General features: G+C 37.6%; 21 protein-coding genes, 2 long non-coding RNA genes, 1 other non-coding gene and 1 pseudogene across 32 annotated transcripts; 11 read left to right on the plus strand and 14 right to left on the minus strand.

The window, feature by feature from the left end:
* The first annotated feature begins 1,240 nt into the window (after nt 1–1,240).
* LOC103404693 (glucan endo-1,3-beta-D-glucosidase-like) lies at nt 1,241–4,037 on the plus strand. The gene has a single exon (XM_008343628.4). It carries the CDS (start codon nt 1,411–1,413, stop codon nt 3,853–3,855), a length of 2,445 nt encoding a protein of 814 aa, XP_008341850.2. The 5' UTR covers nt 1,241–1,410; the 3' UTR covers nt 3,856–4,037.
* Nucleotides 4,038–8,898: 4,861 nt separating this feature from the next.
* Nucleotides 8,899–14,930, plus strand: LOC103404694 (proline-rich receptor-like protein kinase PERK8). Of its 2 annotated transcripts, none has more exons than XM_008343629.4 (8): nt 8,899–10,565; nt 10,893–11,300; nt 11,628–11,714; nt 12,242–12,312; nt 12,578–12,654; nt 12,765–12,912; nt 14,123–14,284; nt 14,365–14,930. In XM_008343629.4, exons 1-8 carry the CDS (start codon nt 9,665–9,667, stop codon nt 14,713–14,715), a joined length of 2,205 nt encoding a protein of 734 aa, XP_008341851.3. In that variant the 5' UTR covers nt 8,899–9,664; the 3' UTR covers nt 14,716–14,930. The 2 variants fall into 2 exon arrangements, with proteins under 2 accessions (XP_008341851.3, XP_070660710.1); XM_070804609.1 differs by having other exon boundaries at nt 8,900–10,565; nt 11,622–11,714.
* Nucleotides 13,883–14,001, plus strand: LOC114827178 (5S ribosomal RNA). The gene has a single exon (XR_003776401.1). It is a non-coding gene; the product is annotated as a 5S ribosomal RNA (ribosomal RNA).
* Nucleotides 14,931–16,963: 2,033 nt separating the features above from the next.
* On the plus strand, nt 16,964–19,094 carry LOC103442495 (cinnamoyl-CoA reductase-like SNL6). The gene is made up of 5 exons (XM_008381289.4): nt 16,964–17,343; nt 17,446–17,618; nt 17,738–17,929; nt 18,044–18,197; nt 18,383–19,094. Exons 1-5 carry the CDS (start codon nt 17,130–17,132, stop codon nt 18,688–18,690), a joined length of 1,041 nt encoding a protein of 346 aa, XP_008379511.2. The 5' UTR covers nt 16,964–17,129; the 3' UTR covers nt 18,691–19,094.
* Nucleotides 19,095–19,742: 648 nt separating this feature from the next.
* On the plus strand, nt 19,743–23,463 carry LOC103442494 (uncharacterized). The gene is made up of 9 exons (XM_008381288.4): nt 19,743–20,136; nt 20,770–20,878; nt 21,038–21,132; nt 21,584–21,709; nt 21,811–21,931; nt 22,044–22,128; nt 22,423–22,536; nt 22,655–22,694; nt 23,066–23,463. The coding sequence occupies exons 1-9, from the start codon at nt 19,960–19,962 to the stop codon at nt 23,216–23,218; spliced, it is 1,020 nt and encodes a 339-aa protein (XP_008379510.2). The 5' UTR covers nt 19,743–19,959; the 3' UTR covers nt 23,219–23,463.
* A 309-nt stretch (nt 23,464–23,772) lies between these two features.
* LOC103442493 (isoprenylcysteine alpha-carbonyl methylesterase ICME-like) lies at nt 23,773–28,439 on the plus strand. Of its 2 annotated transcripts, XM_008381286.4 has the most exons (12): nt 23,773–24,073; nt 24,185–24,522; nt 24,764–24,840; nt 25,301–25,370; nt 25,458–25,538; nt 25,745–25,819; nt 26,147–26,248; nt 26,392–26,532; nt 26,925–26,990; nt 27,104–27,247; nt 27,627–27,717; nt 27,871–28,439. In XM_008381286.4, the coding sequence occupies exons 2-12, from the start codon at nt 24,230–24,232 to the stop codon at nt 28,030–28,032; spliced, it is 1,302 nt and encodes a 433-aa protein (XP_008379508.1). In that variant the 5' UTR covers nt 23,773–24,073; nt 24,185–24,229; the 3' UTR covers nt 28,033–28,439. The 2 variants fall into 2 exon arrangements, with proteins under 2 accessions (XP_008379508.1, XP_008379506.1); XM_008381284.4 differs by having other exon boundaries at nt 23,787–24,522.
* A 267-nt stretch (nt 28,440–28,706) lies between these two features.
* LOC103442492 (uncharacterized) lies at nt 28,707–30,092 on the minus strand. Its single transcript, XM_008381283.4, has 2 exons — nt 29,952–30,092; nt 28,707–29,282 (listed from the first exon to the last, which is right to left on the minus strand). The coding sequence occupies exon 2, from the start codon at nt 29,243–29,245 to the stop codon at nt 28,919–28,921; it is 327 nt and encodes a 108-aa protein (XP_008379505.1). The 5' UTR covers nt 29,246–29,282; nt 29,952–30,092; the 3' UTR covers nt 28,707–28,918.
* Nucleotides 30,093–30,332: 240 nt separating this feature from the next.
* LOC103442867 (protein GAMETE EXPRESSED 3) lies at nt 30,333–33,719 on the plus strand. Its single transcript, XM_070804610.1, has 9 exons — nt 30,333–30,826; nt 31,065–31,394; nt 31,494–31,740; nt 31,847–32,131; nt 32,243–32,329; nt 32,585–32,617; nt 32,694–32,753; nt 32,844–32,989; nt 33,072–33,719. The coding sequence occupies exons 1-9, from the start codon at nt 30,572–30,574 to the stop codon at nt 33,582–33,584; spliced, it is 1,956 nt and encodes a 651-aa protein (XP_070660711.1). The 5' UTR covers nt 30,333–30,571; the 3' UTR covers nt 33,585–33,719.
* Nucleotides 33,720–34,134: 415 nt separating this feature from the next.
* On the plus strand, nt 34,135–39,275 carry LOC103442490 (uncharacterized). 2 transcript variants are annotated; one of them, XM_070804611.1, is made up of 9 exons: nt 34,135–34,425; nt 34,938–35,460; nt 35,645–35,726; nt 35,862–35,937; nt 36,388–36,468; nt 36,850–36,986; nt 37,421–37,673; nt 37,873–37,936; nt 38,322–39,275. In XM_070804611.1, the coding sequence occupies exons 2-9, from the start codon at nt 34,986–34,988 to the stop codon at nt 38,951–38,953; spliced, it is 1,800 nt and encodes a 599-aa protein (XP_070660712.1). In that variant the 5' UTR covers nt 34,135–34,425; nt 34,938–34,985; the 3' UTR covers nt 38,954–39,275. The 2 variants fall into 2 exon arrangements, with proteins under 2 accessions (XP_070660712.1, XP_017190036.2); XM_017334547.3 differs by having other exon boundaries at nt 34,378–34,516.
* A 1,197-nt stretch (nt 39,276–40,472) lies between these two features.
* Nucleotides 40,473–49,961, plus strand: LOC103442866 (histone acetyltransferase HAC1-like). 5 transcript variants are annotated; one of them, XM_029107909.2, is made up of 17 exons: nt 40,473–40,599; nt 41,154–41,376; nt 41,482–41,581; nt 41,909–42,101; nt 42,193–42,423; nt 42,960–44,428; nt 44,517–44,798; nt 44,882–45,160; nt 45,729–45,857; nt 46,005–46,205; nt 46,308–46,450; nt 46,555–46,858; nt 47,369–47,508; nt 47,896–47,974; nt 48,382–48,771; nt 49,034–49,260; nt 49,397–49,961. In XM_029107909.2, exons 2-17 carry the CDS (start codon nt 41,165–41,167, stop codon nt 49,437–49,439), a joined length of 4,422 nt encoding a protein of 1,473 aa, XP_028963742.2. In that variant the 5' UTR covers nt 40,473–40,599; nt 41,154–41,164; the 3' UTR covers nt 49,440–49,961. The 5 variants fall into 5 exon arrangements, with proteins under 5 accessions (XP_028963742.2, XP_028963745.2, XP_070660713.1 ...); XM_029107912.2 differs by having other exon boundaries at nt 48,382–48,750; XM_070804612.1 differs by having other exon boundaries at nt 40,495–40,599; nt 42,981–44,428; nt 48,382–48,750.
* A 947-nt stretch (nt 49,962–50,908) lies between these two features.
* On the minus strand, nt 50,909–56,819 carry LOC103442489 (protein CROWDED NUCLEI 1). Its single transcript, XM_008381281.4, has 8 exons — nt 56,070–56,819; nt 55,647–55,856; nt 54,976–55,229; nt 54,545–54,815; nt 54,379–54,462; nt 52,123–54,215; nt 51,738–51,903; nt 50,909–51,563 (listed from the first exon to the last, which is right to left on the minus strand). Exons 1-8 carry the CDS (start codon nt 56,328–56,330, stop codon nt 51,309–51,311), a joined length of 3,594 nt encoding a protein of 1,197 aa, XP_008379503.2. The 5' UTR covers nt 56,331–56,819; the 3' UTR covers nt 50,909–51,308.
* A 3,442-nt stretch (nt 56,820–60,261) lies between these two features.
* LOC103442488 (transmembrane ascorbate ferrireductase 2-like) lies at nt 60,262–62,425 on the plus strand. The gene is made up of 4 exons (XM_008381280.4): nt 60,262–60,619; nt 61,108–61,156; nt 61,653–61,852; nt 61,937–62,425. The coding sequence occupies exons 1-4, from the start codon at nt 60,473–60,475 to the stop codon at nt 62,243–62,245; spliced, it is 705 nt and encodes a 234-aa protein (XP_008379502.1). The 5' UTR covers nt 60,262–60,472; the 3' UTR covers nt 62,246–62,425.
* Nucleotides 62,426–62,525: 100 nt separating this feature from the next.
* Nucleotides 62,526–65,636, minus strand: LOC103442487 (uncharacterized). 2 transcript variants are annotated; one of them, XM_008381279.4, is made up of 7 exons: nt 64,944–65,636; nt 64,701–64,835; nt 64,211–64,581; nt 63,343–64,087; nt 63,145–63,241; nt 62,991–63,045; nt 62,526–62,864 (listed from the first exon to the last, which is right to left on the minus strand). In XM_008381279.4, the coding sequence occupies exons 1-7, from the start codon at nt 65,446–65,448 to the stop codon at nt 62,802–62,804; spliced, it is 1,971 nt and encodes a 656-aa protein (XP_008379501.2). In that variant the 5' UTR covers nt 65,449–65,636; the 3' UTR covers nt 62,526–62,801. The 2 variants fall into 2 exon arrangements, with proteins under 2 accessions (XP_008379501.2, XP_070660805.1); XM_070804704.1 differs by having other exon boundaries at nt 62,970–63,045; nt 64,944–65,610.
* Nucleotides 65,637–66,344: 708 nt separating this feature from the next.
* On the minus strand, nt 66,345–68,603 carry LOC103442496 (cyclin-B1-2-like). Its single transcript, XM_008381290.4, has 4 exons — nt 68,393–68,603; nt 68,168–68,268; nt 67,296–67,393; nt 66,345–66,673 (listed from the first exon to the last, which is right to left on the minus strand). Exons 1-4 carry the CDS (start codon nt 68,516–68,518, stop codon nt 66,573–66,575), a joined length of 426 nt encoding a protein of 141 aa, XP_008379512.2. The 5' UTR covers nt 68,519–68,603; the 3' UTR covers nt 66,345–66,572.
* A 5,924-nt stretch (nt 68,604–74,527) lies between these two features.
* On the minus strand, nt 74,528–76,239 carry LOC103442868 (transcription factor DICHOTOMA). The gene is made up of 2 exons (XM_008381663.3): nt 74,784–76,239; nt 74,528–74,691 (listed from the first exon to the last, which is right to left on the minus strand). Exon 1 carries the CDS (start codon nt 76,002–76,004, stop codon nt 74,826–74,828), a length of 1,179 nt encoding a protein of 392 aa, XP_008379885.2. The 5' UTR covers nt 76,005–76,239; the 3' UTR covers nt 74,528–74,691; nt 74,784–74,825.
* A 3,697-nt stretch (nt 76,240–79,936) lies between these two features.
* On the minus strand, nt 79,937–81,597 carry LOC103429063 (transcription factor TCP2-like). Its single transcript, XM_008367213.4, has 2 exons — nt 80,193–81,597; nt 79,937–80,100 (listed from the first exon to the last, which is right to left on the minus strand). Exon 1 carries the CDS (start codon nt 81,417–81,419, stop codon nt 80,235–80,237), a length of 1,185 nt encoding a protein of 394 aa, XP_008365435.2. The 5' UTR covers nt 81,420–81,597; the 3' UTR covers nt 79,937–80,100; nt 80,193–80,234.
* A 4,305-nt stretch (nt 81,598–85,902) lies between these two features.
* Nucleotides 85,903–106,050, minus strand: LOC114826935 (cyclin-B1-2-like; annotated as a pseudogene).
* On the minus strand, nt 88,716–90,328 carry LOC108173999 (uncharacterized). Its single transcript, XR_001790806.3, has 2 exons — nt 89,356–90,328; nt 88,716–88,998 (listed from the first exon to the last, which is right to left on the minus strand). It is a non-coding gene; the product is annotated as an uncharacterized lncRNA (long non-coding RNA).
* Nucleotides 106,051–112,699: 6,649 nt separating the features above from the next.
* LOC103421662 (transcription factor TCP2-like) lies at nt 112,700–114,532 on the minus strand. Its single transcript, XM_008359707.3, has 2 exons — nt 112,956–114,532; nt 112,700–112,863 (listed from the first exon to the last, which is right to left on the minus strand). The coding sequence occupies exon 1, from the start codon at nt 114,165–114,167 to the stop codon at nt 112,998–113,000; it is 1,170 nt and encodes a 389-aa protein (XP_008357929.2). The 5' UTR covers nt 114,168–114,532; the 3' UTR covers nt 112,700–112,863; nt 112,956–112,997.
* A 2,473-nt stretch (nt 114,533–117,005) lies between these two features.
* On the minus strand, nt 117,006–137,022 carry LOC114826936 (cyclin-B1-2-like). The gene is made up of 4 exons (XM_070827387.1): nt 136,875–137,022; nt 136,642–136,742; nt 117,932–118,029; nt 117,006–117,295 (listed from the first exon to the last, which is right to left on the minus strand). Exons 2-4 carry the CDS (start codon nt 136,668–136,670, stop codon nt 117,195–117,197), a joined length of 228 nt encoding a protein of 75 aa, XP_070683488.1. The 5' UTR covers nt 136,671–136,742; nt 136,875–137,022; the 3' UTR covers nt 117,006–117,194.
* Nucleotides 119,461–121,482, minus strand: LOC103411239 (uncharacterized). Its single transcript, XR_525515.4, has 3 exons — nt 121,192–121,482; nt 120,102–121,079; nt 119,461–119,743 (listed from the first exon to the last, which is right to left on the minus strand). It is a non-coding gene; the product is annotated as an uncharacterized lncRNA (long non-coding RNA).
* Nucleotides 137,023–147,377: 10,355 nt separating the features above from the next.
* On the minus strand, nt 147,378–148,915 carry LOC114826937 (transcription factor DICHOTOMA-like). Its single transcript, XM_029107913.2, has 2 exons — nt 147,617–148,915; nt 147,378–147,524 (listed from the first exon to the last, which is right to left on the minus strand). Exon 1 carries the CDS (start codon nt 148,832–148,834, stop codon nt 147,659–147,661), a length of 1,176 nt encoding a protein of 391 aa, XP_028963746.2. The 5' UTR covers nt 148,835–148,915; the 3' UTR covers nt 147,378–147,524; nt 147,617–147,658.
* Nucleotides 148,916–159,354: 10,439 nt separating this feature from the next.
* Nucleotides 159,355–160,053, minus strand: LOC139198541 (uncharacterized). Its single transcript, XM_070827428.1, has one exon. It carries the CDS (start codon nt 160,051–160,053, stop codon nt 159,355–159,357), a length of 699 nt encoding a protein of 232 aa, XP_070683529.1.
* A 7,583-nt stretch (nt 160,054–167,636) lies between these two features.
* On the minus strand, nt 167,637–169,057 carry LOC114826938 (probable DNA primase large subunit). Its single transcript, XM_070805289.1, has one exon. It carries the CDS (start codon nt 169,055–169,057, stop codon nt 168,482–168,484), a length of 576 nt encoding a protein of 191 aa, XP_070661390.1. The 3' UTR covers nt 167,637–168,481.
* Nucleotides 169,058–205,088: 36,031 nt separating this feature from the next.
* LOC103442870 (AP2/ERF and B3 domain-containing transcription repressor TEM1-like) lies at nt 205,089–206,315 on the plus strand. The gene is made up of 2 exons (XM_070804562.1): nt 205,089–205,816; nt 205,847–206,315. The coding sequence occupies exons 1-2, from the start codon at nt 205,365–205,367 to the stop codon at nt 206,307–206,309; spliced, it is 915 nt and encodes a 304-aa protein (XP_070660663.1). The 5' UTR covers nt 205,089–205,364; the 3' UTR covers nt 206,310–206,315.
* Nucleotides 206,316–242,419: the final 36,104 nt, after the last annotated feature.

The following is a 242,419-nucleotide window of genomic DNA, read 5'->3' on the forward strand; positions in this document are numbered from 1 at the left end:
TATTCTAGATTATTCTAGTAAGCAAGTGGGGTGGTTGGAGCATGCTAGACAATTCTAACATGTTATTAAGTTGATGGAAGAAGCTAGAGAGTACTAGTTTCCTTGGTTGCAAATGGAAAGATCTAGAAGCTACAATTTTGTGGCTAGTCTAGAATTATCTATGCTAGAGGTTTGAAGAATACACTAGAAACTAGTAGAATACCAAACCCTCACCTATAAATATGGGTGTGATGTTGTAGTGAAGTAACCAATTAAGAACCAAGTGTGAGTAGCAAAAGATCAAGTCCAAAGCTAGAGTTCCACTCCAAGAGTGAGAGTGAGAGTGTTCTACTACACATTGTGAGTGAAGTTTAGAGTAATAGAAAATGTATGTCATACTTTTTTGTATCCATCAAGCCTTGTTTTTGGCTTGGTAAGACTACTCTTATTATACTCATTTTTTCATATAGTGAAGATTGATCCTTGTTTCGTGGACGTAGGCATAAATTGTCGAACCACATAAATTCTTGATGTTCATTTTCTACTTTACTTTGTACATTCTTTATCTTGTAGTACCGACATTCCTAACAGCTACGTGATGTTGAATTTTATTTTGTTCTACTAAACGATTGTGTGCCTTTGGTTAGTTTCTCTATGTGAAATCTACTTGCATGTTTCTCTTAAATACCAGGACATCACATCTAATATTTAATTAGTCTGGTTATGAAGTATAACGTGTTATTATACACAAATTTATGTTGCATTTACATCGATCTTTTTTCTTTTTGATATCAAGAAGGGAATTGAACATAAATGCCAATTGTAAAAAAGCTACGTAGCTTTCTAATGTCGCGTATGTATAAAGGGAGATTGTTTTTTGACCTCCAATGCATAATCTTAGTGACGTAACTTGTTAAAAATAAAAGGAAAACTAACGAAAAGTTAAAAAAAAAAAACTAGTTTTAATGAAAAATGACAAATAAATATGTAGTGAATAGTAACAGAGAAAGGTAAAAATGTGATTTTTCGTTAAAAGTGAACCGTACCAGAAATGTTTCGTAAAAACTCTCTTAAATAAATGCTTGTTGCGGGTTTAAAAAGTGAGTTATACTAGCTACCTGTAAGTCATATAGTTGCTTGCGTATGAGGCATTCATGATTCCCACATTTGTCATTGGCATCCATTTCTTCGAATCAAACTACTTATGGATAACTTGCAATCCTCCCACGTCCCATCCCATGCACAGAAACTAAAGGTCTTCTTCCTCCTTGTGTTGGTAACTAACTGCTAAAAAAACCCCCTCCATTTTCTCCTAGCTTCCCTCCCCATGGCTCCTACCCAATTCCCACCTTCGTCCAAAGTTCGAATGATATTTCAGTCCAATCTATGTTATCGGGATGGTGATCCGAGCTTCGTGCATAAAACAAACACATGTGCTTCGCCAAGAAAAATCCCTATAAACCACCACCCCCTCCATCTTCATATCCATCCCAAACCATGTCGTCACCACGTCCGGAAGAAGAATCCCAAACCATGTCGTCACCGCCTCCGGAAGAAGAATCCGAAACCACGTCGCCACCCGCTCCATCATCACCACCTGCAGAAGATGAATGCGAAACCATGTCACCAACAGCCGATCCATCATCACCGCCTCCGGAAGAAGAATCCGAAACCGTGTCGCCAACAGCCGATCCATCATCACCAGCTGCGGAAGATGAATCCAAAACCATGGGATCACCACCTCCGGAAGAAGAATCCAAAACCCTGTCGTCACCACCTCCGGAAGAAGAATCCCAAACCAAGTCACTACCACCGCAGCAAACTCTCAGACCACCCACCGCCGCCGCCTCATTCCTCTTCCCCGAAACCCAATCCACCGTCCTACCCGACCCATCAAACTTCTTCTCCCAAGACCTCCTCTCATCCCCTCTCCCCACCGAGTCCTTCTTCCAAAACTTCGCTCTCAAAAACGGCGACCAACCCGAATACATCCACCCTTACGCCGTCAAATCCTCCTCCGCCGCCCTAACCATCTCGTACCCATCTCTCTCCTCCACCTCCGCCTTCACACACCAAATCTTCACCGCCGATCTCGCCATTTCCGCCACCCAAAAACCCGATTCTCCACAACCCCACAAAATCTCCTCCTTCAACGACCTCAGCGTCACATTGGACTTCCCCTCTTCCAACCTCAGCTTCTTCCTCGTCCGCGGCAGCCCATTCATCACGTGCTCTGTTTCCAACGCCACCTCTCTTTCAATCTCCACCATCCACTCAATCCTCTCGTGTTCACCAAACGACTCAAAGACCAAATACACCATCAAGCTCAGTAACAATCAGACATGGCTTGTATACACTTCTTCCCCGATCGATTTGGCAACCAACTGCCTGTCACCGATCACCTCCAATGAGTTTTCTGGGATAGTTCGGATTGCGATATTACCGGATTCGGATCCGAAATTCGAGGCGACCCTTGACCCGGTCAGTCCTTGCTACCCGGTTTCTGGCGAAGCGGTTTTCACAAAGCCGTTTGCTTTGGAATACAAATGGGAGAAGAAAGGATCGGGCGATTTGCTCATGCTTGCTCATCCTCTGCACCTCCAGCTTCTCTCCCGCGAGGATTCTGACGTCACTGTTTTGGAGGATTTCAAGGTCAAGAGCATCGATGGGGATCTTGTTGGCGTCGTTGGCGATTCATGGTCGCTGAAACTCGACCCTATTTTGATCACCTGGCATTCGAATCGAGGTGTTGGAGAAGAGTCGTATGCTGAAATTGTTTCTGCACTTGTCAAGGATGTTGGGGAGCTGAATTCCAGTGCGATAGCTACAAAATCTTCGTACTTTTATGGAAAATTGATCGCGAGGGCGGCGAGGCTGGCTTTGATTGCAGAGGAGGTGGCTCATCTCGATGTGATTCCGACGATTAGGAAGTTCTTGAAGGAAACGATTGAGCCGTGGCTGGCTGGAACTTTCGGGGGAAATGGTTTCTTGCATGACAAGAAATGGGGTGGCATTGTCACGAAACAAGGAGCAACCGATTCTGGTGCGGATTTTGGGTTTGGACTTTATAGTGGTCACCATTACCATCTGGGGTACTTTGTTTATGGGATTTCAGTGCTTGCGAAAATTGATCCTGCTTGGGGGAGGAAGTATCGGGCTCAAGCTTATTCGCTCACTGCTGATTATTTGACGGTAGGCAGGCATTCAGATTCGCATTATCCACGCATAAGGTGCTTTGATTTTTACAAATTACACTCGTGGAGAAGCGGGTTAAATGAGTCTGCAGATGGTCGTAATCAGGAGAGCACGAGTGAGGCAGTGAATGCCTACTATTCAGCTGCATTGTTGGGCTTAGTTTATGGAGACACCCATCTTGTGGCCACAGGATCAATGCTTGCAGCTTTGGAGATTCGGGCAGCCCAAATGTGGTGGCACGTAAAAGAGGGAAGTAACATGTATGGGCAGGATTTCACAAGGGAAAATCGCTTGGTTGGAATTTTATGGAGTAACAAGAGGGACAGCGCAGTTTGTTTCGCTCCTTCGGAGTGGAAAGAGTGCAGGCTTGGAATTCAGTTGCTACCTCTATTGCCGATCACTGAGGCCTTGTTTTCAGATGTTAGCTTTATTAGGGATCTCGTGACGTGGACACTACCGGCTTTGAGTAGGGAGGGAGTAGGGGAAGGATGGAAAGGATTTGTCTATGCCTTGGAAGGGATTTATGACAAAGAAGGCGCTTTGGGGAAGATAAAGAGCTTGAATGGTCACGATGATGGTAACTCGCTTACGAATCTCTTGTGGTGGATCCACAGCAGAGGAAAGGAAGGAGAGGAAGTCGGACTTGGACATAACGTTTCCTGGTCCGGGCTTTATCATTAAACTGGTTGCATTATAATTTGTGACTGTGATTTCGTTCTCCGTTGTATTTACTGTCATGTTTTGATTAACATACATCTGTTCTTTCATCCGAATTGAGAACTTTCTATCTATTTCGATCCGTTGTATTTACCTGTTATTGTTGAAACCAACTGCTTTTCTGAAATATATCATATTTTAGACGACTTTCATGTCAAGAAACATTGACACAACAAGGGGAGTCGAATTCTAAAATTTTAAACATCCATAACTACAAGGTTTTTTCTTTCACAGCGTGAACAGAACCGAACACAAACGCCATTAGAAACTCACTGAACCTGAACAAGGTCTCCGATGAGAATCGCCCTACAAACGCCACCCTAACCCTTTCTTCGCCATTACGTACTTGATACATAGTTGAGCAGTAACGTCAAACAAATGCCTGACAAGAATCAAGACCTAATTAAGAGAAGAAATGCAGACCAGAATAAGAACATAATAATAAAAAAGAACCAGAACTCTTGACTCTGCGATAAGTCATCTTCCGAATCTTGGCCATCTTCCGAATCTTGATCATCTTCCGAACCTTGGTCATCTTCGTCTTCCGAATCTAGGTCATATTCCCAACCTGGGTCATCTTCTGAATCCGAGCCATCTTCCGAATCTTGGTCATCCTCCATGCTTCCTAACACTGCTATAGCTTCATTCCTTCGTTCATGAAGTTGGACTATTTGTTCTTCAACTTGGCGAATGAGAGCAGTCAGTGCTCTGCGCACTTCGAGGCTCAATGGCAAGTCATCTTCCAAAGCTCGACACATTTTGATTGTTGCCGGTGGTTCCTGGCATGATATAGAATGTTTATTAGAAACCAGACAGCGCAGACCGCAGGGGCTAAGCATTTGCTTCCCTCCGTTTCCCCCGATCACCATCCATCGTACAATCCATTAGAAGCGAAAAACGAAAGCGCTGTGTGCTGCTGTCTAGTATTGATAGAACAGCGAAACGAAGCTTGCACACTCAAAAATCTTCCCAGAAGGACACCAAAACCAGATACGGGTTAGCTCGTCTTTTGCGGTATGGAAGTCACTCTCTGGTCACATTTCACCCTCTCACACACCACACACAAACTCAATGGTGCGTGCAGGTTTCAAACACAAGTACTTGAAACTGTAGATTCGACGCAAAATGATGTCGAAGAGGAGGCATTCCGTTGAATCGCTCATCCATCTCACACACACATACATATATGTGTTCATTTTTTTCCTTGGGACATTTTCTCAGCAACCAACAAACAAAACGCGGCGAACATGAATTCGACATTCGGCAAAAACAAAAGAGAAACCATATATCGGATTCGAAAGAAGATTACAGAAAATGAGGTCGAAATTAGTGAATTAGATACGGAGGAAGAAGAAGGGGTACCTCAGCTGAGGAATCGGAGTTGGAGTCGGAGAGACAGAGACGGAGACGGAGAAATTTGAAAGCGCGCGCGTTAACGTACGCGGGTTGTGCCGTTGGGAATGGGATTCCGCTGTCATTTGGGTCATTAGCCGCCGGTTTATATGGCCCAAAAGTTACAAGGTTGTTGGAGGCTTGGAGGAGTGCAATATTGATAAAGCCCATTTTTCCATAGCCCATAAGAATTTCCCCATTTTAAGTTGAATAATAAATTCATTATTTATTTAATACAATGATTTCCAGGTGAACTTGGGCTAAATACGTTAACCACAATTAAGTATCGAATTCGTCATTCATGAAAGTTGAAGTTGAGATCTCTCGCTTATAAATTAAGAGGAATATCACTAGTTCAAAGTGCTGCTGGCATAACTTTTTTTCTTTTCTTCGTTTGAATACATCGATATTTTTTTAAGTACACTAGGGAGTGTGAGATTTAGTCTTAAGTCGCATATGTGAATTAGGCTAGTTGATTGGGACACTATGTCAGTCTCTTGCAATTGAGCCCGCACCCTCCTACATATAAACTATAGTAGTTTAGAATATCGGATTTTTCATGAACACATTTACAAAACTTGTTATGTTGTTATTGTCATTGCCACCACTCATCTATAGAGTTAACGTGAGCCTCACAACCATCACTGTTCATTCTAACTATCACCACTTATCATCATCATCATTGTATATTTTACACTTGATGAAATTCATAATCTAATGTCGTAGTCATAACCATAAGTAAAGAAAATTAATTTATAGATCCTCAAACTCAAAATTATATCTCAAAACTCAAGTTGCATATATCAAATCCTAGTGTATCTATGTTTTTCAAATATTATGTCATTTTCATATTAAAGGCCTTGTTGCAATATTTTTAGGTCAATGCCCTAGTTGGAATATTGTTGTTATGCTATAGGACAAAGCAGAAGCCACATTAAGTTGTCCACCAACATAAAACAAAATTAGAGAGTAAGGAAGGAACCATTGCAGTTAGCCTGTCTCCATGAGAATGCCTGCATTGCATGCCATATTCTGTCATTAGCTCAACCAACAAACCCTCTCTTTCAAAGCTTTTGAGTTGAAGATTTCAAGATTATGAGATGGTTTTACATTAATTAATTAGTGAATCCACTTTATAAAACAACTCAAGAGACAAAAGCCTTCCTTTATAATTTCAAGAGTAATTTACATGTAACAGGTTTATTGTTATTATTTTGTCTCGATTTATAACCTATTATTTTGCAAAGAAAAATTTACACACAACCAACAACTAAGTCTTACCCCACTACGCCATTAAATGGCTTTGAATCATATACCGTCACTGTGCTCGGTTTTGTGCCAAGTCTTCCGCTAGCTCTAAGTATTTCATATATTTTCCTATAGTTTCTTTCAAAGTCTTCCTAGGTTTTCTCTACCTCTTTTGCTACGAGTCTTTGTTTCATAGTCGCATATTCTAAACGGAGTATCTGTAGGCCTTCAGTTCACGTATCCAAACCATCTTAACTGATTTTTTCTCATTTTATCTTCAATTGCAGCTATTCCTATTTTACTAGGATATCCTCGCTCTTAATGCAAAAACTTACACATAACAACGCATTATTAAAACGTAATGCCACATGTGTGAATCCAATCCGTATAGATGCTTCTCACCTCGATAGCAAATGAAACAAATGAAACAAGTTAAAGGCTGGGTTTTGCAGAATTGTTTATTGGCGTTGATCAACATGCGCGCATTCGGACATCATGGGAGTGATGAGGGAATGAGATCTCGTATTATTTGTTTATTTAAATCACCTCATCTATCTAATTATTGTTAATCCTTTATTTTGAGCTTTGGCGCTGACTAATTGTTTCAAGTCCTACGCGGCGTCGTTATTTGACTTTTCTGTTTTTTTTTCATACAAAAACTTTGTTTATTCACCTCCGTTGATGAAATATTACAACAGTCACGTAGTATTTTTACTGTAAAAGTTTTTAACTTAAGTAACAAATTGAAAACCTTCTTGGTCAAGCAGGTGCATCCACCTGTTTACGGATTTGGATCCTCTCCGAGGCAATTGGTCGGGATCCTCCTGACCAATGTATGTGAGCCGTTGGATTTTTATCTAATGACTACAATTATTATAACTTTTAGAGGACCCTCCCTATTTGTAGCAGTTGAATAAAAATCCAACGGCCCACATACACCGGCCAGAAGGATCCTAACCAATTGCCTCGAAGAGGATCCAAATCCCCTGTTTACATCTTATATGTGATCGTCCGAGCCCCTCCATATTCCTCATTTTGCTCCTCAGCTTATTGGATTTTAGCAGTCTTTTTCAGTTGTTGTTTTGTATGGGAAGCAGGTTAGCAAAAGTGAAATTCAAAAGAATTGACGGGAACACACATAAATGGTGGACTAAGTACTTTAATTCGATGCAAAGTAAAGAAATTTATTGGGACTTGACATGATGAGAATCCTCCTAAAAAAATGTGGCGCCTTAAAAAAATGCTATGGTACATGTATAATTGTTATCAACTCGTGTCATAAGGTGTTGGAAGTCCTCAACAAGTGCAAATTTGAATAGCTTAAAAAGGAGGGAAAAGCAAGAACTACTAAATGTAAAAACTTGTGCCTTACTATTCAAGATGGAAGCACCCACAACATGTTTTGCTTAAATATTGGGCTTGTGGTGGGTTTTTTTTCGAAATTTTACAGGTTAAATTTTGAGAGATTATATTCACATATTCTAATTTATTTCTCCCACATTCTTTTAATTTTTTAATATTTTATATACACCACTAACACTTGATAAAAAAAAATTTTAAAATGTGTGGGAAAAGTAATTTGGGATGTGTGAATATAATCTCCCTAAATTTTGGTGGTTTTTCTTTGAGCTTGAGTTATCATACTTCTTTTTATATGGAGCATCATGCTGTTATCATTGTTGTGGTCTCATGCGTGGTGTTGACAAATTTATGGCTTGAAAGTGAACCTTCTATTCTTCTCCTTGGTTGCTTTGGACTCGTTGGAAAAACTACATTTCCCGGTTGCAGTACATGGTTTTCCTCTCATACGTATCAAGAAAGGAATGCAATTGTTGACAAATTAGCCAATTGAGGGCTTCTCTGGTCCTCACCTTTTGGTATGCCGTTTTTCAAAAAGAGAAAGGTTTATGTCCCGTCTTTTTATGTATTTTATTTTTCTTGTTTCATGAGAGGTAATGCTTATGTCCGTTGACTGACATAACTTTTTTTCATTTTAATAAAATTTTCTCGCACCTCTGAGGTTCCTAAAAGAAAAGTTTTGCTTAAAAATCAAGTATTTAAAGCTTGAAAGGTTGTTCTTCAATATAACTGAATTTAAAAGAAAAAGTTGTGGCTAATTGCTCTTTTTCTTGCTAGATTTGATTATTCTTCTCTAATTTCAAATGCTAAAACAAAGAAAAATATAATCAAATATAACTTTTCTGTACACGTTAGTTGCGGATGTAAACTTGAACATCAAGTAAAAGTTTGAAATGTCTTTGTGAACATTACTAAAATTCAATTAGCAGAAAGAAAAAAATAATGAGCAAAAAATTAAAATTCAAAAACAAAAAATATAAACAGGAAGGAACAGCTAATGAAGGCGTTTACATATTCTAAGCATAAAATTTGGGACCATGCTTCTCCTCTCAAGTAATTTTACAATCATTGTTTTTGGCTGCCACCGCCGCTCTGCATGTGAAGTCTCTCTCGCTGGTCCTCCTTCCGAAGTCGCCCCCACGTTTACTAAGCGTGTTTTGGGGTTTACACCCTTTTTTTTTCTTAAACTCTTTACCATTTTCCAAGAAAATATCATAGCTTTCTGGGGAAAACGTTGCCGCATTCGAAAATTCCACCATTTCAGAGATAGGTATTAATTTGCTCGAGCTTTTAGCTTCTGGGTTTTGTTTTTGAACAGTTTTGGCGATTTGGATTGCTGCATTTTCCCTGTAAAGTTATGAGCTTGTAGTTGTAGTAGTAATAAATCTGGGTTTTAAAGCTTGAAGCTTGCAGATGGTGGGCTTTTTTGATCTGGTTTGTGCTCAAATTTTGGGGTTTTGGTTGTCAAATTTGTTCTTTCGAGGGATTTGTGAACCGGGTAGTGCTTAGATTCTGTGAATTTTGGTTAATCTGAAACTTTCCAGGGTTTTGGGAAAAAGTCAGGAAGTTGAAGAAGGCAATGGATTTTGCCTGGAAATTTTGAATTAGGGTTTTCTGACATTTGGGATTTGTATATTTGTAATGCAACGGTCTCTGATGTATAAATACGAGTAAAAGTGACTATTTTTGTGATTGAATTTGGAAAGTTCGGCGATGGAATTTATATAATAAAGCCAAAAAAGTAGCAAAATTTAGCATTCAATTTCACATAAACATGTCTTCAACTTCACCTTCTCCAAATTCTTCTCCTTCTGCGGTCTCACCGACTTCATCTGATACCACAACACCACCCCCATCAAATTCTTCAACTACCCCAACAACTACTGCAACCCCTTCTGACGCTTCACCTCCCCCTGCCCAATCTCCTCCTCCAGCATCACCAGCTTCCCCCTCTCCAAAATCATCACCACCTCCGTCAACTCCGCCACCAACTTCACCACCGCCTTCGCCGCCGGCAGCTCCACCCCCATCATCACCTCCTCCAGCATCACCACCACCTTCTCCACCAGCTGCCTCTCCTACAGCTGCGTCTGCACCCCCACCAGATGCTTCCCCACCACCTCCATCAGAAAGTTCTCCCCCTCCCAAATCTTCCCCTACACCTCCTGCAGAAGCCTCACCTCCACCTAAATCCACAGAGTCCCCACCACCTTCGTCCAATTCTCCACCACCGCCACAAGGAGAAGCACCGAAGAAATCTCCTTCATCCCCCACTGGTACACCTCCTCCATCTGCTTCCAAATCTGCTCCTGCACCAGCTGATAAATCTCCCCCTGCATCCACAGTGCAATCACCACCTCCTTCAGTGCCTTCATCTTCTTCACCTCCTGTTACTTCTCCTACCCTGCCCAGTAATTCATCAAATCCCACTCCCTTACCACAGAAGCCAACTGCAAGGTCAACCACTGATGCCAATGTAACATCAAATGCCACATCCGGAAATAAAGGAGGGTTAGACACTGGAGGAGCTGTGGCCATTGGAATTGTAGTTGGATTCCTGGTGATCAGTCTTCTTGTAATGGCGGTGTGGTTTGCAAAGAAGCAGAAGAAAAGAAAAGCTGGAGCAAATCTTGCCTACAGCATGCCTTCCCCCTTTGCTTCATCCCAGAATTCAGGTAACACATTGAGCACGCATTACTTGAATTATGTCATTTTCTTGTTTGTTTGCTGACACTTTTTCAAACTTGCTTCATTGACAAGGAATTCTGGTAGCTGTTCCATACGAATTGGATGAGCTTGCTTATTCAAAACTTGCTTTATTTTCTTTTTCGTTTCTGCCATTCTACTTTCTTTTAGCGCCGTCAGTTCTTATACGGCCTGTAGGCTTTACATTGTATAAAATGATATGAGAAGTAAGCTTTTGAGTTAGCTAGCAAGTTTCATCTGAATGTGCAGATGAGGTAATTGGATTCAAACTAATGGAACTTTTTTCTGCTCTCCAGATTCAGCATTTCTTAAGCCCTATTCTCCAGCTCCCCTTGTAGGAAATGGTTCTGGCAGCGATTTCATGTATGCACAATCAGATGGTGGCGTTAACAATTCAAAGTCATGGTTCACATATGAAGAACTAATCAAAGCCACGAATGGGTTTTCGAAACAGAATCTTTTGGGCGAAGGTGGATTTGGTTGTGTATACAAAGGTGTTTTGGAAGATGAAAGGGAAGTTGCTGTAAAACAGCTCAAAATTGGTGGGGGACAAGGGGAGCGTGAGTTTAAAGCTGAAGTTGAAATTATTAGTCGAGTACACCATCGCCATTTGGTTTCCCTGGTTGGTTACTGTATATCTGAGCATCAAAGGTTGCTTGTCTACGATTTCGTTCCAAATGATACTCTTCATTACCATCTTCATGGTAAGCCTTCTAATTTTGAAAGCAAGACCAATCTAAAATGTTCTGGAACAAAATAGGGGGCTTGTGTTATATCCTGTTCTGTCCAATATTGATGTCTTTTAATTAAATTATTAACTAATAGTCCTTTAAAAGATGGCTACGTTAACCTGTGCCAATAAACTTGCTAATGCTGCACATTGTGCTTGGTAATTTATTTTTTTAAAGTCACGGCATAATTTATCAAGCAATATTTTGGGCATTAGTAAATTTGAAGCATAATTCTCTTCTGCATGCAGGTATCTTGTCAAAATTGTACCTCTTCTAACTTTCCTCTATTGAAAGCTGCAGGTGAGGGCATGCCAGTCCTGGATTGGGCAACCAGAGTCAAGGTTGCTGCTGGTGCAGCTCGTGGAATAGCTTACTTACATGAAGATTGTGAGTTTCTTCTTTTGTTCTGGAACTCTCAATTTGGATTCAACTTTTCTCGACCTTGGTTTGATCGAGTGCAAACACATAATCAGAAATGAAAGTTTTTCCTTAATTTTTTAATTAAATGAACAGTTGCCTTTCTTTTTGTCATAAATTTCCGTCAAGTACAAAGTTACAGTTTTTTATTTATCCTATGTGAAACAGCCATTAGTCAATAATCATACAGAAATAGGTCCTCTACATAAAAGTTCATATTAGTTTCCAAGGCTTTTTAACTCTCTGAATGACATTAACAATTGTGGAAGAATTCTTTGTTGTCAAGACAATGGACGTATTTAAAACAAACTAGCGTGTTTCTGGAATTTTATAGTGTTTGGTGCTTAGCATAAATGAAATAAATATTATATATATAAAGATTAGCTATTTTCATTCAAAATTCTGCAGAGTTTGTTTCTCCAGTACTGTATTTATCAGCACGCCTTTGAGGATCTAATTCTTCCTCTCACAGTATTTTGTCTTAATGTGTTTATCAGGTCATCCCCGCATTATTCACAGAGATATTAAGTCGTCAAACATCCTTTTGGATAGCAACTTTGAAGCTCAAGTACGTTCGTCAGTTACAAACCTTAATTTAAAAATAAAAACACTTCTATGCAGTTATAGTGATTGCTTCTAGTGCTTGCAACACGAGCGCATTTCCATCTCCTTTTAAGTAAGAGCCCTTTTGGCAGCCTAATAATCATATATTCATGGAATGACTGCAATTTCCTCTTACAATAATAGGCAGCCAGAACACGTTTTCCCTGTCTCCGATTGTTAATCATTTGACAGCAATTAGTCTTCTAACGATGAATTTTACTTGTTAACAGGTTGCAGATTTTGGGCTTGCAAAGCTAGCATTGGATTCAAATACGCATGTGACCACAAGAGTAATGGGAACATTTGGGTAGTTACCTTCACTTTTTTGAATCAGGCTCCTTTCCATTTCTTCAATCTTTCCGTTGGCATCATTTGCTTTTTATATATTCTGATGAATGATATTGTGTGATTTTCCAGATACATGGCGCCAGAATATGCAACAAGTGGAAAGTTGACGGACAAGTCTGATGTTTACTCTTATGGTGTTGTGCTATTGGAGCTAATTACAGGTCGCAAACCTGTGGATTCTTCTCAGCCATTGGGTGATGAGAGCCTAGTTGAATGGGTAAATTCATAAACATTGTTGATATCTCCCTGTAGGTATTGGAAGTTATTTCTTTTTGAAAGTGCATCTATGCCGATCATTGTGAGACTATTTTTCGCTTTTCGCCAAAATTCCTGATTTTCTTCTTCCATCAATTACGGAGTTGTGCTTAGAATTTCAAAGGGCTCAAGTCTATAACAACAACAACAACAACAAAGCCTTTTCCCATTAAGTGGGGTTGGCTATGTGAATCCTAGAACGTCATTGCGCTCGGTTTTGTGTCATGTCCTCCGTTAGATCCAAGTACTCTAAGTCTTTTCTTAGGGTCTCTTCCAAAGTTTTCCTAGGTCTTCCTCTACCCCTTCGGCCCTGAACCTCTGTCCCGTAGTCACATCTTCGAACCGGAGCGTCAGTAGGCCTTCTTTGCACATGTCCAACCCACTCATTCCTAATCTTATCCTTTCTTGTGAGCCCACACCTCCAACGAAGCACCCTCATCTCCGCTACACCCATTTTGTGTACTTGTTGATGCTTCACCGCCCAACATTCTGTACCATACAACATCGTCGACCTTATTGCCGTCCTATAAAATTTTCTCTTGAGCTTCAGTGGCATACGACGGTCACACAACACGCAACTCTTCCACTTCATCCATCCCGCTTGTATTCCATATATTCTGTCTTTGATCGGCTTAGGCGAAGACCTTTAGATTCCAACACTTCTCTCCAAAGGTTAAGCTTCGCATTTACCCCTTCCTGAGTTTCATCTATCAACCCTATATCGTCTGCGAAAAGCATACACCAAGGAATAACATCTTGAATATGTCCTGTTAACTCATCCATCAATCAAGTCTAATGACTGAAAATTCTCAAACGGCTGAAGTCAAAAAGTTGCTTTCCGTTGGGCATGTTCAAGGTGGAGATTTTACCTGTTTTATGCTAACACTTTGATAGTCAGACAGTCTGCACTCCTATCTTACGTCAAATCCTTGGGATGTGATCATACCAACTCACATGCACCGGATCCCATCAGAACTCCGAAGTTAAGCGCGTTTGGGCGAGAGTAGTACTAGGATGGGTGATCTCATGGGAAGTCCTCGTGTTGCATCCCCCACAGCCGGAAAAGGCTTTGTTGTGTTGTGTTGTCGTTGTATGCTAACACTTTGATGGATTGTTGTGGTTCTATCTAGCACGGTTAAGTCCTAGATTATAACATCTAAAGTTTCCTGCAGGCTCGACCTTTGCTTAGTCAAGCACTAGAAGGTGAAGATTTAGAAGGGTTGGCAGATCCAAGGCTGGAAAAGAATTACGTCGAGAATGAAATGTTTAGAATGATTGAGGCGGCTTCAGCTTGTGTGCGTCATTCAGCTACGAAAAGGCCACGAATGAGACAGGTACCTACAGAATATTGGATGACACTTGCCCACATTTTATTTCGACTGCAGAGAACTAATAATCTTTCCCGCTATGCTAGGTGGTAAGGGCTTTCGACTCCTTGGATGAATTCTCAGATCTCAGTAATGGAATGAAACCTGGCGAGAGCGAAATCTTTAATTCTGCAGAACACTCTGCACAAATTAGAATGTTTCAGAGGATGGCATTCGGCAGTGAAGACAACAGTACGAGTTTTTTCAATCAAAGTCAGAGCAGCTGGAAAAGTAGGGACTCCCGAGAGCAAGGGTACCAAAATCAGAGAAGCTGGGCGAGTAGAGACTCTAGGGAGCACGGGGATCAAACTCAGAGCAGCTGGAGTCGAGACCAGAGAGACCCGAGAAACCCCAGTACCGCGATGTCCATAGATAGATCTGGGATATGGAACAACTGAGAGTTCAACCAACCGTTTGAGCCAGGGTAGGCTGTGTTGTGTTGCTCATTTCTTGTAAATCTTACACAAATCATATCATTTTCCATTTATTTTTGTGTTCTCTGCTAACATGATTTTGTTGACAGGATCCCAATTTCTGTGTTCTTTTTGTGATTTTGATTCATTGATACAGTATATTGTATGTATCTTATTTGAAATATATAATTTTATCTGAATTATCCTTCTCTCCAAATACATGCATTATAGCTTTTCAATGTACGGGTGCATCAAATGTTATGATACAAGTAGTTGAAATATTTTTTTCTCCTCGACCATGTGGCTAAGATTAAGATAAGATAAAATGCGGGCCCTGCATGCATTCGTTGAAATCTATATCCTATCTCCTAGTTATAGATGACCAACACTTGTATATATTTTATTTTTGCCATTTAGTTCAGCTGTAAGATCAAAATAAAGTCGGATGGTGTGGGCTCCACATGCATTAACGGTGAAAACTCTTGCATGCATTAACAGTTGAAATCTATACCTATCTCCTAGTTATTGATGATCGACACTTGTATATATGTTATTTTTGCCATTTAGTTCAGCTGTAAGATCAAAATAAAGTCGGATGGTGTGGGCTCCACATGCATTAACGGTGAAAACTCTTGCATGCATTAACGTTGAAATCTATACCTATCTCCTAGTTATTGATGATCGACACTTGTATATATTTTATTTTTGCCATTTAGTTCAGTTGTAAGATCAAAATAAAGTCGGATGGTGTGGGCTCCACATGCATTAACGGTGAAAACTCTTGCATGCATTAACAGTTGAAATCTATACCTATCTCCTAGTTATTGATGATCGACACTTGTATATATGTTATTTTTGCCATTTAGTTCAGCTGTAAGATCAAAATAAAGTCGGATGGTGTGGGCTCCACATGCATTAACGGTGAAAACTCTTGCATGCATTAACAGTTGAAATCTATACCTATCTCCTAGTTATTGATGATCGACACTTGTATATATGTTATTTTTGCCATTTAGTTCAGCTGTAAGATCAAAATAAAGTCGGATGGTGTGGGCTCCACATGCATTAACGGTGAAAACTCTTGCATGCATTAACGTTGAAATCTATACCTATCTCCTAGTTATTGATGATCGACACTTGTATATATTTTATTTTTGCCATTTAGTTCAGTTGTAAGATCAAAATAAAGTCGGATGGTGTGGGCTCCACATGCATTAACGGTGAAAACTCCTGCATGCATTAACATTGAAATCTATATCCTATCTCCTAGTTATTGATGACCGGCACTTGTATATATTTTGTTTTTGCCATTTAGTTAAGACGTAAGATCAAAATAAAGTGGGACGGTGTGGACTCCAAATGCATTATTGTTGAAAACTCTATTTATAGTACCAATCTCAATCCCACCATCCAACATTCATTTCTTGGAGAGAGATCATCGCCGAATCCTCCAATTACATTCATTCATCATGCATTGTGAAGTTAGTTTTCGTCAGGTACTGTTTATATTCAATTTTAAATAAAAAATTTATAATAATTTCTAACCGTATGATGTACGATGAACATATATGATTTGAGAATTCCCGAATCCTCACAAAGAGGATCCTTACTCCATTTCTTGTATCAAAAGAAAAATCGGAATAACTTTTGGGTTGTGATTTTCACACACCCTTAACTACTTTTCCCACACCCTCCCTATTTTTTAAATACTTAATTGGTATCCTACTATTTAATCTTCCATATATACCCCTCCCTATTTAATCTTTCATTAAGGGGTGTACTATCCACACACCCCATTTTACTTCTCACATATTCCATGATAATTTATGTCCGTTGATCTTCTTCAATTCATTCGATCCGACGGTCAAAAATTAAAAAGGTGTGTGAGAAGTAAAATGAGATGTGTGGATATCACACCCCTTCATTAATTACCATAAAAAAGTAGGAAGGATATATATGGAAGATTAAATGTAGGATACCAATTAAGTATTAAAAAATAGGAAGGGGTGCGAGAAAAGTAGTTAAGGTTGTGTGAAAATCACAACCCTAACTTTTTATTCGGGGCGACACGTCAACCACAAATATAGAATAAAATATAACTGTTTGCTTAACGGTATTATTTTTAAAATATGAAAAATTCTGGACGCAGGTGCAACCTTCCAAAGAATATGATTTTTGGCCAATCAAAGTTTGCCAAATGTACTAACAACCAAGTTGGGTTTTGACGAACAGAGAAGTGTCACAGTTTACTTACTACCCTCGTGCTTTCATCTAATCTTCTCCAACTACCATCGCAAAAAATAGAAAGCTGCATCCCTTTTGAGCCGCTATTGTTGTTTATATCTAGTGTTGCATGAGACTTTAGAGAGAGAAAATAAGAGAGAGAGAGAGAGAGAGAGATGGCAATGGAAGAAATGGAAGTCCCAAAACATTTGATGTCCTCTTCAGGGGAGGAACATAAAATCTGTGTCAAAAATGCATTCAGCTGCAGTTTAGATGCAAGAGATAGGAGGCTGGTTTGTGTGACCAGTGGGAATTCTCACTTGGGTTCTAACATAGTTAGGGCTCTATTGGCCCGGGGTTATTTGGTCCGAGTTACCATTCAAAACGAAGGTACTTACCCATTTATATTTCGCGCATGACCCTCGAAATTTCGTTTTTGGCTTACCATGTTTGGTTTTGGTTTTGTTTTCTCAAACTATGTGCTGCGGGCAGTGGATTTTGAGGACATGAAGAAGCTAATGAGAGGTGAAGAGATAAGCCAGTTGGAGTGCGTGGTTGTGGCAAAGATGGGTGATTTGAATAGTCTCTGTGATGCCTTTAGAGGTTGCCATGCAATTTTTCACACCTCCTCTTTTATTGATCCACATGGTATCTCCGGTTATTCGGTAAGTTTGTCAAAGCAATGTGCTCGTTTCTTTGAACCGAGTTTGATTCACCTCCTCGTAGATTGGACTAGTTTATAATACTTTTCTGAGGTATTGCACAATATTAAACTATTGATCAGGAAAAAATGGCATTTCTTGAAACTGAAGGGGCAAGAAATGTAATTGAAGCTTGTGGGAGGGCAGCATATGCAAAGAGATGCATCTTCACTTCCTCTCTCCTTGCTGCCATCTGGACAGGTGAAAACTATGAAGAAAAGAAGATCATCGATGAGTATAGCTGGACCAATGTGGATTTCTGCAGAGAAAACAAGGTATGCAAATATAAATATAAAAACTTTGAGGGCCTTTGAGTGAATTTTGTATTTGCTAATTGGTCGCACCAAATAATAATTTTAACAAATTCATCATTTTACTTTGACTGATAGCTTTGGTTAGCCCTAGGGAAGACCACAGCAGAGATGGCTTGTTGGAGGAAGTCCAAGGAAATGAAAGTCAATCTTGTTACTGTGTGCCCTGGCCTCCTAATGGATGCATCTCATCCAAATGCTCACATATCCACTTCCATACCATATCTTAAAGGCAAATCCTTTCGTTCTACGTATCAAAGATCTTAAAAATGAGACAAATTCTCTCGCCAAACAGTCTCAACATTTTAACATGAGACCACACATTTTAGCAGCAACAACTTAACATGTCAGATTGTGTGATAAAGAGAACTTCTCATCCAATACTTATTTTTGCATGTTTTTACACTCTTTCTATAGGTGGCAAGGCAATGTTCAAACACGGTCGCCTAGCTGTGGAGGACGTGAAGAAGGCGGCTGAGGCGCATGTCTGCGTTTATGAAGCGATGGACCATGGCGCCGGCGGGCGATACCTCAGCTTTGGGAAGGTTGTAACAAAAATGGCTGAAGCCATTGAGTTAGAGAATGGATTGAAGATTCATGGGTTGTTATCAGGAGAAGGACTTGAGGACTTGGGTGAAGAAACAGATGAAGAAGTACAAAGCATGCTTAGCAATGCAAAGCTTGCCAGATTGATTGGAGCTTCACAAAAGTTGTCTTGCAAGTAGTGGAGGCACTTGGCTGCATCATGAGAGAGAGAGAGCTAAAACAAAATTATTGCCCTTTGGTCCTTGATAATTGAGTACCCTTCGTTATACTGTGAAAGCATTTTTGTGTTTTTTCTTCTTATTTTTGATTGGATGGATGGGATATTTTATGCAAGACTAGCCATCCCATTTGTTGCAAGCACTTGAAAAAGTGGTGCTATCCACACACTTTTTATTTTTATTTTTACACATATTTTTCAATTTTCGACCGTCAGTTCGAGTGAATTGAAGATGATCAAATGATAGGAATTAACAAAATGTGTGTAGAAAGTAAAAGTGAGTGCGTAGATAGCACAATTCTACTTGAAATAGGTCTCAATGTACGAGTCTTTTTACTATAAGCTAATAACATTTAATTTAGAGAATTATTATCGACACTTTAAAAACGTTTTCTTGTCACTTAGTGTTGTGATATAATAATATATTTCTTCACTTGTAAGTGAGAGGTCTTATGTTCGATTCTCGCACAAAAACAAATTTGAACCACATTATTGCTAGCCCGTCGTGAGGCTTAGCCCACTCTCCTTACATTGTTTGTTAAAAAAAAGGTATATGTCATTTCTTTTATTTTTTTTATAAATTTTTTTGAAGTGCGACCAACAGTTTCTAATAAATAACCTTGAACTATGTTTGGATGAAGAAAATAAATTAAAAATTTTGACAGAAGTCAGAATTTATAAATTGATATGCACCAATTCCCTTATTTGGATTTATAAACATAACAGTTTAGAATTTCTGCGTGAAAAAAAAACCTTTAAACTTGAAACCTCCAATTTCCAAATTTAAATTCAATGCGGGTGACATTTTCAAATTCTAAAAATTCATTATTTCTATTTCCGTCATTTTAAAATTCTTTATAATCTTAGATTTCAACATCCAAGCACATTACTACTTGACAAAGCGAAAGGAAATATTCAAAACAAACGGGTAAAATTTGGTGCCACGTGTCCAAAACTTGTTGGAGCTAATAGATCTGTGGTAAACCCAAAAGCCCAGCTCACCTAACATTAAGAAAACGTCCTCGAAACGACGTCGTTGACAGTCGGGTAATCCGTAGGCAAAGATAAAGAGAGAGAAAGGAACAGGAGAGTGGAGAGTTCGGTTGCGCAGCAAGAAAACAAACAGTCCCCAACTAGTGTGAATGTGTGTGTGTGTGATCGAAATTCGAAAGGAGGAACGAGAGGAATCAAATCAATCGATCAAGCGATCGAGAAATCAAGAAGTGAAGAAATGGGGGGAGAGAGAGAGGACCCACAGCAGCTCAAGAGAGCGGCGGCGGCGGCCTACGACTACGAGAACGACCCCAGGTGGGCCGACTACTGGTCCAACATCCTCATCCCTCCTCACATGTCCTCTCGCAGCGACGTCGTCGACCATTTTAAGCGCAAGTTCTACCAACGCTTTATCGTCCGTACTCTGTCTTTCTCTCTTCCTTGTGCAGTTTCTTTAATTTGAGTGATTACTCACTATTAATTGGTTGTTGATTAGCATTTGTTTCTTCGAATTTGGACTCTGAACACTTGAATCTCAGTTGGGTTTCTTCTGTTTTGTGCAATTGGGGTCTTTTTTTCAATTGGGTAATTTTGGTTTTTGTACTCTGTTTCTTTGTTTGATGATGAATTGATAATTTGGATTACTGATTTTGCTTTTGGATTTCGATTTTGGAAAGTTCAGGCAGAATTCAGTAGCTTTTTCAATTTTGGGTTTCGATTATGGAAAGTTTATGCAGAACTCAGTAGCTTTTCCAATTGTTCATTAAGTTCAATTCTTTTCTTTTTAGATTTCTGAGTAAAAGTGAGATCTTTCTATTTTTGTTTTCAAAAGGAAGAGTTTTGACACATGAGTGCAACTTTAAAGTCAACATTTGGTTGAAGAATTATGCTTTAGGGGTTTCAGTTTGTGGTTTTATCATTGTTTAAGAGTGCCTTCTTGGTGAATGTTTCGGGGAAAGTAATTTGGTCGGAGATGCATGGATTTTTTTAGATTTTTTTTTTAATTCTGTGCACCTTGACAAAGTTTGTACCTGGATTTTGTGAATAGGATCCTGAACTTATGGTAGACGTGATGTCATCTAGCAGTTCTGCCCAGCCAAACGGACCATCTGCCTCGTCCCGGACGACAAATGACCAAACTCAGCCCCGTAGCGCAGGTTGGGATGCTTTCATTTTTCGGTACAAAAATTTGGATATACCAAAATTGCTGTTTCCTTTAAAAGAAATGAAATTTATCTCAAAATAAAACTGTAGTTGCTTTCAGTAGCCTGGAATTTGTTGATTATAGTTAATTGACCTTGAATTGGTGTTTGTAGGTTCAACTCCCAGAACTCCAGGGACACCAGCAGCAGCTCCTCCAACTTCTCTGCGTTGGGATCGAAAAACCATTCAGTTTTCTGTAAACGCTTGGGTACTGTCAAGTCTACTCATGCATTGATAGAATCAGATTTGTTTTTATTTTCGTATCTGTCTGTCAAACTCTTTCCTTATAAGGCGTATGATGTTTATAAATCAGCCTGATTTTGAAGAAATGTTGGGACTTCTTGTAGTTTTTCTTTGTTATTGACCTTCACAGTTTATCTTGTTCCCTTCAACCATGTTCTCTATGGACAATCTCAATAACAGTTTTCTGTAGGTTAGAGTTTATGTTTTACTTTTGACTCTATGGTTTTTCAAATGCAACTGAACTGCTGTAATGTTATTCTTGGCCAGTTGGGCAAGGGTCCTTCTCTATGACAAATATGTGTGCTTCTTTTGAATCCAAAACTTGCTGTTAACAATGGCGTCTTGCTAAGTTCTGCTTACATTTTAATATATGTCTGTTGTTATTGATTCCTTTTGTATGTCTTTCTTCCCTGCAGGTGTTTCTTGTGGCTGTGTTTGCAATTTTCCCACTGGTGCCTAGAAACCTTTCACATAGGGCATATCGGCTTTCCTTTATGGGCACTGCATGTTCATCTCTGTATTCCTTGTACTCACTCTACGGGGTAAATCTACTTTCTCAGATTCAATCACATGCTTTCTTATTTCATTAACTTGGATGTGCTGTCCTTGTTCATATTTGATTAACGCACCCTTTACTTTTCAGAAACCAAGGGCTTGGAACTTGCAGGCTTTTCAAGTGTACTTTCAGTCAATTATCATGACTAAGGATTTTATCTACTTGATGTACTGCCTTACCTTTGTCACATCACACCTTTGCCTAAAATGTAAGCATTCCATAATCCTCAAGTTTTGTCTTCTCTTTTCTTATATGTTTTCGAACTAAGTCGGACTCATGTTCTTGGCATGTCGAGTCTAATGATGTGATGTTTATTGCAGTCGCACTGATTCCCATTCTGTGTCGGGCTCTTGAGCACGTTGCCAAGTTCCTTAGGCGCAATTTTAGTCAATCCTCCTTGTACAGGTAGAAGAGTTGATGTTCAATAATGTTGCTTTATATTTACTTGTGTTAGATACCTGCTCCCATGGGGATAGTAGTATTTCATTTTAACCTCTGTTATTTGCATCCAATTTTACGACGCTGTGAATTGCTAATTCTGATGCTGGGCATCAGGATAGTTTTCAAGATTTTTGGAGCGCATTTACTTTTGGTTTGATGTTCGGTCCAATCTAAATGAATAGTACCTTACCAGCATTGAGTTTAAATCTACCTGTTTTCTTTACTGAGCGATATCTTTTCTTCTGCCATGGTGAACAGGAAGTACCTGGAAAGGCTTTGTGTTTGGGTGGAGTCAAATACAACTACCCTCAGCATACTTTCTTCACATGCTGAGATCGGAGTTGGCTTCCTTCTGATTATTTCATTGTTCTCGTAAGTTGCTTTGAACCATATTCTGTGCTGCATTTTTCTAGTCACGGACACATTCTTATTCCATTGTCATTATGCTTTTCACTTCTAGCATTTCTTAATTTGTGATGTATTTTGGTAGGTGGCAACGCAACATTGTACAGGCATTCATGTACTGGCAGGTGCGTTTCCGTTCTTTTCTTATCATTATGGAGCGGCATCTGTGTTCCTGAAGCTAAATTGTTTCAATTATGTTGAACACGCACGCCACAAACACACAAATGGATAAAAGCACTTGAAACTATGCACCGAGTCGGTGCCCCTTGCAAACATTATTCTTCTTATTAATTATAGAGATGGAGATATCATTTTCTGCAAGCGTAGGCTCACTCGACAAGTAATTTTTTGTCAGTTTAGGTCAAGATCTTGGTAATTTTTGGAGTCGAGAAGTGCATTAGTGATGTAAAAAGTTGATTTCAATACGTTCATTTTTCGCGAATATCTCAAACTCTTAGCAGAGCCTAATGAGTTTCGTCTGTAATACCTTTTACAGCTCTTGAAGCTCATGTATCATGCCCCAGTGACTGCTAACTACCATCTGAGCGTGTGGACCAAGATCGGAAGGATAGTTCATCCTCTCATCCACCGCTACACCCCGTTCTTGGGAACTCCCCTCTCTGCTGTCCAGAGATGGTGGTTGCGGTAGAGGTAGAGAATCAGAGACTCGGCGTTCTTGGGAACTCCCCTCTCTGCTGTCCAGAGTTGGTCGTTGCAGTAGAGGTAGAGAATCAGAGACTCGGAAGAAGAAGATGAGATTGGAGAAGGACGTCGATGGAAATTCGCTTGAATTCTTGTTAGCTAAAAGAAAAAACCGACGTCTGATATACTGAATTTGTCGAAACTCATTTGGATTGCAGATGGATAAAAAGTATATCGAGTTATTTTTCTCAAGTGGATTTTATTCATCCAAATGCCGATTCTGATGGACTACAAACTCTTTTTACCAATTACCATATAGATTTCGCCCAAGTACGATATCTATGATGTTTCAGAGTATATGACGATATCTAAAGATTTTTAACAGTTACATACTAATATTGTGTTTTTTTATGAAAATAATCTACCAGTTAAATTGCTCGAAGTATCCAATATTTCGAAGCACCGTAAAAAATCTCTAATTGTAGATGTGGAGTAACATAGGCTAAAGCGAAGTGCTCTTTCCCTTTTAATATTGCGTCTACATAAAAAAAATTGAATCTTGATCTATTGAGAGAATATTTTTTCAATGAAATTTATATGCGAACATCTTTTTTTTGAAAATATTATCTTATCTTATATGAAAGAGATTTTTTCGGGATCTCTTTCCTATCATGGATGTCAGAATTAAATGAGAGATGCTACCCAAAGGAATAAATGGCGTGGAAAATAAAATGAATGAGCAGAAATGGTGGCCTGAATATTTATTTTTTTTAAATGCAATTTTAATTTTTAATTTCTGGTAGCTTCAGGTTCCACGGTTCTGGAGAAATCTTCCGGGAGCTTCAAAATTAACGGTTTAACGGTAAATAGTAAAAGTAATGTCCGCCGAAATTAGCAAATCACCAAAAAAAGCTTAAAAAGCAATTTCAGATCCATTTCTTTTACTAAAAAAGTTAATTGATTGATTGAAAAGATTGGAGCTTTCATCGTCCAGCTGTATACCCACTACCCGGCAGCTATGGCGTCGGAAACCGATCGTCTTCTCCGGCAATCTTCCTTTTCCGCGGCGGAAGACATGGCGGAAGATGCCGACGCATCGAAGCCCTTCCTTTGTAGGTTTTTGAGCTATCCTGTTGCTAATACCAATACATCGAGCCACAAGAGGCGTCGCAGGCTCGCCGAGAAATTCGCCTCCACCGCCCCCCGGCGGCTGACTCGTCGGCAGCAGTCTTTCAGCCGCGACATCGGCCACGCTGCCAAGGAGACTTACTTGATTACTAGCCTCAGCTTCACGCTCCTTCGATACCTCGGGTATTCGTTCTTCTTCTTCTTCTTTAGCTCCTCCTAGCTTTACTTGGTGAATGATTGGATTTAAATTGAACCTCTGTTTGGTTGCCGAGAAAATTGTGGGAAACCGAAAGAAAATGGATTTATAGAACAAAAACCAGAGTATCAAATTTCTAAGTTGTATGGAATTTTTGTGTTCAATTATTGTTAATTTTTGCTGAAAAATGCAAGTTTTTGTTTTTTCTAATTATATATTTTGATTCAGGGTAGGCTACCGGTGGATGACGAGATTGCTTGCTCTTGGTTGCTATGCTATGTTACTTATGCCAGGATTTCTTCAAGGTTTGTGTGTTTATGTAACTACTTGCTCTTACACATTCATTGCTAATATAAACCCTTTTCGTTATTTGTTTTATATTTCGTCAAATCATAGTACCTGCTGCTCGAATTATAAGAAAGATGCGATTGGTTTGATTTGTTGCTAATCGAAGAAAGAACTTGCCTCCTGGATAGGGTTTTGCACCATCATAGTCTTTCGGAAAAGGCTCCTAGTTTGATTATTGTTGTTGATGTACATCAGTATTCCCGTCGTTAAGACTTCAGTAGTGTTATGTCCGTAGATTTCACACTACTGTGCCATGATATTCTTTGACATGGCCGACTTCTTGAACATAGATTTGTTTGCTTGACATATGATGAGAGTTTCTAATTTTCTTTGTTTTATTATATTAATCAGTTAATGTAGTGAATAGTCTCTTGTGCATTTAACCAGAACATAACTTGATTGTTTACTTTTCTTCAGTTGCAATATGTTATTTCTTTTCAAGCCAGGTCTGGCGTAGTATTGTGTATGGAGATCAACCAAGAAATAGGTAGGTGGATTTTATGAAAGGAAATTAAACAGTTGATTTAGATTTTTCAAATTCTGCGACCCCATTTATGTCATGTATCATTTACAGGTTGGATCTATATTTACCTGCAAATAGTGATGGAAAAAAGCCGGTAGTGGTATTTGTAACTGGTGGAGCCTGGATTATTGGGTGAGTGATTTTAAATAGATGAGAGCTGTTACTTCAGCAATTCTTATAAGTTTCTTTCATGAATTGGTGCAACGGCCTGGAGATGATATTCTCTTTGTTTTTTGGGGATCATGCAAAACATCTTTAGGTGAAGTTTCTGGTTATATATATGTGGCCATTTATTTAGTTATTTGACATTAAGTTTCTATAGTTTCGTGCTGATGTAGGTATAAAGCTTGGGGTTCCCTTTTAGGTCTGCAGTTGGCTGAAAGAGACATCATTGTGGCATGCGTTGATTACAGGTAATTGGTTTCAGTTTAAGCAGTGCAAGTTATAATGTGTCATTACTTTAACTTATATATGGTGCTTTAGATGAAGTATTTGGAAAAAAATTGTAGACACCATGTCCACTGTGTCTATTATTAGAGTGATGCATTCAAACGTTAAAGTATTCATTTTGGTTCACCAAGCTTTGGCTTTGTAAAAGTTAAAGGGAACCTTTGGTTATGTAAAGTTTGTTGTTTTGCGCATTGAAGGCTGTGTCATGTCACTCAAATGAACAATTATACACTTCCGGTATGTCCTTTACTCTACAAGTGTTGTTGATATGAATTATATGATTCATGCAGAAACTTTCCGCAAGGTACCATCAGTGATATGGTGAAAGATGCTTCTCAGGGGATCTCATATGTCTGCAACAATATAGCAGATTATGGAGGTGACCCTAATAGGTGACATACTAATATTCGTTCTTTCCTTTCTTGTGCATCTCGAAACTGATTGTGTGTGTGTGTATATATATATATACATATTATATATATATATATATATATATATTCATTTATTATAGTCGTTTTGTGATTGTTTTGAGTAGGATCTATCTAATGGGACAATCTGCTGGTGCGCATATTTCTGCTTGTGCTCTCTTGGATCAAGCAATCAAAGAAGCTAAGAAGGAAGAAAGCATTTCTTGGAGCGTCTCCCAGATAAAGGCTTATTTTGGTTTATCTGGCGGGTAAAGATCTATTTGCTTCATCATTGTGAATCAACTGAAACTTTACTGAATTTGAAAGGGAAAAATATGAATTGGATGCAACAATTGCGAGAATGTGGCTTCACAAAAAGGTCCAAATATGTCTTAAAATAGGCTAGAAAATTTCAAAACTTCTAGAAACATAAATACTGGTACACATGTTATATGATAGTGGAAAGAAATCATCCCATCTGATCATGTAATTGTCCGTATAAACACAGGTACAATTTAGATGAATCTGCACTACATGCATGGGTCATTGTAGTATCAAGCTCCATCAGAGACTGATGACCAGTAGTTGCTTTAGTACTATCTAGATGGATCTGTTGACGGGTTTGGATGGGTATACTAATCTTCTTTTATTCTCCTCACAGGTACAATTTGTTTAATTTAGTTGATCATTTCCATAATCGTGGACTATATCGTTCCATCTTTTTGAGGTACTTACCATATGATGTGTTGCTAGCCATTCTTTGGCATACTCATATCAATTATATTGTAATTTTTTCTTGCTTGTTACTTGCTGATTCTTTTGTTTTGATGTGTCATGCAGCATTATGGAAGGTGAAGAATCCTTACATCAGTTTTCTCCTGAAGTTAAAGTAAACGACCCAAGCAATAGGAATGCCGTTTCTCTATTGCCTCCTATCACTCTTTTCCATGGAACTGCAGATTATTCGATACCATCTGACGCCAGGTTAGAATGCCCCAGATATAACGTGTATCTTGACGGTATATAAATTCCCTTTAATTTAATGCTGCGTTCATATTCTTCCGAGGAATATAGGAAATTATTATGTAGATGTCTAATATTACATTAGCATATTATGCCTCCTAAAAATTGAATCCAAACATGTTTCTTAAAGTAAATTGGATATAACGCCTGTCATCCATGACGTTTGCTCTTTCTATTATATCTGCACGGTACACGTTCAGACCTTGAAAGAAATATTTAGCCTTTAGTAGAAAGCTTCAACTTGGTCCGTCTTGATACAGACCGTCTGAATACGACTGAAACTTTTCTGCAGAAGATCATGGTGTGATATTTTCAGTAAACAATGTGTCTTTATGTGCAGTAAGGTTTTTGTGGACGTGCTTCAGAAGGCAGGAGCTAAAGCTGACTTAATACTATATGATGGAAAGACTCATACAGATTTGTTTCTTCAAGTAAGTGATTTTGGGATGTGAGCTTTTTACAACTATCACTATTCGCTTTTTATGAACTTACAGTCATTTACAGTTCAGACTCTTTGATAGCAATCTGAAATAGGATAGCGGGAATTCCTTTATACGCATCTGACTCTTAGCTGCACTTTCTAGGATCCTCTAAGAGGCGGCAAAGATGAATTGTTTGACCAACTAGTTTCCGTGATACATGCTGGTGATACCGAAGCTCTTGAGCAAGATGCTATTGCACCTCCGAGAAGGCGCCTTGTTCCAGAGCTCTTGTTGAAGTTGGCACGCTGCATCAGCCCCTTTTAGGCCTTGCACACTTGTCACTATTGAAAACCAATTATGTCCATGCAAAGGAGAGGCTTCGATCAGCTCGCGGAGATCTAGATTATTCAGAAGACATTACAACATGTTCACTTTGATGAGGTTGCTCCATCATAATCCTCGAGTTGAATATATCGAAGACAGAGATCGGTAGCCTCGGATATCTAGAGATGTCTCTCTCCTTGTAATCCAATTGTTTTACATGATTGGAAGAATTTGTTTTTGTTGTCCGTTAATGTAGATTTAAAACGCCAAAACTAGATTAGCGGGCGGTCTTTACTTGGTTTCTGTATTAAACAGTTTCCTTTTGTTATTCACAGAACACATTGTTGCCATTCGTGGTGATTCTTTAAGGTGCAAATAAATCAGTTTCTACGTTGTTTCAGGCAGAATTGTGCTTTGGCATAACATCTCGTTTGCCTTTCATTACCTATTCCAGCTGAAACAGCTCCAAGAGAAACAGGGAAATAATTCAAATTGAAAGCGAATGTACTCCGATAGGAAAGAAAAACACGTTCAAGAACCGTGAGCTACGCTGCAACACACTGCCTTCAAGTTCAGTGCATCATACATTATTCTTCGCGTTTCTGTTTCAACGTCAATACAATCACCTAATATCTTTCGGGAAAATGGAAAGTCACCATCGGATAAAATGACAGTGGAGTGTTACAAAAATTAGCATATAAGAACCTGTTTACATAAGTTTTGAACATAAGTATTAACTTCTAACATTTAACCCTAACCTACTGAGTAGGACGCATTTGGATTCAATTCTCATCCATACAAAGTCACAAGCAATCTGTGTTCATAATCGAAGCAAAATTTTCTTTATCGGGGGAAAGTAAACCTGAAAAGCATTGATCAATGCTACCTACTTGGAGATTTTATCAGCAGATGGTGGAACCTTAATAGCTGGGGTGGAAGAGCCAGCAGAAGCCTCTTCCGCTGCATAATGCTTGCGTAATCTCTCCTGAAGCGCACGTACACGGTCCTCAGTCTTGCGAAGCTTTCTCCATCTGTAGGTACCCCAGAGGGCAAAACCACCATATACAACAATGTAGGAAGCCCAAACATAGGGGTAGGTCTCCGCATGCTCTTTGATTTGCCGGTACTTTGCTTCCACCGCTCCTCTCAAACCAGCTGCAGCTTGGGGACTTGTGGTTTGCTGCAATTCTTCTCCCTTTTCCTCGGTTGCCATTCCTCAATGTTCACACACAATTTCGCAATCGAAATCCCTGCAACAATGTACATAGAACAGAGATTAGATCTATTGGATTCGAAATTGGAGCACCCTGAAAAGCCATCTACATTACAATACATGTTACACATCAGACGTATAATCTGAGCATGTCAATCAGCACCGATTATCTTTGAGAAATACGAACAAATACAACCGGTTACAAACTCCGAAACAAAAATAAAAACACCAAACCAGCAATAAGCCGTATATAAACCACGATTTAGTACCCCTTGATTCACTACTTAGTGTCCTTCGAGTTCTATTTTTCATTCAACATTCGTCGCGGGTTCCATCAGTGCGCGTTTCCCATTACATTTCTAAACAACAAGTCCACAACCAAAGCAAAAGATAACATTTTGGAATTACAAAATCGAGTGTTGAACATCACACAATCAGATCAAGCTAAGAAATGAAAATATATTATTTTTTCTTTCGGATTACAGACATGAACGAAAATTTCAAATACTGCAAATTGAGACATTCCAATTTTCAAAATATTATGAGATTGCAGCAGAGAACACAACCATCCAGATTGAACAACCCAACAATTAGCTTCGAAGAATCGAAAAACTGAAGTTTCTAGATATACCCAGATGAAGAAATCGAATGAAAAATGGAAATTGAGTTCAGAGAGTGAAATTAAAAGTTAGAACTAAGAGCTTACCAATCAATGGTGGGAAGGGAACGCTGAGACTCTTGAGAGACTTGCAGACAAGAAGGGGGAGGAGGAAGGCAGACCTGTACAGGGTAAAAGAAAGGGTTTAAGACCCCAGAGCCAGGAAAACAATATGGGCTTCGGCCGTTGTTGCCTGTAAAGCCTGTCCATTTTTTTTAGGGATTTGGATCCTCTCCTGAATGGAGAGGATCCTCCTAATCACTAATAATGGACCGTTGGATTTTTATCCAACGATTATAATTATTATAACTTTAAAGGGACCCTATTTGTAGCCGTTGGATAAAAATCCAAATTACTGATGCATACGTTTTCCACCATACTAAAAAAACCTGGCCCAGATAAATGGCACGACCAAAACAGAGCAAAAACGCTTCTGAGCGGTTTTTTTTTCCTTTCAAACCAACCAGAGCAAAAGCTCTCTCTCTCTCTCTCTCTCATTTTCTCACATTTACATCTTTCGTCTGCAATTTCTGCAATGGAAGTTGTGTTCTTGTTGACAATGGTCCTTTTGATACCCACCCATTCTCAAACTACGCAATTCCAGGATAACCCAGGTGCTGGAATTCTGTTTTTTTTTCTCTTTTTTTTCGTGTTCTAATCTAAAAGTTATGCCTTTGAAACCATTTGCTGGATATTTTTATTACTTACTGTGTTCTCTGTTTTGTTCAGTTAATGATCCGAGTAGAAGAACAAGTTCTCGTGGTCGGCTTTCGAGACCGCTAATCGGACGTGATGGGAAGGTTTATGCTTGCTCTGACAAAGATTTACTTGCATTTGAATCCAACGGGTCCATTGCTTGGACCATGCATTTGAACTATACCTGCAAGTCCGATATGGCTCCGGTCCACGGTGGTAGAGGAAAGGTACGTGCGTTTCTTGAAAATGTCTGCTCCGGCATCTGTAGGAAGCAGTGACAAGGCGGTATTCATGGGAAAGACCAACATTTTCAACTTGTTTTTTTTTTTATGGAAACGCTTTTGGTTATTTGAAAGCGCTTCTCGTCATGTATAAAGGCTGCTTGAATATGACGTCTGGAGTGTGGTTCAAGTTTTGAAAGCACTTTTTGAAAAAAGCTGTTTATTTGTGAAACTGCTTCGGCAGATATATCTGGTTGCAGGTAACAAGGTGATTAAAATCAATTTGTTGAACAATGGAACTTCTGAACCGTCTGCACAAGTTTTGCTAAGTACTGAGCCAACGAAAGACGAACAAGGTGGGGTTGTTGGGATTGCAGTTAGCACATTGAGTTCATCTATCTTTGTAACTGTCCAAAATCGGGGACTCTTTGCGTACATGACACGGGGGCAGTTGGTCTGGAGTGCAGGACCTGTCATCGAACTATTTGGTTATCGCCAAGGTTGTAGGAAGAACAATGCAGATTGTTATTTCAACTCCGTCCCTGTGATTGATGAATGCGAGGCTAGTATATATGTAAGGACATGTTTATGTATATTTTTCAATTTTTTGGTTGAATCAACAGTTTACCATGTGACAGCATTAAGTTCTTAAGACGAAGTTATTAATTTGCAGATCTCGAATACTGAAGGTGAGATCTACTCGCTATCAATTCGTAGTCCTCACTTCAAATGGATCCAGGATTTAAGTTCTTACGATAAAGTTTTCACTATAACCGCTGGAAACAACGGTAGATTGTATGTTACTGTACCAGTCAAGGCTCTATTGTTGGCGCTAGATGTTTCTTCAGGAAATGTGTTGTGGGAGGGAATTATTGGTCCATTAAGTAACTCAGATTACACGCCGATTGTTGATTCTAATGGTAGTAGCTCTATGTTTCTGTATACGAACTTTCCCAAATTCCGCTTGTCATAACTCACAATGAATTGATTAGCTGTTTTTTTTTGCTGCTTCATCACATATAACAGGTTGGATATCTATTGGTTCCTTAGATGGGTTCCTATACTCATTTTCACCAACCGGGATTCTCAAGAAATTCTCAATAACAACCGCAGTGGACTCAGTGATCCAAGTCAGTCCTGTACTCGACTGCACTGGTTATGCAATTTATATCTCTCAGACAAAGATGGAAGGGAAGATCAGCCATGCCGTAGGTGAATATACTTATGTGTCAGCAATGAAACCGAAAAGTGTTCATATTACCTTGTATGTTCCAGCCACCGGATCCATCTACTGGTCCGATAGCTATCCTGGTAATTTTGTTTATGTGGTGCTTTTAGTGACCAAATTTAATCAGAGTCGTCTATTTTCTCCATTTATATTGCTTCACATGCGCTAATCCTTACAGCGGTTGGTTCTTCTAGGTCCGTTGTCATCCTTGATCACTCAGAATGATCTTCGCCATTTTATACTAGACGAGAGGATTCTTCTTGCATTTGTCGCTGCTTCAAGTGAGAGTCCCTTCTTGGATTTGTTGTACAACTTTTTTCAGTGTCCTGAAATATGTATGAAAATATGCCTTTGTAGCCTAATTGAGAAACGTTAGTGTACCCTTTAGTACCTCTCTTTCTTTCACTACAAGAAAAGTGGTCGGGCAAGATCATCGGATCTATCTGCTCACTTGATATTTTTATGTTTATCTTTCGTACAGCTAGCAGTAATTCAGCTTACTTATTGATCCATTTGTTTTCATTAAATGGATGCAGAAACTGGAAATCCATTGGCATGCCGTACCACGCGTAAGACCTAGCTTGGCAATTTCTTCGACACTCGTTTATATTTCAGTTCTTGTAACCTTCTACTTGTACTGATCAGGTCAAAAGCTTATGTCTAGCTGCTCCCAAGTAAGGCCGAAGCTGGACAGCAGGTACACTGGTAAGTAGCGAATCACGCGAATGCTGTAGTTGCAAATCTTGAACTCGAAGGATTTCATCTGCCAGTCCTTCCTGTTTTTGTCCCCATCAGGTAATGGAAGGGCAATACTTTTGTTCCTGCTTTTCGAATCTGCAATCTTGGTACTACTAGCCGGACCTGTGCGATTCTGCTGCATATTCTGGAGTAAAAAGAAGCTTCAAGGCGAAAAAAACCTCGGAAGTTTTCTTGAAAAGAGAGTAAGATTTAAGTCCTCATCATGCGCTTTCAACAATGCATGCTCCTTCACCTTCTCAAATATATTTCTGCCATTGCTCTCAGCGCTCTCTCCGACTCAAAAAGAAGACGTTCGACAGGACGATCACAGAACTCGAGCAAAAAGCCGCGGTCGAAGCAGTGACCAGCGCACAAGTGCTTGAGAAACTGTCGAATCTGTTACAGAAAAGGCAATTCATAGAGAGGAAGCTCTCAACAACATATAGTTTGGGCAGAGATGGCGGCAGCAGCTCGCGGTCGAAATCTCTTCTTCCATCATACGACGGGAAGAAAACAAGGAGTGTAGTCCACACGTTGAGTGATGCATCATCGTCTTCCAGAGAAAGCAGCAGCAGCGGAGGAGGAGGAGAGAGTGAGTGGAGTTGTTACGAAAGCAAGGGGAAGGCAGCTGCAGTGGAAGAAGTGAGTAGTTCAAGTGATGGCTTAGGGTTTCTGGCAAAGAGAAGTGCATCAAAGGCAGCTGCATCAAGCTCTAGAGAATCTGAACCAAATATAATGATTGGTAGCAGTGGGAGCTTGTCGTTGAAGAGGAGAAGGGCTTTGTCGTCAACTTATTAGAAACTAGGTAGGAATCGAATTGGATCATAAATGAAGATTAAAAGATCGAACAGTTTGGATTATGAAAATTTTACGGTGAAATATGTTATAAGTAAGTAGGGGAATGAGTTCATCCCATAAAGAGGAATGCAAGCGTTATCCGTAATTTTACATTTGATGACAAAATATCTCATATGTCGCCTTCACTAGAAATTGTTTTGTGGGAAAGCAAGAGCATTGTAAGTTATTAGTCTCTTGTCTAAAAAAGGCAAGGAAATAAAAGGGTAAAAAAAAATTACATTTTGTTCTGTCAGGTTTTCGTTCAAATTTAAATTCATACAACGTTTTATAGTTTTTTAAATTTATACGACCTACGATTTCGTACCAATATCTTGTAACCGTTAGTCAATTTGTCAAAATTTTCTTTTAATTTGTCTTAATTATGCTGTTTAAATTTGAACTCTAAGTCAACAAAATGTACGTTCTGCAATTGTTACATTATCATTTAACTGTCAATTTAAAATGATTGTATGAAATTGATACAAAATCGTGATATGAAACTCAAAAAATTGAAAGACGTATGAATTTGAAATTGAACGAAAATTAGAGAGAGAAAATGTTACCAAAAGAAAAAGAAAAACGAAAATGATCAAAGAATAAAAAAAGTCAATGATTTCTCTACACCATAAAAATATAGCAAAAAATAGCTGCGGGGGCGAGCACGCGCTGTTCCGTACGCCGCAGCACACCCAATCGTTGCGCCTCTCTCCCCCCATCTCACACTTGGAATCCAAACCGTCTCAGGACTTCGATTGAAGCTGCGGTGCTTCTATACAAAAACCCTAATCTCACTCAACTCAAGGTAAATTGCACTCTTCAAATCCCTAATTTGGAGCCCCTTTCTATCAATTTTCTCTTTTCCGTTTGGTTGCCCAGAAACCCTGGAATTTTAGGTCAGAAAGTAAATTGGCTTCAAATCCCTAATCCGTTCATAATCTTGTGTCATTGCCTACTTGTTTCCTTTTCAGTTAGTATTATTTTTTGTTTGTGAAATTAGTAATAATTATTGTGATCTATGCTTCAAGATTGGATTTTTGAGTTGAGAGAGTGGAGGGTCTGGATAGCTGGTTAAATTATATTTTTTTTTGGATATAATTACTGTATGTCTGTGGTGTTCCTGCTCTTGAATTTCCATTTTTATTTCATAGTCCGGACGTTTCAACTCCAAGATCAAATTTTTAAAACAGATTTGTATGCATAAATATACATAAGTCTGTTTAACTGTTTAAATTAATGCACTTTAGTATCAGTATTTGAGTCCGATATCGTGTTTGATTGGTTTCTGATCTACCTATGATTTTTTATGTTGTGCAGAATACTTTCCGGGTGGTCTCTTACAAAAGAAGTTGCTTCTTTATAAATATGGAATCCAAGAATTTTATCAGTCTCCCTGATTCTGGTGATTCTGTCATCGAGAATGCGGGGCATGAAAGCGATGTTCAATATGAAGTTAAAGAAAACGGGGAGATTCTGGGGCATGAAAGTGATGTTCAATGTGAAGTTCAAGCTAACAGTGAGAACCTGAGGCATGAAAGTGGTGTTCAATATGAAGTTAGCCATTGCATGCTGGAATCAAACCTTGAAAAAGAATTGGTTGATGGTGATTCGGATATGGAAATCGAGGACATAAACAACCTTCCTGCCTTGAACAGTTCTCGTTCGGCAAATGAAGAAATCAAATTAGTGGGTAACAAGAACGGGGGTGCTCATTGTATACAGTCTGAAACTGTTACAGTTGCAGGGGAGTCAAATGTTTTGTTCCCAAAGGTGCATGAGAATGGTTTCCTTCCGGTCCAAGATTCAAGTACCTTTGAAGTCCACAAAAAGGGTGGCACTTGTATCCTTCTTCCACATTTGTTTTCTTAAGGTTTTCTTCTTGTTTATTTTCGATCTCTTTCCAACTGTGAAACTTTGTGGCATGTGCAAATATGTTTACTTCTTCAACCATACAATGCTGTATGCTAAAATTAAGAATGCTGATGATCTTCGAATTTTTGTTATCCGTAATTCAACATTGCCAGCTATATCAGGTGTTAAGAGAGCTAGAATGACAGTTGATGAACAGCAAGCTTCAGTGCGTGTGACATTTGATTCATTGACAAGGTGGGGTTGGAGTAAATTGTTGCATAATGTTTTGATATGCACTTAAGCCAAAAAATACAAACTATATAGAGTATTTCTATTTGCTGTTTAGTTTTCCATTTGTCAATTTCTTAATGATTTGTGTTAATTTTTCAGAGCTAGTAAACAAAAGCTTGAGGAACTATTACAGCAGTGGTCAGAGTGGCATGCAAAGCATGTTTCTTCATCTCAAGTAAGACTCCTCATTTAGTTGGCCAATCATCGTGAATACTTTATTTTGTGACATGACCTTCCATGGGATGAATCATCCAAAGTATTAAGTTTTAAGTTTAAGATACATTTTCTCTTTCAATCAAGTCTTCACTAAAAAATTGGGGTGGGTTGACTTTAAGTTCTGGTTTTTGGAAGTACTTTTGAACATTTGACATGGAGAGGTGTTTTGTGAAATGCACTCAACTTTGAAGAATGATTTTTTTGTTTTGTTATAATTCTGGTTGTACTGCATAAAAGCAAGAGTATCTTAGAGAATGAGAGGTCTTCATTTGATAGAGTCAAATCGATAACATGACTACTACCTTGTTTGATTTGTTGACTAAATTATGGTGATGTGTTTTATGCATTATCATCTTTTTTCTTTTGACTGTAATGGGTGTATCATTACTTGAGTCTTGTGATCGTTCAGGATTCTATTGAAGTAGTGGAATCAGGTGAAGAGATCTTCTTTCCAGCTCTTCATGTTGGCATAGAGAAGACATCTGCAGTGGTGAGGGTCCTGCAATTATCTCTAGTTTTCTCTATATTCGTTTTTGTGTACTTGAGTTTAGGTGCTTTTCTGATTACGTATCAAAAATCTCGTACTATGCTTAGCTGCTAAAGTTATGCAGCCACTACTTGTGGCAACATCTCCTAATTTAACGCTCCTCACCTCCCTTTTGGGGACAGGACATGCCCAAAATCCTACCTCTGTTGTGCACTTGTACTACAACAAGGATGCAATAGTGATACCCAATATGTGTTCAATGGTTTCTTCAGAATTGTTAATTTTTCTGTTTGTCAGAAAAAACTAGAAAAAGGGAATGTTGTGTATGAGTTTCATTGCTTAGTACTATTTGTTAGTTTTTCTGAAGCATTCTTTCACATGCAGTCTTTTTGGATGGACAACCAAACACGGAAAGCAGATAACAACGAATCCAACCTTTTGGATAACAATGACGTGCCCCTGTATGATCGCGGTTATGCCTTAGGTTTGACTTTGGCTGGTAGCTCAGTTAATGCAGAGGGGTAAATATCTAATCAGTATTTTAAATATATTAAAATCATGCTATTGGTTTTATGTTTTACGATGATGGTATTACTATATTTACTGAAGGTTTTGTAGTTGGTTCCTTATTTTTCATGTTTTGGTCCATCTGATAGCCAAGTTTATTTCCTTGATCTTCTTGATGGAGAAACCACCAGAAAATTAAGAATTAATAATGAGTGGCAAGAGTGAAGGGTGACTGGACTTTGAACATTGTTAGGTATCTAAGTAGAGATCATTTAATCCTTAATCTCATCATGACATGGCATTCAGGATACTTTGTATGGTAATCTAGTGGTGAAATGTTTGAATCCATTTCATGGTTGTCTGCATGATTTCTATATATAAGCAAAAAATTGTTTTTGCTTGCCTTTCTGATCTTTGATATATTCTTTATTCTTATATAATGTTTCAGAGGCTTGGAGATTATAGATGATGCAAGTCGCTGTTTCAATTGTGGCTCTTATAGTCATTCGTTGAAAAAATGCCCAAAGCCTCGTAACCATGCTGCTGTCAACAGTGCTCGTAAACAGCTAAAGTCCAAACGTAATCAAAATGCTAATTCCCGTAATCCAACACGATATTATCAGGATTCTCCAGCTGGAAAGTATGATGGTTTAAGGCCTGGTGTTCTCGATTCTGAGACACGGAAGCTTTTGGGGCTTGGGGTAAGTGATCACTCATTGTGTTACAGAAGACTTGTTAATGTCAAGTGGTGTTCCTTAGAAGTATGACGCAAATGCTGTTAATTGAACATAGCTTCTATTCCAGATTGTACTAGTATAGAAGCTTAATGGCGTGCTTGCATTCACATTGGTTTAGAATATTAAGCACCAATTTATTTATTTATTATTTGGTTGTGTGCAGGAGTTTGATCCACCGCCTTGGCTTAACAGAATGCGAGAAATTGGTTACCCACCGGGATATCTAGGTATTTTACTGAATTGGCCTTGTCACTTAAAACAACTGATTATAATAATTGTCGTAGTCCCATCACAGAAGTACTTAAAAAGAAGTTTTCGGAACATATTCAAAAAGTTCAGGTTGAATAGTTCAGAATTTATTATTGCAATTTAATAATTGTTTTTGGTAGTGCATTGTGTTGTGCGGGGGTGTGCAATGTGCATTCTTGGATAGATTAGCCAGTATTCGCCGAATATTTGTGTTTTTTTCGCTTTGTGATGTATGGGGTTTTCATATGCTTAGACTTTATGGAGAGTGATGTGCTAAAATCCTGGAGAGCACCCCTGACCGTCTTTTTCTTTTAGATTTAAATTCTGTTTTCAAGACATAACACTCTGTCTTGTTATTTTTAGATGTAGATGATGAGGATCAGCCATCAGGCATAATAATATATGCTGATGGGGAAATTAAGGAAGAACAGGAGGACGGTGAAATTGTTCAGACAGACTATGCTGACCCGGAGAGGAAAAAGACAGTCGAATTTCCAGGAGTAAACGCACCAATCCCAGAAAATGCTGATGAGAGGCTTTGGGCGCCTGGACATTCAATTGGAGATCTCTCTAGGAACCGCTCACACAACAGAATAAGCCATCATTCGGAACTTGTCAGCAGAGGGCATCACCGCGAGCAAAGGTGGTCCGGGGATTATAGAGACGATGGGCCTCCTGGTGTTGACCCAGGTTTTGCGCCATCTAGTTACCCTCCAAGATATGGTAGTTATGATTACGGTTACAACTCTCACAGTTCAAGTGCTTCAGCACCAAGAAGTCCTACCTTCGGAAGGTCCCAGTCAGACAGAGGTCGAAGAATCTCTTCGTTCAATGAAGGTTCTTTTCCTTACTCCAATTCTCGTCATTCGCCAAAGGATTATGGCGCGGGGAATACTGAAAGTTGGAATGATGAAAGCAGGAATGACTATGACCTTGATAATTCAAGTTATAGTAGGGATAGGCTAGACAGGTATCGCCATCATCGTTGGAGGTAATGACATTGACATGTAGCTAGTAGAGATGCTAACTGTGAGGGATATAGGTATAATTTGATCAAGGAGGGAGTTGTACAAAGTACTAGATGTGATGAGTTTAGATGGCTCTGTGATCAGCTTCTGTTGTTGTTGTATGTTATTCTCTAATTTAATCTACTCTTCTTCAATCTTTTATTTTTCTGTAATTGAAGATTCGAAGTTTGAAAACTTATAGTCGCTTTGTTTCGTATAAGAATTTATAGTAAATTACATTATATCTCCTCAGGTTTGGATGTAATTTCAACTTCATACAACATTTTTATAACATTTCTATTACATTTAATTACTTATTATTTCATTGCAATTTCATACATCAGTTAGTCAAACCGTCAATTTATCTGGCCAGAACTTGTTTAGGGCCTCATCAACGTTTACAGGAGTTGGATTGGTTTCATGCAACTGGGTGGTTGAAGGATTTTTTTTTTTTTTTTTTTTGTATCTTTTATATTTTTGTTGACTACAAAATTTCTATGATCTATTTTAATTTTAACTTTATATAATCATGAAGTCATATGGCAAAGGGTTGGGCCGTGCTTAGGTCGGGAAACTAAGGCCATCTCCAACCGATCCGGTCAAAGGGTTATAGGGTTAAAAATAGCTAAGAATGGCACGAAAATCGTTTCCAACCAAGAGCTTGTGGGTCCCACCGAGCCCAAACCCCCAAATCAGGCTAGCAGGTTGGCCATTTCCAGCCAGCCAGCCCTCTAACTTAGCCCTTCAGTGCCAAAATGTCAAGCTTGACATTTTGCCAGCCCTCTAGCTCCAGAATGTCAAGCTTGACATTTTGTCAGCCCTCTAGCTCAGCCTATTTGAATGCCAACGGCTACTTGGCATCAGCAGGATGCCAGCTTTCAATGGCTAGCTAACGTCATGTTGCCGTCAAGTTACCGTTGGAATTTGATTTTTTTTTTTTTGGACAAATTTTAATTTTTTTTAATGTTGTAGGAATGGTGTAGGTATTTATAGGGAAAAAATTAGAATTTTTTTTTTACAATTTAATGCTTGGGGATCAAGCTAATAAAACTTTGTCTTTGTTTCTTGCGTGGCGCATCTAGACGGACGGAGGTAAAAAAGGAAATTAGGTAATACTGTTACACTTATCACCATTCTTTTGTTATGAGAAGTAAAATCTAGGTTTTTCGCAGCAGGAGCCATACATTATCTGCTTAGTATGCATCTTTGATCTCTTACTCGCGTGGCACATCTAGACGAACGGAGGTAAAAAAAAAAAAAAGAAACTGGATAAGACTGTTACACATATCACCATTCTTCTATCCTGAGAAGTAAAATCTTGGTTTTTAGCCGTCAAAGCAGGACGTTATCTGCTTAGTATACATTTTTTATCTCTTTATTTACGTGGTGCATCCAGACAAGGTCTGAGGTGAAAAAAGTGGCGTGCAAGGGTAATTTGGTAATACAGACACCATTCTCCTCCTGTGTGGAGTAAAATCTAGGGTTTTTTTTTAGACAGTATATAAGTTTTTAGACCGACTGCTCCTGCTACTTCTAATATTCATTAAAAAAGCTTCAGTGGGCCACCACCGATGGTAACGTCGAGGACGCAAACTTCAGCTTCAAGCCAATAAAGAAAAAAATGAAAAGACCAGGTCTTTTTTCCTTAAACCCTAATCCCTCTTTTGTCCAATTAGGGTTTTTAGACTGACTTCGTTGTTGATTGCAATTCGGCTGTGGCCGGCGGCGTTAAATCCCAATTCTTGCTTCTGACTCGCCGTTGATTGCAATTTTGTTGCGTAATTGACAATTTTTTAATTTTTTTTAGAAATTTAATTCAATGGTTTTTTTAAGTGGGATAATTTGAGCGGCCAATTGCTGAATTTTGGATTTGGGATTTGGGGGATTAGGGTTATTAGCTCTCGGCGAGGTAAAGATTTGTAATTTATTGGAACAATGCGGGGTTTGATAATTGTGCTCGGAAATTGGGGATTTGAGCGAATTGATGAATTTGATTTTCTTTTGATTTTGAAATTTAATTTAGATTAATTTGATGGTTTCACGTGGATAATCGTGATTTAAACGTGGTAATTGGTAAATATTATTAAACAGCAGCTGCATTGTTATCGAGATTATCAGTGTTCATGCAAACTCAAACATTCTGTTTATAATTTGGTACCTTTGATACTAAATGTTTGGTAATTTACAGTTTCAGCATGAATGAAGTCTTATAAAATCAGCAAGATGGATGTACAGAGATACAATTCAGGGCAAACCCTTGGCCATATATCTAACTACCCGGAGCTGAATCCTTTTTCACCAGGAGGGGATGGTTTACGTCGTCAAGCATTAAAATGCCCAGTAGGCTACTTGAGGGATTGGCGCAAAGGTCCTAAAGTTATCCGCTTTCGTAATTTTGTTAGGAAACTACTGTAAGTCTCTTTAGTTTGCATTTCAACTTGAGCATGTATTAAACTACGCTTGCGTAGTCTTAAGCATTGCTTTTATTCGTTCTGATGTTTGAATTTCTTCCACAGTAATGACTACTTAATACGTACCAATTATGGGTTCGGAGAGCTGGTATCTGATTATGCGGCTGTCGTGGAGAACCAGCTATTTATGGAGGCTACTTCTGAGGTCTGCATTCATAATAAATTCAATATTTAGCTTGATAAGTTTGGTGTTTTATCTATATGTTTTTGCTACTAAATGGGAAACACTTGACAGCCAATCATGGCCGTGCTATTGGAAATACCTTTTGTATTTTGAGGCTTAATTATTAGTCTTTGTAACATGTTTTTGAGTAACTTGGTGACCTCATCAACTAGCTTCAAATTCTTTAAAGGAAAAAAAACTTGTTACTTAAATCTTGTAGGATATATTCCTCTTATATCTTGTCTGGTTGAAACTTTATGAATGCATGTGTTAAAATATCCTGAACTTTTAAATTTGGATATGTTCTAGGAGGAGTATGTGAATGTGGAAACATTATCTCTTCGGCTGCAAAGATTACTCAACCTATATGATCCAAACTCTAGTCAACCAGCAGGTTCTGCAGAAACACCTTCTAATTGCTTGGGTGGTGCTATTAGATCTGACTCCATTTGTAATAATGCATTCATAGCTAACAATGCTGATGATGTTAACCTCACAAAAGGTGAGCCATTTGAACCTTCCATCATAAACATAATTAACCATTGGTTAATTTAGCCATATTTATCTCGTGGCATAATCAATTTCTCTTGTAGGGCTCCCTTTTAATGGTGATAAGCAGGGAGATACTAAAAGATTCACTACTTCCAATGAGTTGGACATGCCTTACTCGTTAGGCCTAAGGCAGGCTTCTTCTGATACTGTTCTTCCTCTTGAGGACGCTTCAACATCATTCGCTGCATATTCCAATGCCAATCAAGAGATTCGGAATTACATTTCTGACATATCATCTGATTGTCAGGTTCAACAGCAACATCTTGGCCATGGTATGGGTTTGTTTTAGGTCCCCAAATCATCGATCGTTTCTTGGTATTAAATTACTTTCTAGTTTCTGCTATTCCTGGGGAGGTAATTTTTTATTACATATTTAGCTACAGACTACAATCTATTATCTAAATGACATACTCTTTTCATATTCTCGAAAGCTTGAATCAGATGTCTTGGTTCTCACTGGACTGCTGTAGAAGTAGCATTGTTGTGTTATTATTATGAAACAACGTAGTTAGATCCAAGGCCATATTGCTCATACTCCTCGTGTTCTCCCATTTTACATTTGATAAATGTTCACTGATCCAATATGTTCTCAAGCAGACTATTTGCAATCTGGTATCAATAGGCGTGCAATTAATTAGAGTTGTAAATTATGTTATTAGAGAATCTATATTTCCAGAAGTAATAATTTTGTATAGGAAAAGTGGGAAACATACTTGAGTTTAACAAGTCCATCCACTCATACATCTTCACTAAACCCTTTATGCTGTTTGTCTGTTTCTAACAAGGGTTTTTTTTTCTTCTGGTGGAGTTGGATGCTCTAAATTCGAAGGTCGTTTGGGGAGTAACCAGAATGCTCAATCGTTGGTTTGTCCATCTACGGAGGGAAACTTTTCAGTGTTTTCCTCCTCTAACTTGCTGATCCCTCAACATTTTCCAACGGATGTTCCTGAAGTCTCCAATATTCTTCCTGGCACAATCTGCAGCCAAGAGATCTCAACTCTTGAGGACATAGTGCAATCTTGTTCCCAGATGATAAAGTCTCAATGTAACCGGAAACAATCCCTTCATCCATTAATGTGGCCTCAGGTTCTTCCAGTACAGTCACAGGGTGCTCAACATTATGCTTCAGATGATCCCAGTGCAGGAAACATTGAAGATATGCCGCCTTCGTCAAAAAGGTTGAAGATGGGTAACATAAATGGAAATAATCATATATTGGTTCCTTCAATTGTTCAACATTGTGTTCCTGGAGGACTTTCATATCAACAGCAACAGTCTGAATCACCTATATCCCTTAATTCTGAGGATATAGTGCAGTCTTGTTCTCAGATGATAAGGTGTCAACATAACAAAAAACGATGCCCTCATCTATTGAAGCGGCCTCAGGTTCCTCCAGAACAGTCACATGGTGCTCAACAGTATGCTTCAGATGGACCCAGTTCAGGAAACATCAAAGATATGCCGCCTGCAGTTGTTCAAAATTGTGTTCCTGAAGGACTTTCGTATCTGCAGCAACAACCTAAATCTCCTGCATTTATTAGTTCTGAGAATATAGTGCAATCTTGCTCCCAGATGATAAAGTCTAAACATAACCGAAAACGGCCAGTTCATCCATATTTGCAGCCTCAGTTTCCTCCTGAACAATCACATGGTGCTCAACAGTATGCTTCAGATGGATCCAGTTCAGGAAATATTGAAGATATCCCGCCTTCGTCAAAAAAGTTGAAAATGGAGAACAAAAATGAAAATTACCATCTATTGGCCCCTTCAGTTGTTCAACCTTGTGCTCCTGAAGGGCTTTCATATCTGCAGCAACAATCTGAATCTCCTGTATCTATTAATTCTGAAGTAACGCACGTGGAGATGGAACCAGCAAATAATTCCATACAAGATTCCATGAGGATCAATGATGTTACAAAATCTGATTCTGACATTATCCTTAAACTGAACTCTGAGAGTGTGCCGATTCCTTCTGGGGAAATATTTTCTTGTCATCATATGGAGCAAATAGACCTTACTAGCAGTAGTGAGATTATTGACAATGTGAAAGAAGTTTCTGAAAGAATGGGGTCCAAGAGTTCCCATTTTTTCTCAGAAGGGCTTACAGAGGAAACAGTGAGGACTGACTTCACCCAGACAGATCCAAAACCAGACTCTGATTTGAAGGAAGTAATAAAGCCACAGAATCAAGAAACAAATAGTGTCTTTTTGACAGAACTATTAAAAGAAGAGCCAATCAAGGAACATTTATCGAATCTTGGGCTGAGCATTGATCAGGTAATAATTTTCCGTTCATCATTACTTTATTCTCCAAGAGTTTCAACTTTTTTCTAATTACTATTCTTATGCATGTTGTTTAAAACAGAGTATCTTGATGGAAGAACGAGAAAACAGTGAGAAAGTGTGTCAGTTGTGTGCGTCAGGAAAGCTTTTTTTTGCCCCTGCACCAGTGTTTTGCTCATGCTGTAATGCTCGTCTCAAGCGCGGTGTTAACTATTACTGCACACTGGATGAGCATAGTACACGATATTGTTTTTGTAACTCATGCTATAAGGGGTCTCGAAGAGGAAATATCTCATTTCATGGTATCTGTATTTCAAAGGCAACACTTGGTAGAAAGAAGAACGATGAGGAAACTGAAGAACCGGTAAATCAAGTCATACTGTCTTCTTATTTTCTGAGATTTTGAAAGTAATTATTCAATTCTGGAGGCTTTTTATGTGCTTGCAGTGGGTTCAATGTGATAAATGCAAGGGCTGGCAACATCAGATATGTGCTGTCTTGAATGATAATAGTGCTTTGGAAGGCAAAGTTGAGAACACATGTCTCAAATGCTTGTTAAAAGAAACAGAATATGGGGAGCTCAAGAACTTACCAAAGAGTTATATTTTCAGTGCAAAAGATCTGCCAACTACCATGCTTAGCGACCATATAGAACAAAGACTCTTTAGGCGCCTCATGCAAGAGAGAGAAGAGAGAGCAAAGGTCCAAGAAAAAGAGTTTTCTGAGGTAAGAAGCAAACTGATTGGGAATTTTACACGTTCAGCTTATCTGATTTATTTTTCATTTTATTGGAAATTTTATTTATTTTGAGATTTGAGCAATTTTGATCACTAGATAACACCTAGCGATAAGGAATAATCGATTTAATCATGGGCTACCTGATCTTTGTTTATTTTTTATCTTATAAAGTTGCTTGTTTTGGATAATCGTGTGTGTATCGATTTCATAAATGTTCATAATATAAAGTTCTTTGAACCTGCTTGTTTCTTATGTTTTTTCTCAATGGGTTGTTAGGTCCTGGGAACAGAAGGTTCTGTTGTCTAAGTGGTTTGTTCTATTGAAAATGTAAAAAGAAAACTTTCCAATCTAATAAGAATAAATAAATACTCCACCTTTCAACAAAAAAAAAAAACCTCCATCTACAAGTCACATGCCAATCAATTCAATCAGGGGCTGCTTCAGTGTACGTTAAGTTCCCATCTGAAAGTCCTTCTTTGATATTCGCTGAATGGATTTGTGGTATACAATCATTTCTGTCTGTTTATTTTTTATGATTTGTTTGATGGGTTGTTAGGCTCCAGGAGCAGAAGATCTTGTTGTGAGAGAAATTTTATCCGTTAAAAAAACATTAAAAGTGAAGCAGAAGTTTTTGGATCTCTTTCATGACGAGAATTACCCTGCTGAATTCCCATACAAATCAAAGGTGAGACAGTTTTTACAATCCATAGAGTTCTTTGTCGATTTATAGATTTCTCTTCTCTCTCCCGCTGAATCTCCTCTCCTATAATTGCTTGTTTGTTACAGTTACAAGAAAACCTAATCTCACATTTTGTTTTCTTTTTGCATCCAGGTTATTCTTTTGTTTCAGAAGATTGAAGGAGTAGATGTATGCCTTTTTGGAATGTATGTGCAGGAGTTCGGCTCAGAATGTAGTCACCCAAATAAGCGTTGTGTTTATATCTCATATCTGGATTCTATTAAGTACTTCAGGCCAGAGACAAAAACCGTGACTGGAGAAGCTCTTCGTACGTTTGTTTATCATGAAATATTGGTAGTCACCTCTTTTCCCTATCATTATTTAGGCCCATGTTATTGGTAGGTTAATTGACACATGATTACTTACATTTTTTATTTTTACTATTTTTGTCTTCAGATAGCTTACCTTGAGTTTTGTAAGAAACGAGGTTTTGTTACCTCCTATATATGGGCGTGTGCCCCTTTAAACGGTGAAGATTATATTTTACACTGCCATCCAGAATTGCAGAAAATGCCCAAGCCTGAGAAGCTGCGGCAATGGTCTCTCTCTCTCTCTCTCTCTCTCTCTCGTGTTCATCTTTTTGATGTGTGCATGCATTTCTGCAAATGTGCCTTCTCTGATTTTAACTAGTTCACTTGTGCAGGTATCATTCGTTGATAAAAAAGGCAGCTGATGAAAAAATTGTGGTCAGTCACACTAATTTATATGATCGTTTTTTTATCCCCAGTGGGGAATGTAACTCCAAGGTAACGGCAGCTCGTTTGCCATATTTTGATGGTGACTATTGGTCTGGTGCAACTGAGGAGGCGATCAGGAATATTGAACAAGAAAGAATGGCAGACACACAAAAGAAATCAAAGAAAACAATAACAAAGAGAACTTTAAAAGCCATGGGCCATACAGATCCTTCTGATGGCTCTACCAAGGATATTCTACTGATGCAAAGAGTAAATATACTAAACCTTTCCCTTCTAATTTTTCCTACTAAATTGGTGGCTTAAAAGCTGTCTTCTAATTATCTAACTCTTCAATTTGCATACTCTAGTGAAGCAACCTTGGTGGCTTAAAATATACCCTATCTAGTCAAATGAGACAAGTATTGGAATTCTGATAGATATGGGTAAAAACAGAGCACAAACTAATGCTTGATCAATATGATCGATTGCCTTCACTTTGATCTGGTACTACTCTAGGGAGTAACGAGGGCAATACTTTATCGAGATTCTGTGGTTTCCTGGGAAATATCTCAATTCCTTGATCACAATATCAATATTGGAGTGATTGAGTGAGTGTTTGCCTTAAATTTTACAATGGTAATAGTCAATAGGTCTTGGGAAAGAATAAAACATTTACACCAGTGTTGTCAATTGCGTTAATACAAATAATAGATTAACCCTCTTTTTCTCCCATTATATCTATTTACTCTTGATCTTATTTTGTTGTATCTTCCTTTTTAGATGGGGCAAAGCATTTTGCAGACTAAGGAGGACTTTATGATTGTCGACATGCAGTATGTTTGCACTCACTGTCATGAAGCAATATTATCTGGACAACGCTGGTCCTGTGGTCAGTGCAAAAATTTTCACCTCTGTGAAAGGTAACCAATCACTCTGAAGTCTCTCCTTCTCTTCAAACTTTTTATGCTGCCCCTTAATAAGAATATTCATGGTTCCTATCATTGAAATGCAGTATTATTCATCATTCTTAGTTACCTGATATCTTATTTCCAAACAAGGAGGGAGTGGATGAACAAAACAAAAAAAAAAAATCATTAGTTTGAGCTTGAGCAAAATTTCTTTTTATTTTTTATTTTTCTTATTTTAAGAAGTAAAATTCCATTTAGGTTGAATTGATTATCTTCTTTTTTTCTCTATCAATAACTCAATCTTCTCTTTGTGTGTGAAAATATTCACGGGACATTGTTCGTCTTTAATGCCTAGAATCTGTTGACCTTCTCTTTTCACTCTTATTGTATATGTTGTAGATGCCATGATGCTGAGCGCAAAAATTGTGGACAGGACATTCACATCTCAGCCAACATGGAACGACATGTGCTTTCTCAGGTGAATTTCAAACCTTATGAGCTGATATGATATTTCTGCCCTTCTAGCACTACATATCCGCATGCAGGATTAGCCTGCTCAGTAGATAACTAATCAAGTTGCAAAGGAAACATAATTGTACACCGTATAGATCTATCTGCTAAGGGAAGATATCAACAATCAGTAACTGTACTACACGTAAACCTTTTTTTGTTAATTCATGATAGGAGCTCATTTACAATAAAAGTTTATACCAGTCAATTAGTGTTAGCATCTACCAAGCTTAAAATAATTTGAACCAGCCTAGGTACTAGTTTTACCAAATGAAGTTGTAGTTCAAATAAATGCTCTCGTTAATGTTAGAGTGGCATATTTGTGCATATTACAATCAAATTTGATTAATTCGTATGACTTTTGCTCTTTTTCAGGTTGTGGTGGAGGATGTGCTTTCTGATACCAAGGATGATGATGTTATTTCGAACAACAATTTACTTGAAAATAGGCATACTTTCTTGAGCTTTTGTGAGAAAAAGCATTATCAGTTTGGCACACTTCGCCGGGCCAAGTATTCCTCAAAAATGATTCTGCATCATCTCCATAATGCTACTGTGCTAACTGCTGGGAACACATGCAGTATTTGCCATAAGGATGCTGTGGTTGATCAGAGATGGGTGTGTGAAATATGTCCAGAGTTTGATGTTTGTGCAACATGCTATCGAGAGAAAGGAAGCGCTTGTCACATTCATAAGCTGACTCAAAGTTCTCCCTCAGCTAACCGTGGGACAGAGAATCGAAAGGTGCCAAAAAAAGGATTTCTGGTATAGAAGTATTAAGTTTAAATATTTCATCATTCCTTCCTCTTTTCATGTAGTAGTAGTTTTCATCTTTTTTCATGATAATAATATTATTAACTACGATAAAGATAATATTCATCATTCCTTCCTCTTTGCAAAAAGTAATTTTAATTAGCTAAATGAAAAAGATGCAGTGTGCGTGTGTGTGCACGTGTTTTTGCAATGTTCAGTTTCTTTGTCCTGTCATTATGTTTGATTAGACTTATAGTGTAAATATGTCGTGCAGATGAGGGAACTGCTGGACGTTTTACAGCATGCAACAACATGTAACCCAAGCAAGATTCAACCTTGCTTTTACCCGAACTGCCTCCAGATGAAGAAGCTATTATACCATGCAGATAAGTGCACTGTTCGGGCTACTGGAGGTTGTCACTTCTGTAAGAAGGCATGGAGCGGATTGATTCTGCATTCGATGAACTGTAGAAAACTAAATTGTACCACACCACGTTGCATGTGAGTTATATTCTTTGCATTTAGCCACCACCCCCTTCCACACCAAAAAGGGGCTTGCTATTTTGTTCTTATAGCATGACCATAATTGCTCTAATTTTTCGCTCATTTATCGGATTGATTGGTGATGATTTTGAAGGGATCTGAAGAAGCATGCAGAAGAGCGTCGGTTGAAGAATTAGTCAGGTGGCAGTGAGCAGTGAAGGTTGCTAACAGTTGATAGTCTAAAATGTACAGGATAGGACAGGATTGTCAACACCGGCAGCCGAGTGTATAGAAAGTTGAGAAGCAGGATAACTTGCAGCATTAAGTATTGCAGGGCTCAACGATTTTGTCAAATAAAAACACAGTGAAATATCGGTCTGATACCGACCCCTTGTGTACAGACCTAGTAGCGTTCCTTCGGACGGCTTGTGATTCGAGGCGTTGGTGTGGTTCCAACACAATAGGCTTACAAAGGTATGCTTTTGGTAGCTGGTTAAGGCTCTCCCTGAACAGCGTAGCGTAGTTTTCTTGGACGTCGGTAGATGAACACATGTTTAGAACAGGTAAATCAGAATCCTCTAGTTTGAGGTAATCGCAATTTTTATGTCTTGTTCCCGTTCTTTGGGTTTCTGATACGATCTTCCGGTGACCCGGCATTTATGTAATTTATGTAAATTCAATGTTTATTACTATTTACCAGAAAGAGCTTTGTTGTGTCATGTCTTGATTTCTTTTCATGTTTTGTAATTAATTTCATCTAAACTCGTTAACTTTATAGTTATGACAGCGTCATATATTACGAAAAATCTATTGTAGGGTATTAGTACATTTGATACATAATTTAAATGCTGGAATTTGTCCTTTGAAAAGGGAAATATTGAATGAATTGATTGTAAATTGATGTGTTCTCATATTTTTGGTACTCCACCTTCCAAATACTAGGCATTTTTATATATGTTTTGACCACCAATTTAAGGCCCTTAACCTTTTTCTTTGCCAACTCAGGTTTATATGTTTTGCTCAAAACTCTTGTATAACTTGGGCGGGCGAGATATATATATATATTTCGGAAAGAGATTCTCTCCTAATCTCTCCCACCAAAGCTATCTAATCAAATAATCCAAACCTTTAAAATTTAATTCAACAGCTAAAGTTATAACTTTTAAAGAGATCCTCTGTTTTAGTCATTTGATCAAATTTCAAAGGCCCGGATTACTTGATTAGGTGGTTTTGATGGGAGAGATTAAGAAAGGATCTCTTTCCATATATTTCAATCGTCTAATATGATGTACCAACAAATATGATACATACACAATTTAATGGACTCGGTTTCGTGAGATAATGGTTCTGCGAGAATGACTCGAAAACAGTTTTTATGAACATAAAAAGGGCATAAATGTCGATTCAACAGAGACGTAACTGAAATACGATTTTTCATTAAACCGTTGAGCGTCAAAACATAAATGTTGGTTGTGACTAGAAGCTCCCGAACACATCACCGTGGGTCTAACCCGAGAATCGGGTAAGCCATCTCGGCAGCCTCCGCCATGTTATATAATCTGGGTCACTGAAATCATCTATCCTGTTAACTACTGTTGCAAAATGCCAAACATGAGAGAGAGAGAGAGAGAGAGAGAGAGAGAGAGAGAGAGAGAGAGAGCATGCATGCAGTTCAAACAATCACTACCAGAAGGAAATAAAGATTACAAACAATGTGGACGTGGAGGAGCTTTCAGTCCAGCAGTATAATATGCACTGCCTACTGCTGCTGCTTCTGCTTCTGCTTCTGCTGCTACAAGAGAATAAATCTAGCTTTGTCTTTAGGACAAAAAAAACAAAAATAATAAGAAACAGCTCCAATGTCTTCCTGGGTCCTAAACGATAAAGAGTAAAGAGGGCAAATAAACCCTAATCCCTCCCACTGAATTACTTCCATGGTTCTAACTACACTTTAATTGGTCATGCACAAATACTACCACATTATAAAAGCCAACAGCAAACCTAAAGTTGATGCAGTCAAGTTCCCGTCCTCCAAAATCCACGTGGCGGAAACAAGTCTAAACTCATTATGTTGTGAGGAAGGTCCAGAGCTTCTTTCCTATTGAGGCTTGACCAGGATGTTCAGATGATTCTTCTTCATCATCGTCATCATCTTCTTCAATGGGAGTAGCTTCCCGGGATTCACTCCTATACTCATCTCCTTCAACATACTCCTGACCCCCTGCTGTTGAACCATTCACCTCTTCACTCGCTACTGGATTTTCTTCCTGATTTTTCACTGCATCTGCATCACCATCTTGCGTGTTTGCAAGAGTCTCGCACTGAGCACAAAATAAAAAGAAACACCGCATTAGATAAGCAGTCATGATGCTTTTACTGACAAACCGTCTTCTGAAGAAGAGTGTCCATAAAACAAATACAAGGGTCGTGCATGTGCACACGTGCCATCTAGTGACATTCTAATGGGCCAGTGAAGAAACTCATCGAACACTCACCCGCACAAAGTGTGAGCTTCCACCATTCTCGCTAGCAACTCCCATTGAAGTAGCAGGAGCAGCTTTGGAGTAATGAATCACTGCCTCCGTCCCTATAGCTCCATCAACCTCCTCATTTTCTTTGACAAGGTCACGGGAGGCAGTTGCAGCAGCACCTCTGACTCCGCTGAGCAAATAATGAGAAAAATAAAAACTTGGTTGCATGGCAACGACCACCAGATTTTCGTTAAGCTAGAAAATGACTTTTACATCTATTATCCAATACACAAAACTCTAGAACCATGCAGCAAATAACAATTCTATTCAAGAAACTACAGCAGATTGCTATGTTTTTTACATGGTACTACACTACATATACTCAAGATATAACAATTTAAAGACTTACGTTTTCGGTCGCCGGAGATTGTACCGACTTTCCCCTGGAACTTGTTCAGCTGGAAGAACTCTTTCTCGCTTCTTCTTGCGCTGGGAACCCATGACAATGTCAGAAAGTCTTTCACTATCACCACCATCACTCAGAGCAATCTGAGATGTCTCAGCGCGGCCGCGCTTCCGTCCATTTCTTGTTGTTCTTTTGTCAGCAAGACTGGAACCACCAAGGCTTTCACTTTGCATGTCGACGGAATCCTCCGCAGTACCGTTTGCATATTCACTGTCAGCCTCCCCAAGTATAGCCTTAGCATCTTTGACAACTGCTTTCTTAGTGCGAGCTCTGGTTACTGCAGGCCTGCGACTCCTACTTGGCTTTCGACGACTACCCTTCAAATCAGAAGGCTGAGAATCTTCTGGGACATCAGGTGGTGCCTCACTGTTCATGTTGCTATGCTCATCATGTGAAGGATATTGAACAACTTCGACCTCTCTGATGCTGTTGTCAGATTGAATCCTCTGGACATCAAAAGAATCACTTGCAACTCCTAAAGAGATCTCAGCCTCGTTTTCAGTGCCATGCACTCTTTCGGATGGCTCTTCATTTTGCTCACCCGGAAATGATGCCTCGTTTGGAGAATTTTGAGGAGCACCAAACTCGATCTTTTTCCCTGGGGAGAGACTAAAAATCTTTGTGGTGCATTTACGAAGCCAAGATATAGTTCCACCAGAAACTGGAGACCTTGGTTCAGCAGCAGGAGACATCTCATTTTTTTGCCTCTTAGAAGCAGCCAGATTTTCATTGAGACCTCCCTTCAAATAGTCATCACTCAATCTCGGCTGGGGAATGACCTCTGCATTTTCAATTTCAGCTAAAGGTCGTAGCTGCACAAACTCCAAGATCATTTCACCACAATTTGTGCAACTCTTGAGTTTCTCAATAAATGAAATAAAGGATTCTCTCTCCTTAATAAACTGCTCACGCTGATCTCTGAGTTTCCGGCTAAGGCCAAGAAGTCCATCAATGTCTTTTCTTATCTCAACTTGTTGCCTTTCAAGATGTTCCTTATTTGCATCAGCTTCTTGTCTTTCCTTTTCTATTTTAAGCCTTTCAACTTTGATTTCTTCCATTTCCCTTCTAGCTACCTCTCTCAAGTAATTAACATTGTCTAGTTCTCTTTCTTGTTCTTCTGCAAAAGATTTTTCTCTTTCACGCAAGGGTTTTTCCATATCCTCCAGCCGATTCTGCATATCAGTTTCAAGCTCCCTTTTCCGTGTCTCAAATTCATGAAGCATTTGGCTTCTCTCACTTTGAGCTTTCTCAGCTAATTCTGACTTCTCATGTTCCATATGGGCTGCAAATGACTCCCTGGCCAGCTTAAGATCCCCCTGCTCCATTTCTATAAAGTGTTGTGCCGCCACCCTTTCATTTTTCAACCTTTCTTCTTCAGCATGTTTCCATTTTTCTATTTCTTCCTTCTGTTCACCCACATTCTTTAGTTCTTTCTCAATCTCAACTCTTTTGTCATCCAGTTCCTCCCACTCTCTCTCAAAAAGCTCCTTTTGCTGCTTCAAGTCTTCAGCTTCCTTCAGGAGCAGTTCTTTCTGTTGCCTGTACTTGTCAATTTCCTGTTTTAATTCTGACTGCAAGCGGAGATAATCTGACCTTTCTTCTTCAGTTACTTTGAGCAGATCCCTCTGCTCACTAATCTTCTGCAGCTGTTCCTCATTATCAGCCCTGATCTTCTCAACTTCAGCCAGGAGCCTAACCAAATCCTCTTTATCATTAACTAGTTGCTTCTTCTCGCTTTCCAAGTTCTTCTCCTCAGACTTAACAGACTTCTCCTTTTCCTTCAGGGATTTCACTTTTGTTTCAAAGTCATTCTCTTTCTCCCTGAGTTTTTCAGCTTTCTTTTCCAGAGCCTGCTCCCGTTTTGCAATTTTCTCCTCCAAGTGATTGATTTCAGATTCCTTTTTCTCCACATCAACTGCCCTGTTTCTCAATTCATCATCCAAGGATTTTCTCCTTTCATCAATTTCCAACTCAAATTCACATTTCTTTGCATCCAGCATGGCATTGTGTTCATCAATAAGCTTTTGGATCTCAACCTGGCAAAAGAAAAGAGTTGGGGACCATTAGAATAATGATTTCACTCTCATATTTATCCATTTTTAACCTAAAAAAGTTTCAGCTTTTAGTTGTAAGTCAACTTTAATGCCATAGAAAAAACAGAGCATCATCACATAAGGTTTAAGTAGTTATTGGCCTTACTTTTTCTTTAGCATTGAGATTTTCTTCCCATACAAGTAACTCCTTCTCCTTCATCTCGAGGTTCATTCTCAGACCATCATATTCCTGCATATAATAGAAACTTACTTAAACAAATCAATTATGACATTCAAAAACGCTCACACATAAATACATAAAATATTCTTGCCTTCTCCTTCAGAGTTAGATTTGCTAGCCTGTTGCTTATATCATCTTCTTTCCTTTTCAATGTCTCATTAGTTGCATCGATCTTCCTCTGAGCATCTTCCAGATCCTTCTCTTTCTGCTTAAAACTCTTGTCAATTTCATTTGCCCTCTCCTCTCTTTGGTTGAGAATTCTTTGGCCCTTGGCTAGCCTCTCTTCTCCCTCTTGCAATTTCCTTTCCCATTCTAGCAAGTCCTCCCTCCGCTTGGACAAAGAAGTCTCATGTGCTTCCTGTCTGAGAAGAGACAAACTAGATAAATTAAGACAAGAAATAACCTTGATATTGAGAAGTGGTCAACACTGCTTTAATAAAAATCATAAAGAAAGAAAAAAAAAATTATTGTGATAGATTATAGAAAACACCAGAAAGAAAAGTTCAAGAGCCTTGATCTTACTCTGAACAAAAGGATAACCGATCTCTTCGAATTGCACTTTCTCGAGACTCTAAGTCTTTCAATTTCCTCTCAATTTCTGAACTTTTTCGGTTCACTTCAGCAAGCTTGGCATCAGCAGCATGCATCTTTGCCTCTAGCTCCAATGATTTCTCTTCTACACTAGCAACCAAAGCATTTGCCTCGGCCAACTTTGATTCAGCAGTAAACTTAATTTCTGCATTTTCCGAACGAATCTCATGTAGAGCCTTCTCTAGCTGCAAAGTTAATGTACCAGATATTAGAAAATCAACCACAATCAGTTAACTTTCTAGATGAGAGCATGGACTTCCAATAATAACCGTCGATTCTGAAGTTTAAAGTTTAGCCCACTCAAAAACAGAAAAGGCTGGTTTTCATTTCATATAAAGTAAAAACACATGTATTTACTAAGAAACAAAATGACAAATACGTTGTATGGTGAGCATTCCTTAGTCAATTGAAAGATCTTAAGGGAAAGAAAAAATTAACAACGATTGTATATACCAAGATCAAATGGATGTTTTCATAGCCCTCCAAGGCTTTCTACAAACTGATAATTCGCCTATTTAGCTGCTAGAGACAGAGAATTAAAATACCTATAAATAATGTAATTGTAGAAGAGTCAAAAACAAGATTAGGAAGATAAATCTTACATCATGCACACATTGTTTCTCAACCCCCAAGGCCTTCCTCAGATTCTCCTCTCGCTTTTCGATTTCTGTCATTGCAATCAAATGGGCTGATTGTTCTCTTCTGACGGCCTCTTTTGCTTCGTTTAATGACTGCCTGACTTCTTCATACTTAGAAGTCCACTCCTTCTTCTCAATCAAGAGCAGACCCATATTGTACTGGTATTCGAAAAGCTGTTCAATAAAAAACAATCATTCATAAGAAAAGCATGCATCAAACAATTGGTAATAGTAAATTCCATGCTTAAAAAATGAATCATGTGCTAAATTATAATGGCACATCTAAAAAAGACGAATGAAAAACCCGAAATTTACAGGAAAAAACTGAAAATTTGAAACTAGTAGAGCAAACAAAGCATCACAAGATTCAACAAGCACTCGACCAACCTCATTTTCGAGCTCCGAAACCCTGTGAGCCAAGACTTCGCGGTCAGTGGCTGCGCCACCGGATTCCACTAACATCTTCCCCACATTCTCAAGCATGGAACCCGAAACTGGCGTCGCGGGTTCAAACAAGTTAACACCTTTGCCCTTCGCAACGATCCCATCCCCGGAGTTAGAGTTCGGAGCACCGGACCCGGTTCCGGTCTTCTCCGCCCCGGTTCTGGGCGTTCGAGACCAACCCGACCACCGTTGCGGCGTAAACATCAAGAAACTCTCTATAACAATCCCAGAACGATTACAGATTGCAACTTCAACTTCATAAGCGCATGCACGCCGAAGCCAATTCAACGATTAGGGAAAAAAACCCTAAATTTCAGAAACAGAATTCCCGCCGGAGAAAAACCCTAATTTGAGAAACGAAGTAGCGTTCAGGAGTGAAACCCCAAGCCAGGACCCGATCAGAATTCCAAAATTCCGGCGAATTGAAGTTTCGAAATTCAGATGAAAATTGAGAATTCTTGCTTCAGTAACACTCTCTCTCTCTGGTTTCCGTCTCTTAACAAGAAGCCCTAGTCCGGACGTGAACGGAGTTCCTAAATTCCGGCGAATAGGATATTTCAAGTCCGGAAACCTCCTCAGTATCTCTCTCTCTCTCTCTCTTGTTTCTCTCTCTTCTCAGCCACCTTTGTGTGCTGGTGTGCGGATTACTCACGTTCTTTCTTTTTTTATTTCTGGGCCAGCGCGGAATTTCATGTTGAAACTACCAATTTGCCCTTCGTTTTCATATAGTTGAACCGATAGTAGTAGGGTAGTTTCGGAATTCGAACCGGCTGGCTTTATGGAAAGCAACGTGGGTGGCTCGATTGTCTTGTATGTAAAGACGAAGTTGCCCATGGTTGGAAATGCCCGTTTGGACTGGAAAAATGCGTAAATTGGGGGAGAGGTAGGGGCATTTTGATAAACCGGGCATGTTCTCGTGTTTTCCAAAGAATATACCCGTGACAGTGTACCGAAATGCCACGGTGTACGGGAGCTGTTAAGTTGGGAAAAAAAGGGGATTAGGCCTTGAAGATAAGCGTCTCTTTGTCGCATGTGGCTTCTTCTTCATCATTGCCCACTTCCTTTTTCTGTTAAAAGTTTTTCAAAATATTTTATCTGAGCATTTTTTTTATACAAATGATATTAAGATGGTGAAATTTGAATTCAAATATGTCAAACGCGATATAAGACGTTATTAATTATTTGAGCTGATCGGTCTTTTATATTTGGTTTCAAGATGCTAAAACAATTGGTATGGTCTAGTTCGTTTCACTTTGAATCACAAACCGAAACCCAAATTGAATAATTAATATGTATGGTTTGGTTTCAATTTGACCAATAAGTTCTATTCAATTTGGACTTGAACTCATTTAAATTTTGTTTGTTGAATTTGTGACATGAGAAACTCAAGCCTAATACTCAACTCATATATTAATTCATCAATGAACTCAAATAGAAACCCCCAAAAAATGCAATTACGAAAGCCTGAGGAACGATGTTGTGATTTTCACTCTATTTTATTTTTTTTACACTCTTTGATTAGTTAATAATTTTTTAGAGTACTTGTGGAATAAAATGGGGTGTGGAATTGTCATCCTATATAGATTATATAAAAACTATTAATAAATTGAAAGAGTGTGTGAAGCAAAATGTGATGAGTGAAAATAACCGTTCCAGAAAAATCAGTTGTACATCAAAACTATAGATTGACATGATATATGTGTTACAATATAACATCTACAGACTTATTTGAGAATGTTTTGTAAGGTCCAAATTCCCTTTAAAAATAAGGTGTTTCCAAACCTTTGTTTACGGAAAAATTTAAAGTGTTTATGATTTACACATTGACTGAGGAAGCAATTTTAAGTACTTAAAAAAAAAACACATACATTCCAAGCGAATTTAGTAACATCAAAATCCTACCGTTAAACACAAAATATTCACCTTTTTACATCCAACACTTTTACATGAACAGAAAACCTGCCCCGGGAAAGAACGAAAAACCAAAAAGAATCCAGCATTGGTCTGAGAAATGGTGTCATCAACACTCCCCCTTTTAGTTTCTTGGCCAACTGGGTTGTTATTTTTATTCTTTTTTTGGAATTTTGTAGTTATTTTGGAAGTGGGGTTTTGTTTGTTTTCCAATAGAAGTTGTGATGCTTTTGCTTTTGGAAAAAGCAGGGTGCTTTACTTAGCATTATAATCTGTGAGTTTATGTAAAATGCGGACTGTTTAATAAGTTGGCGTGTCAGATCAACAGTATATTCATGGCTCACTCTAGAATTCTGGTAGTTTGAATTTCCAACGACACGAATGCTAGGGAAAAGAAAAATTAGAAAGAAGGTTGATGGCTGGTATAATCTTGACGAATTTTCGCTGCATTACGGAGTATTCAATTTGAGCTTAAGTTAGCTGTAATCTTAACGAAGTTACATCATTTCATTACTATTTCGTTGTTTTGCTTAATGTATGTGATACTTCAGATGAAAATGATGTTAGAGCTTCGCCAGATGATATTAAGGAATTGACTTATGTTAACATTGGCGGAGCCAGTTAAGGCCTAAGGCCTAGGAGGGTCTTATGACCCTTCTCACAATTTGGAAATTATGTATTTATATGTGATATTGATGTTGCTTGGCTGCTGTATTTATGGTTGAACCTCCTCACAAATACAATTTGCTCATAATTGAGGGTTCAACACTTAATTTCATAATTTCTTTCTTTGCCACTTAATCAAATAAACAATATATAACTTCATGTCCTCATACTCATATCAACTACTTTTATTCGAATTCGTATCAAGATGCATAGGCTTGATTGTTTTTCATCATTGTTGTAAAGCGTCACTTGCTGTAATATAATTAATTAAATCATAATGATATCAAGGTTGTAAACTAAGAGTATATTTTAAGTTGATACTTATGATCATTTCTTAAGTAATTTTTATATTTAAACTCAAATTTATCATAATTATATAGCTACTTAAAATTGACCCTCCTTAACAAAATTTCCGCCATTGTTTGTTTGCAAGTATGTATGTTTTGAACCTCTTTGTGATGGTTATGCAGACATTTGGCTGTTCGCTAAGGCATCGCGGTGGTGGAGGCCGTAGATTAGGTCGAGGTGGGCGAAGGAGTGGTGGTTACTACGGTAGTGGATAGAGTGATTAACGGCTAGTTAAAGACCATTAAACAATAATATTTAGAGGGAAGCCACGAGACCGTAACCCAACTAGCAATTGACGGCAAGAGGGAGGAGCTTGCTCAAAGAGGATTGGTCCCCAATTGCATGACAAACTCAAACAAGCCAAACAGTTACTATGACTTAAGAAAGAACATGCAACATTTTACTATAGTGGTGGAAATGTGTTGAGCTCTTGCATGACGACATGAATTCAAATCTCGTCGATGACTAATCTAACATCTAATCTAACAAAATTTATCATTTGACAAAAAAAAAAGGAAAAATAATTAAAATGACTTGAAAACTTTGAGTTTTAACGATAAAAACAAAATAAAAAGTAAAATGAATAGTACCATGATTGATTTTTTAATGTAAAATTATGGTTTTTCGTTAAAATGAACAGTATCGAGAGCTTTTCATTAAAATTTCCAAAAAAAAGAAGAAGAAGATAATGATTTTTTTGTTGAATCTAGGGTTATTTACAAATTTGACAGGCAATCAAGTCGCCTTACAACCAGCTTCTCTAATTCTTACCCGAACAATATCACGTTTGCCATTTATTTTCGTCTTAGATTTTAATTGATAGCCATACTTATACGATGTTAACAATTATGTAATTGAATATAAACAACATTAAAAATAAGAATGATGTTAACAATTGTTGTTGTATTGAGTGGTCGGACATAATATGCCTTGAGAAGGTCTGTCTCAAGATTCCGGTTGAAGAGACTCAACAACCCAAGATTTCGGTTAAAAATACTCAATAAATTGAAATACAGATAGCAACAAGTAATGCTATTCATACCATGTTTTTGTACTATATTTTCATACAACCTTAGGTGGTATTTGATGTGGACAGCCACATAATTTGAATTAATCAGATTTTTAAATTTAATTTATTATTTAATAAACTAATAATTAAGAAAAATAAGTTAATCAACGTACCAAAAAACAAACAAAGAAGAATGGTCCTACGTGGACTTGCTGACGTGTCGCATCTCAGTCGAAGAAGCCTGAAAATATTTCAACCGCCGCCACCTCCCCCGTCCCAATTGTTAAAGAAAGAAACAGTCAGCGCCAAAAATCGAAACCCCCAAATTAAACACCCCCCTTTTTTTTTCTGTCAGAACCCTAATTTTTCCATCTCTGAGATTTCAAAGCTAAAGGAAGAAGAAGGAGAAGAAATGGCGGCGGTTCCGGTCGTCCGCTTCCCGATCTTGAGGGCGGTGAGAGTGATAGGAGTGATAGTGGCGGCTCTGGTGCTCACCTGGACCGTTCATTTCCGCGGCGGATTGGCTCTCATCTCCGATAACAAAGATCTTATTTTCAACGTACGTCTCTGCCGAAATCCTCCTTTTCTCTCACTTTCTTCTCCTTAAAGTTTCAATCTTGATTTTTCATAATGTTTTGTATAATATTAATATCTATTGGGAAATTAATTTCGAATTTTCTTTAAAGGTTGATGGGTTTGCTTAGTCGACTTGTTCTCGGTACTGGGTTTATCATGTTATTTGTTTTAGAGCTTAATTGTTGTCAATTTTGTGTTTCTCTTCTTTGCTTGTATCTTAAGCTTGTTCCTTGTGGATCCCCGCTGCACTCAGGTTCGAATCCCCATTCCCGTAGTTTAGATTAGATTAGATTAGATTATCGTCCCGATCAATTTGTAGTCCAGTATTATCTTGAACTGGAAATGATGCTTCTTTGGTCAATTTTCCTGGTTGTTTGATCTAGGTGAAATTTCTCTTTTGTACATTAGTATTTGGTGCTTTAAGCATTTTTAGGTATGGTAAATCTTATATGGTTGTTGTGTTGCTTGTAGGTTCATCCAGTATTGATGGTGATTGGGCTGATACTGTTAAATGGAGAAGGTAAATTTTCTGTTCTATGGGAACTTGGCCCCGTATCTAGTTACCGATTTCTCAATGGTGCCTCTTTCCCTGTAATCTAGGCTTAAAGTTATTGTGATTGCCTTGGATGATTATGCACTAGTACAATGAGTTTCCTAGAAGCATGCTAAGGATGAAAATGATGAGTTTGAAGCGTTTGTGGAGGTCCATATGGTTCCTAAGTGAGAAATTGATTCACTTACAAGAGTTTCGCTAACTATAATCGTAAGTTATAAATGGTCTTGCTGGATTTTAGATGTACTCAGATACTTTTCTTTTTTCCTCCTTTGCCAAGAGTTATGTCTTATCTTATGTGAGAGCTAAGTAGATTTTTTTGTTCTTGTGCTTCACTGACTGGTACTTTTGTTTTGTTTGCTTCTAAAATGTGAAATAATTATATAGGGAAGTTATTGACTAGCGGTATGTTAACGAAAATTATTATGAATTTGAACAATCCTGTGTTTCTGCAATGATGCAGCCATGCTAGCATACAAGACAGTTTCAGGACCAAAAAACTCGAAAAAGTTAGTTCATCTTATGCTACAATTCCTTGCCTTTTGCTTAAGCATCATCGGTGTATGGGCTGCTTTGAAGTTCCATAACGATAAGGGCATTGACAACTTCTACAGCCTACATTCGTGGCTGGGTCTAGCTTGCCTATTCCTCTTCACCCTCCAGGTACCTTTATAGTTTCTATTTTTCTTCACCCGAGAAGATAGCTTGTGCAACTGCTTTTATTCATTGTCATTTTCTTTTTCACAGTGGGCTGCTGGATTTGTAACGTATTGGTTCCCGGGAGGCTCGAAACACAGCAGAGCTAACTTGCTGCCATGGCATGTATTTTTCGGTGTTTATACTTACGCCCTTGCAGTTGTTACTGTAACTACTGGTATATTAGAAAAAGTCACCTTCCTTCAAACCAACCAAGTTATATCACGCTATTCGACGGAGGCCTTGCTCGTAAACTCTCTCGGAATATTGGTCGTTGTTCTGGGAGGTTTTGTTATTCTTGCCGTTATTACTCCGATGAATAATAATAAAGGTGATGTTCTCAGAGGATCAAAAGAGTAAGCACAAGCTGCAAAACTGTGCTTACTTAAGTTCACAAAGAAGGCAAAGGTTTACCCAAAATATGGATTATACAAGATTTTGTTATTGTAAAAAGATGGTTGTATGATTAAAGTAACAAATCCCTTTTGTTTGTTCCTTTCGGATGATTGTATTTTCAATGGCATGATGTTATCCATTCAATACCGTTATTATCACTCCAAAAACCTCATAAAAACGCGAGAAATTTAATACATAGAGGAGTGCAAATGACGTTTTTACGAGAAAAGAGAGAACATGGCACTTCCGAACGGTTAACATTGTGATACTGCGATTAAATCATCCAGAACCTGTGTACCATAAGTTTAAAACATCTGACTTGTGTAAGTTGTGTTTCACTGTATGGCGAAAAGAAAAACATCTGTCTCAACTCTCAAGCGCTTAAAAAATGAACCTCAGGCTCTGGTCTCTTCTTGTATGTTCAATGATTCTGAATCCACTGATACTATCATCCACACAAAATTTCGGAGAAACCTTGCGGAATCATACGATCCATTTCCGAGAGGGCGCTTTTAAATGATCACATCCACAAGTGTTCTCTTCTGTATTCGCGCACAATGACGGGCACACTTGTGGGTGGAACCTAATAGAAGCATGAAAACATCGAGTCATCACTCTTTTCCGAGATAAAGGATTGAAAATGAGAATACACAATGAGTCGTAATAACTGCAAGTTCAGAACAATTACTTGAAGAAGAAAAGGATTTACCATGCCGTAATCCGTGATTATCATTGAAATGTAATCTGAAGGGACTGCATCATAACTGCCAATAACAAGTTAAAACAGGAGTGCACAGTTAGTCCGGGTAGATTAAAGCCGAGAAATGTGATAGCACGGAACAATAAATTTATGAACACTTTACATCAAATTCAGAGGTTGAATATTTTCACAATTCGAGTGTCCATCCAAAGGATTGCCTTCCTTTCTACCAGGAACCTTTAAAATGACATCGGGATCACCTGCAAGAAGTGGAACAATTACCTGAGAATCAAGCAAACGGAGCATGAAGTTATCATAAACTGTCACAATGATCACACCAATTAATGGCTAGGATGCATACCGAGCTCGTTACAGCAGATGGAATCAAGTTGTACCCTTTCGTGAAATTTATATGCCTCACAACATACTAATACCGGTACATGGAATGCATGTGCTACCATAGCAACACAAGCAGTGCCAACCCTTGAGTAAACTGTTCCATTGGACAGCACTGAAGAAGCACCTAGAAAAACTCGAGTAACCTCATGCATGATACACGAAGCAGCATTTATATGAGTGTAAGTACAGCTGAGGCCCTTTCCCACCAACCTACGAAGTAAACGCTGTCCTTCAAGCTTTGGACGAGAGTCTACCACCACAACACGAAACTGTTTGCCAAGCTCATGGGCATGTAAAAGCAACATTTCAACTGCAGAGGATGACCCGTACGTTAGAAGAACATCACCATCCCTGATTTTGCTAACTGCATGCTTGACTATCACTTTATCAGCAAGTATGATCTTCTCGGATATGAACCGTTCAATATCTGACTGGAGAGATGCTTTTGCTTCTGACTCGGACATAGTCAAAGGTAGCTTGGCAATTCGGCTCTTTAGAAACCGCATTGCATTCCCCATGGTGATTGAAAGCGGCCTGCAGTCACTAAAAAATGAAACATAACTACTTATTTTTGCTGTCAAATCCCTACTGAGGTTTTTCTCTGGTGGTGTTGAATAGTCTTTAATGGCCTCCTGAAATGCCAAAAGCATGGCAATACAACGAGCATTGCCACCCGATATATCTCCTGATAAATACTGTAAGCCAACCTGACATCCGTACAGAAAGCTACAATTAGATAGAACCATAATCTCTTTCATAATCACATTAACCTCTCAACTCATCGAGCAAAAGACTCAAACCATAACATCATGACTTAAGCATCTAAATACCTTATAAACAGCAGGATGCACAGGATCAAGTTGGAAAAACTTAGACTCGAGATCAGGAAGCTGAGTTCCATGCTCGTATTGAGGCAAATGCCTGAACAACTCAACCCTGTTCCTGGCCTCAGTTTGCTTGACCACTGAACGCCTTTTCGCCTTCTCCACACGACTTGTATCATCATATTGCATTCGCGGATGAGGAACTTCTTTCTTCCTCTCTTTCTCCGGCAGATGTTCACTGCCACCACCTCCGCCACCACCCGTCTTCTCAGATACCGCCACAGATGATTGTGACACGAGTTTCGTGGCTTTAGGCGGTTTCACATTTGCTGCTGCCGAAGCAGAAGCAGCAACAGAAGGTGTTTTACCTCCTTCAGCTAATAACACAATGCAAGGAACACATTCATAATCAACATAAGAAATTCGAATTCTTTGAATTCAATTACATTTCTATTAAAAACACTTGTGAATCAGTAAAAGCCTAGAAAAGCCATACCTTTTGAGGCAGCCTTAGCTGCTCGTTGAGCTTCCTGAACAGCCCGCCTTTCGGCTTTTGTGGTTTTCTCCTTCAGTGGCTTCGAATTTGCAGCTCGCTCGCTTTGCACTTCCACTGACGCATCAACATCTTTCTCTGCAAAGTTTCAATCTTTGTTTCTTCAAATTTTGCAATCCTAAAATGCTTGAGCTAAACCAAAACCCCTAATCAAATCAAAGCAAACGAACAGCAATCAGCAATTACCAGAAATCCCAGAAGGCAACTTGACCACGGAGACCGTCATCAACCCACTGGCGGGGACGCTACTCGCCTTCACGGCAGCCGTCAGATCGAACCCTCGACCAGGAAACGAAGACGACGTCGTCAAACCCGCAGCGGTTCTTACCCCTCTGAATGCTCGACCCGGTGACATAACGACGTCGGTTAGGAACTCGCCATTCCCCATCACGATTCCGTTCGACGACGAAGCAGTAGGAGGCGAGGCGGGGAAGAACTCAGAAGAGTTGTTGTAACTCCCGGCGAGTATGGACTCTCGACGGGCCGAGGAGGGTGCGAAAAGAACCGGACGGGTGGTGTCGGAGGAGTGACGCGGCGGGGGGATCATTACCGGAGAGAGGGAGTTACCGGAAGTAGAGATGCCGGAGACGGGAGGAGAGGAGGAGTAGGCTATGGGCTCGGGCGAGGCGAAGAAGCCGACTTGTCGGACCTTGGGGTCACTGACCGTGCGCGGGGGCCGGCGAGGGTCCATTGGGGGTGTGGAGTGAGGGTTTTGGGGGGAGAAGCAGCAGATAAATACAGAGCCTGTGAAAAGGAAGTGGTAAGCATTATGCACACGACCATTGACGATGACAGAACAAGATGCTCAAAATATTATTCTTCTTTTTCATTTTTTTTTTACTTGTGTGACTGCCGAAATAATCTACGTTTAAATTGATACCACTAGATTTTAACATTTATAACACAAAAGGGTGTAGTTCAGTGACTTTTATAGCGCGAATGACATTCATATTGAGGGCTCAGTTTAGGACCGGTGTAGTAAGTAAGCATTTATGCTTATAAACGCTTTTTGTTTTTTACCATATCCATTAAATATTACATTGTAGTAGTATTATCTTCACTTGTAAACGATAAGTTTTAGATTCGATTTTTGCTAACAGCAAATTTGAAACACATTATTGCTAGCCCAATGTGAAACTTAACTCACTTCCCCATCCTTTAGTGTGGATAATAACGTTTGTTAAAAAAAAAGTGTTTTTACTATAAACTAAAATTCCAAGTGCTTTTTGTAAGAAAACACTTGGAAGTTCTTTTTGGAGAAGCATTGGACATGTGCTTCTCCACAAAATGCTCTCTACGAGCTAGAGATCTAGTGTTTACCTTTGCATCCGAGATTATGTGTTTGTATCCTCTCTCCCCTAATGTCGTTTGTGTCAACCGAAAAAAGTGTACACGTGCAATCTGATGTTCATATTGTACGTATTAAACAAGGGGAGGAGTGCAGAAAGAAAAAACGAGAGTGAACATCACCACTTCGTTTAAGATTGTTTTGATGAGCATGCTCAATCCTCCCATAAGCATTAGCAAAATCATCTGAGGTTAGGATTCTGGTAGAATCATTCACATGGCCACATGCAAGATCAAGAGTTGGAGCTAAATTTTCAAAATAAAATTGAAAGTACCAAATAGGGGAACTGTAATTGGATAGAAGATAACCCAATACTACTCCAAAGTAAATGTAACTCCACAATATCAATGTCTGGACCTTTCAACTCAGCGTGACAGACAATCACAATTTAAGAACAACATTGACACAAAAGTATAAATCCACCGCAAAGATACTAATCCTCTTCTTTCGGCAAGAAAGTACGAGGATCACATAAAGCTTGGGGCGACTGGACCCTTCAACAGCCCAAGGCGAACTTCCATTGCATGATGTGTGTCCACAGGCCGGAATGTTTCAGATTCACGGGGGTCTGCAATCAGGACAATGAAACATATAAGAAACCAACACAATCATACAATTAATGGGTTAAAAGAACGAAGCAACAGTTTGCGTTTCACTTGGTTAAAGAAAATTAGAACAATATGAACTGCTTTCTTCCTAAGTTTTACCATGATCGTTTAAACTTAGCTTCTATAAGAATGCAAGGTCTAAAATATATGCATACCAACTCAATTCCGAGGATTGGCATGGAATTAAAACGATATAAGCCAAATCTAGGGGTTTTCCACTCAAGAAGTTTTAACTCATTACTTGTTACTTAATGATCCATAATTGTAATATTAGCATCTTGAAGATGGAAAGAAATTAAAAGAAGAATCAAATTACAAAATTCCTAATGACATCAACCCTAATTAAAAACCAATTGATTAGAAGGAAAAAAAGGCTGCATGTTCGAAATTCATGAGGATTACTATGGATGTTTAAAAGAGAGAATTACAAGAGGACCCTGATTGGTGAGTTCTTTACAAAGAGGAACGTAAGAAGGCTCCGATTGTATCATAAACATTGAAGGAGTTCAAACAGAAACCATGAACAGTTAAAGCTTAGGATACCAATATTATCTACTTTGTATATGAAGAGTATTTTCTTACCATTCAGGTAATCCTCAAAGCCGAAATCATCCAATTTTCCGGTCATCGCCTCCAAACCCAGCATTGAGGAAGGAATTGGGCCAGCAGGCCTCTGAAATCTGCAGTTGTTTCAAAGAATAGAGTACAACTCAGATTTAAAGTCCATTACTGCATGTGATACAAAAAAAACATAGTCACTATAATAAGCAGCACATACAAATACATCCACGGTCAACCAACAATATATGAACTTCAACCTCAGACTAAAAGACAAAAGATTCTGTTAAGCTCTTGTTTTTTCACTCATACTCGGTCTGGATATCTGATACAACTAAAAAGTTAGCACAACAAATGTATAAAAACACCTCAAATTGATAGGGAACTGGTGTTTCCTTATCTATATGGCATAACTTGGATCGCAATCAGGCATGGTAAAGACATAATCCAGCCAGTTATAATCAACTCAATATAGAGGACACGAAAGAACATAGATCACAAATTCCCACCATCTTATTCCTGATTGAACCAGTTTTTTTGTCAATGAGTGAGAAATAACGACACAAACCGGGCACAACCTAAGAGCAAAAACTGCACAAGAGATTAACATCTGCACAGACAGAACCACCAACAAAGCTCTAATGCAAAACTTTCGTACTCGCAACCCTTATGATACAAAACCAACAATCCCACAACGATTCCAAACAAAACACACGACCTTGACCTTGTTTCGCAACAAGAAAGCGCAATAGACAAACATAACAAGAGAAAAAACCCTAACGTTTCAACATAGCAACACACGTTTACTTCTACTCAATTATAAAAAAAATAAGACAAACCCATTACAACAATTCACAAACAGAAGCCAGAATTCGACAAAAACACGAATCCCATACCGAGAAAGGATTTGCCTTTCGAGATCCATCTTCAATGGAAACGCACTTCCATAAGTGTACCCCAAGATTTTCCTATTTATCTGCTCCTGCGTTACCTTCGCCTAAAACCCAACAAACAAATAAACCCAAATAAACAAAATTTAATCACACATCTTCAATTCCAAACAAACAACAACAAAAACCAAGAGAGAGAAAGAGAGCAAGAGAGAGAGAGAGGGAAAATACCGATTCCAAAGCAGATTCGAGAGGGTGAGCGCCGACGAGGTCGCTCTTGACGCCGTGAAGTCCGAATCGAAGGGCGTCGTTCTGGATCCCTCCGATTTGGTGCTCGATTGTCTTCGGTGCCTCCATTTAGCTTTCTCTGGTTCTTCCTCTTCTTCTTCTTCTTCTTCTTCTTTTTCAGCAAGCAATGTGACTGCTACAAGTACAAATAGGTACTCTTTTCTCCCCCATTTAACTACGATTTTTGGGTTGGGTCAATTGGGCTTTAGCTACTACCTATGTGGGCTCAGTTGAGGCCCATTGTATTTAGTGTTGGGCCAGACGATTGTGGTTGTGTTTGCTTATATGGTCTGGTTATCCTATAGTCCTTGTGTAATTCTTTTTCTTTAATTTCATTTTCTGTCAATTCTGTGTAATTTGGGTGATCATTATGTTGATTTTTCCTATGGACAATATTTAACCCATTACTAGTCCAGATTCTGGGCTCGTTCTTTGGCAAAGATGCTTCTAAGAGAAGTGATTTTAATTGAAGCACGTTGAGTTTTTTTTTTTTAATTTTAAATAAAATTATAAGCACCTGTGAACAGAAAATAGTTAGAAGAGTTTTTGGTGATTGATACATGGTATTACAGTAAATGTTTCTTAATTTTTAAAACTCAATGGTTTGAGTTATCATTTTTCATGAGTGAAAAAAGTTCGAAGTTTAAATTCCAGAAGGATATGCGTTACCATTAGTCCATATGACTGGGTAAGAAAACTATGTTTGAAGTGTTTTCGAGTAAGAAAATCGAGTTTTGAGGAGCTTGCGTGTGAAGAACACATAAACACTTAATTTAGAAAAAAAGAAAAAGAAATCTTTAAGTTAACACTTCAGAGTTTCAGAGAAGCAAAGGGCATCAAAGAAATATCATAATGAAGAACATAAAAAGTGAATTCTATAGATGAGGAGTTTTTTCTCCGATTGAGCTCTTGTATAAAATGCATAATTGTTGGGGACTTTTTTTTCTTCTGATTTTCTAGGAAAGTAAATTAGTTGCTTCAGTTCAGCTTGAACTTCCAATCCTAAACCTAAAATCATGTGCAAACACAAATTTCCTGTAGCAAATGAAATAAGAACACGTATACAAAATAATTGTATTGTATTAATGTAAATGTAAGGTTGCAATCTCTGTTTACAAAGTTTCCTCTTATTCGTTCTCCGAAGATGTGTAGATGTGTGTTGTTGATTCGAGGGTTGCAATGACTTGATCTCGGATGAATGATTGCTGCAAGGATTTAGCTTGTGGTGATGGAAGAACCGGGAGAGTAGTAGTGCTTGATGATTCTTTATGGGTTTGACGAAAATCAGGGAGGGTTTTCCGAGTCTTCTTGATTATTTGGGGTTCGAGTGCTTGAGAGCTTCAGAGTTTCAAAGCTTCAACGTCTGGGCGTGAATGATTTTCTGGCCTGTTTCTTTGTCTTGGAGTCTCGTATTTATAAACTCTCAAAGCTTTGCTTATGGATGGATTTGACATTGATTGTGGGCTTGATTAATTGATAAAAGAAGCTTGACTCGATTTGTGGACCAATTCGTAATTTGACTCCATCAATTACATTTGATTTAATTAAATTAAAATCAAATAATTCTTTTCCGTCAAGTGTTGACACGTATCTTTCTTGATGATTTGTCTAAATTTGATGAGTCACATCCATGTGTACACTTGTGAGATGCATGACGTATGTCGCGTATGCCCTGACATATCGAAACTTTTAATGTATTGAAGAGTATTTGTTTCACCGAAATTTTAATGTCTACACTATGATGAAAGAACATAAAAGTGATCATGATGAAAATGAAAGCTATTCAGTGGCTACAGTGTTGCCCAGATCTCTTACCCACCTACTATCGATCAGCTAGCTTTCTGGTGCACCGTGTTTCCATATTTCCACATTTCCGGACTTCCAAAAGCAGATTCTGCTGGGTATTATATTAGATATGGGGTACTTCTGTGTACACTCGCTGAAAAGTCAGCAATTATTATATTAGATTTTGACATAAATCAATCGCTTTGCATTTGATATATGCAGAGAGAGACTAGGTCTCAGCTCTCTGGTACCAGTGTCCATAACCTTTCTGTCTCCAGTCCAGTTCGGCAGGGTTTTTTATGTATAAAAAACTGGTCATTGACGAACTACCAGTGCTGCCACTGTGTATTATGTATTGCCATGCCCAACTGATCGAAGGCGTGGTTTGAAGCTGTTGGAAATTATATATTATCTTTCATATTATAATATTTAATTTTTATATGAATGAAGAATAAGAGTTATGTATTATAGATGAATTCAAATTTATGAGTTGCGTCTGTTCGTTGAAATTTTAAGCAACAGTCACAATGTTTTAAAAATGATAGCTTGAGTTTTCTACAAACTCAAACATCCCACAAATCTAATGGACCGAAGAAAAGAGTTTTCTCCAATGTCTTTTATTATTTGTTAGTCAAAATTTGAGTCGTGTATTGAGAGTACAGAATATATGAAGTTTGTCAGAGTTCGAAGATTGAAGTGCTTTGACTTCCACTATTCTATGTACCTCACTCTCTGATTAACTCCAATGGCTGTTCTTGCATGAATCATATGAAGGCTCTCTCAGTTTCAGGTAACTTTCCACATTTATATCGTTATTTTTTTTGGTGAATTTGTTCTGTTTTTCTTTTCCACTAAGATTCGAACTGAACTTGGTTCTATCTTTTTCTGCTATCTTCACCCAGTTACCTGAATATATCGTCTCTTGATGTGTGGTGTTGTTTCGTAATTTTGATGATATTTCATTTGATCTGTCTGGTCTGTCTGGTCTCCGGTGAAAATATTTGATTTTCCAATGTTACTATGAAGAAAGGTGGCGGGAGAGAAATGAAGAAATTAAAACAAAATTTTGAAGGTGAAAAAAGAAGAAGACAACAATAAAACCAATAACAAAAATGAAATGGTTAATAAATGAAAACGGGCACTCAGTTTTCAATTTTTTGTTTTTAATTTTCTCTGAAAACTTGTTTGATAAATATTTTCATGAAAATTAGAAACAAAAATTAAGCTAAAATTTGAAATCTAAACAAAGTAGCTTTTAGTTTTTCAAAAACTAAAAGTGAAAAGATTATTAAACAACAAAGATTCACTTGTGGTGAAACTGCAAGACGCTCGATTAAGCATATCTAAAACTACGTTAATGAAACTTTATTTGTCAACTATAAGATGGTGAAAAGACATCTTTGTTCACAACAAAAATGTTAAAGACAGTAATGTAATTTCACAAGGCAAAATTTTTCTTTTTTTTTAATCCTCACCTACATGTAATGTTATCATTTCTAACCTCTCTCTTTCGATTTTAACAACAAAAGTAAAAAAAATTCACACTTTGTGTGTAGGCATATACTAGTACATGTATAACTAGAGAGTAGATAATGTTCTCTTTCGAAGTAGCAACCATGATCGATCATAGTTTTTAATACATATATAATAAAAGAGTAATTCTAGAGAAATCATATATATACACCATATTAGTATATTATATGATGTGGCAAATGATGTCTACAACAAAAATCCAAAGAGATAAACTCTTTAATTGACATGTACACGTCACTTGTCATATAAAATGGTAAACAAATGTGATACAACAATATGGCTTCCATAACATTAGAACAATGATATACAAAGAGTGGAGATTTAGGAAAAGTCACACAATGAGTTGATTATTATATTTTGAACTTACCATCTATATAATCAGTCAAACCTGAGATATTTGATTTACTAGTGAAGAAAAATACACTAAATTGGTGACCACACTACTCTCTTACTTCTTAGAAGTGCTATCTATTGACTCACTGTAGACAGTCAGATCTAAAAATAAAAAATTAGATGACATACTTCCTAAATGTCTAGGGCTAGCTAGCTTGAGAAAGGGGGGAAGGAAGGACAGGGGAAGCTAGGGTAGATGGGAAGACAGATACATGCACGCTTAAACGATTTTCATGATCCTCTATCTACACTTCTTTTCAGTTTCTCTAGCAATTTAACTTCAAGCTAAACTAGTACGAACTAAAATTAGGTTGTGTTCCCAGATCAGGATACAGAGATCAAACTTCAAAATATCTTGGTAAACCTCTTACCGCACGTGATATTGCTAGTGGAAATATCTCCATGTATGTACGTGTGTAACATATAATTAGAGCTTTAGCAATTTCCTTACGGAGCGATTAAATACAGGACCATGAATTTAATGAATTTGACCCATTGAAATACTATATATGTACATTATAACTTCAAAACATAAATGTTGTATTTATATGTGTGCGTTTTTTAATGCATTTCATAATAGAAACTAGCTGATGAGCACATACTCTGTGTGTGTGTGAACAATTTCATTTTATTTTTTTGTTTTTTTATTAAGGAGTGTGATTAGTTTTTAAAATTTTAAAAAGAGTATGAAAAAATGATGGTATGACAATTTCACTTAATAAGTGCATATTTTATCTAAATATTACATAATTACTATTTTGTCCTCCTTATGTAAATATTGTGTATCAAAAGTGAGGGTAAAATAGAAAAAATAGGGATATGATTATCATTTTCTCAAAAGATACTAAATTACTATTGTGCCCTCATTATGTAAGTATTGTGTATCAAAAGTGAGGGCAAAACGGGAAAAATGGGATAAAAAGTTAACAAGGAGGGTTCTCTTAATAGTAATAATAATAATATATAGATATAGACAACATAACCAGCTCCAGGAAGAGAAAACAGGAAACATCGTCAATCTTCAAAATAAATGCATATATATGTAAACATGAGAAAGAACAATATCTAATTCTCCGCACAGGATTAACTTATTCGGTATAAGTTTTTTTTTTTTTTTCTCATGTGCAAATTAAAGAGAGCTTTATAAGTAGATTAAAAATTGTGTTTTGAACTATTACAACATCAAAGATTTCCCAGCCAAAGAAAAAGAAAACCATTGCCAGGGCCACCGTTTTTGCCAAATTTTCTCCTTACTAAAATACTTTAGTTATACACATGCGATCAGTATCTTGAATAAATTTTTTACACAATTCATAAAGAACAAAATTCGGTGAGGGCATCGTTATCCTTGGACCTTGACTATATTGTTTACCAAGATTTGTTTGATTATTCTTCCACAAACTTCTTAATCAAAGCATAAACATGTTCATCACACACCTTGTGCAATAGTCCATCTGGCTAGCTGTTGAATACTAATATATCCATATCAATTCGATCGACAAGAAGCTATAGCCTATATATTACTGCGAAATTCAAGATATTGCAATTAGCCAAGAAAGTGCATGCAAATCTGCATAACTAACCTAGCAGCAAGTATTAACTGTTTCCATGGAAATCTGGCTTACTTTTATGAGATTGCTACAGTCTTGCTTAATTTCCAAGGAGCCTTTAGCATAACAAGCTAGGAAGGAGGAAATAAAACCAGAAACAAAGGGGAATAGAAATTTCACATTCCTCATCCCACAGATCTGCTATAAACCTTTCCACCTTGGAAAAGAAACCACAATTCGATAGGCATCCATTTTTAATTGTATGAATTGGGTGAAATCCATGACAAATATCAAACAGGGAACAAGTATCATGTAATATTTATCAAACAGGGAACAACTATCAGGTGATATTTATTTTTTATCAAATAGGGAACAACTATCATGTAATATTGGTCATGATGAATCCCATTACAGCAAGCATGTTCATCAAGTATCTCCTGGCACTGTTCCTTTTCTTTGAAGATATCACTAGTTAAATCAGATACCAATTGTCAGAACATGAATATATACCCTATGTGGTGAGTTTGATTGTTTATAGCATATCTATCCCCGCTTAAATTGTACCTTTTTAAAATTAGAACAGAAATGTTTACATCATAAGTTAAAACAAAACAAAAAAAGACGTTATAACTAATTAACAAATATCTCATCAATGTCATCAGTATTAGTCATTTGTTGTTTTCACCAGGGATGTGGTTTTGACATAAATCAATGCATGCTTGTAGGGGTCTATATGTAATTCTGATCCAGTACTAGTTATATGCATTGCTAAGGAAACCTATCTTCAATTGGATCATTATGGTAACTCTTGAGGAGCTGAAAAACAGTGGAACAGGTGACTCAATAGATATATTAATGTGCAATCAAAGAAATACATGAACAAAAATCTAGCTTACTTCTTTGATCGAAGTTAATAATTTGGAAGATAATCAATAAATTCGCCGGATAATTCCACAATTAGGCCTCCCAAGATTTCAGTTCCTGCAGATTGACATCTTAATCATTAAATCTGGAATCGAAAAATAAATAATTAAGGAGAGGCATGGCTACAATAGATATGTGTATATGTATACCAGTGGAAATTAAGATTGATGGTGGCGATGGCACAATTAATGCTAGGGCATTGGGAAAGCGCCATTGATGTCCCAATTTTGAGAAGCATTGGGAAATTGGAGGTGGCTGTTGCTGGAACTCTGATCAGTAGTATTATAATTGGAAACTACTGATGAAAATGACTTCATTTTGTTTCTTTTGATCAAAGCAGATTGATCCTCCTCGTGACGATGATGGTGATGAGCTTGATTAGCCAAGAGGGATCCCAGTTCTTGATTCACACGATGATCTCCAAAATTAACCTTCGACGAGGATGAGATGTTTGTTTCGTGCTCATCAAGCTGCTCAATCAATAAGTTCAATTGGTTCAACATCTGATGAGGCCTCCTACTAGTAGTGCACATCTTTTTCTCTCTTGTCCTTTCCCTTGCCTTTGCTCTTGCCTTTGCCCTCGACTCTTTCGCAACATAAGCTCCAGCAGATTTAGATTCGCTCAACTTCTTCATCATCACCATCTCTTTTTCTTTGCTCAATACATGGTTTTCCACCTCGTTTATGTCCGAAACAACCTCGTCGCACTCGGAAGTGGAAGACAAACTCTTGGACCGCTCAGAACTGCAGCTCAAGTTCTTCTTCTGTGTTCCGAGATCCCTGATGGCCTTTCTGGACTTTTTTAGTAGCCACTCGATGGTTTTACTTGCCCTGTCAAGCCCTAGCAGGTCTTGGAGGTCAAAGAACTGACGGGCAACGTTGAGGGAGAGCCTCACCCTACGGTCCCTCAAACCCTGAGCGGTGAAGATCTTGCTGTGCCGGTCTTTCTTCATCTCGGCCGGTGCTACTACTAAATCTTCCCTAGAAGAATGAAGAAAATAAGGAATAATATTATCATTACTAATGCTACCATAGTTACTATGGTAGTACTGATGATGATGAAGATGATCTCCACAAGAGGATGATATGGTAGAGTTTATAATACCAGGCACAGTGTTTGATGAAACTCCCAAATGGGTTAGGGTTTGATGAGAAGGAGGCGCCATTAAAGCAATATTTTGGTGTGAAAATTGACCAGAGAGGGGATCAGGAATGTGATGAAGGAAAGTGTCTCCGGTGCAGGTTTCTAGGTTTGCACAAGGAGGAGGAGGAGGAGGAGGAGGGTAATTTGAAGAAGAAGAAGAAGAAAAGGGAAAGTTATGTTGAAAAGGAATTACAGTATTACTATTATAACTGGAGGATGAAAACATGATTTCTTTTTCCTCGGGCTGTTAGGCAGTCCTTATACAATATAATACCTTTGTTAAGAGAGCCTCTTCTTCTTTTGAACACTAGAAAGAAATTATCCTAATTTCGAACAGGTAAAGAGAGCTTCTTCATACCCATTGAACTTCTCAAGACTTCGCTTTTCATACTCACTTTCTCACTGCAACTTCAGATCCATCTGTGTTCTTAAAAAGAAGATCAAGGGGAGTGAGCTCTGCTGTGAAAGATGCATGGTACCGGATATATAAACACGGAAGCACTAATAAGTGGGGGATTGATTTGTTTGTGTTGGAGACATCTGAAAGATGGGTTTTTGGCTGTTTCTGCTGTTCTTCCTTTCTCTTGTTTTTGTTTTTGTTTTGTTTTTTTTTTTTTCCGGTGTACTGTTTCTTGGGCAAAGTCTTGAAGGTACAATATTTGGAATAAGCAATAAGGATCTTCTCCGGATCCTCTTGGTAAGGATCTCGGGAGTCAAATATTTTGTTATCGTAAATTATGTGGTAAAAAATTATTTAAAATTGAATACAAACAAATAAGAAAAATTGATTTCACAATATACGATAAATAAATATGATTTACGAATTTTCGAAATTCTCACAAAAATGATCGGATTCCAATTTTTGGGTTTCATTGAGGGTGATGTGTCACCGGACATGTAAGGCGCAAAATATGTGGGTTTGTGCCACTTAATGTGGAAATACCATACCCAACCAAAACTGATGGGAAATTTGACAACCCAACTTTTAGACCCGTTAAAATTTCCAGAAAAGGGCAAGACCACATTTCATTAACTAGGGTTAGGTTAGGCAATACCTCAGCCTAGATAATAATTTCCAAGCACATTTTTTTCTCTTTCTACATGGTTCAGGTAGTTTTTCTGACTTAATTTTTATTTATTTATTCAATTTAAAGATCAAAATAGAGGAATGTATAAGAGGAAAAAAAATTCTTATAAAAAAATGTAAGAGAAGAAAAAAAAAAAAGACTGGAAATCATTCCCCAACTAGATAATGCCTCTTGAAGAATTTGAAAATCAAAATGGCGTAAGCTTCTTATGGCGCGTTTACTAATCCGTAATCAGATTGAGAGGAATTGAATTGAGGAGGAATTGAATTACGGAGGAATTGGAATGAGGTGGAAGTAGAATCAGATTCTTGTTGAAGTTGTTTACTAAAACTGTCTGGAATCGAAGAAGAATGATGTTGGTTCTATATAAGTTGTTTACTAATTCACTGGAATCAGAATTAAAACTAGCTTGATTACTAAATTGCCCTTATATAAATAAATTATTTTTATACTAATTAATCAAACTAATTTTAGATACCAAAATTTATCTATATAAAACTAATTAAAGAGGTTTCTTTTTGTACCCAAAACCCTTGTGTCTGTCTCTGTCTCCTCCACACTGGCCTTTCATCCTAAAGGCCTTATTTCCCCAGTCGCAACAACCCTCCCCCATCCCCGCCTTTCCTTGCCCTCCACCCCACTTACCCCCATAGCCACCGCCCCTAGCCCCAATTTCTGAAACCCTCTATCTCTCTCCTCCGTGCCCTCCCTCTTCGCTTTCTCGGTTACTCCCGCGATGGTTCACAACGCTGTTCAATCCAATGCGTCTGTGAAAGCCGGTGAGTGGGTCAAAGTTTAGAGATCTCATATATGCTTCCTGAGCGGGTCGCCTACTACTGATCGTAGTGGGTATGATGTTTGGCTGATGGGTTATTTTTTTTTTTCTTTTCATTTTCTCTAAATTTGAAATTTTGATTGTTGAAGTTGAGGATGGGTGTGATAATTCTACATATGGTGGCTGTTATATTTGTGGTTGATTAGGGAAAGACAGAAGAGAGGGTGGTCTAGGGTTGCAGAAAACTGCAATGAGTGTTTCGGAATTAGAAAAAAAGTATGGGGGTAATATTGGTACAAAAGATGGATTCCTGATAGGCTTCATTTCGAGGAATTCAATTACCACCTCAATGTCAAGAATTGAATTTCGGAAGTTTGGGGAATCTGATTCCCCAAATCAAGTGGGTCCCATGCACTTTTTTCATTCCCAGGTGTTAGTAAACAGAGGAATGATCAGGAATGTGGATTGATTCCCATTCCTCCATACCCATTCCCTATATGTAAACGCGCCATTATTGTAGGTGGGATATACTTCTTTTTTGCTCTTTTATTTGTCAATTAAGCATCATCTTGCGACATGATGAAATGGTATTTTAATTTTAATATGTTAATTATTATTGATGTTAATATAACACGTAGTCTCTCTGATTCATTACGTATCATAAGAATCGTGTATACACAAAAGTTTCTCCATTGTTGACAGATAAATTAATCTAACATATACTCTTGGGTTCGTACTTCTTAAAAGGGAGCCTAATTCATTATGACCATTACAAACAGAGGAAGCCTTTAAAGGAAGGGATCTTCATTTTTTTTCTTCTTATAAAAGTGGGGATTAGTTGTGGGGTCCACACGATATCGAATTTTAACAATCTGAACTATTTATTTTTCAAGTTGCACCTCATAGATCATCCTTGCAAAATATTAACCAAAACAAAAATATTTAAGACATCTAATTGGGTTAAAAATAATTAACGAATACTTTGTTATATAAGAATGATCTTCATAATTATATTGGCAAATGATTTTGGATTGAATTGAATTTTTGTAAGGATGATCTATGAATCGAGACTTACAAATTAGACGGTTCAGATTATTGAAGTTCGATGTCGAGTGGATTCCACACCCAGTCCCCACTTTTTGTAAAAAATAGAGATCCCTTTGCATAAATGGCATGTACAAACATATATTCTGTATTTGTCATACAAATATTAAGCATGCAAACGATCAAAGCTTTCTATTTATTTGGAAAAGAAAAAACTAATGAATCTTTAGGTTTACCAAGATTTGTTTGATTATTCTTCCACAAACTTCTTAATCAAAGCATAAACATGTTCATCACACACCTTGTGCAATAGTCCACCTGGCTAGCTGTTGAATACTAATATATCCTTATCAATTCGATCGACAAGAAGCTATAGCCTTATATATTACTGTGAAATTCAAGATATTGCAATTAGCCAAGAAATTGCATGCAAATCTGCACAACTAACCTAGCAGCAAGTATTAACTATTTCCATGGAAATCTGGCTTACTTTTATGAGATTGCTACAGTCTTGCTTAATTTCCAAGGAGCCTTTAGCATAACAAGCTAGGAAGGAGGAAATAAAACCAGAAACAAAGGGGAATAGAAATTTCACATTCCTCATCCCATAAATCTGCTATAAACCTTTTCACCTTGGAAAAGAAACCATAATTCGATAGGCATCCATCTTTAATTTTATGGTTGTTGTAGTAAAGATGAATTGTGCGAAATCCATGACAAATATCAAACAGGGAACAAGTATCATGTAATATTTATCAAACAGGGAACAACTATTAGGTGATATTTATTTTTTATCAAACAGGGAACAACTATCATGTAATATTGGTCATGATGAATCCCATTACAGCAAGCATGTTCATCAAGTATCTCCTGGCACTGTTCCTTTTCTTTGAAGATATCACTAGTTAAATCAGATACCAATTGTCAGAACATGAATATATACCCTATGTGGTGAGTTTGATTGTTTATAGCATATCTATCCCCGCTTAAATTGTACCTTTTTAAAATTAGAACAGAAATGTTTACATCATAAGTTAAAACAAAACAAAAAAAAGACGTTATAACTAATTAACAAATATCTCATCAATGTCATCAGTATTAGTCATTTGTTGTTTTCACCAGGGATGTGGTTTTGACATAAATCAATGCATGCTTGTAGGGGTCTATATGTAATTCTGATCCAGTACTAGTTATATGCATTGCTAAGGAAACCTATCTTCAATTGGATCATTATGGTAACTCTTGAGGAGCTGAAAAACAGTGGAACAGGTGACTCAATAGATATATTAATGTGCAATCAAAGAAATACATGAACAAAAATCTAGCTTACTTCTTTGATCGAAGTTAATAATTTGGAAGATAATCAATAAATTCGCCGGATAATTCCACAATTAGGCCTCCCAAGATTTCAGTTCCTGCAGATTGACATCTTAATCATTAAATCTGGAATCGAAAAATAAATAATTAAGGAGAGGCATGGCTACAATAGATATGTGTATATGTATACCAGTGGAAATTAAGATTGATGGTGGCGATGGCACAATTAATGCTAGGGCATTGGGAAAGCGCCATTGATGTCCCAATTTTGAGAAGCATTGGGAAATTGGAGGTGGCTATTGCTGGAACTCTGATCAGTAGTATTATAATTGGAAACTACTGATGAAAATGACTTCATTTTGTTTCTTTTGATCAAAGCAGATTGATCCTCCTCGTGACGATGATGGTGATGAGCTTGATTAGCCAAGAGGGATCCCAGTTCTTGATTCACACGATGATCTCCAAAATTAACCTTCGACGAGGATGAGATGTTTGTTTCGTGATCATCAAGCTGCTCAATCAATAAGTTCAATTGGTTCAACATCTGATGAGGCCTCCTACTAGTAGTGCACATCTTTTTCTCTCTTGTCCTTTCCCTTGCCTTTGCTCTTGCCTTTGCCCTCGACTCTTTCGCAACATAAGCTCCAGCAGATTTAGATTCGCTCAACTTCTTCATCATCACCATCTCTTTTTCTTTGCTCAATACATGGTTTTCCACCTCGTTTATGTCCGAAACAACCTCGTCGCACTCGGAAGTGGAAGACAAACTCTTGGACCGCTCAGAACTGCAGCTCAAGTTCTTCTTCTGTGTTCCGAGATCCCTGATGGCCTTTCTGGACTTTTTTAGTAGCCACTCGATGGTTTTACTTGCCCTGTCAAGCCCTAGCAGGTCTTGGAGGTCAAAGAACTGACGGGCAACGTTGAGGGAGAGCCTCACCCTACGGTCCCTCAAACCCTGAGCGGTGAAGATCTTGCTGTGCCGGTCTTTCTTCATCTCGGCCGGTGCTACTACTAAATCTTCCCTAGAAGAATGAAGAAAATAAGGAATAATATTATCATTACTAATGCTACCATAGTTACTATGGTAGTACTGATGATGATGAAGATGATCTCCACAAGAGGATGATATGGTAGAGTTTATAATACCAGGCACAGTGTTTGATGAAACTCCCAAATGGGTTAGGGTTTGATGAGAAGGAGGCGCCATTAAAGCAATATTTTGGTGTGAAAATTGACCAGAGAGAGGATCAGGAATGTGATGAAGGAAAGTGTCTCCGGTGCAAGTTTCTAGGTTTGCACAAGGAGGAGGAGGAGGAGGAGGAGGAGGAGGGTAATTTGAAGAAGAAGAAGAAGAAAAGGGAAAGTTATGTTGAAAAGGAATTACAGTATTACTATTATAACTGGAAGATGAAAACATGATTTCTTTTTCCTCGGGCTGTTAGGCAGTCCTTATACAATATAATACCTTTGTTAAGAGAGCCTCTTCTTCTTTTGAACACTAGAAAGAAATTATCCTAATTTCGAACAGGTAAAGAGAGCTTCTTCATACCCATTGAACTTCTCAAGACTTCGCTTTTCATACTCACTTTCTCACTGCAACTTCAGATCCATCTGTGTTCTTAAAAAGAAGATCAAGGGGAGTGAGCTCTGCTGTGAAAGATGCATGGTATCGGATATATAAACACGGAAGCTCTAATAAGTGGGGGATTGATTTGTTTGTGTTGGAGACATCTGAAAGATGGGTTTTTGGCTGTTTCTGCTGTTCTTCCTCTCTCTTGTTTTTTTTTTTGTTTTTTTGTTTTTTTTTTCCGGTGTACTGTTTCTTGGGCAAAGTCTTGAAGGTACAATATTTGGAATAAGCAATAAGGATCCGGAGAATCTCGGGAATCCACGTATTTTGTCTATTTATGGTACATCGTATGATAAAAATTATTTAAAATTAAATATTAAAAAGTTAATTTCACGATATAGGATGAACAAATACGATTTACGAATTTTCGAAATCTTCACAAAGACGATCTGAATTCCAATTTTTGGTTTTCATTGAGGGTGATGTGTCACCGGACATGTAAGGCGCAAAATATGTGGGTTTGTGCCACTTAATGTGGAAATACCATACCCACCCAAAACTGATGGGAAATTTGACAACCCAACTTTTAGACCCGTTAAAATTTCCAGAAAAGGGCAAGACCACATTTAATTAACTAGGGTTAGGTTAGGCAATACCTCAGCCTAGATAATAATTTCCAAGCACATTTTTTCTCTTTCTACATGGTTCAAATAATTTTTCTGACTTAATTTTTATTTATTTATTCAATTTAAAGATCAAAATAGAGGAATGTATAAGAGGAAAAAAGACTCTTATAAAAAAATGCAAGAGAAAAAAAAAAAGACTGGAAATCATTCCCCAACTAGATAATGCCTCGTGTAGAATTTGAAAATAATAAAGTAAACAACAATTTTGGCGTAAGCTTCTTATTGTAGGTGGGATATACATCATTTTTGCTCTTTTATTTTTCAATTAAGCATCATCTTGCGACATGATGAAATGGTATTTTAATTTTAATATGTTAATTATTATTGGTGTTAATATAACACGTAGTCTCTCTAATTCATTACGTATCATAAGAATTGTGTATACACAAAAGTTTCTCCATTGTTGACAGATAAATTAATCTAACATATACTCTTGGGTCAGTACTTGTTAAAAGGGAGCCTAATTCATTATGACCATTACAAACAGAGGAAGTCTTTAAAGGAATGGATCTTCATTTTTTTTTTCTTATAAAAGTGGGGATTAATTGTGGGGTCCACACGATATTGAATTTTAACAATCTGAACTATTTATTTTTCAAGTTGCACCTCATAGATCATTCTTGCATAATATTAGCCAAATCAAAAATATTTAAGACATTTAATTGGGTTAAAAAAAATTTACAAATACTTTGTTATATAAGAAACAACAAAATTTTATCTTCATAATTATATTAGCAAATGATTTTGGATTGAATTGAATTTTTGTAAGGATGATCTATGAATCGAGAATTACAAACTAGACTGTTCGGATTATTGAAGTTCGATGTCGAGTGGGTCTCACACCTAGTCCCCACTTTTTGGAAAAAATAGAGATCTCTTTGCATAAATGGCATGTACAAACATATATTCTGTATTTGTCATACAAATATTAAGCATGCAAACGATCAAAGCTTTCTATTTACTTGGAAAAGAAAAAACTAATGAATCTTTAGGTTTTCCAAGCTGCTGGATGTGGTGGCCTTGTATATGGAAATTGCGCTTGCACATGCTTTTGTCTTTTACCCAGCAATAGAAGCAGCAAGTAGTGTTGTCGAGGAAGGAAGGCTTTTTGACATCCCATCTAGGGTCGCTTTCACCCTCTTTTTAAGTAGAATATAAGGTGGAAAGTAAAGGAGGATTGGTGGAAAAACAAGTAGGGTTCATTTGGGGTGTTGCCCTAGCTAGTGGAACGTGTTAGCTTAACTAAACCATCAGAGCATTTCCACCCATGAAATTTTGCCATGGCCAAATCCAAAATCCACTCCAAAACCCATTCCACCCACTCCTCCAAGCCAGCCATGGTTGAGCCTTTGCAGCAGCCTTGACAAATCTAGCCCCTAGTCCATGGTAGTTACTATTTACAATTGGTGGAGAGTAACATAATCGCAGCAACTTATTCAAAATTAATCTCATTCGTTGAATAATTAGTAAATCTCATGACAGTCACTAATTTATAATGGATGGAAAATGATAAAAGACAAGCTTAAAACATTTACTATATAAGTGAATAGTAACTACCACGCCTATTTGTAAACTCAAATCCATCAAATGGGTGAAAATGCTCTCAGGCATGGATTTCATTTAAACTAAAAGCGACATTGGCATGTTTCAATAGTTGGTGTGGCAGTTACACTATCCATGCATGTTGGCAGATTTTGTCTTTGGTTTCCGATCCACGAATTTTATTTCGGACTTCATATTTGAAGACTGTAATTGTGTTTAGACTTGAGATCATCTTCAACCTTTGGGTTAAAATCTAAAAATTTTAACCTAGAAATATGTTTTCTACTCCAACTCTTTTGGGTTAATTTTTTGTCTAAGATTATTAAAGAATGAATTTAGGATTCTTAAAGTAACTTTAAAAAAAAAATTATGTAGACCATCATAATTTAATTTTATAAATAAATTGGGATAGGTTTAAAACCTAAAATTTGAGTTTTACTCCAAGGATTGTAGGTCTTAGGCGTTGATACCGCCGTGTACTCTCCCTCTTTCTCTTATCAATGAATTGAATATTTCAGTTTAAAAAAAAGAAGTTGGTGTGGCAATAACTTATCAAAATGATTCAGAAAATGATGAACAAAGTTGTTGATGCACGAAATCAAATGGACATTGGAACAACGAAAAGTGTTAACTGTTGGTTGCTTCGATCACCTAATGAGGATAATGTGTAAAGAGGATAATCTCTCTTTCTCTCGAGCTATTTTGTGAAACTAAGACCTAAAGAAACACTCGGAGCAAATACGTATTGTATTCAGTCCAGCCTCTGTCCAAGTTTTGACACCAATACAACTTATGTAATTTAATTTATAAAGCTAGCTAGAGTTTTCCTTTTTATCTATACTAAGGGGAGAGGTGAGTTTAGCCTCATAATATGCTAGCAATAATGTGGTTCAAACTAGCTTTTGGTGAAAATCAAACTTAAGACATCTCACTTCGAAGTGAAGAGGAATACCACTGGACTATAATATTAAGTGGCCGATCAATTTGTGTTTTTTTTTATCTAAACGTTTTTTGATCCTTCCATCTTATATTCCAACGCATCAAAAACTCCAGCCCAATTAATTCATTTGATCAGATTGATATGTTTTAATTCTCAATTCTTGCTTTCGTGTTAACCCAATTTTAAGATCTTAGTTCAGTAGGTTGAACATGACGTAACTAAGAATTCCAAGTATTAACATATTACCACTTTCTTCAAATTAGATGGCGATTGAGGATCATAAACTTTTCCTGGACGCGTATAATGAGAAAAAGCTAGGTTATCGATCATTTTGGTCATGTTGTTTTTTATGTCATTTCCTGATCAATGTTGGAGACTTCTACCATGATTTTCCTCTACGAGTAGAAGTATAAAATTATCAATCATTTAGTCATGTTTTTTACGATCACAATCTAGCCTTGAAACATCAGTGTATCCCATACCGGTAGAAAACATCAACTTGCATGTTATTGTACAACTTGTTTTCCCAAAAAAAAAGCTTATGTATATATCTACTGTACACCCTGCCCCCTCCCAGGCACCCACAGACCAGTAATAAAGAATGAATTTAACCTAGAAATATGTTTTCTACTCCAACTCTTTGGGGTTAATTTTTCGTCTCAGATTATTAAAGAATGAATTTAGGATTCTTAAAGTAACTTTAAAAAAGATTATGTAGACTATCATAATTTAATTTTATGAACATTTTAGCCTAAAAATATTTAGATTCCTATAAATATTGGAAAATCACTAAACCGACACTATGAAACTCATGAAACACTATAAAAGAATATGAAACCCATGAAAGAATTTTTTAAATTATTTTAGCCGTTGGATTTAAATTTGGACCGTTATATCTTTTTCTTTAGCGTTAGATTTGATCATATTAAATCTTAGCAGCTGGATTCAATAAACTTATATATATAAAACTAAAAAAAATACACATGGCCCAACCCACTAACATATTGTTTTGATGAGCATGCTCCATCCTCCCATAAGCATTAGCAAAATCATCTGAGATTAGGATTCTGGTAGAATCATTCACATGGCCACATGCAAGATCAAGAGTTGGAGCCAAATTTTCAAAATAAAATTGAAAGTACCAAATAGGGGAACTGTGTAATTGGATAGAAGATAACCCAATACTACTCCAAAGTAAATGTAACTCCACAATATCAATGTCTGGACCTTTCAACTCAGCGCGACAGATAATCACAATTTAAGAACAACATTGACATAAAAGTATAAATCCACCGCAAAGATACTAATCCTCTTCTTTCGGCAAGAAAGTACGAGGATCACATAAAGCTTGGGGCGACTGGACCCTTCGACAGCCCAAGGCGAACTTCCATTGCATGATGTGTGTCCACAGGCCGGAATGTTTCAGATTCACGGGGGTCTGCAATTAGCACAATGAAACGTATAAGAAACCAACACAATCATACAATTAATGGGTTAAAAGAACGAAGCAACAGTATGCGTTTCACTTGGTTAAAGAAAATTAGAACAATATGAACTGCTTTCTTCCTAAGTTTTACCATGATCGTTTAAACTTAGCTTCTATAAGAATGCAAGGTCTAAAATATATGCATACCAACTGAATTCCGAGGATTGGCATGGAATTAAAACGATATAAGCCAAATCTAGGGGATTTTCCACTCAAGAAGTTTTAACTCATTACTTGTTACTTAATGATCCATAATTGTAATATTAGCATCTTGAAGATGGAAAGAAATTAAAAGAAGAATCAAATTACAAAATTCCTAATGACATCAACCCTAATTAAAAACCAATTGATTAGAAGAAAAAAAAGGCTGCATGTTCGAAATTCATGAGGATTACTATGGATGTTTAAAAGAGAGAATTACAAGAGGACCCTGATTGGTTAGTTCTTTACAAAGAGGAACGTAAGAAGGCTCCGATTGTATCATAAACATTGAAGGAGTTCAAACAAATAGTTCAAAGAGAAACCATGAACAGTTAAAGCTTAGGATACCAATATTATCTACTTTGTATATGAAGAGTATTTTCTTACCATTCAGGTAATCCTCAAAGCCGAAATCATCCAATTTTCCGTTCATAGCCTCCAAACCCAGCATTGAGGAAGGAATTGGGCCAGCAGGCCTCTGAAATCTGCAGTTGTTTCAAAGAATAGAGTACAACTCAGATTTAACTACAGCAAGTAAACGCTCAGTGTTTTAAGTCCATTACTGCATGTGATACAAAAAAAACATAAGTCACTAGGCTGGTTTGGTATTGCCGTGCTTTGAAAAAAAGCTGATGTGGGAATAAGCGGCTGTGCTGTGAGAATAAGCAGCTGTGAAAAAAATCAGCAGAGTGTTTGGTAAACTTTTTTGTAAAAGTGCTTTTGAAAAAAAAAAGCAGTCTGATAGTGGGTTTTTTCATTAAAGGAGCACTGTAGTTCCGTGTGCTTTGAAAAAAAGCCAGTTTTCCAAAGCTACAAATAGCAGCTTCAACTTTTTCCTTTGATTTCAGCTTATTCTCACAGCAGCTTCCAAAATAAGCCTTTTTTTTTTTAGTTTACCAAACACCTAAAACCCTCACAGCTTTTTTTCATGTGTGTTTTTTTTAAGCACCTCACTCACAAACCACCCCTAAGAAGCACATACAATTACATCCACGGTCAACCAACAATATATGAACTTCAGAGCAACCTCAGACTAAAAGACAAAAGATTCTGTAAGCTCTTTTTTTTCACTCATACTCGGTCTGGATATCTGATACAACTAATAAGTTAGCACAACAAATGTATAAAAACACCTCAAATTGATAGGGAACTGGTGTTTCCTTATCTATATGGCATAACTTGGATCGCAATCAGGCATGGTAAAGACATAATCCAGCCAGTTATAATCGACTCAATATAGAGGATTTGAAAGAACATAGATCACAAATTCCCACCATCTTATTCCTGATTGAACCAGTTTTTTTGTCAATGAGTGAGAAATAACGACACAAACCGGCCACAACCTAAGAACAAAAACTGTACAAGAGATTAACATCTGCACAGACAGAACCACCAACAAAGCTCTAATGCAAAACTTTCATACTCGCAACCCTTATGCACAGGACCATTGACGATGACAGAACAAGATGCTCAAAATATTATCTTCTTTTTCATTATTTTTTTACTTGTGTGACTGCCGAAATAATCTACGTTTAAATTGATACCACTAGATTGTAACATTTATATCCTAAAAAAGTATAGTTCAGTGACTTTTGTAGCGTGAATGACATTCGTATTAAGGGCTCAGTTTAGGACCGGTGTAGTAAGTAAGCATTTATGCTTATAAAAGCTTTTTGTTTTTTACTATAGCCATTAAATATTACATTGTAGGAGTATTTATCTTCACTTGTAAACGATAAGTTTTAGATTCAATTTTCGCTAACAACAAATTTGAAACATGTTATTGCTAGTCCAATGTGAAACTTAACTCACTTCCCCATCCTTTAGTGTGGATAATAACGTTTGTTAAAAAAAACTGTTTTTACTATAAACTAAACTTCCAAGTGCTTTTTGTAAGAAAACACTTGGAAGTTCTTTCTGGAGAAGCATTGGACATGTGCTTCTCCACAAAATGCTCTCTACGAGCGAGAGATCTAGTGTTTACCTTTGCATCCGAGATTATGTGTTTGTATCCTCTCTCCCCTAATGTCGTTTGTGTCAAGCGAAAAAAGTGTACACGTGCAATCTGGTGTTCATATTGTACGTATTAAACAAGGGGAGGAGTGTAGAAAGAAAAAATGAGAGTGAATATCACTACTTCGTTTAAGAATGTTTTGATGAGCATGCTCAATGAGAATAAGCATTAGCAAAATCATCTGAGGTTAGGAATCGGGTAGAATCATTCACATGGCCACATGCAAGATCAAGAGTTGGAGCCAAATTTTCAAAATAAAATTGAAAGTACCAAATAGGGGAACTGTAATTGGATAGAAGATAACCCAATACTACTCCAAAGTAAATGTAACTCCACAATATCAATGTCTGGACCTTTCAACTCAGCGCGACAAACAATCACAATTTAAGAACAACATTGACATAAAAGTATAAATCCACCGCAAAGATACTAATCCTCTTCTTTCGGCAAGAAAGTACGAGGATCACATAAAGCTTGGGGCGACTGGACCCTTCGACAGCCCAAGGCGAACTTCCATTGCATGATGTGTGTCCACAGGCCGGAATGTTTCAGGGGGTCTGCAATTAGCACAATGAAACATATAAGAAACCAACACAATCATACAATTAATGGGTTAAAAGAACGAAGCAACAGTATGCGTTTCACTTGGTTAAAGAAAATTAGAACAATATGAACTGCTTTCTTCCTAAGTTTTACCATGATCGTTTAAACTTAGCTTCTATAAGAATGCAAGGTCTAAAATATATGCATACCAACTGAATTCCGAGGATTGGCATGGAATTAAAACTATATCAGCCAAATCTAGGGGATTTTCCACTCAAGAAGTTTTAACTCATTACTTGTTACTTAATGATCCATAATTGTAATATCAGCACCTTGAAGATGGAAAGAAATTAAAAGAATAATCAAATTACCAGTGAATCAACACACGAGCTCGTCATCATGCCCAGGCCCACAAGCCCAATCCTAAACTGCCAAAAACAAAAAACCTCTTCATCAGAAAATCACGACGGCTTTGATCTCCATTTCCGCGATCTTTGGAGCTCCCTTTAACTCTGACCCACCACCAAATCCATCCATTCTTCCTTCCTCCGCCATGCTCCGCCGCTACATCTCCTGAAAGCCACTAAATCCCCCGATTTCAAGACTACCTGGAAGTCGGGTTTCTCAAATTTTGCAGGTTCTTGGTTTTGCCCGTGGAGTTTGAACCTGAAATGCCCAGTAGTCTCGGTCGCTCCCTCTCAGATTTTCTGGAGTTGGAGCCGCTGCAGTGCAATTCTCGACTCCCTGTTGCCGTCGTCTGAGATGGCAAATTAATCGGAAAGCACACCATAGTCACCAACGCCGAGAGATCCAGACCCGATGGTGGCTCCGGCCCACAAAAGAATTTCCAGAAAAAGAGGCTCCAGGCTGCCAGGATGCACCTGTGGGTGTGGACGAGACGGCCCTCGACGCTGAAGTTGTGTGGTGCTGGAGCTGAGCCTCCCAGTGCTGTTGCATCTGAAGTGCCAAAAGGTGATCCAGATCTGCTGAAGAATGGTTGGCTAACTGTCGGTGGATAAGATTCTGACTTGGCAAATGCTCTAATGCTGCATCATTCAAATGTCCAAAACAAGCCAAAATATTCCGCTGTTGATGCTGCTGCTGTCGAATTTGTTGTCGCGCAAGCAATTCAGCTAAATCAAAATGATTGGGTTTCCTGTTTCATGTGTGCCAATTGGTGAGGAGCTACCATGTCCTGATAGAGGTTTGTATTAGAGACTGAATTTTTTCTATGAACATCGGACCATGCATCAGCAAGACCATGCATCCAGGTGGGCATCAGCCGCTGCCGATGCCTTCTGGTAATAATTTTGGTGGTGCCAGGTATGAGAATAATGGAAAGGAAAAGCAGAAAGCATGGCTACCCACTGAGATAATTGCAGAAAGCAGAAAAAAGGAGAAAAAGCAGAAAGCCCTACCTCATGAATTATGCACACATGGTTCAAACTTTCTGGCCCTGGCAAAGCACCATGTAAAGGGAGAGATTTTGCATTCACGAGACTTTCTATGCGAGGGCACATGGAAAACAAAAACAAAAGCAACAAAGATGCAGGGGAAAGACAAAAGCAACCAAGTGGGCTGCGGGAAACAAAAGCAAAAGCAAGGATTAAAAAGAGAAAGGAAAGGATTATACTTTTGCTTTTGTCGACCATCAAAGCAGAAGATGCCATCAACTCTCGAAAAAGAAAACTTTCATCGTGCATGTTCCCACTTTTCTGAAGAAGCCACTAGAAGACGAACATGGAAAAAGATATGTAACAACCCATTACGCAGTAGGTGTAGTACGCACCAACGACTGCCTTATTTATTTTTGAATGATGTAATTTATTTTTCTTATCTTTCGGAGATATCTGTATAAACCCCATCAGAGGGTAATAAAAAAATTTAAAAAAAAACGGCAAGCCCAAAATAATGGGCTGGAACATTATGTGGAGGGCGAAGGTCCATATGCCCAAAAGAGCCAGACCCTCTATTATCACCAACCAGGTGATCAAAAGTACGCCTAGTACTCTAAAATTATTCGGCACCCTGCCACTACTATCACCAACCAAGTGATCAAAAGTACGCCCAGTACTCCAAAATTATTCGGCAGCCTACCGTTATTATCACCAACCAGGTGACCAAAAGTATGCCCAGTACTTCAAATTATACATGAGCATTACTCATGTCAATCATACATAAACATTCATGAGCATTACTTATATCAATCATACATAAACATTCATGAGCATCACTCATGTCAACATTCATGAGCATCACTCATGTCAACATCCATGAGTATCACTCATATCAATCAACATAAACATTCATAAGCATCACTCATGTCAATGAGCTTCAAAAGCTTCATTTACAGAGCTCTAGCTTCAAAATGTTCATTTACAAAAGCTCTAACTTCAAAAGTTTCATTTACAGAGCTCTAGCTTCAAAAGCTTCATTTACAGAGCTCCACCTTCAAAAGCTTCATTTACAAAAACTCTAACTTCAAAAGCTTCATTTATAGAGCTCCAGATTCAAAGCTTCACTTGCAAAGCTTGGTATACAAATACCGCATTCGAACAACACCACTTCGGCCCATACATGGATTAAATTTGAAGTCTCCAGCCAACAGAATCTATTGACCGAAGACTTAGGGGACTACATTAGGTACCATATATTGGGCCTCAACTTGGTCTCATGAAAAATACTTGGGGGACTTAGCCCATTATTTATGTATTGAGGAGCGAGCCTTTATTCTATAAAGGGACTCCCTCATTTTCATTAGAGAGCATCGCCGTCAGCTGAGTAACCGCCTCGCCGCGAGCATAAACTCTAGCCCATCACCATATATTGGGCCTCATAAAAAATACTTGGGAGACTTAGCCCATCATTTATGTATTGAGGAGCGAGCCCTTATTCTATAAAAAGGACTCCCTCACCATCATTAGAGAGCATCAACTCTAACCCATCATTCATGTATTGAGGAGCGAGTCTTTAATCTATAAAAGGGACTCACTCACCTTCAACGCCACAAGCCGAGCCAACTAAGGCAACGTAAGCCACGAGCCGAGCATCCTCGCAGCATGTGCTACTTCTAGTTGAGCATCATGTCAGATTGAGCACCGCCTCATATCGAGCATCAGTTCAAGACAACATCTAGTTACTTCGGCCCACACATGGACTGAATTTCAAGTTTCCAGCCAAAAGATTCTGTTGACTGAAGACTTGGGGGACTACTGTTTATATCATACTTATGGCCTCCGTATTTAGATCTCGTACAAATACTCGAAGGACTTAAATGTAATTATGTAATAAAGGAATGGGCAAATATGTAATAAGTGAGGAGCCCTTATTCTATAAAAGGACTTCTCACCCTTACAATTTGGAGAAGCCATTTCTTAGGCCATGGGAAGAGTTCTCTCACCTTCAGAAGCTCTCTCCCTCACTCCCCTCACTTCTCAGAGAAATAACATAATTAGTGTGGACGTAGCCCAAACCTTGGGGTGAACCACGATATATCTTGTGTTATTTACATTTCTACAGATTCACGGTCGGATTTACATTGTTCCAAGACCTCCGGTTTTGTGCATCAACACGTGTCATACCCGATATCTTAACGGGCCGTGTCGTGTAATACCTGTTAAAATAAACGCGTAAAATGACCCGACCCAAAATCGACTTGATAATATTAACAGGTAATATGACCCGACCCGTTACCCGTTAAGGAAAATATATTTTAAACCAATAAATAATCAAATGAAAAACATAATACTAAATAAATATATACGTACCATATTATCACATCCAAAACATAAAAATGCATTGTTCTTTTAAGTATATTTTCACTTACCTAAAGTCTTTAATAGTTTTTAATTAATGTAGAAGTTTAAAAAAATATAGAAAAAATATATAAACGCTCGTAATGACAAGCTTTACAACTTTCATGAAGAGCCTAACTTCGAAATTCGCCACTATAATCATATAAATCATAGATCAAAATTTAACCGTTGATTGTTGTTTACATTTACGCTTCATTGTTCTCATCAAATTTTGTTTTTTTTTTTAGATTTTCTTTTTTGAAAACTTAATCTATTAAAGGATGCAGGAAGATAAACGGTTTGGATTGTTGATATTATATTCAGAGTTTTACGGTTAGTGAAAATATTGCTTGATGTTTATAAAGTTTCGACAAACTATATGACATCGACTCATATTTCAGTTAACCGTAAATATCAAAACGTGATATCAAAGATCTGAACCGTTCATCTGCTTACATCCGCTAGATGATCATGTTTTCAAAAAAGAAAATTTAAAAAATGAAATTTAGTAAAAAGAATAAAGCGCAAATGGCAATCGACGGTTAAATATAAATTTATGGTTTATGAATTATAGTGTTGGATTTCGAAGCTGACCCCTTCATGAAAGTTGTAAAGTTTGTCACTATGAGTGATTGTATTTTTTTTTTATACATTTTTTACACTTCTACAATAATTATTATTAATTTTTCCCTCAAATAAAAAACATTATTCATGAAGGTTTGGAGGATTTTAAAAATCTAAACGATAATGTAAGTGTAACCATTATCTACTTGTGGAGGAATAATGATGAATCATGAGTGTTTATATATTCTTTCACATTTTTTGATACTTGTATGTATGTCTTCTTAGTTCTTACCTATACAAATACTATATTAGTTTATTAATTTTGGACTAAGTGTTTCTTCACTCGGAACTTTGTCGCAGAGTAATCTTTTCTTCAATACCCAGTTCCCCACTTTGAAAGAACGAGATTTGACCCTTGAGTCATAGTAGTTGGATATGTGCTGCTTATAGGCGACATTCCTCAAGTGAGCCTGGTTTTCGTGTTCCTCGACTAGATCTAAGTTGAGGGTAAGTTGTTTGTCATTTTTGTTTTGCACATAGTTCTGGACTTGGAACGTTGCTTGCTCAAGCTCAACTGGGACAACTGCCTTTGTACCAAAGACAAGTGAGAATATGGTTTCTCTTGTTGATGTCCGATACGAAGTGCAGTATGACCAAAGAAGTTGAGGTACAAATTCTGGCCAACAACATTTAGCCTTGTTCAAGCTAGTTTTCAAAGTTCGCTTGATTATTTTGTTGATGGCTTCAACTTGTCCATTAGACTGGAGATGAGCTGGGAAGACAAAAATAAGTTGATGTTGAACTTAGAGCAGAACATCATCAACTTATTATTGTCGAACTGTGGCCCATTGTCAGTGACTATCGCATTGGGAATGCTGAATCTACAAAGGATGTTCTTCCATACGAAGTCTTGTATTTTTGCCTCAGTAATGGTTGTCAAGGGTTCTACTTCAGCCCACTTTGTGAAGTAGTCAACTGCAACGATTGCATAGCAGACCTTACCCTTCCCTGTAGGCATTTGGCCGATCAAATCAAGTCCCCATTGGGCGAAGGGCTAATGGCTGATCATAGGAGTGAACGACTCAAGAGGGGAGTGAGGAATAGTTAAGTAGCGTTGACACTTATCACATTAGCGAGATATTCTGATGGCATCTTTGTGGAGTAAAGCTTTGTGTGCTAGGGATCGAGATTCAACATGATCTCCGCAGACTCCTTCATGTATTTCCCAAAGGATAATTTCCGCCTCTGCAGGCGTAAGGCATCTTAGGTATGGTAGGTTAAAACCCCGCTTGTAGAGTTGGTCATTAATGATCAAGTAACGGGTAGCCTTGTATCGAATCTGCTTAGCTTGGACTTTATCATTTGGAAGGGTGCCATGAGCAAGGAATCTATAAATCGGGGTAATCCAACTATCCCCTTATTGTAAGTTGCACACTTCTGCAGCCATGGTGTTTGGTGCTGCCAACAATTCGACCTGAATTTTTCTCCCAATCTTGTCTTCCACTGCTGAGGCGAGGCGAGCCAAAGCATTTGCATGACTGTTTGCCGCTTGAGGAATTTGGGTGATCTGGTAGTGGAAGTGTTTGAGCAACAATTGTGTTTGTGCCAGATATGTTGCCATGAAGCTATCATTAGCGTCAAAGTTGTTGGTGACCTGGTTAACCACCAATTGGGAGTCACTAAAGATATCAATTCGTTTAACCCCAAGGTGTTTGGCCAAACGTAAGCCTGCTAGGAGGGCTTCATATTCAGCCTCATTGTTCGACGCCTTAAATTTGAAACGAAGAGCATACTCCATCGTACTTTGTCAAGGTCGTAAAGACTAGTCTTGCTCCACAACCCTGTTGGTTGGACGAGCCATCAACATATAAACTCCATGTTGGGGCTGTTGGTTCTATTTTTTAAGTTTCCGAGGGTAATGAAACTATGTCTTTAGGCGTAGAAACAATGTCAACAGGATATGTGAAGTCGGCGATGAAGTCTGCCACTGCTTGGCCCTTCTCAGCTGGCTTTGGTTGGTAGGAGATGTCAAACTCACCTAATGCTATCGCCCATTATATCATTCGCCCTGAAGTGTTAGGACTTTGGGGTATCTGTCGAAAATGATGATTGGTAAGCACGATGATGAAGTGTGCTTGGAAGTAAGGGCGAAGTTTTCGAGCAGACATGACCAATGCTAGAGCCAATTTCTCAATGTTGGAATATCGTGTCTCTGCATCTTATAAGGCCTTACTAGCGTAGTAGACAGACCGTTCGACATTATCATCATTTCGAATGAGAACGTAACTTATTGCTGAAGCCGATACCAACAGATAGATAATGAGAGTGTCACCAACCTCAAGTTTGGAGAGCAAATGGGATTTACTCATGTAGTCTTTGAGGTTATTGAATACCTCGGCACATTTATCATTCCATGTAATGTACTTCTTACTTCCCTTAAATGCTTTGAAGAAAGGAGCACATCTGTCTGTGGCCTTAGAGATGAACCTAGTTAAGGCTACCACCTTGCCAGTAAGGCTCTGGATATATTTTGAAGTTACCGGTTCCTTCATGTTGAGGATTGTTTTGATCTTATCGGGATTAGCCTCAATGCCTCGTTGGCTTATCATGAAGCCTAAGAATTGCTAGAGCCTACGCCGAAGGCACATTTGTTAGGGTTTAACCTCATTCGATACCTCTTCAGAATGGTGAAAGTTTCAGATAGGTTAGCGATGTGTTGGTCAACATGTTTGCTCTTGACTAGCATATCATCAACGTAAACTTTCATGCTCTTCCCAATCTGTTCGGCGAACATTGAATTGACTAGTCTCTTATAAGTCGCTCATGCATTCTTTAGGCCGAAGGGCATGACTTTATAGCAATATAGTCCCCTGTCAGTAGTGAAGGCTGTGTGTTCTTGGTCTGGAGGGTTCATGAGGACACTACTACAAAAGGGACTTATAGTGTCAGTGAGTGGTGTCAGTTTAATATAATATAGTGGCGCATAAGACAGTTGCGACACTAATTGAACATGACGTCGGATTTACTGTCGCTTATAAGCGTCATAAAATGTCTACGTCGCTTTTAAACCGACGTAAACATTTAATGTCGCTTATAACCGACATTTAGTTTAATAATTTTAAATACTGGCGTCGCATTAAACAAAACAATGTCGCTTTTAAGCGACATAAAGTATTGGCGTCGCTTCTAGGTGACACTACTTATTGTTTTTAAATATTTTAAACCCTAAAAAAATACTATAATAATTATATATATATATTAAATTAAATATTAACAATTGGTGACCATTGGATCGGCTTAAATGTACATATCATTCAATTTCTTAAGTTTTATATGTACAAAATAAATAAATTTAAATCTACTTAATAAATATATATATATACACACACCATTGAACTTGATGGGAAACTAATTTCAACGATCCAACTGTCAAATTTGTTTGTATATGCTTCGAGATTTCATCATCAAATAATCGCAAAAACAAACATTCAGAGATCAAGTAACGGGACAAAACTTTTCGACGGTTATCAACGAAAAATCATGATTTAACGGTTATTTTAACTCCGATTTTGATGATTTTTTACAGCTACACTCCTTGACCCTATATGAATACAATGAATGAACTCGATCTTCAATTTGAAAATATTTACACTAGTGGATACCAATAAATCTTATGTTATATTTAATGAAAGTATGAATAAACTCTTAAGTATCAGTGAATCTATTGTTTTGATGGGATACACATTCTACGAAATTAGTTTCAACGATCCAACCGTCAAACATGTTTGTATATACTTCGAGATCGCATATGCTGAAAATTACAAAAAACAAACATTCAGAGATGAAGTAACGGGATAAAACTTTTCGACGGTTATAAACAAAAAATCACGATTTAACGGTTATTTTAACTCTGATTTTGATGATTTTTTACAGCTACATTCCTTGAGCCTATATGAATACAATGAATGAATTCGATCTTAAATTTAAAATATTTACGCTAGTGGATACCATAAAATCTTATGTTATACTTAATGAAAGTACAAATAAATTCTAAGTGTTAATAAATCTATTGTTTTAATGGGATATGCATTCTACAAAACAAGTTTCAACGATCCAACCGTCAAACTTGTTTGTATATGCTTCAAGATCGCATACGCCAAAAATCGAAAGAAAAAAACACATTCAGAGATAAAAAAATGGGACAAAACTTTTCGACGGTGATCAATGAAAAATCACGATTTAACGGTTGTTTTAACTCCGATTTTGATAATGTTTTACAGCTACACTCCTTGACCCTATATGAATATAATGAATGAACTTGATCTTCAATTTAAAATATTTACACTAGTGGATACCACAAAATCTTATGTTATACTTAATGGAAGTATGAATAAACTTGTAAGTGTTAATAAATCTATTGTTTTAATGGGATATGCATTCTACAAAACTAGTTTCAACGATCCAACCGTCAAACTTGTTTGTATATTCTTCGAGATCGCATACGCCAAAAATCGTAAAAAAAAAAAATTCAGAGATCAAGTAACGGGACAAAACTTTTCAACGGTTATAAACGAAAAATCACGATTTAACGGTTATTTTAACTCCGATTTTGATGATTTTTTACAGCCACACTACTTGACCTTATATCAATACAATGAATGAACTTGATCTTAAATTTAAAATATTTACACTAGTGGATACCACAAATCTTATGTTATACTTAATGAAAGTATAAATAAACTTTAAGTGTTAGTGAATCTATCGTTTTGATGAGATACACATCCTATGAAACTAATTTCAATGATCCAACTGTCAAACTTGTTTGTATATACTTCGAGATCGCATACGCCAAAAATCGCAAAAAACAAACATTCAGAGATCAAGTAACAGGACAAAACTTTTCGACGGTTATAAAAGAAAATTCACGATTTTACGGTTATTTTAACTCCGATTTTGATAATTTTTTACAGCTACACTCCTTGACCCTATATGAATATAATGAATGAACTCGATCTTCAATTTAAAATATTTACACTAGTGGATACCACAAATCTTATGTTATACTTAATGAAAGTATGAATAAACTTGTAAGTGTTAATAAATCTATTGTTTTAATGGGATATGCATTCTACAAAACTAGTTTCAACGATCCAACTGTCAAACTGGTTTGTATATTCTTCGAGATCGCATACGCCAAAAATTGTAAAAAAAAAAAATTCAGAGATCAAGTAACGGGACAAAACTTTTCAACGGTTATAAACGAAAAATCACGATTTAACGGTTATTTTTACTCCGATTTTGATGATTTTTTACAGCCACACTACTTGACCTTATATCAATACAATGAATGAACTTGATCTTAAATTTAAAATATTTACACTAGTGGATACCACAAATCTTATGTTATACTTAATGAAAGTATAAATAAACTCTAAGTGTTAGTGAATCTATCGTTTTGATGAGATACGCATCCTATGAAACTAATTTCAATGATCCAACCATCAAACTTGTTTGTATATGCTTCGAGATCACATGCGCCAAAAATTGCAAAAAACAAACATTCAGAGATCAAGTAACAGGACAAAACTTTTCGACGGTTATAAAAGAAAAATCACGATTTAACGGTTATTTTAACTCCGATTTTGATGATTTTTTATAGCTACACTCCTTGACCCTATATAAATACAATGAAAGAATTCGATCTTCAATTTAAAATATTTACACTAATGGATACCACAAATCTTATGTTATTCTTAATGAATTCGATTCAGATGATGACTTGGAATAAATATATTAATTATTTTATATATTGTAATTATTAATTAGACTATGTTTCAATTAGCATGTGATGATATTTTATAATAAAATTATATTTATATTTTTTATTACGTATTTTATTGAAGTTAAATTTTATTTATTAAAATTTTAAAATGTTATATGAGATAACACAAAAAAGAAAAAGCTGGTTATTTTTTTTCTTTGGGTTAAATATTAGGCGGGAAATGGATGAATTGGATGAAATATTAGGTGGGAAACTCTAGGCGGGAAAGGACGAATTCAATGAAATATTAGGCGGGAAAGGACGAATTCGATGAAATATTAGGCGGGAAGTTTCCTGCTTGGTAAACTTAGTGTCGGTTTTAACCGACACTATCATATTTAATGCGACAAAAGTTTCGTTCAACCGACGCTATGTGAAGTATGTCAGATGTTGGTGTCGGTTAAGACCGACACCAACATTTATTTAAACCAACGCAGTACTTTTATTAAGGAGTGTCAGAAAGTTGACTGGGTAGAAAAGTGTGTCAGGTTGGCGTCGGTTTTAATCGACGCCATGTACATTTAATTTGACACAAGTAATTTTTAATTCGATGTCAGTCAATCCATGTAGGTTTAAACTGACGCCAACTAAATACCCATATTTAAACACATTTCTTTCCCATTTCGTCCATGCTTTCATTTCTCCCCCAATTTCAATCTTTCTTCTTCTCATTCCCCATTTCATCCGATTGTCCATTTCTTATCCTTCACCAAATCTTTTAGAAATTTTATGAGAAACTTCAATACGAATGTTCTGACAGTAACGTTCAAAATCCAGTAGCAAGCATAACAAGTTGATGTGGAAGAAGGCCGACGCTGCGGAGGAAAGGGAGAATAGGCAACCAGCTAGGGTTTCGGAGAGAGAGAATAGGCATTCGAGGAAGCAGAGCAGGAGCAGAAGCAGGAGTAGAGAGAGGCATTCGAGGCGGAGAAGTAGGAGTAAAGAGAGGTATAGAGAAAGAGATAGGGATAGGGATAGAGAGAGGAGGAGGATGAGGTTTGAGAGCGATTCCGATGGAGGTAGACGACGGAGATGGAGAAGCCGGAGTCGGAGTCCGTCGCCTCAGGATCGGAGAAAGGAGCAGAGGAGAAGTCGGAGCTCGTTACCGAGGGAGAGGGGTTCAGATAGAAGCAAAGGTAAAGTGGGGAAGGAGAGGAATGGAGGCAGTGCTGATCATTCCAAGTTGATTGAAGGCTATGATAAGATGGTATCTGGTGTTATAGTGCATTAATTTCTAAGATATGGGTTTGCTTGGAGCTGTGTATTATAACATTGTGTGTTCTTAAATGCAGCTGAGAAGGATTTCCAGTAGAAATTTTAACAAACTTTTCAGTTTTTCCTCTTCTCCTTCCTGATTTGCTAACCCTTTTTTTGGGGGTTAATCTGTTTGTTTGTGTGCGTGTGTGTGTTTTTTTTTTTTGGTTATAATCGAGTAGAAGGGAATGCAACACAACGACTTTCAGTGAGGATGTGAATTGCAGGTTTATCCGTTTTTATTATTTACCATTTGGGTTTTTGATTTTGTACACAGGATGGTAATCCCAAGCTGTCAGGCTTGAGTCCAAAAGTGTTTATCCTTTAATTAACAAACATTTAACTAAAAAATTACTTTTGGACTAATAATTATTAATTAAAAACAGAATTTTTTTTTATTATTAATATATTTGGTGTCGCTTATGGGCGACATCATCTAAGTATTTTATTTATTGAGATTGAAGCTAATGTCGGTTACAACTGACAGTAGCTAGATTATTTTATTTATTTAAATGAGGTGATGTCGGTTTGGACCGACAGTAAGTGTGATATTTTCATTGTTTTTTTGTTAGTTAATGTCGGTTTTGACCGCCATCATATCAGATTTAGATGTCGCTTTTAAGCGACGTTGTTGTTCTTTTTTATTTTATAATACTTTCCTTCTTGGTGGCGGATTAAGGGGGATAAGCGACACCAATACCCTTTTGTGACGGTAGTATTGGCGTCGCTTTCACTATGCGACATTGCACGACTTAATGTTGGATTTTTACCAAAAATTCGACATTAATTTGTGTTTTTTGTCGCTTTTATAGCGCCACTGATATATCTTTTTGTAGTAGTGGGATTTGGTTGTATCCTGAGTAAGCATCCATGAAGCTCAAGAGTTCACACCATGCCGTAGAGTTTATAAGTCTATCAATGAGAGAAAGAGGAAAGCTATCCTTCATGCATCATTTCTTTAGGTCGGTGTAGTCGACACACATTTTCCACAGACCTTTTGGAGCAAGAGACTCTCTTTGGTCGGATTTTTCTTAACAATGACCACTTTTGCTACCCATGTTGGGTAATTGACTTCGCGGACGAAACCTATGCCTTTGAGTTTTTCAACTTCTGCCTTCATTGCTTCGTATCGTTCAACGTCATAAGATCTTCGCTTCTATCTCACCAGCTTGGTCTTGGGATCAATACTCAAGCAATGACATATGATATCGAGAGAGATGCCTGGCATATCCTCGTATGACCAGGCGAAGACCTTAGTGTTCTCTTGCAAAAAGAGATCAATGCCAACCGAATGGGTGGTGACAAGGTGGTGCCAATCTTCACCATGCGATCTGGATAATCTTTTGATATGGAAACCTTCTCCAGCTCTTCAGCGGGCTGTGCTTGCTGGGTGAAAAAGTCATATCGAGGATCGTTGGGTTGACTGTTGCCACCGTGAAGATCCAAGTTGGCGTCATCATGGCTTGTCTTTATGACTTAGTCATGTACAGAAAAGGTTTCCTTGGGCACAAGCAGGTGTTGTTGCTTGACCAAAGTGTTGTAACATGACCGTGCACTAAGTTGATCTCCTCTGATGTAACCATTATCATAGGGGGTTGGAAAATTCATCAACAACATATGTGTGGATATCATGGCCTTGAGATCATTGATGCATGTGCGTCCAAAGATAACATTGTATGCCGTTGGGCAATCTACTGCCAGGAAGTTAGTGGTAATGGTAGCTGTGTAAGGGCTTGTACCAATGGTGAAAGGTAAGTGTATGCTCCCTATAGGTTGCACGTTATCACCGGAGAAGCTTATTAGAGGAGAAATCGAGCGATCGAGCAAGTGTTCAGCTACATTTAGTGCCCTGAAAGCTTTAGCAAACATGATATTGACCGAAGCCCCCATATCTACTAGGATTCATCTTACTTTAAAGTTGGCTATGTGAGCCTTCACGATCAGTGGGTCGTTGTGAGGGTAGATGATACCTCTTTCTTCCTCAGGGTAGAAACATATTGGATCCTAGTTAGGCTTTTCATATCTGCCTGCCCTGATGGCTTCCACGTGAAACACTTGGTGGCCAGGCCTTAAAGCTCGTTCGCTGTTTTTCATGGCCCTATTGGAAGATTCAGATGTGGATGTGCCACCGTTTATGGAATATATCACATTCACTTGGCGTTGGTTACGGTTATCCCTTGAAGGTTGAATGAAGAATTGATTAATTTTTCCTTCAAGCTTCAATATGATCCCGAAGGGTGATACACTTCTCACCGTCATGGCCGTTATGCTCGTGGTAGAAGCAAAACGTGCTCGTGTTCTCGTAAGCTTGTAACCCGACTGCCTCGGTATTGGCTTCGGTATGAGGTGTGCTATGCTGGGGTAAATGGCCACGCATGTGGCGTTCAAAGGTGTATATGTCTCATACCTCGGGGTATAGCCTGTCTTAACACTTGCTTGGCCCACTGTGTTGACTTCCTGAGGGCGGGCATTATCGTGGCGATACCCTTGATTATCGCGATAGTGTCCCTTACTCTTTTTACTAAAATGAGACTGGTGAGGATGGAAATCTTTCCTTTTACCCTGAGATTGATATGTTTGTTAACTTGGCGAAGTATTAAGTAAGGCAGGGGGAAGCACCGCTGCTGTTTGAAAGGTTGATGTATTCTTATTTGGTTGGATTTGGCTTCCACTCCCTACTTGCTGATAAGAGGTGGCTGTGAGGGGTTTCCCTTGATATGTCGTTGCCTCGGCGAATGCATGGTTGTAAGCCTGTGCCATCACCTCAGAGTAAGTCTTCTAAGTGTTGGCATTGTACTTGAAGAAACAATCACGTAGGCTTTGAAGATGGTCTTGTCATCTGCCTCAGCGTAGCGAGAATACTCATGACTGAAGCAACCAGCATACTCTCGTAGTGACTCATCTGGCTTCTGGCGAATGGTGTACAAGTCATCTGCAGAATGCAAGCAATCGGTCTGAAAGATGTGTTGAGAGACAAACAGTTTCCTTAGTTCCTCAAATGAGTCTACTGTCTCAGGTGGAAGACGACAATACCAGTTTAGAGCTCCGCCAAAGGGGGTGGAGGGGAAAAGAAGACACCGTTCTTCGTTGGTGTGCATCCGGTATGCCATGGTGGACCCAAAAAGGTTAAGGTGTTCAATCAAGTCCTCATTTGCAGTATAGAGTTGCAAGCCAAACTTCTACTTTGTCTTTGCTTGTAGGGGGTGTCGATGATCCTCCTTGTAAGAGGGTCATGCCTAGGTTGGTTCCAATCAGGTATCTCAGCTTGTCGTTCGGCCTTCAACTTATTTACTTCCTTAAGAAATTGTAGGACAATAGGGTCCTGAGTGGAGTCATGTACCACTGGAGCTTTCTTTCGTAAATCTCCATCTCCTCTTAGAAGTATAAAGGTTTGATCAAGAGCATGTGATTTTTCCCTGGACTTACTGTACTGATTGCCAATGTATGTCTGTCAGAACATCTCTGAGTCCCCTATACCTTTGTGTTTCTCTAGGACTTGTTGCCCCTTCCCTAAATTGGTAGCCGGCCTAGGACATGGGAGAGGACCAAGTCTTTCAGAGACTCTTGGATCATTGATCTTCGAGCTTACATGGATGGGATTGTCTCGACGTTGCTTTAGGAAATCTCGACAGTCGCGAAAGACGGTTTTCAATCCTTCCACTCATTTTGTAAGGAGGTGTCTTTCTCCACTTCTTCTACTTCAGGTCGAAGCAGCTGGGTTGAGAGAAGTCTCATGTTGATCAATGTTTTGATGATTAGTTCGCTCCTCATCAGGGATATCCATGTCGAATGAAGGTGACCCTCCGTGTTGGGGGGCACCCAGATGATGGTTGATGTCCACAGGGGTAACGAGCTCGCGTGTTTGAGTATGCCTAGTTTCATGGAGCGTCTCAAAGAGCTTCTTATACTGCTTCTGGAGGACCTCATTCTTCATTGCTATCTTGTTGTTTTGAGCTTCTAGCTCATTGACTTTAGCTTGAAGAGCAACCATCTTTCCTTCATTCTTTCGTTGCCTCGCACCAAGTGCAAGAGGGGTGTCATTCTGCGTGATGTGGCTTCCTTCGTTTCCTATGTTGGAGAGGGATGTCTGGTCAAAAGAGAGTGTACGAATGGTGGAAACCAACTTAACAAAGCTAAAGAGAGTGAGAATAAGTGTCGTTCCCACAGATGGTGCCAAATGTTGATGCACAAAATCAGTGACGACTTTGGTAGAACAGAAAGTGTTAAGTTTGTGACCTTCGCTAGATTGCTCCGGTTACTAGTGTGGATAAGTATGTAAATAGATAGGGACAGGGAAGCAAACACAAGATGTACATGGTTCATCCAGATTGGCTACGTCTACGGAGTAGAGGAGTTCTCATTAATTGTGAAAGGTTTACACAAGTACATAGGTTCAAGCTCTCTTTTAGTAAGTACTAGTGAATGATTTAGTATAAATGACATTTGAAAATATTGTGGAAGAATGATCTCCTTTTATAGAAGAGTTTCTAGCTTTGTTCTGACATTGACACGTGTCGTGTTGTGATTGGCTTCTGATGTTGACACGTGTCGCGCTGTGATTAACTTCTGATGTTGACATGTGTTGCAATGTGATTGACTTCTAATGTCGACACGTGTCGCGCTGTGATTAACTTCTGATGTTGACTTGTGTCGCGCTGTGATTGACTTCTGATCTCGACATGTGTCGCACTGTGATTGGCCTCATGGTTGGAGGGAAACTCTTTTGGGTCCTTGATGGTATAACGTTGACCGATGCTCAGTAGTTTCGGAATTGGTCAAGTATGATACAGACAACATCAACCCTAATTAAAAACCAATTGTATCATAAACATTGAAGGAGTTCAAACAAATAGTTCAAAGAGAAACCATAAACAGTTAAAGCTTAGGATACCAATATTATCTACTTTGTATATGAAGAGTATTTTCTTACCATTCAGGTGATCCTCAAAGCCGAAATCATCCAATTTTCCGGTCATAACCTCCAAACCCAGCATTGAGGAAGGAATTGGGCCAGCAAGCCTCTAAAATCTGCAGTTGTTTCAAAGAATAGAGTACAACTCATGTTTAACTACAACAAGTAAACGCTCAGTGTTTTAAGTCCATTACTGCAGGTGATACAAAAAAAATAAGGCATAGCAACACACGTTTACTTCTACTCAATCATAAAAAAATAAGACAAACCCATTACAACAATTCACAAACAGAAGCCAGAATTCAACAAAAACACGAATCGCATACCGAGAAAGGATTTGCCTTTCGAGATCCATCTTCAATGGAAACGTACTTCCATAAGTGTACCCCAAGATTTTCCTATTTATCTGCTCCTGCGTTACCTTCGCCTAAAACCCAACAAACAAATAAACCCAAATAAACAAAATTTATTCACACATATTCAATTCCAAACAAACAACAACAAAAACCAGGAGGGAGAGAAAAAAGGCGAGAGAGAGAGAGAGAGAGAGAGAGGGAAAATACTGATTCCAAAGCAGATTCGAGAGGGTGAGCATCGACGAGGTTGCTCTTGATGCCGTGAAGTCCGAATCAAAGGGTGTCGTTTTGGATTCCTCCGATTTGGTGCTCGATTGTCTTCGGTGGCTCCATTTAGCTTTCTCTGGTTCTTCCTCTTCTTTTTCTTCTTCAGCAAGCAATGTGACTTTGCTACAAGTACAAATAGGGAGACTCTTTTCTTCTGCATTTAACTACGATTTTTGGGTTGGGTCAATTGGGCTTTAGCTACTACCTATGTGGGCTTAGTTGAGGCCCATTTTATTTACTGTGTTGAGCCAGACGATTGTGCTTGTGTTTGCTTATATGGTTTGGTTATCCTATAGTCCTTGTGTAATTCTTCTTCTTTAATTTCATTTTCGGTCAATTCTGTGTAATTTGGGTGATCATTATGTTGATTTTTCCTATGAACAATATTTAACCCATTACTAGTCCAGATTCTGGCTCCTTCTTTGGTGATTGATACATGGTATTACAGTAACTGTTTCTTAATTTTTAAAACTCAATGGTTTGAGTTATCATTTTTCATGAGTGAAAAAAGTTCGAAGTTTAAATTCCATAAGGATATGTGTTACCATTAGTCCATCTGACTGGGTAAGAAAACTATGTTTGAAGTGTTTTCGAGTAAGAAAATCGAGTTTTGAGGAGCTTGCGTGTGAAGAACACATAAAACACTTAATTTAGAAAAAAGAAAAAGAAATCTTTAAGTTAACACTTCAGAGTTTCAGAGAAGCAAAGGGCATCAAAGAAATATCATAATGAAGAACATAAAAAGTGAATTCTATAGATGAGGAGTTTTTTCTCCGATTGAGCTCTTGTATAAAAGGCATAATTGTCGGGGATTTTTTTTTCTTCTAATTTTCTAGGAAAGTAAATTAGTTGCTTCAATTCAGCTTGAACTTCCAATCCTAAACGTAAAATCACGTGCAAACATGAATTTCCTGTAGCAAATAAAATAAGAACACGTATACAAAATAATTGTATTGTATTAATGTAAATGTAGGGTTACAATATCTGTTTACAAAGTTTCCTCTGATTCGTTCTCCGAAGATGTGTAGATGTGTGTTGTTGATTCGAGTGTTGCAATGACTTGATCTCGGATGAATGATTGCCGCAAGGATTTGGCTTGTGGTGATGGAAGAACCGGCAGAGTAGTAGTGCTTGATGATTCTTTATGGGTTTGACGAAAAACGGGGAGGGTTTTCCGAGTCTTCTTAATTATTTGGGGTTCGAGTACTTAAGAGCTTCAGAATTTCAAAGCTTCAGTGTCCGGGCGTGAATGATTTTCTGGCCTGTTTCTTTGTCTTGGAGCCTCGTATTTATAGACTCTCAAATCTTTGCTTATGGATGGATTTGACATTGATTGTGGGCTTGATTAATTGACAAAAGAAGCTTGACTCAATTTGTGGACCGGTTTATAATTTGACTTCATCATTTACATTTGATTTAATTAAATTAAAATCAAATAATTCTTTTCCATCAAGTGTTGACACATATCTTTCTTGATGATTCGTCTGAATTTGATGAGTCACATCCATGTATACAACTTGTGAGACGCATGATGTATGTCACATATGCCCTGACATATCAGAACTTTTAATGTATTGAAGAGTATTTATTTCACCGAAATTTTAATGTCTACATCATGATAAAAGAACATAAAAGTGATCATGATGAAAATGAAAGCTGCTATAGTGTTGCCCAGATCTCTTACCCACCTACTGTCGATCAGCTAGCTTTCGGGTGCACCGTATTTCCATATTTCCACATTTCCGTACCTCCAAAGCAAATTCTGCTGGGTATTATATTAGATATGGGGTACTTTTGTGTACACTCGCTGAAAAGTCAGCAATTATTATATTAGATTTTGACATAAATCAACCGCTTTGCATTCGATATATCTCTGGTACCAGTATCCATAACCTTTCTGTCTCCAGTCCAGGTCGGCAGGGTTTTTTATGTATAAAAAACAGGTCATTGACGAACTAGGACAAAGATTGTCTGTCTTCCACTTCCGGTGCCCTTTCCATGCCTCTCTGTTTTGTATGATCACGGTTAAGGCATGTTAACATTTTATATTATTTTTTTATAGATATAATAAAACGAAAATAAATAGTAATATAAAATGTTGACGTGGTTTAACCGTGACCACACAAACAGAAGGGCACGGGAAGGGCACTGGAAGTGGAGGGCAGACAATCCTTGTCCGACGAACTACCAGTATTGCCACTGTGTATTACGTATTGCCATGCACAACTGATCGAATGCGTGGTTTGAAGCGGTTGGAAATTATATATTATATTTAATATTATAATATTTAATTTTTACATGAACGAAAAATAAGAGTTATGTACTATAGTTGAATTCAAATTCATGAGTTGCGTCTGTTCGTTGGAATTTTAAGCAACAGTCATAATGTTTTAAAAGGGGTAGGTTGAGTTCTATACAAACTCAAACATTCCAATGTTTTTATTGTTTGTTAGTCAAAATCCGAGTCGTGTATTGAGAGTACAGAATATATGAAGTTCGCCAGAGTCCAAAGATTGAAGTGCTTTGATTTCGGATTATAAATTATTAAATCTTGAGAGACGGATGCCTACCGAACTACAAGCACAATAGTAAGGGCGAAATTCTGTTTTTAGGACATTGCATTTATGCAAGCCTTAATCTCCAAGTTTGTCAGTTTTTTATGCAAGCCTCAATTTCCAAATTTGTTAGTTTTTTTAACTTTCTCTCTAATTGTTTATATTAATCTCACACATAAATTGATGTTGTGAATTTCTTTATGATTATTATTAATAGAATTCTTGTGTTATTTTAATATTTTCTAATATTATTCCAACAAGACGCTTCAATCCGTGACCCTTTTTAATCACCCTTTTATTCGACACACAGTAGAAACTATAATATGATTATCTCCTGCACAAATCTGTGAACAAATATCGAACATATATATAGAGAGGGAGAGAGAAATTAAAAGGGAATAATTACTTCAGTTCATCGCTGGCTGTCACTTCCACTATTCTATGTACCTCACTCTCTGATTAACTCCAATGGCTGTTCTTGCATGAATCATATGAAGGCTCTCTCAGTTTCAGGTAACTTTCCACATGTATATCGTTAGTTTTTTTGGTGAATTTGTTCTGTTTTTCTTTTCCACTAAGATTCGAACTGAACTTGGTTCTATCTTTTTCTGCTATCTTCTCCCAGTTACCTGAATATATCTTTTTCTGCTATATCCTTTCATTTGATCTGTCCGGTCTGTCCGGTCTCCGGTGACGATATTTGATTTTCCAATGTTACTATGAAGAAAGGTGGCGGGAGAGAAATGAAGAAATTAAATCAAAATTTTGAAGGTGAAAAAAATTAGAACGGTTTTTTTGTTCTACATGTCTTCTACATCCCTCCCACCATACTTTCTTTATTTTTTATCTCTCATTTCTCCCATTGTATATCTAATCCAAGACAACAATAAAACCAATAACAAAAATGAAATGGTTAATAAATGAAAACGGGCACTCAGTTTTCAATTTTCTCTGAAAACTTGTTTGATAAATATTTTCATGAAAATTAGAAAGAAAATTAAGCTAAAATTTGAAATCTAAACAAAGTAGCTTTTAGTTTTTCAAAAACTAAAAGTAGTTTTGAATAAGTTTTCAGTTAAAAAAAAAGTGAAAAGATTATTAAACAACCCCTTAAAGATTCACTTGTGGCGAAACTGTGAGACACTCGAATAAGCATATCTAAAACTACGTTAATGAAATTCTATTTGTCAACTAAAAGAAGGTGAAAATACATCTTTATCTTCTATCACAACAAAAATGTTAAAGACAGTAATGTAATTTCACAAAGCAAAATTTTACTTTTCTTTTTAATCCTCACCTACATGTAATGTTATCATTTCTAATTTAAAAATAAATAAATAAATAAACCTCTCTCTCTCTCCTCACTAAGTTCTCTCTCACTCTCTTCCTCTCTCTTTCAATTTTAACAACAAAAGTAAAAAAAATTCACACTTTGTGTGTAGGCATATACTAGTACATGTATAACTAGAGAGTAGATAATGTTCTCTTTCGAAGTAGCAACCATGATCGATCATAGTTTTTAATACATATATAATAAAAGAGTAATTCTAGTGAAATCATATATATACACCATATTAGTATATTATATGATAAGGCAAATGATGTCTACAACAAAAATCCAAAGAGATAAACTCATTAATTGACATGTACACGTCACTTGTCATATAAAATGGTAAACAAATGTGATACAAAAATATGGCCTCCATAACATTAGAACAATGATATACTAAGAGTGGAGATTTAGGAAAAGTCGCACAATGAGTTGATTATTATATTTTGAACTTACCATCTATATAATCAGTCAAACCTGAGATATTTGATTTACTAGTGAAGAAAAATACACTAAATTGGTGATCACACTACTCTCTTACTTCTTAGAAGTGCTATCTATTGACTCACTGTAGACAGTCAGATCTAAAAATAAAAAATTAGATGACATACTTCCTAAATATCTAGGGCTAGCTAGCTTGAGAAAGGGGGGAAGGAAGGACAGGGGAAGCTAGGGTAGATGGGAAGACAGATACATGCACGCTTAAACGATTTTCATGATCCTCTATCTACACTTCTTTTCAGTTTCTCTAGCAATTTAACTTCAAGCTAAACTAGTACGAACTAAAATTAGGTTGTGTTCCCAGATCAAGATACAGAGATCAAACTTCAAAATATCTTGGTAAACCTCTTACCGCACGTGATATTGCTAGTGGAAATATCTCCATGTATGTACGTGTGTAACATATAATTAGAGCTTTAGCAATTTCCTTACGGAGCGATTAAATATAGGACCATGAATTTAATGAATTTGACCCATTGTATATGTACATTATAACTTCAAAACATAAATGTTGTATTTATATGTGTGCGTATTTTAATGCATTTCACAATAGAAACTAGCCGATGAGCACATACTCTGTGTGTGTGAAAAATTTCATTTTATTTTTTGTTTTTTTATTAGGGAGTGTGATTAGTTTTTAAAATTTTAAAAAGAGTATGAAAAAATGATGGTAGGACAATTTCTCTTAATAAGTGCATATTTTATCTAAATATTACATAATTACTGTTTTGTCCTCCTTATGTAAATATTGTGTATCAAAAGTGAGGGTAAAATAAAAAAAATAGAGATATGATTGTCATTTTCTCAAAAGATACTAAATTACTATTTTGCCCTCATTATGTAAGTATTGTGTATCAAAAATAAGGGTAAAACGGGAAAAATGGGACAAAAAGTTAACAAGGAGGGTTCTCTTAATAGTAATAATAATAATATATAGATATAGACAACATAACCAGCTCCAGGAAGAGAAAACAGGAAACATCGTCAATCTTCAAAATAAAAGCATATATATGTAAACATCAGAAAGAACAATATCTAATTCTCCGCACAGGATTAACTTATTCGGTATAAGTTTTTTTTTTTTTTTCTCATGTGCAAATTAAAGAGAGCTTTATAAGTAGATTAAAAATTGTGTTTTGAACTATTACAACATCAATGATTTCCCAGCCAAAGAAAAAGAAAACTATTGCCAGGGCCACCGTTTTTGCCAAATTTTCTCCTTACTAAAATACTTTAGTTATACACATGCGATCAGTATCTTGAATAAATTTTTTACACAATTCATAAAGAACAAAATTCGGTGAGGGCATCGTTATCCTTGGACCTTGACTATATTGTTTACCAAGATTTGTTTGATTATTCTTCCACAAACTTCTTAATCAAAGCATAAACATGTTCATCACACACCTTGTGCAATAGTCCATCTGGCTAGCTGTTGAATACTAATATATCCATATCAATTCGATCGACAAGAAGCTATAGCTTTATATATTACTGCGAAATTCAAGATATTGCAATTAGCCAAGAAAGTGCATGCAAATCTGCACAACTAACCTAGCAGCAAGTACTAACTATTTCCATGGAAATCTGGCTTACTTTTATGAGATTGCTACAGTCTTGCTTAATTTCCATGGAGCCTTTAGCATAACAAGCTAGGAAGGAGGAAATAAAACCAGAAACAAAGGGGAATAGAAATTTCACATTCCTCATCCCATAAATCTGCTATAAACCTTTTCACCTTGGAAAAGAAACCATAATTCGATAGGCATCCATCTTTAATTTTATGGTTGTTGTAGTAAAGATGAATTGTGCGAAATCCATGACAAATACCAAACAGGGAACAAGTATCATGTAATATTTATCAAACAGGGAACAACTATCAGGTGATATTTTTTATTTTTTTTATCAAACAGGGAATAACTATCATGTAATATCGGTCATGATGAATCTCATTACAGCAAGCATGTTCATCAAGTATCTCCTGGCACTGTTCCTTTTCTCTGAAGATATCACTAGTTAAATCAGATACTAATTGTCAGAACATGAATATATACCCTATGTGGTGAGTTTGATTGTTTATAGCATATCTATCCCGCTTAAATTGTTACCTTTTTTAAATTAGAACAGAAATGTTTACATCATAAGTTAAAACAAAACAAAAAAAGACGTTATAGCTAATTAACAAATATCTCATCAATGTCATCAGTATTAGTCATTTGTTGTTTTCACCAGGGATGTGGTTTTGACATAAATCAATGCATGCTTGTAGGGGTCTATATGTAATTCTGATCCAGTACTAGTTATATGCATTGCTAAGGAAACCTATCTTCAATTGGATCATTATGGTAACTCTTGAGGAGCTGAAAAACAGTGGAACAGGTGACTCAATAGATAAATTAATGTGCATTCAAAGAAATACATGAACAAAAATATAGCTTACTTCTTTGATCGAAGTTAATAATTTGGAAGATAATCAATAAATTCGCCGGATAATTCCACAATTAGGCCTCCCAAGATTTCAGTTCCTGCAGATTGACATCTTAATCATTAAATCTGGAATCGAAAAATAAATAATTAAGGAGAGGCATGGCTACAATATACATGTGTATATGTATACCAGTGGAAATTAAGATTGATGGTGGCGATGGCACAATTAATGCTAGGGCATGGGGAAAGCGCCATTGATGTCCCAATTTTGAGAAGCATTGGGAAATTGGAGGTGGCTATTGCTGGAACTCTGATCAGTAGTATTATAATCGGAAACTACTGATGAAAATGACTTCATTTTGTTTCTCTTGATCAAAGCAGATTGATCCTCCTCGTGACGATGATGGTGATGAGCTTGATTAGCCAAGAGGGATCCCAGTTCTTGATTCACACGGTGATCTCCAAAATTAACCTTCGACGAGGATGAGATGTTTGTTTCGTGATCATCAAGCTGCTCAATCAATAAGTTCAATTGGTTCAACATCTGATAAGGCCTCCTACTAGTAGTGCACATCTTTTTCTCTCTTGTCCTTTCCCTTGCCTTTGCTCTTGCCTTTGCCCTCGACTCCTTCGCAACATAAGCTCCAGTAGATTTAGATTCTCTCAACTTCTTCATCATCACCATCTCTTTTTCTTTGCTCATTACATGGTTTTCCACCTCGTTTATGTCCGAAACAACCTCGTCGCACTCGGAAGTGGAAGACAAACTCTTGGACTGCTCAGAACTGCAGCTCAAGTTCTTCTTCTGTGTTTCGAGATCCCTGATGGCCTTTCTGGACTTTTTTAGTAGCCACTCGATGGTTTTACTTGCCCTGTCAAGCCCTAGCAGGTCTTGGAGGTCAAAGAACTGACGGGCAACGTTGAGGGAGAGCCTCACCCTACGGTCCCTCAAACCCTGAGCGGTGAAGATCTTGCTGTGCCGGTCTTTCTTCATCTCGGCCGATGCTACTACTAAATCTTCCCTAGAAGAATGAAGAAAATAAGGAATAATATTATCATTACTAATGCTACCATAGTTACTATGGTAGTACTGATGATGATGAAGATGATCTCCACAAGATGATGATATGGTGGAGTTTATAATACCAGGCACAGTGTTTGATGAAACTCCCAAATGGGTTAGGGTTTGATGAGAAGGAGGCGCCATTAAAGCAATATTTTGGTGTGAAAATTGACCAGAGAGGGGATCAGGAATGTGATGAAGGAAAGTGTCTCCGGTGCAGGTTTCTAGGTTTGCACAAGGAGGAGGAGGAGGGTAATTTGAAGAAGAAAAAGAAGAAAAGGGAAAGTTATGTTGAAAAGGAATTACAGTATTACTATTATAACTGGAAGATGAAAACATGATTTCTTTTTCCTCGGGCTGTTAGGCAGTCCTTATACAATATAATACCTTTGTTAAGACCTCTTCTTCTTTTGAACACTAGAAAGAAATTATCCTAATTTCGAACAGGTAAAGAGAGCTTCTTCATACCCATTGAACTTCTCAAGACTTTGCTTTTCATACTCACTTTCTCACTGCAACTTCAGATCCATCTGTGTTCTTAAAAAGAAGATCAAGGGGAGTGAGCTCTGCTGTGAAAGATGCATGGTATCGGATATATAAACACGGAAGCACTAATAAGTGGGGGATTGTTTTGTTTGTGTTGGAGACATCTGAAAGATGGGTTTTTGGCTGTTTCTGCTGTTCTTCCTTTCTCTTGTTTTTGTTTTTTTTTTTCCAGGTTTACTGTTTCTTGGGCAAAGTCTTGAAGGTACAATATTTGGATTAAGCAATAAGGATCCGGAGAATCTCGGGAATTCATGTATTTTATTCATCTATCGTATATCGTATGGTAAAAAATTATTTAAAATTAAATAAAAAAAAAACTGATTTTACGATATACGATGAACAAATACGATTTACGAATTTTCGAAATCCTCACAAAGAAGATCCGGATTCCAATTTTTGGTTTTCATTGATGGTGATGTGTCACCGGACATGTAAGGCGCAAAATATGTGGGTTTGTGCCACTTAATGTGGAAATACCATACCCAACCAAAACTGATGGGAAATTTGACAACCCAACTTTTAGACCCGTTAAAATTTCCAGAAAAGGGCAAGACCACATTTAATTAACTAGGGTTAGGTTAGGCAATACCTCAGCCTAGATAATAATTTCCAAGCACATTTTTTCTCTTTCGACATGGTTCAAATCATTTTTCTGACTTAATTTTTATTTATTTATTCAATTTAAAGATCAAAATAGTGGAATGTATAAGAGGAAAAAAAATTCTTATAAAAAAATGTAAGAGAAAAAAAAAAAAAAGACTGGAAATCATTCCCCAACTAGATAATGCCTCTTGTAGAATTTGAAAATAAAAAAGTAAACAACAATTTTGGAGTAAGCTTCTTATTGTAGGTGGGATATACATCTTTTTTGCTCTTTTATTTTTCAATTAAGCATCATCCAGCGACATGATGAAATGGTATTTTAATTTTAATATGTTAATTATTATTGGTGTTAATATAACACGTAGTCTCTCTGATTCATTACGTATCATAAGAATTGTGTATACACAAAAGTTTCTCCATTGTTGACAGATAAATTAATCTAACATATACTCTTGGGTCCGTACTTCTTAAAAGGGAGCCTAATTCATTATGACCATTACAAACAGAGGAAGCCTTTAAAGGAAGGGATCTTCATTTTTTTTTCTTATAAAAGTGGGAATTAGTTGTGGGGTCCACACGATATTGAATTTTAACAATCTGAACTCTTTATTTTCAAGTTGCACCTCATAGATCATCCTTTCATAATATTAGCCAAATCAAAAATATTTAAAACATTTAATTGGGTTAAAAAAAATTTATGAACACTTTGTTATATAAGAAACAATGAAATTTTATCTTCATAATTATATTAGCAAATGATTTTGGATTGAATTGAATTTTTATAAGGATGATCTATGAATCGAGACTTACAAACTAGACGATTCGGATTATTGAAGTTCGATGTCGAGTGGGTCCCATACCTAGTCCCCACTTTTTGGAAAAAATAGAGATCTCTTTGCATAAATGGCATGTACAAACATATATTCTGTATTTGTCATACAAATATTAAGCATGCAAACGATCAAAGCTTTCTATTTACTTGGAAAAGAAAAAACTAATGAATCTTTAGGTTTTCCAAGCTGCTGGATGTGGTGGCTTTGTATATGGAAATTGCGCTTGCACATGCTTTTGTCCTTTACCCAGCAATAGAGGCAGCAAGTAGTGTTGTCGAGGAAGGAATGCTTTTTGACGTCCCATCTAGGGTCGCTTTCACCCTCTTTTTAAGTAGAATATAAGGTGGAAAGTAAAGGAGGATTGGTGGAAAAACAAGTAGGGTTCATTTGGGGTGTTGCCCTAGCTAGTGGAATGTGTTAGCTTAACTAAACCATCAGAGCATTTCCACCCATGAAAGTTTGCCATGGCCAAATCCAAAATCCACTCCAAAACCCATTCCACCCACTCCTCCAAGCCAGCCATGGTTGAGCCTTTGCAGCAGCCTTGACAAATCTAGCCCCTAGTTCATGGTAGTTACTATTTACAATTGGTGGAGAGTAACATAATCGCAGCAACTTATTCAAAATTAATCTCATTCGTTGAATAATTAGTAAATCTCATTACAGTTACTAATTTATAATGGATGGAAAATGATAAAAGAGAAGCTTAAAAAATTTACTATATAAGTAAATAGTAACTACCACGCCTATTTGTAAACTCAAATCCATCAAATGGGTGAAAATGCTCTCAGGCATGGATTTCATTTAAACTAAAAGCGACATTGGCATGTTTCAATAGTTGGTGTGGCAGTTACACTATCCATGCATGTTGGCAGATTTTGTCTTTGGTTTGAAGATCCACGAATTTTATTTCGGACTTCATATTTGAAGACTGTAATTGTGTTTAGACTTGAGATCATCTTCAACCTTTGGGTTAAAATCTAAAAATTTTAACCTAGAAATATGTTTTCTACTCCAACTCTTTTGGGTTAATTTTTTGTCTAAGAAATATGAATTTTTTGATGAGCATGCTCCATCCTCCCATAAGCATTAGCAAAATCATCTGAGGTTAGGATTCGGGTAGAATCATTCACATGGCCACATGCAAGATCAAGAGTTGGAGCTAAATTTTCAAAATAAAATTGAAAGTACCAAATAGGAGAACTGTAATTGGATAGAAGATAACCCAATACTACTCCAAAGTAAATGTAACTCCACAATATCAATGTCTTGACCTTTCAACTCAGCGCGACAGACAATCACAATTTAAGAACAACATTGACATAAAAGTATAAATCCACCGCAAAGATACTAATCCTCTTCTTTCGGCAATAAAGTACGAGGATCACATAAAGCTTGGGGCGACTGGACCCTTCGACAGCCCAAGGCGAACTTCCATCGCATGATGTGTGTCCACAGGCCGGAATGTTTCAGATTCACGGGGGTCTGCAATCAGCACAATGAAACATATAAGATACCAACACAATCATACAATTAATGGGTTAAAAGAACGAAGCAACAGTATGCGTTTCACTTGGTTAAAGAAAATTAGAACAATATGAACTGCTTTCTTCCTAAGTTTTACCATGATCGTTTAAACTTAGCTTCTATAAGAATGCAAGGTCTAAAATATATGCATACCAACTCAATTCCGAGGATTGGCATGGAATTAAAACGATATAAGCCAAATCTAGGGGATTTTCCACTCAAGAAGTTTTAACTCATTACTTGTTACTTAATGATCCATAATTGTAATATTAGCATCTTGAAGATGGAAAGAAATTAAAAGAAGAATCAAATTACAAAATTCCTAATGACATCAACCCTAATTAAAAACCAATTGATTAGAAGAAAAAAAAGGCTGCATGTTCGAAATTCATGAGGATTACTATGGATGTTTAAAAGAGAGAATTACAAGAGGACCCTGATTGGTGAGTTCTTTACAAAGAGGAACGTAAGAAGGCTCCGATTGTATCATAAACATTGAAGGAGTTCAAACAAATAGTTCAAAGAGAAACCATGAACAGTTAAAGCTTAGGATACCAATATTATCTACTTTGTATATGAAGAGTATTTTCTTACCATTCAGGTAATCCTCAAAGCCGAAATCATCCAATTTTCCGTTCATAGCCTCCAAACCTAGCATTGAGGAAGGAATTGGGCCAGCAGGCCTCTGAAATCTGCAGTTGTTTCAAAGAATAGAGTACAACTCAGATTTAACTACAGCAAACGCTCAGTGTTTTAAGTCCATTACTGCATGTGATACAAAAAAAACATAAGTCACTATAATAAGAAGCACATACAATTACATCCACGGTCAACCAACAATATATGAACTTCAGAGCAACCTCAGACTAAAAGACAAAAGATTCTGTAAGCTCTTTTTTTTTCACTCATACTCGGTCTGGATATCTGATACAACTAATAAGTTAGCACAACAAATGTATAAAAACACCTCAAATTGATAGGGAACTGGTGTTTCCTTATCTATATGGCATAACTTGGATCGCAATCAGGCATGGTAAAGACATAATCCAGCATGTTATAATCGACTCAATATAGAGGATACGAAAGAACATAGATCACAAATTCCCACCATCTTATTCCTGATTGAACCAGTTTTTTTGTCAATGAGTGAGAAATAACGACACAAACCGGGCACAACCTAAGAACAAAAACTGTACAAGAGATTAACATCTGCACAGACAGAACCACCAACAAAGCTCTAATGCAAAACTTTCATACTCGCAACCCTTATGCACAGGACCATTGACGATGACAGAACAAGATGCTCAAAATATTATTCTTCTTTTTCATTTTTTTTTTACTTGTGTGACTGCCGAAATAATCTACGTTTAAATTGATACCACTAGATTGTAACATTTATAACATAAAAAAGTATAGTTCAGTGACTTTTGTAGCGTGAATGACATACGTATTAAGGGCTCAGTTTAGGACCGGTGTAGTAAGTAAGCATTTATGCTTATAAACGCTTTTTGTTTTTTACTATAGCCATTAAATATTACATTGTAGGAGTATTCATCTTCACTTGAAAACGATAAGTTTTAGATTCGATTTTCGCTAACAATAAATTTGAAACATATTATTGCTAGTCCAATGTGAAACTTAACTCACTTCCCCATCCTTTAGTGTGGATAATAACGTTTGTTAAAAAAAGGTGTTTTTACTATACACTAAAATTCCAAGTGCTTTTTGTAAGAAAACACTTGGAAGTTCTTTTTGGAGAAGCATTGGACATGTGCTTCTCCACAAAATGCTCTCTATGAGCCAGAGATCTAGTGTTTACCTTTGCATCCGAGATTATGTGTTTGTATCCTCTCTCCCCTAATGTCGTTTGTGTCAAGCGAAAAAAGTGTACACGTGCAATCTGGTGTTCATATTGTACGTATTAAACAAGGGGAGGAGTGTAGAAAGAAAAAACGAGAGTGAATATCACTACTTCGTTTAAGAATGTTTTGATGAGCATGCTCAATGAGAATAAGCATTAGCAAAATCATCTGAGGTTAGGATTCGGGTAGAATCATTCACATGGCCACATGCAAGATCAAGAGTTGGAGCCAAATTTTCAAAATAAAATTGAAAGAACCAAATAGGGGAACTGTAATTGGATAGAAGATAACCCAATACTACTCCAAAGTAAATGTAACTCCACAATATCAATGTCTGGACCTTTCAACTCAGCGCGACAGACAATCACAATTTAAGAACAACATTAACATAAAAGTATAAATCCACAGCAAAGATACTAATCCTCTTCTTTCGGCAAGAAAGTAAGAGGATCACATAAAGCTTGGGGCGACTGGACCCTTCGACAGCCCAAGGCGAACTTCCATCGCATGATGTGTGTCCACAGGCCGGAATGTTTCAGGGGGTCTGCAATTAGCACAATGAAACATATAAGAAACCAACACAATCATACAATTAATGGGTTAAAAGAACGAAGCAACAGTATGCGTTTCACTTGGTTAAAGAAAATTAGAACAATATGAACTGCTTTCTTCCTAAGTTTTACCATGATCGTTTAAACTTAGCTTCTATAAGAATGCAAGGTCTAAAATATATGCATACCAACTGAATTCCGAGGATTGGCATGGAATTAAAAACTATATAAGCCAAATCTACGGGATTTTCCACTCAAGAAGTTTTAACTCATTACTTGTTACTTAATGATCCATAATTGTAATATCAGCACCTTGAAGATGGAAAGAAATTAAAAGAATAATCAAATTACCAGTGAATCAACACACGAGCTCGTCATCATGCCCAGGCCCACAATCTGCAAAACAGTGAATCAACACGAGCTCGTCATCATGCCCAGGCCCACAAGCCCAATCCTAAACTGCCAAAAACAAAAAACCTCTTCATCAGAAAATCACGACGGCTTTGATCTCCATTTCTGCGATCTCTGGAGCTCCCCTTAACTCTGACCCACCACCAAATCCATCCATTCTTCCTTCCTCCGCCATGCTCCGCCGCTACATCTCCTGAAAGCCACTAAATCCCCCGATTTCAAGACTACCTGGAAGCCGGGTTTCTCAGATTTTGCAGGTTCTTGGTTTTGCCCGTGGAGTTTGAACCTGAAATGCCCAGTAGTCTCGGTCGCTCCCTCTCAGATTTTCTGGAGTTGGAGCCGCTGCAGTGCAATTCTCGACTCCCTGTTGCCGTCGTCTGAGATGGCAAATTAATCGGAAAGCACACCATAGTCACCAACGCCGAGAGATCCAGACCCGACGGTGGCTCCGGCCCACAAAAGAATTTCCAGAAAAAGAGGCTCCAGGCTGCCAGGATGCACCTGTGGGTGTGGACGAGACGGCCCTCGACGCTGAAGTTGTGTGGTGCTGGAGCTGAGCCTCCCAATGCTGTTGCATCTGAAGTGCCAAAAGGTGATCCAGATCTGCTGAAGAATGGTTGGCTAACTGTCGGTGGATAAGATTCTGACTTGGCAAATGCTCTAATGCTGCATCATTCAAATGTCCAAAACTAGCCAAAATATTCCGCTGTTGATGCTGCTGTTGTCGAATTTGTTGTCGCGCAAGCAGTTCAGCTAAATCAAAATGATTGGGTTTCCTGTTTCATGTGTGCCAATCGGTGAGGAGCTACCATGTCCTGATAGAGGTTTGCATTAGAGACTGAATTTTTTCTATGAACATCGGACCATGCATCAGCAAGACCATGCATCCAGGTGGGCATCAACCGCTGCCGATGCCTTCTGGTAATAATTTTGGTGGTGCCAGGTATGAGAATAATGGAAAGGAAAAGCAGAAAGCATGGCTAGATAATTGCAGAAAGTAGAAAAAAGAAGAATAAGCAGAAAACCCTACCTCATGAATGATGCACACATGGTTCAAACTTTCTGGCCCTGGCAAAGCACCATGTAAAGGGAGAGATTTTGCGTTCACGAGACTTTGCTATGCGAGGGCACATGGAAAACAAAAACAAAAGCAACAAAGATGTAGAGGAAAGGCAAAAGCAATCAAGTGAGCTGCGGGAAACAAAAGCAAAAGCAAGGATTAAAAAGAGAAAGGAAAGGATTATACTTTTGCTTTTGTCGACCACCAAAGCAGAAGATGCCATGAAAAAGAAAACTTTCATCATGTGTTCCCACTTTTCTAAAGAAGCCACTGGAAGACGAACATGGAAAAAATCTGCAACAACCCATTACGCAGTATGTACAGTACGCACCAACGACTGCCTTATTTATTTTTGAATGATATAATTTATTTTTCTTATCTTTCGAAGATATCTGTATAAACCCTATCAGAGGGTAATAAAAAAAATTAAAAAAAAAAAAACGGCAAGCCCAAAATAATGGGCTGAAACATTATGTGGAGGGCGAGGGCCCATATGGCCAAAAGAGCCAGACCTTCTATTATCACCAACCAGGTGATCAAAAGTACGCCCAGTACTCCAAAATTATTCGGCACCCTGCCGCTACTATCACCAACCAGGTGATCAAAAGTACGCCCAGTACTCCAAAATTATTCGGCAGCCTACGGCTATTATCACCAACCAGGTGACCAAAAGTATGCCCAGTACTTCAAATTATACATGGGCATTACTCATGTCAATCATACATAAACATTCATGAGCATTACTTATATCAATCATACATAAACATTCATGAGCATCACTCATGTCAACATCCATGAGCGTTACTCATATCAATCAACATAAACATTCATGAGCATCACTCATGTCAATCAGCTTCAAAAGCTTCATTTACAGAGCTCTAGCTTCAAAAGCTTCATTTACAAAAGCTCTAACTTCAAAAGCTTCATTTACAGAGCTCTAGCTTCAAAAGCTTCATTTACAAAAAGCTCTAGCTTCAAAAACTTCATTTACAGAGCTCCAGCTTCAAAAGCTTCATTTACAAAAGCTCTAGCTTCAAAAGCTTCATTTACAGAGCTCCAGCTTCAAAGCTTCACTTGCAAAGCTTGGTATACAAATACTGCCTTCGAACAACACCACTTCGGCCCATACATGGATTAAATTTGAAGTCTCCAGCCAACAAACTCTAATGACCGAAGACTTAAGGGACTACATTAGGTACCATATATTGGGCCTCAACTGGGTCTTATGAAAAATACTTGGGGGACTTAGCCCATTATTTATGTATTGAGGAGCGAGCCTTTATTCTATAAAGGGACTCCCTCACTTTCATTAGCGAGCATCACTCCTAACCCATTATTCATGTATTGAGGAGTGAGCCCTTATTTTATAAAAATGACTCTCTCACTTTCATTAGAGAGCATCGCCGTCAGCTAAGTAACCACCTCGCCGCGAGCATAAACTCTAGCCCATCACCATATATTGGGCCTCAAAAAAAATATTTGGGGGACTTAGCCCATCATTTATGTATTGAGGAGCGAGCCTTTATTCTATAAAAGGGACTCTCTCACCATCATTAGAGAGCATCAACTCTAGCCCATCATTCATGTATTGAGGAGCGAGTCTTTAATCTATAAAAGGGACTCCCTCACCTTCAACGCCACAAGCCAAGCCAACTAAGGCAACGTAAGCCACGAGCCGAGCAGCCTCGCAGCATGTGCTACTTCTAGTTGAGCATCATGTCAGATTGAGCACCGCCTCATATCGAGCATCAGTTCAAGACAACATCTAGTTACTTTGGCCCACACATGGACTGAATTTCAAGTTTCCAACCAAAAGATTATGTTAACTGAAGACTTGGGGGACTACTGTTTATACCATACTTAGGGCCTCCGTATTTAGATCTCGTACAAATACTCGAAGGACTTAAATGTAATTATGTAATAAAGGAAGGGGCAAATATGTATAAGTGATGAGCCCTTATTCTATAAAAGGACTTCTCACCCTTACAATTTGGAGATGCCATTTCTTAGGCCATGGGAAGAGTTCTCTCACCCTCAGAAGCTCTCTCCCTCACTCCCCTCACTTCTCAGAGAAATAAAATAATTAGTGTGGACGTAGCCCAAACCTTGGGGTGAACCACGATACATCTTGTGTTATTTACATTTCTACAGATTCAATGTCGGATTTATATTGTTCCAAGACCTCCGATTTTGTGCATCAACACGTGTCATACCCGATATCTTAACGGGTCGTGTCGTGTAATACCTGTTAAAATAAACGCGTAAAATGACCCGACCCAAAATCGACTCGATAATATTAACAGGTAATATGACCCGACCCGTTACCCGTTAAGGAAAATATATTTTAAACCAATAAATAATCAAATGAAAAACATAATACTAAATAAGTATATACGTACCATATTATCACATCCAAAACATAAAAATGCATTGTTCTTTTAAGTATATTTTCACTTACCTAAAGTCTTTAATAGTTTTTTAATTAATGTAGAAGTTTAAAAAAATATAGAAAAAATATATAAACGCTCGTAATGACAAGCTTTACAACTTTCATGAAGAGCCTAACTTCGAAATTCGCCACTATAATCATATAAATCATAGATTAAAATTTAACCGTTGATTGTTGTTTACATTTACGCTTCATTGTTCTCATCAAATTTTGTTTTTTTTTTCTTTTCAGATTTTCTTTTTTGAAAACTTAATCTATTAAAGGATGCAGGAAGATAAACGGTTTGGATCGTTGATATTATATTAAGAGTTTTACGGTTAGTGAAAATATTGCTTGATGTTTATAAAGTTTCGACAAACTATATGACATCGACTCATATTTCAATTAACCGTAAATATCAAAACGTAATATCAAAGATCTGAACCGTTCATTTGCTTACATCCGCTAGATGATCATGTTTTCAAAAAAGAAAATTTTAAAAATGAAATTCAGTAAGAAGAATAAGGCGCAAATGGCAATCGACGGTTAAATATAAATTTATGGTTTATGAATTATAGTGTTGGATTTCGAAGCTGACCCCTTCATGAAAGTTGTAAAGTTTGTCACTATGAGTGATTGTATTTTTTTTATACATTTTTTACACTTCTACAATAATTATTATTAATTTTTCCCTCAAATAAAAAATATTATTCATGAAGGTTTGGAGGATTTTAAAAATCTAAACGATAATGTAAGTGTAACCATTATCTACTTGTGGAGGAATAATGATGAATCACGAGTGTTTATATATTCTCCCACATTTTTCATACTTGTATGTATGTCTTCTTAGTTCTTACCTATACAAACACTATATTAGTTTATTAATTTTGGACTAAGTGTTTCTTCACTCGGGACTTTGTCGCAGAGTAATCTTTTCTTCAATACCCAGTTCCCCACTTTGAAAGAACGAGATTTGACCCTTGAGTCATAGTAGTTCGATATGTGCTGCTTGTAGGCGACATTCCTCAAGTGAGCCTGGTTTTCGTGTTCCTCGACTAGATTTAAGTTGAGGGTAAGTTGTTTGTCATTTTTGCTTTGCACATAGTTCTGAACTTGGAACGTTGCTTGCTCAAGCTCAACTGGGACAACTACCTTTGTACCAAAGACAAGTGAGAATATGGTTTCTCTTGTTGATGTCCGATACGAAGTGCAGTATGACCAAAGAACTTGGGGTACAAATTCTAGCCAACAACATTAAGCCTTGTTCAAGCTGGTTTTCAAAGTTCGCTTAATTATTTTGTTGATGGCTTCAACTTGTCCATTAGACTGGAGATGAGCTGGGAAGGCAAAAATAAGTTGATGTTGAACTTAAAGCAGAACATCCTGAACTTATTATTGTCGAACTGTCGTCCATTGTCAGTGACTATCGCATTGGGAATGCTGAATCTACAAAGGATGTTCTTCCATACGAAGTCTTCTATTTTTGCCTCAGTAATGGTTGTCAAGGGTTCTACTTCAGCCCACTTTGTGAAGTAGTCAACTGCAACAATTGCATAGCAGACCTTACCCTTCCCTGTAGGCATTGGGCCGATGAAATCAAGTCCCCATTGGGCGAATGGCCAATGGCTGATCATAGGAGTGAACGACTCAAGAGGGGAGTGAGGAATAGTTACGTAGCGTTGACACTTATCACATTAGCAAGATATTCTGATGGCATCTTTGTGGAGTAAAGCCTTGTGTGCTAGGGATTGAGATTCAGCATGATCTCAGCAGACTCCTTCATGTATTTCCCAAAGGATAATTTCCGCCTCTGCAGGCGTAAGGCATCTTAGGTATGGTAGGTTAAAACCCCACTTGTAGAGTTGGTCATTAATGATCAAGTAACGGGTAGCCTTGTATCGAATCTGCTTAGCTTGGACTTTATCATTTGGAAGGGTGCCATAAGCAAGGAATCTATAAATCGAGGTAATCCAACTATCCTCTTGTTGTAAGTTGCACACTTCTGCAGCCATGGTGCTTGGTGCTGCCAACAATTCGACCTGAATTTTTCTCCCAATCTTGTCTTCCACTGCTGAGGCGAGGCGAGCCAAAGCATCTGCATGACTGTTTGCCGCTTGAGGAATTTGGGTGATCTGGTAGTGGAAGTGTTTGAGCAACAATTGTGTTTGTGCCAGATATGCTACCATGGAGCTATCCTTAGCGTCAAAGTTGTTGGTGACCTGGTTAACCACCAATTGGGGGTCACTGAAGATATCAATTCGTTTAACCCCAAGGTGTTTGGCCAAACGTAAGCCTGCTAGGAGGGCTTCATATTTGGCCTCATTGTTCGACGCCTTAAATTTGAAACAAAAAACATACTCCATCGTACTTTGTCAAGGTCGTAAAGACTAGTCCTGCTCCACAACCCTGTTGGTTGAAAGAGCCATCAACATATAGACTCCATGCTGGGGTTGTTGGTTCTATTTTCTAAGCTTCCGAGGGTAATGAAACCACGTATTTAGGCGTAAAAACAATGTCAACAGGATATGTGAAGTCGGCGATGAAGTCTGCCACTGCTTGGCCCTTCTCAACTGGCTTTGGTTGGTAGGAGACGTCAAACTCACCTAATGCTATCGCCCATTTTATCATTCGCCCCGAAGTGTCAGGACTTTGGGGTATCTATCGAAGATGATGATTGGTAAGCACGATGATGGAGTGTGCTTGGAAGTAAGGGCGAAGTTTTCGAGCAGACATGACCAATGCTAGAGCCAATTTCTCAATGTTGGAATATCGTGTCTCTGCATCTTATAAGGCCTTACTAGCGTAATAGACAGACCGTTCAACATTATCATCATTTCGAATGAGAACGGAACTTATTGCTGAAGTCGATACCGACAAATAGGTAATGAGAGTGTCACCAACCTCAGGTTTAGAGAGCAAATGGGATTTACTCATGTAGTCTTTGAGGTTCTTGAATACCTCGGCACATTCATCATTCCATGTAATGTACTTCTTACTTTCCTTAAGTGCTTTGAAGAAATGAGCACATCTGTCTGTGGCCTTAGAGATGAACCTAGTTAAGGCTACCACCTTGCCAGTAAGGCTCTGGATGTCTTTTGAAGTTGCCGGTTCTTTCATGTCGAGGATTGCTTTGATCTTCTCGGGATTAGCCTCAATGCCTCGTTGGCTTATCATGAAGCCTAAGAATTTGCTAGAGCCTACGTCGAAGGCACATTTATTGGGGTTTAACCTCATTCGATACCTCTTCAGAATGGTGAAAGTTTCAGATAGGTTAGTGATGTGTTGGTCAACATGTTTGCTCTTGACTAGCATATCATCAACGTAAATTTCCATGCTCTTCCCAATCTGTTCGGCAAACATTGAATTGACTAATCTCTCATAAGTCGCTCCTGCATTCTTTAAGCCGAAGGGCATGACTTTATAGCAATATAGTCCCCTGTCAGTAGTGAAGGCTGTGTGTTCTTGGTCTGGAGGGTTCATGAGGACACTACTACAAAAGGGACTTATAGTGTCAGTGAGTGGTGTCGGTTTAATATAACATAGTGGCGCATAAGACAGTTGCGACACTAATTGAACATGACGTCGGATTTACTGTCGCTTATAAACGTCATAAAATGTCTACGTTGCTTTTAAACCGACGTAAACATTTAATGTCGCTTATAACCGACATATAGTTTAATAATTTTAAATACTAGCGTCGCTTTAAACAAAACAATGTCGCTTTTAAGCGACATAAAGTATTGGTGTCGCTTCTAGGCGACACTACTTATTGTTTTTAAATATTTTAAACCCTAAAAAAATACTATAATAATTATATATATTAATTTAACAATTTTATATCCCTAAAAACTATAATAATTATGTGTGTATATATATATATATGTGTTAAATTAAATATTAACAATTGGTGACCATTGGATCGGCTTAAATGTACATATCATTCAATTTCTTAAGTTTTATATGTACAAAATAAATAAATTTAAATCTACTTAATAAATATATATATATATACACACACACCATTGAACTTGATGGGAAACGAATTCTACGAAACTAATTTCAACGATCCAACTGTTAAACTTGTTTGTATATGCTTCGAGATCGCATCATCAAAGAATCGTAAAAAACAAACATTCAGAGATCAAGTAACGGGACAAAACTTTTCGACGGTTATCAACGAAAAATCACGATTTAACAGTTATTTTAACTCCGATTTTGATGATTTTTTACAGCTACACTCCTTGACCCTATATGAATACAATGAATGAACTCGATCTTCAATTTGAAAATATTTACACTAGTGGATACCAATAAATCTTATGTTATATTTAATGAAAGTATGAATAAACTCTTAAGTATCAGTGAATCTATTGTTTTGATGGGATACACATTCTACGAAACTAGTTTCAACGATCCAACTGTCAAACATGTTTGTATATACTTCGAGATCGCATATGCCGAATATTGCAAAAAAAAAACATTCAGAGATCAAGTAACGGGATAAAACTTTTTGACGATTATAAACGAAAAATCACGATTTAACGGTTATTTTAACTCTGATTTTGATGATTTTTTACAGCTACATTCCTTGACCCTATATGAATACAATGAATGAATTCGATCTTCAATTTAAAATATTTACGCTAGTGGATACCGTAAAATCTTATGTTATACTTAATGAAAGTACAAATAAATTCTAAGTGTTAATAAATCTATTGTTTTAATGGGATATGCATTCTACAAAACAAGTTTCAACGATCCAACCGTCAAACTTGTTTGTATATGCTTCAAGATCACATACGCAAAAAATCGGAAAAAAAACACATTCAAAGATAAAAAATATGGGAAAAAACGTTTCGACGGTTATCAACGAAAAATCACGATTTAACGGTTGTTTTAACTCCGATTTTGATAATTTTTTATAGCTACACTCCTTGACCCTATATGAATATAATGAATGAACTCGATCTTCAATTTAAAATATTTACACTAGTGGATACCACAAAATCTTATGTTATACTTAATGAAAGTATGAATAAACTTGTAAGTGTTAATAAATCTATTGTTTTAATGGGATATGCATTCTACAAAACTAGCTTCAACGATCCAACCGTCAAACTTGTTTGTATATTCTTCGAGATCGCATACGCCAAAAATCGTAAAAAAAATAAAAATTCAGAGATCAAGTAACGGGACAAAACTTTTCAACGGTTATAAACGAAAAATCACGATTTAACGGTTATTTTAACTCCGATTTTGATGATTTTTTACAGCCACACTACTTGACCTTATATCAATACAATGAATGAACTTGATCTTAAATTTAAAATATTTACACTAGTGGATACCACAAATCTTATGTTATACTTAATGAAAGTATAAATAAACTCTTAAGTGTTAGTGAATTTATCGTTTTGATGAGATACACATCCTATGAAACTAATTTCAATGATCCAACCGTCAAACTTGTTTGTATATGCTTCGAGATCGCATACGCCAAAAATCGCAAAAAACAAACATTCAGAGATCAAGTAACATGACAAAACTTTTCGACGGTTATAAAAGAAAATTCACGATTTAACGGTTATTTTAACTCCGATTTTGATAATTTTTTACAGCTACACTCCTTGACCCTATATGAATATAATGAATGAACTCGATCTTCAATTTAAAATATTTACACTAGTGGATACCACAAAATCTTATGTTATACGTAATGAAAGTATGAATAAACTTGTAAGTGTTAATAAATCTATTGTTTTAATGGGATATGCATTCTACAAAAACTAGTTTCAACGATCCAACCGTCAAACTTGTTTGTATATTCTTCGAGATCGCATACGCCAAAAATCGTAAAAAAAAAAAATTCAGAGATCAAGTAACGGGACAAAACTTTTCAACGGTTATAAATGAAAAATCACGATTTAACAGTTATTTTAACTCCGATTTTGATGATTTTTTACAGCCACACTACTTGACCTTATATCAATACAATGAATGAACTTGATCTTAAATTTAAAATATTTGCACTAGTGGATATCACAAATCTTATGTTATACTTAATGAAAGTATAAATAAACTCTAAGTATTAGTGAATCTATCGTTTTGATGAGATACACATCCTATGAAACTAATTTCAATGATCCAACCGTCAAACTTGTTTGTATATACTTCGTGATCGCATACGCCAAAAATCGCAAAAAACAAACATTTAGAGATCAAGTAACAGGACAAAACTTTTCGACGGTTATAAAAGAAAAATCACGATTTAACGGTTATTTTAACTCCGATTTTGATGATTTTTTATAGCTACACTCCTTGACCCTATATGAATACAATGAAAGAATTCGATCTTCAATTTAAAATATTTACACTAATGGATACCACAAATCTTATGTTATACTTAATGAATTCGATTCAGATGATGACTTGGAATAAATATATTAATTATTTTATATATTGTAATTATTAATTAGACTATGTTTCAATTAACATGTGATGATATTTTATAATAAAATTATATTTATGTTTTTTATTACGTATTTTATTGAAGTTAAATTTTATTTATTAAAATTTTAAAATGTTATATGAGATAACACAAAAAAGAAAAAGCTGGTTATTTTTTTTCTTTGGGTTAAATATTAGGCGGGAAATGGATGAATTGGATGAAATATTAGGTGGGAAACTCTAGGCGGGAAAGGACGAATTCAATGAAATATTAGGCGGGAAAGGATGAATTCGATGAAATATTAGGCGGGAAGTTTCCTTCTTGGTAAACTTAGTGTCAGTTTTAACCGACACTATCATATTTAATGCGACAAAAGTTTCGTTCAACCGACGCTATGTGAAGTATGTTAGAAGTTGGTGTCGGTTAAGACCGACACTAACATTTATTTAAACCAACGCAATACTTTTATTAAAGAGTGTCTGAAAGTTGACTGGGTAGAAAAGTGTGTCAGGTTGGCGTCGGTTTTAATCGACGCCATGTACATTTAATTTGACACAAGTAATTTTTAATTCGATGTCAGTCAATCCATGTCGGTTTAAACCGACGCCAACTAAATACCCATATTTAAACACCTTTCTTTCCCATTTCGTCCGTGCTTTCATTTCTCCCCCAATTTCAATCTTTCTTCTTCTCCTTCCGCATTTCATCCGATCGTCCATTTCTTCTCATTCACCAAATCTTTTAGAAATTTTATGAGAAACTTCAATACGAACGTTCTGGTAGTAACGTTCAAAATCCAGTAGCAAGCATAACAAGTTGAAGTGGAAGAAGGCCGACGCTGCGGAGGAAAAAGAGAATAGGCTAGGGTTTCGGAGAGAGAGAATAGGCATTCGAGGAAGCAGAGCAGGAGCAGAAGCAGGAGCAGAGAGAGGCATTCGAGGCGGAGAAGTAGGAGTAGAGAGAGGTATAGAGAAAGAGATAGGGATAGGGATAGAGAGAGGAGGAGGATGAGGTCTGAGAGCGATTCTGATGGAGGTAGACGATGGAGATGGAGAAGCCGGAGTCGGAGTCTGTTGCCTCGGGATCGGAGAAAGGAGCGGAGGAGAAGTCGGAGCTCGTTACCGAGGGAGAGGGGTTCAGATAGAAGCAAAGGTAAAGTGGGGAAGGAGAGGAATGGAGGCAGTGCTGATCATTCCAAGTTGATTGAAGGCTATGATAAGATGGTATCTGGTGTTATAGTGCATTAATTTCTAAGATATGGGTTTGCTTGGAGCTATGTATTATAACATTGTGTGTTCTTAAATGCAGCTGAGAAGGATTTCCAGTAGAAATTTTAACAAACTTTTCAGTTTTTCCTCTTCTCATTCTTGATTTGCTAACCCCTTTTTTGGGGGTTAATCTGTTTGTTTGTGTGCGTGTGTGTTTTTTTTTGGTTATAATCGAGTAGAAGGGAATGCAACACAAGGACTTTCAGTGAGGATGTGAATTGCAGGTTTATCTGTTTTTATTATTTACCATTTGGGTTTTTGATTTTGTACACAGGATGGTAATCCCAGGCTGTCAGGCTTGAGTCCAAAAGTGTTTATCCTTTAATTAACAAACATTTAACTAAAAAATTACTTTTGGACTAATAATTATTAATTAAAAACGGAAAAATATTTTTTTTATATTAATATATTTGGTGTCGCTTATGGGCGACATCAGCTAAGTATTTTATTTATTGAGATTGAAGCTAATGTCGGTTACAATTGACAGTAGCTAGATTATTTTATTTATTTAAATGAGGTGATGTCGGTTTGGACCGACAGTAAGTGTGATATTTTAATTGTTTTTTTGTTAGTTAATGTTGGTTTTGACCGCCATCATATCAGATTTAGATGTCGCTTTTAAGCGACGTAAGTACCGATGTCGCTTTTAAGTGACATTGTTCTTCTTTTTTATTTTATAATACTTTCCTTCTTGGTGGCGGATTAAGGGGGATAAGCGACGCCAATACCCTTTTATGACGGTAATATTGGCATCGCTTTCACTATGCGACATTGCACGACTTAATGTCGGATTTTTACCAAAAATTTGACATTAATTGGTGTTTTTTGTCGCTTTTATAGCGCCACTGATATCTCTTTTTGTAGTAGTGAGATTTGGTTGTATCCTGAGTAAGCATCCATGAAGCTCAAGAGTTCACACCATGCCGTAGAGTCTATAAGTCTATCAATGAGAGAAAGAGGAAAGCTATCCTTCAGGCATCATTTGTTTAGGTCGGTGTAGTCGACACACATTTCCCACAGACCTTTTGGAGCAAGAGACTCTCTTTGGTCGGATTTTTCTTAACAAGGACCACTTTTGCTACCCATGTTGGGTAATTGACTTCGCGGACGAAGCCTATGCCTTTGAGTTTTTCAACTTTTACCTTCATTGCTTCGTATCGTTCAGCGTTATAAGATCTTCACTTCTATCTCACCGGCTTGGTCTTGGGGTCAATACTCAACCAATGACATATGATATCGAGAGAGATGCCTGGCATATCCTCCTATGACCAGGCGAAGACCTTAGTGTTCTCTTGCAAAAAAGAGATAAATGCCAACCGAATGGGTGGTGACAAGGTGATGCCAATCTTCACCATGCGATCTGGATAATCTTTTGATATGGAAACCTTCTCCAGCTATTCAGCGGGTTGTGCTTGCTGGGTGAAAAAGTCATATCGAGGATCGTTGGGTTGACTGTTGACACCGTGAAGATCCAAGTTGGCGTTGTCCGGGCTTGTCTTTATGACTTGGTCATGTATAAAAAAGGTTTCCTTGGGCACAAACATGTGATGTTGCTTGACCGAAGTGTTGTAACATGACCGTGCACTAAGTTGATCTCCTCTAATGTAACCATTGTCATAGGGGGTTGGAAAATTCATCAACAACATATGTGTGGATATCATGGCCTTGAGATCATTGATGCCTGCGCGTCCAAAGATGACATTGTATGCCATTGGGCAATCAACTGCCAGGAAGTTAGTGGTAATGGTAGCTGTGTAAGGGCTTGTACCAATGGTGAAAGGTAAGTGTATGCTCCCTATAGGTTGCACGATATCACCGGAGAAGCTTATCAGAGGAGAAATCGAGCGATCGAGTAAGTGTTCAGCTACATTTAGTGCCCTGAAAGATTCAGCAAACATGATATTGGCCGAAGCCCCCATATCTACCAGGATTCATCTTACTTCAAAGTTGGCTATGTGAGCCTTCACGATCAGTGGGTCGTTGTGAGGGTAGATGATACCTCTTTCTTCCTCAGGGTATAAACATATTGGATCCCAGTTAGGCTTTTCATATTTGCCTCCCCTGATGGCTTCCACGTGAAACACTTGGTGGCCAGGCCTTAAAGCTCGTTCGCTGTTTTTCATGGCCCTATTGGAAGATTCAGATATGGATGTGCCACCGCTTATGGAATATATCACATTCACTTGGCGTTGGTTATGGTTATCCCTTGAAGGGTGAATGAGGAATTGATTAATTTTTCCTTCACGCGCCAAAGCTTCAATATGATCCCGAAGGGTGATACACTTCTCGCCGTCATGACCGTTATGCTCGTGGTAGCAGCAAAATGTGCTCGTGTTCTCGTGGGCTTGTAACCCGACTGCCTCGGCATTGGCTTCGGTATGAGATGTGCTATGCTGGGGTAAATGGCCACGCATGTGGCGTTCAAAGGTGTATATGTCTTATACCTTGGGGTATGACCTGTCTTAACACTAGCTTGGCCCACTGTGTTGACTGCCTGGGGGCGGGCATTATCGTGGCAATACCCTTGGTTATCGCGATAGTGTCCCTTACTCTTTTTACTAAAATGAGACTGGTGAGGATGGAAATCTTTCCTTTTTCCTTGAGATTGATATGTTTGTTAACTTGGCGAAGTATTAAGTAAGGCAGGGGGAGGCACCGCTGCTGTTTGAAAGGTTGATGTGTTCTTATTTGGTTGGATTTGGCTTCCACTCCCTACTTGCTGATAAGGGGTGGCTGTGAGGGGTTTCCCTTGATATGTCGTTGCCTCGGCGAATGCATGGTTGTAAGCCTGTGGCATCACCTTAGAGTAAGTCTTCTAAGTGTTGGCATTGATCATGTACTTGAAGAAACAATCACGTAGGCTTTGAAGATGGTCTTGTCATCTGCCTCAGCGCAGCGAGAGTACTCATGGCTGAAGCAACCAGCATACTCTCGTAGTGACTCATCCGGCTTCTGGCGAATGGTGTACAAGTGATCCGCAGAATGCAAGCAATCGGTTTGAAAGATGTGTTGAGAGACAAATAGTTTCCTTAGTTCCTCAAATGAGTCTACTGTCTCAGGTGGAAGACGGCAATACCAGTTTAGAGCTCCGCCAGAGAGGGTGAATGGGAAAAGAAGACATCGTTCTTCGTCGGTGTGCATCCGGTATGCCATGGTGGACCCAAAGAGGTAAATGTGTTCAATCAAGTCCTCATTTGCAGTATAGAGTTGCAAGCCAAGCTTCTACTTTGTCTTTGCTTGGAGGGGGTATCGATGATCCTCATTGTAAGAGGGTCAGGCCTAGGTTGGTTCCAATAAGGTATCTCAGCTTGTCGTTCGGCCTTCAACTTATTTACTTCCTTAAGAAATTGTAGGACAATAGGGTCCTGAGTGGAGTCATGTACCACTGGAGCTTTCTTTCGTAAATTTCCATCTCCTCTTAGAAGTATAAAGGTTTGTTCAAGAGTATGTGATTTTTCCCTGGACTCACCGTACTGATTGCCAAGGTATGTTTGTCAGAACATCTCTGAGTCCTATATACCTTTGTGTTTCTCTAGGACTTGTTGCCCCTTCCCTAAATTGGTAGCCGGCCTGGGACATGGGAGGGGATTGAGTCTTTTAGAGACTTTTGGACCATTGATCTTCGAGTTTACATGGATGGGATTGTCTCGACGTTGCTTTAAGAAATCTCGACAGTCGCGAAAGACGGTTTTCGATCCTTCCACTCATTCTGTAAGGAGGTGTCTTCCTCCACTTATTCTACTTCAGTTCGAAGCAGCTGGGTTGAGAGAAGTCTTATGTTGATCAATGTTTGGATGATTAGTTCGCTCCTCATCAGGGATATCAAATGAAGGTGACCCTTCGTGTTGGGGGGCACCTAGATGATGGTTGATGTCCACAGGGGTAACGAGCTATCGTGTTTGAGTATGCCTAGTTTCATGGAGCGTCTCAAAGAGCTTCTTATACTGCTTCTAGAGGACCTCATTCTTCATTGCTATCTTGTTGTTTTGAGCTTCTAGCTCATTGACTTTAGCTTGAAGAGCAACCCTCTTTCCTTCCTTCTTTCGTTGCCTCGCACCAAGTGCAAGAGGGGTGTCATTCTGCGTGATGTGGCTTCATTCGCTTCCCATGTTGGAGAGGGATGCCTGGTCAAAAGAGAGTGTACGAATGGTGGAAACCAACTTAACAAAGCTAAAGAGAGTGAGAATAAGTGTCGTTCCCACAGACGGCACCAAATGTTGATGCACAAAATCAGTGACGACTTTGGTAAAACAGAAAGTGTTAAGTTTGTGACCTTCGCTAGATTGCTCCGGTCACTAGTGTGGATAAGTATGTAAATAGATAGGGACATGGAAGCAAACACAAGATGTACGTGGTTCATCCAGATTGGCTACGTCTACGGAGTAGAGGAGTTCTCATTAATTGTGAAAGGTTTACACAAGTACATAGGTTCAAGCTCTCTTTTAGTAAGTACTAGTGAATGATTTAGTACAAATGACATTAGGAAATATTGTGGGAGAATGATCTCCTTTTATAGAAGAGTTTCTAGCTTTGTTCTAACATTGACACGTGTCGTGTTGTGATTGGCTTCTGATGTTGACACGTGTCGCGCTGTGATTAACTTCTGATGTTGACATGTGTCGCACTGTGATTGACTTCTAATGTCGACACGTGTCGCGCTGTGATTAACTTATGATGTTGACATGTGTTGCGCTGTGATTGACTTCTGATCTCGACATGTGTTGCACTGTGATTGTCCTCATGGTTGGAGGGAAACTCTTTTGGGTCCTTGACGGTATAACGTTGACCGATGCTCAATAGTTTCGGGATTGGTCAAGTATGATACAGACAACATCAACCCTAATTAAAAACCAATTGTATCATAAACATTGAAGGAGATCAAACAAATAGTTCAAAGAGAAACCATGAACAGTTAAAGCTTAGGATACCAATATTATCTACTTTGTATATGAAAAATATTTTCTTACCATTCAGGTAATCCTCAAAGCCGAAATCATCCAATTTTCTGGTCATAACCTCCAAACCCAGCATTGAGGAAGGAATTGGGCCAGCAAGCCTCTAAAATCTGCAGTTGTTTCAAAGAATAAAGTACAACTCATATTTAACTACAGCAAGTAAACACTCAGTGTTTTAAGTCCATTACTGTAGGTGATACAAAAAAAAATAAGACATAGCAACACACATTTACTTCTACTCAATCATAAAAAAATAAGACAAACCCATTACAACAATTCACAAACAGAAGCCAGAATTCGACAAAAACACGAATCGCATACCGAGAAAGGATTTGCCTTTCGAGATCCATCTTCAATGGAAACGCACTTCCATAAGTGTACCCTAAGATTTTCCTATTTATCTGCTCTTGCGTTACCTTCGCCTAAAACCCAACAAACAAATAAACCCAAATAAACAAAATTTATTCACACATCTTCAATTCCAAACAAACAACAACAAAAACCAAGAGGGAGAGAAAGAGGGCGCCAGAGAGAGAGAGAGAGAGGGAAAATACCGATTCCAAAGCAGATTCGAGAGGGTGAACGCCGACGAGGTTGCTCTTGATGCCGTGAAGTCCGAATCAAAGGGCGTCGTTCTGGATTCCTCCAATTTGGTGCTCGATTGTCTTCGGTGTCTCCATTTAGCTTTCTCTGGTTCTTCCTCTTCTTTTTCTTCTTCAGCAAGCAATGTGACTTTGCTACAAGTACAAATAGGGAGACTCTTTTCTTCCGCATTTAACTACGATTTTTAGGTTGGGTCAATTGGGCTTTAGCTACTACCTATGTGGGCTTAGTTGTGGCCCATTTTATTTACTGTGTTGAGCCAGACGATTGTGCTTGAGTTTGCTTATATGGTCTGGTTATCCTATAGTCCTTGTGTAATTCTTCTTCTTTAATTTCCTTTTCGGTCAATTATGTGTAATTTGGGTGATCATTATGTTGATTTTTCCTATGAACAATATTTAACCCATTTACTAGTCCAGATTCTGCCTCATTCTTTGGTGATTGATACATGGTATTACAGTAAATGTTTCTTAATTTTTAAAACTCAACGGTTTGAGTTATCATTTTTCATGAGTGAAAAAAGTTCAAAGTTTAAATTCCATAAGGATATGTGTTACCATTAGTCCATCTGACTGGGTAAGAAAACTATGTTTGAAGTGTTTTCGAGTAAGAAAATCGAGTTTTGAGGAGCTTGCGTGTGAAGAACACATAAAACACTTAATTTAGAAAAAAGAAAAAGAAATCTTTAAGTTAACACTTCAGAGTTTCAGAGAAGCAAAGGGCATCAAAGAAATATCATAATGAAGAACATAAAAAGTGAATTCTATAGATGAGGAGTTTTTTCTCCGATTGAGCTCTTGTATAAAATGCATACTTGTCGGGGATTTTTTTTTCTTCTGATTTTCTAGGAAAGTAAATTAGTTGCTTCAATTCAGCTTGAACTTCCAATCCTAAACCTAAAATCACGTGCAAACATGAATTTCCTGTAGCAAATAAAACAAGAACACATATACAAAATAATTGTATTGTATTAATGTAAATGTAGGGTTACAATCTCTGTTTACAAAGTTTCCTCTGATACGTTCTCCGAAGATGTGTAGATGTGTGTTGTTGATTCGAGTGTTGCAATGACTTGATCTCGGATGAATGATTGCCGCAAGGATTTGGCTTGTGGTGATGGAAGAACCGGCAGAGTGGTGTAAACTTGCAAGTGCACAAGATAGTCGTAATATAGCGTGTTGCAAGTCCAAGTATCGTTCCCACGAGGATTCTAATTAAATCTCCAATTTGATAAACTAAACCAAATCTAATAATATTAATGACACACAACCCCAAACAACGAACTAGACTCGATCTTAATTAATAAATCAATCAAGGATGTGAAGAATTTGTTGTGATGATTTTGTAAACGAACAAAAACAGAACCTTAAGTAAAAACTGAAATTAAAGAAAAGAAAACGTTGTGTTATAAGGTAAGTGATGAAAATCTAGGGATTCGGAATCAACCACAAGCAATCTAGTTTAGGTTGCAATGCATTCAATGGATCTTTCGATTCTTTAGATGATAATTCCCGTATCTAAGTCCTTGTCAGGCACATTAGACCATAGTTTTCCTTAAGTGAATGATTCTCTCCTAGTTCAGGCAGATGTCGTATATCCTAACATGCAATCTATCCTGGTTAAGGCATAAATTTAACAAGTAGGACTCTTTACGCTCTAGAAAACAAGGGAACCAAGCAAACCATTATTCTTTGTCAAGCAATAATGTAATTTACCACACTTAACCACAAGAAGCTAATTGAATTATATTGCTAGTTCAGCCTCAAATTCATCTTCCAATCTTACTAGATGCAAAGTCCTAAGCTGATCAATCAAAGAACTCATACAAAGAGTAACAATTCAAAAAGTGATTAAGCATTCATCTAAAAGAATCTAGAAATCCAATGAATAACATTAAAAACCATAAACATTCATGCTAGGGCATCATCCTAACCCTAGAAAAAGAGTTTAGTTACTCATAAAATCTGAAAACATAATTAAAATTCTGAAAAACATAAAATACTTCCACACGATGATGATGGATTGCCCAGGTGATCGGCGACTCTGTTTCACTCCTTGCTGCGACCTCTTCTCTGCACCTTCGAAAAAACCCAAAAAGCATGTTCCCAAAAACCCCCCTTTATATGGTAGACAAGTCCTAACATAATTAGGTCTTGTGATATCCTTTTTATTGCATAACTGAATGATGTGGCAAGTAAACTTCCCAAATAATTACTTCAAACCCATTCGAAATAGGATTAAAGTCAGCTCAACACGTTCTATCTTGGGCTTTGGACTTCGACTGAATTATGACTTGAAAAACCCAACAGACTTTGCAATTTCCGCATAGACTCGACTGACCGACATCTTGTACGAAAACCTTCATAACATCGTCTAGAAAACTCGAAATCACAGTCCGTAAAATTCCTCTGAAAGCTAACATCCATATCTTTCCAATGGTATAAGGCTCAACAGTTGGTTCATTATGAGGAAGTACAGTTTAATCCGTAAAGTTGACTGATCTGCACAAACAGCTTCTGCTTCCAGCATGCCAACTCATTTTAATCGCAAAAGTGCTCATTTTTCTTCTTTCTTCATCTTCACTCTTCAAATCTAAGAAAAACATAAAACTAAGTGAAACAAACTAAATTCACTCAAAAACATAACAAGAATCGAAACTAAAGGGCGTTATAATGTATGCAATATTGGTCGTATCACAGAGTAGTAGTGCTTGATGATTCTTTATGGGTTTGACGAAAAACGGGGAGGGTTTTTCGAGTCTTCTTAATTATTTGGGGTTCGAGTGCTTAAGAGCTTCATAATTTCAAAGCTTCAGCGTCGGGGCGTGAATGATTTTCTGGCCTGTTTCTTTGTCTTGGAGCCTCGTATTTATAGACTCTCAAATCTTTGCTTATGGATGGATTTGATATTGATTGTGGGCTTGATTAATTGACAAAAGAAGCTTGACTCAATTTGTGGACCGGTTTGTAATTTGACTTCATCATTTACATTTGATTTAATTAAATTAAAATCAAATAATTCTTTTCCATCAAGTGTTGACACATATCTTTCTTGATGATTCGTCTGAATTTGATGAGTCACATCCATGTATACAACTTGTGAGACGCATGATGTATGTCATATATGCCTTGACATATCGGAACTTTTAATGTATTGAAGAGTATTTGTTTCACCGAAATTTTAATGTCTACACAATGATAAAAGAACATAAAAGTGATCATGATGAAAATGAAAGCTGCTATAGTGTTGCCTAGATCTCTTACCCACCTACTGTCGATCAGCTAGCTTTCGGGTGCACCGTATTTCCATATTTCCACATTTCCGTACCTCCAAAGCAGATTCTGCTGGGTATTATATTAGATATGGGGTACTTTTGTGTACACTCGCTGAAAAGTCAGCAATTATTATATTAGATTTTGACATAAATCAACCGCTTTGCATTCGATATATGCGGAGAGAGACTAGGTCTCAGCTCTCTGGTACCAGTATCCATAACCTTTCTGTCTCCAGTCCAGGTCGGCAGGGTTTTTTATGTATAAAAAACAGGTAATTGACGAACTAGGTCTGCCTTTCACTTCCGGTGCCCTTTCCATGCCCTTTTGTTTTGTATGGTCACGGTTAAGGCATGTCAACATTTTATTTTGTTTTTTTTATAGATATAATAAAATAAAAATAAATAGTAATATAAAATGTTGACGTGGTTTAACCGTAACCATACTAATAACTGATATAACAGAAATATAGTTAGAGGGGTATTATTGTAATTAGGTTATATGGATATATAAGGGATTGTATAGCTATCATTTCATTAAGTTCATTTGTATACATTTTCTCTAATCAATCAATACAATCTCTTTTGTTTCTCTCTATCAATTCTTTCCCTCCTCTGTACCAATTCTCCATCTTTAGCAATGTAGTTAACATGGTATCAGAGCCACCAGGCTCATGCCATGGATTCTGGTGGTTCCACTTCTCATTAGTCTATTGCTAGTTTTACTTTTTTTCTCATTAGTTTCTTCAGATTTTCTTGAATTTTCCGTCAAGCCCTTCGGTGCTTCCGCTCTCCAGCAGATGAGCAATACGACTGTAATCGACAAGAAGGTCCTGAACGAGTGCCTCAATGAGATCACTTGACGATGGGTTCTTCATCATTTTCGGAATCAACGACGGGTTCTTCGACACCGACTCGGATTCCCATTCCAGATCCATTTTGTGGGTCTTCATCCCCACCGCCCTCCGCCAACGGCACATCCACATTTGGGTTTCCTGGGTTTTCAAGATTCAAGTTCTCAGGTTTTGTTTTCGATTACTGGTTTTCTTTCCAGCATATCAACTATTTGTGATAATGTCTCGGTGAGAATTTTCTGGGTTTCGTGTTCATTGGTTTTCTGCGATTGTTCTGGTTGCGTATTCTTGTTGGGTTGATCGTTCTTGGGAAAGTCGTGTAGCCGCCTTGTTGACGACAGCCTTGCCGTCGAGTCACTCGGTCTTGGCGGAAGACGACGATGCATGAGACTCTGTGTGACTGAGAGCAGAGTTTGCTTTCTTTGCACTGTTGATTATCTACTTCTTCATTCATCTTGGTGGTGTTTTCAAAGCAGTTTTCTGAATTCGATTTTCTGTGATTTTGATCCGTGCTTTGTTTTCTGGTATGGCAGAACGTTTAGACTATGTGCAGCCTAAGTGTTTGACGAATTGCCCATATTTTCTTCATCTGGGTTCTTTTCTCGAATTTGATTTGGGATTTTGGTTATGTGTTCTTCTGAATTGGTAAATGAATTCTGGTATATGGGTTGTGCGATAGATCATCGAAGTGTTGATAGCAGTCATTTGGAATTGTTTGGTGATCTGCAACGCTTATTTCTTGAAGCTGTGGTCTTTGATGTACTTTCGAGGTTTAATTGAAGTGAAGCTGTGGTCTTGATGTGTTGATCTCTGCAAGTATTAGTTTTCTTGTCGATTTAAAGAAGAAAGTGTCATTCTTTCTATGAATCTTGGAGTTTCATTCTCCTAAGTTCCAGTATGATTTGGAGTTTCATTCTCCTCAGTTGCAGTATGATTTGTGTTCATGGAGTGTCAGTCTCCTTATTTGGTATCTTTAGTAGAAGTGTGAGATTTGTGTTGTGCTTTGGAGTGTCATTCTCCTTGGTAGATTTAGTTTCTTGGCAATGTCAACTATGGCTTCTCAGTTCACAGTCGAAAAGTTGGGTATGTTCAGACCAAGACCATGTAGCACAGCTCCCTATTTGTGGTACCATTCAGTGGTGTTGAATAATAAGAGTGCAAAAGTCAGACAGCAAGCTGCAGATCTTATTTCAAGAATTGTTGTTGTCATGAAGTAGTGCCAAGAGGAGCAACTGGTGGGTCATCTTGGTATTGTCTTGTATAAGTATTTGGGAGAAGAGTATCCAGAAGCAACTAACAGTCCAATCAAAGCCTTTCCTGTATCTTCAGATTCACGGAGTTTCACATCAGGTGCGGTAACGAATGCTTCTGAGCATTTGGAAATTAAATCAGCCTATATCTAGGAAGATGACCAGTCGATCATCCCAGGCTATCTCAAATATCTGGCTAGTTCAAACTTCACTTGGATACTCCAAGTTTAGTTTGAGGGGGGAGTAATAACTGATATAACAGAAATATAGTTAGAGGGGTATTATTGTAATTAGGTTATATGGATATATAAGGGATTGTATAGCTATCATTTCATTAAGTTCATTTGTATACATTTTCTCTAATCAATCAATACAATCTCTTTTGTTTCTCTCTATCAATTCTTTCCCTCCTCTGTACCAATTCTCCATCTTTAGCAATGTAGTTAACACACACAAACAGAAGGGCACGGGAAGGGCAACGGAAGTGGAGGGCAGACAATCCTTGTCCGACGAACTACCAGTATTGCCACTGTGTATTACGTATTGCCATGCACAACTGATCGAAGGCGTGGTTTGAAGCGGTTGGAAATTATATATTATATTTAATATTATAATATTTAATTTTTACATGAACGAAAAATAAGAGTTATGTACCATAGTTGAATTCAAATTCATGAGTTGCGTCTGTTCGTTGGAATTTTAAGCAACAGTCATAATGTTTTAAAAGGGGTAGGTTGAGTTCTATACAAACTCAAACATTCCAATGTTTTTATTGTTTGTTAGTCAAAATCCGAGTCGTGTATTGAGAGTACAGAATATATGAAGTTCGCCAGAGTCCGAAGATTGAAGTGCTTTGATTTCGGATTATAAATTATTAAATCTTGGGAGACGGATGCCTACCGAACTACAAGCACAATAGTAAGGGCGAAATTCTGTCTTTAGGACATTGCATTTATGCAAGCCTTAATCTCCAAGTTTGTCAGTTTTTTATGCAAGCCTCAATTTCCAAATTTGTCAGTTTTTCTAACTTTCTCTCTAATTGTTTATATTAATCTCATACATAAATTGATGTTGTGAATTTCTTTATGATTATTATTAATAGAATTCTTGTGTTATTTTTATATTTTCTAATATTATTCCAACAAGACACTTCAATCCGTGACCCTTTTTAATCACCCTTTTATTCGACACACAGTAGAAACTATAATATGATTATCTCCTGCACAAATCTGTGAACAAATATCGAACATATATATAGAGAGGGAGAGAGAAATTAAAAGGGAATAATTACTTCAGTTCATCGCTGGCTGTCACTTCCACTATTCTTTGTACCTCACTCTCTGATTAACTCCAATGGCTGTTCTTGCATGAATCATATGAAGGCTCTCTCAGTTTCAGGTAACTTTCCACATGTATATCGTTAGTTTTTTTGGTGAATTTGTTCTGTTTTTCTTTTCCACTAAGATTCGAACTGAACTTGGTTCTATCTTTTTCTGCTATCTTCACCCAGTTACCTGAATATATCGTTTCTTGATGTGTGGTGTTGTTTCGTAATTTTGATGATATTTCATTTGATCTGTCCGGTCTGTCCGGTCTCCGGTGACGATATTTGATTTTCCAATGTTACTATGAAGAAAGGTGGCGGGAGAGAAATGAAGAAATTAAATCAAAATTTTGAAGGTGAAAAAAATTAGAACGGTTTTTTTTGTTCTACATGTCTTCTACATCCCTCCCACCATACTTTCTTTATTTTTTATCTCTCATTTCTCCCATTGTATATCTAATCTAAGACAACAATAAAACCAATAACAAAAATGAAATGGTTAATAAATGAAAACGGGCACTCAGTTTTCAATTTTCTCTGAAAACTTGTTTGATAAATATTTTCATGAAAATTAGAAAGAAAATTAAGCTAAAATTTGAAATCTAAACAAAGTAGCTTTTAGTTTTTCAAAAACTAAAAGTAGTTTTGAATAAGTTTTCAGTTAAAAAAAAAGTGAAAAGATTATTAAACAACCCCTTAAAGATTCACTTGTGGCGAAACTGCGAGACACTCGAATAAGCATATCTAAAACTACGTTAATGAAATTCTATTTGTCAACTAAAAGAAGGTGAAAATATATCTTTATCTTCTATCACAACAAAAATGTTAAAGACAGTAATGTAATTTCACAAAGCAAAATTTTACTTTTTTTTTTAATCCTCACCTACATGTAATGTTATCATTTCTAATTTAAAAATAAATAAATAAATAAACCCCTCTCTCTCCTCACTAAGTTCTCTCTCACTCTCTTCCTCTCTCTTTTGATTTTAACAACAAAAGTAAAAAAAATTCACACTTTGTGTGTAGGCATATACTAGTACATGTATAACTAGAGAGTAGATAATGTTCTCTTTTGAAGTAGCAACCATGATCGATCATAGTTTTTAATACATATATAATAAAAGAGTAATTCTAGTGAAATCATATATATACACCATATTAGTATATTATATGACAAGGCAAATGATGTCTACAACAAAAATCCAAAGAGATAAACTCATTAATTGACATGTACACGTCACTTGTCATATAAAATGGTAAACAAATGTGATTCAAAAATATGGCCTCCATAACATTAGAACAATGATATACTAAGAGTGGAGATTTAGGAAAAGTTGCACAATGAGTTGATTATTATATTTTGAACTTACCATCTATATAATCAGTCAAACCTGAGATATTTGATTTACTAGTGAAGAAAAATACACTAAATTGGTGACCACACCACTCTCTTACTTCTTAGAAGTGCTATCTATTGACTCACTGTAGACAGTCAGATCTAAAAATAAAAAATTAGATGACATACTTCCTAAATATCTAGGGCTAGCTAGCTTGAGAAAGGGGCGAAGGAAGGACAGGGGAAGCTAGGGTAGATGGGAAGACAGATACATGCACGCTTAAACGATTTTCATGATCCTCTTACACTTCTTTTCAGTTTCTCTAGCAATTTAACTTCAAGCTAAACTAGTACGAACTAAAATTAGGTTGTGTTCCCAGATCAAGATACAGAGATCAAACTTCAAAATATCTTGGTAAACCTCTTACCGCACGTGATATTGCTAGTGGAAATATCTCCATGTATGTACGTGTGTAACATATAATTAGAGCTTTAGCAATTTCCTTACGGAGCGATTAAATATAGGACCATGAATTTAATGAATTTGACCCATTGTATATGTACATTATAACTTCAAAACATAAATGTTGTATTTATATGTGTGCGTATTTTAATGCATTTCACAATAGAAACTAGCCGATGAGCACATACTTTGTGTGTGAACAATTTCATTTTATTTTTTATTTTTTTTATTAAGGAGTGATTAGTTTTTAAAATTTTAAAAAGAGTATAAAAAAATGATGGTGGGCTAATTTCTCTTAATAAGTGCATATTTTATCTAAATATTACATAATTACTGTTTTATCCTCCTTATATAAATAGTGTATCAAAAGTGAAGGTAAAATAGGAAAAATAGGGATATGATTATCATTTTCTCAAAAAATACAAAATTACTATTTTGCCCTCATTATGTAAGTATTGTGTATCAGAAGTAAGGGCAAAAAGTTAACAAGGAGGGTTCTCTTAATAATAATAATAATAATAATAATAATAATAATAATAATATATAGATATAGACAACATAACCAGCTCCAGGAAGAGAAAACAGGAAACATCGTCAATCTTCAAAATAAATGCTTATATATGTAAACATCAGGAAGAACAATATCTAATTCTCCGCACAGGATTAACTTATTCGGTATAAGTTTTTTTTTTTTTTTTTTTTTTCATGTAAGTAGATTAAAAATTGTGTTTTGAACTATTACAACATCAAAGATTTCCCAGCCAAAGAAAAAGAAAACTATTGCCAGGGCCACTGTTTTTGCCAAATTTTCTCCTTACTAAAATACTTTAGTTATACACATGCGATCAGTATCTTGAATAAATTTTTTACACAATTCATAAAGAACAAAATTCGGTGAGGGCATCGTTATCCTTGGACCTTGACTATATTGTTTACCAAGATTTGTTTGATTATTCTTCCACAAACTTCTTAATCAAAGCATAAACATGTTCATCACACACCTTGTGCAATAGTCCATCTGGATAGCTGTTGAATACTAATATATCCATATCAATTCGATCGACAAGAAGCTATAGCCTACATATTACTGCGAAATTCAAGATATTGCAATTAGCCAAGAAAGTGCATGCAAATCTGCATAACTAACCTAGCAGCAAGTATTAACTATTTCCATGGAAATCTGGCTTACTTTTATGAGATTGCTACAGTCTTGCTTAATTTCCAAGGAGCCTTTAGCATAACAAGCTAGGAAGGAGGAAATAAAACCAGAAACAAAGGGGAATAGAAATTTCACATTCCTCATCCCACAGATCTGCTATAAACCTTTTCACCTTGGAAAAGAAACCACAATTCGATAGGCATCCATTTTTAATTGTATGAATTGTGTGAAATCCATGACAAATATCAAACAGGGAACAAGTATCATGTAATATTTATCAAACAGGGAACAACTATCAGGTGATATTTATTTTTTATCAAACAGGGAACAACTATCATGTAATATTGGTCATGATGAATCTCATTGCAGCAAGCATAAACCCTGTTCATCAAGTATCTCCTGGCACTGTTCCTTTTCTTTGAAGATATCACTAGTTAAATCAGATACCAATTGTCAGAACATGAATATATACCCTATGTGGTGAGTTTGATTGTTTATAGCATATCTATCCCCGCTTAAATTGTACCTTTTTAAAATTAGAACAGAAATGTTTACATCATAAGTTAAAACAAAACAAAAAAAAGACGTTATAACTAATTAACAAATATCTCATCAATGTCATCAGTATTAGTCATTTGTTGTTTTCACCAGGGATGTGGTTTTGACATAAATCAATGCATGCTTGTAGGGGTCTATATGTAATTCTGATCCAGTACTAGTTATATGCATTGCTAAGGAAACCTATCTTCAATTGGATCATTATGGTAACTCTTGAGGAGCTGAAAAACAGTGGAACAGGTGACTCAATAGATATATTAATGTGCATTCAAAGAAATACATGAACAAAAATCTAGCTTACTTCTTTGATCGAAGTTAATAATTTGGAAGATAATCAATAAATTCGCCGGATAATTCCACGATTAGGCCTCCCAAGATTTCAGTTCCTGCAGATTGACATCTTAATCATTAAATCTGGAATCGAAAAATAAATAATTAAGGAGAGGCATGGCTACAATAGATATGTGTATATGTATACCAGTGGAAATTAAGATTGATGGTGGCGATAGCACAATTAATGCTAGGGCATGGGGAAAGCGCCATTGATGTCCCAATTTTGAGAAGCATTGGGAAATTGGAGGTGGCTATTGCTGGAACTCTGATCAGTAGTATTATAATCGGAAACTACTGATGGAAATGACTTCATTTTGTTTCTCTTGATCAAAGCTGATTGATCCTCCTCGTGACGATGATGGTGATGAGCTTGATTAGCCAAGAGGGATCCCAGTTCTTGATTCACACGGTGATCTCCAAAATTAACCTTCGACGAGGATGAGATGTTTGTTTCGTGATCATCAAGCTGCTCAATCAATAAGTTAAATTGGTTCAACATCTGATAAGGCCTCCTACTAGTAGTGCACATCTTTTTCTCTCTTGTCCTTTCCCTTGCCTTTGCTCTTGCCTTTGCCCTCGACTCCTTCGCAACATAAGCTCCAGTAGATTTAGATTCTCTCAACTTCTTCATCATCACCATCTCTTTTTCTTTGCTCATTACATGGTTTTCCACCTCGTTTATGTCCGAAACAACCTCGTCGCACTCAGAAGTGGAAGACAAACTCTTGGACCGCTCAGAACTGCAGCTCAAGTTCTTCTTCTGTGTTTCGAGATCCCTGATGGCCTTTCTGGACTTTTTTAGTAGCCACTCGATGGTTTTACTTGCCCTGTCAAGCCCTAGCAGGTCTTGGAGGTCAAAGAACTGACGGGCAACGTTGAGGGAGAGCCTCACCCTACGGTCCCTCAAACCCTGAGCGGTGAAGATCTTGCTGTGCCGGTCTTTCTTCATTTCGGCCGGTGCTACTACTAAATCTTCCCTAGAAGAATGAAGAAAATAAGGAATAATATTATCATTACTAATGCTACCATAGTTACTATGGTAGTACTGATGATGATGAAGATGATCTCCACAAGATGATGATATGGTGGAGTTTATAATACCAGGCACAGTGTTTGATGAAACTCCCAAATGGGTTAGGGTTTGATGAGAAGGAGGCGCCATTAAAGCAATATTTTGGTGTGAAAATTGACCAGAGAGGGGATCAGGAATGTGATGAAGGAAAGTGTCTCCGGTGCAGGTTTCTAGGTTTGCACAAGGAGGAGGAGGAGGAGGAGGGTAATTTGAAGAAGAAGAAGAAGAAAAGGGAAAGTTATGTTGAAAAGGAATTACAGTATTACTATTATAACTGGAAGATGAAAACATGATTTCTTTTTCCTCGGGCTGTTAGGCAGTCCTTATACAATATAATACCTTTGTTAAGAGAGCCTCTTCTTCTTTTGAACACTAGAAAAGAAATTATCCTAATTTCGAACAGGTAAAGAGAGCTTCTTCTTCTTTTGAACACTAGAAAGAAATTATCCTAATTTCGAACAGGTAAAGAGAGCTTCTTCATACCCATTGAACTTCTCAAGACTTCGCTTTTCATACTCACTTTCTCACTGCAACTTCAGATCCATCTGTGTTCTTAAAAAGAAGATCAAGGGGAGTGAGCTCTGCTGTTAAAGATGCATGGTATCGGATATATAAACACGGAAGCACTAATAAGTGGGGGATTGATTTGTTTGTGTTGGAGACATCTGAAAGATGGGTTTTTGGCTGTTTCTGCTGTTCTTCCTTTCTCTTGTTTTTGTTTTTTTTTTTTTTTTCCGGTGTACTGTTTCTTGGGCAAAGTCTTGAAGGTACAATATTTGGAATGAGCAATAAGGATCTTCTCCGGAGATCCTCTCGGGAATCCACATATTTTGTCATCATAAATTATGTGGTAAAAAATTATTTAAAATTAAATACAAACATATAAGAAAAATTAATTTCACGACATATGATAAATAAATACGATTTACAAATTTTTGAAATTCTCACAAAAAGATCCGGATTCCAATTTTTGGGTTTCATTGAGGGTGATGTGTCACCGGACATGTAAGGCGCAAAATATGTGGGTCTGTGCCACTTAATGTGGAAATACCATACCCACCCAAAACTGATGGGAAATTTGACAACCCAACTTTTAGACCCGTTAAAATTTCCAGAAAAGGGCAAGACCACATTTAATTAACTAGGGTTAGGTTAGGCAATACCTCAGCCTAGATAATAATTTCCAAGCACATTTTTTCTCTTTCTACATAGTTCAGATAATTTTTCTGACTTAATTTTTATTTATTTATTCAATTTAAAGATCAAAATAGAGGAATGTATAAGAGGAAAAAAAATTCTTATAAAAAAATGTAAGAGAAAAAAAAAAGACTGGAAATCATTCCCCAACTAGATAATGCCTCTTGTAGAATTTGAAAATCAAAATGGCGTAAGCTTCTTATTGTAGGTGGGATATACTTCTTTTTTGCTCTTTTATTTGTCAATTAAGCATCATCTTGCGACATGATGAAATGGTATTTTAATTTTAATATGTTAATTATTATTGGTGTTAATAGGTGGGATATACTTCTTTTTTGCTCTTTTATTTGTCAATTAAGCATCATCTTGCGACATGATGAAATGGTATTTTAATTTTAATATGTTAATTATTATTGGTGTTAATATAACATGTAGTCTCTCTGATTCATTACGTATCATAAGAATCGTGTATACACAAAAGTTTCTTCATTGTTGACAGATAAATTAATCTAACATATACTCTTGGGTCTGTACTTCTTAAAAGGGAGCCTAATTCATTATGACCATTACAAACAGATGAAGCCTTTAAAGGAAGAGATCTTCATTTTTTTTCTTCTTATAAAAGTGGGGATTAGTTGTGGGGTCCACACGATATCGGATTTTAACAATCTGAACTATTTATTTTTCAAGTTGCACCTCATAGACCATCTTTGCAAAATATTAGCCAAAACAAAAATATTTAAGACATCTAATTGGGTTAAAAATAATTAACGAATACTTTGTTATATAAGAATGATCTTCATAATTATATTGGCAAATGATTTTGGATTGAATTGAATTTTTGTAAGGATGATATATGAATCGAGACTTACAAATTAGAAGGTTCGGATTATTGAAGTTCGATGTCGAGTGGATCCCACACCCAGTCCCCACTTTTTGGAAAAAATAGAGATCCCTTTGCATAAATGGCATGTACAAACATATATTCTGTATTTGTCATACAAATATTAAGAATGCAAACGATCAAAGCTTTCTATTTATTTGGAAAAGAAAAAACTAATGAATCTTTAGGTTTTCCAAGCTGCTGGATGTGGTGGCTTTGTATATGGAAATTGCGCTTGCACATGCTTTTGTCTTTTACCCAGCAATAGAGGCAGCAAGTACTGTTGTTGAGGAAGGAATGCTTTTTGACATCCCATCTAGGGTCGCTTTCACCCTCTTTTTAAGTAGAATATAAGGTGGAAAGTAAAGGAGGATCGGTGGAAAAACATGTAGGGTTCATTTGGGGTGTTGCCCTAGCTAGTGGAATGGGTTAGCTTAACTAAACCATCAGAGCATTTCCACCATGAAATTTTGCCATGGCCAAATCCAAAATCCACTCCAAAACCCATTCCACCCACTCCTCCAAGCCAGCCATGGTTGAGCCTTTGCAGCAGCCATGACAAATCTAGCCCCTAGTTCATGGTAGTTACTATTTACAATTGGTGGAGTGTAACATAATCACAACAATTTATTCAAAATTAATCTCATTCGTTGAATAATTAGTAAATCTCATGACAGTCACTAATTTATAATGGATGGAAAATGATAAAAGAGAAGCTTAAAAAATTTACTATATAAGTGAATAGTAACTACCACGCCTATTTGTAAACTCAAATCCATCAAATGGGTGAAAATGCTCTCAGGCATGGATTTCATTTAAACTAAAAGCGACATTGGCATGTTTCAATAGTTGGTGTGGTATTTACACTATCCATGCATGTTGGCAGATTTTGTCTTTGGTTTGAAGATCCACGAATTTTATTTCGGACTTCGTATTTGAAGACTGTAATTGTGTTTAGACTTGAAATCATCTTCAACCTTTGGGTTACAATCTAAAAATTTTAACCTAGAAATATGTTTTCTACTCCAACTCTTTTAGGTTAATTTTTCGTCTAAGATTATTAAAGAATGAATTTAGGATTCTTAAAGTAACTTTAAAAAAAATTATGTAGACTATCATAATTTAATTTTATGAACATTTTAACCTAAAGATATTTAGATTCCTATAAATATTGGAAAATCACTAAACCGACACTATGAAACTCATGAAACACTATAAAAGAATATGAAACCCATGAAAGAATTTTTTTAATTATTTTAGCCGTTGGATATAAATTTGGACCGTTATATCTTTTTCTTTACCGTTAGATTTGATCATATTAAATCTTAGCCGTTGTATTCAATAAACTTATAAATATAAAACTAAAAAAATACACATATTGGTGGCCCAACCCACTAACATGGGGGAATTTTGGGCTAAATTTACCTCAAAATGAGTTTTGGGTTAAACTCATATTTGACTCAAGGGTTTGAGCAAATTGGGATAGGTTTAGAACATAAAATTTGAGTTTTACTCCAAGGATTGTAGGTCTTAGGCGTTGATACCGCCGTGTACTTTCTTTTATCAATGAATTGAATATTTCAGTTATAAAAAAAAAGTTGGTGTGGCAATAACTTATCAAAATGATGCAGAAAATGATGACCAAAGTTGTTGATGCACAAAATCAAATGGACATTGGAACAACGAAAAGTGTTAAGTGTTGGTTGCTTCGATCACCTAATGAGGATAATGTGTAAAGAGGATAATCTCTCTTTCTCTCTAGCTATTTTGTGAAACTGAGACCTAAAGAAACACTCGGAGCAAATACATATTGTATCCAGTCCAGCCTCTGTCCGAGTTTTGACACCAATACAACTTATGTAATTTAATTTATAAAGCTAGCTAGAGTTTTCCTTTTTATCTATACTAAGGGGAGAGGTGAGTTTAGCCTCATAATGGGCTAGTAATAATGTGGTTCAAACTTGCTTTTGGTGAAAATCAAACTTAAGAACTCTCACTTAGAAGTGGAGAGGAATACCACTGAACTATAATACTAAGTGACCGATCAATTTGTGTTTTTTTGATCTAAACATTTGTTGATCCTTCCATCTTATATTCCAACGCATCAAAAACTCCAGCCCAATTAATTCATTTGATTAGATTGATATGTTATAATTCTCAGTTCAGTAGGTTGAACATGACGTAACTAAGAATTCCAAGTATTAACGTATTACCACTTTCTTCAAATTAGATGGCGATTGAGGATCATAAACTTTTCCCTGATGCGTATAATGAGAAAAAGCTAGGTTATCGATCATTTTGGTCATGCTATTTTTTATGTCATTTCCTGATCAATGTTGGAGACTTCTACCATGATTTTCCTCCACGAGTAGAAGTATAAAATTATCAATCATTTAGTCATGTTTTTTACGATCACAATCTAGCCTTGAAACATCAGGGTATCCCAAACCCGTAGAAAACATCAACTTGCATGCTATTGTACAACTTGTTTTCCCAAAAAAAAAAGCTTATGTATATATCTACTGTACACCGTGCCCCCTCCCAGGCACCCACGGACCAGTAATAACAGCTAAGATTAGAAAGACGAATGGGCATGACGACTATATAAGATGGCCAAAAGACATGAAAACTTGATTTAAGCCGTAAGAGGGAGGGTAGGTATTTTTATATAGTTGTTTCAAGGACAAGCGATTAGATATCTTCGTACGAATTGAAGATAAGGATCTGCTCACACAATGGGTGGGTGAGATTGGTGCCAATGGTGAAAGCTAGCTATAGCAAGTGTCTCGTGTGGACAATAAGAGTATGAATCTCATATTGACAAAAATGCAAGATTTTGTATTCATTTATAAATAATTGAGCTATATTAAGATAAGAACAGGTTTTCTTACGTGTAAACCTGAACAACCACAAGTGCTTCACGTTATCCAATCTATGTTGTCCACGTGCTAGGCTTAAAAATTCACTACACGGAGAAGATGTGTTGGCAGTATATCACTCCCACATTAAAGAAAAACAAGAACCTTATATGTTCTTATAGGTATCGTTTGGTATACAGATGGGACGAGACGGGACGGACAATATGTGACTAAACGGAGAGGGAACAAATATGTCCTCGGATGGAAATAAGGAGGAAGAAGAAGGAGACGAAGATATTATAATTTTGTGTTCCACGGATGTGGAACAAGTCGTTCCAAGGATGAAGCGGAAAGAAAATTCATCCAAAATTTGTTCCGTGAAACAACGCGTTCCACCCATTTTAGATGCAATAAGCGTGGAACGGAACATCTTGTCCCACTCCGTTCCATCCCGTTCCACGTACCAAACGATACCATAAGTAATTAAATTACTTTTCATTTGTGAATTAGTTTCACGAGAAATATAACTTTCTTCACAATCCATTAATAATGAAATGAAAGTAGGGTCACTTCATTTGCTTCGGCCTGCAGAGAGATGGACTTACCTTTCACGTCAAATAATAATGTGGTCATTTCCTCTTCAATTTCAATAGGAGTTCACACACACACACACACACACACACACACACATATATATCCAACAACGGTACATGCATGCCCAGTAGTCCATCATGCTCATTGATGTACAATTAAAGACACTAGGGTTTTTGTGATTATATCAACCCAGGTTGGGTATATAGCAGCTATTTCTTCTATGACCAACAACAGATGTTTGCTGCTTAATTGCACTAGCTTGGCACATCCTCAATGGTCAACTTCCCCTTCAAGCTATAGAGATCGGTCCAATGTTCCGAACCCTAACTTAGGCAACTTTTCAGCTCATATAAGTTTTCCATGCTTATGTTAATCTTTCGATAATTTGTTTGATATAAATTGTTGGTTTATTTTCTAGCTAAAATCATCTATAACTTGACTCTTTAGAACCAGAAATATAATTGCTCATGTTCTAGAAATTAAAATTGGGATTCAAATCCTGGAAGAGAAGTTGAAAATGAGAATGGGCCCATTGGATATACGGCTCAGCTAGTAGCTATATAGTCAAAACTTAAAATAAAGTGGTAGAAGTGGGTGTAAATTGTTGTAGCTTATTTTATCTGACAAGGGGAAGAGGCCAGCGGCAAGGAGGGATTGTAGAGAGAGATGTGTTTGTAGAATGTGTAGAGGGATGTGTGTAGAGGATGTGTTATCCCCTACGCAGTGCTTTTATTTATAGTAATAAGAGGAAGAAACAAATCCTTCATTCCCAAGGAATACAAGTCCATATAAGAAAGAATAACTAAAATCAAATCTAATCTAGGATTTACACGATCACACTTAAACTAGGAAAGTTTACAACACTCCCCCTTGAGTGCGTAAATACTCAAGGTAGATTCAGCATCATGTAGAAGTTGAGGAAGTCAACTCGTTGGCACTAATTCTGGGAACATCGCTATTCTCAATAAGGTAGGAACTTGCATAAAGAAGTAAGTCTCACTAAAAAACACTAAGGCTATGGCAAAAACCCGAGTAGGAACAAAATCCATAGTCTAAGGAAAAATGCGTGAGTAATGCAAAGTCAAAAGAAACGTCTACGGGACGTCATCAGGGATATGATCAACCCAAGTTGGGTGCCTCTTTAAAATCTAGTTAGGTAGCAAAAACCTAGTGGGAAAAATGCTCCTAATCGTAGGGAAAAATAGTACATTAAGATCAAGCAAGTATACTTCAGGATACTCTCCCTGAGTTTGACACAATTCTAAAGAGAACTAGCAATATTACCACTTAGAAAGTTTACGCATACCAATTCCTTGAACAAGCTTCTGAAACATCACCTTCAGTAGTGATTTGGTAAAGATGTCGGCCATATTGGCTTGTGAACGGATTTGCGTGACTTCAATCTTCTGATGCTCTTATTATTGATGTGAGAAGAAAAACTTCGGAGCAATGTGCTTGGTGTTGTCTCCTTTATTTAACCCTTCTTGAGATGTTCGATGCATGTTGCGTTGTCTCAATAGATCGTCGTCGGGACATTCACGATGGGGTAAATATCACAGGAGCTTCGAATATGGCCCACAACTGCTTTTAACGGTATGTTTAGTTAACCTCCAAGAGATTGCGGTGCCTTCAACAGTAAAGACATAACCCGTTTGAGAACTCGCCTTGTGCAAATCAGATAAGTATCATGCATTGGCAAAACTAACAAGGCGAGAATTAACTCGAGAAGCAGGGGTTGCGGCATCACTTAAGGATTCGTAGGGATATAACAAGCCCAAATCCGTAGTACCCTTAAGGTAGGGGAAAATGTCTTTAACACTAGTATAGTATCTGCGTGTTGGTGCATTACTTTATCTTACCAAAAGATTAACAGTGAAGGAGATGTCTAGTGCATTAAGCTAAGTATAATAAAACGCCTATCACATTTAGATAAGGAACTTCAGGCTCCAAAATATCTTCATCATCATCCTTCAGACGGAAATGATCTCATTTTGCATCTAGCGATCAAACGACCATAGGAGTACTCGAAGCCTTCGCTTTATCCTTGTTAACGCGGCGCAACATCTTTTAGGTGTAGTTCAATTGATGTACTAAGATTCCATTCGAAAGGTGCTCTATCTTGATACCAAGATATTATCGAGTTTTTCCTAGATCTTTCATCTCAAATTCTGACGTCAGGTGCATGGCAATTCTCGTGAGCTCTTCAAGAGTTTCAATGACGTTTATGTCATCGATATATACCGGAACTATAGCAAAACCGGAATGTGACTTCTTAATGAACACACAAAGGCATAGTTCGTTGTTCACATATCCCTGACTAGTCAAATACCCACTCAAACCGTTATACCACATTCTTCTGCATTGCTTCAAACCGTAAAATGAACATCTTAGCCGAATTAAGAGCGTTCTGGGATTTGGAAATATTTGATCTAGTCAGTGTAAGTCATTCAGGAACTTTCATATAAATTTTCGTATCAAGATCTTTATAGAGATACATAGTTACTACGTCCATTAACTGAATACTCAGTTTTTTGGAAACTACCAAACTGATAAGGTAACAAAAAGTAATCACATCCATAACAGGTGAATAAGTTTTGTCATAGTCAATCCCGGGATGTTGTGAGAAGCCTTGTGTCACAAGATGAGCTTTGTAACGCATAATTTCATTCTTCTCATTACGCTTCCGAACGAAAACCCACTTGTAGCCAACGAGCTTTACTTGTGGAAGAGTATGAGCTATAGGTCCAAACACCTTATGTTTCGCAAGTGAATCGAGTTCAACTTGGATTGCTTGTTTCCAGTTTGACCAATCGGTTATACATCGACATTCATCAATGGAACGAGGTTTAATGTCATCACTCAACATAACCTCAGTAGCTACTGTATATGCTAATGCATCGTCGATGATCAACTCATTTCTACATCACACATCCTCTAAGCTAGCATAATAGACCGAAATCTCACGATTCTCGGGAGGTGGATTCATCTCTTCAAGGACACTTTTGTAATCTAGAATTTCCTCTTGAGTTGGATAGAATGTGTAAGGGATAGTTGGATTCACAGTAGGCTTTTCAGGGGCCTGTGCCGTAGGTTTCCTCTTTCGAGGGTGTGAATCATTTGAACCAAAAAGTCTGCCACGCTTATGTGTAGGGGCAGAAGATTGGCTAGCAGTTAATGTACGTGGATTACCAAAGTTGGCATCCAGGGCCTCCATGAGGGAAGTTCGTCGTACATTCGGTTCATCCATCTCTGCAGGTGTATTCGCAACTGGAATATGTGATCTTGTCACTCATGCTAGATCGGTGAAAGCATCTGGCATACTATGAGCTATGATTTGAAGATCTAATAAGAGCTGCACTCTAGTTTCAGACTAAGCGGTGCGGGGATCTAAATGACACAAAGTGGGAGTCGTTCATGATAATTCACGTCGTTATTCATGAACGTTGACGTTCTTATTTCTCTCTAATGAAGGGAAGACTATCTTCTAGAAGTGACAATCTGTGAAACAAGCGTTAAACAGATTGCCTATCAAAGGTTCTAAGTAAAGAATGATCGAAAGAGAATCATATCCAACATAGATTGCCATCATTCGCTGATGCCCTATTTTTGTACGTAAGGGCAGAACCATACCCTAATCAGCATATAGACCGCACAACAAAAAACATGCAGATACAATATGTCGAGTTCGTATCCGGTAACCAATTGAAAAGCGCTATATGGTTAGGTCACAACAGGACTTAGGCGGACCAACATAGCTACGTGCAATATTGCATGGCCCCAAGCAGTGATCGAGATCTTGGTATTTATGACCAACGATCGAGCAATCATTTGTAAGCGCTTAATGAATACATTTGCCATACCATTTTGGGTGTGAACATGGGGTACTTGATGTTCAACTTCAACCCCAACTGACGTGCAATAGTCATCAAAAGGTTTAGATGTGAATTTTCTAGCATTATCCAATCGAATAGATTTGATCGGATAATTAGGGTGGTGAGCCATAAGCTTGATAACCTGAGCCAACAATTTGGAGAATGCAGCGTTTCTTGTGGACAACAATCACACATGTGACCAACGTGTGGAAACATCAATCAAAACCATAAAATATCTAAATGGTCTGCGTAGAGGGTGAATCAGTCCACAAATGTCCCTTTGAATCATTTGTAGAAAAAATAGGAGGATTCAAACGAATCTTGTCATAAGAAGAATTAGTAATAAGCTTTCTCGTAGAACATGTTTGACATGTGATTCCTTGAATCAAACCTAAGCTTCGGGTTAGTAGATGCCCTTGTGATGATTTAAGGATACATCAAATCGCTATTTGTCCAGGGTGTCCCAAACGATCATGCCAAAGTGTAATTTCATGTGCAGTCCCAAAGGTAGGGTCGGCCACATAGTGGTTCTCTATGGGGTGTATGGTCATAGTATACAGATCACTCGGGATACGCTTTATCTTTTTTAGAATATGCTTCTGGCCATATTCGTTTGAAGTTATGCACATAAATTCAACTCCATTTTCTACGTGGGTTTCAGCGTGGTACTTATTATCTCTAATGTTCTTAAAACTCAACAATGTAATTCCGGAATGCGGAGAATAAAGTGCCTCATCAATGGTCAAAATTGTACCATTGGCAACATTATACGTGCCTTACCGTATCTTTTGATCAGGTTGGATGAGCCTGAGAGGGTTGTCAAAGGTGTATTCTTAGGTATAAAGTTAGTGAAATAGATACGTTCACGTAAAACGATGTGCGTGGTTGCATTATTTGCAAGACAACTTTCCCACTAGTCATACCTAGAATGAAAATTAATTTGAATCGGTCACATGCATAAAAGTTCTTAAAACAAATATCTATTCAAAATAATTTTAAGTATTCAAGGATGGAAATTAATTTAAAAAAAACTTAATATCCAAAAACAAATCACCAACAAATAATCCAAACATAAAGGAAAATTGTTCAAAATTAACCAAAAAACAAGAAGGGGGTTTGGCCACTATTGTGGAATTCGGCCCTATTGTCTTATTTTAACTATAAAAAAAAAGTTTATGTCTAAGATTCTAATCTTCCACTTGCATAAAGTTTGATTCAAACTTATTACGACGAGAATGATATTCAGATACAACCTTCTGGGGAGCTCGGAAAATACGAGACCATTGCTCCTTTAAACCACAGTGATATCACATATCCGCATCCATGGTTTCAGGTGTTGTGCCCTTATTCTTGAAGTTTGGGGCATTGAGAGTGAGGTTAGGGTATTTCTGGGCTTTATTTCCTCCCTTAAATGGGCCTTGACTCTGTTAACCTTGACGGGATGGCTTCTGGCCACCCTACCCTGCCTCTTTTGGTGTTTTGGGTGTTGGTTCGTGCTATATTGTGCTTCAGGCATAGCAGTTGCCCCAGTAGGTTGAGCTTGACGATTTTCACCAACAGTTGATTCTGCTTTTCAGTAGGAAGTAAAACAGAGATCAAATTCAAAAACTTAGTGAACTTCTGAGCTTTATATTGTTGTTGCAGGACACTATTAGTAGTAGAGGAGGTTGAATAGGTATTCTCCAGGAGATCATCTTCGGTCAAAGTTTCGTTACAAAACTTGAGTAGTGATTGGATTCGACAAACTTCAGAATTATATTCATTAACAGGCTTAAAGTCTTGGAAGCGCAAATGCTGCCAGTCATGTCTTATTTCAGGCATGAAGATGTCATTTTGGTGATCAAAACGATCAGCGAAAGTGACCGATAATGCTCGTGGATCATCCTCAGCAAGGTACTCGGTTTGCAGGGCGGCATGAATATGTCTTCGAATGAAGATCATAACAGTGACTTTCTCAGCTTCGCCAACCAGATTGTCCATCTCATTTTCAATGGCGGGACGCAAATTCTTTGCAATAAGGTGGAGCTTCATATCTTGGACCCACTTAAGGTAGTTTCTTCCAGAGACCTCCAAAGCGGTGAAGTCGAGTTTGTTCAAATTTGACATGTTTCTATAACAAAATAAAGGACAAGATGTGATTAGTGCAATGAAGAAAATTATCAATCCATTCACATAGGAATAAAACATTCAGGTTTTAATAGACATGTATCGGTTAAAATTCGCATGAAAAAAACTTCGGGTTTTCATGGGTGATGCTTTTAAGGAAAACTTTAGGTTTTCAAACAAGACATGATTTTAGAAACTTCAGGTTTCAAAATAAGTATGAACTTCAGATTCATATGTTCCTACAGACAAATGCAAATATATACACATAAATATGCAACAAGAGCATATGCAAATAAAAATTTAGGTCTATAATTATAATTGAATTAAGTATTTGGACTTCGGGACAAATTTAAAGTGTGGGTGAAAAAATATAAAACCCAAATTTAAGCTCGAGGCTAAAAAACATAGGGCAAAGCCAATGGGTGGGCTGAGCAAATATCTGCTGTGAGGTCCAAGCCCATATTAGGCTGAAATTGTCTTGGGTGGGTTGCAAGCCCAAGGCGAGAGAGGGAAAAAAAAGGCTAGATCCAAGGAAGAGCCCATGAAAAGGGTACAGATCTGGTGCGGTGTAGTGTAATGCACCGATCCTCTAGCACGAGTTGGGATCGTGTATGGCGCAGACAGGTGAACCTAGGGGAAGATGCAATCCAGTGTGTCGTAGGACACGGGGACACCAAAGCCCAATTGGGTTGGCGTCGCAAGTGGGCCGAGAGATAGGGCTTGCGACAACAAACCCAAAAGCCAAATCTGGATTTTGATTTGGGCCGAGAAGAGCCAAAGCCCAAAGGGCTTGGTTTTTGGATCAGACAAACAACCCAACTGTGTGCTGGGTGTGTTCGCCAAGGAAAAACGTCGAACTTGTCGTTTCTAGTGGTGGTCTGGGGCTATAGTTCACCATAGAACCTCTTCTCAGGTGACGGAGAGTCAAAACTCGAGGTCAACGAACCAAGAAACCCTTAGGTTCGAGTTAGGGTTTCGAACTCAGACGAAATTTCAAAAATCTCAGCCATGATTTTGACGGGGATGACTTCAGGTCATCGGGAAAGCAGCCATGGTGGCTGGGCAGGGCTACAGGCCATGCTTATGTCAGAAATCGGTGGTGACACCAGTGATGGCGTCGAGTTCTGGGTTTGGATACTTGTGGGGCTCTGTGGTCTTGGCTTTGCTTTCGGATGTGGGTTCAAACAAATCAAAATTTGTTTTTTATTCAATTCAATTGCATGTATATTAATATATAATTCAATGCATGGATATATAATTCATGGCAATATCAAATTCACATAATTCAATAATTATGAATATAATGCATACACAATTGTAGAATCTAAAATTCGAAAAAAGTAAAGTTGGGTCATGCAGTATGGTGAATGCTCATGCTACAGGGCTGCAAAAATATCGAGATAAAAACCGTTGTTTTGGAAGAACCTGATTGCGTGATGATATTGATGAACTGATTTGATGCATAAATTTTTTCTTCAATTTCGGCTTTCCATCTCCAAAACTTGTATCACGTTCAACACAAAAAATTTAAATTGAATCAATAAAAGTATATGAATCAATAAAATCAAAATTTAATCAATTAAAAATAATTAAAACGTAATACTCCCTTGATTGAAGATAAATAATTTTCACGTTACATTCCTAAGCGTAGCGGTATGAGCGTGCTGAAAACGTGTTGTAGTCTATTTTATCTGACAAGGGGAAGGGGCATGCGGCAAGGAGGGATTGTAGAGAGAGATGAATATTCTATCTCTCTCTCTCTCTCTTCGTTTACATGTGGAAAGAACAAAACCAAGAAACAGACACTGTAACACAGCATCTGAATCCAAAAGTAAAAAACAGATGCAGGAAACAGACACTGCATTGTAGTGTCTGAATCCAAATGTAAAAGAGACTATGTAGGAGGCATGAGAGTGATGGAAAAAACGAAACTAGTAAATGGACATTGCAACACTGTGTCTAAATCTAAATGTAAAAAACAGAGTTAGGAAACAGACTGCGTTGCAATGTCTGATCCATATTGACTTATTCCAAAATATAAGACTATGAGAAATGAGGTATCAGTTGAAGTGGATGCCAGCTGTAGTGGTAGATTTTGGAATATTTGTTTATTTTATATGCATTTAAGTATCACAATACATGATTGACCTATTTATAACAAAAAGCTCACGGTACTATTCATTTTAACGAAAAACCATATTTTTACACTAAAAAGTCAAACTTGGTACTGTTCATTTTACCATTTATTTTGTTCTTATCATTAAAACTCAAAGTTTTCAAGTTTTTTTCATTAGTTTTCCTTTTATTATTAGCATAAATATTGTTGATATATTGTTAACATTTATAACATTGTATTGATTTTATATAAAATCATCTATTAAATAAACAGAGGCTATCTAAAACTTTTCATAATGGTTAAAACTAAATAACACCATTTGATTAAAAAAAAAAAAAAGAAGGTAAATAACATCAGCAATAGAACGGCAATGTTAACATTTCCTGCACAAAATCAGAATACCTCTCCCGTACTCATAAGCCACACAAAACCTAAACCCTCTTCTTCTTTTTTTCTCTCACACGTGCACATATTATTGTTCACCATAACGTAGTGTATAACGGAAACATTTCTAATAAACCCTAATAAGTTCTTGTAAAGTTTTTTTCTTTCATTGATGTAAGATATTCACATGCGCAAATTTTTACCCAAACACATAGACGACATGAACTGGGTGATGTGGAGCACGTGTGGCCGTTGACCTTCACACGTGCGTCAACCTACTTTGATATCATGAAGAAAATTAGGGTTTCACTATAAAACCAATATTGACAAATATGATAAGTATCCCAACTTCTTATAAGTCATTGCAAGAGTTTTTTATCTTCACATCCTCACAAAGATGAAGTTTTGATCATTCCACAAGTTTCACTGTTAAATCTGCCTGCAGATTTCCTATACAGCATGCATTATTACACTACTTGATGTGAACAACTTTCTGATGATCAGGTAATTGTAATGGGAATTGTTCAACTCTCTCTCTCTCTCTCTCTCTCTCTCTCTCTCTCTCTCTCTCTCTATATATATATATATATATATATATTACATAGCATGATAATTATGATGCTACTTAATGTGAACAACTTAAATTACATATTAATTTGGTTGGTGGAGCACTGCTAATATATATGGAAAGAGATATTCTCCAGATCTCTTCTACCAAGATCACGAGATCAAGTGATCCATCTAAATTTCATCCAACGGCTCATCTGTTTTGACCTCTTCAAAACTGTGATAATTTTTTACCGTTGAATGAAATTTGGAATGTTCGAATTACTTGATCCGGTAATTTTGATGAAAAAGATCCCTCTTTCCAATATATATAGAGTTTATTGTTGTCAGTCGTTATCAACATGAAATTGATCAATATCTAATCATCTAACTAATGGTGTGGAACTCTTAATACCTATAACCTGACAATTCCTCTAGTTCTGGAAATTCGAAATTCACAATAGGTTGTGATTCTTCCCATCCAACTTTTCAAGCCATTTTTGGTACAAATTAATGTGTTGGATGTGCTTGTGTAGAATTAACATTTTGGCTGGTCAGTTGCTTTGAACATTAGGAGGATGGAAACGAATTCTGTTTAAGGTAATAACGTATTGGTTATCAAGTGATCACTGCTTAAGATTGTTGGGAGGGCACAATGAGAGAAGATCAAGGTCAGAACAAAATCATACTGGTCAAATTTGAACCCGTAAAACACTAACCTCCAGTCATTTTAACAGCTGGGCAGTGCGCGATTTCTGGGGCTTAATTGAACCATCGAAATGCTTGTTCAACCAAGCATTTAGTCATTAAGGTTAATACTTTTTAAGTTGAAAATTAACTGCTTTGCTGGCTAGACGATGATCGAGGTGGCTTAAATAGGAACCCCTTCAAGCACAAAGAACCACTCAAACATATTTTTTAGGCTCGTCCTCCACTTATAGAGATAAATTTTTACTTCGTTCCTTTAATTTGGAGCAGCTTATTTTTGTGTGTGTGCATGTTTAATATTTTAAGCAGATGGATATATATCTGTTAGAACCCTACCCTACGTCTTCCGCAATTGCACAGAGATGGGATAACAGAACAACAATACAAACAATCAATATTTCATTAACTGCCTTTCTATCTTTACAATCTGCTATTTATCTGTTAACAAGTAACTAACTACTAACAACCTTGTACAGATGTCATCATCCTAATATGCCATCTGGCAGTATCCTAACAATATCAGATAGTCTATATAGTAAATACTGCATTTGTTGTAACTTGAACTTTATTAAAACTGAGCTTACTTGACAGTTCGGCTATAAGGGTGGATATGCTTGGATGACAGAAAAATTGCATGTGTGAAAAGCTTTCCAATAAAAGTAACATGTACTTGTAAGTTAGAAAATGATTCTTATAGTTTTCTCATCGAGCTATTTTATAGTATTTGTGCAGGCATTGGCTTAATTTCTGAATTCTACGAAGTGATCAAAATAATGCGATCCTTTGATAGGGAATATGCAAGTAGACTACTGCAGGCAGGACAAATGTTTTATGCATCAATGTGCTTTCTTCTAACCTTTTAACTAGTAGAGTGGGAAGATTAATTCTACTGATGGTAAGTGTGTGTATATGTGCTGAAAAATATAACTACAAATTCCACACATAAAGGATCTTAATTTTCTGGTCTCTACCCAGCTATATTTGGTCAGCATATATGTACATATGCTCTCCAGGCTTGCAACCCAAAATCTCTAGCCACATTCATGATAGATTATGCCATTGGGCCCTGGTCACAATATCCCAATGCGTAGGTAGGAGCACTAGGAAGTCTCTAGTGAACTGGACGGAGAGGTTCTTTAAACCCCAAGGCTCTTCCGATCTCTAACATTATCTGATTACTTCTATGTATTTTTTTTTGTTTTTCAAATTTTTTTTTAAATTTAAAATAGTTATGTTATATATCCAACTTCTTGATGGAAATAGTGCAGATTTGGATGTTTCGATTAATAAAATAAAGGGAATCAGTTTTTCTCTTTATATTTTAGTGCAGATTTTGAAGTTCTCTGCAATTACATAGTGATATTAGACATAGTGATATTAGAAACGCGACTTTGAGGTTTTCAAGTCTCTCATTGCGCTTATGATAGGATCAGACATGGTATAAAAGGGAAATTGCAAGAAAAGTAATGCAGGAAATAGAAAAGGAAATCAAGGAAAATTCATATCTTCATTCATGCCCAATTTAGATGAACATAGTAGTTTAAATACACAAAAGAATAGCTAGGGTTTAGTAATCTTAGTGGGCTTAACATTAGCAATTGGCCTAATAAGTACTAGTAACCTATGGTCGCCCAAAGGGTCCTAACAATCCCGCCCCCTTAAAATAAGGCTTGTCCTCAAGCCTCTCAAACTGGGAAAGACGCATTCAGCAATTGGGAAAGAGGCCAGCCATTTTGTCCAATGGAGTACCATACGCATATGCAGTATTAGCTTTTGTATGGTCTTTAAATCACGAACCATGTCCATCCAAAGCTTCTTCAGTGTGTTCAACCAAAAAATAAAGATCAGTAACTGATATCCTGCCAAAATGAAATCATGCAGATTTGCCAAATACGCTGAGATGGAAGAAAAGAGTTGGAGCACTCTAATCTTGACAGCATTGAACAAAATAACAATCAGCGTTGGTGCATCACCGACCACCAACTCCCCAAAAGAATGACTAGTGTTGTCCAAATAGTTTTCTACATTTTGTGCAGCTGGTACCCCAGTCTCAGTACTTGTGGTCAAGAGTAGCCAACTTCGAATATTGGTATTCAGATTTTTAGGCTCAGTAACTCCCATTGGGTGGTCAATCCAACTTGTAGCGCTACGGATAATGAGAACACTGTTGGTGCTCATAAACAAATGCTCCCATAATTTGCAGATCCAAAGCTTAGTAAATAAGAATACCCTAAGCTTAGTGAGTGAAGGCCAATTGTTGTTCCGTAATACACCAGAAAATGTTGAAGAGATGTCCCACCAGTTGAAAGATTCCATGGATGATTGAATGCCTTGATAATTCGTAAAGTAGAGCAGCGAATCGGCATCGAGCATCCCACAAGTTGCCATCGGATGATACAAAAAGAAAGCGAAATCAGCAAGACCCTTCCAATAATCGAAACATTTTGGTACACCATCAAAGGGGTTTGTCATCTGGTCTACTACAGAGCAAACATGTCCGATCTAAGCTGCCGATGAACTATCACTCCTGAGGAACCATATTACAGAAGCTTCATTACTTTGTACTGCGTAGGTGAAGAAGTGAATCAGATAAGTGTTTCACTTCCACTCTGTCTTGTTTGACGCCTGTCGACCTCGTGAAAGTAATGTTTGTATTCCCTTGCCATAAAGAAAATGGATCAGTTGCGTCGGAGCTAGAGAAGTCCAAAGATTCCAACCGATAATAGTAAGACCTAGTTTGGGAGTAAGGTGCTTAAAAAAAAACACCCATGAAAAAAAGCTGTGAGGGTTTTAGGTGTTTGGTAAACTGAAAAAAAAGGGCTTATTTTGGAAGCTGCTGTGAGAATAAGTTGAAATTAAAGGAAAAAGCTGAAGCTGCTGTGAGAATAAGTTGAAATTAAAGGAAAAAGCTGAAGCTGCTATTTGCAGCTTTAGAAAACTGGCTTTTTTTCAAAGCACATGGTGCTTCTTTAATGAAAAGACCTACTATTAGACTGTTTTTTTTTCCAAAAACACTTTTACAAAAAAGTTTACCAAACACTCTGCTGATTTATTTCACAGCCACTTATTCTCACAGCACAGCCGCTTATTCTCACAACAGTTTTTTTTCAAAGCACAGCAATACCAAACCAGCCCCCTTATACACTATAGAAAACCAAATTGCAAAATCTAGTGCTGCTCTCAAGTTCTCTGCACTGAAATATCGATACAGGCATCCATGATGATCTCCTACACCGGGAGTAGATGAGATGATTTTGGGACAGGAACAAGGCGTGTAATCCGATATTTTCCCATCTCTTTCGTAATTGAGGCGTATGCCATATGAATAGTCTTTGTCAAACCTGTCAGCATCAACTTTTTACGAGAGCTCAACTTTCCAAAACGCAAGGGCATCATCCAGCTTCAACCCAACACCCTTGAGAAAGAGACCTACCTGCATTCTCCCTCCATACTTTAAATGATGATCTTCTCTCCACTTGTCAAATAGGTGGCGCATGCAGATAGGAAATGAGGTCTTGGATGCCTCATCAATGTCTTTTAGGGTGCGTTTGTTGTACCAGACTGTCTCGGACTGGACTAGCTGCAGGGATTAAGTTGGACTGGCTTAGACTAGACTAAACTAGACTAACTTAGTAAAACGTTTGGTGCAGTGTCGGACTAAAAATAAGGATAATGAAATAGTTATCAATGTTCGAAAGAAACGGGGGCTTTTGATCTCTCAACGTCAAAAGAAACTCAACTAATTTTCAGACATTGCAACCACAGTTGGAATCAAACATGCATCCATAACCCACAATCTATGGCAAATAAAATTACGATTATTCGTCAGTTTTCTCAACAACCAAACAACTTGTAAAATATCCATTGAAGAACAGCACAATCAACATTTCCAAATCTTTATCTTCAATGTAAGAACAACATAAATTCGAAGAATAAATGTAAAACAAAAAATGACCAAAACAAAAGAACTGATCTATATCACCAATTATTCAAATCCAGAAAACCCAATTGAACCCAATTAAAAATAAACCCAAACAATCCAATTTTCCAGCAGATCTTTTAAACTAGACAAATTGTTAAAATCCCAGATGACAAGTTCACTGCTTGGATCCCAAAGATCAAAAGAGAGAGTAGTGCTTGGAAAAACCCAAATTGATCCAATTTCTCTAGCAGATCTTTGCAATCCGTTTTTGCCTTCAAACCTCTGTCTTCGAACCTCAACTTTCAAACCTAGCCTTCGGTCGTCAACCCCAGCCCTCAGCCGATCGTAATATAAAGTAAACTTTCTCCTTTCTAATTGATCCACGGATCGAGCCCGACCCATCGGTGGTGGTAAATAGATTTTGGGATTCAGGTGGTGGTTTGGGTTGGCGGTGCACAGAGATATAGCAAGGGAAGATCCATGTGGGGAGAGAGTGGGAGGATTTGACGGCGAGGTCGTCCAGTAGGAAGAGAACGCGACGCGAGTAGACAAAGTAGACGAAGCAAAGAGCGGTCTTAGCAGTCCGCTTCATTTTGGGGGGACTATCTGAGACCCTCTAGCGAGGTCGATAGTCGGGACGAGTCCCACCTAGTCCCACTAAAGTTAGTCCTTGTGATTAACAAACACAACACTACACTAACTTTTAGTCTAGTCTAGTCTAGTGAAGGTTAGTGAAGCCAAACAAACACACCTTAAGGAAATCTGACCAAACTCCTTATGCTCGAAATATGCAGGACTAAGTATGTTGAGGATATGGCTTCAACAATAGGTGGCAACGGATCCGTCTCTTGTTCTGCTGTAGTTGTTGCCCATTTTCTGTTTGTCAATGTAAGTGCCTTTGATAGAAGACTGCGGAATCGTGTGGCAACAAGGGGAAACACCTGATTTCTTGCTATATAGGCATGCCCCTTACTGATGAATACTCTACGACTGGCTACCAGTTCTGGAACTTCTTCAAACGGTACCATGTGGAAGATATCACTAGCCGTTGGTGGAGATTGAGCACCGAGCGAACGTGAAACCAGGACCAATTTATCTAATACATTCTCAAGTTCTGAACCACTAAGTGCCTTGTATGAAAGACCAATTTCTTCCATGAGTGCCCTCTGCGGTTCAGGTTGTTCAATTATAAATCGGTAACGAAATAAGGCAGTCTCCAAGGAAAGAAACCATTTTTTCAGATCTACTGTCGTGCAATAAACTAGTTGCAGAACAAAGTGTGATATTATGTCCTTGATGACGACCTCAGATGCTTGAGGATGCCTCATAATTGTTGTCCATAGTGCTATTGCCAATTTGGCATTTCCTTAGGTTTCTTTCCGCTTGATAATCCATCAGAAATCTCTTTCCTTAGGTTTCTTTCCAGAACAGTCATGCAAGGAATTAAATATCTGAGGTCTAGTTTTCCTAGTGTCAAGGAAAGAGAGCTTATGAAGGCGAATAAGTTGCAAATTGGCTTTGGAGTGTGTGAGCGAGAAATCCATACTTGTTACCCTTTTGGCGAAGTCGTTGTAACCATTCAGATTGGGTAGTGTATTGTTGGAGTCGGTGGAATTTGGGATCGACGACAGCTCGTGAGAAGGCAGAATAGTATAGGCAAAGGTCGAGGATGGAGAGCCCAACCTTGACACAATGACATTTGGTGGCGGACCGAGCACGACTGCAACCTTTTGTATTACCTCTGTCACATCTTTGTGCTTTCTCCCCGGCCTAACAAGCCTTAATGCAACTTCAGCCACATCGTTAGCAGTTGCAATAACATCAGCAGCCATTCCTTCTTCCAACACTGACTCATCGCTGGCAAGAGGAGGGAGATGGCATACAGTGTTTTTCACAGAAATGCAGGTCGAAGAGGCAACGCCTCGTTCGATCTTCTTCTTCACATTTTTGGACATGTTGCCAGTTTGTTCTCTGATATATGAATCCCTTTTCTTACAAAGGTCCACAATCTTCTCTTTCGGTTTGCATTCGGATATTACCAGTTGCAGAGCCTTGTTGACAAGTCCAACGGTGCTCTTGGATTTGGTGACGACTTCCAGAGATGTGAGATGCAGCTCCTTCTCATCTCTCTCATCGTCCGACAGCGTTTTGAAGCGCAGTGAATTCTCCGACTTCGAAAATCTGATTGGGGGAAATTTGAGAACCGAAAAGGGGAGCGCAGGGGCTGAAGTACCGAGACCCGATTCCGGCACGGTAGCGCTTGGTTGAGCTTGAGACGATGGAGCAGGTGTAGACTATTTTGTCAAAGATAAAAAGGCAGCAGAAGAAGAAGCAGTAGCTCCTGAAGCAGTTTGGAAGGAAAACGAGCTTACAAGCAAGCCTTCGGAAGAAGCTGCTAAGCTCGCAGGGGCAGCAATTAGAGCCAGTGGTGCAGCGGTGCTGGGAGCCGTGTGAACTGTCGAATTGTAACATAGGTCAAGTTCGTAAGGAGAGACCTGATGGGGGTCATTAAACCGTAGACGGTTCTTGGAATCGAAAACCCACAAATTACGTTGGTACGACGCTGGAGAGTAAATTTGGGGTTGGTGAAAATTAGGGTTTGTGGTATAGGAATAAGGGATTTGAGGGACGTCCATGGAGTCCGAATACGCAATGAAGGTGGTGGAGGGTGCGGGAGGAAAATGAGACTGGTATATGAAGTAGCGACGGAAAGCTCAGGCATATATGAGGCTGGATAATCTGGTGGTCGATAGGTAAGATCAGAGGAGAGAAAGGTGGGTTTATACTCGAATGGAAACTGGTAGTGATCAGGAGGAGGAAGAGGATGAGGTGGTGGAGGCGGAGGCAGATTTGGACGTTCATATTGAGAAACATTGGTTACTGGATTCCAATAGAACACCATACCGATGGAATCATCCGTCACACTTTTCCAAGGTGCTGGAAGTTAGGATCGACGGGTCCAAACCATAGATCCACGGTGGATCTCTGGCTCTGCTACCAATTGATAGGATCAGACATGGCATAAAAGGGAAATTGCAATGAAAGTAATGCAGGAAATAGAAGAGAAAATCAAAGAAAATTCATATCTTCGTTCGTGTCCAATTTAAACGAACATAGTAGTTTAAATACACAAAAAAATAGTTAGGGTTTAGTAATCTTAGTGGGCTTAACATTATCAATGGGCCTAATAAGTACTAGTAACCTATGGTCGCCCAAAGGATCGTAACAGCTTAAAAATAATGGATATTCAAATTCACATTCCTTTTATTATGGTATTTTCATTCTCTCTCTGCATCAATTGGTAATTGGTATGAGTTGTACACTTGGCATACACGCGAGAATAAACATTCCCTAGCTCGATCAATATGCCGCTACACACAAATATACCTAAAAATGCAAAATTTATACAAGGAAAAATTAATATCCGGTCTCTAGTTACTAATGATCATTGATTGAGACCTTATTACTTTCAAATTTTGATTGAATTCCCGAATATTAATGTGATAATGAATTTACATGTTTATTACATAATTTTTTAAAATAAAAATTAGTAATTGATTTAGTTTAATACTCACACCTCTGTTAAACTCCTAATTAATTTTCAATTCAAACATTTCCAAAAAAAAAAAAAAAAAAAAAAATTAGAATAAGTTTGTACCCATTAGTTTTTTTATAAAAAGATTCTAAATTTTTTAATCTTAAATTCTAAGTTTGTACCCATTAGTTTTATTATAAAAAGATTTTCAAGTTTTTAATCTTAAATGTACCCATTCATATAATTTTCAATTTTTTTTTAATCTTAAATGTACCCATTCATATAATTTTCATTTTTTTAAATCTTAAATGTACCCATTCTTAAATATACCAATTTGTTATATGTAAAATGTACCATTTTTTAATATAAAATGTACCCAAATTTTCAATATAAAATCCATTCAAAAATTTTAAATCCATTTTTAAACTTATATGGGTACATTTTTTTTCCGTTGATATGAGAATGTATCCATGTCAAGTTTAATAGAAGAAATTTACTAATGTTTTTTTTTTGTAAAAAAAAATTACTAATGTTATTAAGCCTAATATCTTCTTTTTTTCTTGTGGTTTTGAAGAATGTACCCATGTTTTGGTACAATAATTTTTTTTGTTAATTTTGATGAATGTACCCACACACACACACAGACACACACACACACACACACACAATATAATAGAGAATATAATTTATATTTTATTATTTTTAATCCCACAAATTATGTGTTTTATTTAAAATCTCATTGATATAAACAAATACAAATTTTATTTTTTAATTTTTAATTTAAAAACTATAGTAACTTACATTATTACATTAATATCAGAGATTTCGATAAAAAACTAAAAACAGACAAGGTTTCAATCAAAGAATATTGATAGTTAAGGACCGCATCAAAAGTGTTCATTTATACAATGTCAAGTAGTAAGCATACAAATTATGCAAATGTTACGTTCAACGAGCAAGTTCATGCTTTGTAAAGTGTATGTTAACAGGATTCCGTTTTTCGGTAAAACTATATAATATTGCTTTTATAAGCCTTAGTGCATGTCATTATACACCCTATTTGATGTATAATTTAGATTTTTTTTAAACCGAAGATAGGATAAATTAAAGACGAATATGAATGTTTACATCGTGGGCTAAAACATTAAACAAAAATTCCGGCCCAATACAATTCCAAACAAAATCACCACCTTGCTGCAAGGCAAACTTCGCCATCGAGTGAGCCGCGCGGTTGCTCTCCCTAGGTACAAACGAAAATGTCACTAACGTTAACCTCTGTACTAGAATCTCGATGTCACCAAGGATGTATAATTTAGATTAAGTTGAGTACTTTTTGCATACATATTGACGTTGATCACTCTGAGATTTACCACCTGATCTAAACAAATATAACCAGAAAATGTTAAAAGATTTTTTTTTAAACTGGAAGTAAAAACTTTGAAGTACGAACGTAAAACAACTGAACAAGTCATTTGTTCGGGATTGAAAGACAGAAGTTGTGGTGGATGCAGATGTGGGGCTTGAGGATTAGGAGGTGCACGTGGGCATGATAACTGATAAGGCTGCCACTTTGAACAGCCAACACTTTATCGTTTCCCTGATCGTGCGGTGGCAGATTGCGATTGGCCGCAAAACAATTTAAAAACGAGTGGTTACTGTGCTGCTCTTGACTTGTAGGAGAAATTTTTAGGTGTTCCCGTCATTCCACATCACCATGGACACTTGGTGTACCCATCTAATCAGGAGATGCCACGTTTCTCATTAAATAATCTTTCTGATTTATTTTTGGGTGCATTTTTGCTCATCATCATTTAGAGTGGTGTATGCTCATCATCATTTGTGCTTATCCACTACACGAATCTCGAAATTCAAACTCATCTAACGGTAATTAATAAGGTGGTAAGTATACAACACACTAAATGGTGGTGAGCAAAAATGCTCCCTTTATTTTTTAAGAAAATCAATTAAACAAACACTTTAATGGGAAACGTGGCATCCCCTGATTGGATGGGTACACCAAGTGTGATGGTGATGTGGGGTGACAGGAACACCTAAAAGTTTCTCGACTTGTAGAGTTGTAGTCTTGTAGTCATGTTCTCACTTGCTTTCGCATGCGCATAATTTTACTTTGAACGATAGATTAAAATTTTAAATTAAATTATGTATTATAAATAAAAATTAAATACGTTAATTAATAATTTAGTTAACAAAAATTACATTATTAATTTATAAAATTTAATTAAAAAATTTGTTCTTTTTTGTTTTTATTTTTCTCATTGTCCTTTTGTTTTGGGACCAACAGCAAACGGGTAAGAAAATACTGTAGGATCCTGACTTATCTGGGTTGATCACACATTATGCACGTACAAGCGGCTTATACTGTCACAGGATTCATAAATTTAGTGAGACCCACGTTTTCAGTTTCATATCTTCAAGCCAGTGAGATTGAGTAGAAGACGTGTAATTCTGTCAATGCCATCGTAACTGTGGGAATTTTTTTATTCATAATATTGTATTATTAATGATACGGACCGTTATAATTTTGATATACTCATATCAGATTCATATGAGTCTCAAGACTAAAAGCGGTCCAAACTTTTTTCTTGTTTAATATAACAGTTTTGTTTCCACTTTAGTTGGCATGGATACATGATATATGCCAAACACGTTTACTAAGTTAAGTTAATATAGCTGCACGAGGTTTGAATTCCTTCAAGAAGCAACTCATTGATGTATATTCATTAGAAAATCAATTCTCTTCATTCCAACATGTTTGGAGAACTAACATATGTAAAAATTTGTTGGATCAAGATGAGAATTGAGATATAGCATCGCCTGCTTAATTTTGGATCAATGTCGACTGGGGCACAACTTTGATATAATTCATAACGATACATTTGGTGAACTACAACTCAAAATTTTCAAAACAAATTAGTTTTTCAAGTTTTTAGTAGAATATTAATTTCCAATATCATAATGGTTTTTTTTTTCTTTCTAATAATATAAACCACATTGTTCTACTTGACTTAGCTCCACATCAACTAGTATAAACTGTATACATACACCGATTGTGTCATCTCTCACTCATGTGTGTATTTGAATGCAACTAACTTTTTGCCAGTCTCAGAGATACACTTAGCTAAAAGTCTTGAACAGTACCCATTATATCGGCTTAGGTCTATTTTGCCTACAGCCTTCATTAGGTAGTTAGGTAAGGTGGATATATGTGTGTACATTACGCGTACCTAATTTCATCTTGCCTTTGCTTTCATTTGGTATGCGTCACTGCCTTAGTTATAGGACTTAAGCATGTTTGCATGCCAGGCAAACCTTGAAATCAGAAGATAAGGTTCTTATTAATTGGCAACCTCCATGGTCCATGTTCATGTTGTCCTACTGCTCCTAGTTCCATGTAGATATATATATACATACATCAAGTGATTTTTGCATTGTCCTTTTCTCCACATGCATATTTATTTTGAACAAAGTAAAACAAATTAATAAACTGAAATAACGAAGAGAGTGCATGCAAATAACTCGTATATATATATATATATATATATATAATTTGATGGATATATATATAATTTGATGGACTGTGTACTCTTAAACAATAAGGGTTAGTGTTAAATAAGCACATACATTGGTACTTATTTATAAAGTCACTTTAGCAGTTACGCTATATGTGAAGGTGGTAAAAAGGAACAGTAGTAGGTTTGTTTGGAATGAAGATGAATCCAAAGTAGAATTAATATCTACTCCAATCATAGGGTACGACTCACATGTGATCACCCACACTTTTTCAATATGCATTTGAAAGTTGAGTTGACAACACCATAAAATCAAAAACACACCTTACAATCTCGAGAAAATAAGATGTATTATCGGTAGTATATAATTATGTATTTTATTTGACGAAAGAGATAAACACACAAGTGGAGAGACACCAAAACTCTCACAAGGACAGAAATATATCCAACACTCATCACCAATGTGGTAGCAGGCAGCCATGATATTGCATCACGGATTCAGATGGTGCTCTTTTTTCTTTTCTACCGGGGAATAGCTACCTCTTTGACCCTGCAATATTTTTCTGACTAAAGAATAAAACATCACTTCTCTACTTTGAGAAAATATGTAACAAGACTCTGAATAACCTTTCCATTTGTAACCAAGCTACTATATATAATAATTTCCAAATTTCTGGGTTACTTTAACTGTTTCTCACCCTTATATTACCCCATAAAGTACTTATTAATTGACTAAATTGATTATCCAGGAATTAATTAAACAACCAAAACTAGTATATACGCGCACACACACTAGTAAAGGAGACAAAATACTCTAAAATTGGTTCGGCATATCTAATTAGTTAATTCAAATAATTTCTATAGTACAAATGCCCAAAAGAAAGGCTTCTTCTGCGGGAAAGAAAAAACAACTTTCATCATCATGACTAACATTTCTCTTTGCTATTTACACCTCATCGTCATAAAGGAGAAGGGTGGCACAAATCATCAGAGAGAGATCTGGAGATCATTAACTGTTTGCTGAAAACTTCACTGCAGCTGCGAGCAATGGTTGCTAAGTTGGATTAAGCACAGATATCATCTCTTACTTTCCCGACGTGAGTTTCACACTCTGAACAAACTACGAATGTTGAAGACTTGGTGGGTGGAAAATTAGTCGTGCCAGCAGAGAAGCATGATTACACATCTCCTAACGATGTAGAGCCTTCCTTTCTGTTGTCTAAGATACCCCCCAAACCTTTTGCATGAAACACTATTTTTCTTGCTGGACTGATTAGCTTCCATGCCTGAACTGCTAAGTTTCATATCTATATATATAGACGTATATATTGTTAATACTCAACAAAGAGAGAGTTGGAGAAACACAGAGATTTATAACTTCTTTGCTATGTTTTGAAAGGAAACTTGGAAGGGCTTCATATAAATAGGGACGGTGGTGTGGTCCAACGTTCCAAAAGAAAATGCACATATGCAGTCGGCCCCCAGCCAAAACCCTATTTTTTTTACCGTGCAGGATTCAAAATTCCATGCACTTAAATTTACAATTTTTTTTAAAATTTTCCAAATCACCTCATAGCCCACCTGACACGTCATCCTCTCACCCAACATTTATGTGGGCATCAACCACCAAGAAAATTGGTCGGCCATTCATCAAAAAGAAAAACCAAAAACAAAAAAAGAGAAAATAAAATCATCTGAGAAATGAGTCACATTCATAGATTTTTGAGCAATTTGGCATGCCAGACTGCCAGTGTTCCCCAGGCCCTGAATCATCCTTATCATATCGCAACTGCATGCTCAATACAGGAAATCAAGCATAATTGTTATTGACCACACATAAATAATTAAAGAAAGCATAAGTGTTAATAATTATTTTCAAGATGAAAAGAAATAAAACCTAAAATATTCTGCTCCCTTATCATACGTGAAAAAGTTCCACTAGGCTTGAAAAAAACGATTTTTGTTATGCAGAGGGTAATTGAAAGATTTTAATTGCCGAAGGAAAATTTTATTTGAATCCACATAATTTTTTTTATATTGAATTTAAATTTTAAATGTGAAGTTTCTTTTTTACCATATTGCATAATCATCATAAAGTACAAGTTAAAATTAACAATAAAGCTAAAATTTATCAAAAAACTCACACCTTATATTATTATCACACAATCTTTCTCTTACGTTCTATATTACTATCACACGATTAATCTACCATTCCAGGGGGTTAGATAGATTGGATTGATAACTATTCCAAATTCCATTTTGGCTTCAAAAGATTCAAAACCCCAAGACAGATTGTTTCTGCTTGTTATTGTCCACATGGACAGTTCGACGGTTTTAAATTTTGATAAATTTGTGTTTGATGCTAAGAGTGGTGTGTTCTTGCAAAGCGACGGAAGAATTGTAAGAAAATACGATGGATATATTGGAAAGTAAGAACTTCATATGAGAGAACGTATGCCTTGAGTTTGATTTTCTATTTTTTGAATGGGTGTAAATATAATTTTACATATTGATTCGGTTTGTGAGGGTAATTTAGATAGTAAATTTAGGTTTAAAGATATATTGATAGTTTAATTAAAAATAATATGAGTGTAGAGAGTAAGTTGGGTGTAAAGAGAGGTTATGTGAGTTTAAATAAAATTTCTCATTGCTAAATGATTCCTTTTTAATATTGCAGTCAATAGCTTGTGGTTATTTGTTTTAATCATTTTTACAATTAAAACGTATAAAATTATTATTTTAGCTATTTTTTTTTCTTAATAAAAAATTGTTTCATTGATAAGTCCAAATTTTCTTCGTAACAATTATTTTTTAGTAAAGTAATAGCATTAGTCAGTTAGATATTTAGTTGTTAAGAGAGAAAAATAATGGATATCAGACCTGCATCAGAGAATGCATAAACAAGATTGTTTTTGTCACTGATGTGGATGAAAATTTTCTCCTCCTTGATTTTTGACAATATTGCAACTACAAAATAATTAACACCTTAGGTCAAGGCCAAGAGCCTCACGCGTCCACGATGAATGGGGGGCTTTGGCCGAAGAACCTCCGATGCCAAAGTTAGAATTTAGAGAGAAAGAGTGTTTAGAGAATTTTTGGATTTTTGCCAAAGTGTTAGAATGAGTTTTTGGTGAAAATAGGAGCCTATTTATAGGGCTAGGCTTGGCCATTTTTTCCAAGGAATGGCCGGCCCTTGAAGGAGTTTTTGTGGTTGAGATTTTGGTTTAATTAGCCAATTTATTGGCTAATTAAACCTTAAAGAATAAATTGGTGGTTACATATTTATTTACAATAAATTGATAATTAGGTTATGAAAAGGTTATAAAGAATAACTAAATAATTAGCTAAAAAGGGGAGAAAAGGGTAAGGAAAGGTAGGAAATAGGATGGATCCCTTTTTAGATGGGGATGGCGGGCCATTGATGTGGTTTTGGGTTGTTTATTTGATATAATGGGTGATTAAATTGATGATTAATGGATTAATTAGGAATTAATCCATTAATTAGCCAATTAATCTCTATTTATAAGAAATAATTTGTAGGTTATGAAGTAATTACCTAAGATGAGGATGGACGAGATAACTATGAATTTGTTAACTTCCTTTGGGCACTTTTGACTTGGTTTAGGGATGATTGCCCGCTGCTCGCGCATAGGAATCCCAGTATGCCTCAAGGGTATTTTTGTCCTCTTTTACGCAAGAATCCATGTGTCGCCTTGTGATTATTTTTGGCTCCACAAATGCCCCCACACCTATTGGGCTGCTCGCAGGAAAGGGCAACATGTGTAAAGATTTTCTCGCTTTAATAGGAAATTAAATCCTTCTAGGAAAGGGAAATAAATTTCTCTCAAAACCTATTTAAGTCCACCTTAAGTGGGTTATTAAATCAACTTTGGAGATCGATTTATTCTACCCTTCAAGAGAGAGAGAGAGCTTAGAGGATATTTGTTCCCCCTCTACTAGCAATCTTCTACATCTTGCTCGTGCAAAGGACCTTCTTTCGTTGATTTTTTCGTCTTCTCCAAGCCTTACCGATGTAAGAAAATTTTAATTTTTCTTGTCTTCTTTTTGGATAGTGCTGTCGTGGGGCAACCGCTATGGTGGTGTAACACATCGGCTGGCAAGGGCCAGGAGTCGCTCGGTATGGGCCGAAAAGGTGTTGTGGCAGGGACTACTGCCTGGGTTGTTTGGCTTGGCTAGAGCCAAGGGCAACTTGAACGGCTGGGGCTGCGAACTAAGGTGCTAGGGTGCAGTGTTAGGGTAGTCGCATGGCTCATATCCTTTAAGCCTTTGGACCTGATGCGGGCCAAGCTGGCGATTGAGAGAAATGAGAAGGTCGCGGGCTTCATAAGCTGCTGGAATGCTGGGCATGCAGACCTTCTACCCGCTAGAATGCTGGGTTGAGCTTCTTTGCTGAGTACCGCGAATGGCGTTAGCTGCTTAGTCCTCTTTGTCCGGAGAAAAGTAGGCTGCTCATGAGAGATGAGGTAAAGAAGATCAAGGCAGATGCATTGGCTTGTCTAAACGCTATTGCGTAACCTATTATGAATGAAGGTGGAAAGAATAGATCTTCCCACCTACTCAAGAGATGTTGGTTGGGAAAAACTGAAGAATTCATCCACTACTTGTGAGGGTCTGCCTGCTGCCGAGAGGTTTGTGATTGACATGACTTATTCCAATGGGAAGAGAAATGAGGCTGCTAGATCTGAGCATGTGGCACTGGCCATGTCGAGAATGGCTTGTACGATTGCTAATAAAATTGCTCAATGTAAAAGACCCTTCATGCCCCTAGTGCCGAAGTCTGTACCAAGACGTCCGTTGAGAGCCAAGTCTGGTTCACATTTGGAGAAACTTGCTATTATAAAGAGCAATGAGATGGACTCTATTGCTAAGGTGGCGCCAAGGCCCACTTCCTCTGCTACCAAGACTGATTCGCCTGCTGGGAAGGAAGAGGCTGCTTGCAAGTGTAGCTGTGAGAAATCCACTAAGCCTGCTTCTAAGGAGGCTGATGAGATCTGTGTGCTCTTGAAACTAGATCTGCTTGAAGTCATGGACGCTTGTGCCAAGTTTGTTAATGGCGTTAAAAAGGTTTGCTTGCCCAAGTTCCTTTGCGAAACATACGACATAATATAGAATGACTGATCTGCTTACTATGATGCAGATATAGCAAGGCTACCAAGGAGGTGGCGAAGACTATGGCAGCTGAAGCTTATTCCTCGACTGAAGAGATTAAGAGGTTGGATTCTGAGCTCATTGCTTTAAAGAGGTCTAATATTTCTGCCCCCACTCAAATTCAAGATTTTGAGCGCGTCGTTTTTTAGCTTCATTCCATTGCCTATGCAAAGGATGAAGAGTGTATTGTTGCTTATAATCAAGTGATCCACTTCAAGAGAATCATCGATAGGTTTGAACCCCAAGTGTTGGAACTTCAAGGTGTACTGAAGATCAATGAAAGTCTGAAGAAGGAAGTGGATGAGCTGCAGCGCGTCTATATTGGTCTGCTCGAGGAGAATGAGCAGTTGAAGGGTGAGAATGATGGGCTCGAGGTTTCGAGACATTCTCTATTTCTCCGGAATACTTGTTCACCTTTACTTTTGAGGCCTTCATTAGTAAAGTAGTCGGAGATATTGGTGTCCAGGCTGGTGCAGCCGGGGGTGAAGCGTCGGATAATGTTGCTGATAAGAATGTCGTGGTTGCTGAAGGTGTGGTGGTTGTGGAGTGTCTAAGATGTTGAAGATGAGTCTTCTAGGTAGTCTTTAAGATTTTCTTTGTTTCCCTTGTTGCTTTTTGCTTTGCTTGAACTCCTTTGATCTTTTCTAGTTGTTTATCAACTTTGCTAGAAAATTTAATAAACTTGCTTCCTTTGCTTTTCTTCATCTTTGCTTCTTTTATTCATGCCTTAACCTTTGGACTTTATAGACTAGTGGCAGGCGTGTTACTTTTTTATAAACAGACAGGCCGCGTAGCCTATGCAGCTGTAGGTGTTGGTGTAGAACTTTACAAAGTTGTTAGCTATAGGGTTGGCAGCCGGACACCTTACTTACACAAGCAAATAAGTCTGCGTGACCACTAGGCTGTTAACCTTAGATTTATCCACTTCCGTAGGTTGTGTAACAAGTATCATAACACTTTAGGACTTGGTGTGAGTTATTCCGCTCTTGGCAGAGGTGAAGCTTATCGACTACGTAGCATGTCGGTAGTGGATAAAACTTCGTATATGCACGTTAGCTTGTTTAACCTTTCACAAAAATGTGTGGTTGTATAAGTTTAGTACTGCTCGAAGGGCAAACCGTAAGCAGTCTTCCAGAAACCGTAGGCTACCTTAGTGCATTCGGTAACAGCTTTAGGGTTCCAGGGTAGCCGTCCATCGAATGTACAGAGTAATGTGCCCCCTCCGTCTCTAGGGCCCGGTTCCCCACGGATTAGGCCAAGAGACTCAAAATCCTTCAATTATCTAAGCCTTGAAAAAGACCATTGTGGCTACTTCTAGGAATCCCGGTACAAGCCATCGTGCATCTAGTTATACTAGGGCAGCCAGGCTCATCCACGTTTGGATATTCAAAGTGTAGATTTTATCCTCTCGCTTTGGAGAGTAGATCCATGTAAGTGTCGGGGAATTAGTTTACCCTATCGCATTGGAGAGCATGGTTGGTCCCTTGGGGGGTGCAATTCTTGCTGTGATTCCCTAAGAAAGGCGTCGTCTTCTTTTAAAATGCAGGAGTGATCAGTTGTTGTAAACATATAGCCAAGCCAAGTTGTGATTACTTCTGAATTCCTCATTGAAAAACGAGTGAAACGAACGAGAACTTAGCTGTAAAGTAGGAACTGCATAACAACTGGATAGTCTTCGGCTTGTGAGGTGGTGCCCATCGAGCTGCTTGAGTCTTCGGGCTTTTGATGTAGCGGGAGGTCACACATGGTACTTCCTCAGATTTTAGGCGTTCCACTGCTTTTTGATCTTTTTGTCGTTTCATGGTGGCGAGGGTGTAATTACTCTTGCCGCCTACTCTGCTGATCTTGTATAGACCTTCCCAGATATGATCCATCTTTTTTTAGCCTTATCTGTGGGCAGTGATGAAGGCTTTTCTTAGGACTAGATCTTCGGGCAAGAATTGCCGGACCTTGGCCCTTTTGTTTTAGCTGGAGAGGAGCTGCTGCTGGTAGGTTGCGATACGAGTGATAGTCTGTTCGTGCTTCTCTTCTGCCAGATCTAAGCTTATGGCCATCTCATTTCTATTCCACTCAATGCTTGGCAGTAGAGTGCTGATACTTGGCAAGATGGCATTGTGATGAATGATTGCTTATGAACCAAATGCCTAAGAGAAAAGAGCATCACCAGTTGCTCGTCCTTTGGTGGTGCGATATGCTCATAAACATCTGGGAATTCGTCTGGCCATTTTCCCTTCTTGTGGGTGAAGGATTTCTTGAGGCAGTCGAGGATCATCTTGTTGGATGCTTCGACTCGCCTGTTGCCTTGAGGATATCTTGGCGAGGACATGTGCTGCTTAATGTTATACTTTTGGAAGAACTTCACCAAATCTTCGTCCGCGAATTACAGGCCGTTGTTGGTGACGATGAACTGAGGGATGACAAATTGGCAAATGATGTTCCTCCATACGAAGCATTCTATGTCTGTCTGAGTCGTGGTCGTCATGGGCTCTGCTTCTACCCATTTGGTGAAGTAGTCGGTTGCCATGATCATTATGCTTTTGCCCCCAGTAGTAGGCGGCATAGGTCTTACCAGGTCGATTACCCACTGCATGAATGGTCAATGACTTGTCTGTGGGTATAGTTTGCTAGCAGGCAGTGCTGGTACCAGCTTGTAGCATTGGCAGCAGTCGTACTTTTGTACTAACTCTTTAGTATCTCGGTGCATGGTAGGCCGGTAGTAGCCTGTGTGTAAGAGCCTTATGTGCTAAGGATCGACCTCCAGAGTGATTTCCACAAATGCCTTAGTGGATTGAGCTTAAACCTTCAAGTCGTCGGGAGGTGTTAGGTGGCGGAGATATGGTCCGATATAAGATCTTCAGATGAGAATGTCATTCCATATGTAGTAGTGTGCTGAGCTTTCTAGACTCTAATCTTTTCAGAGGGAATGTGCCATTGATCAGGTAGTCTACAGTGAAATTTTACAATTGGGAGTTGTACTAACCTGTGACACTTTGACTGGTGGCTCCGCTTCTATGCTTGGTTCGTCTAGATACTCTACCAGAATAGAGCGTTTAAGTTAATGGTCGAATGCGGAGCCTAAGCTGGCTAGCGCATTTGCATGGGTGTTGTCTGCCTGCAGAACTTGAGTGAGAGTGTAAGTCTGAAATGCCTCATGTTGCTTGTATACCTTTTCTAGGTATTGGGATATCCTTGGATGTTTTGCCGCGTACTCCCCAGTAGTTTGGATGGTGATTAGCTGGGAATTGGAATGAATTGCGAGCTTTTCACTTCCAAGTCTTTTGTCATTTGGAGGCCTGCTAGTCAGGCCTTGTACTCTGCTTCAATGTTAGATGCTTTGAAGCCTAAGGTGATCGCCTGCTCGAGCATTGAACCGTCCGGGGTGACAAGGACCACCCATACTTCCAAGCCTTTGTAGTTGGATGCGTCGTCGACATGCAAATGCCAGAAATCTCCATTGAGGGAGCATATGCGGCTAAGGTGTGCTCGGCTACCTCTGGGGCATCGTTAGGCCTTTCTGTTGCCATGGAGCTGGTGCCATGTTACACGTAGCAGGAAATGCTCAACTGCTGGTATTGGATCACTCTAGAGTTAAATTATGGAACAAGGGTCAGCTAAGGCTGTGTGTTGCGTAGAAGGAGATGGTGCTCAACTGCAGGTACATGTTGCTCTTATGTAGAATATTTTGGGGCGACGAGGACAAAAATTACTTTAGATTGTGTTTTTCTAATGTTCGTCTGCCCTTGGCGTGCCTTTTAAGTTGAGTTGTTGCGTTCGTAAAAAAACTTTACATAGTTAATGTCTGCACTTTTGTCGTTGCACGTCTGGATTGGGCAAAATAATGCATCATGATAATGACTGCTTGCGTCTGAAGGTAAAACTTGAGCTTTTGGGTTGCAACAACTATCGTCAAAGTTCGTTTTTTCAATTTCTGGTAGCATCGAAAAGAGCTTTTAAACTGTGGAATACAGGTAGTCGGGCCCCTAGCTCTTCTCGTATGATGGTAGAGCTTATTACTACTTCAGATACCATCAAACATGGGAATAGGTCCTCCGTTGCTTCCAGTTTGGATAGTTGGGAGGTGATGTCAGGTATTCCTTTCGGTCCTTAAATTTGGATTACAAGCCTCGTCCCAAAGTGCGTGCTTTTTTGCTAGAGCGAAAGAGTCTGCCAGAGTCAGATCTTCTTTCATGATCACTTTTCCGAACAGCGGGTGGTCTTCTGAAAGTTCTTTTTGGAAGGTTGCTCTAGCTATCGAGTCGTTGCATTATCTTTGCCTTCTCTTATTTGAACCTCTTCACATAGTTGCGGAACGACTCATTTGGGTTCTTCTTGACGTTGAACAAGTGGTCGAACTTCTTCTTGATCGAGCGATAGGATGAATATTCTTTGGTGAAAACCAAAGAAAGTTCGTCAAAACTCCAAATAAGCCTAGACCAACATGTCAAAACTGGGGGCAGTTGAGAACTCCACTACCCCCAACAAAGGCAAATTCAGGAAGAAGTAGAGAGAATCTTGACCAAGTGATTGCGTGATTTCCAACGCAACGAGGTTACCGATGGGATATGACCAACATAAGTAGGTCACCATTCACAGACGAGAGTATATGCTATCTTGGAGGTCCAATTGGGAGTGTACTCTGCTAAAATGCTCGGTTCGGGGCTGGTCGAGTGGTTGCTTGCCGGGACGTTGCTGGAGAGTTTCTTCGTCTGCCTTTGTCCTTCTTCGGGACTCCTTATTCGGGACACGCTGCATCTTGGTGCGCTGCAAGAGCTGGTTTACCAAGGTCATCTGTTGTGCTAGGGTGCTCGTCAACTCTATGACTTGTCGAGACAAGTGTTGTTCGCCATTTGGATTGGAAGAGCTTGGAAGGAATGTGCCTCCTTGAGCAGTGAAAGGGTGGTAGACTCCACGCGCGAGATTTGAGTTGGAATATGCTAAATCCAGGGAGAAATATGGTGAGAATGCCTCCGGCTCGATGGTAGGTCCGGATGGTTGAGATAATCTTGGGCCGACTTTGGCTGCTCGAAAGGCCACGGGAGTAGGATGGGCCATGAGAGCAGGCTGGACCACGGAAGTGAGCTGCTCGGGGGGAGCATGATGGACCACGGGAGTGAGCTGCTTGGCGAGAGTAGGCTGGGCCATGAGAATGGGCTGCTCGGCGGAAGCATGCTGGACCACGAGGATGGGCTGCATGGCAAGAGCAGGTTGGGCCACAAGAGTGGGCTGCTCGGCGGGAGCAGGCTGCTCGACATGTGGCGCACGTGAGTGCGAGTCTTGGGCTCAGCTTGGCAACGCATTGGGCTTGGAATAACATGGCTTGGGCCATGGCCTTGGATGGCACGACTCGGGCCGTGGTGATGGCGCCATGGACCTTGCTGTGGGGGGCTACCGTGGCTACCGCGATGGTTCCCGTGGTGGAAACTCATAGTGGTGGTGCCGCTCCACTTAGGATCACATTTAATCGTGTGGATCATCGCGGTCCCATTTCTTGAATATTTGAATTGTCACTCGTGGAATTTTCTAAATTTCTAGCCATTGTATATATATTTTTTTGGATAAAGTACAAAAAACTACCTCAATTATTGGTGTCATGACACTTTCATACCTCATCTTTTAAAATTGACAATGTCATACCTCGTCTTTAGAATTTGGTCCAATGTTATACCTTCCGTTAGCCTGGCCGTTAATTTGTCAGTTAAATGCTGACGTGGCTTGATCTAAACCCCACTTTCTATTAAAAAAATTAAAAAACATTAAAAAAACTAAAAAAAAATCATTTAATATTTTTTAAACATTAAAATAATAAAGAAAAGTTTAAAAAAAAAAAAAAACAAAACATGTTCTTCCCTTCCCCTCCCTCCCTCCCTCCTCTCATTTTCCCCACATCTACCTGCAGCAACCCAGAAAAAAAGAAAAAGAAAAAGAAAAAACAAAATTGTCCCCTCCCCCCCCCCCCCCGCGTCCTTCTCTCTTCTCCCCCATCCCCCCACCCCCTGTTCTCCCCCACCCGAGCCCCTATTTGTGATCCAGAAAACAAAACAAAAAAAAAAAAAAGTCTTTTCCCCCCTCGTCTTTCTCTCTTCTCCCTCATCCCCCCCACCACCTGTTATCCCCCACCCGAGCCCCTACCTGCGACCCAGAAAAAAAAAAAAAAAAAATTCCCCAACCCCCCCACCCAACCTGAAGAAGAAGATAGATAAGGGAAAAAAAACCCAACAAAAAAAAAACCCAGAATAAAACCCATATCTCGTTCGCCAGGCCGATTCCACGGGGGGTGGGTGTGAGGTTGGGTAGGTGCGAGGGTGGGTACGGATGGTGGATGTGATGGGAAGACGAACTGGGAATATTTTTTTTTTTGGGTCACAGGTAGGGGCTCGGGTGGGGGAGAACAGGGGTTGGGGGGATGAGGGAGAAGACGGGGTGCGGGAGGGGGATGGGGGAGAAGAGAGAAGGATGCGGGGGGAAGAGGGACAATTTTTTTTTTCTTCTTTTTTCTGGGTTGCAGTAGGTAGATGGGGGAAAGATGAGAGGAGGGAAGGAGGGAAGGAGGGAGGGAAGGGACGAACAGGTTTTGTTTTGTTTTATTTTATTTTTTTTTGAACTTTTCTTTATTATTTTAATGTTTTAAAAATATTAAATGATTTTTTTTAGTTTTTTTTAATATTTTTTAAATTTTTTAATAGAAAGTGGGGTCTGGATCAAGCCACGTCAGCATTTAACTAACAAATTAACGGCCAGACTAACGGAAGGTATAACATTGGACCAAATTCTAAAGGCGAGGTATGACATTTTCAGCTTTAAAAGATGAGGTATGAAAGTGTCGTAACACCAATAGTTGAGGTAGTTTTTTGTACTTTACCCTATTTTTTTATACGTTTTATCAAAGAACATTTGCAAATAAAATTCTAATAATAAAAACGTATGAAAAATACAAATGGACTAGAAATTAGAGAAAAAACCTTTTTGTGCAAGAGTCTTTTACTAGTGTAGATTTCTTTCTCTCAATGAAAGCACCAATTTGTTGATGCAAATTTTCTCCTCCTTGATCTTGGACAATATTGCACCTACAAAACAATTAACACCTTAGGTCAAGGCCAAGAGCCTCACGCGCCCACGATGAATGGGGGGCTTTGGCCGAAGAACCTCCGATGCCAAAGTTAGAATTTAGAGAGAAATAGTGTTTAGAGAATTTTGGGATTTTTGCCAAAGTGTTGGAATGAGTTTTTGGTGAAAATAGGAGCCTATTTATAGGGCTAGGCTTGGCCATTTTTTACAAGGAATGGCCGGCCCTTGAAGGAGTTTTTGTGGTTGAGATTTTGGTTTAATTAGCCAATTTATTGGCTAATTAAACCTTAAAGAATAAATTGGTGGTTACATATTTATTTACAATAAATTGATAATTAGGTTATGAAAAGGTTATAAAGAATAACTAAATAATTAGCTAAAAAGGGGAGAAAAGGGTAAGGAAAGGTAGGAAATAGGATGGATCCCTTTTTAGATGGGGATGGCCGGCCATTGATGTGGTTTTGGGTGGTTTATTTGATATAATGGGTGATTAAATTGGTGATTAATGGATTAATTAGGAATTAATCCATTAATTAGCCAATTAATCTCTATTTATAAGAAATAATTTGTAGGTTATGAAGTAATTACCTAAGATGAGGATGGACGAGATAACTATGAATTTGTTAACTTCCTTTGGGCATTTTTGACTTGGTTTAAGGATGATTGTCTGTTGCTCGCGCATAGGAATCCCAGTATGCCTCAAGGGTATTTTTGTCCTCTTTTACCCAAGAATCCACGTGTCGCCTTGTGATTATTTTTGGCTCCACAACTGAGGTAAAGTATATTTAATTTTTTCACAATCATATTGAATTCAAATGCTCTGAGAATTTGAGTTATTTCTTGCTAGCTAGCTCATTCCAGATAGGTCAAATTGCTTTGTAAATTTAAGTAGGCGACAATTTTAATGCAGTATAATACTCGTAAAATAAAAAATAATCATGCAACTATAATATTTCTATATATATGTAAGTGTTTCCCTTGTTGAGCTCTAGCTACCACGTAAATTTGAGCTCATTTAGTTAATGTTGAAAATTTGGGTTTTCAAAACCCTCCACCTTGGCTACCATCGCGTGTGGCGGTGCGTGGGACCATCCACGAGTGTTGTCTAAGTACCTAATACCTTCTAGTGACTCTGTGAACCTATGTCTAGGTCGATTTCCCGAAATTCAATTGTTTGGTGTGGTGATCAAATTGGACCGCCACTTATTTGTGTGATTGACGACAATCCGACCATTGGATCATAATGAAATTTTAGTATGTTATTCTAGAAGCATAATGTGGACTTTGGGAAGTTATGGATCAGAAATCCGATGTGCGGATCTTCAAGATCGAATTACGTAGAGTTGTGGATTATATCGTTGATCGGGAGTTGACTTGTGGTAAGCAGAACAGAGGCAGTTTTGCTATCCTTTTTTTGGTTAGTTTATTATAAGCTCTGTCAACCTCATGTATTTAGTTGCTTATTCAAGAAGAAAACATGAATTAACAATAAGTACTAGGAATTGGCTTTACTTTCATAGAAGAAAACATGTATTAGGAATTGTTGTTTTCATTATTCATATGAATTGATTGTTTGTAGAACTAAATTGTAAAAGCTTGTTTGTAATATTTGAATTTGTTTTTTATTTTATTTTTAATATTTTACCTATTCAGCACAAAAACAACTGTGCTAACATGGCTTAGAAAAGTCAGTGTTGTCAGAACTATCAGAACTGTCAGAACTGAGACACAAAAGAACCCCTATTTGTGCTTAGCCTTTGGGCACAAAACATCCTATTGCGTGTTATCATCAAAGGCAACGCCTATAGAGGGCACAAATAGAAATATAGTTGCTGCACTATTGCTATTGGTCTATGGGCACAATTGTTGATGCTTTTTGGCCTCAAGGGCCACAGATAATTTATTGTGGGTAGTGCTCATGTTTTTTGTAGTGATTCTTTTTGTTTGATTCTCTTTTTATTTACCTAATTTACAAAATCAGAAATAAATAGAATTGTGAAAAAAATAATAATAATAACCATGCGAAAGATCACTTCCGAAACATGAAGAGTGTGGATAGTTTGATGATAAAAAATGGTAATTGATTGGTTCTCCACCAAGGAGAATGATAAATAACCGATATTGTGAAATAACTATAAGACAAATAAAGAAACTCACATTGTAAAGAATCTCAAATGTTTAACATCTATTCAGAACACTCCACAAACCCAAACAAGATGGACCATCCTGTTTCTGCACAGAATCTGCCAATCTGGATACAGTAATGAGCGATTTTGAGCTTTCTAGTTGATGGGTGTATGTAGCAAACATCACACATGACAAGGGTGGTCAATTTTGTGATCCTTTAGACTTTGATAGTTCAAACTTTGGGGTCGGATTCTTAGATAAAACTTGGCACATCTTTCACATGAGAGATCGGAGATAAAAGTATGGAAGCCCTTGCAAACGACTTTTTTTTATTATTTGGGTGAAGCAAACGACTGTTTGGATAGAAGTCCAATATCCAAAACAAGGTTCATGAATGCGTGAACCCCAACCAATATAAAAGGGAACTTAACGAAAAGTTCTAAAAATTTTTAGTTTTAAAGAAGAATGACAAATAAAGGTAAGTGAATAGTACCAGGAAAGGTAAAAATGTGGTTTTTTGTTAAAAGTGAACAGTACTGGAAATGTTTCGTTAAAACTCCCATGTACAAATGGTCTATAAACAATCAGGAATTAGAACTCAATTGTAGTTAGATGGGTGCGAATGCTTAATGGTCCGCTTTCTTTGTTTTAGCATCTTCCTGATCTTGAATTTCCAGTTATATGAAATTCATCTTTGCTATATTGTATGCCTATCTTTGCTTTCTTTGTTTTATTGACATTCATCTTTGCTATATTATATGCCTATCTTAACATTTTTTTTTAAAATTTTTTATGGCAACCTATTAGAATATATCAAAGTTTGCGCTCAATACTAGTATTGAAGTGATTTGACGTTATGGATAGATAATGGATTCATTGTCGGAATCGCCTTAGTTCCGAGTATAGAGAAGGGGTCCAATAATTCATTAATGCTGCTTGTTACCATGTGAACCAGAATAATCAGATACTATGTCCTTGTAGAGTTTGTCATAACTGATTTTTTCACTCAGTTGAAGATGTTCATCTCCATTTATTGAATTTTGGTATAGATATGAATTATGATATATGGATAAATCATGGTGAGCATATTAATCAAGTGCAAGGAGAGTCTTCAATGTCTACGAACAACAAGCCAATCAATAATTCTAATGTCAACATGTTTAATATGATGGATGATGCATTTGGAAGAATGCATGCATGGTGATGATGATGATGATGATGATGATGATCAAGATACAATGGGGCTCCAAGATACCATGTGGGGCAGAGATATGACCAATGCTCTTAGGGTAGATGTTGATAATCATGATATATTGCTTTGTGAAGCTCAAAAGGAACTATACCCTGGTTGCAATCAATATACAGTTTTGTCTTATGTTGTGGAGTTAATTCACAACAAAGTTGATAATCACATGACAAACAAGGCCATTGATAAGATGCTAGCAATGATGAAAAAGATGTGTCCCAAACCAAACAGTGTTCCCGAATCATTCCGTGAGTGTAAGAAGATATTGAAAAGTCTTTGATTGGGGTGTGAGAATATACATGCTTGCTATTATGTTTGTGTATTGATCTATAAAGAACATGAAAAGAAAGATAGATGTCCAGTTTGTAAGGAGTCAAGGTATAAAGATAGTCATTATGAGCAAAGAAAAAAGGTTCCAAGAAAAGTGTTATGATATTTTCCATTTAAACCTAGGCTACAAAGGTTGTTCATGTCGAGACATACGAGTGAAAACATGAGGTGGCACAAGGAAAAAAAAGTTAATGATCCGAACACAATGAGACATCCAGCAGACTCTATCACATGGAAAGAATTTGACCAAATGTACCCTGATTTTGCTCAAGACCCACGAAATGTCAGATTGGGCCTTGCAAGTGACGGGTTTACTCCATTTTCATATATAAGTAAGTCGTACAGTATATGGCTAGTTGTTATATTTCCATATAATTTGCCCTCTTGAAAATGCATGAAAAAACCATTCTTTTTTTTTTAACCTTGTTAATTCTTGGGCCAAAAGCACCTGGAAATAAGATTGATGTGTATTTGTGCCCATTAGTTGACAAGCTTAAGGAATTGTGGGAAAATGACTTTCAAATTCATGATAAGATAACTGTGAGTACATTTAATTTGTGTGGAGCTGTTATGTGGACCATTAATGATTTTCCTGCTTATGGAAATTTATCAGGTTAGAGCACTAACAGTAAGTTGGCATGTTCGGTGTGCAATGAGGATGGATCGTACACCAAGTTGAGAAGTAAGTATTGTCATATTGGACATCGTCACTATTTACCTATGAATCATTCATGGCTAAAAAATACTCAACTGTTTAATGGTCGTCGAGAGATGAGACATCGTCCACGAGAATTCTCAGGCGATGATATACTTGATCAATTTGATTACCTTGTACCCTGTAAGTTTGGTAAACATGATAGCAATAACAATAAAAAGATGAAGCAGAATGTTGAAGAATTAGATTGGACAAGGAAGAGTATTTTTTTCGAGTTGGAATACTGGTCCAAATTAAAGATTAGGCATAATCTTGACGTTATGCATATTGAGAAGAACATATTTGATTATTTAATCGGGACATTGCTAAATACGGGGAAGTCAAAGGATACCCTCAAGGCGATGATAGATTTACAAGACATGAATGTCAAGGAAAGTTTGCATTTGAAGCTAAATGCATGTAATATATTGGATAAGCCTTTGGCTCAGTATGTATTCAAGCCATTTGAGCGTAAAGATTTCTTGCATTGGTTGAAATTAATTAAATTTCCAAATGGTTATGCATAAAATATATCCTATAAAGTGAGTGTGGATGAAGGGAATGTGTTAGGTTTGAAGAGCCATGATTGTCATGTGTTGATGCAACGCGTGCTTCCAGTGGGAGTTAGAAAACATTTGAAAAAGCAAATATATGGCCCACTTGTTGAGCTGTCAAGTTTCTTCCAACAAATGTGCAAAGACACTGATTGTTTCTGATCTTGATAAGTTGGAAGAAGACATTATCCTCATATTGTGCAAACTAGAGAAAATATTCCCGCCTGCATTCTTTGTTCTCATGGTTCACTTAACAGTGCACTTACCACGTGAAGAAAAATTGGCAAGACCAGTCGAATACCGATGGATGTATCCTGTAGAAAGGTAAAATGCCATTAGGTTTACTTTAATTGCATTAAGTGTGTCTTTTTACATACTGATAATTGTTCATTTACTAGATTGTTGGACTTGTACAAGAAATCTATACGTAACAAAGCTCGCCCTGAAGGCTTTATTATGGAAGCACACTTGGCATACGAGTCCTTAACTTTTTGCTCAATGTATTTGTGTGATGTTGAGACTCCATTCACTCAACCAGAAAGAAACGATGACAGTGGTGATCCCAGTGTGTTGCTCTCAGTGTTTGCACAAAAAGCACGTCCATTTGGAGCTCATGTATTGGTTGAACTTTCTAGGGAAGATATAAAAGTGGCATATTGGTATATCTTAGACAATTATGAAGAAACAGAAGACTTCAAGAGGTATGTGATAGTAATGGTTTTACATATATTGAAATTGTGGTTAGTTTGTTTGAATGTATTTTTCATCAATTGATTGAATGTACAAGGGGGGGATATATAATGAGATAGAAGGTTACAAGCAACCCTACCTTGGCAAATCCTACTAACCCCGTAAACCCTAAAGCTATCACTCCTTAAATTAAGGGAATGCAACAAGTAGCTAGCACACAACTTTCAACAAGTCATCTAGATGTCAATCTTCCTCAAATTAAGGGATTAAACTTAATAGAGAATCACATGGAAAGAGGGAACAAAAAATCTAGCAGCATCAGTCACCTTATATCGTTTAATATCCATATGTAGCATCAGTCACCCCATATCGTCTAATAGAAATATTTATAATTCTACAACTTTAACTTATATTTTTTTTATGTATGCAGTGAGCATATCGAGATTTTGGAAAAAGATAATCATGTCAATGTACAACTGAGACATAAACATTTGTTTCCTGAATGGTTTAGGTAGCTGGCCACGTCATTGTATTATTAAGAACCTAGATTGGTGAGTGAAGAAATTTTTTCATTAGCCCAAGGTCTGGATCAACGTACTGTCCAATACATAGGTTGTATTGTGATCAACATTTGCTATTTGGTCGCACAAGTTGATCAAAATCGTACAACGCAGAACAGTAGAGTAATGACGCCCACAACGGTGAACCATGTAACTTCTATGACAGATTAATTAATGTCATTAAAGTACAATTTATAAGAGGTTATAAGGTGATTCTTTTCAAATGTCAATGGTACAATACAGATACCAAGGGAAAAAGATTTATTCGGGATTATCATCTTACATCAGTCAATGTAAATAATCGGTGATACGATAGTGATCCGTATGTGCTAGCTAGACAAGCACATCAAGTATTTTACATTGATGACTTAAAGTTGGGCCATCTTTGGAAAGTTGTGCAGAAGATTCAACATAGGCACGTTTGGGATGTCCCTGAGAAAGATGATGATAGTGTGGACCATGATAATGATGAAAACGATGATGATTATGTAAATGAAAATGAAATTTGCATGAGACCAATCCTGAACAAGGATGATGAAGTTAATATTGAATTATCTAGAGATGATGTTGATTCTGAATCTTTTGATGCTAATGACAAAGAGGTGCGAAGAATGTTAGGGCTAGAGAATGAGGGGGAGGGGGAGGAGGAAGAGGAGGAGGAAGAGGAGGATGAGGAGGAAGAGGAGACAGAGGAAGGGGTTGCAACTTGTGAGACATATAGTGATTGATGATTATGGTGAGATTTGTACATTATAAATCAATATTTATATTCTCCAATAGTCTATTTGCTTATATATATTTACTAATAGTCATATTATTTATAACAAATTAATGTTTATTATTATATGGTTATAATGATTTATCTATGATGTTAGTTTGTTACATTTAAAAAAAAATTATTAGATGACAACTCCTACTCAACGAGGAAAGAGGGTGAAAAGGGTGGGGATGCCCTACCTCCGCCTCCGCTAGCACCACCTCTTCCGCCACCTCTGCCACTACCACATCTACCACCACCACCTCCTCCACCACCTGCTTCTTCACTGGAAGAGCTAGTAGACATAAACTTAGGTATTTGAGAAAGGCTACTTACAATTCTTTCAACATTTTTATTTAGGAGTTGATCTTTTAATGCTATTTTAAACAAGTTATAAAATTAATCAAACGCATATATTCTTTTTTTATTTTTAGAGACAAATTTTAACTTTAATGCCAAAAAGATGACTATTGGAAAGTCATGTGGGAAAGGCCTCCACGATATTTTGGAGGCAAATAATGGGAAGAAGATGCCAGTCATATTTGATTTCAAACTTCAAGTTCCAAGTGATTTGGTAGTATCAGGTTTTTTCACTACCAAGATAGGGAATATTGTTTGAATTCACTCGCCGGTTTGCTACAAGAAATGGATGAAGGTCCCATATTTAGAAAAGATGACACTGCAGAATAAGATGCTTGTGAGTTTGATTTTAATTTGGTTTATTCTAATAATTTCAAGCACTCGCTTTTATATATTTATGCTTGATAATATAGGTATTATTTGTGGTGGACTTATCTCATCCAAAGATAATTGAATATGTTGATAAGAAGATGGAAAAGTTGTACTATGTGTTTAGGCACCAGTTGTATAAGTACTACTTGTCATGTGAAACACCTACAAGAGGACGAACTAATTTGCCAAATGATTGGATATGGAATGGGAGACCTAAGAGTCACTGGGACTGGCTATGCGATAATGTTTACACTATTACCCACTTTTTGGTATGCATTCTATACATCATTTTCTAATATATGTCCAAGTTAGATGCCAACTTTTTCTTATATTGTTGAACAACAATTTTTTTATCACAAGTTGATTTTGTAATAAATGGAATGAGCATAGAACGGTGCTTTTTTTTTCTTTTTCTCTTAAAAGTTAATATATGTTTATATATTAACTTTTACATGTATTTGTTGGTATTAATATAATAAGCTTGTGGTAAATAATCGAATGCATGGCTTGTGATAAATAAGCTATGCTTCTTCACTGGTGAGCTTATATAATATATATATATATATATATAATGAAGAGCTTGTACATGTATGTTATTGATAAATAAGCTTTGCTTCTTCACAAGCTTTTACATGTATTTTATTGGTATTAGGCATAATCGAATGCAGAGCTTGTTTGCATTTATTAGGCTATTCATTGCTTTTAGTTCTACATTTCAGGTTGGTAAAATTTGAGAACGTCTACAAGAGAACGAGAGCAAAAATCATTGGATATAGTGTTTATGAAAATTAGATTCTAATTGATTGGAGAAGATGTTAGATAGTGGTATTCTATTGCATTCGGACAAATATGTACAACTCAAATATATGAATATGTATAAGTCTAAGAGGTAGGAGCTTCCCAAATTGTACACCTTTACAATACTAACTCTTCCTTTGCTTGTTATGTACCACTTGTTAATGTAGGAGCTTAGTAAGAAACTGAAGTATCACCACAAGGGAGGAGCAAGGCCATTCATCCAACATGCTAGGACAACTCACAAGGTAATGAAACTAAAGTACTTATAATACTCATTATGCACTCTCACGTTTGTATTCATTATTAAACAGAAAGGAGATTCATTATCAGTGATTGAAATGAACATGAAAATTTGACACGATACTACTTGTTTGTCCCACCAATATATCTTATGCTAACTTTGCGTCTGTTACTTGTTGAGAAAACATTATATGTGCCTAGTCCAATTTAATCCATAGTCAAATAGAAACTACAAATCATGCTTACATACAGGTTTTGCATGGTGATTTGTTCTGCATCAGATAAGGATAACATACAAGTGGTCAAGTTGTGTTTTCTTAAGCATATTATAGCTAAAATGTTTGGAATGAAAGAAACTAAATTGTTTCTATTTAATTATGAAAGGATAACACGAAGAAAATGAAGGATAAAATGAGGGAGAAGCTGATTTAAGAAGCACCTGAAGGTACACCATCAGATTCCGTACATGTGCCATTGGATGATGAGTTTGGAATCATGGCTGAAAACCTCGGGAGGAAAGAAAAATCAGTTAATGGTGTAGGTGTTTTTCCTTGTACGGATACCTTTAGTTGCATTTCTTCTATGGCATCAAGTTCCGAGTTAACTGATATGAGATCTCAGATCAAGTTTCTGTCAGATGGTTTCTTCAAATTGCAACAAGAGAATGAACAATTGAGAGCTCGATTGGATCTAGGTAATGATGATGAAAATCCGTTCACAAAAATCAAGGCATTTATTGCTGCAAGTCGAGAGAAAGACCAACAACTCTACAGAATCTGATGGTGATATTTCAGAGAGTGAAAATACTTATCCTGAGCTGGAAGAACATGATTTGGAACATGAATGATGTCCATATTGTGTCTTTTGCGGTTAGTTTCAAGTATGCACATGGAACACCTCTTTTGTTAGCACATGGAACACCTCTTTTGTTAATTAGCACCTAAATGTGCCTTGGACTTGTCTTTTGTTAGTACCCATGATGTCTATATATAGGTGTTACTACTCTTGATTATTCTAGCTTAGACTTCTCTTTTGTTAGTACCTCAAGCTATTGTTTGTTAGGCACCTCAAGCTATCTTTTGTTAGGCACCTCAAGCTCTTTTAAACTTCTCTTTTGAGATAGGTCATCATGACTTTAACTTTTGGAATGTACATTTGGTGAATGTATTCGACTTATGTGTTTTAATTGTTGATTAATGAAAATGTGAAGTATTACCTTATAATTGTTATGCATTGCAATTCTAGATTACAAAACAAGAAAAACAATTAGCTCATCGTTATTATTTCTAAAAAGGTATTTGGTTTAAACGTATGTGATGTAAGTTGCGGCACATATCAAAGGAATATGTGACCTTTTCAGTGTCACTTAGTGTAAACTATATCATTTGGTATCATATTGGATGACTACAAAATCATCACTTATAAACCTGATATGAGACGAAAAAATAGGCCACGTAATTTTGTCTTTGATGATGTATAATTCGTCACACATATTGTTATTAAGTGACATATAATTCATCACACATATGGTTAATTTGTGATGTATAAGTCATCACACTCGTCACACATATTGTTATTAAGTGACATATAATTCGTCACACATATGGTTAATTTGTGATGTGTAATTCGTCACACATATTGTTATTAAGTGACGAATGTTATGTCATGTATACTGAAAAAATGTGGCGAAAGTAAAATTCGTCACATGGACTATAGATGACGCTATATAGATGATGCAATTGGCGACGCTAGAATTTCGTCACATATAGTCAAATGTAACGAAATTTCTTGTTTATGTGACGAATGTCTGTCGCCACCTAAGCCATGTTTTCTTGTAGTGTTTGGCTCATATTCATCAACCACATCATAATCGTACTCATCTTCCACAATCATGTTGTGAAGAATGATACATGTCATCATGATGGATCAAAGTGACTCTAAATCAAACATTCTGGCAGCATCCCTGATAATCGCCCAGCTAGCTTGGAGGATACCAAAACAACGCTTCACATCCTTCCTGCAGCCATCTTGACAACTTGCAAAGTGTTTTTCTTTTGCACTTCCCGGACGTGACACTGTTTTGACAAACGATGACCATCTTGGGTAAATACCGTCTGCTAGGTAGTATGGCTCGTTGTACTTATGTTTGTTGACCTAGTACGTGACTTTTGGTGTCTTTCCTTGTAGGACATTGTTGAACACTGAGGATTGGGTAAGGACATTGAGGTCATTTTGAGCTCTCAGAACCCTGAAAAAGGCATGCCAAATCCATGTATCAAAAGATGCCACTGCCTTCAAAATGATATTTTTTGCTCATTTTCTGTCCCTATAAGCGCCTTACCATGCACTTGGACAATTTTTCCAGGTCCAGTGCATACAGTCGATGCTTCCAATCATCCCAAGAAAACCTCGCATCTCTCATTTCTTCAGAAGCCTTTGCAAGTCCATCTCAGTAGGTCTTCGGAGGTACTCTGCGATGTAGATAGATTCGATTGCTTCGCAAAACCTCATCAGGGACTCAAGAATGGTTGATTTCCCCATCCTCACTATCTCATCCACTTGGTCTGCAGATACTCCATATGTAAGCATCTGCAAGGCAACAATAATTTTTTGCTCAGGAAGGAGACCCATAACACCAAAAACAACATTCTTTTGCACAAAGTAAGAATCATGGTTGCAAACAACAATCATGATTTTGTTGAACAAATGTCGTTCCATTCTATAACGACGTCTAAAGTACGTATCAGGGAATGCACTGTTACAGACAAAATAATTGTCCAAGAGTTTCGTACCTCGTCGTTGCTTGCTTCTATCAAGGTTTGTGGAACTACTGGGCCTGCAGATTTGAGCCACAGCTTGGATGACTCGACGGGAATGTGAGGCTCTGGCCATTCTTGCTTCGTCGTTTCTTCTTCTATGCTTCCCATCATCTTCCATCTCATTTTGGGCCACCTGGAGATTGAACATTCCTTCTGATTGGTTAAACAATTCTTCCTTTTGTTGATCGATTTCCCACATCATCGTTGAAGAAGAAGAAGACATTGTAAAAAGGAAGCAGAAACTATGAATAATGATACAGATTTTGATTTTGGTGAAGAAGGAAGCAGAAACTATGAATAATGACAGAGATCTTGAGAAAATTGGTGTGAGATTTCTGAGGATGGATGGTGGATTATATGGAGGATTCAGAAATGATTAGGTTGTAGATAATGCCACGTGGCATACCGTCATTCGTTAAAAATCTAATCGAAATCTATCATCAAATATTGTAAACAGATTGTGACACGTGACGTGACATGATTGGTTAAAAATCTTATTGGAAATCTATCCTCAACGATTCTGAAAAGGTAACGACACGTGGCACGACGACATTGGATAAAAATCTTATCGAAATTCATCACCACTAATTGTCTTTTCGGATAACGACACGTGGCGTAACGAGAACGATTAAAAATCTTATCCGAAATTACAAATTAAATTATTTTGTATTATTTTATAAATAAAAAAATACTAATATTTTATTGCCTATTGCCAGTGCTATTCAGTGTAAAGGTGGAGATGCAAAACGTAATTACTGTTCATTAAGGGCAGTTACTATTCACTAGGTGGATTAAATAGTGAATAGCTCAGAGGGACTTCTGCAACGGTGGAGTTGTTCTGAAAGACAAACGTGATCACAGGCTGGGCAAAGAATATTTGAACTCCATCAACACAATTATGTAGCCAAAAGAAGACAAGCCCAGCATATGATAACTTTGTGAGGGGCAAAGGACACTTCTACGATTTACCAAGAAATCTAGACTTTTACTGTGTGTTCATCGTTAGGGCTAGGGGGCTTTCGCAATATTCCACGTTTCTTTAATTCGTTAGGGTTTATTTTAAAGGTAACATAAAAATAAAATTAAGAATATAATCCAAACTTTTTTATGTTGTATAGTATAAGTTTCCTTTTAAATTGTAAATTCTATTAACCCGTACTAAGAATTGGAGGGAATCACCTTTTCAGCAAAACATGCCTTTAAGTACATGCATTTTTTTTCAAAAGCCTTTAAGCACATGCATTATTCTATTCGCGTCATGCATGCATGGGATCCTTCTATGGGAGATTAAAAGAATGAGTAATAAACTAAATTTTATAAATTAAATGACATAGAAGTTGATCATGATTAAATTATTACTTAAACGTTGATAAATGTGTTCATTTCTTTTTTGTGACACATCATTTAGTTTGTAAAATAAGTTTACAAATTTAGTCTCCCTAGCATTACTCTAAAAGAATTGAGCTTCATAGACCTTGAGGTTAATTGAGGTGAAGGGCAAGGATTGCCGTGTCCTACATTAATTAGAGCAAGTGATACTTTGCATATGCTTGTCTAAAAAGTAAATGAAATCGAAATGGAAACTAAAACAAGAAACAGTAATCATTTGATGATGAAGTCGAGATTACAAATGTTACAAATGTAAAATCTAGGCCGAGCTACATAACTTGAAATGTGAATTGACTGGTAATGTAAAGAAAGTAGTAAAACTCTAGCAAGATTCAAGCCATGAAGGGTAGATAATGCTAGAAAAGTCCACCAAGATCACTAGTGTCAGATTGGACCTAGTACCAAACATGAGCCTCATAGAGGAAATCAAGGTTATTGGAATTGCACATCAACCATATCATGCCACGGGGTGGTAGAGTAGTAAAAGTTTTAAACTCAAGGATCGTAGGCAATGTTTGCTTCGAAGGAAGGCTTTGAAATTGCAATTGAAAAGCTATAATAGTTTTGCTGAAAAACAATTGGGTTGATTGAAGAATCACTCAATGTCTTGTTTAATAGTAGAGATTAAATTTGACGAAGGTCCTCAACTTAAAGGCCTCTGGTTCTATTTATAAGCAGTGAAGAATAAGCAATCTCGATCATATTGCTGAGCTGGAATAAGGGTAGATCGGTCATTTGGCGCTGCCAGTGACTGTAATTCTTGTTAGGTGTCTTTCAACTATGTATTGAGGCGGTTAGCACTATCGCACTATTGACCTCAGCGTGTTACAAGTGCGTAGACACTTAGGAAGCGAGATTTTTTTGGATTCTGGTTGTCTATGTGGCTGACGCGTTTCATCGAAGGACTTGTTCAAGGCTTCAGACATATTGAAGTGACATGAGATGGTCATTTGACCCTTAATTTATTACCCAAAGAGGGAGTCCTATTCTCTTAGATCATATGATCCAAAAAAAAAATAATTTCCTAGTATTATATTAAAATTGAAGAGTGAGTGACCTCATTTCTTTACACGACCGGGTTAGATGAACAAGACTGCAACTCTAGATGGAAATTGAGAATTACTCATGTGCAAGTTTCTAGGATCTCTCATTGGCGTCCAAGAATTTCAAACTTTATGACTCTACCTTGATACTTTATTGTCAAAAATGGTGCTGGTTCTGATCTAAATAGTGAAAATTGGTCCTGATTCTTAGAACCGGATCCCCTCCTGAGCATAGGGTGGGAATCATCCTGACCGGATCATCTGAACCATTGAAATTTGATCCAATGGTTACAATAATTATAATTTTTAGAGGATCCTCCTGTTTGTAGCCATTTGATCAAATTTCAATGGCCCAGATGACCCGATCAGAATGATCCCCACCTTATCCGGTTCCCTGATTCTTGACTAAAAAGTGATGTCTGCTTACATAAGTAGGCCATTTTTATTGACACACAAATCAGTTGAACATGTGAACACAATTTATAATAAGTTGTTTTTGTATAATGTGATCTGCATTTAGAAAGATGTTGCTCCTGGAGATGTAGTCAATATTTTATAGAGGAGATGTGAGTAGCTACATCAACACAAGTTCGGACTTGTTGTGCCTAAATGCTCTTTACCCAGCCTGTAACCACGTTCTTTCAACATTTGTCATAACAAATAATTTTAAAGTAACATCGTTAGATTTTAAGTAAGAATAACGTGAGATTAAAAGGATATGTGTCACGTGATCACATGCTGGGCAAACAATATTTGAACTCCATCAACACAATTCTGTAGCCGAAAGAAGACAAGCCCAGCGCATGAACTTTGTGAGTGGCAAGGACACTTCTATGATTTACCAAGAAACCTAGACTTCTACTGCGCGTTCATCATTAGGGCTAGGGTGGCTTTCGCAATATTCCACGTTTCTTTGATGGACTTGGATTCTCTGCCCTCCCAATTCGGTGCCCTCTCCGTGTCCTCCTGTTTGTGTAGTCACAGTTAAGCCACATCAATATTTTATATTACTATTTTTTTTTTGTCTTATTATTTTTATAAAAAACAATATAAAATGTTAGCATGGATTAACCGTGACCACATAAAACAGGAGGGCACGAGAAGGGCACCGAAATTGGAGGGCAGAGAATCCAAGTACTTCTTTGATTCGGTAGGGTTTATTTTAGACGTGACATAAAAATAAAATTAAGAATACAATCCAAACTTTTTTATGTTGAACAGTATAAGTTTCCTTTTAAATTGTAAATTCTATTAACCTGTACTAAGATTTGGAGGGAATCACCTTTTCAGCAAAACATACCTTTAAGTACATGCATTTTTTTAAGCCTTTAAGCACATGCATTATTCTATTCGCGTCGTACATGCATGGATCCTTCTATTGGAGATTAAAAGAATGAGTAATACTAGTGAGATTAAATTTGTAAATTAAATTTTATAAATTAAATGACATGAAAGTTGATCATGATTGAATTATTACTTAAACGTTGATTTATGTACTCATTTATTATTGGTGACACATCATTTAGTTTGTAAAATAAATTTACAAATTTAATTTCTCTAGCATTACTCTAATGGCACGTTTACGTACCCGTAATCGGAATCATACGGAATTGGATTTCGATTACGGGATACACCTTTGTTTATGTAATCTTAGAGAATCAAAATACATGTGGGGTCCACACGCATTAAGGAATCCAACTCCTAATTTTGGAGGAATTGGACTCCCTACCTAAGGTAGGTATTTCAATTCTTTATGACTTGAGGAATCTGGAATGGAGTTTATTTACCAATTATGCCCTCACTTGTTTCTTATTATCCCAACATTGCCCTTCATTTGACACTCATTATGCCATCTTTTAATAAATAAATAAAACCTATTTATATATTTTTATATAGATGAATTTTATTATATAAATTTAATTCAATTAATTAGTATGAAAATAATTTATTTATGTAAGGGCAATTTAGTAATCCACCTAGTTTTCATTCCGATTGAAGTGAATTAGTAAACAACTTATATGAATTCAACATCATTCCTGCCATCTTTTAATAAATAAATAAAACTTATTTATATATTTTTATATAGATGAATTTTATTATATAAATTTATTAAGAATTTAATTTAATTAATTAGTAGGGAAATAATTTATTTACGTAAGGGCAATATAGTAATCAACCGAGTTTTCATTCCGATTGAAGTGAATTAATAAACAACTTATATGTACTCAATATCATTCCTACTCCGATTCTAGACAGTTTTAGTAAACAACTTCAACATGAATCTGATTCAAATTTCACCTCAATTTAATTTCTCTCAATTTGATTACAGATTAGTAAATGCGTCCTAAAAGAATTGAGCTTCATAGACCTTGAGGTTGATTGAGGTGGTGGGCAAGAATTGCCGTGTCCCACATTAATTAGAGCAAGTGATGACTATTATTCCTATATTTTATTTGAATTAGTTGTTGAGATTGTCCAACAACCTATTGATGCATTCTTTGAGTATGGGCTGCTTGGGAGTTTTGGTGTTTGACAGGATGCTTGTGATAAGATAGTCGATGTAAAAGGAAAGGATAAATGTTTGAGAGAATATTTGCCTAGATATTATTACATGATAGCTTGCTAAATATGGCATAGGAGTAAGTGGGCACACGACTTATATGAAGAGGTGCAACAATTCAAGATTCATATTCATTTTTTAAAGCTTTAATGGCGAATTTGTGTGGTGTGTATTGGTGATGAACGGTAGTTTAGGAGAATAGTGGGGTTTTCTTACAAACAATTAATTTAAATTTTTAATGCGGTGTAGATAGAAATATGATGAACTTAGATAAGAGGTGGTGTTTAAACAAAAAAAACTCTTAACCAATTAAGTTATCTTGCTAGCCACTTCGTACTACAATTTAGTGGTCTAGTGGTATTTCTCTTCACTTGTAAGTAAGAAGTCTTAGGTTCGATTCTCGCCAAAAACAATTTTGAACCACATTAATATTATTGCTAGCCCATTGTGAGGCTTAGCCTACTCTTCCATCCCTTGGTGTAGATAATATCGTTTGTTAAAAAAAAAAGTTACCTTGTCAAAATAAATCTTAAATGCTCGTCGTTTGGCTTTTTCGTTTGAAAATCTCACTTTTACTCTACATTTTACCTAGATTTGGAGACTTTTGCTACTGCATCACATGGAAGATCCATCCACAAAAGATCTACACTTCAATCAAAAGAACTGTCCTAAAAACCTTCGCCTAGCGCCGGTTAGGCCCCACCTAGGCACTAGGCGGCTGGCTACCCCAATTAATCGCTAGGCATTTGAAAATTAATAAATGACGCTTAGACCTGCTTAGGCACCCCGCCTAGCCCATTTAGACCCACCTAATCACCCACTTATGTCGCGACTCTCACTTAGATAGAAAATAAATAACTTTCATTTTGGATTTATTTTTTTAAATAAATTATAAGAGAGTTGTTGAATACTTAGATGAACAATTATTATATTTTGGTTTCCTATGTTTTCAACATGTTCTAATACTTTCTAATTTATATGACATTCTATTTTTCAATTTATGTATCCTAATATAATTATGTATTTTTAAGTATAGACATGCCATTATTTATACAATATATAATAAATTTACTTAAATCAGCCTAGTCTGTTGCCCGACTAGCCTACTATTTTTCAGAACCTTGATTTAAAGACATTGATAACCCAACTTGGTAAGTTAAATAGTAATTCTTCTAAATGAAGCACGTCCAGGTACAGCCTCTCAAATTCAACCACTCTTCACATCCCGTTGGGGTAAAATCCCCTCTCCTAGCACATTTAACATACAAGAGACCATGAGATCTTATCAGGTAAGGTATATATATAACAGGTGGGTTCTACTTTTAATACACCAACCTTCAACTATATATATGAACAGCACACACTCTTACCGTATACTTCTATGAAGAAAACCGATTGGGCCTACTTATCTTCATCCACCTCTTCTTATGAATAGGAAATGCCCTAGAATTAATACAATTCAATTATCATCTCCTTCTTACGATTCAAAAACAACCTGAAACAGAGTCTGATTCTCATCATCCTCTTCTTGTGAATCCAAATACCGTAAAAACAGATTTTGATTCTCATCCTAGTAGGTCGGTCTGCGAGAAACTAATCATGAAGAAAGACTTATTACCTAAACATTACTGACGAGTGTCTGTTGAATCTAGAAGCCCAAGCAGTCAATTCTCGTCATCCTCTTCCTCAAAATCATTACCATAGAAATAGAGTTTGATTCTCACTCTTCTCTTCCTACGAATCAAAATACCCTAGAAATAAAGTTTGATTCTCGTCCTTTTCTTCCTTCCAATCACAATGGATTTGATTAGTTGCTGGAATGCGAGCACAAGGGACTACTCAACAATGAATCAAGCAAACGGTGCAAGTTCAAACAAGTTGCCTTCTTCTAGGTACAAAGGAGTAGTGCCGCAGTCAAATGGCAGATGGGGAGCTCAGATATACGAGAAGAGTAATCGTGTGTGGTTGGGAACCTTCTATGATGAAGAAGAAGCTGCTAAAACCTACGACATTGCCTCGCTAAAGATCCGGGGTCTTGATGCTATCACACAGATCAGTCGAAACCAAATGAAACCCTACGAATGTGATGTCACCGAGGCCCTTTTCTTGGAGTCCCATTCCAAGGCTGAGATAGTTGACATGCTTCGAAAACATTCTTATGCCAACGAGCTCGAGATGTACAAGCATAAGTTATACAATGGTTGTGCGGCTTGTGCCCTAGGCCTTGATGATGGCGGAAAGCGTATGAAGTGTTACCATGATTTTATGGACACATGTAGTCGCGAGAGGGAGTTGCTTTTCGAGAAAGTGGCAACACCAAGCGACGTAGGTAGATTGAACCGCATGGTTATACCAAAACGATATGCTGAGAAGCATTTTCAGGTTCATCAGAGTGTAGGGTTTGGTAAAGGAGTGTTATTGAAATTTGAGGATGAGGTGGGTAAACTGTGGAGGTTTGGGTATTGTTATTGGAGTAGCAGTCAGAGTTATGTGTTGAGCAAAGGGTGGATTCGGTTTGTGAAGGAGAAGAAGCTGAAAGTTGGTGATGTTGTGAGGTTTGAGAGATCGGTAGGGGAGGATAAGAAGCTGTTCATTGACTGTAGATCAAGAAACCTCGACATTTCGGGGATCGGGGAGATACATGGTACTGTTGGTGACCCTCCAGCGACGGTTCAAGATGATGGAGTGGTGAGGTTGTTCGGCGTCAACATATCACGGAAACCTGTGCATTGCAGAGAATAGCAGGTGTTGGAGGCTTGGAGCATGTTCAATAAGTTTAAAAGACGCTTTTTTTTTTTTTTTTTTTTTTTGCTTGAACAAGAGAGAGCCTTCCTTTGCATGCGTGCAATTAGAATAATTATATTGCAAAAGGTTCGTGGCATATATAACGATTGGGTATTTTTCTTGATTTTCTTGTTTAATCAAAGAAGAAGAAGATCCTAATCCCTTCGTTCTGTAACCAAATGACTTAGTCATCATTTTGTAAATTTAAGGTACGTTATGTTTACACACAAAACTATACTTACTAACGAACTCTTTAATGTAAGTGAATAGTATAGTTTATCTGTATTAAAAGGTGTGTGACAAAATATGTTATCTATACATGTATGCCTAAAAAAATAAAATTACTAAAAATAACTTGAACGAAAACGAAAAAAAAAAGGATTCAAACTTCAGCCTTGACAAGCTACTTACTACAATATAGTGATATTATTCTCTCACTTGTGAGTATATTATTCATTTGTGAATGGCGAGTTCGATATATACCAAATTATTATATGGCTAACTAATTGTATGGCTTAACTTAAATTACCAATCATTAATGTAAATATATCGTTTTATTCAAAAACTTCAGCTTTAACGTAAAACAATATTGTAAGGAGGATATCCTTTTTCAATATAGACTTGATATCATTTTATTGTACATATTATAATTTGAACCAATCATTTTTTTTTAGCTTATTGAAATATCATCTACCTATAAATTCATTAGATTTTGAAGATATTTAAATATTCATATGTATCCAATAAATTGATATTTATGATAACAAGAAAATGATTCAGATGACTAACTACGGATGACTAAAGATCATACAGTTGACTAACTACAAGAAAGAGGGAATATGCGACCAAATAATATACTAGACCTATAAATTCGTCAGATATGCCTATAATATGTGACGAATTTGTGTAGCCGTCCTATTAACTCAGACACAGAGAAAATGAAGTTTCGGGATAAAACCAATGTCCTATTCTAGCGCGCTATCACGCGAGATAGTGCAGTGATTTTCTTCGAGGCTTTGTTCATCGCATATAGAATTTGACGTCGACACATATACTTAAAGCGGGATTTCTTACCAAATAAAAAAGATGAATTAATCACGAAATTTTTATTAGCATTTCAAAATTAATTTTATTATACACTCTTTACAAATGTTTTTTTTTTTTCTAATTATTGTTGTAAACATTCCTAGTTTAAGTATGATTGTGTAAATCCTAGATAAGATTTGATTCTAGTTATCCTTTCCTATTACAACTTGTATTACTTGGAGGATAAGGAATATCTTCTCTCCCTTTACTACTATAAATAAAGGCACAATGTAGGAGGGATAACAACACACACATTCCCCTACAATTCTACAAACACACATCTCTCTCCTCTCTCTCTCTGCCGCCGGCCCTAGTCCCTCTGTCAGATAAAATAGACCACAACACGTTATCAGCACGCTCCTACCGCTGCGCTTAGGAATCTGACGTTGGAGATTTTTTCTGCATCAAACCAGTTCATCCATATCATCACGCAATCAGGTTCTTTCCAAACAACGGCTTTTAACTCGATATTTTGCAAGCCCTGATAGCATGAACATTCACCATGATGCATGACCCAACTTTACGTTTTACGTATTTTAGATTCTACGTAAATTGTGTATGCTTCATAATCAAAATTGCTACAATTATGTGAATTTGATATTTGTCATGAATTGAATCTTACATATGTACATGCATTGAAACTATTATTTGCATATGCATCAACGTAAATATGTGATTCATTGAAATTATACATGCATATAATTATATTTGCATTGAAAATTTTTGCGATTGGGGAAATTAGGGTTCTAGTCGAACCTGTGCCTGTGCACCATGCAAGGCCGCAAGCCACCAGGCCCGCAGCCTGCGATGGCCCAGCTCGGTTTCCTCACCAGGCCTGCAGCCTGCATCGATCCTCCGAGCCCAAGATCACGGCTGGAGCTTCTGCTCCTCGTCCAAACCCCAAACCCGACACCCAGCTGGTGTCGCCACCCATCCATCACCGTGCTGCACGGCCTGTCGCCGTGCCTAGCCTACTCAGACGACCTGCAGATCGTCCACGGTGTCCTATGGTCTGAGATTTTCTGAGATCTCATCGGAATTTTTCATAAATCCGATTGAAATTTTCTAGGGTTTGGTTGATATAACGTCGAGATTTCTCCAATCTCCGTTCATATTTGGTTCCCCAGTTGGACCCCCATGTTTCCCACGATCGATAGCCTCCCAGAACACGGCCACCTGCAGTGGCGACGCTCCGGCAACCGTTCCCAGCAAAAGCTGGGGTGTTCTTGGTTCCAACCCGAGCCCTATTGGGCTCCAGCCTCTCGGCCCGTGTAACAAAAGAAAAAAAAAACAATTTTTGCTGGGCTCGCTTGCAGCGGCCCAGCCCACAAAGAAAAACAATTTTTTTTATTTTCCTGGGCTCGCCTGCAGCGGCCCATACCGAAAAAATGAGAAATTTTTTTAGGGCTGCACACAGCAGCCCATTCCTTTCTCACCCCGTGGGCCTGCAGCCTACACCTGGGGGTACTCGGCCTATATTTTTAGGCCCCGAGATTTTATTATTTAATATTTTTTTTAAATATGGGTTTTTATATTTTCACCCACACTTTAATTTGGCCCCGAAGACCAAAAATAAATTAATTCACTTATCATTATACAATATTTCTGCATATATTCTTTGCATATTTGTTTGCATATATATTTGTGTTTGCCTGCAGGAATATATGAACCTGAAGTTCATAATTACTTTGAAACCCGAAGTTTCTTCTAAACATGCCTTGTTTGAAAACCTGAAGTTTTCACTTAAATATATCACCCATGAAAACCCGAAGTTTTTCATGCAAAATTAAACCAATACATGTCTATTAGAACCTGTATGTTCTACTCCTATGTGAATGGATTGATTTTTCTCCATTACACTAACCACATCTTGTTCATCCATTTTGTGATAGGAACATGTCGAATTTGAACAAACTCGACTTCACCGCTTTGGAGGTTTCTGGAAGGAACTACCTCAAGTGGGTTCAAGATGTGAAGCTCCACCTCACTGCAAAGAACTTACGTCCTGCTATTGAAGAAGCAACAGATAAACCTATTGGCGAAGCTAAAAAAGCCACTGCTATGATCTTCATCCGAAGACATATCCATGACGCTCTACAAACTGAGTACCTTGCTGAGGAGGATCCACGTGCATTATGGGTCGCTTTGGCTGATCGTTTCGATCACCAAAATGACATATTCTTGCCTGAAGCAAGACACGACTGGCAGCACTTGCGCTTCCAAGACTTTAAGTCTGTGAATGAATATAATTCTGAAGTTTGTCGAATCCGATCACTTCTCAAGTTTTGCAATGAAATTTTGACTGAAGAGGATCTCCTGGAGAAGACCTACTCGACCTTCTCTGCTTATAATATTGTCCTGCAGCAACAATATAGAGCTCAGAAGTTCACTAAGTTCTCGGATTTGATCTCTGTTTTACTTCTTGCTGAAAAGCAGAACCAGCTGTTGATGAAGAATCATCAAGCTCGACCTACTGGGGCTACTGCTGTGCCTGAAGCACATTATAGCACTAATCAGCACCCAAAACGCCAAAAGAGGCGTGGTAAGGGCGGCCAGAAGCCATCCCACCAAGGTCAACAGAGCCAAGGCCCATCCAAGGGAGGAAATAAAGCCCAGAAGCGCCCAAACCTCGCTCCCAAGGCCCCGAACTTCAAGAATAAGGGCAAAGCACCTGCCACAATGAATGACGATATGTGCTATCGTTGTGGTTCCAAGGACCATTGGTCCCGTATTTGCCGTGCTCCCAAGAAGGTTGTGGATGCATATCATTCTCGTCGTACGAAGTTTGAATCAAACTTCCTGCAAGTGGACGAACCGGAGACTACAAAGATGGAGGTTTCTGATTTTCAGGAGGATACCACTCCTATGGAAGATTAGAATCTTAGACATAGACTTATTTTTCAGTTAAAATAAGACAATTGGGGCCGAATTCCACCTTGTGGCCGAACCCCACCTTGTTTTTTGGTTGATTTTAAACAATTTTCCTTTATGTTTTGAATTATTAGTTGGCGATTTATTTTGGATATTAAGTTTTTAATCCTTGAAAAAATGAAATTATTTTGAATTGATACTTGTTTTTATAAACTTTTATGCATGTGACCGATTCAAATTAATTTTTCATTCTAGGTATGACTAGTGGGAAAGTTAGTTGTCTGGCAGATAGTGCAACCACGCATACTGTTTTGCGTGAACGCATCTATTTCACTAACTTCATACCTAAGAATGCACCTCTGACAACCCTCTCAGGCCCATCCAACCTGATCGAAGGATACGGTAAGGCACGTATAATGTTGTCCAATGGTACAATCTTGACCATTGCTGAGGCACTCTATTCTCCACGTTCCGGAAGAACGTTACTAAGTTTCAAGGACATTAGAGATAACAATTACCACGCTGAAACCCACGTAGAAAACGGAGTTGAATTTCTGTGTGTAACTTCTTACGAATATGGCCAGAAGCGTATTCTAGAGAAGATGGAGCGTAACCCGAGTGGTCTGTATATTACGACCATACGCTCCATAGAATGCCACTATGTGGCCGGCCCTACCACAGGGACCGCGCACGAAATTACACTTTGGCATGATCGTTTGGGACATCCTGGACGAATAGCGATGCGCCGTATCCTCAAAACTTCACACGGGCATCCACTAACCCGAAGCTTAGGTTCGATCCATGAAATTGCATGCCAAACATGTTCTATGGGAAAGCTTATTACTAAGCCTTCTTATGACAAGATTCGTTCGAATCCTCCCATTTTTCTACAACGGATTCAGGGGGACATTTGTGGACCGATTCAACCTCCCTGCGGACCATTTAGATATTTTATGGTTTTGGTTGACGCTTCTACACGTTGGTCACACGTGTGCTTGTTGTCCACAAGGAACGCTGCATTCTCCAAACTGTTGGCTCAGGTTATCAAGCTCAGGGCTCACCACCCTGATTATCCGATCAAATCTATTCGATTGGATAATGCTGGAGAATTCACATCTAAAACTTTTGATGACTATTGCATGTCGGTTGGGGTTGAAGTTGAACATCCTGTACCCCATGTTCACACCCAGAACGGCCTGGCAGAGGCTTTCATTAAGCGTTTACAAATGATTGCTCGATCGTTGGTCATACGTACCAAGCTCCCGATCGCTGCTTGGGGCCATGCAATATTGCACGCAGCAAAGTTGGTCCGCCTGAGGCCTGTTGCGACACAACCATTTAGTGCCCTTCAGTTGGTCACCGGATGCGAACCCGACATATCGCATCTGCGCGTTTTTGGTTGTGCGGTCTATGTGCCGATCTCGCCGCCCTTACGTACAAAAATGGGGCCTCAGCGAAGGATGGGAATCTATGTCGGATATGATTCTCCTTCGATTATTCGTTACTTAGAACCTTTGACAGGCGATCTGTTTACCGCTCGTTTCGCGGATTGTCACTTCTATGAGACAGTCTTCCCGTCGTTAGGGGGAGATAAGAACGTCAATGTTCCTAATGAACGACGCGAATTATCGTGGACGACTCCCACTTTGTCTCATTTAGATCCCCGCACCGCTCAGTCTGAAGCTGAAGTGCAGCGCATATTAGATCTCCAGAGCATAGCTCAGAGCATGCCAGATGCTTTCACCGATCTAGCCTCCTGGATGTACCAAATGTACGACGGACTACCCTCCTGGAAGCCCGGGACGCCAATTCTGGTGATCCACGTACATTAGCGGCTAGCCAATCATCTGCCCCTACACAAAAGCGTGGCAGACCCCTTGGTTCAAAGGATTCACACCCCCGGAAGAGGAAAACCACGGCACAAGGTCCTGAAGAGCCTACCGTGAATCCGACTATCGCTTACTCATTTTACCCAACTCATGAGGAAATTCTAGATTATGGAAGCGTCCTTGAAGAGACGAATCCTCCTCCCGAGAATCGTGAGATTTCGATCTATTATGCTAGCTTAGATGATGTGTGGCGTAGAAATGAGATGATTGTCGACGATGCATTAGCATTTGCAGTAGCTACTGAGATCATGTTGAGCGATGACATTGAACCGCGTTCCGTTGATGAATGTCGACGTAGAGCTGATTGGTCAAACTGGAAACAAGCAATCCAAGTCGAACTTGATTCACTTGCGAAACGTAAGGTGTTTGGACCTGTAGTTCCTACTCCTCCACATGTGAAGTCCGTTGGCTACAAGTGGGTTTTCGTTCGGAAGCGTAATGAGAAGAACGAAATTGTGCGTTACAAAGCTCGTTTTGTAGCACAAGGTTTCTCACAACGCCCCGGGATTGACTATGACGAAACTTACTCACCCGTTATGGATGTGATTACTTTTCGATACCTTATCAGTTTGGTAGTTTCCGAAAAACTGGATATGCAGCTGATGGACGTAGTAACCGCGTATCTCTATGGGGATCTTGATACGGAAATTTATATGAAAGTTCCCGAAGGACTTACATTGACTGGTTCAAATATTTCCAAACCCCGGAACACGCTCTCAATTCGGCTGAGGCGTTCACTATACGGTTTGAAACAATCCGGAAGAATGTGGTATAACCGTTTGAGTGAGTATTTGACTAGTCAGGGATATGTGAATAACGAACTATGCCCTTGTGTGTTCATTAAGAAGTCACATTCTGGATTTGCGATTGTTGCAGTATATGTCGATGACATGAATCTCATCGGAACTCCTGAAGAGCTCGCGAGAACTGCTTCGCACCTGAAGTCGAAATTTGAGATGAAAGATCTAGGTAAGACTCGATACTGTCTCGGTCTCGAGATAGAGCATTGTTCGGATGGAATCCTAGTACATCAATCGAACTACACCCAGAAGGTGTTGCGCCGTTTTAATGAGGATAAAGCGAAGTCTTCGAGTACTCCTATGGTCGTTCGTACGCTAGATGCAAAGCGAGATCCCTTCCGTCCGAAGGAGGATGATGAAGAGATTTTGGAGCCTGAAGTTCCTTATCTAAGTGCGATAGGCGCTTTATTGTACTTAGCTCAATGCACTAGACCCGACATCTCCTTCGCTGTTAATCTTTTGGCAAGATACAGCAATGCACCAACACGCAGACATTGGACTGGCGTGAAAGACATCTTCCGTTACCTTAAGGGTACTACGGATTTGGGCTTATTCTATCCCTACGAATCCTCGAGTGATGCCGCACCCTATGCTCATCGGGTTGATTCTCGCCTTGTTGGTTATGCCGACGCTGGATACTTATCTGATCCGCACAAGGCGCGTTCTCAAACGGGTTATGTCTTTACCGTTGGAGGCACCGCAATATCTTGGAGGTCAACTAAACAGACCTTAGTTGCCACTTCGTCTAACCATGCTGAAATTCTCGCCTTACATGAAGGAACTCGGGAATGCTTTTGGTTGAGAGCAGTAGTGGGCCATATTCGAAGCTCCTGTGATCTTCATCCCGCCGTTAATGCCCCGACGACGATTTTTGAAGACAACGCAGCTTGCATCGAACAGCTCAAGAAGGGTTACATCAAAGGAGACAACACCAAGCATATTGCGCCGAAGTTCTTCTTTACACATCAACAACAAGAGCATCAGAAGATTGAAGTCACGCAAATCCGATCACAAGACAATCTGGCCGACCTCTTCACCAAATCACTACCGAAGGCGACGTTTCAGAAGCTTGTTCATGGAATTGGTATGCGTAAACTTTCTGAGTTGTAACTTTGCTATTTCTCTGTGGAATTATGTCAAACTCAGGGGGAGTATCTTCTAGATACTTGCTTGATCTTAATGTACTCTTTTTCCCTACGATTAGGAGCATTTTTCCCACTGGGTTTTTGCTACCTAACTAGGTTTTAACGAGGCACCCACCTTGGGCTGGTCATATCCCTGATGACGTCCTGTAGACGTTTCTTTTGACTTTGCATTTCTCACGCATTTTTCCTTAGACTATGGATTTTGTCCCTACTTGGGTTTTTGCCATAGCCTTAGGGTTTTTTTAGTGAGACTTACTACTTATGCAAGTTCCTACCTTATTGAGAATAAGCGTTGTTCCTTGGAATCAATGCCGACGAGTCGACTTCCTCAACTTCTGCATGATGCTGAATCTACCTTGAGTATTTACCCACTCAAGGGGGAGTGTTGTAAACATTCCTAGTTTAAGTATGATTGTGTAAATCCTAGATAAGATTTGATTCTAGTTATCCTTTCCTATTACAACTTGTATTACTTGGAGGAGAAGGAATATCTTCTCTCCCTTTACTACTATAAATAAAGGCACAATGTAGGAGGGATAACAAAACACACATTCCCCTACAATTCTACAAACACACATCTCTCTCCTCTCTCTCTGCCGCCGGCCCTAGTCCCTCTGTCAGATAAAATAGACCACAACAATTATAATAATTTTGAAGTACAAAATGAGATTTTTAAAGTACCAATAACAGTTTTCATTGATTATTATTATTATTATTTTGAATTGAGAATCATGTTTATATTATTTAGTTGGATAAATATACCCAAATCTTAAAATCCTAGCGTCACAGTTCTCTTCCCAAACTTCAACCCAGTTAGTGCCTGTCGGACATTGATCTGCTCTCCTCCTCTCCATCTATTTTTCTTGCCCTCCACCACATCTCTTTCTGCCCCTAATTTCTAGACGTCATTGCCAACTATACAGAGATTTTTCAGTGTGACCGGCATACGAGGTAATATATCACGTGTCATTAGGTAAATGATGAGATATGTGTGTTAAAAAGTTAATAACTTAAAAAATAAAATTTCACACCACTTACATAAAAACATATAATGTACCACTTGTGTTCCCTTCATAATAAAAAATTTCTCCAACTACACCAGCCACGAGTCATGACCTCTCTCTCCGTCACACAGGTTTCCAGGTTTGATTTTCAGCTTTTAATTTTACTTCACAGTTTTGTTAATTTACGCCGGCAGATCCCTCCTTAGTCCTTAGGTTCCTTTGTTCCTAGGTAAAAAGGATTTTTGTATTATTTTATATATTAATTCCGTAGAAACCTAATTTAATATTTTTGGTTAACAAGCTTGTCTAATTTTATTTATTTTATTTTTTATTTTTAAAAGGGGACAACTATGACAAGACACAGTTATCTACTCCAGGGGCCGAAAAGACTCATAAAGACATTTCAGTCTTCTCATGGCCACAAGTCTGGCTTCCACATTAGCAGCGGGTTTCGAACCCATATAAACTCACTCTACATCAATTTTGCCTTATTGTATAATTATCACCAAGTACAAGATAAAATTAACACTTAAACCAAATGTATCAACAAACCCACATATATAATAATCAAACCCTTGTCATCACACAATCTTTCGTCTACAATTCTATCATGGCTAAAACCCTAAGACGTTATCAAAGAGAAAAACAAGCTCTTTTGGATAGATGTATGGTGATTTGGAAGTTTTAGATCCTTCAAATACGGTATCTCGAAATATTACAGTTTTTTCTATTTGATTTCAATTATTTTCGTTCGGGTTTAGGAGCAGTTGTGTATTGCCTGCAAAAATTCTGGGAGTGTTACTATAGAAGAAGGTGAAAATGGAGGTCTAGCTAGGGGCAGTTGTAATCTTGAGATTCCAGAGACGAACTGGCATATAAGTTTTGAAGACATCCATGCTGAAATGAAAACTCGAAGACGTTATAAAAGAAGGCTATCTTCAAGCATTAGATTGGATAGGTACTTATGCATTAGCAAAAAGAAATTGCAAAATAAAATTTAGTTGGAGCGTGGCTGATGAAGAGTTAAAGCATAACATTCTAATGCGACACTATGAAATAGATATATGCTTCTACGATGATTTTAACAAGTATCAATTAGAGCAGTGGCTTATGATCCACACCCTAATTCCAAATCCACGATGATGATGAGCTAATTATTTTAGATTGGTGTACTTTCTCATCATATGCCCTTGAAGTCAGGCAGTGGCGGATTTAGGATTTTAGTATAGGGTGGTCCTAACTTTAAAACTCCAAAAAAAAAGACCAAAATAATATTGAAAAAAAATAAAAACGACAAAGTCACTATCTGTCTATCAAAATAAAATAAATATTTTTATTGTCTTGAAGTATAACTACATAATATGCAACTCTTATCGTGAATGCGAGACTATCAAAACTCTTGCTATTAATACAAAGACAAACACTATGTTCGATCACTTGAGTGACAAGTCCTCACAACATGCACTAATAAATAAACTAGGCATCCCAAGAAAAACTTGCATAACTAAACTCTAATTAGGGTTTTGGGATCGAAGAGAAGAATGGAAGACGTATGCAAACTAGAGGCTAAACCCAAATGCCAACAAAGATTATAGGCCCACTGCCACTGGGCAGCAGTCAGCAATAAGCATAAAGGAGGAGGGTAATTTTAAAGTTTTTTTACTGGTTGGAAGAGTTGAGGAATCCCAAAGGCAAAATGAAATGATTACTTGAATGAGATTACGACTCCTTTGATATAATCTTTCCTTTTTCAAGGTCTTTAAATTGATTTTTACTTTGAAGTGGGTCCCACCTCAGCCACCAGTGTGTATGGATTGAAGAACCTCATGTGGAGTCTAAACCAAAGGGATGTGACTGGATGTCCAATCACAATATAAAATGCACGCTTTCCATTTTTTTAATGGTTTGGCTCAAAACAGTCTCGTTTTGGCCAAGTAATTTGAAAGAAAATGAGTTCTTCTTTCTCCTTCTGTTTTGCAGAAGGTGATCGACAACCATGGCTGCTTTTCTCCTCCACCACAACCTAGATTTAGATGGTCCTTAGAGGTTTTCATAGCTACTTTTCTAAGTTTTTTGGTGGTCCTAGGATCATCTTGGTCCTTTAATAGATTCGCCTTTGACTCCAGGGGTTAGTGAGATTGACCTAAATGAATCGAGTTTATATGTGAATGCAAGCGTATTTAAATCTGAAACTGAAATGCCACTTAGTACTACAGATTGAGTGGTATTCCTCTTCACTAATACGTGAGAAGTCATAGGTTCGATTCTCGTCAAAGACGAGTTTGAATCACATTATTACTAGTTCATTGTGAGGCTAAGCCCACCCTTCTCCTTTAGTATAGATAATATTGATTATTCAAAAAAATAAAAAATCTGAAACTGAAGACACGCCAGAAGATACATGGGATGAACGTGAAAGCATAAATTTTTTTTTTTTTTAACAAACGGTATTAAATCTACACTAAGGAGGTGGGGGAGTAGGCTAAATCTCACAATGGGCTAATATGGTTTGAATTCGTCTTTGGTAAGAATCAAACCTAAGACCTCTCATCTGCCAATGAATTGGAATACCATTAAATCGTAATACTAAGTGGATGTGAAAGCAAAAGTTAAACAAGAAAGATTTTATGGAGATGCTGCAGTTGAGATGAGCCTAAAAGCAGAAGTTAAACAGAAGGGAAAGTTTTCTACATCATTCCATGTTCTTTCTCTGCTTCGCGACTAGACCTGGCATTCGTGTCATGTTTTTCGTGTTCGTGTCGTTTTCGTGTCATACCCGATAGCTTAACGGGTTGTGTCGTGCAATACTTGTTAAAGTAAAGGGGTAATATGACTCGACCCGAAATCAACCCGTTAATATTATTAGGTAATATGACCCGACCCATTACCCGTTAAGAAAAATATATTTTAAATTAATAAAAATGAAAATGAAAAACATAATTTGACCCTAAAAAATGTAAAACACAATACTAAATTAGTATATATATACTAAATTTCGGAGTTGGCCCCTTCATGAAAGTTGTAAAACTTTTCATTACGAGTGATTGCATTTTTCACACTTCTACAATAATAATTATTAATTTTTCACTCAAATAAAAAACATTGTTCACGAGATTTGGAGGGTTTTAAAAATTTAAACAATCATGTAACCATCGTCTAAGCGTTGGGGATACAATTATGAATGTTTATTATTCTTTCACATCTTTCAGACTTATACATTAATGATTATGAATTTTGTTTATTTTGAACTCCCTTAAAATACTATTCATAAGAGTTTGTATGGTTTTAAAAATTCAAACGATCATATACCCATCCTCAAAGAGTAGAGGATGTGACTACGAGCGTTTGCATATTTTTACATATTTTTCGCACATGTAAATTAATAATTATAATATTTTTTTAATGTGTTTGGTATTTTTAAATTACTTGATATTTTTATGTTTAATCTGTTTTATGATTTTTAATCTCAATCTTTGCCTATAATATACTATAAAAATAAATAAATAAATAAATAAAACTTAAATTTTAAAATTTATATAGAATAATAATTAATAAACAATGTGTTGATGCACAAAATCAGGGAGGACTTTGGTACAACAGAAAGTGTTAAGTTTATGACATTCGCTAGATTGCTCTGGTCACTAGTGTGGATAAGTATGTAAATGGATAGAGACAGGGAAGCAAACACAAGATGTACGTGGTTCACCCAGATTGGCTACGCCTAAGGAGTAGAGGAGTTCTCATTAATTGTGAAGGGTTTACACAAATACATAGGTTCAAGCTCTCCTTTTGTGAGTACTAGTAAATGATTTAGTACAAATGACATTCGGAAATATTGTGAGAGAATGATCTCTATTTATAGAAGAGAGTTTCTAGTTTCATTCTGACATTGACACGTGTCGTGTTGTGATTGGCTTCTGATGTTGACACGTGTCACGCTATGATTGGCTTCTGATGTCGACACGTGTCGCGCTGTGATTGGCCTCCTGGTTGGAGGGAAACTCTTCTGTGTCCTTGACGGTATAACGTTGACCGGTGCTCAGTAGTTTAGGGATTGGTCAAGTATAGTACAAACAATGCTCCCCTAAGTTCCCGAGTGAGGGAAGCTCTTCGGTTAGGGACTTGCAAGATCCAAGCTGTTGAGTAATCATAAAACTTCTAAGTACCGAAGTGTGGTATCATTTTCACTTACCTTATCTGTCTCATATGTAGATGTGGCATCTTCTCTGGAAGTACTTTTCCTCCATCCAGATGTGGTATCTTTAACCGATGAAGATGCACAAGGTAATGTATCAATTTCACTTGAAGCTTACTTGTAGTTTCGGACTTGGTCAAGTGCGATACAAACCCTATAGTAGGAGTTCCCTAAGTCGCCGAGCTAGGAGATTTGCCAAAGGATGTAACAGACAAGGTAAGTAATCAGACTTCCAAGCAAGCAACTTGGATCGGAGGTTCGACTTCGGTTTTCGGTTAATTGTTCTCATTCTCATTGTGTCGTAAATAAAAACAAGGATAAAGAGAAGCAAATGGAGAAGAGATGATATGAGATACTTTTGCTTTTGAAGAAGTAACTTTCCATAGGCTTATTCTTGAACTGGGCTGGAGGGTTTTCTAGTTTCCTCTAGAGTATAAGGCCGACTCAAGAATTTGAGGGTAAAAACAAGTCCATCAAATATAGAGTACGTTCGACCCTGATGATATGAGATACTTTTGCTGTTAACAAAGTAATGGATGTATCAGCACGTGTTCTATTACGCTTGTCTCCACATACTTCCTTTTATCCTTCTCACTTGCCCTATCTGTTCCTCAGGCAGATGTGGTATCTTCTTTGGAAGCATTAGATGTTGAAGATGAGTACTTGAGAGCAATTCCATGTAAGTAATCAGGCAAGGGGTTCCAGGCAGTCAGTTCCTAACTGGAAGCTTGATTCCAAGTGCTGACTGATTGCTTTCTTTCTCCTTGTCTTGCAGGTAAAAACAAGGCCAAAGGAAAAGACAGGGAAAAAGCATGATATGAGATACTCTTGCTTTTAACCCTGATGATATGAGATACTCTTGCTCTGGTGTAGCTTGTTTGCAGAGGTATTATCAGGAGGAAAAGAAGCTGAGTATTTCGAGAGACTGTGCTGAGAGTGCCCTCTCAAATGTGAAGAACAGTTGAGCATTTTTTTTATTTGCAAGTCTGCCTGGCTGTGGATGATGGAAGTCGACATATATAAAAGTCTTCCTAACAACAAGTAGTAGTGCTATTCTTTTACCCTTTTTTGTCATAGCAATGTAGTGGGAGCTACAAGCTTCACGTGTTTTAACTTTGTCAGAGCACTTTGAAAACGTGGTATGTGGTATTTGGAAAGCTGATGTTGCGTGTGAAGATTGCAAACAAGCTTTATCTGAGGAAATCTGGCTCTTGAAGTTCGGAGAGCGGTGCCTCTTTTGTTTTCGAACAAGCAATCCTATCGGGGATCTAGCTCTCGAGATTCAGAGAATGGTGCCTCTTCAATTTTTTAGAAAGCAATCCTGTTGGGAGTCTGACTCTTGAGATTCGGATAGCAGTGTTGTTCGATTTTTGAGAAAATAATCCTGGTGGGAGTCTGGCTCTCGAGATTCGGAGGGCGGTGCCTTTTCAATTTTTGAGCACGTAATCCTGTTGGAAGTCTGGCTCTCGAGATTCGAGGAGCGGTGCCTCTTCGATTTTTGAGAAAGCAATCATGTTGGAAGTCTGACTCTTGAGATTCGGATAGCAGTGTCTCTTCGATTTTTGAGAAAGTAATCCTATTGGGAGTCTGGCTCTCGAGATTTGAAGATTTTTGAGCAAGCAATCTTGTTGGAGCACAGAGGTTGACACACATTGGGACTTTCTAGTTATCAAGTAGTGGTGTTGTTCCTTTACCCTTGTGGGTAATAGTAGGGTAGCTGGACGTTTAAAATTTATGTGTCTAAACTTTGTCAGATATATTTGGCAAAGTTATCTGTGGTACCCGAGGAGCTGATGTTGCGTGTGGAAAGTGGTGCTTCTTCGAAATTCGGATAGTGGTGCCTCTTCGATTTTTGAACCAATGGCCCTATTACCCTTTCTTTTATAAAGGCACCAATTGTGTGCAAGAAGTACATTCAGAGAGTTATTGCTTACAGGAATTTTTCCCTTACTTCAGAGATTTATTGCACCTCATTTCTCCTTCATCATTTCTGAGAATGTCTGGCCCATCCGACCGTCGTTTTGACTTGAACTTTGGTGAAGAGGCAGCCATGCCTTCTCAAGACAACATATGGCTCACATCATTCTTATCTCCTACTGGTCCTCTTATCGTTGGGGATTCTATGATGAAGAATGATACGACCGCTGCGGTGGTGGCCAGGAACCTTCTCACTCCCAAAGATAACAGACTACTTTCCAAACGGTCTGATGAGTTGGCTGTTAAGGATTTTCTGGCTCTCAGTGTTCAGTGTGCAGGTTCTGTGTCTAATATGGCCCAACGCCTATTTGTTTGAACTCGCCAAGTTGAATCATTAGCGGCTGAAATGATAAGTCTCAAACAGGAGATTAGAGGGCTCAAGCATGAGAATAAACAATTGCACATGCTCGCACATAACTATACTACAAACATGAAGAGGAAGCTCGACCAGCTGCAAGAATCTGATGGTCAGATTTTACTTGATCATCAGAGGTTTGTGGGTTTGTTCCAAAGGCATTTATTGTCTTCGTCTTCTAGGGTTGTACCGCGTAATGAAGCTCCAAATGATCAATCTTTGGTGCCTCTTCCTTCTGGGGTTCTGCCTAGTACTGAGGCTCCGAATAATCACTCTTTGGTGCCTCCTCTTTCTGGGGCTCTGCCGACTGCTGAGACCTCTCCTGAGCAACCTTTCTGAAGGCTCCCTTTTGTTTGTTTATTTTGATTCATGTATATGTACGTATTTGTAACTTATCGGAGATATCAATAAACAAGCTTTGCTTCATTTCAACGTATTGTGTTAAATACACCAAGGCCTTCTTCACTAAGTTCTTTGAATTTTTCCTTTTGTTGAAGCTTGTATGTTGAAGCTTTGTGAGTGAATCATGTAGGTTGAGGTAATGCTTCCTTAATTTCCCGAGTGAGGAAAACTTTTCATTTGGAGACTTGAAAAATCCAAGTCACTGAGTGGTCGTGAGACTTCCGAGTATTAAGGTGTAGTAGCATATGGTAGGAGTCCCCAAAGTCTCCGGTCGAGGGAGTTGACAAATGAGGCATTTCCTTTCTAAGTGGTAGCCCAAAACTCATTCTTCATATATATTTGTTATGAAAGTTGTTAGGCCCAAAGAAGATGAGGCATAGGCAATTTTTTTTTTCGATTTTTTTCTTTCAAATTTTTGAATTTTTGAATTTTTGAATTTCCAATATATATATATATATATATATATATATATATATATATATATATATATATATAAAGCTTTACAGGTGAAGCTTTGGTGTTGAAGCTTTGTAGGTGAAGCTTTGAGATTGAAGCTTTGTTGGGTACCATGAATTAATTTTGCTTCACACTATCTTGATCAAGATAGTGTGAAGCTTTTGTAGGTGAAGTTTTTGTGTTGAAGCATTGTAGGTGAAGCTTTTGTGGGTGAAGCTTTTATAGGTGAAGCTTTTGTGGTGGAGGAAGCTTTTGTTGGTGAAGCTTTTATAGGTGAAGCTTTTGTGGTGGGGAAAGCTTTTGTGGGTGAAGCTTTTGTGGTGGGTGAAGCTTTTGTTGGTGAAGCTTTTATGGGTGAAGCTTTTATAGGTGAAGCTATTGTAGGTGAAGCTTTTGTAGATGAAGCTTTGGAGTTGAAGCATGAATTGATTTTGCTTCACACTATCTTGATCAAGATAGTGTGAAGCTTTTGAGAATTTGTAGTTGTCCTCCATTGATGAAGCTTTTGTTGGTGAAGCTTTGGAGAAGCTTTTGTTGGTGAAGCTTTTATGGGTGAAGCTTTTATGGGTGAAGCTTTTGTTGGGTACCATGAATTGATTTTGCTTCACACTATCTTGATTAAGATAGTGTGAAGCTTTTGAGAATTTATAGTTGTCCTCCATTGATGAAGCTTTTGTTGGTGAAGCTTTTGTAGTGAAGCTTTGTTGGGTACCACAAATTGATTTTGCTTCACACTATCTTGATCAAGATAGTGTGAAGCTTTTGAGAATTTGTAGTTATCCTCCACTGATGAAGCTTTGTTGAATTTCCCTTTTTTTTTTTTTTGGGAAACTAGAAATTTGAAAATGTGGGAGAGACAACATACACAAATTTTGCTTCCATACTGTTGAGCAAGAGATTGTGATGCAAGCCACACCTTGTAGTAGTCGAAGGTTTGGATGAACCATATAAATTGAATTTGCTTCGAGTGTTTGAGAATTGTAGTTGCCCTTCATTGATGAAGCTTTTGTTGGCACCATAAATTGGTTTTGCTTGACACTGTCTTGATCAAGAATGTGTGAAGCTTTTGAGAATTATGGTTGAACTCCTTTGATAAAGCTTTTGTTGGCACCATAAATTGGTTTTGCTTCACACTGTTTTGATCAAGAATGTGTGAAGCTTTTGAGAATTGTGGTTGCCCTCAATTGATGAAGCTCTTGTTGGCACCAAAATTGGTTTTGCTTCACATTGTCTTGATCAAGATTGTGTGAAGCTTTTGAGAATTGTAGTTGAACTCCTTTGATGAAGCTCTTGTTGGCACCATAAATTGGTTTTGCTTCACACTGTCTTGATCAAGAGTGTGTGAGGTTTTTAAGAATTGTGGTTGCCCTCCATTGATGAAGCTCTTGTTAGCACCATAAATTGGTTTTGCTTCACACTATCTTGATCAAGAGTGTATGAAGCTTTTGAGAATTGTGGTTGAACTCCTTTGATGAAGTTCTTGTTGGTACCATAAATTGGTTTTGCTTCACACTGTATTGATCAAGAATGTGTGAAGCTTTCTATGAGTTGTAGTGTTTGCATTGTTACAGATGGGAAATGTTTGAACCAGATGCAAGAAGGCTGAATAGCTTGATCTTCGTATGCCATGCACTGAAGTTGTTGTTGGCTTGCAATAAGACTTTGTTGGTGATTATAACTCTTGTTGGGCATAAGTGCTCCCCTAGTTGAGTTGTCAAGCTTGAGGGTTTTTGATTATTTGTAAATGCTAGGAGTTCACATGTACAAGTTGTACCACTCGTCTTCTGGTAGGTAGAATGAATGGTGAGTTGCTTTCATCACTTGGTTAGTGGTACGAAGGTGAGTTCCTTCATCATCTTTCATCACATTTCATCTCCTGGTTGGTGGCACGAGGATGAGTTCCTTCTTCCCCTGGTTGGTGGCATGAATGAGAGTACGAGTTGTACATTTCAGCACCTGGTTGGTAGCATAAAGATGAGTTCCTTCTTCACCTGATTGGTGGCATGAGTGGCAAGTTGCCAAATGATATTAGAATACGGGTTGTACATTTCATCACCTAGTTGGTTGCATGAAGGAGAGTACGAGTTGTACATTTCATCACCTGGTTGGTGGCATGAATGGAAAGTTGCCAAATGATATTAGAGTACAGGTTGTAAATTTCATCACCTGGTTGGTGGCATGAATGAGAGTACGGGTTGTACATTTCATCATGTGGTTGGTGGCATGAAGATGAGTTCCTTCTTCACCTGGTTGGTGGCATGAATGAGAGTACGGGTTGTACATTTCATCATGCGGTTGGTGGCATGAAGATGAGTTCATTCTTCACCTGGTTGGTGGCATGAGTGGCAAGTTGCCGAATGATATTAGAGTACGGGTTGTACATTTCATCACCTGGTTGGTGGCATGAAGGAAAATACCGGTTGTACATTTCATCACCTGGTTGGTGGCATGAAGATGAGTTCCTTCTTCATCTGGTTGATGGCATGAGTGGCAAGTTGCCAAATGATATTAGAGTACAGGTTGTACATTTCATCACCTGGTTGGTGGCATGAAGTAGAGTACGGGTTGTATATTTCATCACCTGGTTGGTAGCACGAAGATGAGTTCATTCTTTACCTAGTTGGTGGCATGAGTGGCAAGTTGCCAAATGATATTAGAGTACGGGTTGTACATTTCATTACATGGTTGGTGGCATGAAGGAGAGTACGGATTGTACATTTCATCACCTGGTTGGTGGCATGAAGATGAGTTCCTTCTTCACCTGGTTGGTGGCATGAGTGGCAAGTTGCCAAATGATATTAGAGTACGGGTTGTACATTTTATCACCTAGTTGGTGGTATGAAGGAGAGTACGGGTTGTACATTTCATCACCTGGTTGATGGTATGAAGATGAGTTCCTTCTTCACATTTTGGTGAAAATAAGGGTAAGGTGTTGAGGCACATTGTAGCAAGTGTTGAAGACACAAAGTATGTTAAACCATTTCGAAGCACAATTGGCTTATGTATGAATGTGTTGGAATGTATGATGTTTATGTATGAATGTGTTCGAATGTATGATGTTTATGTATAAATGTGTTGGAATGTATAATGTTTATGTTGATTGATATGAGTGATGCTTATGAATGTTTTGCTATGCATGAAGGGATCCATGCTTTTGATATGTGAACCATGTTGGTTGTAACACTTAGTATCACATACTTTGTGTCAAAGTACGCATGTTGAAGCTCTGAGTTGGAGTATAAGGGTAGGTCAGCGTAGACCAAATGTTCTAGTGCTAGGAATACAAAAGACTCAGAAGAAGTTGTCTGAATTCCCTCTTCTTTAAATATTTGCCGAATGGCTTGTGTGACAAAAGATCTCAAACGGTTGAGAGTCGAAACATTTGTAATGTGTATGCCTTCTTATAATGGCATTTCCTTCAGTACCTAGTCATCCACTTTGAAAGAGTGAGGCTTAGCCTCATAGTTATAATAGTCGACGGTACGTTCACCCCTGGTTGTATTGATACGAACTTTTATCCCTCTTGTTGTAATGGGCTTGCTGAGAGTAAAAATCATTTCTCTTACCAAGAGACAGATACGTTTGGTGACTTAGCGAGTAGCTAAATGAGGCAGGAGATGATGCAATGGGTGTCTGAATGGCTAATATCTTCTCACTTGGTGGAACTTGACTTCCACTTCCCATTTGTTGATAGGGGTTAACCATATGGGGATTCCCTTGGTATGTTCTTGCTTCGGCGGAGGCATGGTTGTAAGCCTGTGGCATCACCTCAGAGTAAGTCTTCCAAGTGTTGGCATTGATCATGTACTTGAAGAAACAATCACGTAGGCTTGCCGTGAAGGCCTTAAAGGCGGTCTTGTCATTTACCTCAGCGCAGCAAGAATATTCATGGCTGAAGCAACCAGCATACTTTCGTAGTGACTCGTTCGGATTCTGGCGAATGGTGTACAAGTCATCTGCAGAATGCATGTGATCGGTCTGGAATATATGTTGAGAGACAAACAGTTTCCTCAATTCCTCAAATGAGTCTACTGTCTCAGGTGGAAGACGGCAATACCAGTTTAGAGCTCTGCCAGAGAGGGTGGAGGGGAAGAGAAGACATCGTTCTTCGTCGGTGTGCATCCGATATGCCATGGTAGACTCAAAGAGGTTAAGGTGTTTAATTGGGTCATCCATTCCAGTACAAAGTTGTAAACCAAGCTTTTGTTTTGTCTGCACTTGAAGGGGGGTGTCAATGATCCTTCTTGTGAGAGGGCCAGGGCTGGGTTAGTTCCAGTCAGGTATCTCGGCCTGACGTTTGGCCTTCAACTTGTTTACTTTCTCAAAGAGCTGTAGGATAAAGGGGTCCTGAGTGGAGTCATGTACCACTGGAATTTTCTTTCGTAAGTCTCCATCGCCTCTTGGAATTAGGAAAGTTTGAGCAAGGGCCTGTTGTTTTTTCTTGGACACGCCGTACTGACTTCTAGGGTGAGTATGTCGGAATACCTCAGAGTCCCCCGTACCTTTATGTTCCTCTGGGACCTGTCGTTCCTTTCCTAGATTGACAACTGGCATGGGTCATGGGAGGGGACCGAGTCTTTCAGAAACCTTTGGGTCATTGATCTTCGAGCATATGTGGAAGGGATTCTCTCGACGTTGCTTTAAGAAGTCTCTGTAGTCACGATAAACGGTTTTCGATCCTTCCAACCCTTCTGCAAAGAGGTGTCTTCCTCCACTTCTTCTACTTCGAGTTGAAGCATCTGGGTTGAGAGAAGTCTCATGTTGATCAATGTTTTAATGATTAGCTCGTTCCTAATCAGGGATACCCATGTCGAAGGGAAATGACCTCCGTGTTGGGGGCACCCAAATGATGGTTGATGTCCACAGGGGCAACAAGCTCGCGTGTTTGAGTGCGCCTAGTTTCGTGGAGCTTCTCAAAGAGCTTCTCATACTGCTCCTGGAGGACCTCATTCTTCATTGCTATTTTGTTGTTCTGAGCTTCTAGCTCATCGACTTTAGCTTAAAGAGCAACCCTCTTTCCTTCCTTCTTTCGTTGCTTCACACTAGGTGCAGGAGGGGTGTCATTCTGTGTGCTGTGGCTTTCTTCGCTCCCCATGTTGGAGAAGGATGCCTGGTCAAAAGAGAGTGTATGAATGGTGGAAACCAGCTTGGCAAAGCTGAAGAGAATGGGAATAAGTGTCGTTCCCACAGACGGTGCCAAATGTTGATGCACAAAATCAGTGAGGACTTTGGTACAACAGAAAGTGTTAAGTTTATGACCTTCGCTAGATTGCTCCGGTCTCTAATGTGGATAAATATGTAAATGGATAGAGACAGGGAAGCAAACACAAGATGTACGTGGTTCACCCAGATTGGCTACGTCCATGGAGTAAAGGAGTTCTCATTAATTGTGAAGGGTTTACACAAATACATAGGTTTAAGCTCTCATTTTGTGAGTACTAGTAAATGATTTAGTACAAATGACATTCGGAAATATTGTGAGAGAATGATCTCTATTTATAGAAGAGAGTTTCTAGTTTTATTCTGACATTGACATGTGTCATGTTATGATTGGCTTCTGATGTTGACACGTGTCGCACTATGATTGGCTTCTGATGTCGACAAGTGTCGCGCTGTGATTGGCCTCCTGGTTGAAGGGAAACTCTTCTGGGTCCTTGACGGTATAACGTTGACCGGTGCTCAGTAGTTTTGGGATTAGTCAAGTATAGTACAAACACAATGTATACATATTCATTATATCTATTGTATTTTATAGTAAATTTTTTTTAGTAGTTTAAAAAATTAAAATCATCAAAATAACTTTTTTCTTATCGTGTCGAAACAAGTTACTCGCATGTCACTCTCATGTAAACCTGTTAAGGACCTATTATTAACGGGTTATTATCGTGTGACCCAATTAGTTATCGTGTTGACTCAAAACCTGTTATTTTCGTGTTGTTTACGTTTCGTGTTAATAGGTCGTGTAAGAAATTGTCAGGTCGCGACTCTTCAAAATATTTTCCCGTTTCCTCTATGTTTCCACGGTAGACTTTAATTTTTTAAATTGGTGTCAAGATAAAATCAAATATTGAATTGGGTTATTTTGGGAGGGTAGTATAGGTAGTAAAGTTCGGTTGTAGAGAGTAAATTAGATGTAAAGTAAGATTATAACAGTTCAAATAAAATTTTCCAGCCAAATTTGATATTGATTTGGTAAAATCGTGTTAATTCCTTTGTCTTTTTGTCCATATTTCATTATTTATCCAGGTAATACTCAGCTAGCGTTGGTCTATTCATTAGGGAATCTTATTAAATCTATCGTTGTTTTGTTGTCGTATCATTTAGGGTTGTTTATTGTATAGCATGGCTTCAGCCAAACTAGTCCTGAACAAGGTAAGTCCTTTAAAAAACTGATTTGGAGCTTTGGGTTCTTGCAAGGGCTTATATATAAGATTATGAGTTACTTTTTATTTTGTCAATTAGTTTTATAATGAAACTAGGTTGGCCCACTTGTGAAGTCTAATGGTCACATATGTTTCACGTCACCCAATTTGTGTTGTCCATGTGTTTGGCTTGAAAAGTCGTTACACGTGAAGGAGCGTGTGAGGATGTGAAGGTAAAAAAGTTTCACATTGGTGAAAGGAAAAGCCTTGCAAGGGATTATATATAAGAAGTTGGGTTACTTCCCATATTATCAATTCATTTTAAAGAAAACTAATGAAAAGAGATTGAAAACTTTGAGTTTTAATGATAAGGCCAAAATAAAGGGTAAAGTGAATAGTACCAAGATTGACTTTTTAGTGTAAAAATGTGGTTTTTCATTAAAGTGAACAATATCGGAAGCTTTTCGTTAAACTTCCCTTGATTTTATGGTGGAGCCTCAACTTTCTTCAAAATTGAAATTAATTGGATTGAATTTTGAAACTAAATTTTCTGGAGAACGTGTGCAACTATTTTATAGCACAATTTCTTATTATTTATAGCTCTTTGCTTGACTCTATTAATATGATTGTAAACCAGACATCTCAGCGATTAAAATCCCTATGATTTGGTGGATTCTGCAATTTCTTTTATGTTTCTATTTTTTGTATTGTGATGACCTTCACCTTGTACTAATCAAGGGATTAAATCATTCATTGAAGTTGCAGGTCACCAAGGTCAAATTCTCAGCCAATACCAGCTCTTCAACCAACACTAACTTTTCATGTGCACTCTTCAGGAGCTTGCACTTCAGATTCAGAACTTAGAGAAATTTTTTTTTTCTGTAATTGTAACTGAAATAAATTGATCCCTACCTACTTATTGCCATTATTCATAAAATCTCTTGCATCACTTGGAAATAGAACAAATGGTCGCATTGATAAAAGAGAACAAATGCAAATGCATTACGTAGACATTTTATGTGTCGGATGAGATGGTGGCAAAAAATGCATCCATTATATATTCAATGCTCTGTTGCCTGTTGGTATCTGGATTTCTAGGTTGAAGGTTGTGTGGTATTTGAGCTTTGATTAGTGTTTTTTTTTTTTAAGATTTGCCTGTACTTACACTATGTTTGGATGAAGAAATTTAAGATTACTAAGGAATTTTAAAATGATGGGATTTTATTTTCTAGAATTTGTGAATTTTCTTGTTTGGTTAACCTAAAAGAACAATGAAATTGAATACGGAATTTGTTATTTTTAAACTCTCAATCATAGAAATTGGGAAATGACACCTATTTACATAGAATTTAAACTTGGGAATTGGAGGTCCCAAATTCCAAGTTTTTTTTCTTCACGGAAATTCTAAATTTCTATGTTTATGAATATAAACAAGGGAATCGATGCATATTAATTTATAAATTCTGACTTTTATCTAAATTTCAAGTTTATTTCCCTCATCCAAACATAGTGTTAGTAATTAATACAGGTTGTTTTGTAATTTAAAGAATTATGGCTCTAGGATTTAGAGAATTGTGTTTTCTTTGGTTTTGTGCTATCTATGTTCTTTGAAAATCTATCTATGTTAAGATAAAGTTTAGTGGTTGCGAATTTGTGTATTTTTTAGGTTCAATGATTAATTTTGGTTTATTATCCAATTATTACACGGATGAATATCGTGCGGAAAAGCTCTCCGTGGCCCAAAGTGCGCAGAAGGAGAAGGCACAATAGCTACAGCAGATGCATTTGTAAAAGCTTAGTTGCTGGAACTTTGAAATCATCCAAAACATTGACAAGCTAAATTGATCTTGCATTCGACAAAAAAAAAAAAAAAAAAAAAGATCTTGCATTGATCATTGCAGAGTTTTGAGTTATTTTGATATGTTACTTTTTAGGAACCACATGTTTAGTAGTTTCAGTTCATGTACGCAAGGCCGGTCCTGAGAATATGGAGGTCCTAGGCGAGCTTTTGAAATAGGGCCTTAGAGTTCTTGGACTCCCGACCCTTTGTACATTGACATGTGTAAAAAAATTCACTAAATCCATGAAAAGTCTATTTCTACATCAAATATCATTAAAAATTAATATCAAAAGAAGAAAGATAAACAAACATTACTCAAATATTACCCATCTCACGTTTTTATATGCAAATGCACTTATTAAGTTTACATAACTAATTTTTCAACCAATTCAAACCGAAAGAGAAGTCCCTACCCAGTACGCCAAATCTCAATTATTTTTCTATGGCTAAATTTGATTAATGGTTTCCGTGGTGGTGATAGGTAAATAGGAAGATAACCCCCGTGGTGAAAAAAATTGGATTTAAACCCTCGTGGTGAAGTTTTGTTAGGATTTAAGCCCAAAATTAACATTTCCGTTAACCCACTCCGTCTTTTTTCTAGATTACCCTATTAACATTTCCGAATAGTTAATTTAGCCTGCAATTAACTATTAATCCAATTCAATAAATTGATCATTAATTTGTTGGTTGGTTTTGTTAGATTAACATTTCTTGGTTGGTTTTGTTGGCTGTAAAAATAAATTTAAAAAAATGGAAATCTATCTCTTCCCCAGATCCCTTTGTTGCACCACCCCCACAAACACCCTCACTCATTTCCTTACCTGTTCTTGGCCCAAAGAGGCTTGAAAACACCCACAAGCAGATAGAATCTTAAAACCCAGAAATTAAAGAAATTAAAAACGCAAATGAAATCTTAAAACTAGAAGAAATATTTCCACATCGTAAAACTCAGATGAAATCTTTCCGAATTTTCAAATCCTATTGTCGATTCCCAATCAAGGTTCTAAACCTAGATGAAATCGTTCCGAATTTGTGCAGTGGTGGTGCGAGTTATCTCTCTGTGGGCGTCTCCAATTATCATATAACAAAGGTGATAGGGAGAATAGAGTCGCCGAGAGGAGATGGGGAGAACAGAGCTTGCCAAAGGAGACGGGGATAACACAGCCGGCAATAGAAGGAGACGAAGCAAACGATGGGGACGACAAGAGAGAGAAAGCCCAGTTCGTGTAAGAGAGAAGACGAAATGGGTTAACGAAAATGTTAATTTTGGGCTTAAATCCTAACGGAACTTCACCACGAGGGTTTAAATCCAAATTTTTTTCACCACGGGGGTTATCTTCCTATTAACCTATCACCACGAGGACCATTAATCCAATTTAGCCTTTTTCTATTGTTACAATGTTACTTATTACATTCAATAAATGAATGAATGGTTGGATTACAGAGACAACATCTTACAACTAGGAAAAATACTAGAGTGAAGATGATAATAATTTTCGTATACACGCCTAGGCGGACGAAACAAATATGAATAATTTATAATATATTATATAAACTAATTAATTTGAACATTAAATAATGTCATTTTTCAAACAGGTGAGAGTTTTAGCCTTTTAGGAACATAATAAAGATATATGTGGTGTGATCTTAAAATAGGGTAATAAAACCCCGTAAAAATAAACATAAAGGTGATATTTAAGAGAGGCAAAAAAATAAAACTAAGATGGTGGAGACTATTTAAAAGGGAGAAGACGTGTAGCTATAAAAAACAAAGATGGTGGGATCTTAAGTAAAATTGTGCAATTAAAATGATGTTAGGAATAAGGTTGTCTTCTTCCTCGCGCGAGGCCGACCCTGCAATAAAATATTTCTAAATTTCGGCGTTTACATATAAGCCTGCATAGCTCCCGCCCATCCCCGCCTAGCTCCGCCTACAAATTGGAGGCCCTTCCGAAGTGGGGGCCCTAGGCAGGGGCCTACTCCAACTACCCTCAGGACCGGCTCTGCATGTACGAATGTTATGAAGATTGAAGTATGTCTTTCAACATTGAATTTCTTACCTTTTGAGCTACAAATGAAAAAAATGAGGCATTACTTGATTCGAAGGGAAAAAGGGGCATTCTTTCTACATTGAATTTCTTTCATGTTTTTCTTTCGACACATGTCTTTACAGATAACTCTAAGGTAACATCATTAGATTTTAAGCAAGGAAAATGTGATGTCGAAAGAATAGGTGTCGAGCAAAGAACGTGATCACAAACTTGGGCACAACAGATCTGGACTCTATTGACACGGTTGTGAAGCCGAAAGAAGACGATCCCAGCACATGATAACCTAATGCGGGACAAGGACAACGACTGTGATTTACTAAGCAACCTAGACCTTTACTGTGTGCTCATCATTAGGGCTAGGGGGCTTTCGCTCTATTCCACATTTCTTTAATTCGTTAGGATTTAATTTAAACGCGACATAAAAATACAATTAAGAATAGAATCCAAACTTCTCTATGTTTAGTGTGGCATAAGTTTCGTTTTGAATTATAGGTTTTATAAGTCTATACAAAGACTTGGAGGGAATTTACGTTTTCAGCAAAACTTACATGAAAGTACATGCATTATTCTATTTGAGTCATACATGTATCCTTCTATTGGAGATTCAAAGAGTTGAGCTTTAAAATCTTGAGGTTATTTAAGGTGGTGGGAAAGAATTTCTGTGTCGTACATTAGAGTGAGTAAAGACTATTATTCTTACACTTTATTTAATGGTTTGGTTTATTATGCAATTATTACTTGCAGAGAAATATCGTGTGGAAAAAGCCTCTATGACCCAAAGTGTACAGAAGGAGAAGGCACGAGCTACAACAATGCACTTGTAAAAGCTTAGTTGCTGGCAAATTTTAGATCATCCACAACATTGACAAGTTAAATTGGTCTTACATTGATCAGTGATCATTGCATAGTTTTGAGTTATTTTGATACGTTATTTTTTAGGAACCACATGATTAGTAGTTTCAGTTCATGTACGATTGTTATGAAGATTGAAGTATGTCTTTCTACATTGAATTTCTTATCTTTTGAACTACAAATGAAAATAAAAAATAAAAAAATAAAAAAAGATAAAGGAAAAAGAGGCATTTCTTCCTACATTGAATTTATTTCACGTTTACCTTTTGGCACATGTCTTTACAGATAATCCTAAGGTAACATTGTTAGTTTTGAAACAAGAAGAACGTGATCACAAACTTGACAAAGGATATTTGGGCACAACAGATCTGGACTCTATCAACACAGTTGTGAAGCCGGAAGAAGACAAGCCTAGCACATGATAACCTTATGTGGGACAAGGACACTGCCTAGAATAAACTGAAATTAATTCTAACTCCCACATGATGAAAAAAAAATAAAAGGTTTCGAGAAGAAAATCGTTCTATTTGATCACCATACATTGCTTATCAGAAAATGGAATAGTCAGGAATCTCGAGTAAACGGCCAAGCCGCTAAAGTAGCAGACTAACTTTCTATTGGATTGACAATATATCATACATGTGATGTTAAAAGGCCACAGTTGGCCATTAAAGCTTTAATAAATGAGTATGAATCTTTAATTGTTGCACCTCTACAAGTAAGTCGCGTGTCCACCTAGTCCCCATGCCATAATTAGCATACAAATCATGCGATAAGCATTGATTCTTTCCTTTGACATCGACAATCTTACAATCAGCCCATACTTGGGTTGTACTCTCAAGCAGCCCATATTTAGCATACGTTTCCTGTGAAACACCTTACTCCTGAGCAGCCCATGCTCAAAGAGTGCTTGATGTGCATCAATAGGTTGTTGGACAGCTTAAACAACTAATTTAAATAAAGTATAGAAACAATAGTCTTTACTCGCTCTAATGATGAGCACACAGTAAAGCCTAGGTTGCTTAGTAAATCGGGGGGCGCCGCCCGCGAGCACACTGTAAAGCCTAGGTTGCTTAGTAAATCGGGGGGTTGCTTAGTATATCGGGGGGCGCCGCCCGCACAGGGGGGGGGGGGGGAGGAACATTTGTATTTAGCTACAAAATTTATTTTGTACACTGCAGGAAGTTCCCTTGTATTCAATTGGGAATTTAAAAAATTTTATGGAGTTCAATTGATCTGTAGAGATTACATGTAAAATTTTGATTTAATTCTCTCGAAATCTCACAGGGAGATGTGAGGTTTGTGGATATTTAAAATACACTACGAAATCTCTCAATTTCTCTCAAATTCCTCAACTTTTTCAAATTTTTAAAAATCAAATTATAATTGAATACACCTGGAACGTTATAATTTTTTTTTAAATTTTAATTGAATACACCCAGATTTATAAGAATTTTAATAAATTATCTTAAAATTTTGATTGAATACACATTAAATTTCATATAATCATTTAAAATCGTGATTGAATACCCCTAGATTCATTAAAAAACAAATTAAAATCCCTCAAAATTATAATTGAATACATCCTCCTAAATTGTAGCTCCAGGTTTCCTTACCTGTCAAACAACAAATTTACTACGAAAACTAGGGTTCGTACTCTATATTAAGAAAGAAAGACGCATCAAGGAAGACGACATCCATGATCAATTCCAAACCGATGTCTACAAATATTTCTCTACGGGTTTTGCATACATTTCAGATTTCTCGTGTCTTCCTGCAATTCCATTGTGAGTATCTCTTCAACTATTTTAATTTCTTTTAAGGATATTTTGGATGCGGTCCCTAATCCTTAATATTATTTGACTAAAACCTTAATGGTTTTCAAAGTTTGATCAAAGTATCTTGACTTTGTACACCTTATTACATTACTATTAATATTTATATTTTTATAGTTTTAACATTAATTGTTTGATATTTTATGAGATTTATAATTTTATAAATTTAAAGTCCCTAATTATAATACTATTAGAAATGGTTACAATAAAAAAATTCAAACATTTTTGTGACAACCCGTCCCAAATTTTATTATTTTATAAATTTTAAAATATGAAATTACGAATATGCCCTAAAAGCGAGGATTTTGACTTCTGTTGACCATCGTTTAGAGGAACGTATGACTTATTCTTTTGGCATAATTGTGTAATATTCGTTAGTACGAATGCATAGGCGAAAACCGTTTGCAAGTCCGAATTATAACGGTATAGATACAGACGTTTGAAGTTGTGAACTATAGATTGTGGGATTATTTAATTCTCACATATGGGTTAAAGGTTAAGTTAGTTTATTAAAAAGAGGGCCAATCAGATTTTAAAGGGAGGGAAAAAAGAAACTAATTAAGAAGAAGAGGAAAAGAAAAGAAAAGGAGGAAACAAACCTCCCCTCCCGTCTGTACACCCGCGCACCCACACGAGCAAATTCCGGCAAGTTTCACCCACCACCACCCTTAATCAACTCCCCCTGGACCTAAGAACAAGACCCATTCAGTTGTAGGGTTGTTGGAACATTGAGGAAGTCGAATTGAAGAACACCCATCTTAGGGTTCCGGAGGGTTTGAGTGAAATTGGAGCTCTTCCCGACCTATTTGGCCTTGGTCACAGGTATAAACCGATTCCTCATGTTGTGTAGATGAATTTTCATATTTGGATCGTGTGATTTGGTGGAGAAATGAAAAAGTTAAAACGATTTAAAGTTTGCCCAGTTTCTGGCGACCTTCGCCACTTTCGAGGCATTTTCCGGCCAAATCACAGCGAGATAGCCATCGTGTAACCAATTTCTTCGTCTCGTCAAGAACTATGATTTTTGTTTTTGAATCACTTGTTTTCGTTGAGTATTGACAAAGTTATGGACGTTGAAAGGTTGCCCAGAAATTTCGGCGAGTTACCAGTTTTCTCGCGGACAGCCGTCTTTCAAACCATTTTCCGACAACCTCCAGCCACCATTTGGACTCCAAGCTGTATAATTTTGTTCTACATTTCTCTAGCTTCGATTTGGTATATTATAGGTTGAATTTGGTTGAAAAATAAGTGAGATATGGAGTTCCAAAGATTGCTCAGGAAATCTGCAAAATCTGTAGAATTCAAGCAAAGTCCCATTAAGTTCACCATTTGATTAGAATAGTAATCGACGATCCGAACGTTGGATTGTCACCAAACTTTAATACATTATAGTACGTAATATTTGAGGACCATAGAAACTTACAGATCAAGAATCTGACGTACAGATCTTCCCGAATTGGATGTGTAAGTTTATAAAATAAATGTTAACCGCCACTTGGTTTTGGGCAATTGGCGGAGATCCGACCGTTGGATCGCAATGAAATTTTAATATGTTATTCTAGAAGCATAATGTGAATCTTTGGAAGTTGCGGATTAAAAATCTAGTATGCAGATCGTCCGGATTGAGTTATACAGGGTTGTAGACCCTACCGTCGATCTTTGATCGACGATTGACTTATGGTCAATGGGTCTCAAACTATTTTAGAATGTCCTTGAGGATGTGTTTTATTTGAATTACGTATTCTATTAATGAGGATTCTGAGATGTGGTTAATAATTGGCCGCAGGCGCTGATCGTTTGGAACTCCCTGATGGTTGTGCTAGGAAGTTGTAGCATGGACTCCAAGTGAGTGGATCTTTCCTTGCTCATCATATGTTTAATGATTGATAATTCTATAATGTTTTTAAATAAAACTAAGAAATTTATGCCATGATTGATAATTCTATAATGTTTTTAAATAAAACTAAGAAATTTATGCCATGACATATATATATGTTATAAAATACTATGAAATGGTTAAGTTAGATTTCATCGTGATCTATCCATATGCGTATCACTATAAATGATTTTTGCGAACTATGAATGGCTTGATCTCTGTTTAGGGTACGTAGGCAGTTTAACGAGACGTTAGATGCAACCATATAAGAAACGAAATTAAATAATCGAGACCATAGCCTTGTTTAAGGAATTGAGCAATGTGTGTGGGCTTTTGGTTTTCAGTATATATTTATATACTTGATATTTTCCCAGAAATATGTTTAAATGATATTATGCCTTTAATGCCATGCATATAAGTTTATAATTTGTATATGAATTGGTATATGATGTATTATATATAATTGTGTTGTTGTGAGAGCTCTGAAGTGCAAAAGTGAATGTAGGACATTCAGGTAAGTTCAGGTAAGTTTAAGTAAATTCAAGCAAGTATACGGTATTAGATGATTGACGAGATATGTGATAAGTTATGAATATGTCGTATAGGTCACTAGAGGTGACTCCGACTTATATGCTAGCCCCATTATTGATGAGATATGTGATGAGATATGTGATGAGATATGAATATGTCGTATAGGTCACTAGAGGTGACTCCGACTTATATGCTAGCCATGATTGATGAGATATGTGATGAGATATGATTATGTCGTATACGTCACTAGAGGTGACTCCGACTTATATGCTAGCCATGATTGATGAGATATGTGATGAGATATGATTATGTCGTATAGGTCACTAGAGGTGACTCCGACTTATATGCTAGCCATGATTGATGAAATATGATTATGTCGTATAGGTCATAGAGGTGATTCCAACTTATATGCTAGCCATGATTGATGAGATATGTGATGAGATATGATTATGTCGTATAGGTCACTAGAGGTGATTCCGACTTATATGCTAGCCATAATTGATGAGATATGTGATGAGATATGATTATGTCATATAAGTCGCCAGAGGTGACTCCGACTTATATGCTAGCCATGATTGATGGGATATGTGATGAGATATGATTATGTCGTATAGGTCACTAGAAGTGACTCTGACTTATATGCTAGCCATGATTGATGAGATATGTGATGAGATATGATTATGTCGTATGGGTCACTAGAGGTCATTCCGACTTATATGCTAGCCATGATTGATGAGATATGTGATGAGATATGATTATGTCGTATAGGTCACTAGAGGTGACTCCGACTTATATGCTAGCCATGATTGATGAGATATGATTATGTCGTATAGGTCACAGAGGTGATTCCAACTTATATGCTAGCCATGATTGATGAGATATGTGATGAGATATGATTATGTCGTATAGGTCATTAGAGGTGACTCCGACTTATATGCTAGCCATGATTGATGAGATATGTGATGAGATATGATTATGTCGTATAAGTCACTAGAGGTGACTTCGACTTATATGCTAGCCATGATTGATGAGATATGTGATGAGATATGATTATGTCGTATGGGTCACTAAAGGTCACTAGAGGTGACTTCGACTTGTATGTTATCCATGATTGATGATATATGTGATGAGATATGAATATGTCGTATGGGTCACTAGAGGTGACTCCGACTTATATGCTAGCCATGATTGATGAGATATGTGATGAGATATGAATATGTCGTATAGGTCACTAGAGGTGACTCCGACTTATATGCTAGCCATGATTGATGAGATATGTGATGAGATATGATTATGCCGTATAGGTCACTAAAGGTGACTCCGACTTGCGTACTATTATGAGTTAATAATCGCCTGATTATTTGATATTAGGGTAAATTACATAGTAGCCCCTCAGGTTTGAGGTCTATTACAACCCCATACAACAACTTTAAAACATTTCACTTTCATACATCCAGTACCATTTTATTTCAAAATAACACCTCCGTTAGATTTTCCATCCATTAGTCTGTTAAATGCTGACGTGGCAGCCACATTTGTGCTGATGTGGCTGCCACATGGAAAAAAAATATTTGTTATACATTAAAAATATTATAATATTAACCCAATTAAAAAAAAAAAAAAAAAAAAAAAACTAGAAAATCTTGAAACCCAGATCCCTTCTCCCCCCCCCCACCCTTCCTTCTGCAACTCCCAAAATCCACTATTCTCCCCGCAACCCCCAAACCCATATACCCCATCTTCATCTTCTTCCCTGCAACCCAGAAATGATAACCCCCCACCCCACCCCACCCACGTCCCCCACCCCAAAACCAGAAACCCAAAACACCCCCGCGCCCCCTTAACCCGCGACCCTCCCTCCCTCCGCACCCACTCTCTTTCCTTCTCTACACACCCTCCGAACCCAGATCCTCTTTCTTCCCCTTCTCCTCTCTGCAATCCCTTCCCACTATCCCTTACCCACACACCCCCAACGACCTCACCCCCTACCCACATACCTGCAACAAAAAAAAGAAGAAGCAGAAGAGGGAGGAAGAAGAAAAAAAAGAAACCCCCCCCCCCGGCCTTGCCGCGACCCTCGACCCACGACCCACGACCCACCTCCTTTCCCCCCGCTCCGCCTCAACCCGTGACCCACTTCCCTTCCCTTCCCTTCCCCTCCTACCCGCGGCCCTACCGAGACCCGCGACCCACGACCCACGACCCACTTCCCTTCCCTTCCCCCCACCCCTATACCCCCCTCTCACGCGACCTTCTGGCGACTTTCCCGCGAACTGGGCTTTTTTTTTCTCCCTCTTCTTTTTCTTATTCTTCTTGCAGGTTTTGAGGGGGGGACGAACTGGGGTTTTTTTTTTTTTTTTTTTCCTCCCTCTTCTTCTTCTTCTTCTTCTTCTTGTTGCAGGTTTTTAGGTTCTAGGTTAGGGATAAGGATGTGGGTCACTTGGGGGGAGGTCGCTGGGAGGTGGGTGAGGGATAGTGGGAAGGGATTGCATAGAGGAGAGGGGGAAGAAAGGGGATCTGGGTTAGGGTTTTTATGTTTTTTTTTTTTTTTAATTGGGTTAATATTATAATATTTTTAATGTATAAAAAATATTTTTTTTTTCCATGTGGCAGCCACATCAGCACAAATGTGGCTGCCACGTCAGCATTTAACAGACTAATGGATGGAAAATCTAACGGATGTGTTATTTTGAAATAAAATGGTACTGGATGTATGAAAGTGAAATGTTTTAAAGTTGTTGTATGGGGTTGTAATAGACCTCAAACCTGAGGGGCTACTATGTAATTTACCCTTGATATTATTGATGAGATGCTATGTTGTGGTGCATTATGATTTCTCTGGAAATTATACAGGTGTTGTAACGAGGGATTACATGTGTTATATGTTTTCTATTAGTATTTTACTTACATGGCCACTCACCCTTATCTTGTCTTCACCCTCTAGGTATTATTAGTTAAGTTTTATTATCACCAAAGACTCACGGCGATTCTTAGTATTAGAGACTATTTCGAGGGTACGATTCTTATATCATTTTTTTGTGTACTTGCTTATGCTTTAACATCACGTGTGAAGTGGGTTCATTTCCGCTCACCAGTGCACTCTGGTATTTAGGCACTCGTAGGTTTAAAATTATTCACAATTTTCCACACCATCACACTTTATGGCTTCGTCACCTTCCAGGTGTCGGCCAGCACAACTTGATTCGGAGTCCTAGTGGACATTCCGGGTCGGGGTGTGTCAATTTTGATTGAATAAATGGATAAAAACTAGGTGACAATAAGAAATAATAAATGGCAAAAGAATGTATCCATAGTGTTAAAAAAATTGGTACAGTTTACAAAAAAAATGATACATTTCACATATAACAAGGTGGTACATTAATAAAGAAGAATGGGCACATTATAAATAAATTAGGGTACAAATAACAGATTAAAAAATTATGAATACAAATGAATTTTTAAAAAATATGGGCGTTAAAAGAAATTAATAGATGGGTACAAATTAAAACTAAAAAGAAAATACTACAAATTTAAAAAAAAAAAATGTTACAAATTAAAAGTGGGTACAAACTAAAAATATAAATATATGATACAAAGTTTAGCCATAAAACATATATATACCATATGTAATTTTTCTACCATTGATTAAATATACAAATGTCACGTGACAGTAAACACATGGGTACAAATACAAATAAAACTTTAAAAAATATGGGTACAAATTAAAAAAGGTTTGCAAATTAAAAATAAGTACAAACTAAAAATAAAAATATATGATAAAAAATTTAGCCATAAATATAGATATACTAATTGTAACATTTTTAACAATAAAGGAATATATTTAAAAATAAAAATGTTTTATTATTCAAATAATTAATGATGCTTTTAATACCCAAATACCTTGATCAAAAATTGAAAATGAATAGGGTTTTAATCAATGTAGTAGCAAAATGAAGAATGTGAATCTAATTTTTTTTTTTTTTTAAAAGCAAGGGAATCCAATTCTTGTTTTTCATGGTTTAATTCCTTAGATAAGATATTGTTTTAAGCCCTTTAATGGATTAAGGCATATAAAAGAAACAAGGATAAATTACATAAAACTACAATATTGTGTTTTAAACATTGCAATGTCAAACCTCAACTTATGAATTCATTGTAATGTCAGACCTCCGTTAAATTTTCTGTTAATTTAGCTGTTAAATGATGATGTGGCAAGAGGAGGCCCCACTTTTTCGTCAATTGGAATAAAAATTTAATTAATTAATAATAAATTAAGAATTTTTATTAACAATTAAAATTAATTAAAAACTTATTTTAATTAAAATATTTTGAAAAAAAATTATTAATTAAAATAGTAAAATATGTTCTTCCCACCCGAGCACCTACAAGCTTCATCTCCACCTCAAATATCGAATTTGTGGCACCTATATAGGCCGTGTGTTTGAAGGAGGATCCCCATGGTTCCGTGGGTTTGAAGGAGGAAGTGTTAATCCCAAGCCGTCTAATCTCTTCTCTCTGTGTGTAGCTTCAATTCCCAAAAA

Source organism: Malus domestica, chromosome 09 (genome assembly GCF_042453785.1).
Source record: "Malus domestica chromosome 09, GDT2T_hap1".
Lineage (NCBI taxonomy): Eukaryota > Viridiplantae > Streptophyta > Magnoliopsida > Rosales > Rosaceae > Malus > Malus domestica.

What these genes read in the sequence shown, in the direction of transcription:
- LOC103442870 (XM_070804562.1), top strand. Translation starts at nt 205,365, where the DNA reads ATGGATTTGATTAGTTGCTGGAATGCGAGCACAAGGGACTACTCAACA. An exon ending in GATGGCGGAAAGCGTATGAA is followed by an intron (nt 205,817 to 205,846) that starts GTGTTACCATGA and finishes GGACACATGTAG; the next exon opens with TCGCGAGAGGGAGTTGCTTT.
- LOC103442494 (XM_008381288.4), top strand. Translation starts at nt 19,960, where the DNA reads ATGGGGGGAGAGAGAGAGGACCCACAGCAGCTCAAGAGAGCGGCGGCG. An exon ending in AGTTCTACCAACGCTTTATC is followed by an intron (nt 20,137 to 20,769) that starts GTCCGTACTCTG and finishes TTTTGTGAATAG; the next exon opens with GATCCTGAACTTATGGTAGA. An exon ending in AGTTTTCTGTAAACGCTTGG is followed by an intron (nt 21,133 to 21,583) that starts GTACTGTCAAGT and finishes TCTTCCCTGCAG; the next exon opens with GTGTTTCTTGTGGCTGTGTT.
- LOC103404694 (XM_070804609.1), top strand. Translation starts at nt 9,665, where the DNA reads ATGTCTTCAACTTCACCTTCTCCAAATTCTTCTCCTTCTGCGGTCTCA. An exon ending in ATAGCAACTTTGAAGCTCAA is followed by an intron (nt 12,313 to 12,577) that starts GTACGTTCGTCA and finishes ACTTGTTAACAG; the next exon opens with GTTGCAGATTTTGGGCTTGC. An exon ending in ATGAGAGCCTAGTTGAATGG is followed by an intron (nt 12,913 to 14,122) that starts GTAAATTCATAA and finishes AGTTTCCTGCAG; the next exon opens with GCTCGACCTTTGCTTAGTCA.
- LOC103404693 (XM_008343628.4), top strand. Translation starts at nt 1,411, where the DNA reads ATGTGCTTCGCCAAGAAAAATCCCTATAAACCACCACCCCCTCCATCT.
- LOC103442487 (XM_070804704.1), bottom strand. Translation starts at nt 65,448, where the DNA reads ATGGACCCTCGCCGGCCCCCGCGCACGGTCAGTGACCCCAAGGTCCGA. An exon ending in TGCATCCTGCTGTTTATAAG is followed by an intron (nt 64,088 to 64,210) that starts GTATTTAGATGC and finishes TACGGATGTCAG; the next exon opens with GTTGGCTTACAGTATTTATC. An exon ending in ATTCAACCTCTGAATTTGAT is followed by an intron (nt 63,046 to 63,144) that starts GTAAAGTGTTCA and finishes TGTTATTGGCAG; the next exon opens with TTATGATGCAGTCCCTTCAG.
- LOC103442867 (XM_070804610.1), top strand. Translation starts at nt 30,572, where the DNA reads ATGCCTTTGAAACCATTTGCTGGATATTTTTATTACTTACTGTGTTCT. An exon ending in CTGGTCCGATAGCTATCCTG is followed by an intron (nt 32,132 to 32,242) that starts GTAATTTTGTTT and finishes TGGTTCTTCTAG; the next exon opens with GTCCGTTGTCATCCTTGATC. An exon ending in GCTGGACAGCAGGTACACTG is followed by an intron (nt 32,754 to 32,843) that starts GTAAGTAGCGAA and finishes TGTCCCCATCAG; the next exon opens with GTAATGGAAGGGCAATACTT.
- LOC103442488 (XM_008381280.4), top strand. Translation starts at nt 60,473, where the DNA reads ATGGCGGCGGTTCCGGTCGTCCGCTTCCCGATCTTGAGGGCGGTGAGA. An exon ending in GATACTGTTAAATGGAGAAG is followed by an intron (nt 61,157 to 61,652) that starts GTAAATTTTCTG and finishes GCAATGATGCAG; the next exon opens with CCATGCTAGCATACAAGACA. An exon ending in TATTCCTCTTCACCCTCCAG is followed by an intron (nt 61,853 to 61,936) that starts GTACCTTTATAG and finishes TCTTTTTCACAG; the next exon opens with TGGGCTGCTGGATTTGTAAC.
- LOC114826936 (XM_070827387.1), bottom strand. Translation starts at nt 136,670, where the DNA reads ATGGATCTCGAAAGGCAAATCCTTTCTCG. An exon ending in GAAAGGCAAATCCTTTCTCG is followed by an intron (nt 118,030 to 136,641) that starts GTATGCGATTCG and finishes AAACAACTGCAG; the next exon opens with ATTTCAGAGGCCTGCTGGCC. An exon ending in CTTTGAGGATTACCTGAATG is followed by an intron (nt 117,296 to 117,931) that starts GTAAGAAAATAC and finishes TGCTGATTGCAG; the next exon opens with ACCCCCGTGAATCTGAAACA.
- LOC114826938 (XM_070805289.1), bottom strand. Translation starts at nt 169,057, where the DNA reads ATGAGGCATCCTCAAGCATCTGAGGTCGTCATCAAGGACATAATATCA.
- LOC103442866 (XM_029107909.2), top strand. Translation starts at nt 41,165, where the DNA reads ATGAAGTCTTATAAAATCAGCAAGATGGATGTACAGAGATACAATTCA. An exon ending in ATGAGGAAACTGAAGAACCG is followed by an intron (nt 44,799 to 44,881) that starts GTAAATCAAGTC and finishes ATGTGCTTGCAG; the next exon opens with TGGGTTCAATGTGATAAATG. An exon ending in TTGTTTATCATGAAATATTG is followed by an intron (nt 46,206 to 46,307) that starts GTAGTCACCTCT and finishes TTTTGTCTTCAG; the next exon opens with ATAGCTTACCTTGAGTTTTG.
- LOC103442495 (XM_008381289.4), top strand. Translation starts at nt 17,130, where the DNA reads ATGGCAATGGAAGAAATGGAAGTCCCAAAACATTTGATGTCCTCTTCA. An exon ending in AGTTACCATTCAAAACGAAG is followed by an intron (nt 17,344 to 17,445) that starts GTACTTACCCAT and finishes TGCTGCGGGCAG; the next exon opens with TGGATTTTGAGGACATGAAG. An exon ending in ATTTCTGCAGAGAAAACAAG is followed by an intron (nt 17,930 to 18,043) that starts GTATGCAAATAT and finishes TTTGACTGATAG; the next exon opens with CTTTGGTTAGCCCTAGGGAA.
- LOC103442493 (XM_008381286.4), top strand. Translation starts at nt 24,230, where the DNA reads ATGGCGTCGGAAACCGATCGTCTTCTCCGGCAATCTTCCTTTTCCGCG. An exon ending in TATTTTGGTTTATCTGGCGG is followed by an intron (nt 26,533 to 26,924) that starts GTAAAGATCTAT and finishes TTCTCCTCACAG; the next exon opens with GTACAATTTGTTTAATTTAG. An exon ending in TATCGTTCCATCTTTTTGAG is followed by an intron (nt 26,991 to 27,103) that starts GTACTTACCATA and finishes TGTGTCATGCAG; the next exon opens with CATTATGGAAGGTGAAGAAT.
- LOC103442490 (XM_070804611.1), top strand. Translation starts at nt 34,986, where the DNA reads ATGGAATCCAAGAATTTTATCAGTCTCCCTGATTCTGGTGATTCTGTC. An exon ending in CCACAAAAAGGGTGGCACTT is followed by an intron (nt 35,461 to 35,644) that starts GTATCCTTCTTC and finishes CAACATTGCCAG; the next exon opens with CTATATCAGGTGTTAAGAGA. An exon ending in AGCTCAGTTAATGCAGAGGG is followed by an intron (nt 36,987 to 37,420) that starts GTAAATATCTAA and finishes ATAATGTTTCAG; the next exon opens with AGGCTTGGAGATTATAGATG.
- LOC103442492 (XM_008381283.4), bottom strand. Translation starts at nt 29,245, where the DNA reads ATGGCAACCGAGGAAAAGGGAGAAGAATTGCAGCAAACCACAAGTCCC.
- LOC103421662 (XM_008359707.3), bottom strand. Translation starts at nt 114,167, where the DNA reads ATGTTTTCATCTTCCAGTTATAATAGTAATACTGTAATTCCTTTTCAA.
- LOC103442496 (XM_008381290.4), bottom strand. Translation starts at nt 68,518, where the DNA reads ATGGAGGCACCGAAGACAATCGAGCACCAAATCGGAGGGATCCAGAAC. An exon ending in TCGAATCTGCTTTGGAATCG is followed by an intron (nt 68,269 to 68,392) that starts GTATTTTCCCTC and finishes GTTGGGTTTTAG; the next exon opens with GCGAAGGTAACGCAGGAGCA. An exon ending in CTTTGAGGATTACCTGAATG is followed by an intron (nt 66,674 to 67,295) that starts GTAAGAAAATAC and finishes TCCTGATTGCAG; the next exon opens with ACCCCCGTGAATCTGAAACA.
- LOC103429063 (XM_008367213.4), bottom strand. Translation starts at nt 81,419, where the DNA reads ATGTTTTCATCTTCCAGTTATAATAGTAATACTGTAATTCCTTTTCAA.
- LOC114826937 (XM_029107913.2), bottom strand. Translation starts at nt 148,834, where the DNA reads ATGTTTTCATCTTCCAGTTATAATAGTAATACTGTAATTCCTTTTCAA.
- LOC139198541 (XM_070827428.1), bottom strand. Translation starts at nt 160,053, where the DNA reads ATGTCAAATTTGAACAAACTCGACTTCACCGCTTTGGAGGTCTCTGGA.
- LOC103442489 (XM_008381281.4), bottom strand. Translation starts at nt 56,330, where the DNA reads ATGTTTACGCCGCAACGGTGGTCGGGTTGGTCTCGAACGCCCAGAACC. An exon ending in ATCTCAATGCTAAAGAAAAA is followed by an intron (nt 54,216 to 54,378) that starts GTAAGGCCAATA and finishes TTCTTTTGCCAG; the next exon opens with GTTGAGATCCAAAAGCTTAT. An exon ending in AATCTCCGGCGACCGAAAAC is followed by an intron (nt 51,904 to 52,122) that starts GTAAGTCTTTAA and finishes TTATTTGCTCAG; the next exon opens with CGGAGTCAGAGGTGCTGCTG.
- LOC103442868 (XM_008381663.3), bottom strand. Translation starts at nt 76,004, where the DNA reads ATGTTTTCATCCTCCAGTTATAATAGTAATACTGTAATTCCTTTTCAA.